Source organism: Malaclemys terrapin, chromosome 6 (assembly GCF_027887155.1).
Source record: "Malaclemys terrapin pileata isolate rMalTer1 chromosome 6, rMalTer1.hap1, whole genome shotgun sequence".
In the NCBI taxonomy this organism is placed as follows: Eukaryota; Metazoa; Chordata; order Testudines; family Emydidae; genus Malaclemys; species Malaclemys terrapin.
Window position 1 is genome coordinate 101430582 of NC_071510.1, and position 288358 is coordinate 101718939.

At 41.4% G+C, this 288358-nt stretch overlaps 2 protein-coding genes across 2 annotated transcripts; both read right to left on the reverse strand.

The window, feature by feature from the left end:
* Nucleotides 1–26786: 26786 nt before the first annotated feature.
* Nucleotides 26787–147863, reverse strand: ITGA1 (integrin subunit alpha 1). Its single transcript, XM_054031426.1, has 30 exons — nt 147622–147863; nt 107091–107211; nt 103594–103703; nt 102249–102337; nt 102040–102154; nt 101243–101370; nt 93725–93873; nt 90521–90671; nt 86310–86475; nt 78719–78792; nt 77062–77206; nt 75744–75886; nt 72100–72243; nt 65558–65812; nt 63748–63878; nt 55542–55708; nt 55070–55206; nt 53294–53404; nt 52590–52675; nt 52259–52394; nt 46723–46803; nt 44358–44434; nt 43492–43581; nt 42247–42358; nt 38024–38137; nt 37063–37167; nt 36213–36317; nt 34997–35089; nt 30709–30825; nt 26787–28308 (listed from the first exon to the last, which is right to left on the reverse strand). Exons 1-30 carry the CDS (start codon nt 147683–147685, stop codon nt 28264–28266), a joined length of 3561 nt encoding a protein of 1186 aa, XP_053887401.1. The 5' UTR covers nt 147686–147863; the 3' UTR covers nt 26787–28263.
* On the reverse strand, nt 134628–139535 carry PELO (pelota mRNA surveillance and ribosome rescue factor). The gene is made up of 2 exons (XM_054031425.1): nt 138340–139535; nt 134628–136303 (listed from the first exon to the last, which is right to left on the reverse strand). The coding sequence occupies exons 1-2, from the start codon at nt 139063–139065 to the stop codon at nt 135872–135874; spliced, it is 1158 nt and encodes a 385-aa protein (XP_053887400.1). The 5' UTR covers nt 139066–139535; the 3' UTR covers nt 134628–135871.
* Nucleotides 147864–288358: the final 140495 nt, after the last annotated feature.

Sequence of the window (288358 nt, forward strand, 5' to 3'; positions counted from 1 at the left end):
AATACCCCACCCCACTAACGTTCCCCCAGCCACACACCTGCCCTTACAAAAACCCCAATCCAATAAACTGTCCCCTCACCACACACTAGCCTGCACCTCCAAACACACCCCAACCCACTAACATGTCCCTCCACCACATACTAAACTGCCCTTCCAAACACACTCCAATTCACTCCACTAACCTCCCCTCCAAACACACCCCAACCCGCTAATCTGTCCCCTAACACACTAACCTGCCCCTCCAAATGCACCCAAAACCAATAACCTGCCCCCCAACCACCCACTAACCTGTCACTCCAAACACCCCACCCCACTAACCTGTCCCGCCAACCACACACTAACCTGCCCCTCCAATCACACCCCACCCCACTAACCTGTCCTGCCAACCACACACTAACTTGCCCCTCCAAACACTCCAGCCCACTAACCTGCCCTTCACTACACATTAATCTGCCCCTCCAAACACACCCCGACCCACTAACCTGTCCCCCATCCACACACTAGCCTGTCCCTTCAAACACACCCCGACCCACTAACCTGCCCCCAACCACAGACTAAGCTGTCACTCCAAACAGCCCACCCCACTAACCTGTCTAACCACAGACTAAACTGCCCCTCCAAATACACTCTACTAACCTGTCCCCCAACCACACACTAACTTGCCCCTTCAAACCCCACCAACCTGTCCCCCATGACACACTAACTTGCCCTTCAAAACACACCATAACCCACTAACCTGTCCCTCTACCGCACACTAACCTGCCCCTCCAAACACACCCCACCCCTTTAATCTGCATCTGCAAGCAAAGAACACACACAACCTCTCAGGACATATCCCCTCACCACGCACTGCCCTTCATTAACCTGATCTAAGATCTATTCCCCTCCACCAGCATACGCAGCTCCTTTCACTAAGCTGACGCCATATATTGGATCCTGCAGAAAGATATGAGTTTTGCTGCATGTTCTGAATGTAGCAGGAGCTGGGCTCAGCCTCCCAACATCTCTGTTGGAAATTGTATGGCCCAAGGGGTCTTCCACTGAGAAAGGCTACCCTAGGACTGCTGCTGAGTATTTGACTTTGTGCACTGTCAACGCTACATCAGGGCTGCATGTGTTCTGTGGACTGTGATTCTTTCACCATGGGATTTGCTACCAACAGAGTTGTGCTCTAAAATCTGAGCTTTCATGTATATCTCTGTATGCGTTATACATATATCCACAAACACACTGTATATATAACATATATTTCTAGCCCTTATAAACAATATTCTATTCTTCAGTCTGTAGACAGCCTGAAACAATAGTTTTGAGAAATGTGAACTCATCATTTCATTTAGGAGTAAGTAAAAAATTGAAAACCGAGACATTGTAAAATCAATTGAGTTTGCCATAAAAATAAACAACAGTGGATACTGTACAGATTATTTAATCTCAGGTTTAATTAAAAACCTATATCTTTTAATCTAAATGAATCTGCCACAGAATTTCCATTCTGCCATACCAGAGTACTGCAGAATCTAGGAATCTTGCCAAAGAATTGAGTCCAGTTGCTATAGAATACACAGGACAGTGTCAGCAGTGTCCTAGTTAATATGCCATATATGTGTCTTTAACACAACAAAGGTCTAGCCCCACTGAGAACTTAAAGGTCAGGATTGGAAACAGATTTGAAATTGAATAGGGAAAGCCAGTGTAAGATGCTGGACACCCATGCTGTTTTTAGCCAGTTAGCACTAATACCACTATCTGAATATATTCAAAGCAGTGGATAAATATTCCCCTTCTCTTTCCCAAAATTTGAACATGTCCAAATTCATATTGCTCCCTTTTTTCATTCTGTTTGGAATCTACTATAACAATGATTCTTTGGTAAGTAAATTTAAATTTAGGGCTTGTTTACATGGGGACAATTGGTAAAATTTCCCTGGAGTAATCCTGGAATAAGGATTACTTTCAAAATGGCATAAACCCTTAGCTGTAAACAAGCCCTTAGCTTCTGTTTTAATAATAGTCTAACAAATATTCTCCCAGTTCCTAATTTCTATTTTAACTTCTGAATCAGCACTCCAAGTTAAAATGAACATATCTGCTGACACAGATGAATCTGTTCAACAACTAATTATAAATACTGGGCACTGGTTCTTTAGGAACAGCAGGGAAATCAAAAAACTAAATGTGGGTGGTTGTACTGGGATCTTGCTCTGTTTGAACATACTTCTGATCTGTAAATATCACCAGCATTGCTTCCTGAGTAAATGAAATGTTTCCCATAACTGAGAAAAGGGAGGAGGGACTTGCCATATAACTCATTTATGAATATCTTTCCATTATTTACCTATTTCCTGGCACACAACACTTACTAACCCTGACACACATACTCATGAACCCACACATTGAGTCACTCGCTTTACTCCCAGAAAACATATAGTTACTTACTAACCCTTAAGCATCCCCCCCTGAATACTGGTTTCAGGGTAGCAGCCGTGTTAGTCTGTATCTGCAAAAAGAACAGGAGTACTTGTGGCACCTTAGAGACTAACACATTTATTTAAGCATAAGCTTTCATGGGCTACAGCCCACTTCATCAGATGCATAGAATGGAACATATAGTAAGCAATATATATACATACAAAGAACATGAAAAGGGGGAAGTAGCCATACCAACTGTAAGAGGCTAATTAATTAATATGAGGTATTATCAGCAGGAGGAAGAAAAGAAAAACAAACCTTTTGTAGTGATAATCAAGATGGCCCATTTTAGACAGTTGACAAGAAGGTACTTCCACCTTTTCATGTTCTCTGTATATATATATATATTTCTTACTATATGTTCCATTCTATACATCCGATGAAGTGGGCTGTAGCCCATAAAAGCTTATGCTTAAATAAATTTGTTAGTCTCTAAGGTGCCACAAGTACTCCTGTTCTTTTTGCGGATACAGACTAACACGGCTGCTACTCTGAAACCAGTATTCAGGGGGGGATGTTTAAGGGTTAGTAAGTAACTATATGTTTTCTGGGAGTAGAGCGAGTGACTCAATTTGTGGGTTCATGAGTATGTGTGTCAGGGTTAGTAAGTGGTTGTGTGCCAGGAAATAGGTAATTAACGGAAAGATGCCACAAGTACTCCTGTTCTTTTTTCCCTAAATACTCAGTCACTTACTAGGATTGACACACCGCTCTCTGAATACAGTCACTCAGCTTCTCCTTCACTGAGACATACTCTGACATGCACACACACCCTCAAGATGTACAAACACTGGAAGATTTCAGCTGCAATACTGAATACAAATACAATGCATGGTCAAGTTAAGAGATCTGAAGCATTGCACTGGTCACTCCTGGTCTTCTAGACTATGCTTATACACATAAAATCACACATATGGTTAGTGGGAGAAATGCCCCATACTTTGGTATTGTTATGTAACTTGTTATGTAACTGCCATGTGCTATAAAATAACAATGGGAGGGGCTCCTTGCTAGAGGGACGCTGGCTGATTTTTGTACTGGGGCTCTCCCTTTGTGGTTCCCAATAGTATAAAGATAGCCCAAGGCAAAGGGAGAAATGGCAGTAGACTCTACTAAAAGAAAAAAAAATCACTTAATTTAAATCTAGAAACCTACAGCATAAAAGAAACAGAGAAACGTAGCATCCCTGTACATGAAGCTTATGGTAAGGGGAAGATTACCAATGTCCATTCCTGTGGTCAGATATGGGGAAAACATACTGAAACACAAAGCCCAGAGAGCAAGGGTGTCTCAAGTGCCTCACCTTCAGTTTCCTCATATCCTAGACTCAGTTACACCATTCTCATTGTAAATGTAGCCTAAGGATATGAAATTCTCTCTCACACACGTCATGCTGAAAAATAGTTCCTCATGCACAGACAAAGGCAAAGGGAGTTTTGTCTCCTACACATAAACTGAATAGGACATGGTTGAATAAGTGCCATAGAAATACCATACTATTTAAAATGTGACCTTAAATGGGAATGCTTCAATTTTAAGCAGATTTAAGAAGATTTTGATACTACTGTATTGTTATCATATAAACTGGTACTGTATCTTACATATGATAGGAAAACAGTGCCATCTCATCCATTTCCCATTCTCTTCAGTTGTATTATACAGACACTGGGCCACATTCCTCCTTAGCATAGCTTCACCCAAATTAAAGGACTTCAGAGATCAGTTTGTTCTATGGTGGGTATGGGTCCTGCTCTGATAGCTGCTTTTGAGAAAAAAAAACCTATACTAAAAGTTAATGAATGAACCACAGCACATTCAGCTTGGATATATGTCTCAAAATTCTTAAATTAAGGGATCAGCAGCTGGGGGGGAGGTCACTTGAAGACTAAATAGGAAGGAAGAACAGAGTTATCTCAATATGAGAAAAAAGTTCATCATGGTTCAGTTCTGGGGTGAGGGGAAGGTTCTGGCCCATATTCATTGTATCTAAGCCAATAATGTGAAAATTTGTTCTCTTCTGTTTCAGCAGGATTTAATAATATAAAAACATTTCAGTCCATTTCATTTTTATAATTTTGGACAGACTACTTTTTCTTTTAAATTAGAGCTAGGAGAAGATCACCAGTAGAGCAATCCACATCACAAGAATCTAGCCACCTATATACTTACTTTAGGGTTTTCTATAGCACCTGATACCAAAATATCTAAGTGTTCCCTAGATATATTAGTTTTGAGTGAAACTAGTACTATTATTTATAGGGCTATCAAGCGATTTAAAAAATTAATCGTGATTGATCATGAGATTAATCACACTGTTAAAAAATAATAGTATACCATTTATTTAAATATTTTTGGATGTTTTCTACATTTTCAAATATATTGATTTCAATTACAACACAGAATACAAAATGTGCAGTGCTCACTTTATATTTATTTTTTATTACAAATATTTGCACTGTAAAAAACAAAAGAAATAGTATTTTCCAATTCATCTAATACAAGAACTGAAGTGCAATCTCTTTTTCATGAAAGTTTAACTTACAAATGTAGAATTATGTTCAGAAAATAACTGCATTAAAAAATAAAACAATGTGAAATTTTAGAGTCTACAAGTCCACTCAGTCCTACTTCAGCCAATTGCTCAGACAAACAAGTTTGTTTACATTTGCAGGAGATAATGCTGCCTATGTCTTGTTTACAATGTCACCTGGAAGTGAGAACAGGTGTTCTCATGGCACTGTTGTAGCCAGCATTGCAAGATATTTATGTGTCAGATGCACTAAAGATTCATATGTCGCTTCATGCTTCAACCACCATTCCAGAGGACATGCGTCCATGCTGATGATGGGTTCTGCTTGATAACAATCCAAAGTAGAGTTGACTGACGCATGTTCATTTTCATCATCTGAGTCAGAAGGTTGATTTTCTTTTTTTGGTGGTTCAGGTTCTGTAGTTTCTGCATCTGAGTGTTGGTCTTTTAAGTCTTCTGAAAGCATACTCCACACCTCGTCTTTGCAGATTTTGGACAGCACTTCAGATTCTTAAACCTTGGGTCAAGTACTGTAGCTATTTTTAGAAATCCCACATTGGTACCTTCTTTGTGTTTTGTCAAATCTGCTGTGAAAGTGTTCTTAAAGTGAGTCATCATCTGAGACTGCTATAACATGAAATATATTGCTTATGGGTAAAACACAGAGCAGGAGACATACAATTCTCCCCCAATTGAGACACAAATTTAATTAATGCATTATTTTTTTAACGAGCATCATCCGCATGGAAGCATGTCCTCTGGAATGGTGGTCAAAGCATGAAGGGGCATACGAATGTTTAGCATATCTGGCACATAAATACCTTGCAATGCCGGCTACAAAATGCTATTTGAATGCCTGTTCTCAATTTCTGGTGATATTGTAAATAAGCAGCATCAGTATAAAGCAGCAATATCTCCCATAAATGTAAGCAAACTTGTTTGTCTTAGTGACTGGCTGAACAAGAAGTAGGACTGAGTGGACTTGTAGGCCCTAAAGTTTTACATTGTTTTGTTTTTGAATGCAGTTATGTAACAAAAAATCTACATTTGTAAGTTGCATTTTCATGATAAAGAGATTGCATTATGGTACTTGTATGAGATGAACTGAAAAATACAATTTCTTTTGTTTATCATTTTTACAGTGCAAATATTTGTAATAAAAATAGTGATATAAAGAGAGCTCCACTGGTGAGAAATAGTAGCAGACAGAGTCAGTACCCAGGGAATGTGCCAGAAAGGCTGAGGTAGAAACCAGTGCTGCAGGCTGCTGAGGCTCCAGAAGCTTAACACGCCCCAGGAGATCCAGAACATCAGAGGCGTGGATTCCCCTCACAGCAGTCCTAGTGGGTGGACAGCAGGGATCACTAGGATCTGTGATATCTGAGTCTTTTTATATTTTTAATTTAAGAAGCCAATAATACCTTATCTGTCTGTACAATTTAGTCAGGCTCTGTTAAATCATACTTGGAATATACCTAGAGATTAAAAATATACTAACACACACAGCATAATGAGTAGCTCTGTAGTAATGAGGAAGCACAGTTACTTAGTTGAATTCACACAGGCAATATGAATCGTTCAGTGAACTATTTTTTATATTTTTGGCTTCTGTGTTTGTATAATTATATGTAAGATAAGGATAAGGGGAAAAAGGCAGAACTAGCATAGTGGCTAATCCTGCAGAAATATTTTGCTTATGAAGATTTGACACTTCAGAATAGCCAAAATGGAATTCACAGTTTGTCTTTCCCATTCATGAATTTCATTGGCTGTGATTTCACTGCATTGTTCACAAACTAGACTGTTTATTGGCAACCTTCACACTCCAGGCACTGTGGGTTAGAAACATCTGGCCAGGTTATTTTTCTTCCCCCAAGATGTCAGTGACTGGAAAATTTTAGTGCCTATTCCAAATTGTAGTTCTCAGTTGAAAAGGTCATTTTCTTATTGGAAGTCCTTGATTTCCATCTCTCATGTCACACCTCCAACTGTATTGATTCCTTGCTTCAAGCCACATATCTTCTCACTCCTAACACTTTGAGAATCACTTAAATTCACTTTGGGAAGCAAATTTTCTCAAGGGAAAGTAAGCATAAATACAGGGTCTGAATTAATACCAAATAACCTGACTCTCCTACAAGAGTTGTTAGGATTGAAAGGGAGAGGAAGCAACTTGACAAACAGAGAAAGATGGATAGATCAGGAGTGGGCTATTGTGGAATGTTATAAAGCTTAATTGTTAGTATGTACTTGACTCTCTGACAATGGGGGAAGATACAAAACAGCTGGGAAGAAGGATACAGGATTGAAGAAACTAGATATGTCCTTTATGTAGAGAAAGCACACAAGCTATAGCCCAACATTTGTTTTGTCCTATGGCTAAAAACAATCATCAAATTGTTTTGAGCTAAATAACATCTGTGAAGCATGGCTAGAAAGGGTTAAACATCCTGCAAAATAAATAACCCTCAAAAGACATGTGGGGAGATAATGTTTGTGTTTTTGTGTATTTACAAATGTATGAGTAGGGTCCACAATGTAATCCACAGTCCCTGTCTATGCTGTATTCTGATAATTCAGTGATCAAAAGAAGATACTGGCATTTAAATGAATTGTAAACATGGGATAGCTCAGTATTCATCTCTCTTTGAAATATACTGTGAATGGTGGAGGAACAAGCAAATGGCCTTATGGTATTTCGTATAGCTAAGTACCAGTGATGGACCTCCTTCAAAGTCATCCAAATTACCTTTTGTTCCCTGAGGAAATTCCAACTTGCAAAAGACATGAAATTGTATAAAAGATCCTTGGATCCTGATTCTCTCATCTCAGATCTGCTTAGGCTTCATCAGGGGAAGTTTGAGTCACAAGACTGAGGTTCCAGTTATGCTGGTACGCCCTGAATATGAGATTTGGACATTGGACTATGAAATATGAACTATTTCTGAAAGAACTCTTTGCAATTACAAAGCTCACCATCTCTGCTGTGAATCTGAACCTCAAGAAATGAACTCATCTCTGTATGTATATTGATCTTTTAACCATACTCCCTCTCTTTTGTTTTTTAATAGATTTTAGTTTAGTTAATAAAAATTGGCTGTAGCGTATATTTGGGTAAGATCTGAAACATTCATTAACCTGGGAGATAATGTGTCTGATCCTTTGGGATTGGTAGAACCTGTTCTTTTATATGATGAAATAAGATTTACAGAAATTTTCATCATATTTGATGTGGGTGCTGGATGGAGGCCTGAGGCTGGATCACTTTAAGGGAATTGTGTTGTTTGGAGTTCTGAGTAACCAGTAAGTAATAAAAAAGCTGTTTTATGCTGGCTTGGTAAATCTAAGTATTGGAATATCCACCAGCTTTTGGGGGTTTGGCTGCCCCATTCTTTGCAGTTCACCCTAACTGAGTGACCACAGCTGGCTCCCCACTAGGACCCCGGTCACAACATCTATGTAGGAGAACTCTGAAAACATTTAAAGTGGGACTGTACTCTGAAAAGTTACTATGAAAATGGCAATTTGGGCCTCAGTCCACTCTACTCTGATCTGAAACTTTTGATTTCCAGGTGCTCAGATACTGTGTGGAGGTGGTTCCCATACTGTAGTCCACAGACCACCAGTGGTTCATGGCACACATGTAGACTATATGAGGCAGTCTCTTCCTTGTTTTCAGTTGCTAAATTGCATTAAAACAAGCATGAAATACTTTCTTCCTATTCATTTGCCATGTAAGCAAATGCTAGAGCTGCCACAAGGATGTTATTTGGTCTACAGTGAGACAAGACATGGTTCATGTAATCACGAAGGGGAGGCAAGGTGGTCTGTGGGGGAATTTCTTCATTAGCATGTGACACACACAGTGAAAAAGTTAGATACAAATACTGTATAATCCCAGTGAATTTCATGTAAGGGCCCATCCACCTCTGAAACAATGCATGTTTTTCCCCAATCTATTCTACCTAAATTCAGCACATTTACTAAAACATTAACCTTGGTACAGTTCCAATGAGAGTTTAATCCTTATAACTAACAATAACCAACCTCTTCTGCCAAACACTTTCCAGTTAAGAGATTTAAGTACATTGTGAGCAGGCTGGCATTTTTTTTTCATCAAAATATTTTGTATTTACATTCTTCATCCATTTTTAGACAATTCTTGTTTTGAAACCACATGGACTGTTTTCTGAGATGTGAAATCAAAACCTATTCATGTTTCTGTTTTGATAGTCTGAACTGAAGAGGTTATTAATCCTTTGATAAGTACACTTCAAACCAAATTACAACTCCAATTGAAGCAAATAGGTCTTTTGAGGTGCGCTGGATTTGTCCAGTAGTGTTTTTATATTGTCAGTTTAAAGATATACTGAAACTTCAAGAGAGAAAATAGTTTTCAGCGTATTCACAATTGCAGAACTGGCACTGTCTCAATTAGTCCTTTGGTAGATTTATATGACATCAGCAATTGACCTACCTATGCCCAGTAATGTGAACATTAATAATAAAAAACCTTACGATTTTTATCTTTATAGAATCATAGACTTTAAGGTCAGAAGGGACCATTATGATCGTCTAGTCTGACCTCCTGCACAACGCAGGCCACAGAATCTCTCCCACCCATTCCTGTAAAAAACCCCTAACCTATGTCTGAGCTATTGAAGTCCTCAAATCATGGTTTAAAGACTTCAAGGTTCAGAGACTCCTCCAGCAAGTGACCCGTGCCCCACACTGCAGAGGAAAGCGAAACCCCCCCAGGTCCTCTGCCAATCTGCCCGGGAGGAAAATTCCTTCCTGACCCCAAATGTGGCGATCAGCTAAACCCTGAGCATGTGGGCAAGACTCACCAGGAAAGAATTCTACGTAGTAACTCAGATCCCACCCCATCTAACATCCCATCACAGGCCATTGGGCATATTTACCGCTGATAGTCAAAGATCAATTAATTGCCAAAATTAGGCTATCCCATCATACCATCCCCTCCATAAACTTATCAAACTCAGTCTTGAAGCCAGATATGTCTTTTGCCCCCACTGCTCCCCTTGGAAGGCTGTTCCAGAACTTCACTCCTCTGATGGTTAGAAACCTTTGTCTAATTTCAAGTCTAAACTTCCTGATGGCCAGTTTATATCCATTTGTTCTTGTGTCCACATTGGTACTTAAATAATTCCTCTCCCTCCTTGGTATTTATCCCTCTGATATATTTATAGAGAGCAATCATATTTCCCCTCAGCCTTCTTTTGGTTAGGCTAAACAAGCCAAACTCTTTGAGTCTCCTTTCATAAGAGAGGTTTTCCATTCCTCGGATCATCCTAGTAGCCCTTCTCTGTACCTGTTCCAGTTTGAATTCATCCTTCTTAAACATGGGAGACCAGAACTGCACACAGTATTCCAGATGAGGTCTCACCAGTGTCTTGTAAAAACAACAAGGAGTCTGGTAGCACTTTAAAGACTAACAGATTTATTTGGGCATCAGCTTTCATGGGTAAAAAATCTCACTTCTTCAGATGCATCGAGTGAAAGTTACAGATGCAGGCATTATATAATGACACATGAAGAGAAGGGAGTACCTCACGATACAGTGTCTTGTATAACGGTACTAACACCTCCTTATCTCTACTGGAAATACCTCTCCTAATGCATTCCAAGACCACATTAGCTTTTTTCATGGCCATATCACATTGGCAGCTCATAGTCATCCTGTGATCAACCAATACTCCGAGGTCCTTCTCCTCCTCTGTTACTTCCAACTGACGCGTCCCTAGCTTATAACAAAAATTCTTGTTATTAATCCCTAAATGCATGACCTTGCACTTTTCACTATTAAATTTCATCCTATTACTATTATTCCAGTTTACAAGGTCATCCAGATCTTCCTGTATGATATCCCAGTCCTTCTCTGTATTTGCAATACCTCCCAGCTCTGTGTCATCCACAAACTTTATTAGCACACTCCCACTTTTTGTACCAAGGTCAGTAATAAAAAGATTAAATAATATTGGTCCCAAAACCAATCCCTGAGGAACTCCACTAGTAACCTCCCTCCAGCCTGACAGTTCACGTTTCAGCATAACCCATTGCAGTCTCACCTTTAACCAGTTTCTTACCCACCTTTCAATTTTCATATTGATCCCCATCTTTTCCAATTTAACTAATAATTCCCCATGTGGAACTGTATCAAATGCCTTACTGAAATCGAGGTAAATTAGATCCATTGTGTTTCCTTTGTCTAAAAAATCTGTTACCTTCTCAAAGAAGGAGATCAGGTTGGTTTGGCACCATCTACCTTTTGAAAAAACATGTTGTATTTTGTCACAATTGACCTCAAAGTCCTTAACTACTTTCTCCTTCAAAATTCTTTCCAAGACCTTGCATACTATAGATGTCAACCTAACAGGCCTGTAGTTACCCTGATCACATTTTTCCCCCTTTCTTAAAAATCGGGACTATGTTAGCAATTCTCCAGTCATACAGTACAACCCCTGAGTTTACAGATTCATTAAAAATTCTTGCTAATGGGCTTGCAATTTCATGTGCCAGTTCCTTTAACATTCTTGGATGAAGATTATCTGGGCCCCCCAATTTAGTCCCATTAAGCTGTTCGACTTTGGCTTATACCTCGGATGTGGTAATATCTACCTCCGTATCCTCATTCCCATTTGTCATCCCACCATTATCTCTAAGCTCCTCATTAGCCTCATTAAAAACTGAGGCAAAGTATTTGTTTAGATATTGGGCCATGCCTAGATTATCCTTAACCTCTGCTCCATCCTGAGTGTTTAGCGGTCCCACTTCTTCTTTCTTGCCTATCAATATTGCAGATAATAAGTGCATTCAAATAAATGTCTAACATTTAAAGAAAAATCTTACTATGTTTTCCCCCTAAGTTATATTCTGCAGCAGTAAGTAGTCTAGATGAAATTAATGTAAGGTAGGTGTACAACTGGTTGAAAGACCATACTCAAAGAATGGTTATAAATGGTTAGCTGTCAGACTGGGAGGATGGCTGTAGTGGAGTCCCATATGGGTCAGTCCTGGGTCCGTACTATTGAATATTTTCATTAATCCATTGGATAATGCAGTGGAAAGTCTGTTTATAAAATTCTCAGATTCAGAAAAAGGAAAAATCAAATCAAGAATAACTGTGTAGGTGTAGTACTGCTGAAAAGGATCTGGGGGTTATAGTGGATCACAAATTGCATGAGAGTCAATAATGTGATGCAGCTGTGAAAAAGGCTAATATCATTTTGGGACTGTTGTAGCTAAGACATGGGAGGTAATTGTTCCACTCCACTAAGCATTGGTGAGGTCCTACTTGGAGTATTGTTTCCAGTTCTGGGTGCCACACTTTAGGAAAGATGTGGACAAATTGAAGAGAATCCAGAGGAGAGCAACATAATTGATAAAAGGTTTAGAAACGTATCCGATGAGGAAAGGTTAAAAAACTGGGCATGGTTGGTCTTGAGAAAAGAAGACTGAGAAGGGATCTGATAAGTCTTCAAATATGTAAAGGACTATTATAAAGAAGATGGTGATCAATTGTTCTCCAAATGCACTGAAGGCATAGACACAAGATGTAGTGGGCTGAAACTGCAGCAAGGGAGATTTAGGTTAGATATTTGAAAAATTTTCAAATGATGAAGATAATTAAGTACCAGAATAGGTTTCCAACAGAGGTTGTGGAATCCCCATCATTGGAGGTTTTAAAGAAAAGATTAGATAAAGGTCAGAGGTGGTCCAGGCATACTTGATCCTGCCTCAATGCTGGGGGCTGGACTAGACAACTTTTTGAGATCTCTGCCAGCTCAACATTTCCATGATTCTAAGTACCCTAGATTTACAAAGCATGAAAAGCTTTTCTTTTCATCTATTTTTTCTATTTTACTGCCTCTCAAACCCTTCTCTGACGGAATCAACTCAATTCACAGTTCTTCATCAGTCACTCCAGACAAAAACATTAGGTATTCAAATTTGATGATTGACTTAAAATAATGACTCAATGCCCAAAACATAAATCAGAGAAGGTGGGAAAAGGTGGCGTCAAGCTCTCCTAAGCACTGCCCTGATCTTGTTCTGTATACAGGGGTGGCTCTATGTATTTTGCCACCCCAAGCACAGCAGTCAGGCGGCTTTCAGTGGCATGCCTGCGGGAGGTCCGCTGGTAACGTGGATTCAGCGGCATGCCTGTGGGAGGTCCCACAGTCCCGCGCCTATGGCGTACACGCCGCCGAATTGCTGCCAAAGCCGCGGGACCGGCAGACCTCCTGCAGGCATGCTGCTGAAGGCAGCCTAACTGCCACCCTCACGGCGACCAGCAGGCTGCCCCCTGCAGCTTGCCACCCCAGCCACATGCTTGGAGCACTGGTGCCTAGAGCTGCCCCTGTCTGTATATGCAGTACCAGTAGCTGCTGTGCTGTTAGAGCAGCCTGAGGGATGATCTAATTTGCATCAGGCTCTAGAAATGCAGAGCAGGAATGACATGAGTATCCCAACCACATCCCCTTTTCTTTAGTCGTGCTCCTCTTCCCTCTATGCTGGAAGGTGTGCAGAGAATGAGCTCCTATATTGGCTTTCAACCACTGCTATATCACTCCAGTGATCTTTCCTTGTCTGCTTAGTCAGGGTTCACACAGCAAGTACATCAGCAGTGCAGCGCACAGTGGCAGAAGAGCATCTGAAGATCTGACCCACAGAACAAAAGAACTGATCCAAGTAATTGTTCTAATAATTTTTTATTACACAGTAATTATTTCTTGGTGGGTAATAACCTGCCTTTGTTGACCTTCAAGGTAGATGGCAAGGCCCATAGATTCTCCTTGGCTTATATGATAAAACCCTACTTGAGGCTGGTATTACAAGAGGGACATTCTAATGGGGATTTTTGGGGGGCAGGAGGTTATATTAAATGTTAGTTACATTTTTACTGCTGCTGGTGTTGCCATTTGGAAGGAAGACTAGCATTTGTATGTTTAAAAGCAATTGTTAAGGGTGCCCAGAACCTGGAATGAGTGCTCATTGTTGGAGATTAATCTAAAACAGTGATACTCAGAGTGCGGCGCACGAGCCACAAGTGGCTTTTTAACATGTCTCCTGCGGCTCTTTGCAGCACATGATATTAAAACACTGATTTAATTATTAACCAATTGAGATGCTTTCACTATGTTATTAACCAATTGTAGTTCATAAAATAATAGTACTTGGTTAGTCATTTTGCTGCGAGAATAATTGTGGTATGCTGTAGCAGATGGAAGACTCACTGCCGCAGCACCTCCTGCTGGTCAGTCTGGGAATTAGCACTTTTCCAGCTCTGGAGCGCCTCCTGCTGGCCAGTGTCTCACCTGCCGCAGGCCCCATGTCCATCACAGACCCCAGTTCCCTTTACCTTGGGGTGCTGCCTTACAGCAGTCACCTCCACACGCTGGGTCTTCCCACCTCAGGGGAACCCCAACTCCCCCCCCACCCCCCTCATACCCACCTTGCCTCAGTGGCTACTGCCAGTCATCATTTAGCCCCCTTTCCCTGGAGAAGACTTCAGTCTGTAATGGCCACTCATCACTGGCAAGGGGGTTGGACAGCACCTCTGCAGCCCCAGTACCTCCTTAGGCCTTTACCAAGGCCTCAGCATGGGTATTTGCCAGGCTTGAGCTCCCCAGCTCCTTTTCCCTTCCCAAGCGCTGCTCTGCTTCAGGTACCCTTGTGTTCCCAGGCAGCTAGGCCCTTCTCTCCCCAAAGCTAGAGAGAAACTGACCCAGTGCCTCCCTGAGCCCTTATAATAGGGCCAGGGGTGGCCTGACTGGGTGTGGCCACAGCTGTGGCTGCTTCCCCAATCAACCTACCCCCCAACCGCCCTGGGAGTGAGGTAACTGCCCCGCTACACACACATAATAATATATATTGTGGTATAGATGAAGGATACCCGAGTCTGTGAAGGTTTAAGATCTCTCCTTCTTTCTCAAGGTTACTAGGGTCAATCAGTTATCTCCTGGATCTCATGATTATCTCTGGGAGCTGCTCTCTTTGGGCCTCTCAGCCACATTGGAAATTGGCCACCAGCAGTGACAAGGTTACAAACTCCATTTTAAACTTACAACTTTTAAATCCATCCTGACTTTTTATCAACCTAAAACCAATGGCCTCCAGGATACTACAAAGAAGGCAAAAAACCTAAAATAACCTCTCATTCCGCCACAAATCCACTGGACACCTTGTCAATCTAGTTCCAAGGGAAAAATTCCTTCTTGATCCCCCAAACTAGTAATCTATCAGATCCATTGCATCCTGGAAACACAGTTCCAAGTGCACCTCCATTAGAGAGCAGGGCGAATGGGGCTGCAACCACAGCAAAGCTCCATTAGAGAGCTCCAAATACAAGACCAGGCAGGGTGCAAGAGGCATCAAACTTCCGTTGCTCCCAGAGCCTAACCAATTGCAGCTGGGAGAGGTAGAGAATTCTCCACCGACATACTCAATTTCCATATATGTTCCAGATAAGGCGAGGAATGAAGGTTCCAGACCAACCAAGCCTGCCTCTTACCTTCTTTTCTCCTTTCAGAATCCCAGGGGGTGTGTTTCTCCTTCTGGTCAATCAAATATCTCCCCCTGTTGAGATGGAGAAGCTGCCAGTCTACTCCTCCTCCTCCACACGTGAAGTGATGGGGCCTTACCACCCCCAATCCCCCTCATGCCCCCATCAGCAGCATTGAGCCAGTGCACCTAAAGAGGAAGTAAGCCATACCAGGAAAAGGGCTAGCATGTCTTACATCCGCTTGAGAGAAAGGGAGAAGCATGAACTGAATTGTAACGCTGGGTCACAGTTTGTTCCCTGGCCTGCTCATGGGGCAGCACAACTACATTTTTCCTCTTATTTTAAAGAAGATTGCAAGGGGCCAGTCTAGCTACAGCATTTTACATCTGCAAAGTGCTATGTAAGTATTAACCATGAGTACAGTGACTAGTGATTAGGTAGCTCTGTCTATATCTCTTCAGTGTTCAGATGATTGCCCATATAACTCTTTTACTATGATTTTGGAACTCTCTTAGTCTTTGGGCTGGTCTATGTTGAAAAAATTACATCAATATAGCTATATCTCTCAGGGGTGTGAATTTTTCACACCCAACAGGGATGTAATTAAACTGACCTAACCCCCCCCCACCAGATGTAGACCTAGCTACTGCCTCTTGGGGACATGGAGTGTCTACACTTAAAACGCTAAAGTGGTGTAGCTGCAGCAGACATAGCCCCTTCATTTTTTGGTTTTCTTTCACTCTTACAGGGTTTAATCCTGCACTCACTGAAGTGAACTGGACAGTGCCAGTGTCTTTAAAGTCTGCAGGTTCCAGGACTAGGACTGTTTAATTTGATCAATTTAGATTCAGTTTTGTATCACTAATACAATATGCTACAAGGCTTACTTGAGGATGTAACTCTGGTCTGTTTTATTCATATGGAGTAGTGTCATTAAAGGGGACCAGAAAATGGGGGTGGGGGGAATGCAAAAAGTTTTGTGATCCTCTGCCAACCCCATTTTTTTTCAAAATGTTTTTTCAATGGAAATTTTTCAGCCAGTTCTTATTATTAGACATGTACATCATAGAAGTCTTGGTAAACATTTTCTCAACATGGGACAGGATGTTATTAATACTGAGTCACAGTTGAAGCAGGTTTCTATCTGATAAGATCACTTACATAAAAAAAATTGTAGGAGTGTAATTGATTTACATTTTACAAAAACATTGTATTGTGAAATAAAAGTTGCAACCTTTGCCTTCCAGGAAATTCTATGAGAAGTATTTTGATAGGCTGTGGAGGAGGTGATGAGTCATTTTAGACTAGACAAGACAGCTCAGTATTCAAAAACATTGTGGATTGGCCAGAGGGACAGATAATATGAGACAATATGCTTTCATTTTTAATTTCCATGGTGATGTGAAATCTTGTCAGTATTAGGAGTTTAGACATACTGTGTAGATGTATGAATGTTTTGTGTATGCTTGGTATTTTAAAAGTTTCCAAAATGGTGTGTGCACACAAAATGTTTGTACACAAAATGTGTACAGCTTCAGGGGCTCTTTTGAAAATTTGGCTCTGGATGTCAGATATTATATCATTATTTTAGCTGCAGTAATTTCATACTTAATAATGGCCAAAATTTCCTTGCTCTTATAGTTTTGCCCCAATGCGTACTTTTACAATAGCTTTTCTATTCAGATGACAAACACCTTTGCTCTCATATTATGGTTCTTTCATATTGTCTAGGGAGCAACATTATATCAAACAAACAAAATAGTCAACCAGGCTGGAAACATTGTTATTATTTATTGATAAAATGTATGGAACAATTTTACAGAAGAAAAGCAAACATGCAGAATTTAACAGGTTTTCTTACGATTCCCTCTCTTAAAAAGTGTGCAAAATTCCAACAGTTATTACTGTTAAGTGGTGTGGAAGCAGAGAAAGAACTGACAGGAAGGGGATTGCAATGCATGACAGTTCTTTCTCTGCTTCCACAGTGGTATAATAAACAGTGGTGCTCTCTCCTTTGGGCTCTCTCCCCCTGCCACTACTGATGGCCATGTTTTGTTCATATGGTGCCCTGCTTAGAACTATTTTCCAAGATAAATCTTTTTTTAAAGTCTATAGTAAGGTTCTAGTAGAGGTGTGGGGGCTGAGTGATTAAGGCAGTTGATGACCATCCTGAAGGTGGTGGGTTTGTGTCTCGCTTGCTCTCACATTGAAAGGCAGCCTCTAGTTCACCCACCTGCAAAACAGGTATGTGAGTCCCAGAGTTAGACAAGTTAAAGATGGTTGGATGTGGTACTAGCCACCTCACTCTCTGGTGTACCACTGATGTGCTTTAAACCATGTCAGCCTAATGAGCCATCTGTGACTTTGACGGAGGTTCTAACTCCTTCCTAAATATATGGTGTTTGAGAAAGAGGGCTTTTGCCATCACCATATGTACAGTATAATACCTTTTCATCAGCATGTAGAGTTCTTTAGCTGCCTTACACAAAAATTCTGTGGGATAAGATCCCCATCAATATTAAAATAATAAGTCAAAAAGTTGGAAAATCTCAACTAGTGGTGGAGGCATTTAATGCTACGTGACAGCAACAAAATTTCAGGGCAGATTAAAAGAAACATATGAAGTCAGTTTTTCGAACACTGGTGCTTAAGTTGCATCCATAAAATAACTGCATGCACTCCCTGTATGTGCAAAATATGCATTTGCATGTTCAAAATGTCTTGTCGGCATATTTGATGGTTTGCATTAGATATCAATGTTTAAAATGTTGCCTTTAATTACATACAAATATTCATGTTCCAAATACTTATTTAGGTGGGGTAAATACCCAGCTGATGGAATGGAGCTATGACAATTTTCACCAGCTGATGAACTGTTCACAAGTTTATGAATAAATGAGGACATAATTAAAAATCCTACATAATGCATTATTTTTCTTTGGGTCTACTAAAAACATTATTAATCATTTATATTGTGCTGAAAGAGTACATAGTGCTTTACACTGTGTGATGGACTCATGGCAGAAATCCAGCCAATTCTTTACATTTTCAAGTAATGAGAAAAATGCACAAGTTGGATAAAATTGGGCCTGGGAGAAATTTTCACTTAAAGTTTCCGATAAGGTGCATCATTTGCAAGAGCTCTGTTCTGATGTGCATCCTTTTGCCTTCGCTTTTAGTTAAAAATAACAAGCAATATAATTGCAAAATAGGTTTTGCAGATAGGATGATCCTGTATGCAGTATTTGATAGAAGATTTGAAAAATTAGGTTGTGCAGAAGCATAAAACTTAAAACATATAGCTCACCTTGGTGCAATCCTTATTCCCACTCTGGCCTCTGTATGCCGGGCAAAAACACTGGACCAGTGTAACGGGGCCTTAAAAGCCCTGGTTCCATCTGGAAGACCTCCCTTAGTGCAGGCACTGCAGAAGACAGTCATAAGGCTGCCCTCTGAAGACCTCTTTGCAAGCCTTGGCATAGGGTTTGTGATAATGTAAGGGGACTGTTGCCCCCTTACTGACATTCAGTGGGGGTGTTTGGTTGCTAGCTCCCAGCACTAAAAAGGGAAGGGTCGATGGCAAATCAGGAGCCTGAGACTGACAGTCCCCAGGGGCAATGGGGAGAGGCCAATGCTCCAGATCAGCCTGATTGACAGGGTGGGCAGGCTAATCAGAGAGTCAGGAGGCCAGGGTGGGTCCCGTCCTCCGTGTGAACTGGAATGGCCTGAGTCAGACAGAGTGGGGCCGAGCTAAGGAGAGAGCAGGGGCCCGAGCTAAACTGCTGGAAGCAGAGCTGCAGCCCCAAAGCCAGAGCACAGCCCAGAGAGAGCAGCGCTGCCCTGGGAACAGAGCTGTAGCAATCAGAGGCAGAGGGGCCAGACAAGCAGCCAGGGAGCAGGTCAAAGCTGGGGGCAGAGCTGCAGCAACCAGAACCAGAGAGGCCAGAGAAGCAGCCCAGGGAGCTGAAGGCAGAGCAGCAGCAGCAGCCGTGCTGAGGCAGAGTGGAGCTGGAGCTGGGGCTGGAGCAGTCCAGAGCTGGAGCTGAGGCTGTAGCAGTCCAGAGCTGGGGCTGGGGCAGTCCGGAAGCCGTGTGCAGTCCGAGTGCGGTGAGCAGCTGGGGAGAGTGAGGGGGACCCTGGGCAGTGGGCCCAGCACAGGGAGACGCCTCAGCCAAGAGGCCTTGCAGGCCAGACTTGCAGGGGGATCATAACCCCGACTGGGCAGGGGCGACGCTGGGAAAAAGGGTCCTGCCACCTAGAGCCTGAGAGCGTGTGGCCACCGCCAGAGCAAGTGTCCAATCCACAGCGTCTCTGCAGCACGGCCAGGGCCTGAGAAGCAGGCCTGGGACCTACAAGGAACAGACTAAACTGCCCTGACGTTCCAGAGACACTGGTTGTAATGTGTTTTCCTCTAACCTTTCCCATTTTTCCTTATTCTTTTTTTAAAATTAATTGTTAATTAAACAACTTGTATTTGCTTTAAATTGTATGAAATGATCAGTGGGTCAGGGAGGTGCCCAGTGCAGAGAGAGTACCCCGGAGTGGGGACACCCTAGCCCCTGTCCTGGGTGACCACCGCAGGGTTGGGGGTCGAGCCCCCCAGGAATCCTGGGCCCAGCCTTGTCGGGGTTTATAAGGACTCTGCCAGACAGGAGAGTGGAAGGGGAGTCCTCAAGGGCAGGGAGGCCTCTGGGTAAAGGAAGTGGGAGCGAGGACTCGAATCCTTTCGCTAGCCCTCTTCACCGGGGTAGTGCAGAAGCCAGGAAAGTTCCCCACAATAGCGGGACCATTCCCCCGCTTACATAATTGGCGTCACGAACAGGATCCTATCCACAGGGTCCATCCCATTGTTTTTCTGGTTAAGTTCTAGTAGCATGGTCCGGGCCTAGTTGAGCACCCTACCATGGCTGGAATTGAAGAACTACGAACCCAGTTTGCTGAACTTCAAAGCAGATTATCAGACCAAGCGGAGGCATTACGGCAAGCTAGAACTGAACAGAGAGAAGCCTTATCGCTGGCCAAGGCAGTAATAGACCAACAGACAGCAGAAGCTAAGAAACCCCCTACTATTTATGTCCCACGGGAGCGGAAGGTCACGGAGTTTGGTGGCTTCCCGACTAGACCAGGAGACATTACAGTAGAGGAGTGGGTCAAGTCTGTAAAGGCGACTCTGCGTGTGCTAAGAGTACCTGAAGAAGATCATGTGGACTTCATAGAGGAGCACCTCAAGGGCCAGGCCAAGGCCACAGTAAAGTTCATGGCAGTGGCAGACAAGAAAAATGTGGAAAAGGTATTTGAACTCCTCCTAGAAGTGTATGGAGACAAGGTACCTGTTGGAACCCAACTAAAGGAGTTTTTTGAGAGAAAGCAGGAGCCTGGTGAAACTGTCCGGGCATACGCATATGACCTCCAGGAGAGAATGAGCAAAGTGGAGCGGCGAGACCCTCGGCGAGTTCCAGACCCAGATACGGTTCTGAAAGAGCAGTTGGTGCTGGGGCTCCGTGATGACTCCCTCCGACGTGAAATGAAAAGGAGGTTTAAAGAAGAGCCCAGTAAGAAGTTCCATGAACTCATGCAGGCTGCCATTATGTGGTCAGAAGAAGAGGAAGTTCCTGTGGCAGAGGCGGCCAAGCCTAATCCCCATACACGAAGTGGGGGCCTAGTGAATGCAGCTGCTGGGGAAAAGGTCCTGCCCCAAACAGAGCTAACATTGGAAAGCTTAAGTGAAGCTTTCCAAAAACTGGCAGTCCAACAGGGGGAGATGCTGAAAGTGATGACTGAGTTGATGAAAGAAAAAAATCCCATTAGTATGCCAAAGTCTCCAAGGGCACCGGGATCCCGAAGAGCCCCACTGAAGGACGAGCTGGGAAGATACATTTGTTACACTTGTGAAAGGCCAGGACATACTAGCCGAGAATGTCCACTGAGAAGGAGAACAGAGTCCCAGGCACTCGAAACCAATGGGGCACCAGGAGCAACTGGTCCCTCTACAGTAGAAGGCCAAGCAGTGGCAGAAGGATTCCTAGGCCTGTCCTTCGTGGAAAATCCCTCTGCATACAGTGTTGAGAGGAACATGGGCAGTGCCAGCATATCTAGCGATTTCTGTAAGCGAGCATTTGGAGACTGTCTAACTGCTGAAGTATGTATAGCAGGGGTGAAGACCAGATGTTTGTTAGATACTGGCTCAGAAGTCACCACCATTACTGAGTCGCATTTTCAAAAATATCTGAAGGACAAGGACCTGACCATGCACAGCACACGGTTTGTACGTCTAACAGCTGTTAATGGATTGGCAATCCCAGTGGTGGGGTGCCTTGAAGCAGACATAGAGTATATGGGCCAGACACTGCCAGGAAAATGCATCTTCATCCTGAAAGACAAAGCCTCAAAAGGGAGCCATATAGGAGAAGGAGTCCCAGGAATTCTAGGGATGAACATCATTAGTGAGCTGAAGGAGCTACTCTTACCAGGAAAAGGGACCAGGAGGATGAACTGTCACGAGCACTCTACGAAGAATGCTGTGCTGAGTAAAGTACTGGCTCGAGAGGAGAGGCAGAATCTTTCCCTGGGCCCCACAAGGCGTATGGAAAATGTTAAAGTGGGCAGAGAACGGAAGACCATTATTCCTCCTTGGAGAGGGAAGATCCTTGACGAACACAGCTGTGTACCAGGAAATGAGCTGCAGGTGACGAGGGAGAAGGGAGGACGAGTTACCTTTCTTCAAGAAAGATGTGATGGGAGACTGCCAGTTCCAGTTCAAGAGGCACGTCAAAGGCTGATTCCTGCACATGTGGCTAACATAAAGGCGTTGCCAGAGAAGCATCAAGAAGTCTTTTCTAAGAATGAGATGACCAATTATGATGACCAGGTCAAAGGTCACCATGACAGGCTGAAGACAGCCTGGAAAGTTGCTCTCAGTACAACTAAAGACAGAGCCCAAAGTAGAAAAAGGACTTATGATAGCAAGTAGAGTGGGGCTCTCATCAGATCTGGTGACTGTGTACCAGTTCGTAGCCGTAGACGCCGAAGGTGTAATAAAATACAGGACAAATGGAAGCCAAATTCCTCCACTGTGGTCACCCACAACAATCCCGAGCTACCAGTTTACACCATCCGGCCTGAACGAGGAGGTCCTGAGAGAGTAGTACATAGGAACCAGTTGAAACATTGCACCCTTAGTCCAGACAGGGACCATAGGAGGCGTAGATCAGTACACCCTGAGGAGGCTAAAACCAATTGGGAAATGGTTCTAGTCCCACAAACCGAATACAGAGGGGGACAGAGTGGGGCAAACCCAAACCCTAACAAGAATGGCCAAATCCTTCAAACTGACCCAGTATTACCCGAGGATAGAAAAATAGAAAATATGGGTAACAAACCACCAGTCTTAAGAAGGTCCCGGAGGGCTAATAAGGGCATACTTCCTGTTAGACTTAAAAATAATTATGTTATTGGTTCTATGTAGTGTTTTAATAAATATTGTTATGTATGGTATTAAAAAGTAAATGTGGAATGTTAAATATGTTAAATGTTCTTTTAATAATTGCTAATGGGTTGTTAATATACAATGACGTGGGTATATGTTGTTACCATGGGGCCGGGATGTACCGGTGTAAATATTGTGGATGTGGCAGTATTTTAGCAAGGGGGAATGTAAGGGGACTGTTGCCCCCTTACTAACATTCAGTGGGGGTGTTTGGTTGCTAGCTCCCAGCACTAAAAAGGGAAGGGTCGATGGCAAATCAGGAGCCTGAGACTGACAGTCCCCAGGGGCAATGGGGAGAGGCCAATGCTCCAGATCAGCCTGATTGACAGGGTGGGCAGGCTAATCAGAGAGTCAGGAGGCCAGGGTGGGTCCCGTCCTCCGTGTGAACTGGAATGGCCTGAGTCAGACAGAGTGGGGCCGAGCTAAGGAGAGAGCAGGGGCCCGAGCTAAACTGCTGGAAGCAGAGCTGCAGCCCCAAAGCCAGAGCACAGCCCAGAGAGAGCAGCGCTGCCCTGGGAACAGAGCTGTAGCAATCAGAGGCAGAGGGGCCAGACAAGCAGCCAGGGAGCAGGTCAAAGCTGGGGGCAGAGCTGCAGCAACCAGAACCAGAGAGGCCAGAGAAGCAGCCCAGGGAGCTGAAGGCAGAGCAGCAGCAGCAGCCGTGCTGAGGCAGAGTGGAGCTGGAGCTGGGGCTGGAGCAGTCCAGAGCTGGAGCTGAGGCTGTAGCAGTCCAGAGCTGGGGCTGGGGCAGTCCGGAAGCCGTGTGCAGTCCGAGTGCGGTGAGCAGCTGGGGAGAGTGAGGGGGACCCTGGGCAGTGGGCCCAGCACAGGGAGACGCCTCAGCCAAGAGGCCTTGCAGGCCAGACTTGCAGGGGGATCATAACCCCGACTGGGCAGGGGCGACGCTGGGAAAAAGGGTCCTGCCACCTAGAGCCTGAGAGCGTGTGGCCACCGCCAGAGCAAGTGTCCAATCCACAGCGTCTCTGCAGCACGGCCAGGGCCTGAGAAGCAGGCCTGGGACCTACAAGGAACAGACTAAACTGCCCTGACGTTCCAGAGACACTGGTTGTAATGTGTTTTCCTCTAACCTTTCCCATTTTTCCTTATTCTTTTTTTAAAATTAATTGTTAATTAAACAACTTGTATTTGCTTTAAATTGTATGAAATGATCAGTGGGTCAGGGAGGTGCCCAGTGCAAAGAAAGTACCCCGAAGTGGGAACACCCTAGCCCCTGTCCTGGGTGACCACCGCAGGGTTGGGGGTCGAGCCCCCCAGGAATCCTGGGCCCAGCCTTGTCGGGGTTTATAAGGACTCTGCCAGACAGAAGAGTGGAAGGGAAGTCCTCAAGGGCAGGGAGGCCTCTGGGTAAAGGAAGTGGGAGCGAGGACTCGAATCCTTTCGCTAGCCCTCTTCACCGGGGTAGTGCAGAAGCCAGGAAAGTTCCCCACAATAGCGGGACCATTCCCCCGCTTACAATAAGGGCAGGGCCAGCCAGGAGTGCAAGTAGGATGGTACACTCCAGTATACAGTACTGGTAAGAAAGTTTTAGTGGGGCTAGTCCCGTCCCCCCCCCGTCCCCCCGACTGGAGGGGGGTGGAGTTGCACTCTGCTCCTTAAAGGAGCAGAACTCAGCTAGGGAGGACATTCATTCTTTATGTGGGTTTAACAGCACAATACATATGCTAAAAAACTTAAACAAAGGCTTTGTGCTGTGTATTGTGCTGTTAAGTTGGTCAGGAGTCCTCAAGGGGAGGTGGGGGAATTGGGAGCCGCTGCCATGGTGTTTGTGTGATGATGTGCACAAAGGTTCTATGGAGTAGAAATGGTGCATTGCTAATGCAGGTTATGGGATAAGGAAGTATTCCATGGCAGTACTTACTTTACATATTATTATGTTTAAATTGTTTCTTTTTTTTAATTGAAAATCTAAGAGAGCAAGAATGAGCAGGAAGAAAGAGCCATGGTACAAACAGAGAAGAAAGGCAATGAAATAAAGCCTATTATTGCATGTATGATGCAAAGTGTGACTAAAATGAGTGGAAATGTGCTGTACCTAGGAAGAATACTTACGTACTCTCTCTCTAGGGAAATATACTGTATATAAAAGCTAATGTGATTGCTGATGCATATTATTCAATAACAGCATTGCTCAGAAATTAATGCAACATTTCATTAAAAATACTGCTTAACAGATCATCACAGTTGCTACATGAAGTGCTTAAAAGTCAGGACATGCTACAGTTAAAATTATGTATCTTAGCACTGCCCCATTATATTATAACATATGCATTTTTATACAGCAGTTAATCACAGGTGGGGAAGAAGAATGGCCTTGTGGTTAAAGCACTAGACAGAGATTTAGGAGACTGGGGGTTCAGTTCCTGCTCTGCCATAGACTTCCTGTGTGACCATAGGGGAGTCACTCAATCTCTCTGCAAAAATAGGGATAATAGCACTTTCCCCATCTCCCAGGGATGGTATGAGGATAAATACATTAATAATTGGGAGGCACGCAGACAGATATATGGCCCTCATCACCATACTAAGTACCTCAGACAGATAACATCATTGCTATGTGGCTGTGTCTATCTACAAAACCTGAACTCCTATAGTGTGCAAACTGGACTGCAGACAATGAAGCAGCTCTTTAATATTTATCTTCATTATGCAATGAGTGGACCTTTGCATCATTCAACTGCTGGCCAATTTGCACACTGAATGAAGCAGGGTTTTTTTACACGCCACTCTTTGAATTCTAGTTGCGTTTCCATTCAGGTTCTTATACGGTGTCCATCACCACGACAACAGAGCACCTCTGCATTTGAGGGATTTCTGCTCTCAGTTATACCTGTGTACCTTTGTAGTAAGTCCATTGACTTTGGTGGAATTACTCTGAATTTCATAAACTCCATGGGACAGTAGAGGCACAGTTATTTATAAAGTCCATGTTGTGACTCTGCCACACTTTCTAATGAATTATATTCATTAAAATACTAGACATGGGCAATTCCAGTCAGGCTATGATTATGCAATCATAATTTTTCTCACATATGAAAGAAAGTTTACAAACACTTTCAAACGAACTCATACTTGCTATATTCATGAGTCTCAACCCATCCCAATGGCCAGGGCTGGCTCCAGGCACCAGCACAGCAAGCTGGTGCTTGGGGCGGCCCATGGAAGGGGGCGGCACATCCGGCTCTTCGGCGGCAATTTGGCAGCGGATCCCTTAGTCCCTCTCGGAGGGAAGGACTTGCCACCGAATTGCCGCCGAAGAATGAAGCGATGGCGGTAGAGCTGCCGCCAATCGCGGCTTTTTTTTTTTGGCCACTTGGGGTGGCAAAAACGCTGGAGCCAGCCCTGCCAATGGCTCCCATATAAGCCAAAAAGTAGATACAAGGGACTCCATGATTTACTCCTTGATATCCTCTTTCAAACATGAAGCATCTCCTAAATTTCCAGAGCTCTATTTGCCAACATATATAATTCAACCTATGGTCACTTTAGAAAAATATACACTCGTATTATGAAGTAACAGTACACTTGATAAAACTATTGTCAAAGAGTAGAACAAATATGCCTGACATGTTATGTTCTTTGGAAAAACTGCAGTGGTTTTTGCATTTCAGTGAAATTTGTATCAAGGAGATGAATAAATGCCGGGCTGCTTTTGGAAGATGATGGCATATCCACATATGCTCATTCTGTAGAAGGAAGGTGACCCATGTGAAAGAAAGAGGCAGCTTTATATTAAAAATGATTAGCATTCTAAATGGGTTTAGAGAAATATAATTTTAGTATCTATGTTTCAGTGCATTATATAACATTTTAAATCTTTGATACAACATAAACAACATTTGTTAAGTGCTTGGTCAGTGAACACATTTTGCATCAATTCTTAAACTTGTAAGTAACAAAGTGTGGTTTGTAATACAAAAAGCTTGTCAGTGCTTTTCTAACGACTCTTTTGATAATTATCTGATTAGGCACTTTTAATCTACTGAATTAAATAGCTACACAGTAACTATTCTTGGATAGTTCAAGAAGCAACCCTACTGGCTACTCCAAGATACAAAGTGAGGGTGCCTCTAGAAAACACAACACTTACAGTATTGCTGGGCACAGGGGCGGCTCTATGTTTTTTGCTGCCCCAAGCACGGCAGTCAGGCGGCCTTCTGCGGGTGGTCCACTGGTCAAGCGGATTCAGCGGAGTTTCTGCAGGTGATCTGCCAGTCCCATGCCTTTGGCGTACCCGCCGCCGAATTGCCGCCAAAGCCGCGGGATCGGCGGACCTCCCGCAGGCAAGCCGCCGAAGACTGCCTGTCTGGCACCGTCGAAGTGACTGGCAGGCCGCCCCCCGTGGCTTGCCGCCCCAGGCACCCGCTTGCTGCACTGGTGCCTGGAGCCGCCTCTGGCTGGGCACATCACTTTGAGAGTCCAAATGTGCATCTGCTTATTTGCAAACAATGTGCAATCAGCTGTGCTTGTAATTATTGTGAGCATAATTTTACAGGCTAAAAAGTCAGATTCTGGTTCAGACACTTGTATGACTTAAGGGATCAATCCTGAATAGTTTTGTTAATAGACATTTATTTCATGGAATGGCCATCTCTACATCTGGATGAACTACGTTAAGAGGGAAGAAAAGCCCTTGGAATTGCAAGTTTCATGCAAGCTCTGCAATTGCCCCTTTCCTCTGGATTATCCCTTTGTCAAATATACCTGACTGCATTTGGTGCATGCTCAAGGTTTGAAAGTCTGGCTTAGCCAATTGCCAGTCCATTGTGAGAAATGACTTTTGAATACTTTGTTCTTTTGAAAATAAGGAACATGTGGTAAAGAGATTATGATTACTACTTACAACTTGGTTTCTTGCATAATTTGGGCTGAAGAATTATTTCACTTGATAAAAAATATGAATAGACTATTCTCCCTATACAAAACAACCCAGAATTTTAAAATGGAATTACTCTCCAAAAATGAGTAACAGCTAAAGGTATTTCCCAACATATTACAAAATACTATAGGGTTGTTGTTTTCCCTTTTTAACATCCACCTATATACTTGATTTGTTTGTTGTTGTTGTTTTCTCTTTTTAATAAACACCTTGATTAGTCCATGATGGAGTTTAGAAAATGTTGTGACCATCACATTTATAACTATATTTATAGCTTTACAGTCATATATTTGAGGCAGATATGAGGACAGATCATTGTTTAATTGCAACATATTCTCCTTTGGTAGAATTCTTTATTTCTCCATTTTCTTCTTTAGTGGCCTTTTGAAAAATCCAACCTGTATATGGCAGAAAAAAGAGAATGCAATTCAAAACTGGAATTTTAGAAACATGAGACATTTTGGCAAAGCTTAAATGTTTTTATTTACTGTTTTAATGCTTATAGATGATACAAATTCACTTATCACTGAAGTACAATGTTGCTTTAATGGATTGGAACAATAATGACATATCTCACACTAACAGACGAACTGAGAGCAAAGTTAATGTACAATGATTGCTGAATCATTGTTATGGTGACGGAAAGTGTCAAAGATTTGTCAAGTCTTCAAACAAACTAGAAGACTGTTGAATAAATATTAGTTTACTGTTTAAATTCCAGATTTTCCAGTGGCTATGCATACTAATTACTAACATACTAACTGAGTTTTGGCTTTGAGGAGACTGCCCACTTATGGCAAAATATTTAAGCACAGCAGTAAAACAGAATATCTGTCTTTAAATTATAATATGAAATTTGAATTGCTGAAGAATATCAAGCCTGAAGTCAATAAAAAATATTTTTATAATGCTACACTCTTCATTTAATTTTTCAACTAATAACAAATATATTGTTATATTTTGCAGTGTTGATGAGGGCAACAGACAGCTAGTTATACAGCATATTTATTCTACTCAGAATCACCACTTAACAGGCCAGTTTTTGTTAACCTGCAACATGGCACAGACAAAACCTGCTTTTGTGCATGAAAATCTGGTAATGACATGTCTAAAATTATCTGTGAATTTTAGATGCGCAATTTTGAAGATGCAAAGGTAGTGGTGGCCACTTTTGAAAACTGACCCCAACATATCAAGGTATTTGTTAGTTTTCTACTAGTTCTGCTGATTTTGTAAATATGTAAGCGCTGGAGGTATTTTCAACGTTACTTAATTTTAATTCTGCAATGATTAAGAATCAGTTAATAGGTACTAATGACACAATACCTACATTTTGAAATTCACTAATGATTTTGGTTGCTAAACTCGACACCTTGAAAAGGCCTGGTTTTCAGATAGGGGATGCATAGCACTTTCTGATAATCAGGCCCCTTTAATGTGTCTCAAGTCGGGGACCCAAAAATCACTATTCACTTTTGACTTTATTGCCTAATTCATATTTTTAAACATATATCATATAAAAATAAAGGGTTGAGATCAACTGAAGAAATATGAGCAAAATGTTGTGCCTACCACGAGTGTACATGCAAATCAAGTGACTGTGTGTGTGTAAATGGCTAGCTAAGAATGTAATCAGTTTACTTATGTTCAAATGGCTGTACATATGAAGTAGTGTATCTGCATGGATGAAATTATATGTGGATTCTTGGATATGGACCTCAAGACTCCCACTTTAAAAAAATGTATACAGTTTTATTGTTAAAAGAGAAAAAGGTTATGAATTAGTACCAATATTAAATTTTACTAGCACCATCTCTCTAAGGTACTGCTGTAAGGTATAAAACAGACTGGCAATAGCAAGTGGACTTTATGGAGTTTGACTCTTCTCCCTTTTCATGGTATAGAAATTTTGCTTGGGAAAGTTAGTAACTCTAAGCTTAGTTTACTATTTATGGTTACAACAATGGTCTATTTCAAGATGTATTAGAAATGGCTTTGAATCATTAAAGGTCTTGCAAGGTTTTAAATGCTTATTGTGGGATGCTGAGAAACCTTAATTCCTACTGAGTTGACTGAGAGTGGAGGGCACCCAGCACCTTCAAGAAGTACTCATAACTTTTCAGGATCAAACCATACATACCCGGAGTTAATGCGTGATATCTGTGAGTAGGTATTTAGGGCCTGACCCTCAGAGGTGCTTTGACTTTCCAAATTTTAAAGAAATTCTGAGACTGTATTTCAGCTTAAGCAACCCAAAATTCAAGGAACTCAGGAGAAACCTGGCATGGTTAGCTAAAATTAGTTACCATTCTGTATTGTATACCTTAACTACTTCACTGTGGTGAATCAGTGTTAGTGTTCCACAGAGTGGCTCTAAGGTATTTCAGTGAAGCTTTCATTATTTTGATTCTCTGAAGCATGACCAGACTGAGCTGGCTTAGAAATGATTTCACAAGATGGAACAATTTCTTGTTAGTAGGACAAAAGTGCAAAGCAGCACTTTTTCTAAGCATAACTGTGTCAGAACCCACTTTTTTCTGACAAGAACTCTAACTGAATCGAATTTTAATGAAATCTCACTGCTAGAAACCTCACTGGCACATATTGATTGTACTCCAGTGGTTAGAATGGTTTATTTTACTTAGGGAAAAATGAAATTTCATTAAGTATTTATTATGATATTTTACTAATTTAGGGATTTATTATGTTTGTCAAGTTCTAACGGTAAGAACACAGGACTGAGCCCTTAAACATCTATGTAAAAATCTAAACACAAAATAAACAAATGTGTAGCTTACCTTCCACAGTGCAAATATAAGAAGTGCAAGAATCAAGAGTCCAGCAAAGGCACTCAGTAAAATGACCCATAAAGGGATGCTGCCAGGGTGAAGTTCTCTTGAAATTATAATCATGATCTGTGAAAATTATTCGAAAGGTAAATGGTAAAAACAAATATTTTCTCTAAGTAACAAAGTAGCATAACTTGTATCACCTACTGTAGATATTGTATTATGACTTTCAAAAGAACCCTATAGTTTCATTTTGTGGGTAGAATTTAAAGGATGAAAGAGAATTTAACCCTCAATGTGAAAACTGATATTTATGTAAAGTCTCACAAGATGTGTAAAATTCACACAAAGGGCCAGTTTCCTCAAAGACATTACAAGCTTCCTCCAGAAACTCTTCAACATCAACAACCTCCTTCATAACACCATCCCTACCACCATGGATCTCATCTCTCTATATATATACCAACATCCCTCACCATGATGGCATCACTGTCTGCCTCAAATACCTACAAAATAATGAACACTCAGAAATCCACCCCAAATGCATAGCCAAACTCATCCTCACCAACAACTACTTTATATTTAACAACAAACACGTTGTCCAAACTATGGGAACAGCAATGACTAGTAAGATGGCAACCTCTTTATGGGACACCTCATAGAGGAATTTCTGAAAAAATGCACCACAAAAATTAATGATATACCTGAGATACATCAATGATATTTTCATCCTCTGGACAGATGACCTAAACTTCCTCATAGATTTCTACCACAACTTCAACCACCACCACCGATCCATCAAACTCTCTCTACAACATTGTCACATCAGCATCAACTTCCTAAAGACCATGATTGGATTCAACAATGGAACCCTACAGTCAACTATATACTAGAAACCCACGGATTATTACATTTACGGTTACAGATCCAACAACCACCTCAGACATGCCAAGAAATCTGTTATCTACAGCCAGGCACTCAGATACCACAGAATTTGATCCAAATAGGAAGTCCGGGGTACACATCTAAACACATTTAAATCTGCCTTCACTAAACAAGGACACACCATCAAAGAAGTAGATTGTATCATGGAATGGGCCACCCAAATACCCAGAAGAACCTGCTTCAATATAGGGGGAAAAAACCACCTCACTTACCACACACTTCCAGTTGTTACCTATCACCCCACATGGGGTATCATCTAACATTTATAACCCATACTTGATGGGGACCACATCCTGAAAGAAATCTTTCCCAAACCCTGCCTCTAGCCTTCAGACAACACCCAACCTCAACAAGCTCCCCACGGACCAGGACACACTAACTCAAAGTGTGACCAGACCCTGTCAGAACAACAGATGGAAAACCTGTGGACATATCTCCACTGCTACAATGATTGGTAGCCCCAGAATAAACCTTTCAAGATCTATGGGTCCCACACATGCCTATCACAACATGTGATATACCTCAGAGTGCATCAAATGCCCCAGCAACAATTATGTAGGTGAAAACAGATAACTGCTACTACTCTCGAATGAACTCACACAGAAAAATGATAAAAGGCAGAAATACCCTACCTCTGGGTGAACACTTTTCTCAGAATGATCACTGTGTATCTCACCTCTCAGTCCTCGTCCTCAAAGGAAACCTGCCCAACACCATCAAAAATGAGCCTTGGAACTTAAATTTGTAACTCTGCTGGACGCTAAAAAACAGACTTAATAGAGATACTGGTTTTTATGACCCTTACAACAATTTGTAACACACCCTACTGCTTGCTAACCCTTAATTGTTCACTTCATTTTAAGTGGTCTCCTACAGCATGTGTGAATCCCTTATGCTTAACAATCTGTCCCACCTTGTATTTAGCTCAGACACTCTTGTTTTTTCCTCCAGACCTGAGAAGATTCTGAGATGCTTGAAGGCTTGTCCCATCCACAAACAGAAATTGGTCTTATTAAAGACATTACCCCACCTGCTTGGTCTCTTTCATATCCTGGGACCAACATGGCTACAACAAACTGCAAAGTACCTTCTAATTAGCAGTCACTGTTTTATTTATCATAATTCTGCTACTGACTCACTTAGTATTCTAATGAACTATATTTCCTGAAGTCTGATGGGGTGCACAACCCCCAGACTGAGGGGTTAAGGAATTACTCTGGGCTCAGCCAGCTTCACCCTGCCACACCTGTAGCAAATGTACCAACTGGAGAAGGAACTAAAAGGCAGGAGAGCAGCTCATTTGGGGGCAGACCAGGGAGAAGGGTAGACCTGCTACCAGCAGCTCCAGGAAGATGAGCTGAGGGAAAGGCAGACTCTCTTCCAAAACAACTGCCTAAAGGCCCCTCCCTGAGGGAAGGGAGGGCCTATTGCAGAGACATACTGAGAGAGAAGCATTGCCCTCTCATATGAACTCTGGACTGGGTTGATCCCCTTAATTTTTGTTTGAACTATCCCAACAGGGGAAAGCCTTGGACTGAGCTGGCCCAGGAGGCTGGGCCATACCCAAGGAGGAGGCAGTTGCTCTCATGCTGCCTTACCCCAGATGGCGACCTTGGGACAATTGCAGGGAGGTGATAGGAAGTGGCCCAGGGAGGGCTGCCTTAAGCCTCCCCATCTGTCAGAACATGGATAGCCCTCAAAGGGCCCTGGGTTGGAGCCCAGTGGAGTGGGGGGCCAGGGCTCGCCTACCAACATCCCCCTGCATGTCACTAACCTAACCACTAGGCAGCGCTCTCCTACCAACCAACCCTGAGTGAGGGCTGTCACAAAAAGTTTATAATTCTGGCATAAAATTTCCCTGTTTATCAATGGTTGTGATTGACAGATAGGATATTTAGTAATACTGGGTAATATTTATTTTATTTAAGTTTGTGTTAAGCTCCTAAAAAAGAGATGTGTTCATTCATGAGTACTGAAAATGCATGTGGAAAGGCTGCACACTATGGAGTGTCTACAGTACATGCTCCATGATTCAGAAGAGCATGTTAAGGGCTTAGCTTCATGAAAAAGTTGCAGTGGTTTAACTAAATGTGTGATTTTTAAACCAATTTAGTTAAATCAATATAAAAGGCTGTGTAGAAAATCTTCTTATTCTAAACCAGACTTATTTTGTTTTTTCAGTTTTATTTGTAATTGGTTTAAGCTGAACTGAAATAAGAGTGTCCACATAGGGCCTTTCACCATTTTAAACTTAAATTGGTTAAAAAAATTAATTTAAGTTAAAACAGTGCAACTCTCGTGTGCAACAAGGCCTTAAAATTTGTAAACTAAACATTTAACTTCAATCACTTCTTATAATTAAAACAAGGTATTTCTGATTCATATCACACTGTAGAGGTAGCTCCGTTTATCATCAAGATTATGGTTTAAATTTTAATCTGTGTTTTTAAAGGAATGTATGTAGCAAAATAAAGAAAAAGCTCATGGCTCATCACTGGCATGTAATCAGTTTGTAGTTCTCAAAGCAATATGTACAAGAACTAATTCATTCTGAAGGTCATTCTTTCAGAAATTCTTGGGGGCACTGCACAGTAACATACAGTAAGCTTTTTACCCAGGGTTACCAGTGAAGTTATCTAATACAACATTACACAAACCAGAAATTACCCTAGAAAACAATACAATAAATTTATTTTGTATAGTTTTATACAATCTATTCTAAGATGTTTTAAAGAGTTAAATAAAAGTTACAAACTTAAAAAGATAGGATAGCAGAGATGATTATACTAGCTCCCATTAACAGGCAATGTACTTTAATAGGAGCTGATCAGGCCATAGGAGCTATTGCAAATGAGGATTGCACAGCCAGGATAGATGTAGCTTTAAGAAATAAAATCTTATTTTCATATAAATACTCTTGGTAATGAAGAGGAGGAAACAGAATTAGAGGAAAATATTGCATATAAGCAGAATTGTTTCTAAAGGACATTTGTTTTTCCAAGACTACCTAGGACAGCTGCTTTTTAAATTATTAATGTTTTTAAAAGATTCATTTTAAGTGTGTCTCATATCCACGTGGATAGGGGAAGCACTAATTTACTGCAATGGTTAGCTCCAAATTAGATAGATAATTTTCCACTTCATATGTAAATTGATAAATAGCATAGTTTTTCTATCATTCAATATTATTTTAAGCTAGTTCTGACTTTTTTTTTTTTTTTACTCTGAATAGATAGAAAATTATAGATCTCTTCCTCAGAGAAGTGTGGTTCGCTGCGGCAGGTAACATATCAAACATGTCATTAACAGGGTAAATCCTACAATGGGTGTCAGAGACTAGGGTCGCACATACCTCTTGTTTTTGATTGGTTCCTCTCAAAATCAGTGATGAGTTTTCACTCTGAAGTAATGCTCTTACACTGAAATTTAAACTGTGAATACTTGCCTGAAAGAAAACAGATTCCACGCTTTATGTTAAATATTTTTAAGATTGAAATTCCAGAGATGAATAACAGCATAGAACTAGGTTCAGGTTGTGAGGTGGTAGGAGAGCAAAATGGAATGATAAATAGAAAAATCGCAGAGAGGCATAGTGGCATGCTACTAGGATTATTAAGTCAAATCTTATTGAACAATTTTATTAATGAATCTAGACGAGTGGGTAAACAGCACCTTAATTCTGCACATGATGCTAAAGTTTCAAACAACAGTGAAGGCAGAGAAATAATGCACATGGACCTATGATCTGATCCTGCCAGGCACTCTCAGTACTTGTAGGATTGAACCCCAAGTATGGTTAAAATTATGGGAAAGAAACAAAAAATATGAAATTAAGACTCACATATTTAAAGCCCCGATTCTGCAAAAATTGCACATGTGAATACCTTAAGCATGTAGGTAAAACTAATGAGCATCAAGTTCAGTGCATACATAAGTGTTTGCAGGAGTGGAGCCTAATTCATCTCCAAAAAACAAAGCAAAGCTTATATATTTAAAGGGAAATGGAGTCTTGAAAAACTGAATTGCTGAAATAGGAGTTTGCAATGTGAAATGTTAGTTAAAATCTGAATACTATTTTGGGTCATATACACAGAGGCATCATATCACAAGGTCCCTTCCAGTTCTATGAGTTAGGTATATCTCCATATATTTGGGGGCAAGGGATAGCTCAGTGGTTTGAGCATTGGCCTGCTAAATCAAGGATTGGGAGTTCAATTCTTGAGGGGGCCATTTAAGAATTTGGGGCAAAAATCTGTCTGAAGATTGGTCCTGCTTTGCACAAGGGGTTGGACTAGATGACCTCCTGAGGTCCTTTCAAACCCTGGTATTCTATGATAATAGTTCTTTTCTATATAGCTCTGATGAAAATGCATTTTTAATTCTGATGTTCTAAGTACCTCAGTAACAAAATATATGTAGGTTAATTTCAAGAGAATTCTTAAAATAGTAAGGGAACAATTTCAAGTACTAGAAGACTGAAGATTAAAAAAATATAACCATCTAAGCATTATAATTGGCTTAATATTGTTTCAAACCCATAGTTATACTGAATGTGGAGGCTTACTTACTTTTATAAAGGTAGGTTTCCATAATCTTAATGAAATGTTCACTTGAGTTATATCAAATGGGGCCAAAGTACAGTTAATAGATGCGTAGTTGTATGTATCACAGTCCTGTTTAAATGTTTATGGACAGGAATTAGTAATTAAACATTTTAATATGACTCTCTAGAATAAAACATCCTATGTATAGACTAGTGATTTGTAATTTGCTATAGTTTAGTTGTGTGTGCTATTAACTAAAAGAATATTGATTACTGTAGTTTGGCTAGACAAAAAAATTACATAGAAATAACCAAACTTACTTTTTAATTCACGGTTTTTGGTAGATTGATCTATGCAGAAACTTGCAACATTCTTAAAATGGAGGCCTATCACTTTCCACCTTACATAGCCATTTCCATCTGGGTAAAGTGCCTGGCAAATGTAACAGATCAGAATGCTTGCATTTTTTATCTACTTTGCATAGTCGGAAATGACTAAACAAAGTTGCCCGGAAGTGGAAGTTCAGGCCGTTAAAATATTACTTAATATTTATTTCATTAGACTAGAAGGATGAGGATAAAAGATTTACACGGATGTAAATAGGCATAGTTCCACTGAAGTCAACGGAGCTGTACTGATTTACACAAGTCGAAGATCTGGCCCAAGGATGTGTAGTTCAGCTTCATGTGCAGCTTTTGCAGCAAGAGCTAATAAAAATGATAGCATGTTACCTTTAAAGGTAATTCCTTTAGCTATTAAAATATACTAGATGGAATTATATGAGCAATGTCTTAATAGTATTTATTAGAAATATTCTATTCAAAACATTCCAGGTAAATACTGCAATGAATGTACACATTTTAGACAGGCTTACCATCACTGTATCTTTTGTAGGTTCTTTTATTTTTGCCAGATCAAACTGCATCCCAGAGTTGATCTTGAATGGATTTATAGGGTGACTGGTTTGGCAGACTGCATTCTGTTAGAAAAAATACCATCTCTCTTACTGCCCAAAGGTCTAAAATAATAATATTCAAAAGCTCCAGAAATAGGTCAGTATTCCTAAGATTTAGCAACTGTAATAACAAGATCATTTTATAGTATACCCATTTCTATACATTTGTTAATAACCAGAGTATAGAAGAGCAAAATGAAGGTGACATACCTTTTGAAGCATATTATTTTTATTACCTTTCTCATTACAAATATGACACAGTCTTTTATGAGGTATTTTAGGCTACGTCTAAACTGCACACCATTGGGGGTGGTAGGTAGTGTGCATGTACACCTCTACCCCAATATAACGCGACCTGATATAACACGAATTTGGATATAACGTGGTAAAGCAGAGCTCCAGGGGGGCAGGGCTGCACACTCCAGTGGATCAAAGCAAGTTCAATATAACACGGTTTCACCTATAACATGGTAAGATTTTTTGGCTCCCGAGGACAGCGTTATATCGGGGTAGAGGTGTAGCTACATGCTTCAGTAAAAAGTTGGATGCTGCTGAAGCCGTTCAGTGCCCTAACCACTATGCCACGCTCTTAACAATAAATGAAATTAATCTTGATATCTTCAAATTATTGTTCAAACACCATTAAATAAAACTAGGCAGGCATTATTTTGTGAATGGCTACATTTCTAGAAATTCTTCAAGAAGGTTTACCTCTTATTCCAAATCCAGGTTATCATTTAGATTGCAATCAAAGCTAAATTTAAGCGCCCAGATGTAATCAAATTAAGTCTTTCATTTTCTAACACCAAGCACAAAAAAGGAAGAAAAACATTTAAACTTTAAAATAAAATGAAGGTGAATGTTTATAGTCATAACTTACATCTGAAGATGACAATCCAGTTAGGTAGAGAATGGGGTTTTTGGATGAAGTCAAGTTGGGGAATGAAATCTGTAGAGTGAGTTGTGGCACTGGAAAGTGTTCACCTTTTTCAATCTACAAGAAACAAGAACAACTCTGTATTTCCTGCTTTCTAGTTAGCACCTTCCTTATCTTATTGGTGTTTGACTGTGGGTTGTTCCCTCTCTCCCCCCACCCCCCTACAGAATCATAGAAAATTAGAGTTGGAAGAGACCTCAGGAGGTCATCTAATCCAATCCCCTGCTCAAAGCAGGACCAACACCACCTAAGTCATTCCAGCCAGGGCTTTGTTAAGCCGGGTCTTAGAAACCTCTAAGGATGGAGATTCCACCACCTCGCTAGGTAACCCATTCCAGTGCTTGACCACCCTCCTAATGAAATAGTGTTTCCTAATATCCAACCTAGTCTTCCCCCACTGCAACTTGAGACCATTGCTTCTTGTTTTCATCTACCACCACTGAGAACAGTTTAGTTACATCCTCTTTGGAACCCTCCTTCAAGTAGTTGAAGGCTGCTATCAAATCCCTCCTCACTCTTCTCTTCTGCAGACTAAATAACCCCAGTTCTCACAGCCTCTCCTCATAAATCATGTGCCCCAGCCCCCTAATCATTTTCATTGCCCTCCTCTGGATTCGCTCCAATTTGTCCACATCCCTTCTGTAGTGGGGAGACCAAAACTGGACACAATACTCCAGGTGTGGCCTCACCAATACTGAATAGAGAGGCATAATCACTTCCCTTGATCTGCTGGCAATGCTCCTACTAATACAGCCCAATATGCCGTTGGTCTTCTTGGCAACAAGGGCACACTGCTGACTCATATCCAGCTTCTCATCCACTGTAATCCCCAGGCCTTTTCTGCAGAACTGCTGCTTAGCCAGTCGGTCCTCAGCCTGTGGCGGTACATGGGATTCTTCCTTTCTAAGTGCAGGACTCTGCACTGGTCCTTGTTGAATCTCAGATTTCTTTTGGCCCAATCCTCCAATTTGTCTAGGTCACTCTGGACCCTATCCCTACCCTCCAATGTATCTATCTCTCCCCCCCCCCCCCAGCTTAGTGTCATCTGCAAACTTGCTGAGAGTGCAATTCATCCCATCATCCAGATCATTAATAAAGATGTTGATCAAAACCGGCCCCAGGACCAACCCCCGGGGCACTCCGCTTGATACCGGCTGCCAACTAGACACTTAGCCATTGATCACTACCCATTGATCCCGACAATCTAGCCAGCTTTCTATCCACCTTACAGTCCATTCATCCAATCCATACTTCTTTAACTTGCCGGCAAGAATACTTTGGGAGACCATATCAAAAGCTTTGCTAAAGTCAAGATAGATCATATGCACAGAGCCAGTTATCTCATCACAGAAGGCAATCAGGTTGGTCAGGCATGACTTGCCCTTGGTGAATCCATGTTGACTGTTCCTGATCACCTTCCTCTCCTCCAAGTGCTTCAAAATGAATTCCTTGAGGACCTGCTCCATGATTTTGCCGGGGACTGAAGTGAGGCTGACTAGTCTGTAGTTCCCTGGGTTCTCTTTTTTCCCTTTTTTAAAGATGGGCACTATATTTGTCTTTTTCCAATTGTCCGGGACCTCCCCCGATCACCACGAGTTTTCAAAGGTAATGGTCAATGGCTCTGCAATTACATCAGCCAACTCCCTCAGCACCCTTGGATGCATTAGATCTGAACCCATGGACTTGTGCATGTCCAGCTTTTCTAAATAATCCTTAATCTGTTCTTTCACCACTGAGGGCTGCTCAGCTCCTCCCCATACTGTGTTGCACAGTGCAGCAGTCTGGGAGCTGACCTTGTCTGTGAAGACCGAGTCAAAAAAAGCTTGAGTACTTCAGCTTTTTCCACATCATCTGTCACTATGTTGATTCCTCCATTCATTAAGGGACCCACACTTTCCCTGACCATCTTCTTGTTGCTAACGTATCTGTAGAAACCCTTCTTGTTACCCTTCACATCCCTTACTAGCTGTAACTCCAATCGTGTCTTGGCCTTCCTGATTACACCCCTGCATGCTCTAGCAATATTTTTATTCTCCTCCCTAGTCATCTGTCCAAATTTCCACTTCTTGTAAGCTTCCTTTCTGAGTTTAAGCTCACCGAAGATTTCACTGTTAAGCCAAGCTGGTTGCTTGCCATATTTGCTATTCTTTCTGCATCAGGATGGTTTGTTCCTGCGCCCTCAATAAGGCTTCTTTAAAATACAACCAGATCTCCTGGACTCCTTTCCCCTTCATATTAGCCTCCCAGGGGATCCTGCCCATCAGTTCCCTAAGGGAGTCTAAGTCTGCTTTTCTAAAGTCCAGGGTCCGTATTTTGCTACTCTCCTTTCTTCCTTTTGTCAGGATCCTGAACTCAACCATCTCATGGTCACTGCTGCCTAGGTTGCCACCCACTTTTACTTCCCCTACCAATTCTTCCCTGTTTGTAAGCAGCAGGTCAAGAGGAGCATGACCCCTAGTTGTTTCCTCCAGCACTTGTACCAGGAACTTGTCCACAACACTCTCCAAAAACTTCCTGGATTGTCTGTGCATTGCTATATTGCTCTCCCAGCAGATGTCAGGGTGATTGAAGTCCCCCATTAGAACCAGGGCCTGTGATCTGGAAACTTCAGTTAGTTGTCCGAAGAAAGCCTCATCTACCTCATCCTTTTGATCCGGTAGTCTATGGCACACACCCACCATGACATCATCCTTGTTGCTTTCACCTCTAAACTTAACCCTTCATAATTATGTAGTCAGCCAATGGTGAAAGGGAGCATGAGGTGAGCTCCATTACTTTTATTCCAGCAGCAGACAGGTATTAATTGTTCTCCAGAATTAGCAAATACAGTTTACTGTGTGTCTGATGAATAAATAGGTGGATGCAGAAAGAAAGCAAGAGAAAGAAAGGATTCAGTCTGAGTTTCCATTTTGACATGTTCTACATTTCTTGCTACTCCCTTGTATAGCTCATCTGCTTTCCCTTTAGGACTCGTATTACATGAGTTCCTTGTGACTTTTCTTTCTCTTTTGAACTCTGTGTTCAAGTCCAAAACAATGCTCTAACTTGGGAAGCAGTAGAAGAGCCATTGTTGGGAAAAGGAAATGGCTTTTGGCAGCAGTACTGGCTGGCTCAAAGGAATGTTCTTCCCCAAAGACCCTTAGTGCAGCTCTAAAGCAACAGCCTTCTTGCAGCTCCACTCCTTCCCTATCTCAGCTCAGTCTGACTTGTTTCTGATATCACAGTGGCTTCTCTCTTTCTCATTCTCTCTCTCTCACACACACACACAAATTTCTGCTCCTTCTGAATTGGCACTCTGCAGGAGGGGGTGGGGAGGAGGACTACCACTTACAAGCAGGGTCCCAAGCTAGTAGCAGGGACACTCTATCAGATCTCTGACTACCCACTCTGCAGCCCCTCAGCTCCTGCCTTTATTCAGTCAGGTAGGGTTTAGAAATCAGACAATCCCGCCTAAAACATTCTCTTAATGTTAAAATTAAGACAAAGATTGGAGAATACTGTATCTAAATGTTAATGTTTAAAAAGTATGGATGGGATATAATATAACAGAGGAATAACAATTTCACCTTTATAATTACTGTATAGAAAGAGTTAGTCCTTTCCCAAGGCCCATCTATTACAGATGGAAAGTTGCTGATTCAGACTTTTCAAATGGATAGGACTAATATTCAATGCTAGATTTAAAACTGGGAAACAGGGATGTTTTAAGGATAATTAAAATCAGTCCTGCTACAATGTGAGGGATTTATAGCCCACTAAATGGCTTTTCCAGCCCAACTATTCTACTTTGCCATCTTCATTTAATTAGAAATGCAAAGTCCTTAGAGCATTGTACTTCCTTTCTTCAAAGCTGGCTGGTTTCTGGAAATATCAATTCTCAACAATAAATACAAACTGTAATGAATTAAGGGCAGCTTCTAGTTTCAATGGCACATGTTTTCCCATTGACCATCTGGAATGGCTCCATGGCCTACAGATCACATTTGAATACCGCTGATATATAATATTTTGAAAGCAAAAATCACAAAATGCTGCTGTAGGAGATTTAATATGTTGCATATGTGACACTTAGGTAATAGGTTAGCAAAGGACATAAATGCATTCAACCAAGTTCAAAAACATAGAACTAGTCCCTTTACAATGCCACTGTAGCTCCTGTTACTTACCGTATATTTTATGTTAACTTCATCCCCAATGTTTTCAGTTGTATTAATATAAGCAGGAACTGTATCATTTGCTGCAATTATAATATGGCATTCTTTGGGATCTTTGAAATTACTGTGGGTTAAAAAAATAACAAAACCTTTATAATCATGCACTCTAAGTTAATTATAAAGATCTTTTTGTTACTTAAGTTAATCCTCCAAGGCTAATTTTGTTACAGTAAGTGTGCTACTATTTCCATTAATGCAGAAGTCATTGGTTTTCTACAAAGTGCTTGTCTTTTTAAATATTATGTACATTACAAATACCTTGTCTGGTTAAAACTATATCAGAACAAATCATTCATAAAAGAAAGATGGATTCAAGGCCTGATTCTACACTGCCTTGCTCAACTTGAGTAGTACTTCATGCCAACCCTAGTGCCATGCAAAATGGGCAGAATCCCAGTCAACAAACAGAAAAGAGCAAGGAGGATAAAAACAGATGGGCCAAATTTAGCTCTATTCCATATGGGCAGGACTTATATTTAAAGCTCGATTTGACATCCATTTATTAGGGATGATTTAAGTCAATGAAGTAACGCAAAGAGCGGGAAATGTTTTTCAGAAGCACAAAAGGGAGTTAGGCACTTAACTGCCTTAAGATGCTTTGAAAATCCCAGTTGGAATGAATTTAGCCTAATCATTTACATATACAAATATACACACAGCACATCCCATATTGATATATGTAGGCATACCCTGTACACATATTTCTAAGGATAGAACTCAACTTAATTTCAACTGTTCCTGAGAGCAAAGAATACATTTTTACTATGGCAGAACCCTTGAGTTAAAAATGTATATGTGAACTGATAAAAGGCTTTTGAGAATCTGGAAATTAAGGCTAATTTATGAAATCTTATAAATAAAATACAATAGAGGGCCAATACAAAATGCTAGTTTTCACTGGGAGGGGAAAGCTGTGCTTTCTAATGCACCTGACACACCTCTGAATGAACAGAACAAAGTCTGAGAGTCAGCAAAAGTTGCTATTGCACTAGTCACTATAAATCACATGCAAATAAATAAAAAGTGGCTGCAGTCTGCTATGGACATTGTCTGGTCCATTTCAATAAACCCCTTGCCTTTTATTCACGAGACCAGTGTTTGTCTTTTGTGTACATTACCAAGTACAAGCTAACATAGTCTCTTTAAATGTTTGTTGTATCCCATACTAGAAAATTAAGTACAGAAAAACATTAATACCTGAAAAATTTTAATCCTATTTCATATTTTACTGGGATTCTAATGTCTCCTCCATTGTCAGTCAGGGTCTCAAGTGGTTCTTCGCTGTCACTAGAACAGAACACACACCACTCTGGTCAGATTATGATACTCCTCAGTACACAGTACGTATAGTTGGTGGGGAGGGCTCTGAGAGACTGAAATACCTGCAGCTGTGGATATAAAAAACCCCACTGGCCACTTCAAGTTAATTATGGTCTTTTAAAAATAAATTGAAATGGCTCTTTCCAGTAAGTAAAAGGTACATACTGCATTAGGCCAAAGTCAAAATTACACCCTTGTAGAAATGAGAATACAAACTGCTGTAGATTGAAAATAGCTACATTATATCAAGTAGGGGCCATCTCCATCACACAATCCCTGTAATTTCCTGTGACAGTATATATTACAGGCAGGTGCAGTACAATTTACCCATGCAGCTATGGCAAGGCACCTCAATCTTGACTTGCTGCAACACCATTGCTATTTAAGGCCAAGGTCTCTCTCCTTGGCAGAGACTGCAAATTGTATTACAATGTATGGTCATTTTGTGATCAGAACAGATGTCTTCTGTGGTTGAGGCTAGCAAATCTGAGTCACTTGTGTCTCATTGGCCTCTATAAATGAATGTCCATTTATTTAATCTATCTCATTTGATAGCCTCAAACCAACCAATAGTTCTGTACATCTCTAAAGCTGGCCATTCTAGACATTCAATATTCTCTTTTGGAAAAAAAAAAAAAACCAAACCCCCCAAAAAACATCTCTCTCATATCAGCTGGAGTGCAAGCTATACAGTGACTAAAAGGAAAGCTTGAGATATAAAAGCAGTAATTTTGGTAACTAACCTTGTTACATACACTTGAACAGTAGCATTTTCCAGAAGATAAGAAGCATTGAATTGGAATACTATTCTGAAAGAAATCTGGGGGGAGAAAATATATTTTAAAAAGATACTAAGAAAAGGAGACTAAAACTCAGCTAAACGTTAAAAGGTATTCAGATGAAAACTGGCTAAATTCCTAAGTCAAAAATCTTGGAGTCCACACTCAGTTTTTAGTCCATCTAACTGAATGAAGCGACAAAGAGTCCTGTGGCACCTTATAGACTAACAGTGTCTGATGAAGTGGGTATTCACCCATGAAAGCTTATGCTCCAATACTTTTGTTAGTCTATAAGGTGACACAGGACTCTGTTGCTTTTTACAGATCCAGACTAACACGGCTACCCCTCTAACTGAATGAGTAGGATTTTGTCCAAAATAAAAAGGAAATCCAATAGCAACCAGATTATTACACTGCAGGGCCAATTTTTCAAAACTGGTGACCCAGAATAAAATTGAATATATAATGTGTGTAAAAAAGGTCATTAAAATAAAATTGCATATTTAAATTCTAATTTGTAAATTTAATTTCCTTGATTTAAGAATCCTACATCTGTTGATCCTGAGAGCCTGGTACAACAGCTATCAGGCCTTTGGGAAGGGGTCTGTACACAAAGCCTTGGTAGTATAGCTGGAGTGGGCTGTTTCCCTTCCTCATTTAGAAGAGGCTGCTGAGTTTTCATTTCTTCATACTAATGTGATGGCACTTTTAATACATGGCAAAGGTACCTAGAGTGTTGAATAAGCATTTTTTAAATCTATTGAATAAATCTAAACAAATAAAGAATCCTGAATTTTACAACAATTTACTGATGACTATAATTAAGGCCAATATAGCCTAACATGGTCACTTGGAAGGTTTTGGAAGTTCTGTTCTAAACATGCCTCTCAGCATCACTAGACAGATTACACTGTAGCAGTTTTGGTTTAATGAAAATGTAGCATTTGGTAATTATGTGATATAACAAGCTTACAGTTTGTTAATCTGAAGGAGTTTGAATTCAAGCTCTTTATTTCTCCATTGGTTTAATTGTGTGCACAACTTTCGTATAACAGATCCAGAGAACATTGTCTGGGCAATTTGAGCATATAAGGAAGTCAGGAAGAGGCCTAGAACAGGAATTTGCTGGGACTGTTTATCAGCCAATTATTGTTAATATCGGAATGCAAATGAGGGTATGAAACATCTTGATTTTCAGATTGAGTGGGAATTGAAGGACTCTAGCCACAGACCTGGCAATTTCAGTTGGGAAGTAAAATGAGAAGACTCTTAAGTTGTGAATGGGAACAATAAGTAGTGGGTTTTGTCCTGATTTGTCTACATGGTAAGAACAGCTTATCTAGTTGCTACTGGTCAGAGACTGGAATTGGAAAAGTGTGTATGTTGGTGTGTGAGAGAGAATCTAAGGTAATTTATTATATCTACACAAGATTTGGTGTACCCCAAAGGAATAAGACATTTTATCCTAGAGCAATTTATTGTCCTTATTTTAAGCTATTTTACAGACATTGAAGTCCCAATTTAAAATGCTGCATTTGGACATTTGATTTAATCACTAAAGAATACATCTGAGCTACCAGAAATTTATTCCTAAAATATAAAGAAATAGGTTACAATTGTTTAAACATTTCTTGTGCAAAATGTTGAGGTTATAGAACATTTTCTTTCATCTAGCTAATTTATATTTTGTAAACTCAGCTAGGTCACTCATGGAAAGTCTAAAAGAAACTGAGATTTCATATGAATATAGTTTTCCACACCACAAACAGAGCAATGGGCTACATCATTAATGTAGAGGTTATAAGCCACTCTGTGCTGGAGAACTCCTTGAACACCATCTCTAGCATTGATGCCTCACTTCCAAAGAGCCAGGACAGAGTTAGTAGGGACCTGTAGCCAGTGTAGCAGCACAAGGGGTGGGATTCACAAGGTACTAGGGGATTAAATTTCAGGTTTAGGTACCTAAATCTCTATTTCAGGCTCCACTGTGATCCACAAAACTCCTGCTGAACCCTTAGGCATGTAAAATCAGTGCCTATATTTCCAGGGTAAAAGCTCTCTCTGGGCATGTGCACTACTGCCTCACTAGAAGAATCCAGACACCTATCTCTTGAGTAAGCCCCAGAGCGATCTGGGGAAAGTTTGATGTTTGCCTATCTCGCATGTGAGGGTTCTTTTTTCATTGACATGAGTTGTTTGAGATTTAGATTTGAGATTTATTTACATCTAGAAACCTTAATTGGTGCATAAATACATAACTGATCAGGATGGACAGCTGCCATACAGGGCTGCTGTCCTCTCCAAAAATATTCCATTAACAGTTTCCTACCTCTTCTCCAGACTTTAGGAAAGGGTATCCCACTTTACAGGTAATATTGTGATTGGATTCACAACTATCTTTCTGTATATCCTAGACAGAAAGAGTCACATAATTACAAGAATGATTTCACTTTTATGTGCAACATTTTTTAAAAAAAGTTTTAATTAAAAATTAAACAGTCCAGAAGTATATCACATATTCTTTGTAATAATTGTCACTTTCCATCATCATCATCATCATTTAAAATTCAAATTGTTAATGGATAGGACTGTCTACATTTGTTTCATAACGTAAAATAGTTATCATAATATTGTTATATCAGAGTTACTATTATTGTTTATCAGTGAAAGTGTACAGAGAACTTCACAAAATGCATAGGGCTCGAGTTTAAAATATGTATATGTGCAAAAGAATTCTCTTCTCATTCCAATGCATCTTTACAAATATGGGGAGCAGTACAGTGTCACCATTCAGTGATGGGGGACTTCAACTACTCAGGCATCGGTTGGGAAAATAACACAGCAGGGCACAAAGTATCCAACAAGTTCTTGGAATGTATTGGAGACAATTTTTTATTTCAGAAGGTGGAGAAAGCTACTAGGGGAGAGGCTGTTCTAGATTTGATTTTGACAAACAGATTTGATTTTCAGCTTGAGTGAAAGTGTTCATGAAATAAGGAGTTCATGATTCTAAGGAATGGTAGGAGGGAGAACAGCAAAATAAAGACAATGGATTTCAAGAAGGCAGACTTTAGCAAACTCAGGGATTTGGTAGATAAGATCCTATGGGAAGCTAGTCTAAGGGGAAAAACAACTGAAGACAGTTGGTAGTTTTTCAAAGAGACATTATTAAGGGCACAAGAGCAAACTATCCCACTGCGTAAGAAAAATAGGAAGTATGGGAAGAGACCACCTAAGCTTAACCAAGAGATCTTCAATGATCTAAAAATAAAAAAGAATCCTACAAAAAGCGGAAACCACATTCATCCTTTGTAATTTGACCTAAACAACTAACACAAGTATGTAGGGACAAAATTAGAAAGGTCAAGGCACAAAACAAGATCAAACTAGCTAATGACATAAAGGGTAACAAGAAAACATTCTACAAATACGCTGGAAGCAAGAGGAAGAAAAAGAACTGGGTAGGCCCATTACTCAATGAAGGGGGAAAATAATAACAGAAAATGTGGAAATGGCAGAGGTGCTTAATGACTTCTTTGTTTTGTTTTTCACCAAGAAGGCTGGTGGTGATTGGACATCTAACATAGTGACTACCAGTGAAAATGAGGTAGGATCAGAAGAGGCTAAAATAGGAAATGAATAAGTTAAAAATTACATAGACAAATTAGATGTCTTCAAGTCACCAGGGCCTGATGAAATGCATCCTAGAATACTCAAGGAGCTTACTGAGAAGATATCTGAGCCATTAGTGATTATCTTTGAAAAGTCATGGAAGACTGGAGAGATTCCAGAAGACTGGCACTATATTTGCCCTTTTCCTATCTATAAAAAGGGAAATAAGGACAACCCGGGGAATTACAGACCAGTCAACTTAACTTCTGTACCCATAAAGATAATGGAGCAAATACTTAAGCAATCAATTTGCAAACATCTAGAAGATAATAAGGTGATAAGTGACAGTCAGCATGGATTTGTCAAAAACAAATCCTGTCAAACCAACCTGATAGCTTTCTTTGACAGGGTAACAAGCTTCTGGCTAGGAGGGAAGCGGTAGACGTGGTATATCTTGACTTTAGTAAAGCTTTTGATACTGTCTCACATGACCTTCTCATAAACAAACTAGGGAAATACAACCTAGATGGAGCTACTATAAAGTGGGTGCAAAACTGGTTGGAAAACCATTCCCAGAGAGTAGTTATCAGTGGTTCAAAGTAATGCTGGAAGGACATAATGAGTGGGGTCCCACAGGGATCAGTTTTGGGTCCGGTTCTGTTCAATATCTTTATCAACGATTTGGATAATAGCATAGAGATTACAATTATAAAGTTTGCGGATGATACCAAGCTGGGAGGGGTGCAAGAGCTTTGGAGGATAGGATTAAAATTCAAAATGATCTGGACAAACTGGAGAAATGGTCTGAAGTAAATAGGATGAAATTCAATAAGGACAAATGCAAAGTACTCCACTTAGGAAGGAACAATCAGTTGCATACATACAAAATGGGAAAGGACTGCCTAGGAAGGAGTACTGAGAAAAAGAGGTCTGGGGGTCATAGTGGACCACAAGCTAAACATGAGTCAACGTATGTAATGCTGTTGCAAAAAAAAAAAAAAAAAACCAAACCACCACCACCACCACAACAACAACAACAAAAACCACACTTCATTCTGGGATGTATTAGCAGGAGTGTTGTAAGTAAGACACGAAAAGTAATTCTTCCACTCTACTCTGTGCTGGTTAGGCTTCAAGTGGAATATTGTGTCCAGTTCTGGGTGCCACATTTCAGGAAGGATGTGGACAAATTGGAGAAAATCCAGAGAAGAGTGACAAAAATGATTAAAGGTCTAGAAAACATGACCTATGAGGGAAGACTGAAAAAAACGGGGTTTGTTTAGTCTGGAAAAGAGAAGACTGAGGGGACATGATAACAGTTTTCAAGTACGTAAAAGGTTGTTACAAGGAGGAAGAAGAAAAATTGTTTTTCTTAACCTCTGTGGATAGGACAAGAAGCAATGAGTTTAAATTGCAGCAAGGGAGATTTAGGTTGGAATTTAGGAAAAACTTCCTAACTGTCAGGGTGGTTAAGCACTGTAATAAATTGCCTAGGGAGTTTGTGGAATCTCCATCATTGGAGATTTTTAAGAGCAGGTTAGACAAACACCTGTCAGGAATGGGCTAGATAATACTTAGTCCTGCCATGAGTGCAGGGGACTGGACTAGATGACCTCTCGAAGTCCCTTCCAGTCTTATGATTCATTCCTGACCATGATTTGTACCTCCATGAAGCCCAGCTTGGTCATGTCCCTGCATATGATGTTCCATTACCAAGTCTCTGGTCGTTCTCTAGGTCTCACTGACCCTGGTTGTGTTTTGCATTATTTTCTTTGTCTTCCTATCTAGCATTTATCTTGTCCAATGTCCCCACCATTAGAATATTTTTTATTGCAGCCAATCTCATAACTATCTCTGATTTCACATTCTACTCTCCTCCTAACTTCATTTCTTTTATCATCATCCCACTTCATACCTGCCATCTTTCAAAGAAATCTGATCTCTCCTGCCTAAAGCCTTCTGATATCCATTCCATTTAATACAGCTACTTCCAGAGTTCTACTGTTAATAAACTGGCTTGATAAATTTTCACTTTGGTAGCCAAAGTACATGTTTTAAGCTCATCCTTGAGGGAACCATCGACAATGATAAAGCTTCCTAGGTACACATAAGATTTCACTTGTTCTGTGGCTTCACCACTGCTGCTTTTCAACACTTCATCTATTGTCCATTTCACAAGATGCAATCACTTCATCTTCTTGGCATTTATTGCAAGTCCAAGTTGACTACACCAATTTTCCATGGTAGTGAAGAGTATCATATTTAAATCAAAGGTGTCTGGCAGTTGTACAATGTCATCTGCATAAGCTAAAGAACTTAATTCTAGATCACACAATGTCACACCCTCTATCTCATCTACCATCTAGACATCTTTAATCCACATTCCCACCTTTTTCCCCCCCTATTGACTGTCAGATTGTAAATATCTGATTAATGCAACTTCGCCCTGGTCTGAAGCCACACTTCCTCCTTACTTATTCTAAAACTTGCCTTAATCTGCTAACAATTATTTTCAACATTATTTTTCCCCAGTACTGATAATTAGCTTAGACCTTTATAATTATTCAGACTGGCAAGATCTCCTTTCTTCAGGATTGGCACAACTATTGGCACTTCCTAATGCTCCGATAGCACTTGTCCCACTGGTTTTAGCAGTTCAGCTGTTATGCTGTTCATTTCTGCAGCTTTTCCATGTTTAAACTGCTTCACTGCTCTTTCTGTTTCTTTTTCTGATGGTAGTTCAGTGCTGATATTCATTCTGCCCTGATCAGCTAGCATATCTGGAAAATATGGATTAGCTACAGGGTTCAGCATTTTCTCAAAATGCTCCTTCCAGACTTCCATCACCTCTTCGGCATTTGTTGTTAGTTCACTGAAGCCTTTCTTACAACTTGCATTGTTGGCCTGATTGTGTTTCTATACAACTTAACCTTTTTGTATATTGTTTTCATATCTTGCTTTGTTGCTGCTTCTGCCAGTTGTTGAGCCTCTTCATTCCAAGACTTTTCTTGTCCAACATTTGTGATTTCCTCACTGCTTTGTGCAATGCTTTTACTTCTTCTTTCCCAGCTGTCTTGGCTTGTTTACACTTCTCCTGTAATGTTCTTGTTTCGTACTCAGAATGCACAAAAATGCATGCACAATGACACCTACTTGCAGACACAATTACCATGACTCCTCATAAATCTAGCATTTACTCAGTACACACCAGGAATCGTGCAATCAAGCACTGGGTCCAACTGGCCATTTGTATGCACAAATACTTGATTTGTGCACATAATGGTGGAAACTGTGTACACACTTAGGCACATAATTACATGCACATTTTTAAAAACCAGGCCCATGATAAATAGATCAAAAACATTTTAAATCCTTGACATCTAATCAAACAGGTCATCTTGGTAACTTCAGAATTGTTTATCATTAACTTTCTATAGCCCTGAGATCATCATGTTTATTATATTAATATTTGTTTTAACTGATAAGGTGCTTCCCCATACCCCGGACATCAGAATGTCAGCAAAGCACATATTGTTATTCTCTCCTTCCCGTGCATTTCATAATCCCCCTCTTCCCAACTGTTGCTGATTTAGGTACTCCTTCTTGCCCTTCAACTATGATGACTTGATGCAGAGCCTCCTCCAAGACTGCATTCATGGAACTGATTTCTCTTCTCACTTATACCAATGAATATGGTCCCCTTAAGTCAAAAGAGTTACACCATCTTCCTGATGTAAGTGAATTTGCTTTGCTGCTTTTGCTGTGTCGGTCCCAGGATATAAGAGAGACAAGGTGGGTGAGGTAATATCTTTTATTGGACCCACTTCGGTTGATGGAAGGGATGAGCTTTCAAACTTCAGAGCTCTTCCTCAGGTCTGGAGAAGATAACGAGAGTGTTGAGGCTAAAGCTGAGGAACATAAGGAGAAGCTCTGTGAAGCTTGAAAGCTTGTCCCTCTCACCAACAGAAGTTGGTCCAATACAAGATATTACCTCACCCACCCATCTCTCTGGTGTAAGTGAAGGCAGATTTAGGCCTTATGTATCTTCACTACTCTGACACCATCTTCAATTGAACAGTACCGTTTCTCACCCATTTCCTTAAAGGCCATAATGGTGCTTGGTTTGCACTGGCCTAAGAAATTTTAGTCCCATGATAATTCTCAAACTGATGTCCCTAGTTTAGCAGATTAATACAGCAACCCCCTCAAATCTCTCCACTAACCCAGATTGTGATAAATTGAAAAATCTATACCTCAATTCCAGCAAAAATAATGTTTGGAGAGTACTTTACTAAGACTCTGGTATTATAGGCACTGTCTTTTTTATTCTTGACAGACAGTAACACGTTGAACTTATCATTGCTTGACTTTATGATGAATGGAGGGGAACTGTAAAATAAAATAAAAATTGTGTTAATTATCTTTACTTTCCAAACTGATAAAAAAAAATTAAGCTATGGAACTTTTTCCATGGTCATACTGTTTTGTCTTTGATTGAGAAAATGCTGATCACTAATATTCTATTAGAGCACAGAATCTTTATTTTATTAGTATGGCAGCTATATTAAGTTTCAGTGTAGTTACCTGTCTCCAGCTATACTTGCTGTTATATTCAGAACCAGATCTGTAATACATTTATTTTTGATTCCACAGTCTTTTGTGAAAGGAATCTGCAACAATAATATTGATAGTTGTATTCACATTTTGTTATAAGTATAATCAAAATGTAAGTATCATTTCAAGTCATTATCGTATTTTACATTATAAAACACCTTTTGTGGGACTGTCATAGAGACCTTTGTTGGTATTAGTTAATGAAGCCTCCCTTGACCCTGTAAAATAGTTAGGTGTTATTACCCAGCTGCAGAAGAGGAATACCTATGAATGGGTGAACAGAAAGGTTAAGTGATTTACCCAAGATCACAGAGTGAGTCAGTGGCAAAATTGTGAATAGTACCAATGAGTCCTGACACATTCCCCTGCTCTAATTTGTAGATTAGATACAGTTGCCTCCTTTCATTGAGTGCCCTATGTGGGCAGGTCACTCAGCTTTAAAATTCAGTTAGAGTTTCACAACCTGATTCAAATCCCACTGAAGTCAAAGTCCCCACCAATGGAAGTTTCATGGGAGAATGCATCTCCCAGCCTAGCCCCTCCACCCTCACTGGCCAACCCTGGCCAATTTATGGACTAAGCCATCCATCTCTGGGCCTTGCAGGGGCTGTCTGGAGAGGGGTGAATATCATCTTAAATACTCTAGATATTAGCAATGAACCTTAATGTCTTACATATTCATACACTGCGTTCGGCTGGTCACTATCGAGAACTGGACCATTCTCTGGGTCGGAAAAATTGAACTCCAACAAAAACTTTACAGAGTCCTGAAAATCAGGCTTGTCCTAGAAATGAAACAAATGAAACTGTTATTATGAAATTTTCCCTTAAAACCACCATTGGTATGGAAGCCGCTAAAGGAGAATAAATATGGAGAACCTCCCAGGTGCTTTATTTTTCAGTCACATTCTCACCCGAACCACAGTGTAGGAAAAATATCTGAAAAAGGAACAACTTGGTGTAGCTAGCTAATGATGACAAACTGGCATGTTTCCAAACAAAACCTTCAAAATACATGTCCCACAGGATCACAAAAGGTCATCTAGTCCATCCCTCTACCAATGCACGATCATTCAAGATCATCTTAAAAGCGTCAACATTTATAGTTTCTTTTATTCTTCTCAATGAACCAAAGCCAGCCCTGGAATAGGGAGATACGAGGCCCACTGACATGAATGGAGTGCCCTTTTGTGCCAGGGATGAATTTGTGCCCATTATTCTTACACATATTGCACGTTCAAGCAAATCTATGTGTTATGCATCATATACCAGTAGGGTAATTTTTTCAGCAAGCAACTGTGGAGTTGCTAGGATCTGGGTACACAAAAGGAGTTAGGCACCTAAGTCCCTATGTTAGGTGCCTATTTCCCAGTTCTGGGACCACTGTGATACACAAAACTCCCAATGACCTTGTAGGCATCTAAACTCGCCCACCACCTGAGTTTTTGCTGTAAAAGCTCCTAAGGCACCTGTGTTTCTGAGCGTGTGCACTGCTGCCTCCCTGTGAGTGTCCAGATGCCTATCTCCCACCTAAGACCCTGCATGATTCACAGATCAGGAGAAGCAAGGTGTTTGGCCCCCTAACTCGCCCAAGAGGCCCGATGCAGTAGACATGCTCACACGCTGCCTAATGGATTGGGCTCCCATAGGTGAGCTTACACAAAGCAGCTTTGATGCTCTAACCATTAGGCTTTGGGATATTCTGATATAGGGAGCTCCTCTGTCTCTCCTGTTGAAGATGTTGCACTGTGGATAAATAATGAAAGTATCATTGAAGTAGGGGACTGGATGCTGTGTCTCTCACATCCTGGGTGATACTCCAAGCATCAGGCTACAGAGTTATTTTCATGCTTGTGCTCTCATTCTTTCCTGAGTAAAGAGTCAGTTGGGTCAGTCATTGGGCTCAGTGTCACAATGCCTAAATCCTTTTGAGCATTCAGCTCTAGATGTTTTAAGAATAGGTATCAAATAGTGTAAATCCCTAATGATTCTATAAAGCCAATGATCATAATGGTCTTTACTAACTGCTTTACATTTATTTTTTTACAGTAAAGAGGTCTAGCTCTGGTCATCTCACACATACTCTGTCCCAACCCTAATTATGGAGATTTAGAGTTACATGTGCAAATTACACTTTCATTTCACTCTTTTGCCCACATCTAAGTCATCCACCATCCTTTACATGGCTGATGAATTCAGCCCAATTGTGTTATTCACCTTTTAAATATAAATAGCAAAGAAATAAAAATAAATTGAGCTAGGAGAATATATAGTCAAAGAAATATTAATACTATGAAATTGGATTAATAATGTGTATACTGGCTATTGACAATGATTGTGAATGTAAGGAGCCTTTTTAATCTATTTTAGCACTAATGCAATAAAATGCACTTAGAGATAACTGTAATGTAACAATGAGAAAATATAGCCACTTTATATGATTTACTTGCCAACACGTAGAAGTTATGTTTAATACATTCTGACCCTTTGACAGTGATATTTTTTTGTATCTTCCTTTCTTGACTTTCCATGAACAAGCTTCGAGGTAGCCGTCTTTGTGAATCAAGTGTAGCCCAATACTGTATACCTACAAAGATAATTGAAATAATACAACCTATGTGGATAGGATTAAAAGCAATAGACATCTCCCTACTCTTTTCTCTCCCAGTTTATTTTTGCTGTTTTTTTTTTAAACTGTAACAACATTTTAACAATTTTAATTTTGTTATAAATTTTGAATACCAAACTTAAAAAATAATTTCATAGTTGCATGCTATTTTTTGGGGGGGGAACCCAAATCAACCTACCAAAACCAAAAAACAAACCAAAACAACAAATAACCCAAAACAAACCCATCAACCCCAAATGCAAATAGAACAGGTTTTCATGCAAAGATTCGATGACTTGGTGCTGTCTACTTACTGGTTTCATATATTGTATCTTCTTTAGACTTTAGTCTGACTTCAAAACAAATTGTGACATTTATGCATACTGTCTCTTTTTTATCTGTATTACAGTTTTTCTTTTCTATATTGATTTTATTGGGTGTGAAATTCATGGAAACATTTACTTCAGCTACATCACGAGACCTTAAGAAAACATCAATAGGAAAGAAGACCCTTAAATAATAATGTAAATCTTTTAGCATTTTAAAAACAAACTTGTCAAACTATGCAATACTGTACATTACTGAACATACATATAGTGATATAGGCAGATAATGACATATACTCTACATACTATAAAGGTATACTGTATAATGGGAAGGGAGCAGTTACTGGAATACTCTTCAGACCTTCCTTAGACATGCACAAAGGATAAGATTTTCAGAAGCAGCTAAGTGACTTAGGCCTTGTCTACACTACGAGAGTAGTTCGATTTTACTTAAATCGAATTTTTGGAATCGATATTGCAAAGTCGAACGTGTGTGTCCACACTAAGGACAGTAATTCGACTTTGTGAGTCCACACTAACGGGGAAAGCGTCGACATTGGAAGTGGTGCACTGTGGTCAGCTATCCCACAGTTCCCGGAGTCCCCGCTGCCCATTGGAATTCTGGGTGGAGCCGCAAATGCCTTCTGGGTAAAAAAAAGGTGTCCAGGGTGCTTTTGGGTAACTGTCGTCATCCGTCCATCACTCCCGCCCTCCCTCCCTGAAAGCGCCGGCGGGAAATCAGTTCGCGCACTTTTCTAGTCAGTGACAGCGCGGACGCCACAGCACTGCGAGCATGGAGCCTGCTGCAACCATCACTGCAGTTGTGGCCGCTCTCAACACCTCGCAACTTATCATACACCTTTCCCTGAGGCAGATGCAGAAAAGTCAGGCGAGGAGGCTACGTCAACGCGGTGATGGCCTGAAGTCTGAGAGTAGCACAGACCTCTCAGAAAGCAGGGGACCCAGCGCCGAGAACATCACGGTGGCAATGGGTCATGTTGATGCCGTCGAAAGGAGATTCTGGGCACGGGAAACAAGCACTGAGTGGTGGGACCGCATAGTGCTGCAGGTCTGGGATGAATCCCAGTGGCTGCGAAACTTTCGCATGCGGAAGGGAACTTTCCTGGAACTTTGTGAGTTGCTGTCCCCTGCCCTGAAGCGCAATGACACCCGGATGCGAGCAGCCCTGACTGTCCAGAAGCGAGTGGCCATAGCCCTGTGGAAGCTTGCAACGCCAGACAGCTACCGGTCAGTCGCGAACCAGTTTGGGGTGGGCAAATCTACCGTGGGGGTTGTTGTGATGCAAGTAGCCAAGGCAATCGTTGATGTACTGCTGCCAAAGGTAGTCACCCTGGGAAACGTGGAGGCGATCATAGATGGCTTCGCAGCGATGGGATTCCCAAACTGCGGTGGGGCCATAGATGGAACTCACATCCCTATCCTGGCACCGGAACACCAGGCCAGCCAGTACATTAACAGAAAGGGCTACTTTTCCATGGTGCTGCAAGCACTGGTGGACCACAGGGGACGTTTTACAAACATCTACGTCGGATGGCCGGGCAAGGTTCATGACGCTCGTGTTTTCAGGAACTCTGGTCTGTTTAGACGGCTGCAGCAAGGTATTTACTTCCCGGACCACAAAATAACTCTTGGGGATGTGGAGATGCCTATAGTCATCCTCGGGGACCCAGCCTACCCGCTAATGCCCTGGCTCATGAAGCCCTATACTGGCGCCCTGGACACTGAAAAAGAACTCTTCAACTACCGGCTGAGCAAGTGCAGAATGGTGGTGGAGTGTGCTTTTGGCCGTCTCAAGGGGAGATGGAGAAGCTTACTGACTCGCTGTGATCTCAGCGAAACCAATATCCCCATTGTTATTGCAGCTTGCTGTGTGCTCCACAATCTCTGTGAGAGCAAGGGGGAGACCTTTATGGCGGGGTGGGAGGTTGAGGAAAATAGCCTGGCTGCTGATTACTCACAGCCAGACAGCCGGGCGATTAGAAGAGACCAGCGGGAAGCGCTGTGCATCCGGGAGGCTTTGAAAGCAAAGTTCCTGAGTGAGCAGGGTAACCTGTGACTTTAAAGTTTGTGTATTGAGAAGCTAAACCTGCCCCCATTTCTTTGCCCAGTTAATGTTGACTATCCTATCCAGTTACATACCCCCTTCACCCCACTTCCAACACACGTTTCAAAATAAAAATAGTTCTACTTTGTTAAAGCACACCGTTTTCTTTAATACTGTATTCGCGGGAATTTTTTAAAACTGGGACGCAGACTGTGGTGCGGAGCGGGTGTACTGTAGTGGCGCGAATGCAGCTTCTAAACTCAAGGATTGACAGGCTCCGCTGCGGTGGGATGGTTGTTTCAACGGAGCCTGTCACCCCTCCTGATAGGGACTGTGTGTATGGGGGGGTCTATGTGACTTTGTGGCAGGGGGAGGACGGTTACAGATCCCCTGCTGTGTGGCTCTGTGATCCTGCCTAAGGACCGCCGCTTAAGATCTGTAACTGCCCTCCCCTGCCACAAAGTCACAGAGCAACCCACCCCCCACCACATAACATGAAAACAACCTCCCAGACTAACCAGGGTAACTAGTCACTGCATCACTGCACTATGTATGTGCCCTGCTGCTGTGCCTGCCCCCGACTATATACCCTGCCAAAGGTGACTGTCCTGTCGAATTACCAACCCCCTATCCCCCCCTCCTGCAAAAGAACATGATGGAAACAGTAGTTAACAGAAACGTATTTTTTATTATCAACCAAACATGGAACTGGGAAAGTGAAACTTGGACGGGGGCTTGTGTCAGGCGGGAAGGAAAGAACTTGTCAAATTTTGGGGAATGAGAGCCTTCTGCTGCTCGAGCTCTCTGCAGGGGTGGAGTGAGAGTTAGCAGGGACTCTGCCGCCTCTCCTTCTGTGCACTTTGGGTGAGGGGAGTATGGGACTTGGTGGCGGGGGAGGGCGGTTAGAGATGGACTGCAGCGGGGCTCTGTCCTCCTGCCTCCGTTCCTGCAGAACATCCACAAGGCGCCGGAGCGTGTCCGTTTGCTCCCTCATTAGTCCAAGCAGGGTTTGAGTCGCCTGCTGGTCTTCCTGACGCCACCTCTCCTCCCGATCCATGTTGGCTTGGTGCATTCGGGTCAAGTTCTCCCGCCACTGGGTCTGCTGTGCTGCCTGGGCTCTGGAGCAGGCTATAAGCTCCGAGAACATGTCCTCCCGTGTCCTCTTCTTCTTATGCCTAATCCGCGCTAGCCTCTGGGAGTGTGATGACAGGCTAGGTTGTGAGACAGTCGCAGATGGGGCTGTGGGAATGGGAAAAAGGGAGTGAATTCCTCAGAAAGATAAATGTAGTTGTGAACAAAGAACATAGTCTTTCTCTGTTAACAAGACCATGCACAGCACCTCTCACATGCGCACTCAGCACAAGGTCGAATTCTCGGCCTTCGCATTCAGTGCCTGGGGTCTTCTACAGCACATTTGAGAAGCCTCTCAGGAGAACGGAATTTCTGTTGCAGGCAGACATGGTAAGCCGTAGACTTGTGGCAGCTTAAAACTTTAATATTAGCAATGGCCTCATTTCACATTGAAATCAATGTCGGTCCCTGCTGCCAGCAATTCGGCAAGCAGGAAGTCTGCTCCTGTCCCACACCCTCGCGGCTGTCCCCGGGAACGATCCCTTTCGGCTGCCCCTCTCCCGCCTCCACCGCGTGGCTGCAAACCAGCGGTTACAGTTCTGTAAAGGAACGGCAAAGCAGTCCCAACACTAACATTCCCCTACCTCATTCAAAGCAGGTCATCATGAGCGACATCACCCTCATGAGGATCTCTGACAGCGAGAAAGAGAGAATGCTCCGGGAAAGCCTGCAAAGACCAGGGCCGTATGCCGCCATGCTGTGCAGAGCAATGATTCCAGAGTACTTGATAGTCTCGTGGCGTGGCAACGTGTCCTACTACGGAGGACCCAATAAGGCCGCTCTCCCCAAGAACCTAATGCAGCGGATTTCCAATTACCTCCAGGAGAGCTTCCTCGAGATGTCACAGGAGGATTTCTGCTCCATCCCCGGACATATAGACCGCATTTTACTGTAGCTGCTGTAGCAGTGACTAACCAGTAGAGCGGCTTGGGCAGGACAATCATGCAAAACCGGACATTGCTAGATTTTTTTTCAATAGTTGCACTGCCCATGACTGAACCGTTAAGCTAATCAAACTAATCATGAGAAACCCATTTTTTAAATTGTTAATATTCCTGTTCTGTTACAAATAAATGTTTAGATTTTTACAACACTTACTGGCTGATCCTTCCCCAGATTCTGTGTCCGGGGTAACGGCTGGGGAGGGTTGGTAGGGGATCTCTGTAAGGGTGATGAAGAGATCCTGGCTGTCGGGGAAATCAGCGTTGTGAGCGCTGTCGACTGCCTCGTCCTCCTCATCTCCTTCCTCATCTTCCCCGTCCGCTAACATGTCCGAGGATCCAGCCGTGGACACTATCCCATCCTCAGAGTCCACGGTCACTGGTGGGGTAGTGGTGGCGGCCGCACCGAGGATGGAATGCAGTGCCTCGTAGAAACGGGATGTCTGGGGATGGGATCCGGAGCGTCCGTTTGCCTCTTTGGTCTTCTGGTAGCCTTGTCTCAGCTCCTTGATTTTCACGCGGCACTGCGTTACATCCCGGCTGTATCCTCTCTCTGCCATGTCTTTAGAGATCTTCTCGTAGATCTTTGCATTCCGTCTTTTGGATCGCAGCTCGGAAAGCACGGACTCATCACCCCACACAGCGATGAGATCCAAGACTTCCCGATCAGTCCATGCTGGGGCCCTCTTTCTATTCTGAGATTGCACGGCCATCACTGCTGGAGAGCTCTGCATCGTTGCCAGTGCTGCTGAGCTCGCCACGATGTCCAGACAGGAAATGAGATTCAAACTGGCCAGACAGGAAAAGGAATTCAAATTCAAATTTTCCCGGGGCTTTTCCTGTGTGGCAGTTCAGAGCATCCGAGCTCGTACTGCTGTCCAGAGCGTCAACAGAGTGGTGCACTGTGGGATAGCTCCCGGAGCTATTAGCGTCGATTTCCATCCACACCTAGCGTAATTCGACATGGCCATGTCGAATTTAGCGCTACTCCCCTCGTCGGGGAGGAGTACAGAAGTCGAATTAAAGAGACCTCTATGTCGAACTAAATACCTTCGCGGTGTGGACGGGTGCAGGGTTAATTCGATGTAACGGCGCTAACTTCGACATAAACGCCTAGTGTAGACCAGGCCTTAGAAGCCTAAGTCCCATTTTCTAAAGAGATTGTTAGGTACTTAGGAGCCTAAATCTCATTGTAAGTCAAAGGGAAATGGGACTTAGGCTGCTAAGTCACTTAGCTGCTTCTGAAAATTTTATCCAAAATGGTTTTTACTTCTTATTTTGCAAACATCAGAAAAGTATGTAAAAGCCAGCAAATTAAAACCAGAGGCAACATAAAATGTATTAATAGCAAAAAATAAAAAAGTATTTCTAAGTCCAAAATTCTGGTTGGTAAAGTCTTGGGAGAAGGATTATTTGTTACGATGATTTCTGTTCTCTGTTTTTACAAGACAACACTGATTAGTCTATGAAAACTTTCATTGACTTCAAGGGTTAAATCCAGCCCAGTATAAACAGGCACAACATTCATTGGCTTCAGAAATTGTATCTGCTTTCACTATTATGACTTAACTTATCTAATGTTGTAGTACCTAGATGTCTCAACCAGGTCAGGCCTCCGTTGTACCAGGCATATATAGTAAATGACAATCCCCATGCTGCCAAGTCTTATGATTTTGTTATGAGTCTTGTGATATTTGGTGTTTTGCTTAAAGCCCCAGCTCCTGGAGATCACTGATTAGGTAAGAATCTTAGCTGTCATTTAAAAAGAAAAAGTAAGCTTCTAGTCCTTGTAGTCACAAAGAAAAGCTTGAAAATGTAACCCAAGGGCACCTTAATGGTTAAAAAGCCAGAATGTAAATAAGACGACCCCATACTTATTATTTTTAAAATTTCTTATGATTGTTAAGAAAATCTGATGATTTTTGGAGCCTGACTCATGATTTTGAACTTTTGGGGTTAACATTGAGTCCCTGCCCCAAAGAGAGACAGTCTAAGGCCCCTGATCCTGCAAAGACTTATACACATGCTTAACTTTACCCACTGAGAGTTGTTCCACTGCGAAACTGGGGCCTAAAAGACAAGACAATTGGATGAGACAAAGAAGTAGGTTGGAAGGGGGACGAAGAAAAATGGGGAAACAAAACATAGGATCTGCTTAGAACAGACTAGCTGTTATTCAGACAGTAATCACAACTCATCACAAATACTAAATTTAGTCTCAGTTCATTTACATTAGAACAGGATTTAATATGTTTAATTACTATTATTACAGGAAGTGCGGGATTTGTTATTTATTCTTTTGACCTTGGATGTAATAATTTATGCTTAATTTTGCCATTACATATTAAGCCACAGTTAGTTCAGTGAAAATGTTGTAGGTTCTATTTTGTCTATATTCTAAAAGAATAGGGTCTTTTTGTTTAGATAAAAAATTAAAATTATGATTACTTTTATAATATAGCAAGTTTCATTTTTTCATTATTTCTCCTCTCAGGGAGACATTAGAAATATTAAGATCCATATATAATACTAAAATATGAGATGAAACAAGTACAAACACAGGTGAGACACATCGTTTTCCTGCAATAGTCCACCCTTCAATCGGGAGTGTGTATGTTAATTAATTAGCGCAAGTTAAGCACCTATTATTATTTTAATGGCGACACACACACACAACTATAATAGTTGGGCCTACAAAGTTACCCTAATTGTAAGATCAAATGTAAAAAGTAAGTAAGTTTAAAAGATGTCACAATAACCTATAACAAATATCGAAGGGAAAAGGTGCAAAAAGGCGACAGAAAAAATAAATTAGTCTGAACAAAAAGGCCTATTAATATAACTCAAGGAATGTGCTAAGATCCTGTCTGGTAAACAAGAAAAGTGTAGAACTGAAAATCAGTAAACCAAAATTGATGTGCTAGAAACTAGGCCTAACAGATGGACAATACTGAAAGGACGGGCTAGACTGCTCATCATTCCCCTTTTGGGGTCCTCAAAAAGAGACTTTGAGAGGAAAGCCAACTACTGTGATGCTGGTTGACTGGGAAAGGAGCAAGCTTCACTATCATGGCTGCTACCCATACTGTCTCCTGGGACCCCAACCTTCTTCATACTAATCCTGAAAGATGTCCTGACTAGACCAGACTTGAGAGAGGGAACCAGATTACATCATCACCTTCACTGGCTTTGGCTAAATCCCAAATATTACCTGGGATGTGAGACTTGTATGTTCTTTTCCTTCCCCACCTTATTTCTTCTCTTTCCTATCCCTCTCCTTTTTTCCTTCTGTCTAACAAGAGTCTGGCTTAGTTGGCCAACACTATATATTTTGCAACACTGCTCTAAACCTCTGACATGAAACAGGAAGATAAATGCAATGCCCTAAACTGCCCAATGTTGGTACAAGTTTGCCAGATCTTGGAGTGACTGACAAGACCATGAGCAGTGCTTGTGTTTCTCCACCCAGTGAGGCTCCAAGTGAGAGAAGCTGTATTTTCTCTTTGCTATTTTTTTCTCTCCCACTTTTGTGTGTGTGCGTGTGTGTGCAACTTGTTGTGTCTTCTAGCCCATCTCTTTTCCCAAAGAGAACAGTTATTACCATCTATAAAAATGTCAAACACGGTGTGAAGGGGGATGGGGTAGAGGTGGGAATTCCTTCTAAAGACTCTCTCCAGGGAACAAGGAATGTTGTTAAAATGAAAACATTATTTAATGCTTTGCATTTCAAATGCTTTAACTGCTTTTCCTTATTTTTCTGTAACTTTAATAAAAGGATGCTTGATGGTTTGTTTGCCATGGCACGTACTAAGTAGGCTGAGGTCTCTGTATTCCAAATCCTGAACCTTGTTTAACTCTGTTTAATGTTGGAAAGTTTCAGGTCATATTCATGCCTATGACTCTTTAGACCCTTTTATTCCATCTAAATTAATACAACACTACAGGGAATAAAGAAAACAGTCAACATGAAAACTTTAGTCTACCAACAGAGAACAGCCAACAATCTACAGGTGATTTAGGCTTTTCCCCTTTAAACAAATGCTTTTAATATACATACCAAAAGAGGGCAGCACCACCAAGGCCTCCAATGGTGACATCCGTTAGACCATCACCATTTAAATCCATTTCTCCATGTATAGACTGACCAAAAAATTTCACTTTTTCCCCATCTCCACCTGATGGAATACGCTATGAAAAAGAATTAATAGCTTTATGTAGTATACAACAGCTCATATAAATACATTAAGGATGGATGAGTTGGGTGTGAATAGGCCTTTTAGAATTTTAACACTGCATTTTCATTATAGACCAGGGGTGGCCAAACTGGCTTGTGAGTCACTTGCGGCTCTTTTACCATTAAAGTGCAGCTCATGGAGCCCCCCCATGCACCTCCCCATTCTCCACCTACCAGACTGGTGGGAAGGAGGGGGAGAGCTCAGGACCTCTGTCTTACAGTGGAGTGGTGTGGTAGGGGCTTCTGCCCAGCGGGGAGCGGGGCCTCGAGGCTTCAGCCCCATGGGGCGCACCTGCCAGGGCTCAGGGCTTCTGCCCAGTGGGGTCCAAGGCTTCCACTCTGTGGGGTACACGTGCCAGGGCTCGGGGCTTCAACAGGAGCAGGGCTGAAGCCCCGGCAGGCACCTCCCACGGGGCTGAAGTCCCGAGCCCCGGCAGCTTTGCTCTGACTCTCGAACTGCTGAAGATTGTCTTATGTGACTCAGAGGGTCAGTAAGTTTGGCCGCTCTGTTATAGACCTTCTAAAAGAGTTACCACGGTGATGAGCACAATATAAAATGCCCAGCTACATCACTGGATCCTTTAGGAATTGTTAAGTGTCTCCTTTATCTATCCATACAGAGCATATTTAGAAGATTTCTAATGAAAACACAATAGAAGACATGATAAAAACAAGAAAAAGTGTTTTATAACAATAGATCATAATAGTCAAATTTAGTAAAGTCAGAATGAGTTTAACTGTACTTAGCATTCTTAAAAGGAAGCTGTCGAGGTTGCGGAGGTCACAATTTGACCCTACTGAAGTTGGTGAAGAAACTCGCATTGACTTCAATGGGGCCTATCAAACTCTGACTAAAGTCAATAGTTACAGTTACAGTTGGATTGAGTGCTGTAGTAAAGAAACAATCCAGAGTAAATGGAAAGACTTCCACTTATTTCAATAGGCGTTGGATCAAGCCCTAAAGGAGTAATGACTCCACCCTAATCAAAGGATGTCTGTTAAAACACACTGTTCTTATAACTGCTGCTAATCTATATATTTGACTCTGTAATGGTCCTCACTTGGGGAGCATGGCCTAGTGGTCATGGCTGCAACTTCTGACTGCCAGGGGGATTGCAGGGAGGGGAGCCCAGGCTCTCCCATTCCACCAGGCTCCAACCCAGGACCATTTGGGCTACCAGTAATCCAAAAACCCAGGCTACTTAAAGCTGTCCTCCCTGGGCCTCTTCCTCTTGTCCACCCCCCTGGGATCAGCTTAGTCCAAGGCTTTCCCCTGGTGGGGAAACCCAAATCACAATAAGTAAGAGGGGGTTACCAATGTCCAAAGTCCACAGGATACTTCCTTCACTGGTTGTATCCGAGGTGGGTCCTCCCTTCCCTCAGGGAGGACCCCTTTGGTCAGCTGTGTCAGAGTCTTAGGCTTCCCTCTGCTCTGCTCTGCTAGCTGCAGATCTGCCACCCAGTTCACCTCCAGATCTGCCACCTAAATGAGCTAATTCTCTGCCTTTTAATTCCTCCAGCAGATGTAGCAGTGGCTGCAGGTGTGGCAGAGCGGGGCTGGCTGAGCCCAAAATAGTCTCTTAACCCCTTGTTGCCCAGTGTGGGGTTTGTACACTCTATCACAGACTCCTACCTGGGCATATTCTTTCCTTATACTACTGCCATTGCCATGATATATGTACACAGCTCCTCGATGATCATCCTCTAAAGGCGCTCCTATTACAATATCATTAAACCCATCAAGGTTGAGGTCCTTTACTGGAGCAATTGCAGTCCCAAAGCGCGCACCGCAAGGTTCATTCTTGTGATTTTTGCAGGAGCTGTGCTTTAACAATGAACAGCAAGTTTGCTTCATAGGTTCAAGGCTCATCTGATATTCAAATGTTGTCTGTGAAAAGGATAAATGTAATGTTTAGGGACTGCCGTTGACTTTACAGCAAAGCAGGCTTTTAAAAGCACGTGGACTCAAGACAAACAGATACATTACACAAAGTTAAGTCACTTAACAGAAACCATGTGGTGTTAAAATATTATTCTATATATGGTGAAAAGCTGTGGTTCCTAAATTCTGGCTCCCATGCTGACTCTAAGCAGGAAAGGAGAGATTTGCAGTGTGTTTGTCTGTCTGTGACAGCTGTCTGAAGTAATGGGCCATAGGAAGACACAGCATCCTAATAGTGTCTGTATGGTACTTTAACTAAACCACTTAACCCTTTAAGCTGCTGCAAGTATTCTCTCCAAAAGAAGTTCCCTGAACCGGAAAGATACAACAAGGTTTATTCTGGATCACAAATGGCAGTTGTCCTGAATATTGTACTTCCAGTCTTGGTAAGTATGGGTTGTTTTCTAGCCCTGAAATAGTCACCCCATGAATGCAAGATTGGATTCTTTTGGTCATCAGGGTCCATTGGGGCTGTGCCAGGTTCTAGATGTCCTCAAGCCCCCTGACCTGAGGACATAAAGGGCAGAGCGTGCCCAACCATCCCTCAGTTCATTTGTCAATACAGAATGCCAGAGGAGTAGGTCTCTATAGCAGCAGGGAATGAGGGAAGGTTGTGGAATCCATGTGGACAACACATCTCAAAGAGTCACAGTTACTGTAAGGGACATAACCATCCTTTCTTCTTCAAAGGATTATTCATATGGATTCCCCTTGTGATGGCCATCAAGTAGTTTTCTGTTTGTGTAGAGGTGGACACTAGGAATCCTGCAGGACAGTCCTACCAAAGTAGGCATCTGATCTGGAAGCCTGTATCAAAGAACACCTGTTAATGTGTGGACTGAACTCCATGTTGCCAGCCTTATAAATTTCACAAATAGGGAAATTCTTCAATCAGATAGCAGAGGCTGTGTGACCTCTAGTGGAATAAGCTGTAATGTGGCTAGGTGGATCTAACTTGGATAACTGTAACATACTATTATACACTTAGAGACCCATATTGATACTTTCTATGATGATATTGTGAGATCCTTAACCCTATAAGCAAAGGTCACAAACAGCCTACGTGTGTTCCTGAATGATTTTGTCTTGACAGTGCCCTTATTACATCAAGTATAACTTCCCCTAGGGTTGAGTTAACCTCATGGAAGAAAACTCGGAGATTAATAAATTGGTTCATATGGAATTCTGAAACAACTCTGGGCAGGAAACTGGGCCAGAGAATAAAGCGGTCCTTATGAAACACTGTATAGAAGAACCGACCTATGGATCTGAGTCGCCCCATCCTTCAAGCTGATGTAATGACTACTAAAAAGACAGTCTTCATAGATAGGTGGTACAGAGAACAGGTTGCTAAGGGCTCAAAGGGGGGAAGCCATCAATCTTATTAATATTATGCTGAGGTCCCAAGTGGGATGGAGCTCCTGACCTGTAGAAAAAACATGAAAGAGGCCTGTAAGGAATCTGGTCACTCAGGGTAAGAAAACACAGTGTGGCCCTGGATAGGAGGGTGATGCATAGATATTATTGTTAGATAGATCCCTCTGAAACTAATCGAAAGTCAATTGTTTCAGGGCTAGGAAATAGTCCAATATTGCTGACATGGGTATTGTTGGGGAGCTGGTGATGAGACGCCCAAATAAAAGACTTCTTCCACTTAGCTTTATAAAAGTCAGTCTAGTTGAGGCTTTCCTGCTTGGAGCAGATTGTTCTGAACTTCCACTGAATGCTTTCTTCCAGTGGATGTCAGCTAGCCAGTTTCCAGGCTGTCAGGTGTAGACCCAATAGTGGATCTGGATGTAGGATCTGATTGTTGTGCTGTGTGACTATGTCGGGCAAAGCAGACAATGTGATCAGGAATTGCACTGAGAGTTCACCAGAGCAAACACCACAACTGATATTACTTGTGGTAGTTTGAGAAATGTCTGTTGAGGTGATATGGGAGCAAGTTCTGAACGCATGGAAGATGCAGGGCCTTTGCATAATTGAGTGATGAATATACTAAACACAGAACCAAATAGCCTGCTGACAGAGCAGAGATGATCTGGCTCCTCCACTGCTGGGTGACATAATGCATAGATGTGATGTTGACTGTCAGCACTTGCATTGTGGATCCCTGGAATAGAGGCAGGAATGGTTTACATGCCAGGTGGATAGCTCAGAGTTCCAGGACATTTTTGTGCAGACCAGTTTCTTGACCATAGGCCCTGTGTCTGAAAGTGATTTAGATGATTCCCCTATCCCTGAGATGAGACATCCGTCACCAGAGTCTTGGTATGTTGACATGCAGAAAAGGGTACGTTGCAGAAAAGGGTACATTGACCTGTCCCTTGCACACCTGAGATGTCTTTTCACCAATCTAATGAGGAGAGGACTTCTTGAGGGTGGAACTGTGACTAATACATCCATGTGGTCTCTGCTGTGTAGACACTGATTTCAATCACCCTTGCATGAAGCATAGGCAAAGTCTGTTAAGTTGTCACATAGGACCATAAGGACATGTGTCCCAGAAGTATGAGGCATGCTCTTATTGAGGTTTTTGGATGAGCTTGAAGTTGGCTAATGAGGTCAGCTATCGTTTGGAATCTTTCTTTTGGGAGGTAAGCTCTTCTGATCTAGAATCTAATGTGACTCCTATGACCTCTATGCTTTGATTAAGGGTTAGTGTGGATTTTTCACTGACTTTGAGCCCAGTGTAATGTTACTTGAATTGAGTTTGTTACCTGCTGGGGATGATCTTCCTCAGATCAACCTATCAATGGGATACATCTCCTTAAATGAGCTGCCAAGTACTTGATAGCACCCTTTGTGCTGTGGAAAAGCCAAAGGGCAGGACTCTGTATTTATACAGAGATATTCCTGCTAGAAATGTGAGATACATCTGACTCATAGGAAATATGCAGTTAAGACACTGAACCTTCTTTCTTCTTTGGAATGATACTATTGTAGAAATAAACCCACCCACCTCTGAACTCTAAGGGTACCTGTTTTGTTGCTCTGAGATGCAGCAGAGAGTCCACTTCTTGCTTCAATGTTATTTTGTGAGGGGTCCCTGAAGAGGATGGGAAAAGGGGGTGAAGGGTAGGAAGGGACTGAAATTGTATGCAAATATCCATTACTGACAGTCTCTTGGACCCACTGGTCCATGATGATCCCAATCCAGGGTACTGAAAAAAAGGAAGGCAGTTACCAAAAGAGGCAAAGTGGGGGACGAGAAGAGTAGAAATCTCCAAAGGTTCTGACTGTGGTGTGAAAGCTGCTGTCAAAAGAAAGACATCAAATGTGTCATATCTGTCAGAGGCAGTGGGTCATCTGCATTGGAACCTCTACTTCTCCCTTGGTAGATCCAGAGTCCCCTCTGGGTAATAGTAGTATGAAGCATAGGAATGCTGGCTGAAGGAGACTTGAGGTCTGGCTTTTTTTCTCTTTGGCGTGTACTAGACTAGAGAACACAAAGTGGCTCTAGAGTCCTTTAATGAGTGGAAGGACTTGTTGGTCTTTGAGTTGAAGAGATTGCAGTCCTCAAATGGAAAATCCTCAAATGATTTGGACCTCCTTTGGTATCCCCAGTGACTAGCACCAGGAGGATCTTCTCATTGCCCCCAGTGTGGTCATGATGTATGCAGATGTCTCAGACACATCCAAAGCAGCTTGCAGGGAAGTTCCAGCTATCAGCTGTGCCTCTAGCATGATGAATTTTAATTCTTCCGTGTGCTCCTGCAAGAGATCTTTTTATAAATTGGTACAAATTGTCCCAGGGCAGATAGTCACATTTTGCAAGAAGCACCTGGCAGTTGGCACTGCATATCTGGAAACAGTCAGAGGAGTAGACTTTTTTGCTGAACAGATCCACTCTTTTATGATCCTTTTCCCTTGGTGTTGTTTATAAGGCCCTTTCTGCTTAGATCTTTCCTGAATAACTGCTATGACAAGTGAGCTTGGCACCAGACGTGAATAGTAGCCCTTGTGAGGGGCTTTCTCAAAGCCCTTGTGATGAACTTGGTACCATCTATCCACCCTCTTTGAAGTGACAGATATTGATGCTGGAGTCTGCCCCTCGTCCTTGCAACAGTCCCTCATTAACACATATGGTGAATCTACCAGATATGGAACAGTACAGAATATCTAGCTGATTGTGTGACTTCTCTTGCATTGCTTCTAGTGAGATGTCAAGGGTCTTGGCCATGAATTTCACTGTCTAATCCCTCCCGGACTCTCAGTGTTCTTCCCATGGAGGGGGATGAACAGGAAATGAGTCTCTATGATGGAGAAGACATGCCTCTCCTCCAGTGGTGGGGCTCCCATTCTGCTGTGCTAGGGAGCTCCTGCACCCTTCTATCTGGGTAGGTGAAGTAGATGGTACTGCATAGCTGTATGTGATCCTGTAATTTCAGTGACTGAAGGCCTAGTTAGCACAGCTGATGTTGTATGAGTCAGCAGGGGGGACTCTGGTACCAGGCTCATTTGGTCTCAAATAGGCCAGAGGTGTCAAAAAGAATGATATCAGTTCACTGGGTCCTGTGGGTATCAAAAAGTCAGTACTGGAGGAAAGGCGGTCAGTGGATTTAGATTTAGCTGGTACTAGATACTGCTGGCATCGGAGTCCAGAGGAACCCATCTTAGGCCAATGGCTGCCCTTCCACTGCAAAGTTCAAGACAAGCCCTAACACATGTTGACAATTGTGACCCAGTTCTGAGGGTATCCTTATCTCTGGAGTGAGGCTCTTTCCTATCCCTACTCCAGAAAATATAACCTTAGGCTGGCATCCCTTCTGAGCGTGCTTGGAAAAAGAGCGGCAGCTTGAGCAATGGTCAGGGATATGTCCTTCACCTAAACAAATCAGGCATTTAGAGTGACTATTGTTGAGTGGCACAGAAGCATCACGAGGAGCATGTCTTAAACTCCGAAGATGCAGCTTTCCCATTACTGGGGGACTGCGGCCCTGAGCCAATTAACTATGTAAGGAAAATTAATAAAAATGTTCTTTTTTTAAGCCACTGGGCAAAATAAAAGTTAACTAACATCCTCATAACTAACAAATCACTAACGCTAACTGCAACAGTCATAGAGATGCAGGCAGACGCTGCAAGGGTTCTATCTCACAGCCTTGGGCAGTAAGAAAAAACTAAAGGATGGTCAGGCTCTCAGTACCCTTTATGATGGAAGTGGGGATAGGGGAGCATGAAGACATCTAGGGCACAGGCATAGCCCCAATGGACACTGCTGGTCAAAAGAATCTGATCTTATGTGAATAGGGCACATGTTCCTCAAGAATGGAATCCACATGGACAATCATTTGAAGAAGAACATTCAGGAATATCATTGCAAAGTTAGAGAACGAAGTGAATCTGAATCTACCTGGGCCCTATCAGTGTAATATCGCCACACCTCACAATCTTTAATATGTTCATCCTAACAGCACCCCTGTAAAGTATGGGAGCACTATTACACCTATTTTATGGATGCACTTGGGGCTTGTCTACATGGGGACACTCGGGAAAATTAATTTAAATTAACTAAAGATATGAATTTAAAGTGGATTAGTTAAACCAGATTAAACCCCTGTGTGGACATTTTGATTCAGAATTAAAGCAGCCTTAATTTGATTTAGCTTAAGCTAAAGGCCATTTAACTTCTGATTCAGTGTCCACAAAGGGGTTTAATGTGGTTTAACTAATAATCTATTTCAACCATTAATTTAGATTAATTTCCCTAAGTGTCCCCATGTGGACAAGCCCAGAGTCAAGCAGGAAGTATGTGGCAGAGCAAGGAACTGAACCCATTCTCCCCTGACCCAGGCTAGCACTCTAATCATCCTTCCTCTTTAAGCAGGAAGACCCAACAAGTTCCATTCACACTGCAGTTGTAACTAACTCAGGAAACCCAGGTACAGCAAGGTTTTTCCCTAATTTGTTGACAACCTGGTTGAAAGTTGTAGTATGAATGGGGGCTGAACTCAGTTTTTGCCCAGCTCTACTGAGGATGCATTTCTTAGCCATATAAAATACTACTTTAGATTCCTTGGAACTACTCTGTATTGTGTGCTGGTAATTTAACAAGATTTGTCATTAAAAAAATCTTTCTTTCTCCTCTTTTTGTAAGCCACCTCCCTCACCTTCTGTCATTTGAGTATCCCCAAGTAAAGATTTTAATCAAATTATTTGTTCAAATAAGGGATCCAAAGAAACTAATGAGCATATCCCTTTTCCCCAGCCAATCACTGTATCGCTGTTACCTTGTTCAAAGAATACACATACACTTTTCCTTGTTCCTCTTTTTCAGTTCCCATGTACATAGGAGCTCCAACTAGCAGAGTGTCTGTAAATGAGTCTTTATTGACGTCAATTGTAGTAATAACACTCCCAAAGTATGACCCAATCTGCAATAAAAACATTCGATATATTTATTATAGGCGAGACTGGTAGCACTACCTAATATTACAGAGGCTCAACATTTCCCATTATAAGACCCTGTTTTCAGTTGCATATATCTTTGTGAGACATTAACCATTTGGGCTGAAATTTTACAAGTGAGGTTTCTGCCTTAAGCTGCATTTTCTGGAAAAATTCAGCCAAAATGGTTCACCAATTTCTGAGAATCAGACTAGAGAAATATGTTTTTTTGCCTTTTAGAAAAAATGTGGGGACCTTTCCCTTTAACTGCTTTAGCACCCCCTTGCTTTGGGGCAGGGAATTGAAATTTGGTAGGGAGTGGCCTTTTTGTCAGGGATGTGCCTTTTGCTCTTCCTGTTAAAATCTGCCCAAATGTGGACAAGTTATAAGCCTTTGAAAAATATCTGTTTTTAGTTTTAGTAGAGAATTAGTTTAGTGCTCCACCCTCCATAACTCCTACGTGTGACCAGACTATTCATACACCATCCCCACAAAGAAAATGAGCATGCCGAAGCCCAGGGATATGGGGAGCAAAGCCAGACATTCTCTATAATTCCTGCTTCTGCCGCTGTGGAATGGGGTGCTCTAGAAGTAACAGTGAGGAGTCTGTCTCTCTGGTGCTCTCAGTGACCCTCTCTGCTGGTACCCAGACAGCAAGGAAGAGGAAGCTGTTTGACACAAATCCAGAGCGCACAAAAGCCAGACTCAGGGGAAAGGAAAGGAGCATATTAGAACAAGGAGCATTGTGAGGCAGAAGAGAAAAAACTATGACTGGGATGTGGGGGGAGAGTCTAGTATTTGTTGGGTAAGGAGACTGGGCCTGGGAGCTGGTGTCAGGGGAGATGGAGGGGAGGCTGGCACTGCTTGGACAAGGAGACAGGGAGCCAGTGAGGAAAACTCTGTATGTGTGTGTGGGGGGGATGGGGAGTGGCACTGGGATCCAGTTGGGACAGGTCAGATGTGGAGCTGGGAAGAGAAGGGGAGCATGGTGCTGGTTTGACAAAGAGACTGGGAATAGCATGAGAAGCCTGAGGAGTGGAGACTGGGAAGGCAAGGAGAATGGGATGGGATGAGGTGCTGGGGGTGGGGGGAAGAGTAAAGACTGGGGCAGCTACAGATGGGAGGAAACAGGACAGAAAGGGTCAAGCTTGGGTAAGAAAACTGGCAGAAGGTTCTGTGACTACTAGAGTACACTTCCCTTCAAAGCCTGGAATGGAATACAAGACTCTTGAGTCTCACCATTCCTCTGCCGTCAGCAAGTATCTACGTCAGCCATTGGCAGTGTGTGTTCTCATCCCTCTCTGGGGCTGCTCCGCATAGAGGATGACAATCTGCTATTGCTATCCTTTACTCCATTAGTTCAAGAGGCTGAGATCTGTACAGTGGATCTAAAGGTCCCAACTCAGCTGATGAACCATGTGGATGTCAATATGATGCCATATGATGGAATTTCTGATGTTTCAGTTTGCTTTTTTTAAAACGTAGGAAATCTCCCCCCAACCCCCCCCCAAAAAAAAAACTGATTAAAGGCTATTAATAAGATTGCAATGCCAAGCACTCAGAAGCTAGGAAATGCCAGAATTAGGGTTGCCTGTGCACCCTTAATTTGGCCCCCTTGTGCATTTGTATTTTGATATAGTCTTTAATTACATGACCACATAGTAGTTTTTCCAGAGGACTCCTGCCTCATTCAGTGCACCAGATGGATCTGCTCTGAGGAAGGATCAGGGTTGTGTAGTGACCCCTCTCTTATTTGCTGCAGAAGTTGGAAGATGTGTAGTGAATGAAGTTGGAGATTACAGGATGAGAAAGGAGTGACTCATGGTTAAGTCTAAGATTTACTCACAGCAGTATTTTTAGTAAAAGTCATGGACAGGTCACGGGCAATAAACAAAAATTCACGGCCCATGACCTGTCCATGACTTGTACTATAAATACCCCTGATGAAATCTTAGGTGCTCTCAGTGGGGCTCCAGGGCATTGCTGCTGCTCTGGGGGGAGGAGGTGCTCCAAGGCACCGCTGTTGCTCTGGAACAGCAGGGGTGTGTGCTAGGGCACCGCTGGTGCTCCAGGGCAGGGATGGGTGACCTGGAGCACAGCTGGTGCTTGGGGGTGCGGTGGCCTGGGAACCGCAGCTGCTCTGGGGAGGCCTGGGCACCACAGGCTACTCAAGCAGCAGCCGGTGCGGCTGGCCCCAGAGCCGTCCAAGCAGTGGCCGGTGTGGCTGGCCCTGGGGCTGCTCCAGCAGCAACCAGGATGGCTGGCCTCAGGCCGCCTGAGCAGTGTGTGGTGTGGCTAGCCCTGGGACTGCCCCAGTTGCCCTGGGGTCAGTCGCACCGGCCGCTGCAGAAGTCACGGAGGTCGCAGGAAGTCATGGAATCCGTGACTTCCATGACCTCGGTGACCGACTTGCAGCCTTACTCATGGTTAAGGCAGTTGAATGAGGTCCTGGAAAATTGGGGTTTGAGTAACGTACAATAAATAAGATATGGGGCCACACACTGAATGAAGAAAACAAAATATTGAATAGCTGTTCATAAAATGAGCGACATCCATCTTGTGCACTGAATAAGGCAGTGTACCTGTGGAAAAAAAAAATGTATGCAATCATGTAATTAAAGACTGTATCACAATGCATGTGCGCACAGAGCCTGAATTAAGGTTGCACAGATAACCTTAATTTGTATATCTCCTAAATTTTGAGTGTGTAACTTTGCAACTTAAATGTTCTTTTAATGTTGGGTGTCTGTGTGTTTATCTGTGTGTGTGTGCACACATCTAAAAGAAGATTGCATGATGTACCTGAAATTGTGTATCAAGAACACAGTTAGACTCTAGCTTTCTACTAAACTAATGTATAAGCTTTACAAATGTAATCATAATAAAAGTTCATTATGATGACACAGTATGAAATTTGGATGAGTATTAAAAAGGTTTCTCTTGCCTTCAGTATACAAATATCACAATTCTCAACCACATCCGAGCTGTTCTCAGGCATACTTGACAATGGCAGCAGTGAAGCTGGTTGTGATTCCCTGGTCCCTGGCTGCCCAGTGGAATTTAAAGCAGCAGGGGGCCTACTGTAACTTTCACCACTAGTACAAGGTGCTGCAGAATTTGTACTAGTGGGGAGATCAAGTGTAGTGGAATTTAGCTCAATCACACCCCTGCTCTGCCCTGCCATACCCACTCCTCTCCGAGGATACGAGTAGCAGCTGGTATAGGAGGTGGCTATGCCACCTCCACTAGCTATACACTGGCTGAGATTCCCTGTACACGGGGAATTCTCCTGGGGAAATAGCTGGTTGGTTTAAGTCCATTTTGCATTCTTTAGTAGACAGGAGAATCCTGTAAGCATGTTAACATCTTATACTTTATGAATTTCCCTAAGATGCTTTTCTGATCCATAGTTTTCATTCAAATTACATTGTGAACAGTTTTTTTTACTATATTCCACCTGCATTTTAACTGTGAAATACATGCTTACTTGTTCTCCATTTAATCGCTGTAGTATTTTTACATCTCCTCCTACTATTTTGTAAACGATAACTTGGCCTGTGTGATTATAGCGAGGTTGCCCAGCAATGTATAGCACATCTCCAGGTGTTGATGCTGAATTTATAGTGTATCCTAGGGGAAGTAAAATAATTCAAGATGTAACATTTACAGACTGCAGCAGCAATAATTGCTGTGATTCAAAATCTTAAGGTCCAATATTGCAAAAACACATACAAGTGTAACTTTGTTTCCACGAGGCCCTGCTAGCAGATGTGTAAGGGTGTGTCTATGTAACCCACACACCTTCTGGGTGTGGTGTTCTGTCCCATTTAGTGGCACCAAGACCACTTAGAGAGTGTTAAATGAGTCTGTTCTACAGCCTTTGCTAACAGCCAGTTGGCTTTTAGCTCATGCTGTAGAGGCTCATGCACTAAGCTCCAAAGGTCCCTAGTTCGATCCTGCCCACCGACGACATGGGTCTGTCGGCGTTATGTCTACACTGCAACTGGGAGTGAGCCTTCAAGCCCAGGTAAATGGACCCTTGCTACCTTGGATCAACTCCCCTGGGTCTGAGCTCAAGTGATTAGCCTGAGCATCCGTTGGTGCTGTAATGTCCACACTGCTATTTTTAGCATGTTAGCTTGAGCCAAACTAGCACGAGTCAACCTGCTCGGGCTGGGAAGCTTGCTCTCAACTGCAGTCTAGACTACGGGTTGGCAACGTTTGGCACGTGGCTCGCCAGGGTAAGCACCCTAGCGGGACGGGCCAGTTTATTTACCTGCTGACGCGGCAGGTTTGGCCGAGCGCGGCCCCCACTTGCCGCGGTTCGCCGTCCCAGGCCAATGGGGGTGGTGGGAAGCGGCGCGGGCGAGGGATGTGCTGGCCGTGGCTTCCCGCCGCCCCCATTGGCCCGGGACGGTGAACCGCGGCCAGTGGGAGCCGCGATTGGCCGAACCTTCTGCGTTAGCAGGTAAACAAACTGGCCCGGCCCGCTAGGGTGCTTACCCTGGCGAGCCGCGTGCCAAATGTTGCCGACCCCTGGTCTAGACTGACCCAAAGGGTTTGGGTGTTGCCTGGTCTACATTGACTGCAGAGTCACGGTCATATTGTGTCATCTAAGTCGATTGGTCAAACTCGGGTTCTAATATGATAAAATATTGTATTTTAGACATGCCCCTGAAGTCCAAATCTTCCTGGCCACCTGGAAGCCAGGACTGTATTTTGTAGGGAATATCTTTTTGGAAGAGTTTTAGAGAGAACACACAAATTTCATAGGTCAAAGGTTTCAGCAGGATCATTTCTCTTACCTAGATAAGCTGCAAGAGGTTCATTTCTTTCTGAAGACTTGTCACGAAATGTATCATTTCTTGGCATTAAAACCATGTTGTCTTTTTGCATGATTACTGTCCCATTCCAGTCATATGCTCCAACCGCTCCAAGCATGATCCAGTCCTTACATACAGAAAAAAAAACAAAAAAACAAACAAAAAAAAACATTGCTCTTTACAGGAACCATAATCATCATCTCTGGATTTTCTTTGATATTCTTTGATTTTTGTTTCACATATACATGCAATATTTACCCTTGCCTTTCATACATTAGTAGTTCCTCACAATCATAAAGTGAAGTCACTTTTCATCCCATTTTTATTAACAACTTTGGGCCAAAGGAGTAAAGGCAAAGTGGAACATGCCTTATTCCACTGGGGGATGCAGAGTCAGATAGCATAAGCAAGACAGCAAAAGTAGCCAGGGCAAGTCCAGCTGGGAAATGCACTCATTTAATGCCATTCCCGGGTCGCCTCTTAGTACAGTGCTTCTATTGATCTCCAGATGGATTTTAAACCCCTAGGGGTGGATCTGCTGATCTTTTGTGCCTGCAGGAGTCAGTCAATCTGGCCTTCCAGAAAAAGTAAAGGTGTCCCATTTCCAGCCTGCTGAAATACCAACAAATCCATTCCTGCAAGGAGGTTCTGATCTTGGCAGTTCGACCCTTTGGCTACTGCAACCATATACAGTACCAAATGGATCTTAAGACTTCCTTTGGCTGGCAGTCTGCATACTATCTGTGTGCAAGGGCGAATGATCTCTCTGAATCATAATTACCATGTTATATTTGATATCCCTCAGTGTAAAAGTGGAGAGATTGTATTTCTGAAACAGAGTATTTGTGCAAGGTCAAATGAAACAAAGTCTGTTGCTCAGGTTTTCATCAATGCTAAACTCTAACTGCATTCAAACCTGTGGGGGTTTCACATGGGCCAGTTCATCTGATGAACTTGCCAGTTCATTCCCTCTCTCTTTGTGTTGTTTTCCTTTGCCTCTATTTTTTTTTCTTAGGGTGGAGGTCTTTCCATCCTTTGGGCCTAGTATTTAATTGACATTTTAATTTTGTACATTGTCTAGATCATCACAATGGGAACAATATTATTTTCTAAAATAAATAAAGAGTTAATGATTTCTGGTTACTATCAGTTTTCAGTACCCTGCACTGATGTTCCATTAATATTTACCACTTAGAATTTCTGTATTTGAAATAGTCAATGTATTAAAAAATGCTATACCTCTAGTAATACGGAACTTATATATTTCAGTATTTTATGGTTAAAACTGTCATTTAAGAATATGCAATCCTTCCAAGAGATGGCATAACATCTCTTACTTTTAAAATACAATAACAACAATTTGCATTTATAGAAAACCATTTGCTGATTTAATGGTGCTATGTGAGCATTAATTAATTTAGATTCACAAAACACTGTGAGAGAATTACTTATTCTTATAAATATTTTTACATCCATTTTACAAATGACTGAGTTATTGAGTGCTCCAAAATGTGATACAGCAAACCAGTAACAAAATTGTGCACAGAATCCAGGAATCCTAATTCCAAATCCATGCATTAACCAATAAACAGCTGCTTCCATTCTAAAAATATTTTTTACATCCAAACAGTCCATTTACCTGGGAATAATGAGCACTGAAGCCAGCTTGAGACATTTCCATTTCAAACGAGGCTGCCAGCTGGTCTGTTGTAGCTATCAAACAGGACATTTTAAGCTTTAAACATGTTATGGTTTCAGTATAAAATAATATAATGAAACTCTGACCTGATGGGATGAGATGATGCAATTAACTAGACCGTTCACTAAACACAGTTTACTGTGCATCATTATTTAATGAACATTACAGACTTAATGGCCTGAGTCATTAGTGCTACTGTTAAGAACAAGACGCTGTTTCCACTCTAGTGCATTATATCCATTCTAACGTATTGTATTATAATTGGTTTTAAACTAACATTTGGACTGACCTCAGCCCAACAGGCGCTAGCTTTTTTGCCGCCCCAAGCATGGCAGGCAGGCTGCCTTCAGCGCTATGCCTGCGGGAGATCCCCGGTCCCGCGGCTTCGGTGGCACGCCTGCGGGAGGTCTGACGGTCCCGTGGTTTCGACATACCCGCTGCCGAATTGCCGCTGAATCCGTGGGACCGGCGGACCTCCCGCAGGCATGCCGCCGAAGGCAACCTGACTGCTGCCCTCACAGCAACCGGCAGGGCACCCCTCGCGGCTTGCCACCCCAGGCCGCCGCTGCAGCCCAATGGTAAATATGTTTGGTATGTCTGATCAGAATTGGCCTACCTATTTTTCACTTGAGCTAAGTAAACAGTAAAACCCCTATTTGTGCAACCTTTGTTTTTCTCTCAAATACTCAAAAATGGTAGGCAGCTTTAATGAAAATGTAGCAAAGTTGCCACTCCAGTGCACCACTTGTGGCCAGATATAGTAATGCAACAACACTGCCTCATTTTCCCCAGTGTCTTCTTTGGCTTACTCTGGCCAGAGGAGTGTTCTGGCCCTCTGGTCAGACCACTTTATAAATCCAACACCTTCCAGGGCCTCTGAGCCTGTTACCAAAATCCAACAAAAATATGAAAAGTAGGGCTGTCAAGCGATTAAAAAAATTAATCGTGATTAATCGCACGATTAAAAACATTAATTGTGATTAATCATGCGATTAAACCACTAATCGTGATTTATCGCACAATTAATTGTGCTGTTAAACAATAACAGAAAACCATTTATTTATTTTTTTCTGGATGTTTTCTACATTTTCTAATATTTTCATTACAACACAGAATACGAAGTGTACAGTGCTCACTTTATTTTTATTACAAATATTTGCATTGTAAAAAACAAGAAATAGTATTTTTCAATTCACCTTATACAAATACTGTAGTGCAATCTCTTTATCATGAAAGTTGAACTTACAAATGGAGAATTATGTACAAAAAATAACTGCATTTAAAAATAAAATAATATAAAACTTTAGAGCCTAGAAAGTCCACTCAGTCCTATTTCTTGTACAGCCAATTGCTCAGACAAACAAGCTTGTTTACATTTGCAGGAGATAATGCTGTCTGCTTCTTGTTTACAATGTCATCTGAAAGTGAGAATGGGCGTTTGTATAGCACTGTTATAGCCAACGTTGCAAGATGCCAGATATGCTAAAGATTTAGATGTCCCTTTATGCTTCAACCACCATTCCAGAGGACATGCGTTCATGCTGATGACGGGTTCTGCTAGATAACTATCCAAAGCAGAGTGGACTGATGCATATTCATGTTCATCATCTGTGTCAGATACCACCATCAGAAGGTTGATTTTCCTTTTTGGTGGTTCGGGTTCTGTAGTTTCCCCATCAGAGAGTTGCGCTTTTAAAATTTCTGAAAGCATGCTTCACACTTCATCCCTCTCAGATTTTGGAAGGCACTTCAGATTCTTAAACTTTGAATCGAGTGCCATAGCTATCTTTTTAGAAATCTCACATTGGTACCTTCTTTGCATTTTGTCAAATCTTAGTGAAAGTGTTCTTAAAATGAACAATATGTGCTGGGTCATTATCTGAGACTGCTATAACATGAAACATACGGCAGAATGCTAGTAAAACAACAAGAAACATACAATTCTCCCCAAGGAGTTCAGTCATAAATTTAATTAATGCATTATTTTTTTAATGAGTATCGTCAGCATGGAAGCATGTCCTCTGGAATGGTGGCTGAAGCATGAAGAGGCATACAAATGTTTAGCATACCAGGCATGTAACTATCTTGCAATGCCATCTACAAAAGTGCCATGTGAATGCCTGTTCTCACTTTCAGGTGATATTGTAAATAAGAAGTGGGCAGCATTATCTCTCATAAATATAAACAAACTTATTTCTCTTAGCGATTGGCTGAACAAGAAGTAGGACTGAGTGGACTTGTAGGCTCTAAAGTTTTACATTGTTTTGTTTTTGAATGCAGTTATGTAACAAAAAATCTACATTTGTAAGTTGCACTTTCATGATACAGAGATTGCACTACAGTACTTTCATGAGGTGAATTGAAAAATACTATTTTTTGTTTATCATTTTTACAGTGCAAATATTTGTAATAGAAATAATAATATAAAGTGAGCACTGTACACTTGCATTCTGTGTTGCAACAGAAATCAATATATTTGAAAATATAGAAAAACATCCAAAAATACTTAATACATTTCAATTGGTATTCTATTTAACAGTGTGATTAAAACTGCAATTAATCACAATTATTTTTTTTGAGTTAATCACATGAGTTAATTGCAATTAATTGACAGCCCTAATGAAAAGCAACCATTCCTTCAGCCCAGCCAGGCTCAGTAAGCCTCCTCAGTTTCTACCATTTTCACCACACCTTTTTGCAGGTTCCTGTGTCTCAAATACCACCACTGTCCAGGGGTTAGTACACTCCTCCCCTTGCTAGCAGTTCAGGTAGGCTGCAGCTCATCAGGGTTCCTGTCTCCAGGCAGGCTCCTTGCCTTCCACAGGACAGACTGTTTGTACCACTTTCCCCATCAGCCTCTAACTGTTGGGCTTCCCCTTTTTAAATTCTCAAGCTTAATGGCCAACTAAGATGTGATAGGGTATGGCTAATTAAGCCTCAGATTGCCAGTTAACCCCTTCCAGCCAGGGACAGGGTTTATATGCCTTATCAGAAAGGAATAATTAATGTTAGAGCCATGTGAACCTTCCACACCAAAACCCTAAACTGGGATAAACACAATGGATTTTGAATCCCAACCCCCCCTAAAAGAGTCACTGAGCTTCAGGCAAGACTTGGCTGACATGGCTTCAGACAAGGGCTGAGAGCCTTATTCTTTTCCAACAAGCTACAAGAACACCCCACTCTTTCTTTTAGATGGCTTTGGATAAGGAGCTAATCTGGTGGCCTGGTATGATACTGCATCTTTTCAAAAGACTTCAGGAGGCAGCCAACTGGCCTCATCTTAATTTTCGGGGACTGCTGTCAGTCTAGCTCCTGTTACCTGGAGTGTTAGGGGACTGACAAAGTAGGCTTCCTCACTCTGAGAAGCACAGCAAATATCCTCAGTGGAATAAATAGTCTGTCCGGTCCCCCTTTCATCAATGGCAGGATTAGAAAGGCTCCCTGGCCCAACGCTACATTCAACTAATATCTTTATCTCATTCCGTGGGTTGATACATCCCAGAGAACAACCCATGGTAACAGAGAAAAAGGGGTTGTAAAACATACTTTGAGGTTTGCTTGGCAAGAACCCTCTGTTTGCCTGTAGTCTGAGAACCTTAACTCCAGGCAAACCTCAAAGAATGTGAAACAAACCCCTTTGTAAGAAACCATTGCCACATGCATATTAGTCACCAAAGGCATCAGAGGAAATTCAGCCTGTGAAGTTCAGTACATAAAACACAGGTGTCCATCACTTGAGCAAAAGGAGTAATTTTTTTTGTCAACAATAAGCTATTAATTGCTGTGGTCAGCTACTAGAGGGAGACATGATCACGGGCACTCAGTCAATGTATTATACATGCAGACACAACCCTGTAGATTGCACAAGACCTAAATATTGTACTAAGTCTGAAGAAAACAGGTAATTTTTAAAAGCAGAAAATTCTAATGTTACATATTGGCTGATATTTAATATTTACCATGGCTAGCCTTAAACTCCCCATGTTGGCCTCTCTATGGCCAGTGTGGTAAAGTGGGATCCTCCTGTTCTAGTCTAGAGGACTATATTACAGTTACCGCTTTGAATATAGATTAGAGAATGGTGCCCACTCTAATTTTCCATTTGTTTTTTTAAACTGCGAAACATTCTACAAAAGATGTTTTGTGCAAAAACACTTCTGCCAACCTAAAGGTTAGGTAAAACAGAAAACTGCTGTTAAAACCACAGTCCATGCCATGAGACTTAGAGTCATATGAAAAAGATTATGTACAAAAATGCATTTTCTGGCACAGAATTGAATTGTGCAGTGTTTCTTGGCTTTGTTTTTTGCACTCTCTCTGTTTTTTTCATTTTTTTATAAACAAACAAAACCCGCAAGGAAATACAATGTAAGATTTATGTTAATGGAATGCTGGTTAGACGTAGAATTTAAACACATTAAAGTCAGGCACTTCAAACATTAAGTTTCATGCTGTGCTGCAGAAGAGCACATTTAGCAAACCCTTTCTAGCCAGCACCAAAACCAAGAAGCTGTGTTTTACACTTGTGAGCTACCCAAGGGCAGGGACAAAGTGAATCCTTCCCCTCCCCTAGCAATATTGAGGCCATGGTTGATGCTGCAGCTCTGAAACTGGAATAACTCCAGCTGTGTCTTTGGCTCTGTGTGAGGCAATGACTACAGAATCCACAATCCACCTTGTCCAGCCCCCACACAGACTACACTGCGCATTGGTACACAGGGGTTCCCAGGGTGTTGGGCTCCTTAGTGCATATTCTGCTGCCTCTGAGCGGCTGGACTGCACTGCTTTTGCTGAGTTTGGGGAACTCCCACGCCAAGGAAGAGGGGGTAGGATTTTGCTCTTAGTATTTTCAAATTCTGGTTTTATTATTAAAAATACTTCCGCCAACCCCACAAGCGCCTCAGTCAATGTTACTGTAGAACCTTGGTCCCTACCCTCAGCCCCAAGCCCAGCTTCCCTAAAGGGGCAGCCAAAGATTCTCCCTGGTGCAGATGGCATAGAGCATAGCCAGCTCCACTCCACCATTCCCCCACCCACCCCACAGAGAGGAAAATGCAGCACAGCCAGTGCTCTATCTTACCCTTAGAGGGTGTGGTGAAGTCCTTATGGGACTTCGGCAGGTGATGTAACTCAGAACAGGCCTTGGGTTTCAGCCCCTGGCCAGCCCAGAATCAGTGGGTTGGAAAGAATTTTCAGAGCCACCTTCCTCCCCATCTCTCTAGCTGCACAAAACATAAGCCCAGTTCAGATGAGGATTGATTCAATTTTTCAATTCCTGACTTCTCTACGTTTAAATTATTAACCTTAATTTTGCCTAAACATCATTTTTGCATACAAGTGAAAGTTTATTTTTCCGTGTCAAACAGGAGCTTATTTAAAAAGTCTTTATCAATTTGAAAACATTCAATATCTTGATCCAATGTACATGAAATTAGAAAATTGCTGGAGAAAAGGCTACATTTTCTTTGAGGTATGTAACAACATATGGTATTTTCTCTTTGTTTAGATAAACCTTTGTCTTTTGAAGGCCACTATTTCACCTTCCTCAAATAAACAAAGTTTAAAAGTGAGAAAATTAGAAGTCTTCAAAAGCCAAGAAAGGAAAACAAGAAAATATAACACTTAATTGAAAGAAGCTGTCTAATATTTTAAAACAATACAGTTAAAAATATTGGTACTTTCTCCAGTTAAATGCTTTAATAACAACAAGCTGTCTAAATGTGTCTAAATAGTGGGAATTCTAATTTAAATGTTTTTATAAATTATTTCTTGTATTTATATTATTTCGTGACATTAAAGTTAATAATATCTTTTGGTCTAGCCATAAACAATCCCATTCTAATTATTTGGAAAGATGAGATATTGAAATGTGAAGTATATACAGATGTCTTCCCTGCATAGCAATGTAATCCTTTTGAAAAGTGGCTATAATTTAAGATGAATAAAACAACTTGGTGTTCTGTTACTAGCCACACACTTGAAACACAATATTGACTGACTGGAATAGAGGATGTGGGCTGATTTGGATGGCGGATGTGGCAGCCATTATTACATAAAGGATCTTCTCTATTAAAAATCTGGACTCCATGAACATTTCCAAAAGGAAAGACTAGTTTGGTGCAGCTCTACCTCCTTGCCCAACTATCTTGTGTGGCAAAGCAATATGTTATAATTAAGGCTACGCGTTAGTGACGGGTATTTTTAGTAAAAGTCATGGACTGGTCATGGGCAGTAAACAAAAATTCACGACCTGTGACCTGTCCATGACTTGTACTATACACCCTTGACTAAATCTTGGGTGGGAGGTGGCCTGGGGAGAACCTCAGGTGCTGGGGGGGGGCATCCCAGGGGCACTTTGGGAGCTGTGGGAGGGTGGCCCGCGACCCCTGCTGGTGCTAGGGGGGAGCAGGCGGCAGTGCATGGCCCAACACCCCAGCTGGTGCTGAGGGGGCAGTTGTCAGGGCTTACAGGCTCCCTATCTGGATCTGCACCTCCCCAGAAGCGGTGACATCACCCTCCCTCAGCTCCTAGGCGGAGATGTGGCTAGGCAGCCTTGCGAGCTGCCTCCACCCCGAGCGCTGGCTCCGCAGCTCCCATTGTCTGGGAACCGTGGCCAATGGGAGCTGAAAGTGTGATGCCTGCAGGTGGAGGCAGTGCGCAGAGCTGCCTGGCCATGCTTCCGCCTAGGAGCTGAGGGATGTTGCCACTTCAAGGGAGCCTCCCTGAGGTAAGCGCCACCCAGAGCCTTCACCCCCTCCTGCGCCCCAACCCCCAGCCCTGAGCCCCTGCCCACACCCAAACTACTGCTGCTGCTGCGGGGGGAGCGTTGGTGGCCCAAGACTGCCCCAGCAGTGGCTGGTACAGCTTGCCAGGGGCAGCCTGAAGGCACCGGCCGTTGCAGAAATCCCGGATGTCCCAGAAAGTCATGAAATCTGTGACCTCTGTGACAAACTCACAGCCTCAGTTATAATCAATAACTAACCAACATTTAGGAAGTAGTCAGATACTACTGTGTGGAGAGGCACTAAAGAAAAATGTTGGAAAGACAGACATGGTAAAATATTTCATCCTTTAAATCAAAATGCACTCCTTTCCCAATAGTTTCCAAAAATCACCTTGTCCCAGCAAACACCAGTGAAATGTAAAATGAGACCAGGAGAAATTTAGAGATCCATTGCGTCTTATATTATATTTAACACTTCAAACTCCAGGTAAAGTTTCAAAGAAATAAATATAGGAGGAAGAGATTTGGTACTGTTGGTGTGTTACCACAATGGTGCTTAATACAGTGACCTTCTTTACTTATTTCAGCCTACTGTCTCCATCTACTCAACCTCGGAGCATAGCATTTCACATCATCTACCCTTACTGATAGTTATTGCAAGACAGTTGTAAGACCAGCATGCTAAAAAATGAACATATAATGTATTGTACTTTACCCAATAAAATACATCCCCAAGAGCAGGTGATCCATTATTTACTTCAGTCATAATGCAAGGATACATTAAAATTTTAAGAAATTTCATACCTTCTAGGGCAAATATTCTCTCTCCAAGTGCTTCAACAATACTAAGAAGAGCTAATTCATCTGAGACATTGAAGAAATGCTTTTCAGTAGGTTCACTTGCAATTGATTTTATTTCCTCCACAAATTTCTCTGTACTTAAATTTCCTCTGCTGTAGCTACCAAGAATCTAAGGCAATAAAAAAATGTCAAGAATATATTTCACACATTATATTTTAAAGACACATTTTAGGCAGATTGTCAGTGCATACTGGGAAATAGTACCTTAGCTTAATTCAATCCACTTAACACTAGCCCTACAGTGTCAGAAAAGCACTTTTGGTAATGTGAGATCATGAATATTAACTTTAAAGTTTGTCTAGAAGTTGACACAAACTCTTGTGTTCCCTTCAAAAAAACAGATTCTCACAAACATCAAATTTAAGGGAATATATATACATCCAGAAACCTCCATAGAAGTGTGAATTTAGAGTGGGGTTTTCAAAAAAGCTCAACTGCGTTCCCACTGGTATCTTCAAGGAGTACACATTTATGTAGGGTGACCAGACATCCCATTTTTAAAGGGACAGTCCCATATTTAAGACCTCCTGCAGGTGTTCTGACTTTTTCTTAAAAACAGGCAAATTGTCCCATATTTTACGTCTCCCCCCATCAGTACTTCTGGGTCCTGCTGCTGGCTGGATCCCTGCTCGCCGGCTGCCCATTCACCAGCAGTGATTGGGGGGGGGCGAGTGGCTGAGGATGGGGGGTGGGGCTGTGCAAGGCTGGTGGAAGGACGAAGATGCAGTGTGTAGGGCTGGCTGCTCCCCCTGCTGGTCCATCAGCGCAGCCTGTGCTGCATGCCGGCTCTCAGCCAGCAGGGCCCCGCCCCCCGTCCCATTTCCGGCCAGCAGTGGCGGTGCATTGCGAGCTGCGGTGGCTGGTAAGTGTAGGCAGGTGCCACGTGGCGGCTGGTTACATGTTGCCTCTGCTGCCCACCCATCAGCCCTTTACGTGCTCCTCCTCTCAGTGTCCTCTCCCTTCTTTGCCTCTTCATCCCCCCCAGCCCCGCTGCTACTTCATATCCCCCCGGCGGGGCACATTCCGCTCCCAGCTGTGTGGAGAACCAGCCCCTGGTTGAAGCACTCAGCTCACCAACAGCCTGGCAGGCAGGCTCCTTCCTTCCCCCACTGCCTCTGGATGGGCCAGAATCCCAGAAAAGTCCAAAACCCTCTGGCCCAGGGCGCTGGCCAGGAGGAGCCAAGCCCTGCATGTGCCAAAGCCCTGCCCAGCGCTGACACGGGGAAGCCTCTCTGCCCCACGGCTAAGTGCTGGAGTCAGTGGCGGCTCCAGGCACCAGCGCTCCAAGCACGTGCCTCGGGCGGCAAGCTGCGGGGGGCACCCTGCCGGTCCCTGCGAGGGGGGCAGTCAGGCAGCCTTTGGCGGCATGCCTGCGGGAGGTCTGCCAGTCCCGTGGATTCGGCGGCAATTCGGCGGTGGGTATGCCGAATCCGCGGGACCGGTGGACCTCTTGCAGACATGGCGCCGAAGGCAGTCTGCCTGCCGTGCTTGGGGCGGCAAAAAAGCTAGTGCCGCCCCTGGCTGGAGTTGCTGGGGGAAGTGATTTCCAGCCTGTTTGTGCCCCAACCCTGCAGGCTCCACAGCAACCCCTCTCCCGCCCCCCCCCCCCCCGGGGCAGGGGCTGCACCCTCTTCACCTGCTCTCCCCCCGCCCTGGGTCTGGTCCTGTCCATAGGGAGCATGGGGCTGCTCCGTGCCCTCGCACCCTCCCATGCTGAGCCGGGTTCACTGACGCCCCTGCAGTCGCAGGGCCCTGGTGCACAAGGCATTCTTAGGCTTAACCCCTTCCTGCCTGCGCTGGAGCTGGGGGACCAGAGGCAGCTGGGTTATGTCAGTGGCCAGCAGCAGCCTGGAGGTGTTCGACACTGTGCGGGCAGGAAGTGACAAGCTGTTTCCAGCCACAGGGGAGTGTGTGTGTGTGGAGGAGAGATGAGCTCTGCAAAGACAGCGGCCAGGTCATCTCTTCTGTTCCCCTCCCCCTCCTCCCTGTGACTGGAAGCAGCTCCTGACCCTTCCCTCCTGCACAGTGCCGAAAAGCTGCTGCTGGCCATATTCTGGTGTGAACCCTGGCAGAAATCTGGGTATGGGGGGCATGCGATCCTGTGCTCCTCCTCTCCCCCCCCCACGTGTTGCCTCGGGAAGACACAGAGCCAGGTACCAGGAGAGGCGGGTCTGTCCTGGGGGCCCAGCCAGGCATGGAGGACAGAGAGTGCCAATCAGGGATGGTCGGGTAGGTCGGTCACCCCCCAGTGTGAGAGAGGTGTATGGGAGTGTGTGTGTGTGTCACCTCTCACCATGTGAACCCTAAAGCCTTAAAGATAAGAAGGTAAATAAAAAGAATCCAACTACTCAGTATTTCTTTTTAACAGGGGCTCAATCAACTTGATTGTAATTTGAACGTTTGTACTGCATAGTTCTGATTGATTGCCATTGAACTCACTTGAATAAGAGTAATTTTACCAGGTGTCCCATATTCAGCAAAGGGAAATATGATCACCCTACAGTTACGCCAAGGCCCAGCTTTTCTGCAGATATCAGCCATATCCACCACAATGATCACGTGTTATAACTGCTGTTACCCTCATCCTTCCCTATATCCTACAACATTTCTAAATCACCCATCAAGTTACATCATAATTTAGGCCACACCCCTACATGCGATGCACAATTTTAGTGAGGTCCTGTCAGGTGCAAGGATCCACCAGTTCATATCACATTGCGGTATCAGGGGCATAGATTGTATGCCCTTTGGGGCAGGAGTACTCTCTTCTATTTAAGTGTCATAAAAATTTATGGAATTATAAAAATAAACAACAATAAAGGGCACCTCTATGCAGTGCTAATGACTAGACTCTATAGAATGGTACTGGAAATCAGGAAAGCTAGGTTCTGTTCCCCACTCTGTTGCCAACTTTGTGAGGTCTTTGTCAATTATGTAACCTCTCCATGCCTCAGTTTATTCAACTGCAAAATGGGAGACTTCCTTAATTCACAGGGATGTTGTGAAGGTTAATTAACTGAACTTTGTAAAGCACTCTTAGATTCTTGGATAAAATTTTCCCCATGGATTACAGTATTATATACTACTAGCGATAGGCCAGAAACTTATCTCCAGGTCCTAATTCCTCTGGCTTTTGGGGAAATACAGATCCAGATAGAGACCTGAATTTTGCTAGAGCCCATCAATAACTATGACATTTCAGCTCCACATGGGATTTTTAATTTGGTGAACTCTTGCTAAATGAAGGAAACCACCACCAAAGCCTCATGTGTTACCATCTGCCACTACTAAAACACTGGCAGCCTAAGACCAAATATTGTTTTCTTCTTAAAAACCTGTGATTTGTGCCATTTAGTTACACTGATGTTTACTATTTAAACAATTAGCAGTGAGCTGCTTGGCCTTGCAGGAACAGTACTTCCTGATAGCATTGTTCATGAGTGGGGGTAGCAGGGAAATGGATTCTTGGATCTGGCAGTTATCTGCTCTGCCTACAAAACCTGGAAGCAATACAACTGTGGTGTTCCTGTTAGGAGCAGTAAAGAGAAACGTGATCCTGAAGAGGGATTAAAAATAAACCAAGTACTTTTTAAAAAATCAACTAGTTAAATATAATGAGACTAATTCTAGTGTATAGTTACAGTAAATAGTTCACACACAAAAATATTTAAGGACCTCATGTTTCTCTGCATAGGTTCTTTTCACATAGGAAATAAAATCTCAAATTTTATCTTCATTCTCCCCTGGCTGATAGGATTTGCCCCCCTCCGTGAGAGAACAGCTTCGGTATCCTAACTGCATAGATCAATGAGGAATAAAATGATTAAAAACTCTTAAGAAGTTGCTGGATGATTCAGACTAATTCACTCAATTCACTTTTGCTCTTAACAAATAGATTTTACATGCTTCCTCTCCTACACACACACACACACACACACACACACACACGGGGATGGATTGATTGGCCTTTTCTGATGTGTTATAAAATTGGAAAGATATATTTTATGTTCTTTAAGTTTCTCTTATTTCCCCCTCTCTCTTGAGCAATTATAGCTCCATAAAGATGCTGTGAAATAAACTTTTTAACAGGCATTACAATTTAAAAGATGAAACATGCTTTTAAGATCTAAATTTCCCTGTATCATTTCACTTACGGCAATAGAAAATCTCTGAATGTTTTCATGTTCACAGTCCTCAATCACGTTTGCTAATTTGTAATTGTCGTGCGATTCCCCGTCAGTCACAATAACCATTACTTTCTTTACTCCTCTTCGTGCACCACGAGCCTCAGTGAATGCCTCTTTCCTTTAGGCAACATACATAGAATACAGAAAAGCAAAATACCATTCTGATTTCACAGAATTTTAAAAAAATGGATCAGAGACTAAACTACTTGTTATCAACCAATAAGCAGAGGGGAGGCATAAGTACTTAATCTGATCAAATGTTAATATAAATACCAATTATTATTATAACAGTCTTTAGCCAAAGATTTTTACAAACTAATTAATTATTCATTAATTAATGTTTCATGGTGTAATAAAACCAGAGGGACAGCACAGTCATTATCTACAGGGTGCTTGGAAAATGGAGTGCAGGACTTTCTGTTCCAAAAACGACAGGTTTCTCCGGCTTGTATCAAAGGAGGATATCTGGTAAATGCATTGTCTCTTGTTTGCAGCCACAGATTCTTTACATAGGTGACAAGGTCAGTCAACCATCTAGTAATTACTTGCCAATACTTGGGTCAGGTAATCAGAACGAGATTAATAGTCACACCAGTAGCCCAACATGGCTGTCTGAAGATGGGCAATGAAGTGTTTTATAAGAATATAGCAATCCTGCTATGACTGAAAAACAAACATCAGACAGAAAGGAGAAGAGAAGAAAGAAGAACATAATGGATGGAATTTTCAAAAGTTCTCAGCACTGCCTAATTCTGATCCCATTGTATACAATGTATTTTGTTATGGCAGCATTGCTGTATTCTTCTGAGACACTGCATAATCCATCTCCAGCCAGCTATGTTGTGCCTCTATTGTTATTGTAAATCTTTTTCTAATTACCTGACCCAGACCTGTTGGGTGACCCACTGTAAGGTATTTGTGTCTGTAAATAACATATAACATGTTCACCAGCTATTCTTCTTCGGAGTATGTAGCAGTATACATTGTCTTCAATGGGAGCAAAGCTAGATCAATGTTGAACACTTTTGAAAATCTCACCCCTACATTCTTTTCTCTTTCTTTTACGTGTACTGTGAACTCTGTCTCTTTCAGTTACCTCACAGCCTAGCCTGATGGATTCACAGTGCTGATCAAATAGCTGTCCACATCAGTTGTATGAGAGTCTGATTTTGCATTTATTGTCTATTCAGCAGAAGCCAGAATTCATGTATTGCAGGTAAGGGAGGATTCCTAAAGTAACAGTATTCAGAAAAAAGGACTTTAATTCTCCCTGCATGCTCAGTGCTTGAGAGCCAGTACTTTCAGAAGGTTCTGATGCTCAGCATCTAATCGAATCACAGATTCTTCTAAGTTTGGGTCTGAGAGAATGACTCTTACAGCTTTCTACTACAGGATTTGTTTTACTGAAGAGTATCACAGTACTGAGCAGAGCAACAGAAGCAGAAACATCAGTACCAATCCCTCTACCACTCAGCTTTAGAAGTACCCATGACTGTTGCTGTGCTCATTAACTTTCCCTTCAGTGAGGTTGCTTCCTCCTTCCCCTTCCCCCACCCCATTTGAACACTTTGATCCTGACTGAAATAGGATGTTAAGGTATGAGGAGGAGATGAGGTCTGAATAAACTACAGAAGAGAACAAAATAATGTAATAAATTGCATTGCCAAGGGGTTTTTTGGTAGATTGTGATGTTATTAAATACAATAATAGAACAATTAAAGCAGATGGTGTCGCTCTTGGAGCAATATAGACAGACTAGTTAGCTAGGTAGATCTATGCCATGTCTGTAGATAGAGAGGGAGATAAAAAGATAGACAGACAATGAATACTAAGTATCAGTGTTCAACTCCCATTTTTTTCACTCAAATTCCCTCCACACTTAACAAAAATAAGATATAAAAAACAAAGTTTATATAGGAAAAAATAAAAAGAACATTTACCACAGCGTGGGAAAAATTAAAAATATAAATCTTTCATATACACAAAGTTGCATGTGTTATACAGGCATAAGGATGTGTTAAATAGAGCTGGGTGAAATTTTATAGCCAAAACTATTTTTCAATAAATAATGCAGCTCTGGCGACATCACAATATTTTGTGAATTTTCCGGACTTGTTTATTTAGAAAAAACAAAATTCTGGAAAAATCAAAATGTTTCACTTTGACATTTTTGAAATGAAACATTTTAATTTTTCAGTTTCAAATGAATTTTTGTTTCTAAATTACCTTTAATTTTATTTTAAACATTCAAAAACCTTTAAAAATGGGCAGCATCAAAACAAAATATTTTAATTTTGTCAAAATGATTTTTTTTTAATTTCCTATTTACTGAACAAAAATTGTTTTTGGCTCTACTCTAAATTTACTCCTTATTTAAATTAAATCTACTACTAAAAAAAACTCCATTATTCACATAGCTTTAGTATTAAGCCTAAATAGAGAAAAAGCTAGAAATGATCATCATACCAGAAGTAAACAGAACAAACACATTCCAATAAATATGAAATTTCCCCCATCTTTCGGTCCTTCCAAAATTAGGCAGAACCCAAAGCAGCCAGCTAATAAGCAGATGAATGGAAAAAGGGGAGATGCGCAGAAGGAACTTCTAACACTTATTTTACTATATATACAAAGGTAAAATTTCAGCACTATAGAGTATATATGTCAGATGCGAAACCTCTAGACTCCTTGGGAATTGCAGGTTCAAATCCTGGTAGATTCAATTCATCCCTATAGCCTTTTAAGAAAGTTAAATTAACACTACAATTAACCCTGTAATTTACTGTATGGAGGTATTTTAGACAAGACTTTAAAAAACAAATTAACCTGTTCTGCATGGTTATGAAAGATCCCTCAGCACTTTTCTTAAGATTAGGGGGTTGTTCAGTGTATCTGCTCTGTGCTGGTTCACTGCTTCCCTCTACCCAAGAGGTGACTGCAGTTGTGAGGGACTGCATGAGAACTGTTGTAAAGGCAGGACAAAATCAGGACTTTTTGTCCATCTCTCCTTCTAAAACTTTGCTAGTTCAGATATAATGGAAACCAGATGCAAACTACACCGGATTTTGATTTGCAAAATCAAAATCTATAAAAACCAAACCTACAAACACATCTGATTTTATTAATCTCCACCATAACTTATCCTTACTTTATCAAATGGTATGCACTTACCTTGCTGTATCTATTCCAAGGGCTGTCATAGTTTGTGCTCCACCTCTTTGCTTTATCGCGCTGGCTGCAATCAGTACATTATCTGTTGTCATGTAAGTATTGAGGCTAAATTCATGGACTACCTCTTGCCCATATTGAACAATTCCAACCTGAAACAAGCAATTTTTGTTCAAAAAAAGCCCTCAATAATGAACATTTTTGTGATCATCACTCTCTCTCAATGGGTTAAATACATGCCTGTCCTGAAGGCCAGGGCAATGGGTATGCACAACACAAGTCCTGGGTAGAGCTGTGTGAGTAACTGATTGGCAGCCAAAAAAATCAGGAAAAAAATTCATTTCAGGTCAATTCAAAATGAAAATTTTTTCAAAATTTCCAATAAAACAAAAAAGGAAAAATAATTATTCAGGCCTAATGAAATGTTTTGTCCAATTCCAAATTAAACATTTGATTTATTTTTTGATGTTTTAAAACCTTTTTAAAAAATAAAATTGAAGTTTTTTTTAAAGAATAATTTTGAATAAAAAAATTAAAACATTTAATTTAGAAAATGTCAAAACAAAACATTTAGACTTTTTCAGAACTTTTTTTTTGTTTCAGCCAAAACAATTCAGTGAATTTAACACATATTCATAAGATGTTTAGGTTGACCTGAAGATACTTTTTTTTGGCAAAAAAAATTTCATCCAAAACATTTCATTCAGCTTTAGTCCTGGCGTGAATTTCTCCTAAGATAAATACATAGTTTGCATGTGAGTAGATTTGTTTGGAAAACAACTATTGTGTTTCATAAAACATACTGAGGTTTCAAAATTTGGTTTTGGACTTTTTCACAAAAGGGGAGGAGCGGGTAGTAGGAGCAAGACCAACCCCAGTATAGCTAATTGCCTGGTGGTTAGGCCATTCGGCCAGGGGTTAGGAGACCCAGATTCAAGTCTGAACTGGGATAGAAAAACTCTGGCTTGAATCCAGAGCCAGGCCAGTGTCTTAACTAACACATTGTAGAGAGTCTCCCTCTCACCAGTTCTGTGCAAAAAAAAAAAAAAAAATTGTCTAGCTCTACAGGTGAGCTTTCACAAGTGCCTATGGAGTAAGAGGACATATTTCACATCCAATAATACTATAATGCTTTTAAAATACATTTCGGTTATACCCAATATACTAAAACTAGAAGTATCACTAATGTTTTCAGGCTCCAGTAGGAGATGAAGATCACAGTGATCTTTAGCTTGATCAAGAGCACAGTGCTCTCTGATTTAAGGGACAGCAGGGAGGGTAGTGCAGGCTCAAGCCATTCTCCCAGCAGGAGGTAAACCAAACCAATAGTTTCTTTATGCTTGATATGTGCCAGAGGGGAGAACTTGAATAAAATGGTGGCTACTGGAAAGAAGGGAAACCCAAGAAGATCTCAGCTGGACGTGTCTTTGTGTGAGAGCTTGACACACTGAATTACAGCCAATCTGCAAATGCCTGAGGGAACCTACTGCAAAAACAGAATGTAAAATAAAAAAAAGATAAGCAGTATTTCTAAATATTAATTAATTTCCCTCATTCATCTCAGTCTCTTTTAATGTTTTGGCAGGTTCTTGACTGCTTTTACTGGGAAAAATCCACACAATATTCCATTAGCATATTTCAATTTTATGTTAAGCTTTACGATTTATTGGTGTTATTTAGGGTAATGCACTATTATGTGGCATATTTATATTTCACCCATCTATTATTAAAATCTCTGTAACATTTAGGTATTGAGGATCAATAAGACCTCTATAATGTTTATACAGTCATATTATTTTATAGGTGGCTTGGTGTGTGTTTTAGACTTGCTTTATGGATGTGTTTCTGAGACAATTTTATAACATTTCCCTCGGCCTATGAAAAGTTTTTGTTTACTAGCATGCAGACTGATGATGCTAGTATGGGATAAATAGCCTATACTGTGATAAAATAAACACTGACACTGCAATAGTATCATTAACCCCATGGTCCTGTTAGGGGTATGATTATAAAGGGATATGACAATAACAGAGAATCCTATCACCTTTAACTTCCGCATCTCAGATTTGCTTGCTTTTTCTAAAGGAAGAAGATACATAAGTTCACCCCAGTAAGATAAGTTGCACCCTTTTAAAATTGCCTCTAAAAATGTGCCCTTCTGCTCCTGTAATGAGGAATATCCTGGGGCTGTGTGTCCCTGTGGATTCTGCACAATGTGTAACTCTTGTTTAGATTACACAAGAGACTGAGGCACACATGGCATTTACTGTTCATAGGATATGTGTGGCTAAAACTGTATCCCTTGTCAAAGGTTAAATTCTGAACCCCGTGCCTCCGAGGCACCTAATTTTGTGGCATGTGTTTTAACTGCAGTTGAAGGAGAAATGTGCCCAGTCAAAGGAAGCTGGCTTTCAGTGATTTCTTTTTCTTAGGGTATGTCTAAACTACGAAATTAGTCAGTTTTATAGAAGTCAATTTTTTAGAATTTGATTTTATACAGTCTATTGCGTATGTCCACACTAAGCACATTAAGTTGGCAGAGTGCGTCCTCACTACTGCGGCTAGCATTGACTTACAGAGTGGTGTACTATGGGTAGCTATCCCACAGTTCCTGCAGTCTCCGCTGCCCATTGGAATTCTGGGTTAAGCTCCCAATGCCTGATGGGGCAAAAACTTTGCCATGGGTGGTTTTGGCTACATGTTGTCAGGCCCCTCTCCCTCCTTCCTTCCGTGAAAGCAACGGCAGACAATCAGTGGGAAAGGCCAGGAAAGAATTGTTGTGTTTGCTTAATGGCAAAAGTATCATGCCTCACTAGCGATCCTGCCCGAGCCATATTAAACATAAATCTCTAATGTAATAGGAATGGAAGGTTGGGCTTTTGGGGGCCTTTATACTGGGCACACATCTGACTGATGTAACCTTGCCTTAGTGGGACCATGATCCTGTCCAAACTCCCATACCTCATCAGACTACTAATCCCGATCTTACTTGTGTAAGCAGAGTCAGGATGAGCTCTACCCTGACATCTGGTGGTGAATTATGGCGAGTGTGGAAAAGAACTCTGGGGGGTGATCTTGTTTGCTTAGGCACACCCACCTGACCTAGCATGAGCCCATGGCAGCCCAAAATGGTCACTTTGGCTGCTGTGGGATCCCCAGTTTCTCTGTTATTGGGGCAGGAGGAATAAAGTGTTGTTACCCTGATTATGTGAATCAAGGACAATGAAACTGTTTTATGACAGAGGGTCTCACCATCACCTAAGTAGCACTCGCTAGACAAGGGACATGGGTTTCAAAACCCAGTGAATTGAGAGAGGATGGAGACAGGTATTTGTACCTGAAAGTATAGGGCCCAAAACACCAATTGCACCACCTCCTCTCTCCACTATTGAATAGCAGAGCTAATTTTGATTCTATTGAGAGTCTACTTACAGGCTGCTATGTGGAATTCACTTTGGGCCAATGGTGCACCAGCACTGGAGCTTCCCTACTACAAGCTGAAATCACTAAAGAGCTAAAGTTACTAAGAGCTGAGATCACTGAGTGCTGTGTTAACTAGTGGGGGAGCCTGAAGCTATATTGCTAAGTGGCTGGCAGAGCGAAGCAGTTTGCGGGATGGCTGGTGGAGTGGCTGGCAGAGCGAAGCAGTTTGTGGGACGGTTGGAGCGGCCCATGGAATGGTGAGCGGAGCTGAGCAGTTTGAGGGATGGCTGGTGGAGCAGAGCAGTTTGTGGGATAGTTGGAGCGGCCCACGGAACAGTGAGTGGAGCTGAGCAGTTTGCGGGGGTGGCTGGAGGAGCAGAGTGGAGTGGAGCAGTTCATGGGGTGGCAGGAGCGGCTCACGGGACAGCTGGTGGAGTGGAGCGGCTCATGGTGAAGGCTGCAGCGGAACCCCACGGAGAGGCGGGCAGTCGGCCTCGGACCACGTAAGGTGCCCCTTAACACCCTGAGTGCTGGATTCAAGAACCAAAGGGAAAGGACACGGCCCAATTTGCTGGGGTGGGTCTTTTGCTCATGGTTTGTGTTTTTCCAATTTAATGCTGATGTCGTTTACCTCATGTTATTAAACATTTTCTGCTACACTCAGACTCCGTGCTTGCGAGAGGGGAAGTATTGCCTCTTAGAGGTGCCCAGGGGATGGTATGTAATTGTCCCAGGTCACTGGATGGGGGCTCAAGCCGGTTTTGCATTGCGTTATTGAAACAGAACCCCTAGATACTGAACCCGGCCCTCGTTGCTGCCAACTCAGACCGGCAGAAGGGTTACACTTGTAACATGAGTCTTGATTTGCTTGGTTTACATATGTGAAATAGGTTCCTATTAGTTAGGGGGCAGTATTTCCTGTGTTGCCTCAGAAAAACTAACATTTTTCTTCCCAGCTTTACTGACCACAACTTATTGAACATGTTTTTTTGACTCAAGACTTATTGAACATGACTTTGTCCTCTTCCCTTACATTCCACACATTTTTATTTTCCATGAGGGAATGGTTCTGTAATTGTCCCAAGTTCCTGTGCAAAAGCACTATAAGACTATTCAAGGAAAAGTCCTATGTTCTGTGTGACTGTTCTATTTTAAGACAAAACTTTTTTGAAGCAATATATATTGTTGTTCCTTCTATTAATAAATACAGTCCCTTGTTTGAAGTATATAAGTTAGCTGTCCTAATAAATATACATGGAAACAATTGTATTCTTAAAAAAACAAACAGTAAAATTTAAAGCAATGAAATGCCAGGACATTCCTCCCTGGGATGTGGAGGAGGGAGAGAAAGAAAATTATTGGTTTTAGCCAACTTATTTGAGATGAGATTAAAAACTGAAAAAGCTTGAAAAGCAATAACAGATGGTCCATTTTTACATATATAGAACCAGCTGAACTTTCCTCAGTAATGACAAAGTCTGATTTATTCCATGCCATTTTGTTTGGTCTATCTTGCCCCTAATTAGTCAAACATAATGATGTTTAAGCCATCATTAAATCCTCCCTTCATACAAAAGCTTCTTAATGCCACAATATTTTTTATACATATAATGCCCTTTCTGTCCTTTGGAAATAAAAGTGATCATTAAGATACCACGGGGCATGTTTTATTAGCCCATTGATTCAGCCTGTGGGGGGCATCATGAGGTACAAGCCACTTGCCCATAGCCTCCAAAGTGTGAATTAAAGCAGCAATAAAATAGGCCTGAGAGTCTTTTAAAATCATTGTAATATGGCTCCAAAGTTTTAATGAAACTCCCCCCCCCCCCCCCCCCCCCGTTTGGCATAGGCTTGTGCCATCCATAGGACATAGCTCAGACAGGAGGGGGAAAAAAACTTGTATGAAAAAGGCAGTAATGCTTTTTTCCTTTATGCATGATCCCCATTTTAACTCTTTGCTTTGCAGAGTCTCATCTCACTTCTCATTTTAATTGTTTCTTTCCTCCTGTTTCTCTCTCATCCTATTTTCTCCATGATCCCTTTCCCCCCGTCTCCCCTCCCGCATATTCCTTCAGTTCTCTCCCCACCCTTCAGAAAAAGCAACCACACTCAACCCAGCCACTTGAGCAGCTCTGCTGATCGCATGACCAGCAATAGCAATGTCACCTTTCAATTTGAGTTTTGGGCACCCCCTCTCATGATTGCTTCTCAAGTGGCCAAACTTCAAAGGAGAATGCCACATTTCTCCTTCATTTCGGCTTCTGTTCTCATCAGCCATGGCTGAGACAATTGGGCTGCTTTGAACTGCGGCAGCTGGGCTGCTTTTGAGCTGAACTCTTACATCTGATGCTGAACAGGGAAACATACATTACATGTCTGATGTACAAGTACAACTTAAAAGCAGGCCAGCTGCCTGAGAAACTATGCTGAGCACTCTGCTCAGTTAGGGAAAGAGAGAGGAGGAAGTTCTTGTGGGAAAAATAAATACAGCAAACTTTGTCTCTTTGTTCCTGAATGTTTTAGCTATTGCTTTAAAATATCATTCTGAAATAGAGAATGGAGGACTTTTTCTTTCCTTCTCCTTTTACTCCATTTCTTTCTTAGTTATAGTGAGAAGCTGAAACCTCATTTAGCCATAACTGTGATGATCATTTTTTCATGGAGGAGAGAAACAAAAAGCCTCAAGCAGACAATCAGAATGTGTAAAACTTGTAAAATTTGTAAAACTAATAGCCAAAGGCATATTATAAATTAGTTATAAACTACAGTGTACAGCAGGGACCCAATTCTCCTTTCACTTGTGAAACACTGGCTTGAAATCAGTGTAACTCCATGGATTTCAAAGTGCTCAGAAATTATAGTGATGGAGGCAGTTGTACAAATCTAATAAAATAGAATTTAAAGCAGTGTGAGTGAGTAAAAATAAGGCCTACATGTTTAAAATATAGATAAGAGGGGTAGGGGGCCCAGCCACACTCCTCTTGGCCATAGGCAGCGATGGGAAAGGAGGAGAGATCCTGGCCACTGTAGGGAGAGGGGGAGGAGAAGTCCTGGCCAGTCAGGGTCTCTCCAGTGGGAAGTGACAGCAGAGGTCCCAGCTGGTCCTGGTCTCTCCAGTGGGAGGGGAGAGGAAGCAGGGAGAAATCCTGGTGGTCCTGGTCTCTCTAGGGAGAGGGGAGAGGCTCGGGGAGGTGTGGGGGGGGAAGTCCCAGTCTATCAGGGTCACCCCAGTGAGAGGGGAGGGGTGGGATCTCAACTGATCAGGGGCTCTCTGATGAGCAATTTAGTAATCTGGAATTCAATTTCCCATGCTCTCACAGCCTTCCTCCTATCTCAGTAGGGAAGGGATGTTTGATCTGATAAATTATAAAAATATAAATAAATTAATGGAGATATCCTATCTCCTAGAACTGGAAGGGACCCTGAAAGGCCATTGAGTCCAGGCCCCTGCCTTCATTAGCAGGACCAAGTACTGATTTTGCCCCAGATCCCTAAGTGGCCCCCTCAAGGATTGAACTCACAACCCTGGGTTTAGCAGGCCAGTGCTCAAACCACTGAGCTATCCCTCCCTCCAAGTGGCAGGGGAAAGACAACTTCTGGTGTCCTGAGAAGAGGAAGGAAGAGCAGAACAGACTTGGCTGCTCTGAGGCTTTCCCTGTACCCAGAATACACATGGAGATGGTGCCTTGATGGAAAAGAGAGCAGAGGTATAGAGATTCTGTGTGTTTTCCTGCTGCCATTGGCTAAACTTGGGGAATAGAGGGGAGGAGAGAGTTGATTGTCTCTCACAACCTTATTCTACCTGTATGTGAAGGCTGGGAGGGGATGAGGCAGCAGCCAGCCATTCTCCTGTGGTTGCTGCTCGCCTTCCCTACCCTGTAATGGAGGGATTGTTTGAACAGTGTTTCCAAGAAGCTGTGGGTCTGAGCAGGAGGGAACTTTCTTTGTGGCAAAACTGACAAGGTGAGGATAAAATAATTATTTTATTTTGACTCCTCATTGTAATAAACTCACTTTATTCTGCATGGACTCTCCTCTCACTTTATTTTCCGTAAACCATATTTTTCTGCAAACAAGAATATAACAGCATCACTTTACCTGTGTTTGTTGAGGGCCTATGTCCATTTTTTCCAGAAGGCTGTTTAAAAAATCTGTGACACTCTTCCATGGGTAAATACTATTAGAACCATCAAGAACTATGACAATATCCAGTTGGGCCTTACATTCTGCAACATAAATTGCCAGATGAGAATTGTCACAAATGAGTGTCAAATACATAATCATTGCACCAATAATTATAGACATCACATTTAAGCCTGACATTTAAAAATACAGGTCTAAAACAAACTGGTGTTCAGCAATATTTGCTTTGTCATTTTAGTCCCAGGATTTTACAGTGTGAATAGTCCCATTAACATTAGTAGAACATTGCATACAAAAACTTAGGCATGAGTTTGTTTACAGGATTGGGATCTTTATTAAGGTAAACCCTTAATTTTCCAATTTCCTACTTTCCTACTCTAGTTCTTCCATTTAAACATATCATATGTTTTTGTAATGTATATCTTACCAGACCGGACTTGTTAGATGTCTCAGTGACTTGCCTTCATTATTTAAAGAAACTCTTCTAACCATAAGGAAAAGCATCAGGACTATTTTTAGCAATTATGTTTGGACATTACATAGCATTCTAGAGATTGTTTACACTGCATATTTATTCCAAAAGTAGCAAGAAGTTAGCTTATATACTCACAATGAAAACATTTACTTAACTTGGTAATGCTGGTAGCTTGGAAAAATAGTTTATGCTTTTTGGTATGCCTGTGTGTAGACATTTGTCTTGTTCAGTGCTTCATGCTTTCAAACACATGAGAACATTATTGTGGTATGCATACCTTGTACAGATGGTGCAATGGCATTTACAACTTCAAATGTGGAACTGACGTTAGAACAGATGCCAGTTGTGTAATGCAAATGCCCACATTTGTAAGCATAGAGTGGCCCACAAGCCTTTAAGAAATAGAAAGGGTTAAAAGTTACATAATGAAGCTTTTGGGATATGTATAATTCCCTATCAAAGTTAGGAATGTAATTATTTTCTTACCAGAAAGCCTCCTTTTGGGTTAGTCACTAAAGTTGTTCCAAGAGTCATGTTCTCTTTTACTTCCACAACGTTAGGAACTGAAGTGTTAGCTATAAATAGATCAAAATGTTAAGTATTTTGAAATGTGAAGAGATGTTAAATGATATGTCCTCTAGTATAAAGCTTACAAACATAAAACACAGCTTGTTTTTGGTTCTATCAAGTATTTTAGCACTCCTCCTCCTCCCGGAACAGTGATTAGGAGTATAATGAACAAGTTAAAATGCAAAAACTGGCTTTCATCCCAGAATTTTGTCTGGGTCACTGTCTCAAATAGTTTTCCTGAACCACAAAAGAACATAGAAATAGCAGTGTGATGAAAGCAGGAGATTACTGTTCACACACAATTTTGCCAGTTATAACAAATAAACGTTACATCTTTATAGAAGTCTGCTATTATATAAGTTATAGATTTTTACATCGAAATAAATCACTGATATGCGAGGGGTTTCAGTGAAGATTAAAACTAAATAATAAATCTGGTAAAACTCAGCTTTACAGGTTTCAGAGTAGCAGCCGTGTTAGTCTGTATCCGCAAAAAGAACAGGAGTACTTGTGGCACCTTAGAGACTAACAAATTTATTAGAGCATAAGCTTTCGTGGAAGAAGTGGACTGTAGTCCACGAAAGCTTATGCTCTAATAAATTTGTTAGTCTCTAAGGTGCCACAAGTACTCCTGTTCTTCTTTCAGCTTTACAGTAACTCTTTTCCTGTCTATATCAAGGATCTCCCAATCTCAGCCACAGTTATGGTGGCAATCCAGGCTTACTCTAATTGATATATTAATTGCTTCATCCTTGTTCTGGAGAGACCACTTCTAGCCAGTTACAATCTCATCTAAAGCTCATTGAAGTATTGGAAAGACTCTCATGGGCTTCAGTGGGGTTTGGATCAGATACTGAAAAGCTAATCCATGACAATTTAGCCCTTGGTCTCTCTGTAGGGACTGCCAGACAGAGTCAATTAGTGCCAGTTGTACTGGTGTTTATGTAACATAGCCATGGTTCACCATCAAATGGACTGAAGTCACCAACACATTTAATGAAGACATAGGGCACTAAAGAGACTTCAGAATACTATTATTAATATTCAAATGTGCAACTTGATCTGAAAGACTTCCTATTTCATTATCATGAGTTATTTTATCCCTCAGAATGTAAGCATTTAGCTACACACATTTAGTTATTTTTTTTGTAAACAATTTTAATAAAAAAATTTAGCCATAAACTTGCTAAGATATCACCTCTATGGGAGCTACACAAACAGGATAAGGATAGTCCTCTGCCACCGCCATTTTATTTCATACCTGGTAGGTTCAGTTTTATGCAAGGTGATTTGCCCTTCCCTACAGGGCATTTGTAGACATCTCCTGTTCTCTTCTTGGGTTGGCCAACTAATGGAGAACCAATAAGTACCCTGAAAATAAAATAAGTCACATGAATTTTCTCCTCAACACATACATTTCTTCCTTTTGTTCCATTAGTGGACATGAAAGTCAGTACTGAGTATAATGCACCTTTATAAAACGTATTGGGGAGCCTATCTGCAGCAAGCTCTGCATAAGTGTGCAGGGTGGAGAGACAGCTGGAAAAATGGCATCATATTTTTAGTTCAGAGACAAAGAAAAGTAACCATGTCATCTTCTGCTCCTTTAGAGGAACACAGAAAAGGAAAGAGGTGTGTGAGTGTATGTGTTCATGGATGTGTGGAGGAAAAGACAACGCCAAAGGAAAATAAGGACATTTTGGGAGACAAAAGATTTGAAAAAGTATCTGCATTTGTCTTTTTTTTTTTAAACATCTTCTCTCTCCTCCTTTATTTTTTTTACATTTTAGTTTAAATTACAATTTATGAATGGTCTACAGCAAGTATCGGCAACCTTTGGCACATGGCCAGTCAGGGAAATGTGCTGATGGGCTGGGCTGGTTTGTTTACCTGCAGCGTTTGCAGGTTCGGCCAATTGCAGCTCCCACTGGCTGCGGTTCGCTGTTTCAGGCCAATGGGGGCTGCAGGAAGCAGCAGGGGCTGCGATCGGCCGAACCTGCGGATGCTGCAGGTAAACAAACTGTCACGGCCTGCCAGCGCATTTCCCTGATGGCCCGCGTGTCAAAGGTTGCTGATCCCTGGTCTACGGAATGATAGATATTTACAGGCATCCAAGGGGAGAATTTGGCCTTAAGTAATTTAAAGAAATAGTGTAAAAGATATGGGTCTTCCCTCTCAGTATTCATAAAAAATAATAGCTATGTAGAGATTGAGGGTTAAAGCTAACATTTTTAGGATTCTGACAAACAGTTGGGCTTTTTCAGAGTTTGATATAATCATAAACTCTGGATTTATAGTTTTGTAACCTTTCACAACCTATATTTTATAAGCATTGGGAATTAAATATTCACTCTTAGATCTACAATAGGAGTCTTCAGTGAAAATGAGAGCTTCTGATCCCCAGAGATGAAGAGACTGCTTAAATAGTTTTATCAGCAGTTTTATCTTCATAAGCTACACTGCCTAGGGACCCCAAACAAAATTAGAGGTGCATATTTCTGGACAATTACATTACTGTGGTATAGTTTTCAGAAATCACTCTTCTGATCTTGAGACATCTACCTAAGAAAGAGCTCAGCAGCTTGGGATAAGCTATATGAACTATAATATGTAAAAGCTAGTTTATGGATTAAAAAAGCCCCCTAGTTTATGGATTAAAAAAGCCCCCCACCAAAAAAATAACAAAATGTGGCACAGAGGATATGTTCACAGCAATTTACAAGTGCAGTTCCAATACACTATCCCTAAAGCAAACAAAAGTTGGCATGACTCAATGGGATCTGCGCAGATTGTTTTAACTAATAACTTTTCTTCAAAATAAAATGCTCTGAATACATATTGGATGAGGGTGATATTTTCCTTCATGCTATTTCTTCATATGCCACATTATATGTATTTTCTACCACCACATTATATGTATTTTCTACAAGCAATCTTCTTCAGAAGCAGAAACTGTAAGGTGATGAAGTTGAGGATGCTTGACATCTCACAGGTGGTGATCACAACCCAGCAGGATCCTGCCCAGAATTCTTCTTTTCTCATTAATTTTTGTTTAATATACCTTGAAATAGGAACTATAAGCACTTTGATAAATGGTTTGAAGAAAGGCTGTCTTGTTGAATTAGGGTTTCTGCAGGTGATTCTTTGGTTTCCTGACATAGATAGATTTACAGGAAACTCAGAGTGCTAAACATCTTTAACTCTGCAGTATCTAATACTTATTTCTACACTTTTACATCATCATAAAACATTGTGAATCTAGTTTTAGGCAGTGTATGGATTTCCTGTTCTGTATAACATGCTGATGTCATATCACGGACTATTTAAATGCTTAAAGACATACAGCCTCTCAACACAGCCACTTTGAACTAGCGATGGGCATGAATTGCACATCTGTCTCCAGGGGTGCTGCAACAATTTGTATAGTGGGGGTGCTGAGAGCCATTGAAACAAACTGTAAACCCCGGATATGATGGAAACCACTTCAAGCCAGTGGGTGTGGCAGCACCCCTAGTTCCAGCACCTCTGGCTGTCTCTGAATTTGAACTTTGGGGATGGTTGAATCCAGGGGGTTGTTTTGGGCTTATGCCACAGGAAGATCATCATCTGTGGTTTGTATTTTCTATTTTTGAAAGAGCCTGCTACATTTCCAAGGAATTGACATAGCAAAATCCCTATTTCTGGGATGTGTAGGGTATCCTAAAGAGCCAGTCCAGGTCAAGGAAGGACAGTGTAGGCCTGGCATTTACCTTAATGTATATTTAAAGAATCCACAAGCCAGAAAATCATGAAATAGTATTTTAAAAGTGGCATCTGCAATTTCATTACTTTCAATACTTTCTAGTGATTCTGTAATAGCGAGTGTGAGACAGTAATCTTGTACATGGCCTCATCAACAACCTTTGGCTATGTTGTTACATTTGCACATAAGATTAGTGAAGGTACTACATACTGATGGCCTGATCTAGCAGAATAGATCTATAGCCACATGGGCCTGAAACCCATAGATTGTCCTCGGCTGTTTTCCTATCTTGTTCAGCAGAAATATTAGACTGCTGCAGAAGCCCATTTCAAAAATAGGGAAACCTACACAGAATGGTGACTGCTGCAGAGCTATGCTTCAGTATTTCCAATTCTTGGGTCATCCGACCCCCAATTCAATAGCCTACCCAACCAGTGACCAGTGTGGGAACAGGAATCATTCTCAAAGGTGCAGCTGCAGAGAGGATTAACTCCCTCTCCACTGGACAAATAATGGGACAGGGATACTCTTATTCTGAATTCCACTCTCAGTGCAGAGGAGATGGTCCCCTCTCTGATTTGAGCTTTCTCATAGCATTGCCATCTCAGTGGAACATCTAGCATGGCATCATTCTGAAGAATGAAAGACAGCAACAAACCTGGCTGAATAAACCTTTTATTTCAGAATGTGGCAGCAATGAGCAGAGGGTCCAAAACACCAAACAGCAATATACTCAAAGAAGACATTTTTAGCCTAAATTAAAGGGTATTGTATTATTTGATATTTTGATCCAAAAGTTTTCCTGCAGGTTGGCATAACTAATACAGACAATCACTGACAGAACCCATTAGAGACAACTGTACGAAGCAAGGAAATATTTACCATGATGAAAGAAGGCAGAATCTGGCCCTTACTTACTGAAATTATGGAACAGAATACAGTTCCAATGTGTGCTATTCCTGGTATTAAGTAGTTTACAATTAGGATATTATGCTATTTAGAAAAAACAAACTCACCATTTTCCTTCCTCATTTTCATACTGTTGAACCGTGTACCCAAACATGTCCTCCACAGAGCCACTGAACGTCATTGCATTTTTGACATCAACATTGAAAGATGCACAGAGGTGAAGCAGAGCTGTTAAAAAAAAAAATTCAATGTAACACGCAACATTATGTAACTATGTATACAATCAAGACCATGAGTAAAGTGGCCATTGTGATTTTGATTAAAAGTGATTTTCCTGAGGTTGCTGTTGGAGGCAGCCATTTTGCTCAAAATGGCATTTTTGACTGCAGAAATAAATATTAAGCAAGTACATTACGTTTTAATCTTGGTTAATATTAGTTTCATAATTTTCCTTTGTAAAAGTTAATAATTAATTTTTAAACAAAAATATAGTGAGGATTCTGTTTCTGCAATAGCCGAATTGCAAGGCTGATGCAAGATAGCTGGATAAAACAGAATTACAAATCGTTGAATGGGAGAACTGGTTGGATTCTGGATGGATGGATTTTGATGACTCAGGATCTCTTCCTATCTGTTAATTAAGTGCGCTCCAGGAAGGTAATAATAAGGTTCACACTTTGGGTGTAATTTTTGACCATGAGCAGAATATGGAAGATCAGGCTTTTAGCACCAGGATGGAAGTTGTACATTTTAATTCTACATATAGAGTTCATCATCATGGGGGGCGGGGATAGCTCAGTGGTTTGAGCATTGGCCTGCTAAACCCAGGGTTGCAAGTTCAATCCTTGAGGGGGCCATTTAGGGATCTGGGGCAAAAATCTGTCTAGGAATTAGTCCTGCTTTGAGCAGGGGGTTGGACTAGATGACCTCCTGAGGTCCCTGATATTCTATGATGATCCATGCCTTTGTGATATCTATGCTTGACTATTCTAATAGCCTATCAATGCTCAGTCAGAATGGCTTATTGCAATTAGTCTGGCTCGTTCCCTGTGATAGAGTGCTGGGCAACAGTGGCTGTACCTGCACTCTGATCATTGGATTACCAGTTAAACTGCCCCAGAGTAAACTTGAGGGGCAAAGCTGTATATAACTGATAGACTGTAAATGGGCTGGAGGATTGGCTAATTAACCCAGTAAGTAGAAAGGCACAAGAAGAAAGTGGTCAGGTGGGAAGAGAGATTGGTAGAGTTTTCAGAGCCAGAAGAAGTCTTTTGGAGGGAAGATGCCTTCTCCCCTCCTTGGCTGAGTGAGCTAAGGATAGGGTGACCATATGTCCAGTTTTAGCTGGGACAGTCCTTTTTAAGACCTGTCCCAGCTGTTCTGACTTTTTTGGCAAAACTGGGCATTTGTCCCATTTGCTCTTGCCAACTGATCATCAGTTGGCAAGAGCAATCTGGACAAATGCCCAGTTTTGCCCAAAAAGTGGGGTGTGACCCCTAGCGGAGCACAGAGGAACGTGCACGGGGGCAAGCAGCAATGCCAGCCCTGTGCAGGAGGGAGAGCTCAGGAGAGTGGCTCGGGCACATAGGCAGGCAGCGGAGGGGCTTGGGCCAGCCCTCCACACCGGGGGAGGAGGAACTCAGGCCGGCTCCATGGGGAGTCACGTTTTCCCTTTGGGAAAATATGGTTACCCCAGCTAACGAGTGTGTGCTATTGTAAATACTGAGCTGCACAAGTCTGTAAGGCTGGTGGGAAAGAGCATTGTAAATAAATTGCACAAGGTGTTTGACCAGCAGAAGGACTCTGGGTGGTTTGTGACTAGAAAAGAGACAGGAGTGGGATCATGCCCTGTCATATTCCTTTAACATTTCATTATTTTTTAAAAAAAACCTACTTTTCATAGCCTGACATTACTCTGAACATTACTCTGACATTACTCTTGGTATCACTGGCAGTTTTTGCTACTTGGGTTCTATGATCAGCAGGAATCTTGACCGTCAGACTGAACTAACAATCATAAAAGCAGCTAAGAATTTTGGGCTATTACAGAAACATGAATGTAATAACAGCAAACTATCAACTAAGGTGCAGATGAGACTTGCGTGCTGTCATCCCTGCTCTATGGTTCAGAAACATGGACTACATATGCTAGGCACATCAGGACACTGAACAGCTTCCGCATGAGATGCCTGTATAAGATTCTGGAAATAAAGTGGGAAGACAATATACCAAACATAGAGGTGCTGAAGTGTGTGAGATTGACACACTTAGAAACTATTATCAACAAGAGGAGGTTGCGATGGCTCAGTCATGTCAGGGAGAATCGGAGGAGGCCGAATCCCCAAGAATATTTTGTACAGGGAGATTCAAGACAGCACTAGAAAGTGTGGTCACCCTTTATGGCGGTACCATTATGTGTACAAAAGTGATCTGAAGTCATTCAACGTCAATGTAGACAGCTGGAAGGAGTGCACAGAAGCCCATTCAATCTGGAGGGAAAATCTGTCACTCGGTACAGCTCAAGATGAAGTGGTTTTGATCCAGAGGATGGAAGCAAAACACAAAAGAAGAAAGCAGCATGCTGTAATCTTGGACTCCAACTCAGACAACACATAGATCTGTGAAACTTGTAACGAGCTGTGTCGCTCTTGAATTGGGCTTCCCAGTCATAAGTGGATTCATCAGCCATCTGACTAGACCTTTTACACGTACACCTTGATCCAGTGAATTGGTGGTTGCCAATATATATCCTTGCTCTAGGAAAATTAGTTTCTTCTAAAGGAGATAAAGAAAGTACTTGGGGAAAGGATATAAATGCCTATTTTCAACTATTTTATACTACTTATTTTTTAAAAAAATCCCTAAGCTGTTTGGACCCATTTCTTCTCTCGTCCCCTATCTCACAAGAGGTTTCTGGCCCAGCAGATAGTTTCAATTAATTTCCCTTTCATAAAGTTTACTTTTGGAATATAGAACTCCCAAGCTTTTACACAGGAAAATAAGGTACAAGTGACTGAAAGGGACACAAACTGCTGCTGAAATGATCTCAATTATCACAACAGATTATGAGGAGATGGTTCCTCACATACACAAGTGAAATATTATAGATTTTACATATTGTTAGGGTATGGGTGGGAATGCTGATTCTCGAAAGCCTCATTCCAATTGGCCAGTTTGGGCATTTTATGATATCACACCTGTCCACCAACTCCCAACAGGGTACACCAACGAAACACTCAGAGAAAATCCCTATGTACCTATTATGTTAAATGGGTGGGGGAATATTGTCTGGAGACATAACGATAATAAAGGACTTTGGAGGGACAGGGAAAAGTATTGTGAGGATAGCAGAAACCAAGCTAGCTTTAAGGTTGGAGTTACTGCCTACTAAGCATAAGATTGAAAGGTTGGATGCAAAGCCTTCTCTGCCGAGGGCTTGAAACAGAAATGTTTTCCCCTCATTCACCAGAGAAGATCTATGGGACTTATGACAAAGTTCCTCCTCTATCTTGGTGGGTCCTGCGCTTATTGGCAGATTTTCTTGCCTCAGAGATTCACCATGTGGGTTGGGGAACAGCCCAGAGACCTTCCCCTCTGGGAGAACCCACAGTCCAGGTCAATTGGGAGATTTGGGGGGAACCCAGGCCGGCCCTCTACTCTGGGTTCCAGCCCAGGGCCCTGTGGACTGCAGCTGTCTATAGTGCCTCCTGTAACAGCTGCATGACAGCTACAACTCCCTGGGCTACTTCCCCATGGCCTCCTCCAAATACCTTATTCTCACCACAGGACCTTCCTCCTGGTGTCTGATAACGCTTGAAAATTTAAGATCAAAATCAAAACGTTAACCCAAACCAATTTCTGTTGTTGGCTTTTCATAAAAACTTTCAAGATTTACTTTTTCGTCTAATTTGGTATAGGATTTTTTTTTCAAAATCTCAAAATTTTTCCTGGGATGGGAAAATGTTTCCCACCAAGCTTGAATGAAAAATTAGATTAGGAAGCAGGTGTAGGGTCAAGTCCTGGCCACAATGAAGGCAATGGGAGTTTTGCATGGGATTACATAATCACACACACATATTTCTTCCCAGTCCTTTACTTGCTTCTTTTCTTTTATCATCTCAAATTCAAACTCCTCATTCTTCACTTCAAGGCCTTGCAAAAGATCACTCCTACCTACATCTCTGGTCTCATTTCCTTCCACTCCCTATCTTGATCCCTGCACTCCTTCTAATGCTCTCTCTGTACTGATCTGTTCATTCTCCTTTTCTCACTCAGCTTTGTTCCTCCTCATTTCCTATTACTGCAGTGACTAGAGCATGGGCAGTCATGCCTACTAGTCAGAGCAGGAGCCATGCCTAGTGGTCAGAGACAACAGTCAAAACCAAAGACAGCGTCAGGTGCCCAGCCAGGGGCCATAGCCAGAGACAAAGTCAGGGCTAAGGTGGAGGAGTAGGGACCTGGAGTAGGACAGTAGGAACTGGGAGTAGATGGAAGTCTGGGTTAGGACGAAGGACAGGAACCAGGAACTGGCAGAAATACAGGGCTCAGGAGTCAGGTAAGCAGGACGGCTCCATAGTAATAGCCAGCAGGGGATTCCTTTACCTGCTCAGACAACTTCCTGGTTTATATAGCACTCCTCAGCCAATCAGGGGGCTGGATATTTGCCTCAATCAGTAACCTTGGGAGTTGGGCCCCCTGCAAGCTGACGCTTCCCAGTTTACTCAGGTGAGCTGTTGGGTAGCAATTGTGGCCTGAGCACTGCCTAGGACTCCATGGACCTGGGCATGAAGCCAGTGATCCCTGAGAATTACCCTCTGTGCTTGCCTCCTACGCATTAATGAAAATACTGATGATTACCGATGCTAGGAGAAACTCTGGAGAGACCCCATTAGATACGTCAGCAAACCATTGGTAATTACTCTGAGTACGGTCTTTCAGCCAGTTTTGCACCCACTTTATAGTAATTTCATCTAGACAACATTTCCATGGTTTGCTTATGAGAATGTCAGGTAAGACTGTGTCAAAAGCCATACTAAAAATCAAGATGTCCCTCCCATCCCAGTAACCCTGTCAAAGAAGGAAATTAGATTGGCTTGGCATCATTTGCTTTTCCAAATCCATGTTGGTTATTTCTTAGAACTAAGGCTACAATTATGTCACAGAGGTCACAGACTCCATGACTGCCATTGACCTCCATGACATTTTCTGCCCTGGGGTTGGAACTCCCAGCCAGCCCCGCCCCCGCAGCTCTCAGCTCCTGCCCTGGTGGGGGACCCGGGGACCTGGCAGGGGGCTGGTGGACCCCGCAGCTGCACAGCTGTGGTGGGCAGTGGAGGGACCCCGGCAGCTTCCCAGCCCTGACCAATGGCTGGAGGACCCTGCAGCTCTCAGCTGCCCCGAGGGTGAGGGGACCCTGCAACAGCCCAACCCCAAGGGTAGGGGAACTCCAGAGTTCTCACATACTGCAGCGGTGGGGGACCAGGGAGCCCCAGCAGCAGCGGGTGCTGAAACCGCCTACATCTTTTGCCAGGGATATTTTTAGTGAAAGTCAGAGACAGGTCACGGGCTTCCATAAATTTGTGTTTATTACCCGTGACCTGTTCCATGACTTTTACTAAAAATATCCATGATAAAAACTTAGCCTTACTTATAATTCTATTATTCTCTAGGTGCTTACTGGAACCAATTATTAAAGAATTGTCTTGTATCTTTGAAGATATCAAAGTTAGGCCAACTGGTATATAATTCCTCAGGTCCTCTTTGATCCCCTTTTTAAAGATAGGTATTATGTCTTCCTTCTTCAATCCTCTGGGTCCTCACCCGTCCTCCAGGAGTTCTCTAACACAGTTACTAATGGTTACAAGATTGTTCCAACTAGTTTCATAAGCACCCTTAGGTGAATTTCATCAGGGTCAGCCAATTTGAATACATCTAACTTATCCAAATATCACTTAACCCGTTCTTTCCCAATTTGACTTGTGTTCCTTCTCACTTATTATTAATATTAATTGTATTAAGTATCTGGTCAGTCTTGTTCTTTCTTGCCATTTCCCTATTTGGGGTAGGTGACTTTTATAGCGTTCTTCTGAAACATGATTGTATGCCAGATTATCATGTAGATTGGACTTTCTGAGATCTGCTGACATCCAATCCATGTACCGAGTCTTTGGTCTCCCTATTCGTCATCTTCCATCTCCAATCATTGCAAGAGCCATCCAACCGAGATAGTTCTCAGATCACCGCTGAATATGCCCATACCAATTTAGCATAATCTCCCTTAACTTTCTCCAATTGGAGCAACCCACATTAGACCGCTTACAACTTCATTTTGTTTCCTATCACAGAGTATTCAATCATTTGGCCATCTCAACATCTTTGTTTCCACGTTGAAGAACGTACTGATTTCCTTTCCTGTGGCTGGTCAGGTCTGTACATTAGGATGGGTTGAATTACAGTTTTATACACTCTAGTTTTTAACTTTATTGGCATCTTTTTGTCCCAGAAAACTGGCTCTCACCATTTGCACCAGGCAGCTTTAGTTTGATGCTAGGCATCAATCATGAGGGCACATTGATCAGCAACCATTAATCTAGGTATTTAAAATCTTTCACTCTTTTATGCTCTCTGTGATAGTGTTTATGGAGAGTCCTCCTCCCTCAGTTATCTTAGCCTTGGTCTTACCTACATTCACTCTAAGTCCATTGTTAACTGCCTGGTCACAATTTACCCTTTTAGTGAAGACTGATGCAAAATAGGCATTAAACATGTCAGCTTTCTTGATGTCATCTATTATTAGCTCTTCTTCCACGCTAAGTAGAGGACCTGCACTTTCCTTCATCTTTCTCTTGCTCCCAATGTATTTATAGTACCTCTTTTTATTACCCTTTATGTCCCTTACAAGATATAACTCATTTTATGCCTTACCTTCTCTGATTTTGTCCCTGCATGCTTATTCTATTCCTTTATACTTATCCTAAGCAATTTGTCCATGTCTCACTTTTGTAGGATTTCTTTTTGCTTTTCAGGTCATTAAACAGCATCTGATGGAATCATACAGGCCCCTTCCTGTCTTTCCTTTGCATCAGGATAATTTGCAGTTGTGCCTTTAATATTTTCTCTTTGAGAAACTGCCAGCTCTCCTGAACAACTTTTTTCCCTTAAATTTTCTTCCGATGGGACCTTACCTGCCAGTTCTCTGAGTTTGTTAAAGTCTACATTTTGAAGTCCATTGTCCTTATTCTTGCATAATGACAGGTTTCAGAGTAGCAGCCGTGTTAGTCTGTATCCGCAAAAAGAAGAACAGGAGTACTTGTGGCACCTTAGAGACTAACAAATTTATGCATCCGAAGAAGTGGGCTGTAGTCCACGAAAGCTTATGCTCTAATAAATTTGTTAGTCTCTAAGGTGCCACAAGTACTCCTGTTCTTTTTGTCCTTACTCTGCTGCTCTCACTCCTTCCTTTCCTTATAATTATGAAAACCATCAAAATAATTTAATGTTAGTGCCCCTCTGTGTGCATGTCCTCTGGGCACATTATCTTCTGCTGAAGTACTGTCGTGGAAAAACGACCACGCGTTGTGTTTGGATCAGAATCGCCTGAGGCTCTTTATTTACGAGCATGCAAGGGGGACTACCAGCGAACCGGCAGTCCCCCCGAATACAGATTTTCAGCAACTTATATAGCGTAAAATCACAATTAGCTATACACACTTCCTTGTTAACAATTTTGCCATAATTGGAATACACCTTCCATAAAAGGGAAAAACAGCACCAGTCAGCTTTCCTGTTATTCACAAGTATCAGGGGGTAGCCGTGTTAGTCTGTATCTACAAAAACAACAAGGAGTCTGGTGGCACCTTAAAGACTAACAGATTTATTTGGGCATTTCCTTTCCATTTATTTTCCTTGTTATTCACAGTTTGCCTTTTGTGGTATAAGCTTCCTCTAACACTAGCCGTGGGCAGTTATACTTCACAAGCCTAGTGATTACAGATAGTTCTGCTTTAATACTTTTCCTTCACCCTGTCTCCAATACCCTCCCTTAGGGTGACCAGACAGCAAGTGTGAAAAATCGGGACGGGGGTGGGGGGTAATAGGAGCCTATATAAGAAAAAGACCCAAAAATCGGGACTGTCCCTATAAAATTGGGACATCTGGTCACCCTACCCTCCCCCCCTTTTATGGTTGACTTGACTAACGTTCAGGCCTGAACCAAAGTTTAGGCCTGAGCCAATTTTCCACTACAGTACGGTTGAAAAATGCCCAGATTTTCCCAGAATAGACTGATGCAAACACAGGACGAATGATAGCACAAAATCAGACATATGGCTGTGCTGTGGAAGAAAAAAGAAATCACCACATATCACCTAGAAGAGATGCCTTTGGTTACTGATTTAACGAGCAAAAGGCAGGAAAAAAATTAAAGGTCAGATCTGAAATCTGTCCTTAACATGCCCTATAGGGTACATCTACCTTGCAATTAAACACCCACGACTGGCCCATGTCAGCTGACTCAGGCTTGCAGAACTCAGGCAGTAGGGCTGTTTATGATGAGATTGCCTATAATGGGATGTGGCCCATCTTGTGACTGCTAGGAACAAATATCTCCAACAGCTGGAGATGGGACACTAGATGGACAAGGCTCTGAGTTACTAGACTGAATTTTTTCCAGGTGTCTGGCTGGTGGGTGTCACTGACGTGGTCAGGTTCTAAGTGATCACCATAGTTGGGGTAGGGAAGGGATTTTATCCTGGGTCAGACTGGCAGAGAATCTGGGATTTTTTGCCTTCCTCTGCTGCATGGAGCACAGGTCATTTGCTGGTTTGAACTAGAGTAAATGGTGTAACGTGAAGTCTTTAAATCATGATTTTAGGACTTCAATAACTCAGCCAGAAGTTATGGGTCTATTACAGGAGTGGCTGGGTGAGGTTCTGTGGCCTGTAATGTGCTGGAGGTCAGACTAGATGATCACGACAATCCCTTCCGGCCTTATCGTCTATAAATATATGGTTCAGAGTAACAGCCGTGTTAGTCTGTATCCGAAGAAGTGGGCTGTAGTCCACGAAAGCTTATGCTCTAATAAATTTGTTAGTCTCTAAGGTGCCACAAGTACTCCTGTTCTTCTTTTTGCAAATATATGGTTCTAACTGTGGTGTAGATGGTCAGGCTCAGGCTGGAACTCACTTCTGGAACCTGGCGAGTGGGGAGAGTACCAGAGCCTGGGCTCTAGCCTGAGCCCGAATGTCTACACCACAATTAAACAGCCCCGCAGCCCAAGCCCTGCAACCCCAAGTCAGATGACACAGGCCAGCCATGGTGCACAAGAGGGATTGTACCTTACATCTAACGGGCTGCATATTGGCTTCATGTTCATCTTCCTCCCCAACAGCTTGTGGAAAGATCAAATTCATACTTATTTGTATTCGATTTTGGCCCCCAAACACCAAACCTATATGCATATCAGTCTTTGCGCACAATGGTACAAAGGTGCTTAAGGTTTGCCACTTCGTAAAAAGAAGCTGAAAAATAAAAGGGTTGAGTGCAATGAAAAAGAACAAAACAGACTGAAACACCTCATAGAAAGCTAAATATATACAACTGAAAAACCTTAGGAAACTACAAAAAAGCAGGAAAATCCAACATCTATCTAACCACGATTCTGGGTAATAAAAGACGACAGGGGAATTTAAGATGAAGATTCAAATGTTGTACAGAGTATACAAGTTCAATCGGGAACCTTATGCAAGAAAAAAATACTGCTATAATGTTTTATGCAACATATAATGCATCAAATGCCATTATAAGGATATATGAATACCTGAGACCTTATCAACATATTTTTATAAGATGCACTCTTTTATAATTAAGTGATACTAGGATGGGTGTCCCATTTTATGAGGCAATAATCGAGTTCCTGAGTGCCTTGTGCATTAGTTTATGCTGATGGGGAACCAAATTATTGCCTTGTAAAAGTCTGCCTAGTCCATTAGTGCTCTTATGGTCCATATGAAAATAGGAAAAAATAGGATAAAAAAGAAATTTCCAAGTTATTGACAAATTACTGAAGAGAGTTATTTAGAAATGGCAATAACGGACAGTTGACTGGGAGTATTTTTTGAGCTTCACTGCTACGATTAATGTGAAAAAGAAGTCAAGTAAAACCACCAATTTGAACTTACAAAGCACCTTTCATTTGAGGACATGAAGCAATTCTGAAACTGAGGCCCAAAGCTCTTCACAAAAATAGGTGTTGTTATCCTCACTTAATAGATGTAGAAAATGAGTCACAGTCAGAAGTTGCTTAACCAAGTGAGTCGGTGAAAAGCAGAGCTAAGGATAGAAACAAGAAGGGCCTCTCAGTGCTTGGATCCTATCACTAGACTTCACTCACAGAAATGCTAATAACTAGCTGGTGGCTCAAGACCACGGAAGTGGATTCCTCCATTGTGTAAGATAAGTGTGAGAAGCTTCACACTTTAACTTTTGCCTGGGTTGTGATAATGTCACCACTGAATTCTACAATCTTGGTCTATTATTTATCAGACCAGTATTCTTCTTAGTGAAAAATAGGACTAGTCGCAAACATTCCACATGGAAGAAAATATCCATCTGTAGTACGATGATTTTCTATGAACTTAGGCGACAGAGTGCTTTAGCCTCACAGCAGAAGTCTGAGACAGCTATGCTGGGAGTTCACGTTGTATTTAATTCTAGTTGGCAAAATATCAGTGTCTGTATGTCAGATAAAGCTTTATAAAAAGTTTTCAACGTTTTAAACCTTTCAGTACAGTTTAAATCAGGCTTTTTATTTCTCTGGACTACAAAAGAATCTTTGTATAATATTGCCTCCAACTAGTATTCCTTAATCTTTAACCTTTGAGGAGCAAAAGACTGACTTTCTGGATAGACTCCAGTCAACTGAAAAACGACTTTTCATTATTAAAAGTAGACAACTGTCCAATAAAATAAGGCAAAGAAATATATATCTTGCAAGTTGCTCCAAATTCAGTAGTCATGACTTATTCAACCTCAATAAAATGCTTTGTACACACCAGAAAATAAAAGCTTCCTTTACTGGCTTGCACAAAGTGATTTGTATTGGAACATAGTTTTATAATGTGGTATCAAGCCTGGAAATGTATTGAATCAAAGCTTTGTAATCTGTTCATGAATGAATAAGACTGTATAATAGGAAAAACTTTTCTAAATACAACAGTTTTAGAAAATGTCACCTACTAAATTGTACAACCATCTGAATAAGCCCATTGAATTCAGAAATCTGGAAACTGGCATTTGCATGTATGCAGCTCTTAACAATTTGCACATTTCACCTTATGCAAGAGGTTCCCAGAGTGCTTTACAAATGTGAGGTTGTTAAGCGTTATTATACTCTTTTAAATAGATGTAAACTGAGGCACAGAGAGGCTGAGTGATATGCTGAAGACCACACAGCAAATTCTAGAAAACTCTTCAACTCATCTATTCAGTGATCTCCCATCCATCTCCTCATATATCCCTCCCCCAATGAGTACCATTGACTCTACTCTACTCTCTAGAAATTTACCACTGCAGTTTGGACTCTCAGGTCCACTTCCTTCTGCACATCTCACTTTCTCCCTTAGTTCCTGGCATATCATTTTCTACCTTATCCCTAAACCAGACTCCAACTTCTGTTCCCTGACCTGTTAGTTGGATGACATCTCTTTATTTTATACAGGCCTAGGAAGCAATACATTAGAACAGTGGTCCTCAACCTTTTTCGTCTGGCGGGTGCCAGACGATGAGCTACGGAGGACCGTGGTGGTGGACAAGCATCTGCCGAAATGCAGTGGGCGTCACCGCTGAAATGCTGCTGAGAAGCAGCGTCATCCAGAGGCGTCGCCGCCGAAAATCAGTGGCATTTCGGCGGCGACACATCTGGATGACGCTGCTTCTCAGCGGCATTTCAGCAGATGGTCGTCCACCGGCCAGTACGCGGGCACACTTAGATGTCCCAGCAGGTGCCATTGTGCCCGCGGGCACTGTGTTGGGGACCCCTGCATTAGAATATCTTTAAAAATTATTTAGGCTATAATTTGTTATGAAGAAATATTGAAACCTTTAAAAAAAACAAGCAGTGATGATACAGAAAATTATTTCATGCAAAAGGTTAAGTTTAAGTGAACACTATATGCTTTGCATTTTGCTGCATTTTCTAATCTAGCACTTTCTGTCAGCTATGTTGTCCCTAGAAATAAACACTTACACTACACTTTTACCGAGCCCTGGGCATGTATTACTTCTTCCATGGCATTTTTTCACCAAATGCCCCTTCTTGTAAGCTGGCTTCTTATCCCAAATTAAAAACACATGCCTTTACACATCTCTACACAATATCATAATATTAATATTACCCTAAATACAAAGACATATGTCTGATAAGAGCCTGAGAATTTCTTTGAAGTACTACAAGTAGCATTTGAGTATCCAGTCTTATTTTTTTCTACCATGCTTCAATGTTCCTATGTATTATTAATCACATCAAGTGATTTCATTTTAAATATAATATTTTTTTAAGAACAGATTTCTAAAATATGAACTTGAACAGGAGGAAGCAAAGAAATATTTTTAGCTCTTACATTAGCATTGCAGTTTTTTGCTATCACACTGAGCTCCCAGAAATACTGTAGTTCATTTTCTAACTGTTATTCATCCACTCACATCAGTCCTCCCTATAGAAAGGTTTTTCAACATTGTTCCTCTGCTTCACGCTGAAGATTTTAGCTGGTATCTTGCTATACCTGACAGACGTAAGTTAGTGAGACAACATCATTCATTACCTTCTTAAATTTACCACCAGGGTTAAATCTGCTACAGCGGTTCTCAAACTTTAGCAATCCGAGGCCCCGCATTTTAATTTAATTTTTTTCGCAGACTCCCAAGCCCCTGCTCAGCCCCAGGCCCCGCCCACATTCTACCCCTTCCCCCAAGGCCCCACCTCTTCCCACCCTCGTTCCACCCCTGCCCCTCCTCTTCCCTGCCTCTTTCCACACCCTCCCCCGAGCACACACCATCCTCGCTCCTCCCCCTCCCTCCCAGTGCCTCCTGCATGCTGCTGAACAGGAGGTGCTGGGAGGGAGGGGGAGGAGCTGAGGGAGGGAGGGGGAGGAGTTGATCAGTGGGGCCCGCGGACTCCCTGGAGTACCCTTGTGGACCCCCAGGGGTTACCCCAGTTTGAGAAATGCTGTGCTATAATATCCTTGATTAGTATCACTCTGCTGCTTTCTGTTGTAAATAATCAACCAGTGAAGAACATATGTCCTAGTATCGGAGAAGTTCTACAATATTGAAGTCAAAGCTCGTAACACAAATATGTGCAATCTTTTAGGAATACATCAGTAGGTCTACTCCTGTGCATAAATGTTTGCAGAAGTGGGGCCTTAAACAATGTGTGTGGTGCCTAGTCTTCACCAAGAGAAGGATTTGTTTCTGTAATTAAATCATAAGCATATAAGTGACTGTTCATCTCTCTCCTCACCTTCCTCCTTGATGCATGGCTTTATACCCAACACACAGAAAAAAATCCCAATTTTACTTGTAAGTACAGGATCAAGCCCTAGAAGAAACCTAAATCTTAACCCGACTGAAGCTATGACTTATCAAGGTGGTCACTCTTTCAGGTGAAACAGAGCAGTTTTCCATCCATCAGTGTTCAGACGCATTGAAAAGCTCATAATGTCTGTATCTGTGTATTTTAGGTTTCTTGTTGAAAATGTTATTTTGCATATATGTTATTTTTCCTTGTCAGCTGTTTAGCTTAGCATTTTATCTTCTAAAAATGCAATAAAAATACTCTGACAATAATGCAGGAAAAATTGCTAGACACAGCAGTCAACTTAATGTAGTGATGAGGCTGGATGCATTGGGACTGTGCTGTGAGCTATAAAAAATTTCCATCACATTTTAATTGACCAGGAATATGAAGTTATGGCACTAACTGCTCTACATCAGTCAATGCTATTGCACTCTACAATTACTCATTGTGACAAAGTAGCACCCTGGAACCCCCATATTCACCATTGTCATATAATTATGATATGTTTTGTACAAAGTATGCCTTGTGAGGTATCATTTTAAAAGTCTTGATTTGTTGAACATTAATATTCTGAAGCATTGTACGTATGGTCATTGTATGTGAAGTTATGAAGTACTGCTATATGTGCTATTAAAATATGTTGCGAGGTGGGGAAACACCTACAACCAGACTTTCTGTAAGGACAAAGGAGCACTGGCCAGATTGGCATTGATGACCCATCAAAAAAGAATCCACTATCCCAGAGGCTCCTTAGAGAAAGCACATATGCAATGGAGACTGTTTGACCAATGGGGACTGCCTGACCCGTCACAGCAAGAATCTTTGTAGCTGCTGGAAGAAGGTAACTCAGTTAGGTGTGTCCCTGCCTGTGGATGGCTGTGTAAGTAGTGCGTCTGTCAGAGACTTGTAGCTTGACACTAGCATCACAGTGTGAGGGATAGCCCAGGCCGGTAGGTTTGGAGGGCTCAGTGGTCCCATGGTCCAAGTTGCACCCCGGGGACCCCGTTACACTCATCTAGTGATCTCTAGAGTGGAAAAAGAAAATATAACTCCTCTCTTCCTGTATTCTATGAAATATAAGCATCGGAGTCCAGTTGTCAAAACTGAGGGCTACCTAAAAAATATTGTTCGCATCTCACTAGAAATGCCCAAGAACTGTTTTTGCCCTCTTGGCTTGTTCATAGCTAGTCCAGGCTACACCATTATTTATCTTCCCAAACAGCTTCCCTGTGGATTTCTCCCTCTCTGAGAAGATCTCCACAAAGCTTGGCTGGCTAGAGGCAGATAGAGTAGAAGTAATTTGAGGAATGGAACTTCAGCATAAACCTTTTCTGAAAATAGCTACTTTTCTCACTTCTTTGATCCTCAATAGCCACGAACCCTTGTGTCTGCCATGCCATAGGCTGAACATATAGACATTCAGGCCTCATTCTGACTCAGTACAGGCTGAAGGAAAAGACAAAATCCTCCAAAAGGAATAGCAACCATCCTTATGTGATCCTCCCAAGCGCAGCTAGCCTAGGGAGCAAAGGACTGAATTAGTCTCGACTCCAAGTCAGTTGCACATCCTATTGCAACTAGCTTTTAGAACTGACCTTGGAACAGAATGTTTAAGGACAGACTTGTAATTTGCTATGGTACAGCAAAAATGTATGCAGCCATGAAAGCCCCAGTAATCTTATGTAGGATACGCATTGTTCATCTTAAGGCTCTACATGTATGAAATATTAATACCTCAGTGATATGAAAAATTGTTATCAATATAAGGCTCAATATTGTGCCATGGAATCAGTAAGAACAGGGATCGGGACTTCAGGCATCTAACTTTCGTTACGACGTGACATTAATTTCTCTTATGGCAGATATGTTGTATAATTATGTAATAGAAAACCCAATTGTAATGCAAACAGGGAAATGGGCAAAGAAAAAGTTTCAGAGTCTGATGGGAACGCATACTCCACTCTTGGAATTTCTTAGCACAAAAGCCCTATTCATGTTTTTTGCAGGAAAAATAAATGGGGAACTCTAATAATACATTAAGTTTTTCATTTGGAAGATAGAACAATGTTCAGTAACTGTTTATATTCCTGATCCAATGTCCATTAAAGTCAAAGAGAACCTTTGTGTTGACCCCATGTAAAAATATTAAAATGACCTTCAATTTTTTTTTTATTCATAATATTTAGTTCATCAGGACTTGAGAAATCTCTATACTTTTAGCAAAATAAATAAATAAATAAATAATGTCAACTAACTCTCAAATGTGCTAAAATGGAAGCCGAGAATAGGTTTTGGGGGCTAAATTTGGGCTTGATAATAAGAAGGCCCAGTAAAATATGAGTGAAGTGAGATAATTTAGAGGCAAATTAGAGATAAGTTAGGACATAACACCAGGTCACATTGTAAAATGTTATAAATATGTTTTGGTGTTAACAAATGTTTTTAGGGAAATCATGCCTCATCAACCTATAAGAATTCTTTGAGGGGGTCAACAAAAGATCTGGATAACGGTGATCCAGTGGATATAGTGTACTTGGACTTTCAGAAAGCCTTTGAAAAGTTTCCTCACCAAAGGCTCTTAAGCAAAGTAAGCAACCATAGGATAAGAAGGAAGGTCCTCTCATGGATCAGTAACTGGCTAAAAGATAGGAAACAAAGTGTAGGAATCAACGGTCAGTTTTCATAGTGGAAAGTGTAAATAGAAGGTTCCCCAAAGAATCTGTACTGGGACCTGTGCTGTTCAACATATTCATAAAAGATCTGGAAAAAGGGGTAAACAGTGAGGTGGCAAAGTTTGCAGACAAAACAAAATTACTCAAAAGAGTTAAATCCAAAGCAGATTGCAAAGAGTTACAAAGGGATCTCACAAAACGGGGTGACTGCAACAAAATAACAGATGATATTCAGTATCGATATATGCAAAAAAATGCACATTGGAAAACATAATCCCAACCATACCTACAAAATGATGGGGTCTAAATTTGCTGTTATCATTCAAGAAAGAGATCTGGGAGTCATCATAGATAGTTCTCTGAAAACACCTGCTCAATGTGCAGTGGCAGTCAAAAAAGCTAACAGAATGGTAGGATCCATTAGGAAAGGGTTACATAAGACAGAAAATATCATAATGCCAGAATTGGAAAAAGTACAGAGAAGGGCAACAAAAATGATTAGGCGTATGGAACAGCTTTGATATGAGGAGAGATTAAAAGACTGGGACTGTTCAGCTTAGAAAAGAGACGACTAAGGGGAGACGTGATCAAGGTCTATAAAATCATGAATGGTGTGGGGAAAGTGAATAAGGAAGTGTTATTTACCCCTTCACATAATACTAGAATCAGGGGTAGCCCAATTAAATTAATAGGCAGCAGGTTTAAAATAAACCAATGGATATGGGCAGTGGGTGAACCCCGGGCTTGGGGAGGCTAGCCCCCCAACCCCACCCCTTCCACCTGAGTCCGAGCCCACCAGAGCCCAGCCCCGACTGTGGCCTCTGTCCCCTGTCCCAGCTAGCGCCCCCAGCACCCCTGGCCCCGGAGTGCAGGGCAGCGCGGCCGCAGCCTCCCCGGGCCACACTGCCAGGCCTGAACCCCGCCTGGCCAGGCCCCCCTGAAGACGCCCCCCTGGTGGAACTGCCAGCCCCAGCGCTGGGCAGGCAGTGCAGCCAGAGCGCCCTCAGCCCCGAACAGGCGGGATGGCCGGACAACCCCCCAGCCCCAGCGCTGGGCAGGCGGCGTGGCCCCAGCACCGGGAGGACGGGCAGCGTTACATGGCCCCAGGGGTACACCGCAGCTCTCAGCCTGCCTGCCCAAGCAGGCACAAAGGGAACAGCAGGCAGAATGGGGTCTGTGGTGGAGCATGGGCAGAGACACGTCAAAGCCTTCCCATGCCTATGATATCCGCCGCTCATGCCAGTGGAAGTACTTCACACAATGAACTATTAGCCTGTGTAACTCATTGCCAGGGGATCTTGTGAAGCCCAAATGTATGACTGCATTCAAAAAATAATTAGATAAGTTCATGGAGAATAGGTCCATCAATGGCTATTAGCCAAGATGGTCAGGGATGCAACTCTATGCTCTGGATGTCCCTAAGCCTTGGACTGCCAGATGCTGGAACTGGACGACAAGGGATGGATCACTGGATAATTGTCCCATTCTGTTTTTTTCCCTCTGAAGCATCTGGTATTGGCCACTGTCAGAAGACAAGATATTGGACTAGATAGACTATTGGTTTGATCCTACATGTTATGTTCTTAGACACAATGTGAATGTCTTGGAAGTGTCTTGCTATATTAGTAGTTATTGGAAAGATACTTACATAGACGTTAGTTAGATGATGTTAAATGTTAAATAGCCAATAAGACAGAAGAAAATATGTAATTATGGTAGTGGAAATCGAATATAGGTTAACATGAAAGCATCAGTGTAAGTGTTGCTACCGTCTGTTACGTTTAGTGTGCTAATTCTTCACAGAAATCAACTTGCTAAGTAATATTGTTTGAGATGTCATTTAAAAAAAATTCTTAACATATAACTAGCAGTCACAGCTGCAAGAAGCATATGGATTTTTAGTGATTACTATAAGCAGTACAGGGAAAGAAAGCAATATTCAATTAGTTCCACTGTTGGAATTTTGCCAGGGAGGAGCCCCAGTTCTTTAAGAAAGAGAGCCTGTACTTCTTGTAAATGGAGGTCAAATGGAAACATCTCCTCATCCCCAATTATCTAGATGCTAAATTCCAACATAGAATAGTCTGTTCTGCTCTGTCAAAACACTGCACATCTTTAGAAGATACATGTTTAAATGTGTCATCTTTTGGTAGTAATTAGGTTGATATGTTGAGTTTGTCATAGACAGAAATAGAAGTGCATTAGTGACAGATGTTTTCATATATCAAGTTCTCTATGAAGAATGGTTTACACTATAATGTTTCTGAATGATATTATTTCATTCATTGAGATATATCTGTTTTGAGATATATATTTTTAAACTGATGGACAACTGCCAATTCAATTGAGGCACGCCACAACTTGCTACTACCCTCTCTCACATTTTGTATAAGCATATTCACTTCTATTGTGGTTTGTAACAGATAAAACAAAGACTGTTACAAACTCACTGTACTGCATATTAGTACCTGTCAGTTACTTATAAGAGGAATATTATCCATGTTATATATAGGGGTCAGATGAAAGATAACCTCCTGTGAATGGATTCACTAATTGGTCTAGGATTTAAGTCCTCCATGGAGCATCACAAATCCACATGAAGCCCCTGAGAACTTAATTTATCAGTTGGATCTCTTAGTTAGCTGAAGTAAGTGCAAAAATATTATGATGCTGTGGCTATATCTGAAAATTCTCTTTTGTGTGCTTTATTTGGAGTGCATTATACTCAAGAGACATGTACCTGCTATTGCCATTGCAGACTGCAGTTCATCAGTTGAACTAGTTCAAAAAAATCTTAAGTGAAAAAAATCATTAACACTTTAGGAAGGTGTTCAGACTAAAAATCACATTCATTTTAGAATTAAAAATGATGAGGTTTTTAGATTTTGATGTAAAAATTGATCATTTCTCCAAAGAGCTAAAATAATTTCAAGAGATTTTCAACTTGAAGCAGTGAATGTGCATCTTCAGTTGTATGTATAATATATGGCTTCCATAACATCTATGCCCACAGACTGCATGGAGGTGGAGGATCTGGCAAGCAGCAGGAGCTTTAAGCGCCGTTTGTGTTGTAGCAGTGGAGTTTGATGCTCAGTAGTCATGGAAGGACATTTCATCTGCGAGCTAGCTGACAGTCCTGAAAATTTAAATTTAATTTAATTTAATTTAAGCTCTGGCTTTTTTACTGTGAATGTTGTTCCACTGTCTAATAAAAAACAAAGGGTAGTTTGGCACCAGCCATGCAGAGGATTTATTTAAGCTGATTTTTTTTTCAAGTTTAAAACCTTAATTTTGACATTTGAATCCTGAGGGAGAAATCTAGTTTTTCACATTTAGTCCTAAAAAACAGCTTTTATACATGGATAATTGCTACTGATACTTTACGTTTCCCACCCATGGTACATTTAGGACTCCAGCGTGTATAGGAATGTTAGTATCCTAACAGAACAAGAATTTAGTGAAGATGCTGCTGCTCTTCCCCGTGAACATCTAGATCAGCCTTGTAAAGATAACTTGAAAATTTACTAGTTAGGAAAAAAACTTGCATTTTATTCACTATTTTAGACACTGCTTGTCCTGGGTGAGCAGAATGTTGCCAGGTTCACGTAGATTACTCCATTTTTGGCAATGCTCGTCACTGGTCTCATCTTCAGAAGCCAATAGGAGCTGCAAGTGCTCAACACCTCTTTAAAAAAGCTATAATTGTCTGAGAGAATTGAGTGCTACCAACATGTACAGGGAAATGAACTCTTGTAAATAAACACTTTCACTTTATAGTTTTATCATATTCTCTTACATCAATAGGCTCTCAACTTTATAGCTCCAGCAGTACAAAGGGGCTGGAAACTGGCCAGTTACCCTTTCCTTCCAGCCTCAGCTTACAGGGTGTGCCAGAAGCTTATTGTATTTCAACTAGTCTTAGCTAGCTGACAGCTCCTTGGAGGATGTTAACAGCTGCCATTGTTTAGGGCAGACCCCAGGCTGTTCTAAACTATGTTGCGGTGAATGGAGAAGAAACACAAAAATCAGGAAGTTGTGTTTGCTCCTTTGTGACCTTACCCTTGCTGTACTGCACAGAGACTGGGTGTAGCAGAGAATTTGGATCTTAGTTTTGTCAAGTTTAGGAGTTTATAGTTAAAAATCTATTTATCCTGGTGTATTTAAGGTATTTTCTTACATATTGCAACATTTCCAATTTAATTTAACATTCTAGAACTCCTACTTGGTGGGGGGAAGGGAAGGACTGCATAAGCTATGAGCTTCCACAACCAGCACTTATAACTCCTGGGAAAGGAGATTAAAAGTAGAGCAACCAAGTTCAAGTTCCCTCACAAATGTTTGTAAACCACTTAAAAATCTTCTGGTGAAAAGTCCTGTAAAAGGGCCAATTATTACGTAATGATCATTGAGTTACTTTAAACAAGATGGCTTGACCTGTAATAGTGGTTGGCTAATTAATAAGAACTATTAGTAAGAACAGAAATAATTGTTTACTTTACTGTACTGATTATCATGACCAGTGGAACTGGATTCAGAGGGCCCACATTCCATGGAGCAGAAACTGTTTTTTGTAATTCAAATCCATCCATTTCAATCCACACATTTCTGGTATAAGCATCATTCTTTAGAAATCATAGTGGCTACACATAATTTAATTTTAACAAGGCAATTCTATAGTGCCCAGGGTATTAAATTGTTAGGCCAAACTAGATACTAAATACTGACTCTGGTCTACACTAGGAATTAACATTTACCTCTCTCAGGGGTGTGAAAAATCCACACCCTGGAGAGACATAGCTATAGCAGACTAACACCCTGGTGAAGAGAGTGGTAGGTCGACGGAATTCTGTGGGAGGCTTCAGCTGGCCTCTAGAAAGGTACTAGAGATGGAAATATTGTTAATTCCCACAACAGATGCAGAATAAGTAGCAGAAGTGTAAGCATCTTCACCCAACTCTGCTAGTGTGCCTCATTCCCAGTCTGGAAGGACCAGCTATAGGGGTGAAAAATGGTCCCTGTCCATTCAATGCCCTTGTTGGGGTCCTAATGTGATGTAAACAAATGCCCACTAAGAACTAAATCGAGACAACCAATTTATTTCATATAAGGCTACTCAGCCTCCAAAATAGTCATGGCTAGGGCCCTACCAAATTCACAGCCATGAAAAACGTGTCACAGACCAAAAATTTGGTCTTTTGTGTGCTTTTACCCTATACTATACAGATTTCATGGAGGAGACCAGAGTTTCTTAATTTGGGGATCCTGACCCAAAAGGGAGATGCAGGAGGGTCACAGTATTGCCACCCTTACTTCAGAGCTGGGCAGCCAGAGAGTGACAGCTGTTGGCTGGGCACCCAGCTCTGAAGGCAGCGCTCCACCAGCAGTAGTGCAGAAGTAAGGGGTAGCAATACCATATCATGCCACTATTACTTCTGCGCTGCTACCTTCAGAGCTGGGCGGCTGGAGAGTAGCGGCTGCTGACTGAGAGCCCAGCTCTGCAGTCAGCAGTGCAGAAGTAAGGGTGGCAATACCATACCAGGCCATCCTTACGTCTGTGCTGCTGCTGGCCGTGGCTCTGCCTTTGGGCTCCTGGCCAGTAGCCACTGCTCTCCAGCTGCCCAGCTCTGAAGGCAGCGCCTCTGCCAGCAGCAGCGCAGAAGTCAGGATAGCTGTCTGTACTGCAGTGTTGAAGGTACATGTTTCAAACCCTGATGATCATGCATTATGGGGAGGTTGTTACAGTTCTACATAAATGGTTTTTACTTTTGCATACAAAAGGAAATTACATATAAAAATCTGTGTTAAAAGATCTTCTCCTCCCCCTCAATAACCTTGTGACACCTCCCACCCAACTCCTTTTTGGATCAGGACCCCCTACAATTACACCACCATGAAATTTCAGATTTAAATAGATGAAATCATGAAATTTACAATTTTATGGTATGCTGTTACCTGAAATTGACCAAAATGGACCATTAATTTGGTAGGGCCCCAGTCATGGCTCTCAGTAACCATGCTCCTGAGCTGAATTTTTGCTTATGTTCTAGAAGTGAAAGGCTCCATATGTTCTAAATTATATATTCTAACTGTTACAGGTTATCTATCTAGGTTGCAAAGTCAGACACTCAAAAGTTAGGAAATGCCAGATTTACAATTGTCTGTGCAACTTTAATTCATCCCCTCTCTGCATCCAACTTGTGCATTGAATGAAATATGTATTTTGTGAAAAAAAAAAAAATAGTATGTGATAGTCTCTAACTGCATTATCAAAATACACGTGCAGAAGGGAAATGGATACTTCAGAATGCTTGAAAAATAATATTAACACAGATTTTTGTATGTAATTTCCTAGTTTTTTTGGTATGCAAAACTAAAAACCATTTCTGTATAACTGTAACAACCTCCCCATAGTGAATAATCATCAGAGTTTGAAACATGAACCTTCAACACTACAGCTCAGACATCTACCACTTAAACTACAGGACTAATCACATTAGCTGGCAGCAGGCTGTTATCCGAGATAGAGGATGGGAACTATGTGCTATGTCCAGAACGTAGCTGGCTCGCTCTCTCTCTCTCTCTCCCCCACACACCCTAGGAGGTGGGACCTTCTGTCCCACGTGGAACTATCTCACAAGAGATAATGGGCTGCTGGGTCCATATAATATGGGAGCCCAGCTTGGATTTCTCTATCTTGGGAGTTTGAGGAACTCCTGCTCCATGTGGTACCCCTTCCTACACCCCTCTCCTCCTGCCAAAAGCTGCTGTGGCAGCTTACAGGTGTTCAGCAGTATTGCCTACTAATATGATAGTGTTAGCCTGGTCAAGAGCATTCTGTGATTTTGGCAGGCTGCCAATTTTCCCCCCAAGGCACACAAGAAAGAAAAAGGAATTAGTGTTTAACACCTTACAAATCAGGTATTTTCTACACACAAAAGTTGAACATTTGGGGCCTGCAGAAATACATAAAAAAAGAAAAAAAAAAAAAAAAAAGACATAACCTTCCTCCTAAGCATTCTTTTGGCTGGCAAATGGAAGTGCCAGCTTTCTGAAGGTTAATGCTTCACTGAAAGACTTAATTAAATTTGTCTTTCATGTGAAGATGTTACATATTCTTGCAGCAATATATATTTTATTTGCTTTGAAGTTCTTCCAGTAAAAAGTCAGTTGAACATTTTTCCAGCACACAAACTTTTAAGCATTTCTATACTGTGTGATTAATTTATTTGAGCTTTATGGCAGCAGCTACATTTTGTGCAGAATTCAGACTTTCCAAAGTGAATGGCAAAAAATCAGGGGCCAATATTTGTTCAGAACTAAATTTGACAGTTGGGATCAGCCAGAAGCTGGCAGTGCTAGGGAGATCAACTCAGGCACTAATGCCGCTCGAAGCAATATTCACTCCTCTCCCACACCTTCTACAGTCCTCAGCTGCGATGGGGAAGGGCAATAATTTTTGAACAATGGCACAATGAGGAAAGAATTTAACATTTTTTTCTTAACACTCTGTTTTACATTAAGACACTACAAAACAACTTGACTTCGTGATAGTGAAAGAGCTTGCACTACTGGTTAGCTTTGAGTTAAGAGATTTTCATTCCTTTTCTAGTTCATGCAATACAAGTGGTCATTATCTTAAAATCAGAGCCACTGCACACCAAATAAGTCAAAAACAAAAAATTTGGCAGCATTAAACATTATTCATTGAGCAATTCTTTATGCAAGTGTCAGACTAGAAGCTCTCCAGCCTGTGTTTATTCCTTCCATTGCTGGGAAAACAAAAGTCTCAATCTGGAGCTTGAATTTAGAATGTAATATAGTACTTGGAAGACCTAAACTGTTTGGCATTTTCTTTACTTCAGTCCTCACTGAATAAAGATTTCCTTAATCAGGATTTCCATGTTAACAGTTCTATAGGTTTTAATAAAGTTACTTTTCTACACAAAATTTGAATCTGACAATCTTCTCCAACAAGCTGGGGAGGTAATCAGAGAATTACAGGTGCTGTGGAACCAATTATACTGAAGTCATTCCCGCTCAGAAAAAACTCACTATTATCTAAATTGCACACCTCAAAATATTCATTTTATTACACAATAAAATGTTTCACTATCTTTAGAGATCTTTATATAAAAATGATCTTCCAAATTCATGTTTGTTTGAATCTACCTCAAAAGTATGAAAACTGTATCTTTCTAAATCTTTCCCTTATGTTTTTGATAAGGGACTCAGATTTCTCAGTAAGCACTCCCATAAATTGTTGGCCCTCTTCAAGAATTTCATTATTTTGAAAATTACTTTCAGAGATCTTGTGTATAAGAAACAGACCATGCTTTGGAGATGACAGATTGGGGATAAGATGAACAGTAGCCTAAACCTTTTTGCTATTTGACACTTGATATATTTTTCCTTCTAAAAATGAGGTAACTGGTGCCATTTTCTGTTTAAGAAAGCATAGCTAGAAATACAAAAACTTTAGTTATGTAAACAATAGTCTAGCTGAGCTAATTCAAAAGTGAATATTAAAAGCCTACATGCATAGGTTCACTTTTTATAAGTAGGTTACATTTTCATTATGTATAGTTCAAAGTAAACAGATCAAAATGTCAAATATATGCTAAGTAACAAATTATGAAGAAAAAATTCATTTGTTCATCTATATTTTCAACAGTTAAAAATAGAAGTGGAGTTGGTACTATTCTGTTTGCTCCAAACCTAGTACTTAAGGTTTTTTGGAGGGTATCAGACCCAAGAATACAACAATAAAATATAATCCTTAATATCATTACATGGTTTCTATTTAACCAATGTTGCTGTAATAAAAGGAACTGAATCCCTGAGTCCACTACCACTGCGTCCAGATTTAGTGTCTACCTTTTAAATGGACGTTTCAAATTAGAGGGTTCAGACTGAGGCTCAAGAGTTGCAAGTTGCAAGTCGATCTTTAATATGTGTTGCAAAGAGCTGCAGGAGACACATTAAAACATGGTGTGATTTAATTATTAACCATTCTAAGTTATTAACCAATTAGGATGCTTTTACTGTTATTAACCAATTGTAGTTGATAAAATAATACTTACTCATTTTGCTGTAAGTATGTGTGTGTATTACATATATATAGATATAGATATATAAATTATATAATAAATTCACACTACTGTGGCTCATTTGGGTAATGTTGATTGCTAATTTGGCTCCTGAACCACTGAGGTCTGAGTAATACTGCTCTATAAATATGTTTTAAGTTTAGTAAAATAACCTTTATATGTCTATAATTGATAGCATTTTATTTGAGTCCCCCCCCCCCCCCGAGTACTGCTTTACCGTGTTATAGCCGAATTCGTGTTATATCGAGGTAGTGGTGTATTCAGTCCAGAAACAGGGGTTGCTGGTTCAAAATAAACAGGACTACTGACACGCTTAATGTTAAACATAGGCCAGGTCACAACATGCCAATCCTACAAGCAGGTATGCTAGAGCTGACTCCTCTTTCTATGTTAAGTTCTATATACTTCAGAAGTGTCACAGCTGATCTGGGGAGAGGGGTGATCAATAAGGCAACCACGGTATAAACCATATTATATAGAGTTAATATAAGTCTATACTTCTCATCCTTCTTTCAGAAAGGCAATACTGAGGTCCTCTTTGTGATTGCTGAAAACCCAAAGGCATAAGTTTAAGGGTGGGTTCCTCCATGTTCTGGCCCAATCCTAGCACAGGAATCTCTACTTCCATTGCAGTTTTGGCTAGAAAAGGTACTCATTTCCTGTCCTAAGCTGTAGTGTAATACTGCTGTGTTGTTTAACACTTGCTGACTTCTAGTGGTGGATGAAGTATCCCTGTATATGGTTTATATAAGTTTAAGGCCTTAACTTTGCAAGTACATGTGCCAATATGGAAAGAACTCTTCGTCAAATACCTTTAACTACAAAGGTATCAGCATCAATGGAACTCTGCCAAATGTAGGGGGTCTGCATTCCTGTATCTATTTGGAGGATGATTCCATACACTTTTTCCTGAAACTGATGCATTTTTCTACATGTTACTTATGTATTGTTTATGGGGTTGATTCCACTGCAAAAGTGTTTATGAACAAATTTACAGGTGTCTTATTTTCTGGAAATATATATTTCTTCCAGTAAACTAGTGGCATTCACTGCAGAACTCCAATTCTAAACTTAAACAGAAATATTGCAGAGAAACAAAATCACTATAAATAAAGTGTTGCTGAACTGCAAAAATAAGTTCTCACACTTCTGAGAATTATACTGTTCCAAAAAACTGATATATTGGTTAGCTGTATTTATTTGAAGAGCTGTATTTGACAATACAGTACATGTTGTCACACTTAGAGGCACATAGTGTAGAAGTGTGGAATTGCAGTATTTTGTCTTTGTACTTTTCATGTATTACAAAAGGCTAAAAAAATATAGTACCACTTAATTTTTTTTAAATGAACTAATTTTTTCACCCATGACACAAACAACCAGCAAGCCCTTCCGTCCCACAATTTGGGATAGCATAATTCAACAAATTATACCAATGAAAAGATATTTTAAGCTATCCATACCAAATACAAGTTCAGTGCTGCAGTCTGGTCTTAATTATAAATAGCGTTATCCTGAAAATTATTGCAGTATTTAATAACGACCACTGATGTTTGCTTACCAACATACAGGCCTAATACAGCTATCTCAAGGGAGAAAATATTATGCAGTATTTAGACACAGTGAAACCATTTAGTGCTATAAAACTAACTTGTCAGATTTAAGACTATTTATTGCAACTTGATTCTGCCAATGTGCTGAGTATCTGTCAAATCACATTGACTTTAATGTAAGCTGAGGGCACTCCAACCCTTGCTAGTGGCTCAGGATCTCTTGCCAGATAAACTACAGCCTTTCAAGAATGTTCCCCCCCCCCTTTTTTTTTTTTTTAGTGAAACAGTGCTAATTGTTACAGAAAATTTCAGTGATTACTTATAATTCCTCAAATAGATAAACATTCAATAGGAGTTGAGGGCATTCAAGACCTTGCATGATTGGTCTCTAAGGCCAAGATCCCTATAATCAGATTTCCAAAGTGGACCACTGCAACTCACTGCAAAGTTAATTCAAGTTATAACTCAAGGGCTGCCCCAACTTGAGTTTTAACAGTTAGTATTTAAAGAACAAAAACAAAAAACCTAAATTTGGGGCCATGCCTTGCCTGACAATATCCTTATAAAAACTGAGTATTATTTATATGTAAAAATTACACTATTACTCTTGACACACACACACACACCGCATCTCAAACGCCACCTTAATTATGTTTCAGATTCTGAAGATTCCCCTCCCGGCTAAACTTTTTTTCCAAACTATAAACTCCAGGAAATATTGGATTACCATTTGATCACCTCAATTCTGAACACCTTTAATAAATATGGATAAATAAATACAATTGGGAAATAACTAAGTTAACTTTTTCTAACCATCATTATCTTCAAAAAGGCCCAAGTCCTGCTTCTAATTAGATCTTCTACTTCCAAGAGGTATTGTATTGTATATACCTGTTTTTAAAAACATCTACTTGAGAATACCAGATTACGAGATTGTAATGCAAGCCATTTATCTATTGCCAAAAGGATTCTGGGGAAGCTATGGACTTAATTCTGCAAACCTTACTTATGCAAGTAAGGGTTTGCAGCATCAGGCCCAAATTATCCGAACACTGATTCATTAGAAAACAGTTAATTAAAGCTGGAACATCTTATTTATAGCATATAAATCAGCATTTAGTACAACTTTCTGGAGCTCACATGACAGGGATCTGAGGTAGTGCATTTAAAGAAATGTTAAAAGCATGGCACATACAGCTTCACACCTTGGCCTGCAGTTGCCATCATGTCTAAAGGGATACTGTCAATTCAGGGTTTTTTCTTTTTTTTTTTTTCTTTTAAAGTTTCCATTTCTGATAGAACAGTATTAAATATTGCCAAATTCAGCCAAATGGCTGGACTCGTGACGAAGACAGATCCACATCTGGTATTCTTCCCATCCCTACTGCAATCTACTCCGTTTTACATCAGTAAGGTATGGCCCCTGGGTTCCTGACCAAGTTGTCAACATAGCCCTTCAGATGGACAAACCTTGGATAGCTGATTGAAAAGTATCAGTATTCTTTATACTGTGATACCTAACACGTTGCTTCCCATACTTTGCAGTACTGTTTGCAAGCACATAAAGCAGAAAAATGTGGCATTTTTGAGTTTTTTCCCCTTAATTTATTATCCTTTTTTGTACATTCACCAAAAGGCAAAGAAACTCATCTGCTTTAAAATACCTAATCAGCAGCTTTCAGGAACCAAATCAGAGAATTTTATATTAGTTTGTTGTGCTCTTGGAGATCCAGAGTGTAGTTTGTACAAACAATGTCAACCCCAACCTATAGTATACCCATCATCATCATTACCACAGCAAGTGCAAATATATATGGCTATCCAGTAGAACGTGTTGAACAAAACCGGACACCTTAAAAATATTGTTCTCAAAAAGTTAAATTGCATGCCATGGAACATCTGCTTGTAGTATTTGGAAAGGAAGTGCAGTGACTGTCATTTTAGTCTTATGCTATGAGGGAAGGGTGGAGTGAGCCATCGTCATCAATCCTCTTCAGAACTGGATTCCTCCTCTTGGTCAGAGAGCTCAGCAACAGGGAAACGCAGGATAGCTGCTACCCCTGTCAGCTGGCCAAGCTGCTCCCCAGACACATGGAGGCTGGAGAATATGCGCACTGTGCCCATGTTCTCCCGCACACTATCTACCAGCCGCACATATCGGCTGCGAGAAGCCACATCCTGGTGCCTGAAGAGCTCATCACTGATCAACAGGGTATCAATGGCCATGGCCTCATTGGCTTTTTCCACATGTTTGAGGCCATAAAAAGCCCGATCAGGCTCATGTTGCAGCATCTTGTAGAAGTCATCCAAGGCTTTGACCTCACCAGCTGCTTTCGTGTCAGAGAGACGGCTGGCTACAGCTGGGTCACAAAGAGCTTCCTTCAGCGCATATTTATGTCCGGAGGAGGAGTGGACCTACAATAATAAATGTTATAGATAGAAGAAAAAATGGATCATTTAGTCCATGCTGATTACTTAGTCTTATATGTTTCACTTGTGAACTGAAATTTTCCATGGTCAGTCTTTTTCTCAAGGTGAATTTTTTTCAGAAATATTGAACAAAATCCCTTCAGCTACCTTTGAATTTAGCAAGGATAGAAAAAAATGTTTCTATCATTCAAGATTTGTTTTAAACATGCTGGGATCTTGAGCACTGGCCTAGAGCAAAATACATCTGAAACTAGATGTTCAGAGTAATCCTCAATAGGAACTAGCGCTTTTACTACACTTGAAAAAAAAAAAAAAGAAAGATCGGTTGTTTTTCTCTCTAAAGTTACATCTCTGAAACGATATACCAACTGTTCAGAAAAGAAAAACCTGCTAAGTCTACAGATATATGCTTCAGATGAGGCAAGCATTGCACATGCTGCAGATGTAGGAAGTGTGCACTTTTCAGTAGTGACTGGACCTTGCTCCTCATGCTGGTCATCACTGCAAATCAGGTAATACCTGATACATATCCATGTTAAAACACTGAGTTAAAACAAATGCCAGTTTCATACTTCTGAATCTATTTTTAATGCACTGGGACCTCCAAAGGCTTGGAAGCTTGATTTGGATTAAAGACCTGCTTAATCTAGGAAGCCAGAAGTAGTAAACTCAGGAAGCCAATAAGATATGGATTTTCTTATTTTTTTCATTCGTCTTAAAAAATACGCAAGAAGTCAGATGAAAAATAATTAGTAAATGAAACCTTAAGGTCATGCAGACAACAAAAGCCAAGAGAAACAAATATTAAGGTTTTCAACAGCAATGTTAACTCAGTCCTGCCAGTTACAGGTATGTTTTCGTTCACTTTTTTCACAGCGGCATTAAATCTGTCATTAAACACTCATGATTAGGGCCCAAATTCACAGCCATGAAAAATGCATCACAGACTGTGAAATCTGGACTCCCACTGTGAATTCTGGTATTTTGTGTGCTTTTTTCTTACACTATATAGATTTTACGTGGGAGACCAGCGTTTCTCAAATTGGGGGTCCTGGCGGAGTAGCAGGGGGGGTCGCAAGGTTATTGGGGGGGGGGAGGGGCATGGTATTGCCACCCTTACTTCTGCACTACCTTCAGAGTTGGGTGGCTGGAGAGCGGCAGCTGGTGGCTGGGCACCCAGCTCTGAAGGCAGCGCAGAAATAAGGACGGCATACCAAAACCATACCATGCCACCATTACTTCTGTGCTGCTGCCTTCAGAGCTGGGCGGCCAGAGAGTGGCAGCTGCTGACTGAGGTCCCAGCTCTGCAGGCAGCAGTGCAGAAGTAAGGGTGGCAATACCATACCACTAAATTCTTACTTCTGCTCTGCTGCTGGCGGCAGCTCTGCCTTCAGAGCTGAGCTCCCTACCAGCAGCTGCTGCTCCCCAGGCGCCTAGCTCTGAAGGCAGTGCCACCACCACCAGCAGCACAGAAGTAAGAGTAGCAGTACCGCAACCCCCCCCTACAATAACCTTATGACCCCCCCACCCAAACTCCTTTTTGGGTCAGGACCCCCACAATTACAATGCTGTGAAATTTCAGATTTAAATAGCTGAAATAATAAAATTTATGATTTTTAAAATCCATGACCGTAAATTTGGTAGGGTCTGACACAACACGACTGAGTTGACGTTCCTGCTGGAAATGTAATTTCCCAACTGTTGTTGTTTCTGTCATCTTAATGAGCCACTATCAAGTTTTTGTTGGGCTTTTTGGGGGGGGGAGGGGGAAGGGAAGGGGGAAGTTGCATTTAATTATCTACTGCTTTATCTAGTCTAGATTTAAAAATCCCAAACGAAAGGACACGTACATTCCTTACTAGCCCATCATTTAAGATCCCACCAAAAATACATTTCTCTTGATGTTCAGCTTAAGTTTTCTTTGTGTTAATGTCACTTTACTTATATCACCTTTTTGTCACACTGTATAACTCTTCACTCTTTTTGGATTTCCCGATTTAAGGGTTACTTATCTACTTTACCTGAAGGAATTTGGACCGGTTCTCTAGCAGCAGCTTGTTGTCAGTCTTGACTGCCTGCTGGAACATGTAGTCACAGAACTGTTCTCTTACGAATCCCGGACTGGCCACCAGAACACATTTCACAATCTCGAAGTTGATATGACGCTGAATTGCCTGCACCACCTGCTCATAGAATCTCTCCAGCGCTCGATCATGTTGACTGCAATTACCCTTTCGTTTTCTGGGAATGTTCACTTCAATCTTGGCCCGGGTCAGTGTCATGCTAGGGGTAACAAGACAGATATGAGCCAGACCCTCCTGCATGACCACTGCTGCCACGTCAGCACTCCAGCTTGGGTCGCAGGCTTGCTCAATGCGCTCCAGCACCACACTGTCCCACTGCTTCTTGGCTAACGTGAACTGGCGATTGGGCTCCAGCTCAATGGTGTGGTAGGCTCCCATCTTGACGTACTCATTCTCCTGGATGTTGGTCCCCTTGACCCGCAGCTGGCAGGCCTGCGAGTCGAAATCGATGGTCTCCACGCAGAGGGTGAGGGTGGTGCGGATGCGGTTGCTGCCCACGCTGCCTGTGGCGGACTCGGTCTGCACCTTGCGGATGGTGGATGCCCGCAGGCTGTCGCCCACCTGCAGCAGATTGTAGGTGTGCCATATGTCCTCGGCATCCTCGGGGATCAGGGTCACCTGCCCCGCGTTATCCTTCTCGATGTCCTTCCTCACCAGCTTCATCCTGCCGCTGCCCGGCCTGCCCCCTCTGATCTCACCGGGAAACGGGAGGGCACCGCGCCCCACACTCAGGGCAGGCGCAGGCTCCTCAGCCCACGCCCGGGCCGCCCGGCTCCTCCCACGGCCTGGGGACCCTGCGTCCTCTCAGCGGGAAGGGGACGGGGCAGCAGCCTCTCGGAGGAGACACGTGGGACGGGGCCGGCCGGCTCCAGGCCCCGGCACGCCGGACCCCTCACGCTAACGGGCTGACCGCTCCGCTGAACCTCGCCGATCCGAGCGGCGTTTGACGACACTCCACAGTCGGTCAAACGGCGGCGGCGGCGACACCGGGCCACGCCTGCGCACTGGCTGGGGACAGGACGAGGCACAGTCGGGAGCAGCCCGGCGACAGCATCGTCTCCTCGCGTACGCGCCAGCTAGGAAGCGCCTTCACACAGCGCATGCGTACACTGCCGACCCGGAGCGGAGACGTTGAGACTACTTCCGGCGCAGTTACGTAAGCTTGCTCAGGGAGCCCGCGGCAAATCCTACTCACGCATGCGCATAGAAAAGCCGGCGCCCCCGCCGTCGCTTTTAGCGCATGCGCGGAATGTACCCGGGTCGGGAGGAGCGAGCTGGGGGCTAGGGCTGGGGTGGACGTTCGGGGCTGGCTTTGGCTGCTACCGAGGTTGGGGCGGCGGTCGCGGCTCAGACAGAAGCGGGATTAGGGTGGCGCACGCGGCCCTATCGCCCCTGTTCTGAGGGGGGTTGTGCTTGCCCGCCAGGCGGCTCCTGACCCAGCACGTCCCCGCCAGCCCGTGCTCCCAGCCCACCCTGCTCCCAGCCCCGCGTGTGACCCAGCGCAGCCGCCGCCCTGTCATCCCCTGCCCCTGAGCGGTTGCTGGCTCAGTCAGTGCTGGCCGTGCGAGGGCTGCGGTACCTGGTGGAAGACAGCGAGGTGGAGGGAGCATCTCCTGCTGGAGCCTCTCTCGCCCTGCTAGAGAGCCGGGCCTGCATGGGTGCACGGCTTACTCTAGCTTTGTGCCAAAGGGAAGTGGAACAGAGCAACACCTTGGTCAGTCAGGCCTACAAGCATAGAACATTTTTTTTTTTTTTTAATTCTAGGACTGGAAGGGACCTCGAGAGATCATCGAGTCCAGTCCCCTGCCCGCATGGCAGGACCAAATACTGTCTAGACCATCCCTGATAGACATTTATCTAACCTACTCTTAAATATCTCCAGAGATGGAGATTCCACCTAGCCACTGGCTCTTCCATTTAATAGTGATTAGTAGCAATACCTACATTTTATACAGTGCTTACTATCAATAGCTCTCAAAGCACTTTACAGAGGAGGTTAGTATCATTTCACAGATGGGAAAACTGAGGTGCAGAGAAGTGATTTGCCCGAGGTTACTCAGTAGTTCACTGGCAGAGCACCCAAGGCTTCTGAGTGCAGTTCTTGGGCTCCTGCAAGCTGCCAGTATTACAATCCCTACAACAAGCCAAATTTGAAGACTAAATAAGGTAAATATGAAGCTAGATTTATGGCTTGTGTTAACACAGGAGGTCAGATGACATGATCACACTGGTTCCTTCTGGCCTCAGACTCTATGAGAGAAAGATGAAACCATGTCTTGGGAAATGTTAAAAAGCAACATTGTGGCTACTAGAGCAGTGGTTTTCAATCTTTTTTCATATGTGAACCCCTAAAACTTTTCCAGTGGAGATGGAACCCCTTTGGAAATCATAGACATAGTCTGTAGATTGCTTGCCCCCAACTCCCCCCTACCCCCCCGCAGTCTACAGGTTGAAAGCCATTGAGCTGGAGGAAGCAAGATAAGAAACTATATTAAGTGCAGATCATTCACATAAGAACTTCTCTGTGACTACAATGTCAGGGTTAGTAGAAGTTAGTTTTTATTTTCTAACTGTCTTGGTTCTCTCCCTGTATGTATGCATAGTGTAGCATTACATATATATTGAACAAGTTGCAGAATTGGGGTGTTTTTTAAACAGTAGTATTGGAAAAAATATAAGGAACTTTTTCCTAGGATGGAATTTTTTAAAAATGTACTTAATTCTATATATATCTTGAATTCTAAAGGTTGTTATGATAGAGGCAATCAAATGGACTCAAGTATTTGAGAAACTCAGGCCCTGAGACACTGGACGTACTCAGCCCTCATTTAAGGCCTTGTCTACATGGAAAATGGAATTGAAATTAGAGGTGCAGTTTGTACTTTCAGGTATTTCAGTGCAAGTCTGAGTAGAAAACTCTTATTTTGGAATAGTTTGTTTATATTAAAAAAAAATAACTTTTAGCAAGTCACAAGACCAGTTGCACAAAAAGTGTAGAGGTCTGGAATCCTTTGAAAAAAGGAAACTCAGAAGCAACCACAATAAATCAGAGAAACCTGGAAGGAACAGAAAGGAAAGATGTAACAATGATTGCTAGTATCCCTGTGGACAACAACCATCCAAGAAGTGAGGGGACAGGAAAGGGTCTCAGTTTCTCCCTCTTTGTACCTGCTAGTGGAGGGGATTACATGTTGCACCCCTCTAATGGGGGTAGCAGGGAGCATACTACTTCTGTGCATCTGGGAAGTGTGGGGCTATGCTTGCTAGACACAATGGAGTCAAAACATTAGTTTAATATTCAAAAGGAGCAGATAATGCTGAAAGTGTAATTAAAACCACAAACTGAAAGGGAATATAAATTAATCAAGTTGTCTTTTCGTGTTAGTAATCTTTTTCTGTTCTGTCAAAAGCAGGCATGGAAGCATCTAACAAAGTTTTAAAACCATAAGGTATTTGGAAGAAAAATATCAGAGGTACAAGAATTGGGGAGACAGCTAATCCAACACAAAATAAGCGATGTGGACAGGCTCTAATTGATGTTCTTCCATCCCTATGATTTCTTATGTTCTTGTAATCTAGATTTATATTCATACAATGAACAGATACTTTTTTTTTGTCGTGGGGAAAGCATAGTCCGCATCCACTCTGAGGCTTATGTTATGATATTGTATGTGTATCTAGTGGCTAACATAACAGTGCACAGTCAATGTTCTTATAGAAGCCACAGCATATGTATACTAAAGCAATATTGATAGTAAGAATATGGGCCAGAATTTTCAAACCTGTGCTCCTAAAATTAGGCTCCTAAATGACGCATTCTGAGCGCCTGCATAAATATTAAAGAATCAAGTTAAATATTTTAAGAATTAAACTAATACAGCTTCAGTAGACAACCAAACACATTTTAGCTTCTTTTGTCAACTTCACTTATTCTACCAACATCTAAAGTTAGCCAGTCATATGTCACTATTCACTTGTTCCAAGATCTTTGTGATAAATACCAATGATCTCATTATTTAATTAAAAAATTAATAACATCACTGAAGAACAGAAAAGGATCAAACTGCTAGGTCCCATATTCTACAAATCTTTACTCACCTGAATAGTCGTATAGAAGCAAAGGGGACAACATGCGTGAGTAAGGGTTACTTCCCTAGGTAGATTTTGGAAGATCTCTAAACAAGTATTGTTCCAGATGATTGAAGGGTAGCAAATATTGTACTTGTGTATAAAATGGTTCTGGGGGGTATTACAGACCAGGAAGCCTTACCCTGTACCTGGCAAATTGGATAAACAATTGAAAATCAAATAATAAAACACTTGAAGAACATGATATGATAGCATCTAGCCAGCAGGGTTTCTGCTAAGGAAAATGTCTCATTAATCTCTTAGAAGGCATCATTAAAGTAGTAGATAAAGAAAAACCACTTGACAATTTATTTAGATGTATCAAAAGACTTTTAGCAAGGTCCCTCAGAAAGGACTGTTAGAGAAGCTAAGTAGTCATGGGATGAGTGGTGAAGTAATGTCATCGATCAAAAACTGGCTAGAAGACAAAAAGTAGGCTTAAAAGGTCAATTTTCATCATAGCAAAAAGTGAATAGCCGGGTGCCTCAAGATTCTGTACTAGGTCCAGTGTTTACTATATTTATTAAGACCCTGGAAAAGATAGGGTGACTAGTGAGGTGGAAATATTTGCAAATGACGCAAAGTTATTTAGGTTAGATCAGGACCAGAGGGGGCTATGAGAAACTTCACAGAGATGAATGGGCAACATGATGGCAAATGGAGTTTGATGTTGACAAATGCAAAGTAATACAAGTGCAGGAGACAGTGTAAACTACTGCATTTTAGAAGGTTCTAACTTAAATGTATCAACTCAGGAAAGGATGCTGGGTATCACTGTATACATCTCAATGTGTAGCTGCAGTCAAAAATGCAAATTATGTTAGGTTGCATAATGAATGGTGTGGGGGGGGGAGGAGAACAATAGAGAAAGTATTTTAAGCCCTTTATATAAATCAATGGTGCAGAGAAGAGTTATGAGAATGACTAAGAGGCATGGAAAAACTCACGTGAAGAGAGATTGAAATGAATGGAATTATTCAATTTAGAATTGAGATAAATCAGAGGAGACATGCTAGAAGTATATAAAATAATGAACAGTGCTTCATTTCTCCCTGTCTCCTGACACGAAAGCAAGGGAACATATAATGAAATAAAAAAGTGGCAAATTCAGAACTGATAAAAATAAACATTTTTTCACGCAACACATAGTTAGACTGAAACTCTCTGCTTCTGAAAGTCTTTGAGGCCAAGAATTTAGAAGGATTCAAAAAGGGATTGGATGTTTATACAGATCAGAATCTCCAGAGTTATAAGGAATGGCAAAAATTCTGAAAGGTTTGTTAAACCTCACACTTCAAGGTTTAAGCCAATTGCTATTAGAGCTCAGGATGAGACCTAATGGGGGGCAGATTATCCCAAATCTGCTGCTGTGGAGTTCTTACACCCTCTGAAGCATCTAGTGCTGGCTGCTGTTAGAGAAAAATACTGGACTAGATGGACCTCATTTCTGATTTGGTATTACAATTCCTAAGTATCACACAAAGGCAAAGGATACTATTTAATGGGCTTTATGAATAAGAGGCCTAATGTTCCATTCTGTAAACACATACATGCTTAACTATTAGCATGTGTAATCCCATGCAAGTTAATGGGACTACTCACAGGTGTAAAGTTAAGCACAGACGTAACTGTTAGGATTGGGTCTTATATTTGTTCATTCTTTTCAATTACAAAATTGTACAATCTAGGTGGGGGTTGTGTTCAGTTTTTCTTTAGGAGTTTCCTCCCACCTTTTTTTAATATTTATGGGGTATCCATTTTCCTGAACCTGGAGGAGAGTTTTTCCATTTCCCTTGCATTGCAGGTTGGATATTGCTTCTCTTTTTCACTTTTAAAAATGCTTCTATATTTTAGCATAACACCTTGTTGGGGCTCTAAATGCTTCAGCTAGCCAACTATTTATCCAACATATTGGAGTAGGGAATATTTTGCTGATTTGTGACACATTTTTCAGACATTGCTTTTGGCAGCTTGTGACAAGTCAGGTTCCCTCCTCTGAAGCTGCAGAGGCTTCTGTGCAGTTGAATTATTGTGGTTCCACTGTGCCAGAGAAGGGCTGGATATAGGAATCCAGGTAGTGGGTGTGCATCCTTTGCATGGTTAAAAGAACAGGAGTACTTGTGGCACCTTAGAGACTAACAAATTTATTAGAGCATAAGCTTCCGTGGACTACAGCCCACTTCTTCGGATGCATATGCAATCAAGAAGTGGGCTGTAGTCCATGAAAGCTTATGCTCTAATAAATTTGTTAGTCTCTAAGGTGCCACAAGTACTCCTGTTCTTTTTGCGGATACAGACTAACACGGCTGCTACTCTGAAACCTGTCACTTTGCATGGTTCTGAGCCCTGCTTGGCATGAGGCCCCTGAGCAGCATGCCACAGAGAATATGGTGGGGCAAGGCATGTGTGTCCTTCCACCCCTCACCTCCAGAACTAGGTGAAAGCTCTGCAGAGGTCACCTCAATCACTTGGAGTTGAGTGACCATGCAAAAAAGTGCTTTTTAAAAATCAAGTTAGGCGACTTGAGTTAATTAACACAATTTGAAACACCCCTAAGCACTTAGTTTAACATCTTTACAATCGTAACAGCTGATTGTTTTGAAACCTAAAGAGGCTCCACAACTGCGCTGTGGTTGAGGGAAGAACATTTCTTCCTTCTCTAACACTCTGCATCTCCTCAGCACATGGCCAGTTACACTCTTTGTGCTGCTTAAGATATACACAATTTCAAATGCGACTCATGCTGTTCTCAAGTGAAAATTAGCTATAAGTAGTACTTAACTAACAAGTGTAAAAGGATTTTATACTTTCTTCTTGTTGCATAAATGTAAGTCTTTTCTCTTTTATTTGACAGCTCAACTATATGCATTATTATACATTTTCAAATTAGAGATCTTTCCTTTACTCTTTGGGTCCAGTCCTGTAATCTTTACTCAGACCAGCAGTCCCACTGATGTCAACGGAACTGCTGCATCTTAAAGGACAGGAGAAGGGCTTAATATCTCTAAATAATAGATAAATACTCAGTCATGCAAGTTTTGACCTGTTCTGTGTGTCAAAACTAAACAAGATTGCTACGTTTCATAGTGACTACAAGAGAGATTGCAACTCAACACATACAGTAATCAACTTCTGTTGTGCAATGGAGAGAAGCAGACATTTCTAGGGACATTGGATTCTTTTTTCAAGCAAAAAATTGAAAACTTTATACAAATTAGGAACAATGATCCACAACTACGTTTATAGTGACCTTAAACTATAATTATCCCATCTACAATTAAAGAGACATTGCCAACTTACGTCATATTTCTATCTGAAAATTTTGTGCCTATTCTTAAAATCATCATCTCAGGTTACTATAACTGAAAGAAATATTTTGCTATGTATTTCCAATGTATTTATTTTTTGCATTTGACAATTGTTATCAGATTCACTGTTGTCCCATAGAGATCCCAATCTTGCAAATAGTTAAGCATTTGAGTAACTTTTTTATGTGAAAAGCAACAGAGGGTCCTGTGGCACCTTTGAGACTAACAGAAGTATTGGGAGCATAAGATTTCGTGGGCAAGAACCTCACTTCTTCAGATGCAAGTAATGGAAATCTCCAGAGGCAGGTAAAAATCAGTGTGGAGATAACGAGGTTAGTTCAATCAGGGAGGGTGAGGTGCTCTGCTAGCAGTTGAGGTGTGAACACCAAGGGAGGAGAAACTGCTTCTGTAGTTGGATAGCCATTCACAATGAGGAAGCCTCATTGTTTTGATGTTAAAATAATCTCTGTGTATACAATGTTGTTATAATTGTCAGATAAAAGTTAGGCAATTAAAGTTAAGATAATTGCACTATTAATTTGTCCACATTGCACATACATGCAAGAACTTTAACTTTTGCAGTTCTTGACTTCATTTAAATTTGCACTTTTCTTGCTGAATCATCTGTAGCCAGTATAAGTGTTAACTTTTCAATTCCGATGGAAAAGGAGTCCAGAGATAAGTGTTTCAGACTGCGGCAACTGCGTATCCTCCCTCCATCACTTGCACAAAACCAAGTACAGTATAAGGATTTGGAAAAGGATCATATAATAATGGTTTAGGAAATTATAATAATGTGATAATTATAATAATAATACATTTGCAAAGTGCTACCTGTCAACTGCCTGATAAACCTAGATTACTACACTTGTTCAGGTTTCTACATGAATCTTGCTTCAGAACAATCCCAAAGTGAAGAAAAGAGTTACAAAATACTTTCAACAATATAAATGATCTTATCCTTTCCCCCACTCCCTGTCACTCTCCATTTGGATGATGTATATAAAGCTTATTTCTTCTTGCTTATTGGTTAATTTCAGACTTTATCAGCTCAATTGTTTTGGCTTGCTCACATTGTAAGAAAACTACCCCAGAGAGCCAAATTCCACAGTTGCGTGAATGTTTGCCCTTCCTCAACTCATTTCCATTTCCTTGAATTTTCTCTCTCCAAATACAAATGCTTTAGCCACAAATCCCCCAACATATCAGAAATTGTTGTCCATACAGTACTTGAATTGCTCCCCCCTCACATTTTTGTGCAAAACAAAAGAAATCCCCAACAACATGAAGTCCTTAAATGGAAATACTACATGCTTAATGGGCTGAGCTATCGTCCCTGTAACATTTTTTTTATGTCGTCCACAGTCTGAACAGTTAACCTTGCCCTTTGCAGTCAACCATATCAGAAACCAAGAAAAAAAGTTCACACTCATAAATGTTGTTCCTGCATAACCCACCCTTCACCCAGCAGCTTCTACTTGTATTGTTCTCGTCTCCCATCCCTCCTGCTTTTTGATTATTTTCCTTAGATCCTAGGGTATAAAGGAGACTAACGCCCAGCGAGGAAAAGTTTCTTAAAAACCCACTCCCAAGAGCTGTTTTAAATCGGGGCACTTTGAGCGCAGTGAGGTTTCTAGGGATGATGGATGCAGAGATTTGAAGCGACTCTGGGATGCCATATCCTGAGAGATTCATCCTCCCCAAGAAGGGAGCCTCCCTGCAGAGGAGCGAGACTTGGCAGATCTGGGTCTTCAGAGAAGAGGGAAAGAGAGAGTTCTCTCACCTGTCAGAATCCCGCATGGGACAGCGACACCTGGGCTTCTGCTACGGAGGGGCTGGGAGCCCATGGCTGCAGTGACAAGGATAGCCCGTGAAGGAGGACAGGGCCGGGGGGCAGCAGATCCCTTGGGTAGCTCGGTAGTTCACACGGTGCCTGTTAGGGAGAAGAGCTCAGTGCGCTGCAACTGCCTCTGGTCCCCTCTGCATCTGCAAGAGCAGCAGCCGGGCTAGGCATTTCCTGTTTGTTGTTTCAATCCCTTCAAGTTTTCTCTTCACATCAAGATGAGTTGCCCCCACCCCCACCCCCACCCCCCCACGACACACACTCCCTCCCCCTTAAACCCAAACAGTCTCTGAGCCTTTGAAACCCCCGCGTGGCAGGATCCCAGAGCTGAGAGACATGTACAAATAAAGTCAGATCTCAGTGTTTAGGCTAAAGTCTGCAGGGAGCAAAGCAAACCTTAAAGGGACATATGCACTTTTATAATTCCTGGGTGTCTCCTACCGGACAACCCCCACCCAGGATGGGAGTGGGAGGGCAGTAGGAGAGAGCTGGATGTCCGACTCTGGATTACAACTGGCGTGTCATTGTTCTCGTGCCCCTTCCTCCCCTCAGCATACGAAACAAATCAAAGCGATGAAGAGAAGTGCGTTAAATCCAGATTACAAGATACTTCCAGTCTGAGAGTGGCTTTTGTTGGGCTAGTTTTATTTCACTTACATCACTCTTTAAAAATGTGTATGTGCTGTATCACAGTCCTAAAGCCAGTCACTTGCTTGTAGGAGAAAATCGGGGAAATTTTCCCCTCCTCCACCAAACTACGAGTTGCTGAGATGTAAATTATCAACGGCTTCCCAGACAGAGGATACATGCATTTCCTCCATGCTCTCTTCTGTATTTGCATGTGCTTTGCATTATCATTAAAGCACAAGACAAAAATTAGCTCTGCCCACAACTTCCAAATTCTTTTTGTGCTCCCTTCCATTCTCCCTCAGGAATTTCACAAATTAATCACGGAATAAACCCTATGAATAATGCTGAGCTAACTTCAGGGTGAGCAGTGACTATGTTCAGGATATTTAAAACTCACTGCAAATGTGCCTGGCAATATTTATGCTTTCCTAATGTTCCAGAGATGTATCCAGTTTGTGTTATATTCCTTTCAAAACAATTGCTCTGAGATTCATCTTTGAACATACTACTCAGTTATTGCATTACTCTGCAAAACAAAGGAAATTGAGATGGTGCATTGCTGCACTATGGCAAGAAAATAGAGTTCAAAACACTATCTCAAGTACTTAGACTGTGGGTCATTACTGAATTCTCCTCCCCTTTTTGAACTGGAGCCAGGATTTCAGTGAATTTTTTTTCAATTCCTCTGAGGCTAATAAAATAAGGCGACTAATGACCATTAGCCATAGTTAAAATGTGTTTTCTATTTCTGCCTTAAGTGTTATGAGAACACCTGAACACAATTCCTTTATGTTGTAAAGTCTATAGAAATACAGATTTTCAGAAGACTGAACATATTTAGAGCTGAATTTATCAATGCAGGCCTGATCCTGTGAAAATTTGTGCACGTGCTTAATTTTGCATATTGAGTAGTCCTGTTTACTTCAATGCGACTACTCTCAGTTCATAAAGTTTAGCTAGTATATAAGTCTTTTCAGGATCCGGACCTTTGATACTGTTGGTGCCCATGTAAGAAGCCAAATATAACTTTCTCCAGATATAAAAGTTATGCATAAAATTAAACCAAACCAATGCTAATCTCGAGCAATAAAAAGAGTGAGTTTATGCAAAAGTTATGATAAGTTAGTATTTTTCCTAATGAAATCTTACAAATGTCTGATTGCATCTTATCAATTAGAAGGAAAAGATTAGTTCTGCATGTTTTCTGCAAGACAAATATTTACCTTTTAAAGATCTTTTTTATTGACTTCTTATCTTTACACATAAACAAAGGAACTGTGGAGGAGCATCTCTCATTTTTACAGTATATCAAAATATTTATTTTTATTGTATAACTAACTGTTCCAGGCACAATTCTCAAGAAAGAAAAATATACAAGAAAAAGAAGCCATTTCAATTATTTCTATACTAAATCTGTGATCTTCTGTACACATGTGGAAAATGTACATACTGGCTGGGAGTAAGACTAACTCTTTGGGATTAGAAATAACCCTGATAAGGTTATTCATAATTGCCTATGAATTATTATCAGTATTTATTTGTATTGTGGTAGCATCCAAAGTATCTCATAAGGGCTACTGTCAGTGATAGCAAGAAGAACGAGGAGAACTTGTGACACTTTAGAGACTAACAAATTTATTTAAGCATAAGCTTTCATGGGCTAAAACCCACTTCATCAGATGCATGCAGTGGAAAATACAGTAGGAAGATATATATATATACATACACACACACACAGAGAGAGAGAGAGAGAACATGAAAAAATGGGTGTTGCCATACCAACTATGAGAGTAATCAGTTAAGGTGGGCTATTGTCAACAGGAGAAAAAAAACTTTTGTAGTGATAATCAGGTGTGAGTAACAGTAGGGGGAATAGTTCTACTTTGTGTAATGACCCATCCACGCCCAGTCTTTTTTTTTCAAGCCCAATTTAACAATGTCTAGTTTGCAAATTAATTCTAATTCAGCAGTTTCTTGTTGGAATCTGTTTTTGAAGTTTTTTTGTTGTAGTATTGCCACTTTTAGGTCTGTAATTGAGTGACCAGGGAGATTGAAGTGTTCTCTTGAATGTTATAATTCTTGATGTCTGATTTGTGTCCATTTATTCTTTTGCATAGAGACTGTCCGGTTTGGCCAATGTACATGGGGGCTGAAGTGAAGAAACAGATTGACAGAGCCAGAAGGGTACCCAGAAGTCACCTACTACAGGACAGGCCCAACAAAGAAAGTAGCAGAAAGCCACTAGCCATCACTTTCAGCCCCTATGAGGGCAACAAAAGGGTCCAACACCCAGAAGCACCTTAAGGCTGCCCTTCCTGGGCCACTTCCTACCATCCCTCTATTGTCCCCGTTCACAGTCTGTACAGGAAAGTGTGAAGGGGGTCAGTTCACCACATGGTGGCTCTTCATGGCCAGGCAGGGAAGGGTATTTTTCTCCCTCTGGAAGGGGCGGCTGCCTTCTCTCATGCCTTGGCCCTCCAGCCAGGTTAGTTCCAAATCTCTCCTCTTCAGGGGTAGCCCATAAACAAAAGAAGGATAATTAATACAAATAAACTGAGTCCACATGATAGAGAGGGGGGAAATGCCTCCCTCAATCTCAGGGTATACCTGAAGCAGGTCCTCCCTTCCCTCAGAGAAGGATCTTTAGGCAGTTGTTGTAGGGAGAGATCCTGCCTTCCCTCAGTTCTTCTCTCAGGTGCTGCAAGTTGCAGGTCTGCTCTCTTCCCTGTTGTGCCTCCAAGTGAGCTGTTCTGCTCCCTTTTGACTCCTCCATCAGCCTGTGCATCTCTTGTACATGTGGTGGGGCAGAGCAGGCTGAGCCCAGAGCAGCTCCCTAATCCCTTGTTGCCCAACATGGGGTTTGTGTACCCATCACAGCTAGGTAATTTTTTTATATCAGAACACCACCCTATCAAATGCTGACAGGCTCAGTAGATCAGAGTAGCACAGAAAAAAACCCCTCATATATTGTGTTGGCTGGAAAAGAAAAGTAAAAACTAATAAAAAAAAATCTCAAGATCTTGGAAATTCTTTGACCCTCTTGTAAAATGTCACAAAAATATCCATGGAGGATTTTTTATAAAGTAGTATGAAGTGAGAACTATTTGTCTATATGGGACAAACACTGTATAAATCAATGGTATGCCCACACCTTGAATACTGCGTGCAGTTCTGGTCACCCCCATCTCAAAAATATGTATTAGTATTGGAAAAGATATAAAGAATGTCAACAAAATTACTAAAGGTATGGAACAGTTTCCATATGAAGAGAGATTAAAAAGACTTGGACTTTTCAGCTTGGAAAAGAGATGATTAATGGGGGATATGATAGTGTTCTATAAAATCATGAACACTGTGGAGAAAGTGAATAAGGAAGTGTTATTTTCTCCTTCACAAGAACCAGAGGGCTCAACCAATGAAATTAATAGGCAGCAGGTTTAAAACAAACCACAGGAAGTACTTCTTCAGACAATGCACAATCAACTTGTGGAATTTGTTGCCTGTGGATGTTGCAAAGGCTAAAACTATTATGGGGTTCAAAAAAGAACCTTAGCCCTATGCTGCTTGGAATTTGGAGAGGGCAATATTTCTAAGCATAAGCAAGGGATCCCCAAGCTCCTTAGCTAGGTCAGCCCTACAGGTCATATAAATTCAAAAGCTAAAGCTTCTACAGTGAAGTAAGGTTTTTCTTTTTAAATTGATGCCATAAAATATTATATGTGCAATATGGAGCAGTTCACGTTGCTGCAACCTTTCCTGATGGTGCACCTAAAAAAAAAAAAAAAAATACAACATTGCACTATGAGTCTTCTTTTGTTGGAGAGGAAGTAACACCTCTTGGGGCAAATAGCATTTCACACTTGGTAATGCTTCTCTCCTGTCTGTGGGTATTTACAATTTTAGAGCAAACACTTAAATATTAAAGAAAGAGCAGCCTGTTGGAGCTAGCTGGTGGGGGCTTGGAACCAGGGTGGACTGGCAGCCCCCCTATCAACTCCCCTAAGTTCCCTGTGTGGCAGCCGCCCAGCAGGCTATCAATTACCGGGCAATTCAGCGGTCCCTCTCCCCACTGCCTTGTGCTTAAAAGTGGAAAATACTATACAAGTGCTTCATATTCAAATTTCTTATTATTTTTGATATCACAAAAACGGAACAGCCAGGAATTATTGTTCTCTTCAGTTTGTCTTCCTGGCTTGGAATATGAGTTTATATATCTATTGACCTAGAATACTCTTGAGCCAAATTCATCCCTAGTCTGTATCTCTACTGAAATCAAAGGAATTGATCCATACTCCTTATCAGATTGAAAATACTTTCCAACTACTACTATATGATTTTTCTCTCCCACATTTTCGTAAGACAGAGTTTTGTTTTCTTCAGTGTTCAACCTGAGTTTGTAGTCCTTATTGTAATTATTACTTCATCTCTTTCTGGAAAGATAACATGATCTGAAAAATCTAATCAGGCTTCATTTCTCTTGCTGACTTCTTTGTATTCATGATTATCATAAAGCAGAAAGGGATGAATGTATGACAGTTTCTTTTTATATAATACCATCAAACTTCAACTTGTTCTCTTTACTCTGACTGTAAGTTTTATTTTATTATTAATGTAGTAGGATTTTCACATAAAATAGAATGAAAGGATTCTTACATATGCTGCTTCTATTTATTTGTGCGTTGAGTCCCCTTTTTTCATTGTTTTCTGTACTATTCTGTTTCTACTGTCAACTACTTTATAGTCAACAGCCTACACTGAAAACCTGATTCACTGTTTCCTGTTGCTCATGAGATAACGTTTTAATTCTCTGAAGTACTATAGCATTGCTTTTAACTCAGGTTATGTTTTTTTGAACTCCATGACATTGTACCGGACTCAAGCATGAGTAAAATGTCTCTTTTTGGAATGTAACATATTGAGTGATGTAACAATAGATATCTAAAGAGAACCTGTTTATAGTGTTGTTGTTTCTGTGTTGGTCCTAGGATATGAGAGAGACAAGTTAGGTGAGATGATATATTTTATTGGATCAATTGTGTTGGTGGAGGGTAAAAGCTTTTGAAGCCCTTTATGCACAACAATCTAACTCCCAATTGCTCATTTCATTTCAAGTAATCACCTCCAACACGTGTTCCCCTTCTGCTTAACAATTAGTCCCAACTTGTATTTCGCTGAGACACTCTGCTTCCTTCCTCGGAGCTGAAGAAGAGCTCTGTCGACTCTAGCTCAAAAGTAGATCAGCTCTGTCTAGCTTTTAAGTAGATCACCAAGTTGAGACAGCAGCTGCTGTCAGCAAGCTCCCTCCATCCTGAGCCCTGTCGTGCCCTCCCCCCGGTGGATATGAGGTACAGGAGCAGGGGGCAGGAGCAGAGGGAGGGGTGGCACCCTGACATTAGCACCCCTCTTTCCTCCACCCCACACACAGCAAGCAGGAAGCTCCCAGGAGCAGCTCCAAGGCAGAGGGCAGGAGGAGCACTCGGCAGTGGGGAGAGGGACCGCTGAATTGCCCAGTAATTGATAGCCTGCTGGGCGGCTGCCACACAAGGAACTTAGGAGAGTTGATAGGGGGGCTGCCGGTCCATCCTGGTTCCAAGCCCCCACTAGCTAGCTCCAACAGGCAGCTCTTTCTGCAAGCAGTGGACAAAGCAGGCGGCTGCCAAACAATGTTATAAAGGAGCACTGCACAACTTTAAATGAGCATGTTCTCTAATTGATCGGTAACAAAACAACATTAACTGGGATAACCTTAAGTGAGGCGTTACTGTACTTATAACATCTTTACCCCATGTTATATATTTAATATTTAAGTGTTTGCTCTAAAATTGTAAATACCCACAGACAGGAGAGAAGCATATGTCTCGTAGTGCCACTCCCGCATTGGTTGACAAGGGAAGCTGGGCCTGCTCTCTACTCTGGGTTCTGGCTCAGGGACCCTCAAGCCAGCAGTTAAGGTCTGTTCCCTCTTAGACCTTACTGCCTTTCCTTGATTCCTGTCCTACCTTCCTGGTTTTCCCCACTCTGGGACTGCCAGTCCAAACACAGCTCCCTTCTCCCAGGGAGCAACTGCAGACTTTCCCAGCAGCCTCTCTGCTTCCAATTTCCTGTATTTATAAATCTAGCCCAGCTCGTTCCTCCACAGCTGGGCTTTCTCCCTCAGTCAGGGGATTGCTTATCTACCTGATTCCTTTCAGCTGTGGCCTGTTGGGATAATTAGCCCCCTTCTCAATCAGCCTTAACCCTTTCAGGGCAATTGTGGGGTGGACACCCCATCACACAGTCACAACTTTTGGAGGGTCCCTATATGCCCTCACACACAAAGAAAGGAAGTGTTTTCCAATCCTAAACAAAAATGTGGAAGGGTGGGTTCAGTGATGCTGCAGCTCAGTGGTAGTGGTTACTGCTTCAAATATGGCAGCCCTTTCTCTGAGTATCTTTCTAAGAAATCTATGCCTCATTTACTCAGAACAAAAGGGGCTGACAAATGGAGTCTGCAAATTAATAAGCACCCCTCTTCTGACCACCTCAGACAAAACAGCCTCAGATGAAAAGGCAGTGTAAGAAGCACCCTCTGTAGGCTTTCCTATTATGATTCACACAGCTTCCAAGTGTCTCAGAAGTCTTCAAGGAAGAGTAAGGGCCCTCTCTGTTTTCCCAGTCTCCAGTTCTAGAAGTCTGAAACACAGTAAGTTACCAGGGTGGTAGCTGGGGGAAAACTCATCAACTAGAATTCTGCCTAAGGTGGAGAAGACAAAGACCATTAGCTGAGGGAAGTATTGCCGGCTATGCTGACTTTAAGATTGCATATAGCCAAATGTCATCTTTCATCAGGTCCCATAAACAACTTGACTATGCATGGAAGCACCAAGATCATGAGTTTCCACAGGGAAGCAAGATCTGTACTGATCCTAAGAGCTGTACTTACTAAAGGATCTCTCAACAAGATTGGCTCAGCAATAAGATAATCATTCATGAGAGTGGAGCCTAAAAACATTGATCTTGTAGGATCTTATCCAGTGATGAGCTTTCTGGAAGTGGACTTCTGTGTCAGTGGATAATGCTAGTTGCCAGTGTTCTTCTAATGGAAAGATGTGAGCAGTAGCCATAAAGCCATCTCTTCACTCCTGCTTTCTACAACGGCCCTAGCGAAAATAAGAGAATGTGTTTGAATGATAGTGGTAGCCCCATTTGGCCAAGAAGATTCTAGTTTAAAATGATAGATCTAAGTATCAGAGGGGTAGCCATGTTAGTCTGGATCTGTAAAAAGCGACAAAGAGTCCTGTGGCACCTTATAGACTAACAGACGTATTGGAGCATAAGCTTTTGTGCAGACCCACGAAAGCTTATGCTCCAATACGTCTGTTTGTCTATAAGGTGCCACAGGACTCTTTGTCGCTTTTTAATGATAGAGCTTTTCCTTTTTTTTTTTCTTTTTAAGGTTCAAAACACATAAGAAAATTTCACCTAAAGTTACAGATCTGTATTTTCAACTTTAACTCAACTGTAACAAAGTTTTTATCTTGGAATTAACTTTTAACCTTTTGTTGAGTTTCAGATGCAAATAAAAACTCTTTCATTCACAACATCCAATTGTATGTCCTACACCAGTTTATTGAAATTGTTTGGGTAAATTTAGAAACCAACCAACAGCAACCAATCTATATATTTTAGGTTACCAAACAGATTGGCTTACTAATAGTAAGTGTGCAGAGTCATAGCTGTGTTGTATCTCAGGAAATTAGAGAGACAAGATAGGTGAGATAGAAGTTGGTCCAATAAAAGATACTATCTCACCCACCTTATCTCTCTAATGGTATGTAGGTATTTTGATTCAAGTTCACATTTTAGTAAATATGTTTTAAAATCTCCAGGAGACATCTGTTTCCTGTTCATTATACACATGACATAGCAAGTTTTTCTAGAGGCAAAAATGACATGTTGTAAACCTAAATCTTATCTAATTTTATTTCTAAGGTTTAGTGTTGAAATGAAACTCACTACATGATATAACAATATCCTGTTTTTGTTTTTAATCTTCTCTTCATAAAAGTTTCTCCTTGACACCAGGACAGAAAATTATACAGGGAACAAAATAATATTGAAATATAAAGTATAGTACATAAACTTAAATCAAGATAATATATTTTTCAATATATATATATTGGGGCATTTTTTATTCTGACATCTTTTCACCATTCTCTTTATTGATTTGACAGAGCTGTAACACTTTTATAGATGTATGGTGTGCAGTACCTCTTGTTACAAACACAAACATAATGTGTTTCTGTTTCATTAGCTACTTAAAGAGTCCACCTACTATTTTTTGGTGATGATAGTTACATCATGCTTACAAACATACTATAATATTTGCTTAGAGATAAGATCAAAAAGTAGTTAATAATCTCATGTTTTCATTTGCATAAAATATTCCTCAGTTCCAACCCCATTACCTAACCATTTCTGCCGCACCCCACAGCAACTCACCAAATCCTGCCTTGGTCTCTGTGCAGTGGAACTGTAGTTGTCCTACTGTCTCTGGGATCCTTCAAAGCTCCAGAGATGACATCATGAGATCAAGAAAGCAGGGACATTTTTCATATTATTTATCATATTCATTATCAGGCAGGATATGGTTTATATCCTATCATACAGGTCAGTGTTGGAACAGGTGGTACAATAAATAGCTGATGAGATTATATAACCAGCTTGATAAAAAAATATTTTACATCTACTATATGCTTTGGCTATGATATCTTTCATGTGATCTCAAGTTCTAATAATTTCCATCCCACCATCAACCTCAGCCTAGATCAATCCACACAAGCGGTCCATTTCCTGGACACTACTGTGCTAATAAGCGATGGTCACATCAATACCACCCTATACCGGAAACCTACTGACCGCTACACTTACCTACATGCCTCCAGCTTCCGTCCAGCACACACCACACGATCCATTGTCTACAGCCAAGCTCTAAGATATAACCGCATTTGCTCCAATCCCTCGGATAGAGACAAGGACCTACAAGATCTCTATCAAGCATTCTTAAAACTACAATACCCACCTGCTGAAGTGAAAAAACAGATTGACAGAGCCAGACGAGTACCCAGAAGTCACCTCCTACAAGACAGGCCCAACAAAGAAAATAACAGAACACCACTAGCTGTCACCTTCAGCCCCCAACTAAAACCTCTCCAGCGCATCATCAGAGATCTACAACCTATCCTGAAAGATGATCCTTTACTCTCACAGATCTTGGGAGACAGACCTGTCCTCGCTTACAGACAACCCCCCAACCTAAAGCAAATACTCACCAGCAACCACACATCACTGAACAAAACCACTAACCCAGGAACCTATCCTTGTAACAAACCCCGATGCCAACTCTGTCCACATATCTATTCAAGTGACATCATCATAGGACCTAATCACATCAGCCATACCATCAGGGGCTCGTTCACCTGCACATCTACCAATGTGATATATGCCATCATGTGCCAGCAATGCTCCTCTGCCATGTACATTGGCCAAACCGGACAGTCTCTACGCAAAAGAATTAATGGACACAAATTTGACATCAGGAATCAAAATACTCAAAAACCAGTGGGAGAACACTTTAACCTGTCTGGTCATTCAGTGACAGACCTGCGGGTGGCTATATTACAACAGAAAAACTTCAAAAACAGACTCCAAAGAGAGACTGCTGAGCTAGAATTGATATGCAAACTAGACACAATCAACTCCGGTTTGAATAAGGACTGGGAATGGCTGAGCCATTACAAACATTGACTCTATCTCCCCTTGTAAGTACTCTCACACTTATTATCAAACTGTCTGTACTGGGCTAGCTTGATTATCACTTCAAAAGTTTTTTTCCTCTTAATTAATTGGCCTATCAGAGTTGGTAAGACAACTCCCACCTGTTTATGCTCTCTGTATGTGTGTATATATATCTCCTCAATATATGTTCCATTCTATATGCATCCGAAGAAGTGGGCTGTAGTCCACGAAAGCTTATGCTCTAATAAATTTGTTAGTCTCTAAGGTGCCACAAGTACTCCTGTTCTTCTTTTTGCGGATACAGACTAACACGGCTGTTACTCTGAAACCTGAAAGTTCTAATATGTGTCCACAACAGACACACTTGCCCTAGGGAAAGAAAACATAGGCAGATAGCCATATGCCCCAATGAAGTCAGCATTTTTCTAGGGAGAATCACAACAGATTTAGAAATGTTGCAACAAAGCAAACTCCTTGTAACATAGATTTATGGAAGTTTGGTGCACAAAAGCCATCCACTCCTTTTCTTGAAGTCCAGGACACACTGGCTTTTGTTGAAACTAATCATGCTGTTTGAGACTACAATGTAGGATATGACTGAAACTGGAGCTCTTTATCCTACTGCTGGCACTTACAAGGATTTTAGTTATCTTTAATAAATGGAATACCAGTATTTAACATTTTTTAAAGAAAAAGGTGCTGAGAATTTTTATTAATAAGATGAGGTGGTTTTGCAGGAAGCATAGTGTAGGTTAATGCTTCATACAGGATGTCATGCATTCCAGTTTAAGCTAATGTTTTTTCTCAAATGAACCATAGATAAAACTATATTTGTTGCACATGTTCTTCATTTCCACTGTATAGAGCCTTTCAAAAAAGTTGAAATATAACAGCTGGTTTCCAAAATTATATTCATGCAGTGTTTCCCTCAAGAGATAAAATCAATCAAGTGAAAATGTTCTGGTTATGGCTTATATTGAGATTAGATAACATTCATCTTCTATCTTATTCCCCTAAAATGACAATTTAACTAAAAAAAAAAATCCATATTTTATTGAATGGCTACATAATTCCTTACACTGTAAGGGATAATTATCTGTTAAAAAGCATTATTTGACTTCTATAAAATCTCATGAATCTTACCTGAGATTTTATCTGACAGTAGTATTTACTGACAAAAAATAAATTCCTTTAGACAGCCAATTGGAACAAAAATGTTAGAATGACTTAAGGAACTGTAAATGGACACAAAATCCTAAACCAGACCACACATAAATTAGATTAATCTATTGGTGAAATTCAAAGCCAGTACAAAGTGAATCTCTGGGATGCATAGGGATTGCTTCCATGACATCTTGTATGGGATTTAAGCGGCAAAGAGGGTCTCACAAGGTCTCTTCTTCCTTATTGCAATTTTGTTACATTTCTATCTCCATAGTTAATCTTGCTCTGTAGTGATTCCAGAAATTTAATTATAGGCAATCTTATGCCCACTGAAATCAATAGGAGTTTTGCCATCAACATCAGTAGGATAAGAATTTATCCCATATGATTTTTGTTTACTGCTGGCTCATCCCTCTTCCTTCTCTCCTCCACGCCCCCAACATAAACACTTTGTATCTCTTCACACTCTTTACGTCTCAGGGCTTGTTTAAAGATTCCTTGGAAATTGTTCAAGGTTCTTTCTCTGTGATAACATTGGGCATTTTTCTTTTTGTTCAAGTCAACTAATTTGTAAGTGAAAGTAACTAAACAATAGATGACCTCAAATAGACTTGTGCCATTTTAACACAAAATGAACCGCACTGTGAACCGCCCATCCCAAATAAATAATGTAGCCAGTGCCTGAAAGGAAACTGCACTTGCTGCAAGTAGCTGAACAATGGGTTGTGTGTGCAATGGCAATTTTTAGCATAAACATTCAGGGTAAAAGTGGTTCTCACCTTTTCCCAGAAGCTTGAACTCCCAGCCAGGCAAAAAGTGAGACATTCCATTGCCTGTCTTTCAACAGGGAGCTGCAGTTATTTATTGAATGAAGAGAAAGAGCTGTTAGTTACTGTGAAGTTTCTGGAGGACATCAGAATTATGCTGTATTTCTTGAAGTTTTTCCAATAACTGTGGCTCTGGTCATACGGGCTGAGGAGGACATTCTGCTGCCGGGACAGTCTGAGAGTTGTTTAAGCAGATAACCAGCCAATCCCGATTCCTGGCTAGAATCACAGTGGAGTTTGTTTGTTTCTTAGCACATCTTTTAGAGCCTTTTGCATCTCAGGAATTTTTCATACTATTTTTTATTTTCTTTCAGTTTCTCACTAGCTTTGGCTTCATTTTATTCTGATATTGACATGATCAGACCTCAGCCTTGTCCAGTCTCAGACTGACTGATGGATATTATGGCACTACGGGTATAGATCCTGTTTTGTAATCAGTGTGTCTCTAGCATAAGGCAGGCTTACCCTTACAGCTGCTCTAGTTTTTGGTCCTGGAAGGAAATAAAGCTAGAGCCATGCAATCCTTGTCTGCATAGAAGGGGGTTGAGTGCCACCTCTAATCACTGTTCTCCCCAACTTACTCTACAACTCTGTGGAAAGCCCTCCATGGAGAGGAGATCTGTGGGAGGGCAGAGACTGGGACAATAGGTGTGTCATGTGCATTGTTCCACTTGAAAACTACGGAGAGCTCCACTATGAATTTGTTACCATTGGATTATGTGGAATCCCCTGACACCTCTTAGAGTTACTTTATAAAGCAAAAGCCCTGCCAACATAGCTCCATCACCATTGTGCTGACAGAGGAATGGGGAAAGCCATAGAGTATCAGGAGTCACTGGGGAGACATAGGGCTGCCACAGGGAATACTCAGGTCTCTGATGGATTCTCAGAAATCAGGGTGGATGTGAGGGGAAGTGCCAGTTCCATGGAGGTGGGTGGGTACTCTGACTGGAACCTGGTGGAGTTTCCTGTCCTCTTTCTGTTTTGGCTTGTTTTTCCTCTGCAGAAGGAAAGAATCTGGACCCTACAATCCTTTCTCAGGCAAAACTATTGATTTCAAACTGAGTAAGGACTTTGGGATTGGTTCCATTTACAATAAGTAGCCTCTTTCAGTAAATTATGATTTTATATTCACTGTAACAGCCTCAGCCTATTTTTTTTATCAAATTTGATATGGTTGATATGTCCCTCTCTGGGCCTAAACTATAAAGCATGCAGTCATGTCACAGCTGTTAGCTTGAGATAGCCTGGTGTTTTAGTTCAAGCTGTAGAGACTTATGCTGTTAGGTCTGGAGGTCCCAAATATTAGCCATCAGTCACACCTGCAGTTGGTATTACTTGCAAGGTTGATGGCAAGAGCGGGTAGATTTGATACAACTATAGCTTCTGAGTCCTGCAATGGTCTTTGGAACACAACAGGGAGTTCAAATGACTTGTCAGAGCTATTGTAAAACAAAACTTAAAGATCCCATTTCAAACATACTTTTCGCCTCTTGGATATTTTGGGGATGAGGGAGAGAAGCTTACAGACAAAAAAATGTCTACAATATGTTTAATATTCACTTTCAGTTTTTCTGTGTAAAAAGAATGAAGAAGTTATTTCTCAGGTAGTAGGAGCTTCTTTACATTGTACCAGGAGGGCCAACAGATATCAGTTTCCTTGTTCATGTATCTGTATGGCCAATTTTCTGACACCAATGTGATCAGTAAGCAGCGATAACTGATTGTTTTGCTTTTCAATTGCAAAGCAGATTTATGGTGAAGCATTTTAGTAATCATCATCAGTCTTTCCGAACATACCTGAAAACATGGGACACATGCACAAAAACACCTGAAATAGCACATAAACTTTGGACATGACAAGAGCTTTTTAGTTGGTTGTCAATTGCAATATGCAATTCTCAGGTCTACCATTCCAAATCGATAACACTAGGTCTAGTTTTTTTTTTAAATGGAAATTTAATTTTAGATATCAATAGGAAACAAGGTAGTATAGTGCAGTTGTAGAGTGGTTAAAGTCTTTTGTCCTTCAGCCTTGCACCATCTATGTATTGCCTCGTAATGTCACATTGCATACTTAACAATTACCTTAGGTTTGCAACTGAAATCACCAGTGTTCAGCATACAACATTAGCAATACTTTTAAGTCAAACAAGAACAGGGTGGTACAATGTATCTATTGGTGTTAAGACAAGTGAGCAAATTACAGATCTTGATGAGAAGCAAAACAGTGTCACTTGTCCTATTTTTCATTCATAATAGCAAGAATATCTCTCCCACATATTGTGACCATCTTACAAAGACTGTGACTAAGGTCAAAATGCCCAACAACCTGCTCGGAAAACTGGCCTTAATAACATGGAGCGCCAATGCCCAAATGTGACGAATTTCACCCTTGGCACTCTGTTATTCAGCAGCGGAGTATTGCGCTCCAGTATGGGCTCACTCGTCTCACACAAAGATGATTGATGTATAGCTTAATTCCAACATGCGTATTATTTCAGGCACACTTAAATCTACTCTTCTACCATGGTTACCAGTTCTCTGCAATATTGCTCCAGTGTTCGCATAGAGGAAAGTGTAGCAAAGGTCATGATAAAACTGCATGATATGCCACATCTACTGTTAATTAAAGAGTTGTTTAATCCACCACCTGGTCGTCTGCCCTCATGTCGCCCATTGTGGATAAGTTTACTGGGTGAGGGATTAATAGTAGAGAACACATGACGAGCTTCATGGTCCGCAGAGAAAGTGACAAATAATTATCTTGTCTTGGACCCCACTCAGTGTCAACCCGGGTTTGATTTACTGCAAAGGCAATGGAGCCTTCTGAACTGCTTTCGTACTGGACATAGAATTTGTGTTGCAGTGGAATTTTGGTGGCATTTTAGAGACAGTCCACTATGTCGATGTGAGCAGTCACAAATCATGACACATATTGTTGAGGACGGTAAAATTACTCAATTTCCTGGAGGTCTTCGTGCCTTGAACATTGTTGATAACAATGCTGTGGTTTGGCTTGACTGGTTTGCATCTGCCAAGCAAGAGTTTTAATGTCAAATCCAGTTTGTTTTGTAATAAACAGAATTTTGTACTGCTATAGTGACCTTTTTAAATATTTTGTGTTTTGGCTGAATGTTTGTTCTACCACTCTCTGGCTGCTCAGAGAGGAAAGTGAGGGGAATAGGAAAGGCCAATCAAATTATGGAACCTTTAAAAGGCCAGTGTAGTAGGCTACCCCAGAGCCTTTCAATGAACAAGGAGGGATTAAAAATCTCATTCTTATGATAATCTGTGTAACTAAAATAGAAAAGACCACAACATGAACCCATTCTCATAATGTTACAAAGTTAACCCTTCCTGCTTCTAATCTCACAATCCAATGTTTTTTCTAAGAGTATTTTTCAAAAGTTTGTGCCACTTGTTGAAAGGGAGTAGGTTAGAGAACCCCTGAGACAGCACTCAGATAATATGGTAACGGGTACTCCACAAATATGATAAAATTAGATAGGAGTTTCCCACCACTACATGGGTTTTTCTGTACTTGGAAAGACTCTAGATCCTAGAGTCCAATCCTGTAGTACTTATGTGGGTGAAATGCCATTGGAAGGTTCTGTAAAAATATGATAGACAGCCCTTCAGAGCTGCACTCCTGTTGGTATGTGATTATTATAAAGAATTCTTATAGCATCTGTTTAAGTTAAAATTCCATTAAGGCCCTATGTTTTTGTGTTATCATAACTCTCCAAAAATATTCAAAATTTAGGCTATACTTTTACATGATTTTTCTCTGGCTAAAGGCAATTTGTATTTGGAAAAATTGAGCAAAATCCCAGCAGCCATTTTTTTTTTTTTTTTAGTTTGGGTGTGTGAGAAAAATCCTTTTCCTGTTTTTCAAAAGTTCTAACCATAGCCTTTTAGACAGGATCTTGGCTAAAAGAGCTGAGGTTTGAAACAAAACTTGACATGAAAACAGGCCTTTTTCAGGGTGTGAAGAAGTTCATGAACCAGAGCATGCTCTTTCTGGCCACACATTGCATAGCAGCTGTGTGGCACCCCCTGTCAATGGTCACTCTGTTGCTGTGGTGGTCTCTCTTCCCATACCTTGGCCCTCCGGCCAAGTGACAATTTAATCCACCTCCTCCAGGGTTCTCTCTCTCCATGGCAGTCCAAATCCCAGAGCCTGCTGCACTTTAGTGGCTGCTTCATGTCTCCCTGGTTGCTGGTTGGCTTCTTCTAGTCAGGCTAGGATCCCAGGACTTATTCTACCCCCTGGGCTTCCTCCTTACGACCTCTCTGTTCCTAGAGAGTGACTACAGACGCTCTTCCCCGGCTGTCTGTTCTGCTCTCAACTTCCTGGCTTCCTAATCACTGCCCAGCCCCTCCTGAGCTGGGATTCATCATCAGTGAAGCCCCGCCTTTTCTCTCTCACAGGTGCTGCCAGGGTTTGTTAATTGGCCTCTTAGGCCCACCTTAACCCATTCAGGGCCTGTGTGGGGTACACAACCCATCACAGAGAAATAACACTTTTGTTTGATTTTGGGAGGTGGGGGAAGCGCAAAACCCAAAAGCCCTGTATTTGATTTAACAAATACCCAAGCATTTGAAAACTATTTAGTGGGTATTCACAGATTAAAATGACCATTAAAATGACCAGTACCTGAAATTTGGCTGAAACATACATGTGTGCACAGATAGATATGTTTGCACTTATTTATTCAAAGAACACAAATTCCACTGGCTCCAGATTTTCTTTCTTTTACAAGTTTCCCCTTAAAAAAATTCTGACATTAAAAAATTCTAAACCAAACCAAACCAAACCAAACCACAAACACATTATTGCAATGCTAAGGTTATGAGATCAAGTATTCAAGAGTCAGGATATTCAAAGTTAGAATTACTCCAGCAATATTAATTTGACCACACAGCAAATATAGTATGTAATATTTTCTCTTTCTCTTGTTAAGGATTCAGTCCTGCAACCTTTCCTTATGTAATCCTTGATTGAGCAAACAGTCCCATTACAGTCAGAGTTTAAGGCCAGAAAGGATCATCAGATCACCTTGTCTGAGTAGTATATCACTGGCCACCAAAACCACCCAGCACCCACACATTAAATCCAATAACTGTAATTAGACTAAAGTATTACAGCCCAGGGGAAACTAGAATGTTTTACACTGCAGGCAGAGAATAGAAGGGACTGAGGTGCACCAGTGCCCGAGGCCTTCACAGTGACAAGGAAATGATTAAACAAGAAATATACCCACACACTGCAGAGGAAGGCAAAAATCCCTCAAAGTCACTGCCAGTCTGACCTGAGGTGGAACTTCCTTCCTGACCCTACATATGGCGATCAGATAGGTTCTGAACGCGTGAGCAATAACCAGCCAGCCAAGCATCTGAGAGAGAGAATGGTTGGGGAAACCGCAGAGCCCTGGCCCACCCTGTCCAATCTCCCTTCTCTAGCTCTGGCCATCCCTAATGCTTCAGAGGAAGGAGAGAAAAAAACCCCAAACAACAGAATACATTATGGGGGGGAAAGGAAATCCATTCCTGACCACTGCAGTTGGCCAACTGAAACCATGAAGCATGAGCTTTTAGGAACATAAAATGTAAACCAGAATTGAGCCCCAAAGTTGTTAAGCCCTGCCCCCATCATCACAATTGCACTCATAAATTTGTCCAGCTCTCTCTTAAAACTCATTAAGTTGTTTGTCCCCACAACTCCTACTGGGAAGCTTGTTCCAGAATCTCTCCCCTTTAATGGTTAGACCTTATCTTCTAATTTCTAGCCTGAATTTGTTCATGATGAGTTTATATCCATTTGTTCCTGTCGCAATATTATCTTAAATGCTTAAATAGTTCTTCACCATCCCTGGTATTTGCCCCCTAATGACAGAGAGCAATCATATTCACCCTCAGACTTCTTTTTGCTAAACTAAAGCCAAGCTCTTCCAGTCTACTCACATAAGACAGGCCCTCCATTCTTCTGATCATTCTAGTAGCTCTTCTCTGTACCTGTTCTAGTCTGAATTCATCTTCTTGAACATGGGTGACTGGAATTGTACACAGTATTTCAGAAGCTGTCTTACCAGTGCCTTGTACAATAGCATTAATATTTCTCTATCTCTATTGGAAATGTCTTGCCTGATACAATCTAAGATTGCGTTTTCCTTTTTCACAGCCACATCACATTGAAGTCACTAGGTTTGCTCAAATGAGTAAGGATTGCAGGATTGAGCACCAGTTGTAAACCTTAATACATTATTTTGTTCTGAATCTATTCCATAAAATATATAGGATATACAGCAATGGCTGAGTTAAGGTTATTGGAACAACCTTATCTTCTAGAATTTCCTGACTTCTGACTATGCTTTCTCACATCCTTAGGGCTGAATTAACACTACTTTTGTGCATTTATAATAACAGCTTTTATTTATTGCCTCTTTCATTCCAAAGAAACAGTTATTTACAAACTATGTGCATGTAGGAATCAATTTGCCATTGAAATGCAGCCACATATAGGGTTGAGGATTGCAGCCAGACCATGGAGTTTTTGGCTGAGGATGCCAGGACAAGCCTTAACAATACGCTCCACACAGAGCAGGCAAGACCATGGATATGAAGACGTTAGCCAAAAGCAAGGCTGGCTCTAACTTTTTTGCCACCCCAAGCAAAAAAATAAAATAAAAATAAATAAATAAAAAAGCAGTGCCGCTCCGCTGAAACAGGCCCCCCAGCGCCGCCCTGCCCCGCCGAAACAACCCCCCCTGAGCGCCGCCCTGCCCCGCTGATACAAAAAAACCAACCTTGAGCGCTGCCCTGCCGAACCAAAAAAAACCAAAAAACCCACAGCGCCGCCCCACCACCCGAAGATTGGCCACCCCTTACAAGGTGCCGGCCCAAGCATGTGCTTGGTCAGCTGGTGCCTGGAGCCAGCCCTGGCCAAAAGAATCTCACACTGGGTGAATTTAATTCATATGTATGTGGTGCATAGGCCCTGTATTGGTCCTTTCCACAGAAATGAATTTCACCTACAGAAAATGTGCGTGGAACTGCTTCTGAAGGATGAAGGGCTCACACAGTCTTACCAGGGCCAAAGTGCTGGATATGTGGCAGAGATCTGTGAAAATCACTCAGCTTTCTTTGCTAATCAGAAAGGAATCAGCTTGCTGGAGCTCTCAGTATGCAGTAAGCTTACAATGCAGGATGCCTAACTATTTCTCTTTGTTTATTCTGAGTGCGATTCACTTGTTAGTTGTTACGAGTGGTTTACCTCATTGGTAATGGCATTTGCTGTTTTAAACACTCCGTTTTGTTTTTGGCAGGCTAGTAGTGGAAAAACCACAGCATCAGCAGCTGGAGTGATGGAAGCTCTGGTTGAGTGTTATGAAGTGAGCTGCAAGGGCAAGCAGTATCTTGTTTGGTGATGAGCACATAAATTTAAACTAGAAAATATGGAAAGGGTGATATTACTCCAGCACTGGGGAGTAACTGAAACAAAGTTTTGGGAACAAAATTCAGAGTTTCCCCCTGTATCCCATAGGATTCTAAAACTTTTCAGCATCAGATACGCAGCTCTAGAGATATCTCTGGTATAAACCAAAGGGTGATTGAAATCAGAGGCAACCTGTAGGGTTTTGGTATCAGGATAAAGCTCCCAGAGTTCAGAAACAGATGGAGCTGCGAGCTAGGAAGAGTCTGATCCACTGATTTGGCCAATCTCTAATAGAAAATTCATATCAAATGTTACTAAAACTGTACTTTTAACTAAACATTGAGCTGGAATGTCACGAAGGCACAGTTCTGAGCAGAGGATGGTGTGTAGCTGCCCCATGGGGAACTCTGGGAGGCACTGTACCTCAGTAGGGCATATTGCTCCCTATAACTCCCCTACTGAGCATGGCTGATGTGCCATGTCTTAGGAAGTGCAGCATGGGATGCTGGGCTGCCTTGTGGCCAGACCTACAGAGGGCAGCTTAGTGTGAAAGAGGCTTGTGCTCTCGCTCCACCCTTCTCCACTACATCAGGGCCAACTGCACTCTGGTCCTTTGTCCTTTAGTTACTTGAGTTTTAAAAACAAAGTCCTTGAGCTCTTACTCACTTGCATAGTACCATTAATACCAGAGGCAATAAGGAAGGAAGGAAGGAAGGATTGCAGGATCAGAAAACATTGCACTTTTGTGAAACTATTTATATAACATTTAAAGGTGTTTTAAAATGTAGTATGACATTTGGATACAATGATATAACAACTTAAAATATAGCTACTAAAATGTCACCTAGTGAAGGGGCTCAAGCATTAAATAGAGAAAATTATTTGGCTATTTATTATTGTGAGGATTGGAGTACTGCCTATTAATGTGCTCAGTGCTTTTGAAACGTATTTGAAGACTTGGGACCAGATGCGCAGATGGTGACAATCAACATAGCCCTATTGACATCAATGGAGTTCTACTGATTGACATCAGCTGAGGATCTGCCCCTCTGGCTCTGCCGCAAAGAGGTTACGATTCATCTAAAGACAGACTTCTATCCATTTCTATTCTGTATTTCAGTATAATTTCCAATAAGAACAAACATTATGGGCCTGATCCAAAGTTCATGAAAGTCAAGGGAGTCTGCCCATTGAACTCAGTGAGATCAAACCTTGGGAGATTATTGTTTTAGGAGAGGAGTAACATTGTAAGTATGGGCACATGCTGAGTTGTTCTCACTCTTATTTTAGTTGCTAGCTGGAGAGCTGTCTTTTATGTACAAAGATATTACATTAGTCAGTTCCCATCAGTTTAACACAAGTCTGCTTTGTTTTACCCTTTTAATCTCAATTTTAAAAACTAGAACATTCTAATCCTACTCTCTGGGTAGTTTGAGTTAGCACAGTAAGAACAAATAAGAAGATAAAATACTTCTTAAAACTCCAACATTTTTATTTCAGTCTGTTACCACTAATAATTTATTGGTAATATTATCCAGTTTGCCACTTTGTGAGAAAAGTGCCTTTTTCAGAACCTCTCACACATCAAGAAAAATTCTTATGAATACATTTTTTCCAACAACCCCCAATCCCAATTACTAATCCTATAGAATAATATTTAGCATGTATATAGTGTGTTTAATCTACAAAGAGTTTACAAATAGAGCTGGTTGAAATCTTTTGGCTGAAACTTTTTTCCCACTGAAAAATGCAGATTCAGGTTGACAAAAATGTTTTGTGAATTTGTATCAAAGTCACTGAATTGTTTTGGCAGAAAAAACATTCTGAAACAATTGAAATGTTTTGTTTAAAAATATTGAAATGAAATGTTTCAATTTTTCTATGTGAAACCACTTTTCATTTAAAAAATTACTTAGATTTTATTTAAAAATGGTTAAGGAGCTCAAAAGACAAACACAATTTTTTTCTTGATTTTTTTATATGACCTGACAGAGAACCAAAAAAGAAAAAAAGCATTTGTTCTCACGGCTCTAATTACAAATATTGAGAGCTCATTCCTGTAACTTGAGCCTCACCTGAGTAAGGCCTATAGGATCAGTGCCTAGGGAGGTCATTCATCTGGTTTTAACCAAGAAGTCCTGTTTTTGTATGGTTTGTACTCTGTTCAGTTCTGATATTAAATTGGACGTGGTTTTCTCTGCTATCACACATGGAGGATGCTATTTTGAAGAGTGCACCATGTGTGCAAAGTCACAGTGGCAGAAGCTGAGCAACATGCTCTTCAAAATGGTGTTCTCTATGCTGTTGTATGCAGCATCCCCATGGTGGGAACATGCAGGCAAGGGCAGGCCCTTGCCATTACTGGAAGTACAAGAGTGCCCGGTATTCTAGGGATGTGTCAGACCCTAGTTAATCATATAATAATAATACCATCTGTCATCATGCCTCAGTGGGTCACAGCTGAGAATGCCAGATTCAGGACAAACTGCTGAAAAATAGGGCAGACTCACCCCAAACTGGTGGTTATTTTATCATTAGATATACCACATCAGGAACAAAAATAAACTTCTGTCTCACCACATTGGTTAACAAGAAGTCATTCCAGCCTTAGTTTCACCACCCAGACACTAGACTTTATGATGAGTGGTTACTGAAAACCAATTTCATCAAACAAAGGGTTCTTCTGATCTCAAAAAAAAGAACAGGAGTACTTTTGGCACCTTAGAGACTAACAGATTTATTAGCCAGGTGAATATGTAACTCAGATCTTACCTAATAATCATGCTGCTGCCAAACCTTTAGCAACTAAAATCTAAAGGTTTATTAATAAAAGAAAATAAGAGAGTTAAAATGGTTAATAGATCATTTACATACAATAATGGGAAGGTTCTTATATCTGATTTGTAGCCTTTTAAAGTCTCTGGTAACTTCCAAAAGATTGGAAGTTCCTTAGTCCATAGCTAATATTCTCCTTTTAGTTGTAAATCCACAGTCCAGAGAATCAGAGCAGGAAAGGACAAAATGGAGTCATTCCATGGGTCTTTTATACCCTTTGCTGTGCCTGGAAATTTTCTCTTTCAAACAAAGCTCACAGCCCAGTCTGTGGAATGTTACTGTCACAAGATGGATTCCAGGGTCACACGAGCATATCATATGTCCTTGCATGGCTTGAGGACTCACAGGTCATTGTCCACTCGGAGACTGAGGCATCTTCAGGAAGAACCATCTGGGCAGAATGAGTTTCTTCTATGGCCCATTGTGACAGCTAAGTATCTTTGATGGGCCATCAACACAAAGCTGTCTAGCCTAGATGCAAATCTTATCTAATGGGCGTTGCGTAGGAATACAGCACATATATAAGATACCAGTGCATAGCCAATATTCTTAACTTCAGATAATGATACATGCATATAAACAGGATAATCATATTTAGCAAATCATAACTTTTCCATTGACACCTTACATGATATACTTCTTGTAAGATTTGTTGCAATAGTTTAACAGTTGCAATATCATTGATATAAATGATCATATTTCAATAATACAGCATCACACCACCTAACACTTATTGAACACTTTGAATTGGTAAATCTCAAAGTGCTTTACAAAGGAGGGCAGTATCATTATGTCCATAGTCAATTCTTCATGCCTGCTTATTGAGGACCATGGGTGCAATACTGCCCTTATTACTCGAGCAAGACTCTCATGGACTACAATGGGAATTGTCCTAAAGGAAGAACTGAAGGACAGGCCCCATTGAACCTGATTGTGCCCCACTTTAGTGTCCAGTCTTGCAGGAGATTTAACTGATTTCAATAGCAGCTGGAATGGACCCCTGTACCAACGGAAATCAGGAGTAACTGCACTGATGTCAGTGGAATTAAAACAGCATCAAAGGAACCAGTGTGAAAAGAGACTACGGGTGAAATTCTAGCTAAGATTTATTCAGAACACTACTGTTCTTTAAACAAGAAATAGGATGGAATCTGAGGTTTGTATTCAATAACAGTTCGTGAACTGCTGGAAATGTTACACTTTTCATAAATGTTTGCCTGGCTTTCGTCAGACGGAAAATTCAGGGCAAGGAGTTCATATTAGGAATGGCAAGTATTACTACCATGCTCCAGGGTTAAAAATTATATATTATATAATATATATATATACTAACAGTTATATATACATGGAGAGATTCGCTGAAGCTGGTTCAGCAAGGTGTGAATTACACTGCTCTGCAACAGCCTGCCCACCTGAATCAAGGAGGGATTCACTCCCAGGGGAAATAGACGGCACAGCCTTCCTTCCCAATTTCCTGCTGAAGGAGAGGAGCTTAGGACCAGATTTTTGGTACCTGACCTGACAGCACAAGGGGCAGCTGAGGATTCCCACAAGGCAGGGGAATCTTGGGTGGTGTACAGCCAGTGAACCTATCCCTATGCCACCAGGCTGCTCCCTTCCATGTCAGGGTAAGGCCAGACTGCACAATGCCTGGCCTTCATCTGAGTCCTTGTGGGCCTGATACTGCTGGTGTAACTTTGATGACATATTTGAAATAAACAATAATCCTGAATATATAGAAAGTTAACATGCTGAAGATAATGGGAAGAGAAAACATATAAGGTGGTCTTAGGCTTGTCATCAATCTATGTAATAAGATTCCAGGATTCTCACTCTCTGTGTTTCTCTGAAGCCTAGAATGTCTGTTGAGTCAGTGTAATGCAAAAGAAACAGCCACAATCATGGTTCAGGGCTCTTTTTGTTCAGAATATCACTAGGTTCAATCATCATTGGGCTTTGTGATCTGTTACCATCCAATTTTTAAGTTCTCTGCCATTTTGACTTTACAAATTATACCTGTGTGGTATATAGTTACAGTAAGGCATGTATCTATGCCATGCCAAGACTCCCCTAGACCATTGTGATAGGAGAGGTAACTAAACCAATCACTACCCTTACTTTACAGCTAATTTGCATACAACAATATAATTGGTGTATGAGGGAGACAGTACACGAGGGATTACTTGGCCCAACTGCCACCCCCAGGTGCTCAATTGCCTCACAAATCCACACAAATCTCCCAGCACAACCCCCTTCAAACAAATCAACACAACCAGCATATGCATTAACTCCAAGTATATATAGCCCCTTGCAACAGCACACACCCTCATTTGCTACCTGCAGCAGTCCACACAACTCTCTCAGCAAAACACAAGCCACATCCACTATAATCAAACATCACTCGGAAGCCTAGAACATCTATGAAGTCAGTGTGAAGTGATGGAAACAGCTACAAACATGGCTGAGATGTCTTTTTGTTTGGACTATCACCAGGTTCAATCATCACTGGGATTCATCATCTCTTACTATCCAATATTTAAGTTCTCAGCCATTTTTGGCTTTTTTACACACATGACTTTATGAATTACACCCATGCTACAGCAAGGACTTTCAGTTACTAGTGGGATAGTAATGCCCACTTTTAGTGCATAAGAGTATTTTGGAAATGCAACTCCATCACTATCTTCAAGAAATATTCGGTTCCGTTTACTAATGATAAAAATCAGCCATTTTTTACTTAAGAGGACAAAGCCATTCAAGTATAAAACTTTATTAATCTACATCTAAATAGAAAAGAAGATGAATAGCAAGGCCTTTTTAAACTAGTATGGGAACAAGATAAAAGAAGAAATCAGATCATGAACTGTTAAAAGATAACTAAAACAGGGCTTTAAAGCTATAAGGCTACACTAAATGTTGTATAAATTAACCAGATCCAGACTTAGACCAGCAAGTCAGAGGCTGGAGATGTGAAAGGGCAGTATCTTCTTAATCCCATTTCGATTCCTGCTAAATGTCTTCACAAATCTCCAAAGTTGAACAAATTAATATTTCAAAATGGATCTTACTAGTATTGATCAGAGCAGGGATTAACAACAATACTATCACCCACAATGCACACATCAGAAAACTGAAAAACACAGTGCAATGCACTTAATTCTAACCTGACGGTGCTACATTATTTAATGAGTTATTGACAGCGATTATTCTAAAATTAAAGAGCTGGATCTTCAGCTGGTCTAAATCCTTGAAGCACCATTGAGGCCAATGGAACTACTGTGATCTACACTAGCTGAGAGTCTGAGCCATTGCTAGCATCACCACATACCATACACCAGACAAAAAAAGCAAGCAAAGTTGAATATGACTTTCAAAAAGTCAGATCCATTATATAGTACACACTGCTAAAAACAAAATAAACACACACACAAAAACCCAACCAGAAACAAATGTTATTGAAATGTAGATAGATACATAAGTCACATGTACATTCACAGTCTATTAAGCAGCTAACCAGTTAACATATCAGTGTGATGGTTGAGCTTTGAATGATAGACTCAAAAAATATGTGTTTATCGTTTGCAAATAGCGAAGTGGATGGGGCTGGGAGAAGTAAAAGTGAGGGGAGGAAGGCAATAATGAGGGAGGGGACTAGACTGCAGAAGGCCTCAGTGGTTGTCATTAAAAGATTTATATGGGGGCCCAATACTGAAGTCCCAAGGAGTAAAAAGCTCTCTGCTTCCATCTGTTGGTGAACGGGGGAAGCATGGCCACAGACTGTTTCATCTGCATGACTATGTACTCAGAAATCCAGATGGACAGATGCTCCAAAGGGAAAGGAGCTCTGTGCCCCCACCCTGTGGTGAACAGGATAAGTATGGTTACACAGAGCACTTCAATTGCATGACCTTTCTTCCGAGAATTCCTCCAGTGATACTCTGGACACCACCATAGTACACAAACTCAGAACTGGCTGGTTAGTGGAACTAAACGAGGGGGAAAAGGGTTCCTATCTTGCAATATGAAGTGTCTCTCCAGAAGCAAGGACTCTGCTCAAGACAAGAGTCCTACTCCTATGTGCCCACTGTTTCACCTCTTCTGAGGATCCTGTGCTGTTGAGAGGCCTTGGTGAAGAGAGCTGACACAGACTGAGGATTTCAGGATAAGAGACATGACGCAGAGGTGGCTTCTCAACAGGTGCAGCGCAGAGATGCCTGTTTGCTGAAGCCACAGAGGACAGCAGCAGAGCTGTGTGGCCTTTGGTGAGGCCTCTCTTACAGCCACTAAATAAAGCTGAAATCTCTCAGTGGTGGAGTAGAGCCTCAGGACAGGATCAGGCAGCATTTCCTAAAGGACTAGATACAGGCCTGCCCGAGTGCACCTCAGGACTCTGGGACTATACTACCTACTGATACCAAACCATGAGTGAGGGACTGGGAATGTGATATGGTAAAGGGAGATATTTGCCAACTGGACATTCACACTGGTGTGTGGAGAGCCAAGCTAATGAGTTACTGCCAAAATTGCCACAGGGGGTGTATTTTACTTTTCCTTTATTAACATATATTTTTGCTATATTCCCTTTGCCCCATTGTGTTCTCCCTATTTTATACACAGACTCCCTGCTTGTGAATAGGGACATATCACCTATTAAGAGCAGCCAGGATAGGTAGTTAATGATCCCAGAAATTCTGAGTGGGGCTCGAGTCAATGGGGTTTGTTAGTTTTAAGAGCGGACCCTAACTATTTGAACCTGGCCCTTGTTGCTGCCAACAATACCTGACACAGGTACATTTGCCAACAGGCTCTACACAGTGGGATCTGTGATTATACAGATTATACTTCAAATTCAGTTCAGTATAAAATGAGACTCAAATTGAAAAAAGGGTTACTGGGGGAAATCAGGAAATCTGTCAGGCTGGGAGATCCTGCTGGTGTATACAGAGGAATGTTGGGGGAAGAATGATCTATTCATGGCCTCTTATGATTATTCCCTGTCTTGTTCCTCTCTGCTGCTAAATATTTGGAAAAAGAGACACTGGTGGTCACTGTGTGATAACCATTGGCAAATGTTATTATTTTAATGGCTTTTACTGTGACTTGATACTGGAAACTGATATCCTGTTCTTGGCAATGTTCTGTAATATTAGAGGTGAATGATCTTCAGGATGGATTATTTTGAACATTGAAGTATGCATCTACAGTCAGTGAAAGACAGCTGGAATCAGCTGGGTTTTTTGTACACTCGTCAGCTTGGAATTTGTCCTTGTAAGAAGGACTCTTTATTTTTGTCTCTCCAGATTCTCGCCTTGAAATGCAGTCAAGAAATCTAATGAATTGCTGCTAAGGTCAAAGTTTATCGCTATGTAATTACAGCACATTCCCTTAATGGAGAAGCGGAAGCAAAAAACAAAATAAAAGTGTGAAATATTTTGTGTTCCATTCAAGTCTTCTCAATGCTTTATCCACTCTTAAGTATATACAATTTTCATCGAAAATTTCAGAGCAGTGTGAAGGAGTGAAGCCTCAATGGGATTCATGCAGATAAAATTTTACACAACACTTAAAGAACAAACAGAAGAGACAACAAAACATTTATGTATTTAAGTGCAATATGCAGAAATACTCTATATTCCATTTAAAACAATGTATATATTTTCCTGATCAGTAATGGTGGTGGGTTAGTAGGACTCATTAGACAAATATAGAAGTGTGTCATATTTATATATTTCTCCCTTGTGAAAAATTGAACTAAGAACAGTTTTCCTTGCCAGTTTACATACTTCTGGTTTTCTTTTTGAGACTACAGGCTCTACTGTGCAATAGCAACCCTTGCCTTTGTTGTGCCAACAGCAGAGCTATTTATATTTTATGACAGCTTCCTGTGTTAGGAGAAAAATTCAGCCCCTTGTCTGTGCTTGCACAAAGCCCGGCCTGTAGCAGAACCAGTATGGCTCTGCTGTATTTAGGAGGCAGGAGTTGGGAATCCCTAAGTACTGTGGAGTAGAGAACACAGTCAACATGTTTTTATCCTAAAAAATGCCTATTTGAAACAAACGTCTTGGGTGGAAGGGTTGAATTCAATGAACTTTATTTTACTAGACATTTTTTTAAAAGTTTTAAATTATTGAAATGTTTATTTCAACATTTTTTAAATGAAAAACTTCAGTTTTTCATGTTCAAATGACTTTTTGTTTAGAAATGTAAGGACAGTATAAAAATGAAATCTAAAGAAAATATTTTAAAGTTATTGAAATGAAATGTTTCAATTGACCTGAACACACACACACACACATACATATATAATTTTCAATTCACAAATATTTTTGAGATTTTTACTATTCTTCCCAATTTGGGATGGGAAGATTTTTCAGAATGTCACAAATTTTCACGGGATAGGAAAACTGGTTTCCACCCTTATTATGGAATCCAATTCCATGGAGGTTACCTCTGCATTCCTATACTGATGTATTCTGGGGAAGGCTGAGAGAGGAGCAAGGGGAGGCAGGCTGATCCATTAGTATACCGAATTCAAACAGGAACTGCTGCACATTTGGATCTGCAAGAATAGTCACCTTGTATGTAGGAAGAGTTGCCTTCTACAATCCATCTGCCAACTTCTCTTTCAGATTTGCACACAAGAGGTACTGGAGAACTCCCTCCACCCCAAGCCATATTTTTTCCTACCTGTGATAAGACAGCTAAAAGCAATACAGGATCATTTGTACAATTATATAGGAAAGTGGGCCTAAATTATTCTTTCCCCACTGTAGTGGTTCTGCGTGGTTCCTCCCTGTCAGCCGTGGTGGGAGATCACTCCGCCAAGCTACCCCACCTAGTGGCTGATAGCCAACTGGCAGGAGATTAGAGTGGTATGTATCAGTAAAGAGTCTAGGTCTCTGGCCCCTAGGGGCATTGCAATTAGCAGTCTAGAGACCGACTCCCTGACTAGGTCAGACAGAAAACACAGTCAGGCTCAAGCACCTTTGGCAGGGCCAAGCAGTAGCAGTCTTGAGCTCAGTTCTTTGGCTTGGTCAGACAGCAAACAGACACAGGCCATCCGGTCTCAGGTGGGTAGGCTGTCACCCCAGGGATGGGGTTGGCAGCAGTGGATAGAGGGACCCAGGCCCACCCTACTCCACCAGGTTTCAGCCCAGATCCCTATCAGTGGTGAGTGGTCCCACAACTGGATCAGTGGGGATCCTCCCCATGCTGACTGTGGTTTCAGCAACACAACCGGACTAGGGTTAGACCTCAGCTGGAGTATTGTGTCCAGTTCTGGGCACCGCATTTCAAGAAAGATGTGGAGAAATTGGAGAGGGTCCAGAGAAGAGCAACAAGAATGATTAAAGGTCTGGAGAACATGACCTATGAAGGAAGGCTGAAAGAATTGGGTTTGTTTAGTTTGGAAAAGAGAAGACTGAGAGGGGACATGATAGCAGTTTTCAGGTATCTAAAAGGGTGTCATAAGGAGGAGGGAGAAAACTTGTTCACCTTAGCCTCTAAGGATAGAACAAGAAGCAATGGGCTTAAACTGTAGCAAGGGAGGTTTAGGTTGGACATTAGGAAAAAGTTCCTAACTGTCAGGGTGGTTAAACACTGAAGTAAATTGCCTAGGGTGGCTGTGGAATCTCCATCTCTGGAGATATTTAAGAGTAGGTTAGATAAATGTCTATTAGGGATGGTCTAGACAGTATTTTGTCCTACCATGAGGGCAGGGGCCTGGACTCGATGACCTCTCGAGGTCCCTTCCAGTCCTAGAATCTATGAATCTATAATGTCTGGTTTCCCTGGGCTACTTCCTACCCCCACTTGTTTGTAGGGCTCTGTGGCTTACAGGTCCTCAGGCTCCTCAGAAACCAGTAGTCCCAGCAGTTTCTTGGGGTACTTGGCTGATGGCAGCCTCAGAAGCTCTCTTCTCTTGGGGTCCTCCTCCAGGAGCAGGGGTCGGCACAGATTGGTCCCTGATGGAGGGGCAAGCAGCATGATAGAGGTGTCTGACTCCTTTCCTGGCGCTGGCCCAACTGAGCTGGAGGCCCCGCCTCTTATACTTCCTGTTCCACCCCTCTGCTTCTAGTATGAGGAGCAGGTCCGGTCTGGCTCCACCCACCAGAGGGAGAGGAGTGGTTCCTCCCTGTCAATTCAGAAGGAGGCAACTTCGCCTTACTGCACACACCAATGGTGATCCTTCCAGGCTAAGGTGTAGGCACAATGGAAACAAAGTTTGGAGAAGTTTACATAGATGCTGCCTGTGCTCTACCTGTTCTTCTGGGAATAGAGGACTCGGGCCTTGATCTGATACTTTTTACAAGCACTAAATTCATTGAAAATTCCACATGTCTTTTGGTATTGTCTTTGTACGTTGCCCAAATACCTAGCAACAGTTGCTGTGGACCATTGCAATTAGCTGTGCGATTTCACTGTACTTGAGCACTCCTGTGAACACTCATAGTGCTAACAGGTGATTATTCTCTCACACATCCTTTGCTTCTGAATACAGTTCAGTTCTTGGAGCAGCCTTCAGGAAAAAAAGCCTCATGGGTGGGGTGACCATATTTCCCAAAGGGAAAACAGGACATTGCGTAGGGCTAGCCCAAATCTCCCCCCACACACACTTATCCCCCCCCCCCACACCATGTGGGGCTGGCTCGAGCCACTTGAGTCCCTATTCCCACCTGGGGCTGGCCCGAGTGCCCCTCGCTGCATGTGGCTGGCCCAAGCCACTCAAAAGTGGGCATTTGGACCAACTTCTGTTAGTGAGAGAGATAAGCTTTCAAGCTTACACAGAGCTCTTCTATGACAAACTAAAGCCCCTTATCCAAAATCTCAAATCTGTGCATACACACACAGCACTTAGACTTTGCTCACTCACTATTCGGGCCTAATTTTCAGATTACCGTAGGCATCCACATATGTCTTTGAAAACAGATCCCATTTCCTACATACAGAAGAGTGTTCAGATACAGCATAACACTATATGTGTGTATGCAAAGATTATTTGAAAATGTAGGTCTACCTCATATACATTTAAAGTAAGTTTTAGTATAGTACGAGAAAACTACCCATAAAGATAGTCAGACTGATTCTCCTCTCCTTTACAATGGCTTTATATCAGTGAATTCTCATTGACATCAAAAGGTTATTCCTCATTAACACCGGGGGACATAAGGAGAACATACGAACATAAGAACGGCCATACTGGGTCAGACCAATGGTCCATCTAGCCCAGTATCCTGTGTTCCGACAGTGGCCAATGCTGGGGGCTTCAGAGGCAGGGCCGGCTCTAGGCACCAGCAAAACAAGCTGGTGCTTGGGGCGGCACATTTTTAGGAGCGGCATTCTGGCGCGGGCCATGCTGCCCCTAAAAATGTGCCCCAGCCGCCCTAACTCACCTCCAATGCTGCCGCTCGGGCGCCACTGCTCGCCCTCCCTCCCAGGCTCTGAAACCCGGGAGGGAGGGGGAGATCCCGAGCGGCTGCGGCACGCGAAACAGCTGATTCGCGCGCCAGGGCCGCTCGGGATCTCCCCCTCCCTCCCAGGTTTGAGAGCCTGGGAGGGAGGGGGAGACCCCGAGTGGCTGCGGCGCGCGAAAGAGCTGATTCGCACGCCACTGCTCCCCCTCCCTCCCAGGTTTGAGAGCCTGGGGGGGGGAGGGGAAGACCCCGTGTGGCCACGACGCACGCGCGGCTTCTCCCTCTCCCTTCCTCCCTCCTTGAGAGCCTGGGGGGAGGAGGCAGGGCTGGGGATTTAGGGAAGGGGTGGAGTTGAGGCAGGGCCGGGGGTGGGGTAAGAAAAAAACGGGGGGTGGGGGCGGCCAAAATTGTTTTTGCTTGGGGCAGCAAAAATCCTAGAGCCGGCCCTGTTCAGAGGGAATGAACAGAACAGGTAATCATCAAGTGATCCATCCCCTGTTGCTCATTCCCAGCTTCTGGCAAACAGAGGTTAGGGACACTACAGAGCTTGTTTTTGCATCCCTCCCCATCCTGGCTAATAGCCATTGATGGACCTATCCCCCATGAATTTATCTACGATAGTTCATTTTTGAAATCTGTTATAGTCTTGGCCTTCACAACATCCTCTGGCAAAGAGTTCCACAGGTTGACTGTGCATTATGTGAAGAAATACTTTATTTTGTTTGTTTTAAACCTGCTGCCTATTAATTTCATTTGGTGACCCCTAGTTCTTGTGTTATGAGAAGGAGTAAAAAAAACTTCCTTATTTACTTTCTCCACATCAGTCATGATTTTATAGACCTCTATTATATCCCGCCCGCCCCCTTAGGTGTCTCTTTTCCAACCTGAAAAGTCCCAGTCTTATTAATAGCTCCTCATATGGAAGCTGCTCCATACCACTAATCATTTTTGTTGCCCCTTGCTGAACCTTATACAATTATAATATATCTTTTTTGAAATGGGGCGACCAGATCTGCACTCAGTATTCAAGATGTGGGCATACCATGGATATAGAGGCAATATGATATTTTCTGTCTTATTATATATCCTTTTCCTAATGATTCCCAACATTCTGTTAGCTATATGGGAGAATCAGATCCTGTATATCTCCTTTTGTTTCTATCTTTCACACTGTACTTATAAACCCCACATCTTTACACATGTAGCTGCTAGTTTAGGTCATAGGCATTGACTAGCTATTCAAATCTGAAAGGCCTGGGAGGGACAGCTAGCAGTCAGACTTTCAGGCAGGGTAAGAGAGTCTTATTTTAACTCATTTTCATTTATATTCTGTGCACAGAAATAATATATTCAGTAATCAAGTGCACCAGTTCTTTTTGGAAATGTCAACCTAGTAAATGACAGATCTGAGTCAATTGTTTATTGGTCTTTCAACTTTGAATGGCTGTCTAACTGACTTCCAGTTGGCAACTTGCACTGGAACAGGGAACAAAATAAAGGACATTCTAACTCTAGCAGGGCTGTGGGCATTTGTGTTAACCACTCTCCATGTCAATATGTAGTATATATACATGACTTAGCACAGTGAACTTACTGTTAAAGTCCTTAAAGCAGGCCTTACTCAAGCAAATACCCCATTGATTTCAAAAGATATTTTTCTTAAGTAAAGACTATAGGATCTAGCCCTAAATGAAAGAGCTGTGACCATTCACATGGAACTTTAGTATTAAGGGTAGGTTATGGTGTCTTATATATTTGTGAATCTCAGCCCAGGCTTAGCTGATGATATTCTCCTACCCTCTATAAAGGAATCCTCTCAGGGAATAAATATTACACTAGTCCAAGGTCAGGGACTTAGAGTACGTATTCACTACCCGCCGTATTGGCAGGTAGCAATCGATTTATCCGGGATCGATATATCGCGTCTCGTTAAGACGCAATATATCGATCCCCGAATGCTCTCACCGTCGACTCCGGAACTCCACCAGAGCGAGCGATGGTAGCGCAGTTGACGGGGGAGCCGCGGCCGTCGATCCCGCGCCGTGTGGACCCCAGGTAATTCGATCCAAGATACTTCGACTTCAGCTACTCTATTCACGTAGCTGAAGTTGCGTATCTTGGATCGATCCCTCCTCCCCCCCCCCCCCCAGTGTAGACCAGCCCTTATACTGAATCCTGGGCCAGCTCAAAAGAATTACCATTAGTCAGAGAACAGTGACAGGTTTAAGGTTCAATGTCTTGTAAATTCTATGTAGTAGAAGCAAAACATACACTACGCATCACGGGATTCTCAGTCTTCTGGGGTTGCATAGCATTCATTTGCAGCCCTTGAATATTCCAAGACAGCAGACATAGGAAGACAAACCAGTGCTCCACGTGTCCGGTATCCTCCTTCCAACAGTAGCCCGTACCAGTTGTTTCAGAGGAAGGCATAGGAACTTTGCACTAGGCAGCTACTAAATAATCTGCCCATAGGCCCCCATCCTGACTACCACTTTGGCAAGTTCCACTTCAGTTCAGTGTCTGTTATCTCATTAAAAGCTGGAGTTAGTCATTTGTGCTTTACATTTGAAAGCCAGAATTTCAAGCATTCACTATATAAAGCACTGGTTTTTAACTCTAGCTTTTCTTGAGATAATAGTGACTAAATCATGTTAGAATAATAAATATTTTTGGAGAGTAGAGGACATTTCCTCCTCAGGTAAAATGCTGAGGTCTAGCTAAAATGCATTAGCTGGGCCATATGGAGGCAGATACTGTAATTGGATTTAAATGGTTTTACTGGGTTAATGTACTTCAAAGAAAATGTGTGAGGTTTGGTTTGCTGCCAGCACTTGATTAGACCCTGCAGGATTCAGTTTGGCCCACATAAACTGCAGTGTTTGTACAGCCCCAACACTCATGTACAGGCCATGCCTCCATACATCACACAATGCAAATTAACTTGTCCAGTAGCATGGCAGGTAACATTTCTGGTTACCACAAGCTGGCATGCCAGTTCACGATAGCTCAGAAAATAATTGATATCTTCACTGTAAATGCATTGGAAAAGAAATATGGATTGGATTTTTCCACAGGTGTTAAGGTGAATGTTGTTTTTTCCCCCCCCCCAAGAATAGAATGACAGTTTGGAAAAAAAACATCCCATATCTTGCCATTTCTTGGTTCTAGTTTCACTGTCCACCATTTTACCCTGAACAAAAACATGTTGACTATATATGTATATATGTGCTTTTCTGTACACTTCCCCTATATATATATTGAATGGGGAACTATACAGAAAAGCAAATAATTAAAACATGTAACAAGAATAAAGGTGTCTGCCCCTTTAAAAAGCAACAGAGGGTCCTGTGGCACCTTTAAGACTAACAGAAGTATTGGGAGCATAAGCTTTTGTGGGTAAGACTTCTGTTAGTCTTAAAGGTGCCACAGGACCCTCTGTTGCTTTTTACAGATTCAGACTAACACGGCTACCCCTCTGATACTTGATCCTTTAAAGACATTTTAGCCTCTCTGAAATATTTAATGTTTGATTACCATTTCTCTCTCAAAAAACAAACAACCCTCAACACATGATTGTTTCCTTATATTGGCTATAAAATTTTGTCATATTTAATTTTTAGATAAACTCTGTTATTAGTAACTGCAATGTTACCATGCTGGTCAATCAAATATCATTTGATTGTTCTTCTTACTTACATTATAGATTGCCAATGGTCCCTAGAAAGGACACAGTTTTGTATAGTTTGCCAAGAATTTTTGAAACAGACTAGTCTACAATCAAGCTGGAACCCCGCTTCTGAAGCTGGGTGAAATAATAATTTATGCAGTTTTTGACTGTATCAGTACTGTTAAAAAAAGAGAGAGAGAGAAAAAAAAAACTATTCCAAACATCAAACACTAATTACAATAGAAGACAGGCACCTGAATTTCTGCAACAAAGGGAGAATAGTATTGCCAATAGCATTACAGATGGCCATTCAGAATTCCAGCTGTCGGCCTTGCAGAATATAATCACAGGGTATATTTAAGTTCTTCAGCAATTGCAATTCTACAAAAAATCTAGTATTCTGACAGCCATCAAGATGAAGGAATGACAGGTAAAAAACACATATGAATATAAATTGCATTCTTCCTGAGGGTGCTTTTTGTATAAGAAATGACTGAATTCACTTTCAAATGAGCTTTTTATTTTTTCCTTGTACAATCCTAGAATGCGCTTGGTAACAAAGAGTAATTGTTTTACAAGCTATTATGAACATTTTGCCTCAGAACTACCTATAGGGTAAGAAGAGGGGAACTTCTCATTCAGATCGTCATGTAACAGTTGGGCCTTATGAAAATATGAAGCCAGTTTATGGCATTTAGCCACCAGCACATATTGGGTGCAATGCGGAGCTGCCCACCTCAGCAAAGTTCTGGGAGTGATTGTGCCTTTGGTTGATAGTCTGTTCCCTGCACCATACCCAAGTAGTTCTAGGGACTGATCATGAGTAGAGAAGCTATGAATCTGCTTCCACCCTTCCCCTTTTGGGGTACTTCGTGCCCTGAGAGTGCCAGGAGAGCACCATTGTATTAGGCACTGCACAAATGAGAATGTCCCAAACAGCTTAGGAAAGAGGGCTCAAAGCCAGTCAGAACTATCCCCAAATTTGGACAGAGCTGACCAAGCTTATGGCTTTGTTAGGGCAGGGGATGCTCTGATGCCATGTATCGCTCTACCAGTAGGGCTGCAATGGAGCCCTGAGGGGAGACTGAAGCTGACCTCCCTGATAAATACCCTGAGGGAGGTCAGACAACACTACATTGCAGAGTGGGAGGCCACATACCATCTCCTGGGGGCACAACAGGCCAGGTCCACACAGGAAGGTGTACTTTACCCCTCCCTGCACCAGGAAAGATTAAATTAATCCCTGGGCTCAAATTCTGTCACTCAATGATTTGAGCAAGTTCATTTCTCATCTCCAGCTGTTAGTTTCCAGATCTCAAATAGGCCTGTTTGGTATTTATACTTTCTCCTGGGAGAGAAGGGAAAAAATAGTCTGCAAACTTCCCATCCTTTGAAAGCCCAAAATATTAGCTGTTACAGGGCATATTGGCTGACCTCAGCAGATGAGGTTGTACTTCTGACCGGGTTGGCTATTTTCTCACTAGAGATGTCACTATTGTGCACACTCAATATCAGTGCAGAAAACTTTAGGCACGTCCTGCTAATGAGCCTAAACAAAGGTACATATCGCATTACACCAAGTTTCCTTCCAAACTCCAGCTGGCAAATAAAGCTTTCACAGGAGTCTATACCATTCTGATTGTGTGACACTGCTGTACTTCACAAGAGCTTTTAGTTCATAAACTAAACCACATGTTTTATTGCAGCAATGGATCAAAGATGATCCCTCTGTGACAGCAACATGGATAACCATTGCAGGCACAATAAAATGATTACTTCAAAATATGAGTGCACAAGAAAAACTGCTCTTTGTAACCCATCCTGTATACTATATGACTGAGATGTTAGCTGCAGGAAGTGCAGCCATTCTCCATGAAGTGTAGGCACTCTGGTACCGTGGCGATGAATGTGGTTTAAAAACATAGATAGATTTTGTTCTGATATTAGAACTAATGGAACTCTGTCTGCCCTGAGAACACAACTCTCTTTGGTGACAAATGAGCTAACGATAAGGGTTGGGATCTAGCTGAATGAGACCGTACCATGAAAAGAGAAATAAAAGCATGACAATAAAACTGAAATTAATATGAAAGAAAAATGTGTCTCTCAGCCATATATACTGTATGGCTTGGGCATTACAAAGTTATTGAGGAAAAGGGGAGGGATGAAAGAAATAGAAGGGTTTCCCTTCTTTGTCTTTTGCCAGAACAGAAGAACTTTATTTTACTTAGTAAAGTAACAAGAAAAGAAAGCTCTAAAAGCCGAGTGGAGTAGCTGAACTTCTTATTTATTGGCTACAATGGGAAAACTGACTCATCTAGTACTAACTTTGGGCTAGGACTGGTTTGGACAGCATGCCTGTGCAAAAATATAAGGGAGGGATGGATAGCTCCGTGGTTTGAGCATTGGCCTGCTAAACCCAGGGTTGTGAATTCAGTTCTTGAGGGGGCCACTTAGGGATCTGAGGCAAAATCAGTACTTGGTCCTGCTAGTGAAGGCAGGGGGCTGGACTCAATGACCTTTCAAGGTCCCTTCCATTTCTAGGAGTTAGGATATTTATTACATTAATTTATTTTTTTATTTTAGGGATGATAAGGATGTCTCTTACACCTGTGTGTGACATATCCAGACCTTGAATCCAGGTACACAGGAGAAAGGGGCACATAGTGTGCAGCAGGTGGGCCAGGAATGAATAGGGATGGGACTGAGTGGAACTTTGGTTTCACTCCCCCTACTTGCTGGCCAGCACAGCTGAGCTAGCGCATTGGGTGTTATAATTTACAGCTAATATAGGCCAGTTGTAAGTTACCATTTCCCAGGTGCAAGAGGAAGAGGAATTGTGACTCAGGGGTGTGGGGGAGGTTCAGTTTACACACTAGCCTGTGATGGGGGCTGTGCTTACTGTCACAAGCTAGCCCTTAGAACCAAAATCTGTGGGTGCTGAGTGCCTCCCAGAGGGACTAAGAAACCTCAGCTGTAACTGAAACCAACAAGAATTGACACGTTTCAGAGTGGTAACCGTGTTAGTCTGTATCAGCAAAAACAACGAGGAGTCCTTGTGGCACCTTAAAGACTAACAAATTTATTTGGGCACAAGCTTTTGTGGGCTAGAACCCACTTCATTAGATGCATGGAGTGGAAAATACAGTAGCAGGTGTATATACATAGTACATGAAAAGATGGGAGTTGCCTAATTTCACCATACTAATACCTTCTTGTCAACTGTTTGAAATGGGCCACCCTCATTACCACTACAAAAGTGATTTTTCCTCCTTTGGTATTCTACTGTTAATTTAATTGTCTCGTTAGACTGACCCCTCCTCCCCCCGCTTGATTTAGTTGGGGATTGGTCCTGCTTTGAGCAGGGGGTTGGACTAGATGACCTCCTGAGGTCCCTTCCAACCCTGATATTCTATGATTCTATGGCAACTCCCATCTTTTCATGTACTATGTATATATAGGTTTCAGAGTAGCAGCTGTGTTAGTCTGTATCCGCAAAAAGAACAGGAGTACTTGTGGCACCTTAGAGACTAACAAATTTATTAGAGCATAAGCTTTCGTGGACTACAGCCCACTTCTTGATATGCATCCGAAGAAGTGGGCTGTAGTCCACGAAAGCTTATGCTCTAATAAATTTGTTAGTCTCTAAGGTGCCACAAGTACTCCTGTTCTTTTTATGTATATATACCTGCTACTGTATTTTCCACTGCATCTGATGAAGTGGGTTCTAGCCCACGAAAGCTTACAACAAGAATTGAGAGTGTTCAGCACTTCAGTGAATCAAACCATTAAAGGCACCAGTGGGGTCTGAACATCATATTGGAGCGCTGTTTTCTATAAATGGGCAAACTGCACGCTGTATTACACACACAGAAAAGATAAGAGTACTATTGTGCAGAAAATGTTATAACAGGCCAAAATGAACAAACAAACAGCAAACAAGCCCCACTCACAGAGCCATTTTATTAACATTGTGCTGTTTTTACAGATGGCTTAATTAAAAAAAAGACATAGGCCTAGGCACCCCTCCTGTGAGATAACCTGTGGTGGGGGCTAGAGAGGAAGGAAAACTCTGCAAAGATCTATCTCCTCCTGGAGATTTCTTCTCAGTCATTCAACCCAGGGTGGGATTTGCTCTCCTGTGATCTGGCTGCAGGATCAGTCTGAAGCAATGTGGATACTGGCTTCAGGGCTGACTTCAAATCCTGAGGGAAACAGCTGGAGACCAGAGACATCTGCTGAAAGGATCTTTGCCTCCAGGCCATGGAAATGTCTGAGCAGCCTCTGTACATGAGAGGGGGAGATCCACAGACAGAGGATGGAGGAATGATCAGGTGCAGAATCTTTAATACTATAAATAAATGTCTTGCTAGAGAGTCCCCTTGTATTCATTAACAGATTAAATTACGTCAAAGCGCGCGCGCACACACACACACTCTCTCACACACACACACACACACAAAAGAAAGGAAAAAATAAAAATTGTTTCTTGTTGTTAGAAGATCTATGGAAGCTGTAAGAATGTTGCCAGTTCAAACACTTCTTAAAGAGATTTGTCTGAGGAACTGTGTGATTCAATTCAAACAAAACTGCTTGCAGAAACAGATCTGGCTGCTAATACTGAAAATCAGCACTTAAACCTCCTAGGCTTCAATAGCCTTATATTATTGGCCTTCTGTACAGGGGAGAATTTTACACCTAAACTGAGGGTCAAGCATCCAGAATGTTTACTTTGTGGCTAACAGAATTATTTGGTTGGGAAACATGATAGTAATTTGAGTGTGTCCCAACCACAATGAGTTGGGAACCTCAATTTGCATGAAAAAAAAATAGACTGTGAGAGATCAAAAGAAAAGAATAAAAAGATTCCTAAAAACAGATAGTAGATAATCCCTTCCTTTTAGTAGAACTTTCTTCCCCTTCACTAGTGATCTATACTGTTTTGTTGCTCTCTGGCTGTCTGCTGAATAGTCTATTCATAACATCAAGACAACATGAAGAAAGAACATCCAGCAATTATGAGTGAGCTAGAGACTGGAAGCCTTCAATTAGTTATGGTGTGCTGGCCATTACACCAATGACAAACCCAGTCATGCTTGCAGTGGATGCTTCTGTCTTTTTGATATGTACTGTAAACTCAGATTCCTCCTAGATGCTGCGTAGCCTTTGCTCCTGTTGATTTAAAATAATTGCAGCTCCAGGAATGCTCAGCACTTTGCAGAAGGCACGTGGCTTAGGAGGAAGAACACATGAAGTGACACTGGAATATCTGGTTTCAGAGTAGCAGCCATGTTAGTCTGTATCCGCAAAAAGAACAGGAGTACTTGTGGCACCTTAGAGACTAACAAATTTATTAGAGCATAAGCTTTCGCGGACTATAGCCCACTTCTTCGGATGCATACCGAAGAAGTGGGCTATAGTGCATGAAAGCTTATGCTCTAATAAATTTGTTAGTCTCTAAGGTGCCACAAGTACTCCTGTTCTTTTTACTGGAATATCTAAATCATTACCTACTCTCTGACTTCTTTAACAAATGGTTGCCTCTGAGGAAAGGAAACAAGAGGCTTTGGAGTTTGATTAGAGGAGAATATGGGCTGGTCATCAGGCCTCCTGAATTCTCATTTGCTGCTAGAATGGCACAATGGTCAATATGTAACTTGTTCATAGCATCTTAGGAGCAGTGAGTTGTGCTAATTACACTGCTCTACAGCCAAAATGCTTCTGAAATAAATGTAGTCAAACTTTTACTAATTCTGGGTCACTGAAAATGAAAATGATGCTTAAAATTGTTGATTGGCTCTAGTTTTCAAGATATGCTATGGGGTCAGTATATACAACCCTTGACTTGGGAATGGCGGAGGATAAGTGAGTTATAAAGGGAAGGGATCTCAATTTAAACCAGAAATGACTAAAATACATCTTTGACTGGATCTATGAATAAATCTATGACTGGCTTTGGACAGTACTTGCTTTTTAGGCAAAACAATGAATAATGCAATCTGACGCTGGTATTGCATCATACATGATATGGATTGCATCATGTTATTCCTAGAAGTCATGGATGATGCAATCATAACGAAGCTTACATCACTCTGCTGAACAAATTGCCCTATATCAGCTCTAGAAATCATACAGTGTCATGCTCTCTTATTTGTCAGTATTTGATTTTGCAAAGGGACACATTTCTGTTTAGCCAAAGTGAGCAGAGATGCCTCGTACTTGTGTGAACAGTGCATATAACTTCTGCTATGTTTGTGGTGAAGTGACTTTTGCATCACAAAAGCGCAGTATAACCACTATGGTTAAGAAAGCCTATCACCTTTATTTTGGCTGCAAAATTGGAGATCAGGACAAGAGGTGGGCCCCACACATATGCTGCAACACTTGTGCAACAAATCTTTGCCAATGTTTGGACAGGAAAAGGAAATCTATGCCTTTTGCAGTGCCAATGATTTGGAGAGAGCGCCAACAGATCATACCAGCAATTGTTACTTCTGCATGGTGCCTCCAATTGGGAAAGGTGTGTCAAAGAAGAAAAAGTGGACTGTGCATTATCCAAACATTCCATCAGCTATACGCCCAGTACCCCACGGAGAAGGACTGCCGGTTCCTGATGCACCAGAATCATTCTCACTTGAGTCAGACGAGGAAGAGGAAGAGGATGAAACTTCTGGTCCTGAACCATCAATGTCACAGGACCCACATTTTCTCCCATCCTCCTCCTCTGAACCACACCTCATAACACAAGGTGAACTGAATGACCTTGTCAGGGATTTGGAACTACCCAAGAGTAAGGCAGAGCTGTTGGGCTCCAGACTACAGCAGTGGAATCTCCTGGCAGGTGATGTTAGGGTTTCCGTGTTCCGTGACCGTCAAAAGAATCTTGTCCCATTCTTCTTCATGGAAGGTGATCTTGTAGCCTGCAACAACATCGATGGTGTGATGGCAGCCCTCAACATTGTTCACGATCCAGATGAGTGGAGACTGTTCATTGATTCATCAAAGACGAGTCTTAAAGCTGTTTTACTGCATAATGGCAATGTTTTGCCATCAATTCCAGTTGGTCATGCAGTCCATATGAAGGAAACCTATGATAACATGAAACAACTTTTGAGGTGCATAAACTATGACCAACATCAGTGGCAGCTTTGTGGCGATTTGAAGGTTGTTGCTCTCTTGCTTGGTCTGCAGACTGGAAACACAAAGTACTGCTGTTTTCTCTGCGAATGGGAAAAACAAAACAAGAGATTCCCATTACATCAAGAAAGATTGGCCACTCTGACAGTCATTGGAGCCTGGGAGGAAAAGTGTTCAGCATCCACCACTTGTTGAATCAAGGAAGATTTTGTTACCACCCTTACACATCAAGCTGGGTCTGATGAAGAACTTTGTCAAGTCCATTGACAAAATACAAGCAGCTTTCAAGTACCTCCGTGAGGTTAATTTCCAAGGTTAAGTGAAGCTAAGATAAAGGAAGGTGTCTTTGTTGGTCCTCAGATTCGTGAACTTCTTCGAGATGATGCATTTGACCATGCACTGTGTGGCAAGGAAAAGACGGCATGGAAAGCCTTCCAGTTAGTGGCAATAAATTTTCTTGGAAACAACAAGGCAGACAACTACAGGTTGTTGGTGGAAAACCTCCTCAAGGCATACAAAAGCCTTGGTTGCAACATGTCACTAAAGATACATTTTTTGCACTCTCATCTAGATTTTTTTCCACCGAACTGCGGAGCAGTGAGCGACAAGCACGGCGAGCGATTTCACCAGGACATTGCAACAATGGAGAAACGCTATCAGGGCAAATGGAGCCCATCAATGCTTGCAGACTATTGCTGGACAGTGACAAGAGATGCTCCATTTAATGAATACAAGAGACAAGCCAAGAAGTGCTGAGTAGACACTGAATAGGACTAAATTATGTACATAATAGTTTTTTGCCTTTTGTTTCATAATAAATTTTATTTATATAACCCTTTTGCTGATTTTTAAAGTGTTCCATAAACAGGACAGGTGAAATATTATCATGAAAAGCAACCATAAACACATGAAAAGACCTAGGTTTACAATTCATGATTAAAACTCTACTATCTACACAATATACATAGACATAAAATGTAAAAACTTAAATATCTTAGAAACAGTAGCCAATCAGTTGTTTTAATTGTCATATTTGAATTCAGCACATCAAAATACATAATAAATAGCACATTTTATCTCTGAAGCAGACAACTTCTCAAAAATTGTAGACCAGTGTTATAAGCCATTACACATGTAGAAGTATGATGTCTGGCTAAAGTGGTGGGCATACTTTTGACAAAATATACAATTCAAAAATTTCATGAACTCTAAAAAAGTTTCTATGAAATTCAGGAGCTTCCAATATAGGTGGGGCTGTGTGTGTGTGTGTGAATAGCTTAAGTAATAATAAAACCTAGATTTTATGTAGTGCTTTTCATCAGTAGATCTCAAAGTGCCTTACAAAATGTTTAATGTATGTATGCTCACAACACCCCTGTGAGGTAGGGAAGTGCTATTACTACCATTTTACAGATGGGAACTGAGGCACAGATTGGCTAAATGATTTGTTCAGTTCACACAGGAAGCCTGTGGTGGAACAGGGAATTGAACCTAGGTTTCCTATGGCCTAGCTAAGGGCCCTAACCCCTGGACCAGCCGTCTTCCCTTTCTTGAGAGGGTTTTGTATGATTTTCATGTACTTTTCATGAAATTCAGGCGGTCATCAGTTTAATTTTGGGGGATAGCTGAATTAAATGGGAGGCCATTGTAACAAATGAGAGACTGATGAGAGCTGCACAGGTAGAGTTTATACTAGTGAATGGGAGAGGAAGAGAAATTTGGGGGTAATTTGTACAAAAACCTAACACAGTAAGGATAAAGTGACTAAAGTAAGCAAATGGTTGACAGAAAGGAAACAATATTAAGTAGTCAAGCTGACAGATAGGCCTAGAAAGAAAAAGGGAATGTTGAGGGGGAAACAATCAGAAAATTGGGAGAGACCTTACATGTATTAAGAGACTCAATCATGGGCAATGTTTAAGGTGTCTGGCTTAACGAATAGAATATTGAATATATGGGAATTGAAATTACATGAACTGAATACAGAAGGTATTCCAGCATCCAGGCTTTGGCTAGTAAAAAATACACCACTGGTGCACAGATAAAATAGCAAGAGAAAGAAATGGTTTTGAACAGAAAAGTGAGGAAGGAAGTTTGGAATGAACTGAGATAAGGAACATTAAAGAAGATACAAGCAAGATTACATCAATATGGCTAGAAATAAAAATAACAAGAAGAAGGGGATTAAATTGATGTTCATTGTATTTTGGAATACAATGGAAATGAGATAACTCAGATCAAAGAGATATGTAGATGATGAACTACTAGCAGTGGTTGATATCTGCTGCCAAGATATAATCTAGTACACTCAAATGTGCTAAATCACATCCCATTTTGGGATGGGCATAGGTGAAGATGGAATTATTCCAAACAACTAATGCATTTAGTGCCTGATCATGCATTTCTGAGACTGGACCTACCATATAGGGTGGCATGGAGTGGTGGCCAGAGCTTCCTTTCTTTCCCCAGATTCAACAGAGATCTCTCTGCAGGTTTGGGATACTTTCAGGGAAGGGTTGGACAATAGGCAGGATAGGCGTGGGGCTAAGGAGAATGCGGATTGTTGCCCCTTACTAGTCCTCCAGAAAAATAATGCAGCCTAAGATCCATTTGCTATTAAGAGCCTCTGTTAAAAGTAAAGTCCTGGAAGCAGCTATCAAATGCAGCAAACCTATGAAAATGGAGATATCCCATCTCCTAGAACTGGAAGGGACCCTGAAAGGCCATTGAGTCCAGGCCCCTGCCTTCATTAGCAGGACCAAGTACTGATTTTGCCCCAGATCCCTAAGTGGCCCCCTCAAGGATTGAGCTCACAACCCTGGGTTTAGCAAGCTAATGCTCAAACCACTGAGCTATCCCACCCCCCAAACCTAGCTTGCCTGGGTGTTGCAGAGAGCTGTTGTGAAGACACGGTGCTTCAGCATGGATGGCCAGCACCTCTCACCGATCCCCTAGGATCCATACAAAACACAGGACATCTGCAGAGTTAGTAAGGCTAGCCTCATGACCCATTGTGCAGTGCCTACCTCTGCATCTCCAATGGAACAATTAGGGAGAATGCTCAAGCAAATAGAACCTCAGAGTTTTACTCCTCCCTCCTTCGGTTTTCCCATGAGAAAGGACAAATGGGCCTTTAGTTTTTACACCGTGTGGACTGTTTGCTTACAAACACATGAAAAACTACGAGTTAGTTTGTGTCTGAGGATCCAGTTCTGCCCTCAGTTATATGCATGATGCAACCTCACTCAGTCCAGTCTGTTTGCGTGGGGGCAACTGAGGGGAAAATTGGCCCAGGGACAAATTGGAGAACTGGTCTGAAATAAACAAGATGAAATTCAGTAAAAGTAAATGCAAAGTGTTACACTTAGGAAGGAAAAATCAAATACAAAATTACAAAATGGAGAATAACTGGCTAGGCAGTAGTAGTGCTGAAAAGGCCCTGGGGGTTATAGTGGCTCACAAATTGACTATGAGTCAACAATTTGTTGCAGTTGCGGAAAAGACTAATATCATTCTGAGGTGTATTAACAGGAGTGTCATATGTAAGACAGGGGAGATAATGGTCCCACTTTACTTGGTGTTAGTGAGGCTTCAGCTGAAGTACTGTGTCCACCTCTGGGCATTACACTTTAAGAAATATTTGGACAAATTGGAGAGAATCCAGAGGAGAGTTGCAAAAATGATAAAAAGGTTTAGAAAACTAGATTAAGAGGAAAGGTTAAAAAAACTAGGCACGTTTAGGCTTGAGAAATGAAGACTGAGGGGGAGCTTGATAGTTTTCAAATACATTAAGAGCTATTATAATGCGGACAGTGATCCACTGGTCTCCATGTCCACTAAAGGCAGGCCAAGAAGTAATGGGCTTACTCTACAACAAGGGAAATTTAGGTTAGATACTAGAAAAAAAACATTGTAACTGTTGGGATAGCTAACCCTTGGAATAGGCTTCCAAGGGAGATTGTAGAATCCCCGTCACTGGAGGTTTTTAAAAACAGATTAGACAAACACCTGTCAGGAATGATCTTGTGGTCTTTCCAGCCCTACATTTCTATGATTCTATGTCTGGCTTCCCCACCTGGAAACTGGAAATGATCATATTTAATGGTGGGGTTTTCAAGGGCTATGACTATACTATGTTTTCAATTCCATGACAGAGAGCCTCAGAACCCAGGTCTACAGACTCAGACTTGAGGAGCTCATGCTGCGGCAGCATTGTAGACATTGTGGATTGGGTTGGAGCTCGGGGTCTGAAGCTCTCTCTCTTCCCCAGACTTCAAAGTCTGAGCCACAATGTCTATACTGCAGTTTTTAGTATTGTAGTGTGAGTTCCACAAGCTCCAGGTTTTAAAATGTAGGGCAGATGTACCTAACAAGGCCTAAGAGAGCTAGGCACCCAGTTCCCACTGATGCTGTGTCCCTTAATTCCTCCATAGGGAATCCCAGCCTAATTTACTAAAAGGTTTATACTTCAGAGGGAAGGGTCTTTAAAAGTAGACAACCAGTATTATTAATAATCAAAACACATTTCTTAAGAGATTAAGGAAGACTCAAGTGCAACTGTTTTAAAACACACTTCTTTAGTGTCTATCATCATCTGTTCAATGCAGCCCTGTTCTTTTCCACTTATTTAATAAGGACAAAGAACTCTCTTCTCCTACTCTCTGTTGTTGTCTAATGTTATAACCAAGCAGGAAACACAGAATCATTAGGTCCTTTCTCTGAAGTCTAGCCAGATCTATTTTTTGGATTGACTAGTTGTTTCCAGGGTCCTAGTGGGGAGCCAGCTGTGGTCACTCAATTAGGGTGAACTGCAAAGAATGGGGCAGACAATCCCCAAAAAGCTGGTGGATATTCCAAAACTTAGATTCACCAAACCAGCACAAACAGCTTCTTTATTACCTTACTGGTTACTCACAAGTCCAAACAACACAGTTCCCTTAAAGTGATCCAGCCTCAGGCCCCCATCCAGGTACCACATCAAATATGATGAAAATTTCCGTAAATCTTATTTCATCATATAAAAGAACAGGTGCTACCAATCCTAAAGGATCGGACACATTACCTCCCAGGTTAATGAATGTTTCAGATCTTACCCAAATACATGCTACAGCCAATTCTTATTAACTAAACTAAAATCTATTAAAAAACAAAAGAGAGAGAGAGAGTATGGTTAAAAGACTATATACATACAGACATGAATTCAATTCATTAAGGTTCAGATTCACAGCAGAGATGGTGAGCTTTGTAGTTGCAAAGAGTTTGTTTAGAATTCAGTTCATAGTCCGATGTCCAAATCTCATATTCAAGGCGTACCAGCATAACTGGGACCTCAGTCTTGCGACTCAAACTTCCCCTGATGAAGCCTAAGCAGATCTGAGATGACGGAATCAGGACCCAAGGATCTTTTACAGGATTTCATGTCTTTTGACGAGTTGGAATTCCTCAGGGAACAAAAGATAATTAGGATGACTTTGAAGGAGGACCATCACTGGTATTTAGTTATACAAATTAACCTAAGGCTATTGCTTGTTCCTCCATCATTCACAGTACATTTCAAAGAAAGATGAATACTGAGATACCCCGTGTTTACAATTTCAAAAAAAATCCTGCACATTGTACATTTTTATAGTTTTTGGTATCAGCAACAAGTTAGTTACAAGCATTAGCAATAATATCAGTTTTATCACAAGTGTACATTTACAATTATTTTTGTCATGCCAAGTCTTTGGTTTAGACAAATCATTCTTTAGGTCAGCTTGTTCTATATCCCTTTTGAATCTTTGTAGCTTTTTCCTGACCTCAGGGTCTTCCTTAACATAGATTTTCAGCTTAACCACTTCCTTGGGGTTTTGGTATTTTAGGGTTAACCTGTGGCTTTTATTTGCAAGGATTAATCCGTCCCTTCCTCCCTGTCCAATAGGGTAAAATCTGAACTCTTTTGTGTAACAGAATCCATTGGCTGGCTGGTTGTGTCCTCCTTGCTAATGGCTATGGGAAAGTCTTTCTACCCTACAGTCAGTCAGGTAATTTGCATCAACACAGACACTAGCTTGTTTACTAGTTTTCAAATCCTCAAGCTTTACCAATTCCAAAGCTGGACTCTGTCTTAAAGAGACACCATCAATTTTCACTAGCATGTTAGTCTCAAGGTTTGTTTGTCCTTCCATTACCAACCTCTGCTTCCACATGGAAGCAGATGTCAAGTCCACTAAGAGACTACAAGTTACATCCAAAATATCTAGAGATGAGAATTTACCTTCCATCCCCTGTATTCTCGAGAGATTAACTGCACATCTGTCCTCCTACTCTGCAGATTCAGCTGTCCAGTCTTGCCTCTGAACAAGAGATACAGACTGTTTACTCAAAGAATCAACATGGAGACAGTCCTGTTCCAACACCATTGTCTCCCGACAAGTTGGTTAAGCTTATAGGGCTGTTTAAACTCCCAAACAATTTTTATTCCATCTGAAATCTCCTCAAAGCTATCCACTATGGGTCTTTCTGAAGCAAGGCCAGTGGATTTATACACATTTGAAAAACTTTGGCCATTAGGCATCAACACACTTTCCTCAGAAGAGAGACTCTTTATTATCAACAATGGCCTATTAAGAGTCAATTGAAACAATTCCTTCTCACAGACTTCAAAGACTTCACCCAGCAATTCCTTTCCTTCTGCAATATCATGCACTGCAACAGGTTCTTTCTGAGCTTTATTTATGTCCAGAACTGACTTTGGCACAACAGACAAACTCCTGAGTGTCACATATATCCAGAATCACCTCTGGCCCATCAGGAGGATTTTCACAAAACCCCCTTTCAGGTAAACTGCTAGACTGCATAGTCACAAGATTAGAAGCATTCTCTTTCTTCTTACAAGTTTCCACACTCTCAGTAGGTAACATAGTCAGATTACCTTCATGTTTTCCTTGTACCCTGGTTATGATATCACCCTGATCAGACAAGGTTGTCTTATCTTTACCCAGCAACACCCAAGCAACAGGCAAAATAGAAGCACCAGAAGTGCTTGGTCTCTGGGAGCTATTTATGACATCAACTAGATGCAACGTAGTTGCAATGTCATCACCTTATCAGACACAAATTTAGAACCACTTCCTTCCTGGGCTTTAGTTGTATCCAGAACCAACTTTGGGTCAACTGATAAATTTTCAACCGTCATAGATTGACAGGCTTCTTCTGACTGCTTTACAGACAGAGAACTAGAGCCAAACTTTTTCTCAGCAGTTATGGTGCTATTCAAAACAGACAAACAATTGAAGATATCTGATTTCAGACACATACCTGGACATGAGAGAGCTTCCTTACCAGGCAAGTTGCCACTTCCAATAGATAAACTGCTATTCTCCACAAATAGTGTCTCATTACACTGAACTACTTTAAGCACATCACTTTTACCTGGGTCAGGCTTACTTTCCCAAGCTTTACTAGCCAACATTCCAGCACCCATAAAAAATGTACCCTTTTCTTCCTCAATTGGGCTTTAACCGGATCACCAACTTTAATTTGCTCTAGAGAAACATCATCCTGAGCCTTATCTAATGCCAGATTCACTTCTGAGATACCAGACAGACAATTAGGAATTTTTTCTACATATGCACTGCTTCTTTGCACAGATAAACAGCTATCTTCCTCGTAGAAACATTAGGAAAAACCCTCCATAGGCAAATCCTTGCCCCTAGTAGACACAGATTCAGGATTATTTCTTTCCTGTGACTGGTTTATGTCATCAGCTTCACTGAGCAAAGTTTTAATATCATCCCCAATCAAGATCCTTAGGCAATAACTTCCTTACACCAGCTATAACTTCATGTTTAATACCATTCCATTCAAGAGGGATTCTAGCTAAAGGCACACTTACAGTAAACTCAGAGAGGATTGCAATACTCACACTCTGATTTGGTAAATAATCTTCCTCTTTGACAGAATCTGTTTTAAAAAGAGTGATGTTAGAAGCTGTAATTTGCCCTAAACAGCTTTTACTATTGACTTTTACATTCTCTGCACAAGTTATGGGATTACCTTTACCTGAGCTTACAGTAAAAGTATTTACATAAAAGGTGTCAGTGTTGGGGTAAATTTGGTTACACACAGACAACTACTTAGAATCTATCTAGTTTGTGACAATGTTGGTATGTTGTTTGACTCTATCCCTATCTTTGTTGTTGAGAGGAACTGTTTTTTCAGGATGATACAGTTCCTGTTGTTCCTTTAGTCTCTTGAGTTGGAACTTAAGTCTGTTCACTTTTGCCTTTGCTTCTAGTTCCTGCAATCAAATATATGCTATTTTTTGTTCATGTGCAAAACACAGGCATTACCTTTCAGCAGCTTCTCCTTCCATATCAGCTATTTTTTGCTTTTGTTCAAGTTCTAGCTGCTGGTTTCTCACTGCAAGCATTTTCGCTGGGTCTAGTTCCTTATCACTGGCATTTAACAGATTGTTCAGTTCCTGCTCTGGGGCCTTTTGCTTAAAATACAACCCTCTCTGTAAGCACAATTCTTCCAGGCTTTTTATCTCAGGATCTTGATCATGGGCCACTCACTGTAACTGATTTTTAACCCTTAAACACTCCAATATCAAAATTAAATTTTGACAAGCGTGTGGTTCTGATCCAAAAACCCAATTAACCTGTGGTAATGTGTATCCAAGCACAAATACACCACTGTTACCGGGGTCGGGGGAGGGGGGAAGCAAGCTGTGGTGACTTAATTAGGGTGAACTGCAAAGAATGGGGCAGACAATCCCAAAAAAGCTGGTCGATATTCCAGTACTTAGATTCACCTAACCGGCACAAACAGCTTCTTTATTACCTTACTGATTACTCATAAGTCCAAACAACACAGTTCCCTTAAAGTGATCCAGCCTTAGGCCCCCATCCAGGTACCCACGTCAAATATGATGAAAATTTCCATAAATCTTATTTCATCATATAAAAGAACAGGTTCTACCAATCCCAAAGGATCGGACACGTTACCTCCCAGGTTAATGAATGTTTCAGATCTTACCCAAATACATGCTACAGCCAATTCTTATTAACTACACTAAAATCTATTAAAAAACAAAAGAGAGAGAGTATGGTTAAAAGATTATATACATACAGACATGAGTTCAATTCACTGAGGTTCAGATTCACAGCAGAGATGTTGAGCTTTGTACAGGTCTGTCGCATCTTAGGCGCATTTAACATGCGCGATTTCAGCTTTATGCGGTCGGCAAAAACAACAACAAAAAAAGAGAAAAATAATAATTTAAATACTGTTTCTGTAGTGCGGGCGATTCTGCCCGCCATTACACTCAATGTAATTTTGACTATACATGATTTTTGCTTTAGGCGCTGACTGCGGAATGTAACCCCAGCGTAAGATGAGACAGACCTGTAGTTGCAAAGAGTTCCTTTAGAATTCAGTCCAATGTCCAAATCTCATATTCAGGGCGTACCAGCATAACTGGGACCTCAGTCTTGCGACTCAAACTTCCCCTGATGAAGTCTAAGCAGATCTGAGATGACAGAATCAGGATCCAAGGATCTTTTATAGAATTTCATGTCTTTTGACAAGTTGGAATTCCTCAGGGAACAAAAGATAATTAGGATGACTTTGAAGGAGGTCCATCATTGGTATTTAGTTATACGAATTAACCTAAGGCCATTTGCTTGTTCCTCCACCATTCACAGTACATTTCAAAGAGAGATGAATACTGAGATATCCAATGTTTACAATTCATTTACATGATAGGATAGGATGCTCTTTTGACCTCTCAATTATCAGAATACAGCATAGACAGGGACTGTGATTACATTGTCCACCCTACTCATACATATGTAAATTCACAAAACCACAAACATTATCTCTCCACATGTCTTTTGAGAGTTATTTATTTTGCAGGATGTTTACCACTTTCTAGCTATGTGTCGCACTAGTGAAACTCTGATGGATTTAATTTCATTAGTCTAGACTTCCATTCTTAGAATCATATATGATTATGATACGGCATTTTTCTGAAGGGTGCCTTGAATGTTTCTGGGAATCTGTGATGTAACACTGCTTACAGAACAATTACTTAGAATCAACATTAGTGCTGAGATTTTCTGTTATCAGCATTTTTACTAATATGCTGAGGGGTTTCTTCAATTTGGAACTGAAAAAGTTGCTTCTTAAGAATAAGATGGCTATCACTGGAACAGCTGAATTAGTTTTATATTAAATTACATTATGGGAACAGTTTTTTTTAAATTACATGACAATGAATAGCATAGTGTAAAACTAAAATACTATCATAGAGTATTGCACATGATCCTGAAGAATTTTTAATGCAACAATATTATAACTCTGAAAACTAGGCTGAAAACTTTGTTTGGAACTCAAAAGATGTATAAGCAACTCTAATAGGTTTGGGAGATGGCAGCACAAAAATCTGATAATCACAATAAACCTATACTAGTAAACAAAAAGCAATATACAAATATATGTAAAAAAGGAAAATTATGAGAGAAAGTCCATCCTCAGATATAGGAGCTTGCCTTTTATAGAGGTAATGAGAATTCTGTGCATTGGAAGAATTTTGGCTAGAACATCGGAAGCAGGATATTCTGCACTGTCCTGAAGTCCTTAGTCACGCAAAACTCCCAATAAAGGGAATTTTGCCTGAGTAAAGATTAATGGTTCAATCCAACTCCAGTTGAAATCAATTTAAAGTTTCCCATTGACTTTAATGAGAGTTAGATAAGGGTCTGAAAAAGGATTTCAGGAGGTAGATCCCTAATATCTTTATTTAAAACAATCTTTGCTGCTATAACTTACCCTTTCCAGCACCACCAGAAGTGACAGTTTCAGTGGATAAAATGATATACCAGCATCATAGAAGAATTCCAGGCTCAGCTAAAGAAACAAGACAACCTGAATTAACAAATCAAACCAGGACAAAGCAAACAAAACAATCTCAAAGAAACACTAAAACAAAGTGGAAGCAAATCATGAAATGCTTAACAACCACAAAAATTAGCCTCAAATCATGTCTTAGTAGATGCCAAGGGAAGTAAATTCCTATCTATCTAGATAAGAAATTTGTGGGCCTGATCCTGTGAAGTGCGAAACGCCACAGTAATATCTGTTGATCTCACCATTAATAAGCCCCTGAGTTATGCTTTACCTTTTGTTTTACCACTTTATGGGTAAGCAAGTCTGTCCCGTATTTGGAAGTTTTCAAAACAGTTGAGCCCATTTCTACATTAGAAACAATCATAAATCTTGCAATAATACTTTACATACAGTGACTTGTCTCACTACACCTGGGCATGCCAACCACTGCTTTTAAGTTGAACCACAATTGACAAAGGACGGGAAACCATTCTAACCTAAGTGCGCAGTGCTTTATATCAGTCCTTACTTTTACACTGCACAGTGGTCACTATTCAAATCATTACAATTTTACAGGTATTCCCTACATGAAGTTGTGACCATAAAGGCACCCCAGTACCAGATGGCAAAAGGCTCCTGGGTATGTAACAGTAAATCTCAGCTGGCCTGACCAGCTCAACACACCTGACACCCTGTTGTCATGATCGTCATTAGAAGGCATCTTGTAATATATCACTTGAAAACTAATAACACACTGGTCGTAAATATCACTGGGAAATGTATGTAACAATGCTGCATGTGAAATTATGGAAACTGTGATATGTTTTTGAGTCTTTCAACAGACAGAGGGGGCAAAACAGTTTACTGTTATCATAATCTGTATCTAAAAGGTATCGTGTAAAGTATCGTATGTAAACTGGCAACAAGCTGGTCCTGAAAATCATTGTGTGATGTACAAAGAGTTATAAATTCATGCTGGAAATGCATTCTTAAAAGGTGTTTGGCAGGTAGTTAATAAACCCCAGTCTGCTTTAGACAAAAGAACATGTATTTTACTTGTCTGACCAGCTTGATTGCAGAGGACAATGAAAAGTGTTGTTTACATGTAAAGTAAACAAAGCCACTAAGCTAGTAAGTGGGGGAGATGACTGCTTAATGATCACTACAGGAGATGGAATCTGTACCCCCAGGAAGCCTTCTGGGCTCTTGAAACACACATAAAGAAGTTTGGAGTAATATAAGGGAGGGAACAGCAAAGAGACATCTGAATCATCCACCATCTGGGAGAACAAAGAAGCCAGTGCTTTGTATGTATGAAAGAGGGTCCTCCTGCTAAATTAGTTGGACAATGCTGATAACCTGGTGGGAGTAAGAAACTGTGTTAGGCAAAGCTTTACCTTGCTAGAATTAAATTGTAGACACCAGAAAACATGTTATTTTTGTTTTGTTTGTAACCCTTTCATATCTCTTTCACTTTTGCTTGAAATCACTTGAAATCTATGTTCTTTGTTAATAAACTTATTCTTGGTTTTACTACAAACTATCTCAGGGCTGTGCATTAAGGTGGAGTGACCATCCCAGCTGACCTAACAAGCTGTTGTGTATACTGGCTCTTTAGAGGCAATGAACTTAGTGGTACCTCTAAGAGGGACTGGACACTTCAGGGGAGAAGTTTGGGGGAGACGCAGGACCAAAGTGTTGTTGGGGTCATACATAGCTAGAGAATATATACATACATAGTATAGACTGTAGTTATCCCTAAAGATGGTTGTTTTCAAACCTGAAACATGAAAGAAATCAACAGCACATACAGAAAAATGCTGCAGAGTCTACCATCTACATCATTAGTTCAATTGTAGATAATAATTATAGGACACAGAGGCAAGAACTGATTTAAAAACCAATGTAAAGTTTAATAGTTTGTAGTTGTTCAATAACATATTGTGTCCATCGTTGATATATATTTATTCCTCTTTCAGCTTTCTAGCATACATGTGAGATCTCAGCTATCTAGTCATCATAGTGTTGCCTGGAGAGAAGAGTGTTCTCAAAAATCTAAATTTGATGAGCCCTCCTTTCTCCCTGTGAACGATTGTGAGTGCTACAGCAACAGAAATGCTTTTGTTGACAAAGCCAATATTTTCAAAAGCAACTAGTGAGTTTGAATGCCCAACGCAGACTCTGTAAGTTGCCTGATTTGCAGTAGGTGGCTGCTCAGCCCTTTCTGACCACCAAATCCTTCTGAGGTATCTCAATTTGATCACCTAAAATTGAAGCATTCTGGAATTTTTTTTATGCAGAATATACCATTTCTAAAAAAAACCCTTTACCTAAGGCCCCAATCCTGAAATAAAATCCACATGGATTTGCATGAACTCCTGGTGTAGTTGTAACAGGAATCTGCACAGGCAAAAGATCCACACACATAGATTTCATTGCAGGATTGGAGTCTAAACATGTAAAAATCCAAAATCTTATAAAAGATATACAAAATAATTCAGTATGGTGTAAGTTTTCCCACATGTGGCCAGTGATACATCATTATAACTGTCTGCCTGATAGCATCACACAGCAATTCTTCTCCCTTGATATGATAAATAGTGCAAACATTATGGAGTGAGATCTCTTTGATTTATGAAAGTCTTAAAGCAGCAATATGTACCTGCTCATTTGGTATAGGCAACAACAGATGCTAGAAAGACTTGGGTAGCCTTTACTTCAGTTTGTATTTTTACTGGAACATTACAAAAACAGAAAAAAATATTTTATTATTTGAAACTTAGAACTAGGATAAATACAGTATGAAATTCTCTTTTGGGGCTTAATCCAAAGCCCTCCAAAGTCAATGGGAGTCTTCCCAGTGGTGAGCTGGAGCCGGTTCGCGGGAACCGGTTGTTAAATTTAGAAGCCCTTTTAGAACCTGTTGTCCTGTGTGGGACAACCGGTTCTAAAAGGGCTTCTAAATTTAACAACCGGTAAATTGAAGTGACCCAGGAGCGTAGCTAGGGGGAGAGCAGGGGGAGCAGCCGCTCCCCCTGAGCACATTATCCAAAAGTGGCGCCTCAGGTGCCAACCCCGTGGGTGCTCCAGCTCCTCGCCCCACTCTTCGGCCTCAGCTCACCTCCGCTCCACCTCCACCTCCTCCCTGCTTCTCTCCCTACCCCACCACTTCCTGCAAATCGCGCGGGAAGCCTGGGAGGGCGGAGAAGCGGTGCGGCAACTTCGCACTCAGGCCCAGGGAGGTGGAGATGGAGCGGAGGTGAGCTGGGGTGGGGGGGCCGCTCGTGCCGCAGCAGGTAACCCGGGGGATGGAGACGGGGATGCGTAGGGGAACCGCTCCCCGCCCGGTGCTCCAGGCGCTGCACAGCGGCAGCGTGGCCCGGCTCCAGGCGAGCGGTATTGCTGTAGCACCGCCAGTCACCTCCAGGCAGCATAATAAGGGGGCAGGGAGTGGGGGGGGAGGGTTGGATAAAGGGCAGGGGAATTCGGGGGGGTGGTCAGGGGTGGGGGGGTGGATAGGGGTCGGGGCAGTCAGAGGGCGGGGAACAGGGGGGTTGAATGGGGGCAAGGGTCCCGGGGGAGCAGTCAGGAAGGAGGGGGGTTGGATGGGGCGTTGGGAGGCAGTCGGGGGTAGGGGTTCCAGAGGCGGTCAGGGGACAGAGAGAAGGGGAGGTTGGATGGGGCAGGAGTTCCGGGGGGCCATCAGGAATGAGAGGAGGGGTTGGATGGGGCAGCGGGGGGCAGTCAGGGGACAGGGAAGGGGGTGGATGGGGCAGGGGTCCTGGGGGGCGGGGGCAGGCCATGACCCCCTTGTGGGGTGTGGAGGGAACCAGTTGTTAAGATTTTGGCAGCTCATCACTGAGTCTTCCCATTTGACTTCTATAGGCACTGGGTTGGGTGTTTAGTAGTCTCAAAACATTGTGGATAGATTCTTTCAAAATCAAATCAGTTTGATTATGCTGTCTCACTTGGTGCATTAACATAATGTTGCTCCCCTTCTAAACATACATTATTTGCAATGCCTGTTCTGAGTTATGCATGTTTAAATTACGTCTTTTTATCCTCTTTTCAGTTATTCATCTCCAAGGCCTAACAAAGCTCTCTTGCTTCAGGACCCTAACTCCTTAGTTTGTAATTTATTCTTGACTTAATAATAGTTCCTTTTTACTTATCCTTGTAATACCACATTCATGTGTATAAACATTTGTAGAAGTCAGAAGTAATTTTATTTTAATATTTTGCATGGAGAATTATGTAGTATTGGCATAAATGGTGAGGAGAAGGAGGTAATGTTTTTATTCTTCTCTTCTTTAAAGTAGGATGCAATGTAGCAGCGTGATTAGCAGCAATTTTTTTTTTTGCTTAGCATCTGAATTTAGTCATAAGTTATTTCCCCATTTCCCAGACTGGTTAGTATAACACTTCACCACTTCTCCTCTCTTTCCCCACCCATGCAGTAAAATAAATCTTCCAAACTTTTTCTGTCTCAAGGCCCTCCTACTGAATGTAGAAGACACTTGAAAATATTTAATTTTTGTTAGAAGAAGTGATGAGCTTCATAAGTACAGTAAGTGGGACGACAAAGCTTTTCAAATGCTGAATGTGAAGTGTTTAAAAACATTGTAGGGTTTGCACAGCACTCCAATAAGTATAAAAATGGTTCAGCTACTTAATGGGATAAAAGACTTGTGTGTAATCCAGATCATTACCTAGCTCCCATATTTCACTTCAAATGTTAATGTCAGTTTTTTTGCATGCTTATAGTTGCAAAGAAGCCATGCTGTTCTGATATATATATTTGTGTGCATTTGTATTTGTGACATTGTCATGTATCAAAAGTCTCTAATTTCCATTAGCAATCCCTAAACTCAATCTCCCCAAAGCTTTGGTCCCTCCAAATGCCTAATTTGTGCCTCCATATATATCTGATCAAAAGCAATTCATATGTACAAAATGAGCCACACTGGATAACCATAATTTAACCATGTGAAAACAAAGGGGGAAATTTTCAGATGATTAGCTTTCCTTTTCCTTTATGTGAGTTGTAGTCAAAACATTTACATTTACATTTAAATATGCTTAAATCTCTATTTGGTTGAACTGTTATTTTCTATATGTAACTTTTTGATCAGATGTGTAGGATTCCTTACACTGGAAGCAAAACATAAGTTTTGAAAACTATATTTTAAGCTACCTCTTTGTTAGTAAATTTTTATACAGTGAACAATGTTTTAATTAGAATTACTGTGGCAAAGAATGTCTGTTGATGTTCTTTTAGCTAATCTCACTTGGGGTTTGCAATTACCCTCCCTGGACCTTGTTCTACTTCTTTGTCTCTTGTATCGTATCAAGACACAATGCGGAGTTCTGTTTTGTTTTTATTAAATGGAAGTTAACACCTCCACAAGGATCACAAGAGACAGCTGGTTGAGCCCCAAAGGATAGATAATATGTAATTAGGAAGAACCGCCACTCCCATTTCCTACAGCTAATAGACAAGGTATCCAACACAGATTGGTACCAGATTGCCCGCTGGCAACTCGGGCAGGTTCCAAATGTTAGAACAATAATTAAAGCCATTTTGTGAGTTAAATTTATTTCTTATGTAGAATCAAATTATATGATTTCAACAGAGTTGCTAAAAAAACCTGTGCTTTAGACACAAGGATAGGAATTCCCAAAGTGCTCTGCTTGGCCTACCCCTGCTTCTACTGAGGTCAGTGGGAGTTCTCCCATTAGCTTCAAAGGGAACAAAGCTATGCCAAGGCTCAGCACCAGGTCTACAAAGGTATTTTGGATTCTAACTTCCACTGATTTCAAAGGAAGAACCCAACCCCAAAAGGTAAAAGAAAGTTAGATATAAAGAGAAAATGAAAATGGAAAAAGATACTGAAGTTTAATGAAAAAAACAAAAATTACACCCTTTTTATTGTGGAATTAGGAATATCTGCACATGTAAACACCAAGAAAACTAGTACTTCACTCCATGACAGAACAAAATTGAATTCACATTGTAATCAGCTCCCAGACTTTAAACCATTAAAAAAAAAATCTAATGAGAGAAATGTTGTTGTATTTCATGGGTTATAAAATATAACTTTTAAGCATTCCATATGATGTGACTATATTACATATTACGCAGTTTTTCTCACCGCTGTACTTCCAAACACAGCTGAATGTTAGCATTTATGTCATGAAGGAATGTCTGGAGTGTTGTTGTTTTTAAATTAGCTTTTTTTAATCTATCCAGACTTTTGTTACAGCACTGGTTGCAGCTCAAGTTAAAGTTGTTCTGCTACCTTGTGGTTGTAACTTTAAAATACCATATATTCTGCAATCCAATGTACAGAATTATTGGATGTGTATTTTTATTTGTGGCAATTTCAAGTCAGTTAAACAAGGGTTTTACGTCATCCTGCCCAAACCTACATCAGAAGATAAATCCAATAGGCTCCTTTGGTTCAGATTCATTTTCATTCATCTGCTCACTATTTTAAGTCCCAATCTTCTTTTCCTCTAGGTGGTTCAGAAGATTGGTTATGTGCTTTCTAAACTTTCACTTCTAAGCTGGGGTTTCATTCCACTGCAGGCTGCAGTGATCAAATGTTATTCCAATCTGATTACTGTTGGGTTGTCCTGGTATTTAGTCCCATTCCTAATGGATGAGTGTTCACATCACAGAATCTACCACTACAAGTACCTTGTTAGAGATTCCATCAGGGAAGGTAGGGACTGAATAGATATGGCTGATGAACTATCCTCTCACCCTTAGAGGCGGTCCCCAGCTCAGCTTTGAGGCATATTGACAGAGCACATATGAAAAGCTTGCCTTGTTGCCCTCTGTGTTGTACCTGTTCTGGTGACAGACTCTGAACAGAACACCAGAGTTCTGAGGCTGCCAGTCAGGGCTCCTTTCACAAACATGAAATTTACTTAACATCTTTTTAAAAGACAAAAGCAATGTAGAAACAGCAAACAAAAGTACCCCACATCACCACTGTTCTCTGGATATGAATCTGTTTATAAAGTCATTACTTTGTCCTCCTTCAAATCCTTCTTCAAGAGACACTGCTGCCATGAAGCCTATGGAAAATCATCAACCTATTATGGGTAGGTACAAGGTCAGTAGGGACTTTTGATGTTTATCTTAGCTATTTGGCCTGCAGGAATGCACGTTATAATTGGTTAACCTCGGTTTTATTCCCACTATTCTAACTGTTCATTACCACCACTTGATGCATGTTGTCTTAAAGTATAAACTCTTTGAGGTATAGACCAACTTTTACACTATTTGCAGAGCACCTACCACAATGGGGGTACTAATGTAATACAAGTTGTGACGGGGCAGCTCCGCCCTGCACTAGCCCCAGAAGTGACAGACAGGTAGCTCTGTCAGCGGAAGTCCCGCCCCGCCCATACTGGGCATGCTTCAAATGCTCCGAGAGTATAAAAGGAGGGAGCTCAGCTCACTCTGGGTGGGCAGCTGAAGGAGAAGGACCTAATTGGGTAGCTCCTGCAGAGGACCAGCCAACACCCTCACAGCCGCTCGGAATGGAGGCTTCTTCTGGCTGGCACGAACCCCTACCGGCGGAGGAACCAGAGGAGGCGATGGCCCCGGAGACCTGTGGAGTACCCTGGGATTCATGGGTGACCCTGACTCCCAAACCGGTAGGAATTGACTTGGGGTGGATGACAGACCCTGGTAAGCCTCAGCGTGTTTCAGTATGACAACCCCTGCTGAGCCAGCAGTAAGGTCCTGCTGCCTTGTAGCCAAGGGCTAATTCCCTGGACTTTGGCCACTAGGCTGTGCTGCCCTGCAACCAGGGGTGGTTATATGGACTTTGGCCACTAGGCCGTGCTGCCCTGTAATGAGGGGCATAAACCGTCACACACGTATTAAATAACATCAAAGTGGATACTTCATGGATAGTGCTGGTTATAGGATTTCTTTAGGATTTCCTGAATCATTATTATATTTGGATCTCTGTATCTATTCTAAGTTATTCTGTTCTCTAAGTTTTATATAACTGTACTGTCATGACCCAAGGTCTCAAATCTGGGTCTTCAGGGTTTATAGGAGCAGCCCCGCTCTAACCCTCCATCTGGCAGCCTGCTGATCTTTGCTTACCTGAGACCCATGAAGCCCAGCCCCAGTTTGAAGCTTCACCCCTGCAGTACTATTGGAGGAGTCGCAGAGCAGCTGATTGGCCTGCAGGCCCTACTTAAGCCAGCAGCAGGAACAGGAAACTGTCTGAACAACTGGGCATCACCCTGTTCTGGACTGTGTGCCTTGTGCTTCCTGGTCCCACAGCTTGATTTCCTGGCATCCCAACCCAGTGTTACTCTTGGCATTTGATTTGTGGTTCTGACCTCCATTTTGTCTCCTGACTCTGAATTCCTGATGTTCTGACCTGGCCTGACACTGGCTCCTGATTTATGGTTCTGCTCTCTGGTTTGTCTTCTGCCTCTGACCTCCTGTTATTCTGACTCCTGTCTTGTGCTTGCGAACTCTGGCTCTGACTACTAGGTCTGGCTGCCCACAACCTGGTTGTGACAAGTACATTAATCAAAGGTAAAGTAACAAAGGTATCTAAATCCTCTACTGTAATTGGGCCAGGTTCTGATCTTGGTTACAACAGCAAAGTCAATTGAGTTATGTTGGATTTACAGTGGTGAAAATTAGACCTGAGTCTGACCTATTAGTTTAGTCCATTTATTTATAGGAGGAAGTACTCAGACCCACATCCTCAAAGATACATACGTGTTTCTCTGCTCAGTGATATAATTCCTAACCCCCAGACACTCTGGACTCCTCAGCCCTGAGCTAGGCATGCAGGCTCCTCATACAATGCATGGGAGAGTTAGGGACCCAAGGAAGGGATTCTTAGAAGACAGCAAGTTGAGTAGAGAGTCACCTAAGCTACTCAAGAGAGATACTGAGGTGAGGTGCGGAGAGGGGAGGGGCTTAGGTTCCTAAGCAACTGACCTGGTGTACCTCCCTCCACTTGGGATCCTTAGCCATGAACCTCTCCTGAAGTTAGGCACCTAAATCAGGTCAGCCACTTAGGTTACCTATGTCTTCCTCACATTTGGTTATGTGCTTTCAAAACTTTCACTTTGAAGCTTGGGTTTCATTCTCCCTCTCACTTGATACCCCTCTCACACTTATCTTATGTCTCCCTGTATCCCTGGCTGTCTCTTGTGTGGGTGCTGTGCTATTAGCTGTGGGACGGCATCAGGGCTTAGGTGGCTTTCCGAAAGCTGACCAGCAGCAATTCAGGCATCTAGGAGATGTGGTGGCAGTTGAGTGGAAATTTTGAAAATGTCAGGAGCACCTAAAAGGTGGAGTGAGGTCTTAAAGAGGCAAAAAGGGCCCTAAAGACCTTTGAGAATCTAGGCCTTAATGTCCAACTTTTAAATAGTCTTTGAGGCTTTTCTTGATACTGAAGCATAGTGGATAAATTATGAGAAAAATCAATTGTTAGACTTTTACTGTGAAACTGTCCGTTACCTAGTGGTATCCCAATCACTTAGCTAAACTGAAATAAAGTTGCACATCATAAGAATCATTGTAAGTTTCTGAACACTCATACCTCCAAGAACTCTTCATCCCCTCTGACTGATTTTTCACTTACTTCTAAACACAGTATGAAAGTGATTTCACTTGAATTTTATTAGTTCAAAAAATTTAGTTAGTGAGCCTGATCTTAGAGGTGCTGAATCCTCTGAACTTCTCAAGATCAGGCACTGTGGACCAGATCTTCAGCTCATATAATATCATTGAGCTAATTAAAAATAAATAAAACAGTTCGTCAGATTCGAATCTCAGTTTCACCAGAGTATATCTAGTGACCTCTCTATTGTAATCAAGATCAGAATCTGCCCCAATTCAATTTAAAGAGTTTTATTTGCTATCTTACCTTTGGCTTTAGTGGAGCTATGCCCATTTAAACCAGCTGAAAACCTTTTCCCCAATATTTATATCTCACCCTGTGGGAGTAGTCTGAATCAATTAAAATCAGTTTTCAGATACTGGAATAAGACAGTTAAAGACATACTAACTCAGGCCTGGTCTACACTACGGGTTTAGGTCGACTTTAGCAGCGTTAAATCGAATTAAGCCTGGACACGTCCACACGACGAAGCCCTTTCTTTCGACTTAAAGGGTCCTTTAAACCAGTTTCTTTACACCACCTCCGACGAGGGGATTAGCGATAAAACCGGCCTTTGCGGGTCGGAATTGGGGTAGTGTGGACGGAATTCGACGTTATTGGCCTCCGGGAGCTATCCCACAGTGCTTCATTGTGACCGCTCTGGACAGCACTCTCAACTCAGATGCACTGACCAGGTAGACAGGAAAAGACCCGCGAATGTTTGAATTTCATTTCCTGTTTGCTCAGCGTGGAGAGCACAGGTGACCATGCAGAGCTCATCAGCACAGGTAACCGTGATGGAGTCCCAGGATCGCAAAAGAGCTCCAGCATGGACCGAACGGGAGGTACGGGATCTGCTCGCCATATGGGGAGATGAATCAGTGCTAGCTGAACTCCGTAGCAGTAAAAGAAATGGCAAAGTATTAGAAAAGGTCTCCAAGGCCATGAAGGACCGAGGCCATAACAGGGACACACAGCAGTGCCGCGTGAAAATTAAGGAGCTACGGCAAGCTTACCACAAAGCCAGAGAAGCAAACGGAAGGTCCGGGGCAGAGCCGCAAACTTGCCGCTTCTACGCGGAGCTGCATGCCATTCTAGGGGGTGCAGCCACCACTACCCCAACCGTGTGCTATGACTCTCTCACTGGAGAAACACACAGGGAAGACGGTTCGGGGAACGAGGAAGATGAGGATGGAGGTACTGTAGGTAGCTCACAGCAGCAAGGAAGCGGAGAAACCGGTTTCCCCAACAGCCAGGATCTGTTTGTTACCCTGGACCTGGAACCAGTAACCCCCGAACTCACCCAAGACCCTCAGGGCACACAGGAGACCTCTGGTGAGTGTACCTTTGTAAATATTTGTAAACATTACACATGGTTTAAAAGCAAGCGTGTTTAATGATTAATTTGCCCTGGCAATCGCGGCCAGTACATCTACTGGAAAAGTCTGTTAACGTGTATGGGGATGGAGCGGAAATCCTCCAGGGACATCTCCAGAAAGCTCTCCTTTATGTGCTCCCAAAGCCTTTGCAAAAGGTTTCTGGGGAGGGCTGCCTTATCCCGTCCGCCATGGTAGGACACTTTACCACGCCAGGCCAGTAGCACGTAGTCTGGAATCATTGCATAACAAAGCATGGCAGCGTATGGTCCCGGTGTTTGCTGGCATGCAGACAATATCCATTCCTTATCTCTCTTTGTTATCCTCAGGAGAGTGATATCATTCACGGTCACCTGGTTGAAATGGGGTGATTTTATTAAGGGGACATTCAGAGGCGCCCGTTCCTGCTCTTCTGAACAGAAATGTTCCCCACTGTTAACCACGCGGTGGAGGGGAGGGGTGAAGTGATCATCCCAGAGAATTGTGTGTGTGTGTGTGTGGGGGGGTTTACTTGGGTTTGTGCCGCATGTTAACCGGGAAACCGCAGCCCCTCCTTTTACATTGAAAACCCATTTTAAATGGACAACCCAATTCATCCTTGATATGGGAAATGTGCTGCTGTTTGAAACCTTTCCCGCATGTTAAGAAGGTTAAAAAAGCCAAAACACTGTGGCCTACCATGGCTGCCTGCAAGCCGAAATATGCGACCTTGTAATGAAAGAGTGTACCCATTGTTCTCTAAAATGTGTCTTTTTTAACCACCTCTCCCTTCTCCTCCACCAGCTGCAAATGTTTCTCCTTCGCAGAGGCTAGTGAACATTAGAAAGAGAAAACGTAGGACGAGGGACGATATGTTCACGGAGCTGCAGATGTCCTCCCATGCTGATAGAGCACAGCAGAATGCGTGGAGGCAGTCAATGTCGGACATGAGAAAAGCACAATATGAACGAGAGGAGAGGTGGCGGGCTGAATGGCGGGATGAAAAGAGCAAGTGGCGGGCTGAAGATGATAGGTGGCGTCAGCTTGCAGACAGACGGCAAGAGTCAATGCTCCGTCTGCTGGAACATCAAACTAATATGCTCGAGCGTATGGTTGAGCTGCAGGAAAGGCAGCAGGAGCAGAGACCGCCGCTACAGCCCCTGTTTAACCAACAGCCCTCCTCCCCAAGTTCCATAGCCTCCTCACCAAGACGCCCAAGAACACAGTGGGGGGCCTCCGTCCACCCAGTCACTCCACCCCAGATGATCGCCCAAGCATCAGAAGGCTGGCCTTCAATAAGACTTAAAGTTTTAAAATGCAGTGTGTCCTTTTTCATCCCTCCTCCCCCACCCATCCCAGGCTACCTTGGCAATTATCCCCCTACTTCTGTGAGGAACTAATAAAGAATGCATGAATGTGAAAAAACAATGACTTTGCCTCTGCAAGCGGTGCTCGAATTGGGGAGGGGAGGGTGGGGTGGAGTGGTTGGTTTACAGGGAAGTAGAGTGAACCGGGTCGGGGGGGGGGTTTGGAGGGTTCATCAAGGAGAAACAAACAGAAGTTTCACACAGTAGCCTGGCCAGTCACAAAACTCGTTTTCAAAGCTTCTCTGATGCGCACCGCGCCCTGCTGTGCTCCTCTAACCGCCCTGGTGTCTGGCTGCGCATAATCAGCGGCCAGGCGAGTTGCCTCAACCTCCCACCCCGCCATAAATGTCTCCCCCTTACTCTCACAGATATTGTGGAGCGCACAGCAAGCAGCAATAACAATGGGGATATTCTTTTCGCTGAGGTCTGAGCGAGTCAGTAAGCTGCGCCAGCGCGCTTTTAAACGTCCAAATGCACATTCCACCACCATTCGGCACTTGCTCAGCCTGTAGTTGAACAGGTCCTGACTCCTGTCCAGGCTGCCTGTGTACGGCTTCATGAGCCATGGCATTAAGGGGTAGGCTGGGTCCCCAAGGATCACGATAGGCATTTCAACATCCCCAATGGTTACTTTCTGGTCCGGGAAGAAAGTCCCTTCCTCCAGCTTTCGAAACAGAGCAGAGTTCCTGAAGAGGCGAGCATCATGTACCTTTCCCGGCCATCCCACGTTGATGTTGGTGAAACGTCCCTTGTGATCCACCAGGGCTTGCAGCAGCATTGAAAAGTACCCCTTGCGGTTTACGTAGTCGGTGGCTTGGTGCTCCGGTGACAAGATAGGGATATGGGTTCCGTCTATGGCCCCGCCACAGTTTGGGAATCCCATTTCAGCAAAATCATCCACTATTGACTGCACATTGCCCAGAGTCACTACCCTTGATATCACCAGGTCTTTCATTGCCCTGGGAAATTGGATCACAGCAGCCCCCACCGTAGATTTGCCCACTCCAAATTGATTCCCGACTGACTGGTAGCTGTCTGGCGTTGCAAGCTTCCACAGGGCTATCGCCACTCGCTTCTCAACTGTGAGGGCTGCTCTCATCTTGGTATCCTGGCGTTTCAGGGCAGGGGAAAGTAAGTCACAAAGTTCCATGAAAGTGGCCTTACGCATGCGAAAGTTTCGCAGCCACTGGGAATCGTCCCATACCTGCAGCACGATGCGGTCCCACCAGTCTGTGCTTGTTTCCTGGGCCCAGAATCGGCGTTCCACGGCATGAACCTGCCCCAGTGACACCATGATTTCCACATTGCTGGGGCCTGTGCCTTGTGAGAGGTCTATGTCCATGTCAATTTCCTCATCACTCTCTTCACCGCGCTGCAATCGCCTCCTCGACTGGTCCGGGTTTCGCCTTGGCATGTCCTGGCTCTGCATATACTCCAGGACAATGCGCGTGGTGTTCATAGTGCTCATAATTGCCGCGGTGATCTGAGCGGGCTCCATGATCCCAGTGCTAGCTATGGCGCTTGGTCAGAAAAAAGGCGCGAAACTAGTATCTGATGGACCAGGAGAAGGAGGGAGGGCGGGAGGGAGGGAGGGCCGAGTGACGACATGGCGTACAGGTACAGGAACAGGGAATTAAAATCAAGAAAGGTGGCTGTGCATCAGGGAGAAACACAAACAACTGTCACACAGAATGGTCCCCCCAAAGATTAAACTGAAAACCCTGGGCTTAGCAGGCCGTTGATTTCACGGAGGAAGGGGAAGCAAATGAATACAGAACAAATCTATTTTTTACATCTTAAGCTGGCAGCCGACGGTGCAGCATGAGTGATAGCCTCTGCAGTACGATGACGACGGTTACCAATCGTAATATACCATCGTCTACCAAAAGGCAAGGGGCTGCTGCTGTGTAGCAATGCAGCCCCACGTCTGCCAGCCCCACGTCCGCCAGCACCCAGCATCGCCCTCGGCCTCTTCTGGGTGCTTACCAGACAATACTGGGCAATTGGCAGAAAATAGTATACTACGACTGGTAGCCATCATCATCGAGACAGTAGCATGTCTGCCCAGGTGCCCATGATTGACAGCCACTCCAGTACGACGACAACGGATACCAGTCATAATATACCATCGCCTACCAAAGGGCAAGGGGCTGGTGCAATGCAGCCCTACGGCTGCCAGCCCCACGGCTATTACTCATGCTACACCGTCTACCGCCAAAAGGCAGTTAGCAGCTGCTGCTGTGTAGCAATGCAGTCCCACGTCTGCCGGCACCCAGAGGACATATGGTGACGGTGAGCTCAGCTGAGCTGAGCGGGCTCCATGCTTGCCGTGGTATGTTGTCTGCACAGGTAACCCAGGTAAAAAGGCGCGAATCTATTGTCTGCCGTTGCTGTGACGGGGGGGAGGGGCCTGACGACAGGTACCCAGAACCTCCCGCGACACTGTTTTGCATCATCCGGGCATTGGGATCTCAACCCAGAATTCAAAAAAAAGGCGCAAAAGTAGTATCTGATGGACTAGGGGAAGGAGGGAGGGCGAGCCGAGTGACGACATGGCGTACAGGTACAGGGAATTAAAATCAAGAAAGGTGGCTGTGCATCAGGGAGAAACACAAACAACTGTCACACAGAATGGTCCCCCCAAAGATTAAACTGAAAACCCTGGGTTTAGCAGGCCGTTGATTTGACGGAGGGAGGGGGAAGCAAATGAATACAGAGCAAATCTATTTTTTACATCTTAAGATGACGGTGCAGCGTGACTGATAGCCCTCGGCATCTTTCTGGGTGCTTGGCAGCAAATACTGGGGGCTTGTCAGTTAGTGTATTATGATGGCCTTCAGGCCTATTGCATGATCTGCTGCTCAGGGAAGACTCTGCTAATGTGCGATGAGCCAACTTGTAATAGGACGCTTACCAGTCGTAATACACCATCTACTGCCAAAAGGCAAGGGGCTGGTGCAATGCAGCCCCACGACTGCCAGCACCCAGATCGCCGATGAAGACTACCAGTCTACTGCACTGTCTACCGCCAAAAGGCAGTTAGCAGCAGCTGCTGCTGTGTAGCAATGCAGTCCCACGTCTGCTGGCACCCAGAGGACATATGGTGACGGTGAGCTGAGCGGGCTCCATGCTTGCCGTGGTATGTTGTCTGCACAGGTAACCCAGGTAAAAAGGCGCGAATCTATTGTCTGCTGTTGCTGTGACGGGGGGGAGGGGCCTGACGACATGTACCCAGAACCTCCCGCGACACTGTTTTGCATCATCCAGGCATTGGGATCTCAACCCAGAATTCCAAGGGGCGGCGGAGACTGCGGGAACTGTGGGATAGCTGTGGGATAGCTACCCATAGTGCAATGCTCCGGAAGTCGACGCTAGCCTCGTACTGTGGACGCGGTCCGCCGACTAGAGCACTTAGAGCATTTTATGTGGGGACACACACAATCGGCTGTATACAACCGATTTCTATAAAACCGGCTTCTATAAATTCGAACTAATTTCGTAGTGTAGACATACCCTTAGTGTACTAGTTGCTAATACTAACTTTCAGGTCAAAACCTGTAGGGAGATCAGTTGGCAATAATTTATCAGCACTGATACTGATGATGATCATGTTAAAAGTATACAATGTGTATTTCATCTCCTTAATTATCATATTCCAAACAGGACAGGACAGAGAAGCCATTCCTTAAAAACCTGCACCAAATCAGATTAGTTAGATGAACTATGCTCATCTTCTTGCACTTTATATAGAAGCACATATATAGACCTTCTCAATGTGTTTCTCTCTTAGCATTATCCATTGCCTCAACAAGATTCCCAACATCTGCAACTTCTGATACTTAAAGGGGACAGCCCTGGAAGTTCTTGTTTAAAAGAAGTTAAGGAAATGCCCATTATTTTTCACTTCCTCAGACAGGATATGATGTTTTTGAAGCACTCAGTTGTTCATATGTTTCTACAGTAGTTCTGTGCTTCCTAATGCAGAAACAAATTGCTACTTTTTAAATTTAGGGCCAACCCCCATTTTTATTAACAGGAAGTGCAGTTAGCACTGGGGTGGGAAACAGAGCAATTCCAACTGCTGATGAGTTAACAGACTCATCCTGCCAGCACAAGATGATTCAGAGGGAGCAGCTGCACCACCTGAAAGCTAAGGCCCATTAGCTAGAAAGAGCATTTGGCTCTGGCTAGAGCACACTACAGGTATCAGCAGACCTGCTTTCAATCAGGGGACTTGGTGAGGCTCCTTGGTATGCAGAGCATGTCCTCTTGGGGGCTGATGTAGTTGGTTCCCTCCCGAGTGCTCACAAGGGCGAGATTGGAAGCAGCCCTGCTCCAAACTGGGGTAGAACTTCCTATCTTCTTTTCCTTCCACTAGTGTGCCTCTTCCCAAACCCACTTATGAGGATGCCAATGGAACATCATAAACTGATAATTCATTACTGAGACCCTGTCCTTTTTCCCACCACCCTTGCTTTATTATTGGGTTACAGTAGTTTCTGAAGGCCTCACTCAATATTGTGCTAGACACTGCATGTACAAATAGCAAGAATCCCAGCCCCAAGTTGCTAAAATTTTATATAGACAAGAGAGTCAGACAGTAGGAGAAAGGAAGTACTATTATTATCCCTGTCTTATAGATGGGGGAGGGAGACATTAAGTGACTTCCCCAAGCTCACACAGGAGGTCTGTGCCAGGGCCAGGAATTGCACTCATATCTGAGTCCCAGTCAAATGCTTTGTCCACAAGGCACAGCTTTCATTTGTTCACCCTCTTGTTCTCTCTCTTATTCTTAGTGTAAGGCTAGTGTGGAAGGAATTGTTTTCTTTATACAGCCCTGATCCTGCATCAGATCCTGCAGGTGGACCCAGTAGCATCTACTATGAGCAGTCTGGTTTCAAGATAAACCCTTCATTATAAACAGTAACTATACAGAAATGAGGTAACAAAACTTCCTGCTACGCTATGTAGTTGCAGCCTTTGACTATCCTGCCCTGGGCTTCTTTGTTTCTGCTTCCCAGCAGGAAATGTCTCAAAGGAAACCAAAGGCTGCCTATGAGTCTACAGAGTAAGTTCTCCAGGAAGTGGTGAAGTGCCATATGTCCTGTATGCTATCTTCCCTTTTTTAGATTCCTTTTCAATGTTCAGAACTAAAATAACAAACTATAACATACATAAACTGATTTAACAATCCTTCAGGTTGCTTTAACATGTTAATATGCCATGATCAGTTTAGAGTGTTCAGCAATCTTCCCAATCTGCTGTACTGCAAAACCCTCTTTAGGCAAGTCCTTGTTTGTAAAAGACCGTTCAGCCTTATGGTCAATAACAAGATCAATCTGTGAATTATTTTTGACATGTGACTTTTTTCAGCCAAGTTCTCAGGAATCTTGAGTGGATGCTTATAATTCCTTTGTAAAATGTTGCCTTCATCAGTGATCACTGTAGCTTTGAGTGGCCAGTGTCCACTTTGCCAAATTCTCAAGAGCCTTTGTTTTTTAACTGGGGAAAAGGTCTTGTTCCTATATTGTCATATTTTTGTCTGATTGTACATTCCCAGTCTTTTTTTCCTCACCATAACTGACTTCTCAGCCAGTCTTTTTTTGTTGCATATCTGGTAATCGGGTACTTTACATAGAGCAGTTCAGCATGTGACTTTCACACTTTAGTATTGTAGCTCTATAATCAAGTAGTGCTAAATATTGCATCCATTGTCTTTTGACCAAATTTTTCACTATACATCTTCACATTCAACTAATCCATTGGTTTGAGGATATCTGGGACTATGTCCTGTGACGAACGTTGCACATTTTAGTAAAGTCCAAAAATTCTCTATTCTTGAACTGTGGTCTGTTGTCAGTTATTACTTTTCTTGGAATTCCATGATGTGCAAATACAGATTTAATGTGTCTTGAAGCTATGGTATCTTCAAGTGAGACTACTTTTGGGAAATTGGTAAAATAGTCCATTATAACCTGGTGATCATATCTTCCTAGGCTGAACATATTAATTCCAACTTTGTCCAATGGAACTAAGAGCTATTTGCAAAATATCATTGATTCTTTCTGCTGGGAATCTCTGTACTTCTGATATGTTCCACACATGGGTGCTGGAACAATTTTTTTGTGGGGGGTGCTGAGACCCATTGAACCAAGCTGTAAATCCTGTATATAATGGAATCCACTTCAAGCCAAGGGGTGCAGTAGCACCCCCAACACTCATAGTTCCAGGGTCTATGGTTCCACACCTGCTCATCAATTCTTTTATGTCACTATTAATCTGTGGGCAGCTTTGTTCATTCCCCGGTGCCCTTCATGTATTTGTCCAATAATTTTCCTTCTCATCACTGTGGGAACCTTGAACTGTGACCCCTTCAAGAGCCCTCCTGAGATCATTGAAAGCTCCTTTTTAGAGTGGGAATAGGCCTGTTGGTAGTGTTGGATTTTTTTTATTTTTCCTCCATTACGTATAGTTGATATCACTAATTGTAGTGTTTCTTCTTGAGCTGTTTGTCTACAATTCATTCCATATGCCTGGAGATACAGCACATGATGCTTTTATCATGTTCACATGCATGTTTACTTCTTGTTCCACATCATCAAGCTGTACATTATCAGATGTTGCATATGCTCTTGAAAGCATGTCTGCCATTACTAAGTGACATCCAGGTTGGAATTCAGGGTCACATCATACAATTGTATTTTCAAACATAGTCATATCTTTGATGGTACTCTTCCAAGTCCCTTTTTGAGTTCTGCAATCAGTGGTTTGTGATCAGTTTCTGCTCTGAAGCATAGGTGCATTGTGAGAGCTGTAAGGTTAGATACAAACTTGCTGACATAATGCAACATGCTTGGATGCCTTTGAATTCCCTTTTTTATTTTCAGGTCTCAGCATGTTCAGTATTGCCTGAATTTTTGATTCATCAGGCAAGATTCCCTTTGAGGCCAATGTCTCTCCCAAGTATGTTATTTCTATTGTCTGAAACTGACATTTGGCCTTATTCAGTTAAATGTTATTAGATCTTGCAATTTCCAGTACTCTCCCCATTCATTCAAGAGTGGTGCTCCACCAAATTATTATGTCATAAAAGTCACACATGGCTCATTGGATGATGAAATACTTCTTGAGCTGAACAAACATATTCCACAAGCGTTAGGGAGCAGTATTTGCCAAATGGGGTGATGAAAGTGCAGATCTTGGAGCTCTCAGTGTCCAAGAGGAACTGCCAAAATCCTCCCAATGCATCTAATTTGCTGAAGAACTTGGCTTCTGCCATCGCAGAAAATATTTCACTTCTTGTGAGCACGTGGAAACATCCTCTTTATGTTTTTGTTCAGCTCCTTAGGGTCCATACATAGCTGTTGTCCCCCTCCTCTTTTCTCTACAATCATGGAAGAGTGAACCCTATCCGTTGGTTAGGCTGTTCTCTGAATTTTGCCATCTGCTGATGTATTTTGCAAGCTCTTCTTCTAGCCTCTTTCTTAAGAGGAACTTTTCTTGTAGCATGTAGCACACATTCTGCATCTTCTCTTAACCGTATATTGTATGTTACTGGCAGGCACTGTTTCCTGTGAATACATCTTCATATGATGCATTTATACTTCACTATTATGTTCTAGGTTGTCTTTCTATTTCTACGGTATTCATGTTCTTAATGAGACCAAGTACTTCACATGTGTGTAGGCCCAAGACTGGTTGCTTGCCTTGGTGTACCATCACATATGCTTGGTTTATCGTTTTCTTTTTATTTAAGGGTCAGTGTGCACTCTGCCAATACTGGAATGGTTCTTCTACAATGGCCTTCCACAGACACTGTTACATATCTTTCGATTCCTATTATTACATTTACCTATGCCCCAGGCAGTGTCTATCTTGTTTTGTCACATAAGTACCATTTGCGCCCATTTTAATTAGCCCATCTTTTGAGTTTTCAGCCTCCTCCGCTACTGTGCTTATAAATAGCTCTTTCTCTTTGCTTGACAAATTTTTATCTGTACATAATACATGCACTGTCCTGCATTATGGTTGGGTTTATTACAATTTCTATATTTCCCAGAATGCTGGACATTGCCTATATTTATGCTGTTTGCCACATCCGTGGCATTAGTTCCTGCTTTCTGTTTCTATACCTTCCCTTGGTGGTTTAGCTTCCCTTGGTGGTTTAGCTATGGTAATCAGTTATACGGTCAGTACTTTTCTCTAGGCCTTTTATTTGTGTTTCAATTTGTTCTGCTGCTTGCATAAACATTTGCCCTTTCTAACATCAAATCCATCTCCATTAGTAACTGTTCAGACATTTTTATTGTTACATCCCAGGATAATATGGTCTCTTAATATTCCACATTCATAGAACTGACTTTTTAGTTTTTAAATCTATGGCAAACTCCTCTATTGTTTCTCCTTCATTCTGTGTTCTCATGCTGAACATATCTCTCACAAATAAGATTTTTTTTCCTAGGGACATAGTGATCCTCAAACATTTTTCATTATTTCTGCAAAGCTCCCCTCCCACCCTCCATGGAATGTGCTGTGTACATCTAGGGCTTCTGTTAAGAGAAGAGCAATCTTTTGGTCATCCTCCAGTTTATTTGCCCCTGTGGCTTCCATATGCAGCTCAAATTACTGTTTGAGCCATTTACCGTCATGTTAAGCAAAAAGCATATTAAGAAAAATGGAAGACTTGTTTTGATCGGCATAATCTATACGAGGGCTGAAGGACCAATCGATCCAGATGATTATTCGTTTCCCCTGAATCTCAGGGCTGGTGGGAGAGTTACTTGCAGTTGTTGTATAGGCTCTGTAGTAGCCATTTCAATGTTATCTCTCAAAGGGTCTTCCAGCACATTGTGACTTCCCCTTTTGGTACTATGTAGCATCTTTATGACAAGCAGACTAGTTTCAATGTAAACCTTTATTAGAAACAGGAACTATGCACATAAAAGAGATAACAAAACTTCCTATGTAGCTGCAGCCTGTGACTGCCCTGGCCTAGGCTTCCTCCCCACCCCACAGCAGGAAGTGTCTCAGAGGTAACCAAAATCTACCTGAAGAATGTACAGGAGGTGTGGCATCTCTATACTTTCTGGAGACTTACTGTATAGCACAGACCCTTGTGTCCATGTGAAGTGCACTGAAATGAATGGGCTCTGATTGTGGAATTATATTTGTACAGTACCTAGCACAATGGAATCCCATTCTATTTAAGGTCTTAAATACAATTAATTGTGATTTCTGTAAGAAGGAAAGATGGGTCAGAATCGGCCTGATATTTGAAAATGCACTTTCTTCTACATTAATCAAAATCATATTGCATTTTGTATATTAGCCAATACATGTGTATATATAAAGCAGGCAAAGCAGCACAACATAAACTTTACTCAATTTGAAAATTGTGGTTTGACTTGAATTATATATACTACAACTTCAGAATGTGTTGGCAAATCTAATGTAGTAGAGTTTGTAGGTATAATAATGGTCTTATTCATTTGTCACTTCAGTATAGTGCTGTCATTGTGAAACATTTGCTGAGGGGTGGGGGTGGGGGTGAGCAGGTCTTTTTTTCCAGGCAGATTATAATTTTAATACCTAGTTCTTATGTAGCACTTTACAGTCAATCTCAAGCAATAGGAGCCACCAAGGGATTTAGGCGTTGCAACACAGAGCATCATGGAGCCTAACCTTTAGCCACAAAGAAAATCATAGGAACAACACTGTGATCCACAAAGCCAAGTTAGGTGTGTATGCTGTCTACATAATGAATAGGGAGAGTAGGCTTGTTAGAATGCAATCTTCAAAAGCCAGCACAGTAGGCAGAGAGCAGGCTAAGCTACCCATTAAGAGATGCCAATGAGAGTGGTGTGTCCTAAGCCACGGCCATCTTGTGGAGCTAGGGGCCTCCATTCAGCTTGGATTGGGTGCCTGTTTCTGCTTAGAGAGCCACAAACAGGCACCTCTCTCCTGGAGTCAGGCACCTCAGGCATTTCTTGCAGGAATGTGTTAGGCATCTACTTTGCTCCATACAAAATAGCTGCAGGAGAAGGACCTGCTGTAAGGATGCAGGGCCTAGAACATGGGTCTGCAGAGCCTGGGATGGCTGACGTTCCCACGGTGCCACCAGGAGGCCATGCAGAGCCATGGCCAAGGAGCATTGGGGCAAATAGGCACTATAGGAAGTACCACCCAGTGGCGCCAGAGTGACAGTACACTGCAGCCCTCTGACTGGCCAACCGCCCTATTTAACCCTGGAGGGTGTTCCAGGAAATTGTCTGGGCAACAACAGAGACTTCAGGCCTGCTGTGACTCGTCTCCTGATCTCTAACCCCAGCGTGACTTGGACCCCGATTCTTGATTATTGAACCCAGCCCTAGTGACTCCTCTAACCACTGCTCACTGACTAACATCCCTGATGTGTGGACTCCAGCCCAGCTGTGACCACTAGGCCAGACCACCTACACTCTGGGCCCTTATAGGCACTACCCACTTTATAACTTTTAGACGAGTGATTAGAGCACTCCCTTGGAATGGAGGACACCCAGGTTCAAGTCCCCCCTCTCTACAAGATGGGGAGAAAGTGGTGGGAGACCCCTGTTTAAATCCTCAGAAGAGAATGCTACCCACTGAACTAAGGGCTTTTCTGATGTGGGGCTCCCTCAGTCTCTCCTGTTGAAACTGTGCCTCTGTGGATAAATAACAGAAGAGTGACTAGGCCAGGGAGACTGAACCCTGGGTCTCCCACATGGATGCCACTGGACCACAGAATCATTCCCTCTCTGGCCTAAAGACTGTTCTACTGTGGATTAATACTTAAATAGTTATTGGGTTAGAGAGAGGGTCGTGGTAGGGAATGACTCTGTAGCCTGGTGGTTAGGGAGAGACTGGGCAGGGGGAGGGCTCCACCCAATAAGAATATCCCATAGCTTAGTATTTAGAGTACTCACATTGGTTGTGGGAAACCCCTGTTTTAATCCTGCCTCCCCTTCCAATTAGGAAATGCAAACTTACTAGCGAAGTCGCTTGCCTAAAGCTACTCAGCAAACAGATATGGGAATGGGGGTGCTCCTGCTCCCAATCCTATACTCCTTCCTCTAGAGTCTAGACTCTAGTTCTGACTGCCTCTTAGGCTATGACTGCACTGGAGAGTTTACAGCAGAGCAGCTACACTAGAGTTTACAGCGGTGTAGCTGCAGCTATACCAATGTAAGCTCTCTAGTGTAGCCACTCTAAGCTGACGGAAAAAAGCTCTCCCATCGACTTAATTAATCCACCCTTAACGAGCAGCAGCAGCTATGTCAGTGGGAGAAGCTCTTCTGCCAACATAGCACTGTGCATACCGGTGCTTAGGTCAGTGTAACTTGCGTTGCTTGGGGGGAAGGGTGGCTTATTCACACCCCTGAGTGACATAAATTATACCCACATAAATGATAGTGTAGACATAACCTTAGGTTTACAGCATTTCTCCCTATAAAATTGCTCTTCAAGCTCTTTTGAAAGTCTCTTCTACAAAAAGCCCTGCAACCCACAAAAAAGTAGATCAACTCAAAGTACTGTTATTTCATGGAAAGCTTTTGATTTTATTTTAAACTTCCTATTAAGCAAGCATTTATCATGTAAGTCTGTCACTTCACCATATGTATGAAAACAGCAGCTTTGTTTTTCTGGAATACACCTGCTCCTTGACTATTGACTGAGGACATTTCCATACTCCTGAGTGCAATAGGATTTTTCACTAGAAGTCACTGTAGTGATGAGGACATCATGGCCTCTGTCAGTCAGGATCCAGTTATGATCCTTCAAGTTCTCATGACTGTACAGGGGAGAATGATGAGGGAGGGCTATGGGCTGAAGGTATAAACAGGATCTTCACTGAGATAGCAGTGAAGCAACACCAGCAAAGCCTAGCAGTGTACAAGCCCATACCCAGGCTTCCTAGTGCACTTGGGCAGCAAGCCTGTGCTGCCATGGCTTTACTGCTATTGGTACCCAAGCTAGCATGTGTTTAATGTGCTGCAATCACAGATCTGATTGCCGTGTAGACCTAAGTGGCAATCAGACAGGAGGAATGTCTTTGACAATGCACAGGGAATCACAAGACTGGCTTGTACAACAAATTACAAGCCTATACTGATGCTGAGTAGCACTCACTTTAAGTAGTCTCAGTGAATTGGGCTACGCATGTGAGTAAGAGTGACAGAATTCAGTCCTGGGAAGTTTGGCTTAATAATAATGTAAATCCATTTTGTTTTCTATGTGTCAACACCATCCTCTACAGTCAAACTTTGGTGACAAGACTTTGCTAACTGAGACTCTGACTTCCCCTCCCACTGAAACAGATGATAAATATGGTCTGGAAAGTACTACACAAGATTTGAGTGATTTCATTATTGAAACCTAGAAGTAATAACTCCATATATAAAAAAGAACCCGTACTTTACATGAGGCAGCAGAGCCATGACTGGAGAATGTTTGCAATACTGAAGCAGTGCAGGCTGTTACAGATTTGAGTAAACCTTGGAAGTAACATTTTATCCATAGAGCATTGAAGTGGTTTTTTTTTTTTTTTTTTTAAATCTTCAATGGATTTTTGTGACTCTGAAATATTGTATTTAAAAGCCAAGTTACAGATAGCCACCTAATAGCAGCTCTTCTATTAGAACAGTAGCTCAGTGGAGCCTAAAGTGGTTAACGACAATCTTACTAACTGGAACTGAATTGTCAGTGTATCACAGGACTGTCTCTGGTTGTTAGTTATATTTCATGGAAGGATACAGCTGAAAAATAGACATGAGACCTTCCCCTAGTGAGAAAATGTCCAGTGAACTAAATTCGGACTAAGATTTTATCAAAGTTCAGGAAAAGTAAAAGAATAAGAAAGAACAAGGATTGCAAATGAGATTACACAATGCTTTCGTTTTCCAGATGCTCTTGTGAATGAAAGGTCAGATGAGCAACCTAGGTTTGATTAATTATGTAAAGTAGAAAAACAGTTTGAACACAACAAAACTTCAGAAGAGAAGCATATTGTCTAAGTGTTAAATAGATCTGGGGAAAATAATTAATGTTTAATTTTTGTTTGTTTGTGCAATTTTCAAATTTGCTGTGTTTTCATAAACATGCAAGACCAGTTCTAGATTTGGTATAAGTGGGTGAAGCTCCTGCAAATCTCGGGTAAATTCAGAGAGGCTATAAATTGTGATGGAAGTTATGTTAAGTGTAAGTTACTTAGAAAACAGGGGAAATTTGCTTGCAAAATTAATGTAACCCTCACACCAAAGTTAGGGGGTATCAGGGGAATGGGGTAGCACATGAAGCAACAAACAGGCATTTGTGGATTACAGTTGTTTTGTACAAACATTGAAGACTTTATGTACAAATTAGACTACTTCACACACACCCTGGCCAATTTATACTTATGGGAGCAGATCCTCAGATGGAGTAAATTATGACAATTTACATTAGATGGGGATCTGTGCTAATATGTCCCTGTATATCACTGGGTTTGGCTGGAAGTATGAGGTGTTTTGAAATGGCAAAACAAACAAACAAAAAACCTGCACACCATTCAGCCTCACTTAGGGCACTGACCAAGTCACACCCTCTTTGCAGCCATTAGTCCAATTACTAGCCAAGAGTTTCTTTTTACATCTGGATCCTCACTGACAGAGTGAGTTGTTTAATAGCAGTAATATTGATGTGGCCAAATTATTGGAATCAGGTCTATTGTTTATTCTTTAACACCTTTATAAAGATAAATTGTAGGTGCAAGATTATTTAGAGGGGCAATAGGTAGTAGACACTCTTGGAGTAGAATAAGACAGTAAGAATACAAATCTTAAATTATATATGCATATGCTGGGTGAGACTCACATAGGCTTACAGTTGTGGAATTTATATAATGTTGTAACTAGATAAATTCATGGAAGATAGGTCCAACAATGGCTATTAGCCAGGATGGGCAGGGATGGCATCCCTCGCCTCTGTTTACCAGAAGCTCGGAATTGGCTACAGGGGATGGATCACTTGATGATTAACTGTTCTGGTCATTCCCTCTGGGATACCTGGCATTGGCCACTGTCAGAAGACCGGATAGACGGTAGATGGACCTTTGGTCTGACCCAGTATGGCCATTCTTATGTTTATGTTTATATGTTTTAGGGATGCTTTAATTCCACAAACACTTGTATAATAATGTTAGGGTCAATTTTTTTTCTTAATTATTCCTCCACATCTCATCAACATAAAAGAGCAAAACTTAGCAAAGGAAGTTACTCTTTCAACATAGGAATTGCAACTGACCAGGACAAAAGGTGGAAAGTATAAATATATATTTACAGGCTATTAATCCAAAAACAAAATCCAGAACTTGTCAAGTTTTGCCTCTTTCATGCAAACTCCAAACTCAGTGACTAAGTTTTGCCAAAACAAAACCCACCCTGACTTTCCCCAACTTATATACCTGAACAATGGTTATATATTTAACTGTTCCTTTACACAGAAGTCATTTTTGCATGGCCTAGTGAAAGCTTTATTTTATTTTTGGCTCCCATTACTTCAATTACATATATGGTCTGTCACTAGGACTGGCTTATGCTCTGAGATATCTACGGGGCCTCTTGCGTGTAAAGCAAGCCTATGTGTTGCTAATGACTTGCTTTTAAGTGATGGGCCTTAGCCATAAAGATCAAACCAAGATCTAAATTTTCCAGAGTGGAGAGGATTTTCATTCTAACTATACTGAACTTTTGTTTGCTAATCTTCAGTCCTGTGTGATTGTACAGGACCTTCTACATCCATCATAAAAACGTAGAGGCCCAGGCTAAAACAAACTTGCCTTCTCTTTACCATGATGATTGGAAGGGAAAAACAAAACCAACAAAAAAATCCAAAACCAAAAAATGTTCCAGGTGAATGATGGTGGGAAGTTTTTTTGGCTTTGGCTACACACTATAAAAAGTAGAAGGAGCTCATGCTTAGAAATCAGGCCAGGGGACCTACCTCTACTGTAGCCAGGGCCAGCTCCAGGCACCAGCCCACCAAGCTTGTGCTTGGGGAGGCACTCCGGCTCTGGCCGCTGTGGAGAGCGGAGCCCCGGCCGGGCACGCCACCCTCCCCCTGGCACTCCGGCCCCCCTCCCCCGGCTGCCGGGGAGAGCAGAGCCCCGGACGGGCACGCCACCCTCCCCCTGGCACTCCGGCTGCCCTCCCCCCCACCCCCGGCTGCCGGGGAGAGCAGAGCCCCAGCCGGGGCTCGCTGCCCTCCCCCCAGGGCTCTGGCTGCCCTCCCCCCCGTGCTGGGGGTGGGGGAGGCGGCCGGAGGCTTTTTTGCCTGGGGCGGCAAAAAAGCCAGAGCCGGCCTTGACTGTAGCACGGCTTTTATAGTCACTACAGGTAGTTGCTATTACAATTGAGGTTGCAAAACAGTTTTCACTATAGCCCCCTATTTTCATTTGCTTGTTCCATTCCCAGACATTTACATTGAGGGCTGAAGTTTTCTATACATGGTCTTCATTCAACAATGAGTTTCCCCTGGAAAAATCTAAACTCTTTAGGGAAGAGTGAAAAAAATACCACTTTTCCCATTGCCCAGATGTGTTTCCCCCCCCCCCCCCATGATTGACTTGACATTTTCTGGTGGATGTAGGCCTGGATTGCTCAAGCCTTTATCACTTTGAGGTCAGGATACTGTAATGCACTCTGACCGGAGCTACTCACTGTGGATGTTTGGAAATAGAGCAAGGAAGAGCCAGCCAGAAAACAAACCCACCGGAGAAGCTATAGAAGCATCTTAAGCAGGGATTGCTGCATTGGGAAAGGAGTAAATGGGTCCCAGCTGGGGCCACCCCATTCCCAGAACTGTGCATTGGATGGCCCCTTCCTCTGGGGGAAACTAAGATCATGCAGCATCCCTCCTCCCCTCAGCCATGTGAGCTTTGGGAAAGAAACTGCAGGGAGGAGCCAGCCAGAGGCTGAAGATGGCAGAGCAGTTGAAGCAGCAATTTAAGTAGGGAATGACAGACACTGATAATATTTTTCTCCAGTTTTGACTGACTTTTTCTGCCCTGTTTGCTCCAACTTCTTCCTGCCCCCTTCCTCAGTCTTCACTTGCCCCTTAGATTTCTTTCTAAATGCTTTTCTCCCTGCATCCCCGCTCCCTACACTTGTCATTCCATTTATCTAACACCTCCTAACTAACCTCCCTCCAAAAAAGATTGTGAACTAACATGCTATTTACCATCACCTTGTTCACTTTGCTTGTATGTTCTATCTTTCCACTATTGTATGTTCGCTCAGTTCCTGTCCAAAAAGCTTACAATTTAAACAATCTACTATATTGTGCAGTGTATAGTATAATGGGGGTCCCAATTTTGTTTGTTACTTAGGCACTACCATAATGAACAAGATTAACAACATTGTTCAGTTGAACAATGTGGCCACCCACTACTTCTGAGGAGCCTCAGATAAAAAGCACATGACAGAGTTCCAGACATTTCACTGGCTATAATGTGTGACTGGATGGAATTCAAGGTGTTGGTTTTAACCTCTAGTATAAACCCCTCAGTGGTTTGGAATCTAGTTACAGGAGAAATGGCTTCTCTTTCCATACCACAGGTGTGATCCTTTGGAGTCCTCTGAGTCTAAATGGGAGAGGATGGCTGGCAAAGAATTTTTGGTAAAGGTCCATCAGCTTTGGAACTTGCTCCCATCCATGGTACATCAGAGCCTAGATTCATGAACTGTCTGAGAACACCTTTTCTTGTGGGCATTTGGGAAGAGGCAGGGCTTTTATAAAGACTTTCAATAGATAGAAGTTTTATTTACTTCATTTTAGCCCTAACCAGAATCTCTTTTCTTCACAGGGGTGATTTGGAGAGTAAGAACATGACTCCACTGCAACAAAAACAAAAACAAAAAAAGCATGTTCTTCATGTGGGTTGGCTAGCCCACATAGTGAACTCAGGTTAATATAGCAGTGAAGGCACAGCACATCAGCTTTCAACTTGGGATAGCAACTCAAGTTAAGCCTATAGCGGAGCTTGGAGTTGAATTCAAGCAGCTTACCCAAGCTAAAAGCCAAGTTGCCCTGTCTTTACTAACATTTTAATCCAAGTTAGCTAATGCAGGTTAGCTAATGCAGGTTAGCTAAACACATACAAATTACCTAAGGGTATGTCTACACTGAGAAAGGGGAAAAGAGTAAGTGCTTTAATATCTCTGGATCCAAGGCACAACCACAATTTTTGGCCCAGACTGATTCTTAGCTACACCCAATATCTGCTATTTGAAGAGAAAATCAATGTCCATGAGAGTTTCTCTGAAGATGTGGACCACACCACAAAAGACTGCAAAAATCCCTAATTTAGGTGATCAAGGAAGAGAAAAACAGAACCATTATCAAATTCATGTTCTACTAAGATCACTATTTCCTCCCAATGGAAAAACAAAAACAATGGAGCCACATAGCAACAACTCTTCGGCATCTTTTATCCACATGATTCCACAACTGGTAAGCTACAGGCAGGGGATAGAAATCCATTCTGTGATACAAATCCTGACTTCTGCAGTGTTGCACAGGTGTAAACTGAATGCAAAATTTGGCCCAATGTCAAATTTAACCCATATGCAGTAGTTATTTTATCACTGCACCTAGCAAGAAAACTCCTATTTTAGTGCTCTAGAATTCATGTAGCACTCAAAGGTTTTAAACCTCCTGATTTATTTGGCAATTTAATTTAATTTCTACTCTTAGCATAAGGAGTTAATAACACAATTCAGCAAACAGAAAACCTTTTGGAATTCTGTAGTAGGAGGAACCAGTGGTGTGCTAATTTAGTAATTGTACATATCCCAGCTTGGTATCGGGATTTTAGCAGTATCTCTAGTAGTAAGTCACGCAAGATACGACCTCGGGAGCTGCTTCAGACTGTGAAGACTACTGTATTCTGTTACGGAGATAGCATACTTTGTACTTCTATAGTCAACAGTTATCTTCGCTATCTTAAGTAAATTCTCAAAGATATACTGCAGGTTGGAGCTGGTGAAAAAATTTCCAGAAGATCTTTTTTGTTGTTTTTGGAAAATGCCTTTGAGAAACATGTCAGCTTTGACAATTTTATTGTGAAGTGTGTGTTTATTAGGCTTGGAAGTGGAAGGTTGAAGCTTTCCAACCTTATCAGCCTGGAACATTTCAAATGACTTGATTCTGGAAGTTTGAAATTTATAATATAAATAAGATGTAAAATTTTACATTTCAATTAATGGCTTTTTGGGGTTTTTTTGCCAAAAGTTTTGTTTTGTAGGAAATTTCAAAGTTCTTTGGTTTTGTCCTGATTCAGAAAGAAAACTGTTTGAAATGTCTAAATTTCATGTGGAACAGAAATTACAAGCTGTGACCAGCTCTCCTGCTCATCCACAATCACACAAGCTGCCATTACTTATCAAATATATTTATTTAAAAGTGTCAAGGAACTGCCTTTACCCTTTAACATGCAAGGAACTGGTATATATCATTTACACATAAATTGATTAAATTCTGACAGATTTCTCATGAACTACTGTAGTTAGATCATACTGGCAGAGCAGTTTGGGGAAGATCAAATTGTCATTACCCATCCTGTACCTTTTCTCTAGACAAATCGAAGACCTGTTTTTCTAGTGTATAAGACAGAAGGTGATGAGCAATTTTGGGTGCCTTAAAGAGGCCCCATTTTCAGAAAGTGCTGAGCACCCACACTCTCAACATCGGGCCCCCTTATAAGTCCACAGTCACACAAACTACTATAGCTGATCAAATATATTTGTTTTTAAGTGTCAAGGGACTGTTGGCATTTCCCACAAATTGGCTCTGCACATATAGCTAAAACAAGTAATTCCATTATTTAAATATTCCAGGTCACAATATCAAGTGGCTTCCAATTAAGTTTCTTCTAGTAGGTCAAACACTCTCTCAAAGACAAATATTTCATAATTATTGCTACTTATTAGTTTTGTCAAGAACACCAATCAAGAATCAGTACCCCATTTCTCTAGGTCTTGTAGAGAGAGACAGTAAGAAGATCGTCCCTTCCCTATAAGAAGGAACAGGTCAACCAGACAAAAATACTTGGCAAGCATCTATCTATATCATTTATATACCATTTATCAATAACCATGGTGTCACGGCACCTTATAAGTTAAGACGTTCCAGATCTCAGTAAGAGATACCAACCATATCAGGAAACCAAGATAAGATCAGCTGGGAAGACCTAGGAAAAGAGACTCGAGTATTGCAGCTTTGTTCTCTTCTTCAGAGACCAATAAAATAACAGATCAAAAGGTCAGAAACTAAATATATAAAATGGACTTTCATTTTCCACTCCAAACTGCTACATTAAGGTTACAGAAATTCCATGCCTGATGGGTCAGGCTATAATAAAAAAAAATGGGAGAAACAGAGTTCAGCATCCTTCCTACCTCCAACCCTTAGCAAGGTAAGATTCAAATTCAGTTATGACATTTGAAGGAGCAACTCCATTATGTTAGGTCTGGCCCTATGGCATTTATTGAAAATGTGCTTTTTCTGCATCAGCCACAAGATGGGAGTGTTGACTTTTGAAGTTGTGCTGCAATATTTATTCCTCACGCGATGCCAATGAAAGGACTCTGAGAAAGTGTTTTGTTCCCTCAGGAACAAGTTCCCTGTGCCATAAATGAAATTGGAGTTATTTTTAAATAAAATCTAGGATATCCTGAATTAATGAAATAATGCAGAGTCAGTCCATTTCCTACTGTCAGCCTATGGTGCAAGTGTCAAATGATCCTTAAATGAAGTTAATCCTCTTAAGTGTCAGATTTCTGCTATAAAATTCTGGACCAATTTTTATTCAGTTTTGATTTGACACCTTTTCAGATAATGGCTTCCCCTTAGCACTCATTTGGCTGTAAGAATAAGTGGAGTAACAGCTCAAACCACTTGACAGTATATTTGCAGGTCAGTAGATGCAATATGGGTGGAAAGCAGCTTATTTTCTAAAATGCCTAGATCTGGGTAATTTGAGAAGGAATAAATTTGTAAGGTGATTAAATTTACAATTCTCAAAATTTTTGGAAGAATGACAAATGTGACATTACAAACAGCATATTCTTCATTAAAGAGTATTAGAGGAAAGGTCACCAGGCTTCGGAATAAAGCGATAAAGTCCCAGTAGAAACAATATATATAGAAACATCTCCCCACTTCAGAAAACTACAGAACTGCAGCAGGGATGTGCCTTAAACAAAACCACAGATCCTAAAATCCCTGACTGGTGGGGAAGTTTACATCACAATCTTGGATTTGAAAGCTTTCAAACTCTGGAAAAAGGGGGTGTCTGGATTCAAACTCTGTGACACAAACATGTCTCTAGGTTCCAAATGTATCATCCCATTTTATCACCAAAATATGTTAGAGGCTGTCCATTGCTTTTCTGATCTATATATTTTTTTCCCTTTGAAGAATCTTTCCCCCCAGGAGCAGAGAGAGGGAAACATTTGCAAAGAAGAACACCCATAAATTTTGTCACCAGTCAATGGGATTTGTGTATCTACAGAACCACCTGTAGGCAACTTTGAAAAATTGCTCAGAATAAGCAGGCACATTTCTCTCAAAACAACTGGTGCTAGCAAAATAGGTACATCTGAATATTAGAGCAAAACATGAGCATTCAAACAAAATCACTGGATTGGGTCAATGGAATAATTTCATAAATTAGGATTGGCTACTGCAGTGATTCTCAACTTTTCCAGACTACAAGACCCCTTTCAGGAGCCTGATTTGTCTTTTGGTACCCCAAATTTCACAAGGACTCCGGTGGCACCTTAAAGATTAACAGATTTATTTGGGCATAATGCATCTGAAGAAGTGGGTTTTTTACCCACAAAAGCTTATGCCCAAATAAATCTGTTAGTCTTTAAGGTGCCACCAGACTCCTTGCTGTTTCTGTGGATACAGACTAACATGGCTACCCCCTGATACTTGGTACCAAATTTCATCTCACTTACCTCTGGCTTTGGCTTCTGCCCCATGCGGTGGGGCTCGGGCTTTGCTTTCTGCCCTGGGTCCCAGCAAGTGTAATACTGGTCCTGGCAACCCCATTAAAACGAACGTGCCCACAGTTTGAGAACTGCTGATATAGTATATAGAACAGTATAAACAAGTCATTGTTTGTATGAAATCTTAGTTTGCTAGTGCTTTTTCTGTAGCCTGTTGTAAAATATCTAGATGAGTTGATGTATCCCGTGGAAGACCTCGGCATGTCCCCAAGGATACACGTATCTCTGGTTAAGAACCAGTCAGCTAGTGCCTGCCAGGGTTGGCTACAGCTTGGAAAAGTACCCGTAAAAGCTACTATGATTTACAAATGGCTAGGTTTTCAAAAGAGTTCAGCTCCCATTTCGGCACATAAATGAAGTGACCACATTTTCAAAAAGCACTCAGCACCCAACACTTCACCTTGAGAAAAACTTGCCCATTCACAGTCAGGGTATGTCTACGCTGCAGTTGGAGGTGTGATTGCCACTTGGGCAGGCATACCTATGTTATCTTTGTGCTGCTGCTGCTTTTAGCTGCTCTAGCTAGATTAAACTAGCGATGCGAGTATATACCCAGGATTCTGGGCAAGCTTGTACATTTTGTGCTGAAGCCACGTCCTTGCTGCTATTTTTAGCCATACTAGCTAGGTTAAAGCTACATAAGACCAACCATATTGTGTCAGACCAATGGTCTCTCTAGCCCAGCTTCCTGTCTTCTGGAAATGGCTGGAGCCAGATTATTTAGAGGGAATGAACAGAATAAACAATTGTTGAGTGATCCATCCTCTGTTGCTCACTCCCAGCTTCTAGCAATCAGAGGTTTAGCGACACCCAGAGCATGGGGTTGTGTTCTTGACCATCTTGCCTAATAGCCATTGATAGAACTATCCCCCATGAACTTTTCTAATTCTTTTTTGAACCCAGATTATACTTTTGGCCTTCACAACATCCTCTGCCAACGAGTTCCACAGGTTGAGTGCGTGTTGTGTGAAGTAGTACTTCCTGAAACCTGCTGCCTATTGTTGTCATTCGGTGACCCCTGGTTCTTGTGTTATGTGACAGGGTAAATAATACTTCCTTATTCACTTTCTGCACATCACTCATGTTTTTATAGACTATCATATCCTCCCTTAGTTGTCTCTTTCCTAAGATGAATAAACCAATCTTTTTAATTGCTCATTTTATGGCAGCTGTTCCATACCCCTAATAATTTTGGTTGCCCTTTTTTGTACTTTTTCCAATTCTAATATACCTTTTTTTGAGATGGGGCAACCAGAACTGCATGCCATATTCAGATGTGGGTGTATCATGGATTTATGTGGTGGCATTATGATATTTTCTGTCTTATCTGTGCATTTCCTTATGGTTCCTAACATTGTTAGCTTTTTTGACTGCTGCTCCACATTGAGCAGATGTTTTCAGAGAACTATCCTTGATGACTCCAAGATCTTTCTTGAATGGTAACAGCTAATTTAGACCCCATCATTTTGTATGTATAGTTGGGATTATGTATTCCAATGTGCGTTACTTTGCTTTTATCAATCTTCAATTTCATTTTGCAGTCAGTTTTGGTCTAAAATATTCTGAACAATTTGTACTATCCGCAAACTTTGCCACCTCACTGTTTACCCCCTTTTCCAGGTCATTTATTAATATTTTGACCAGCACAAGTCCCAGTACAGATCCTTAGGGGGGTCCACTGTTTACCCTTCTCCACTGTGAAAACTAACCATTTATTCCTATCCTTTGTTTCCTGTCTTTCATGGATCAGTAACTGGTTAAGAGGACCTTCCCTCTCATCCCATGACTGTTTATGTTCTTAAGAAACTTTGGTAAGACTAATAGATTTGTAAGGTCATACGGGACCATCGTGATCATCTAGTCTGACCTCTGGCACATTACAGGCCATAGAACTTTACCCACCCACTCCTGTAATAGACACCTAACCTCTGGCTAAGTTACTGAAGTCCTCAAATCATGGTTTAAAGACTTCAAGTTACAGGGAAGGTACCTGGTACCAAGGTACTTTGTGAAAGGCTCTCTGAAAGTTCAAATACACTATATCAACTGGATTACCCATGTCCACATGCTTGTTTACCCCCTCAAAGAATTTTAATACATTGGTGAGGCATGATTTCCCTTGCCAATAGCCATGTTGACTTTTCCAACATATGATGTTCACTTATGTGTCTGATAATTCTGTTCTTTCCTATAGTTTCAACCAATGTGCCTGGTTCTCAAGTTATGCTTACCAGTCTGTAATTGCTGTTTAATTTATTAATTTATTCCAAAACCTCCTCTATTGACCTCAATCTGGAACAGTTCCTCAGATCTGTCACCTGAAAAGAACAGCTGAGGTGTGTGAATCTCCCTTACATCCACTGCAGTGAAGACCGATGCAAAGAATTTATTTAGCTTCTCTGCAACAGCCTCGTCTTCCTTGAGTGCTCCTTTAGCACCTCGATCATCCAGTGGCCCCACTGTCTGTTTAGCAGATATCCTGCTTCTGATGTACTTAAATTTTTTGGTAGTTTTAGTGTCTTTTGCTAATTACACTTTAAATTCTTTTTGGTCCGCCTAATTATACTTTTACACTCAACTGCCAGAGTTTAGGCTCATTTCTGTTTTCCTCACTACAATTTGACTTCCATTTAAAAAAAATATTTCTTTTTGTCTCTAATCTCTTCATTTACTCTGTTTAGCCATGGTGGCCTTGTTTTGGTCCTCTTACTGATTTTTTTTTTTTTAAGTGGGCATATATTTAGTTTGAGCCTCTATTATAGTGTTTTAAAAAAGTTTTCATATGGTTTGCAAGCATTTCACTCTTGTAACTGATTCTTTTAATTTCCATTTTACTAACCTCCTCATTTTTGTGTAGTTCCTGTTTTTAAAGTTAAAAGCTACTGTAGTGGGCTTCTTTGGTATTTCCCCCCTACAAGGATGTTAAATTTAATTACATTATAGTTGCTATTACTGAGTGGTTCAGCTATATTCTCTGCTTGGGCCAGATTCTGTGCTCCATTTAGGACTAAATCAAGAATTGCCTCTCCCTTGGTGGTTTCCAGGGCTAGCTGCTCCAAGCAGCAGTTATTAATGGTGTCTAGAAATTTTCTCTCTGCATCACGCCCTAAGGTGATATGTTCCCACTCAATACAGGGATAGTTGAAAGCCCCCACTGTTATTGGATTTTCTGTTTTTGGAGCCTCTCTAATCTTCCTGAGAATTTCACAATCACCATCACCATTCTGGTCAGATAGTCAATAGTATATTTGTACTGCAATTCTCTTATTATTCAAGCATGGAATATTTAGTCAGGGAGACTCTATGATAATATTTAATTCATTTAAGATTTTTAATATGTTTAACTATGTTTTCTTCCATATATAGTGCCACATCCCCATCAGTGTGACCTACTCTGTCATTCCTACATATTTTGTACCCTGGTTTTACTGTGTACGATTGATTAGCAGCAAGTTTGTGATGCCTGTTATATCAATATCCTCATTTAATAGCAGGCACTTGTGTTCACCCATCTTAATATTTAGACTTCTTGCATGGCTCTGCCAACCTGAGCTGGAATTCCACCTCTTACTGTAGCACAGACACATCCTAAATTGTAATTTTTTTTTAAAAAAAGGTTCTATTTCACTTTCTCCCTCCCCCTAACCCCCCACGAAAGGCTATTGAACTAATGATGCATTTAAATTAGTTTTGAATGTGGCCATGGTAAGGAAGCAGAATCCCCTTTTTAACTAAAACCAATACACTGTTTAATTAGATATTCCAGATATAATCAATAAAGACCATCTTTTCAGTTACGATCACCAGTTTGAGCTAACAAGATAGATATAAACAGCTGGAAATTACTGAAGTTAGAAGAGGGCTGGCTAATTGAAAACTTGTTTTTTTTTTCCCCCATCCACACTTTGAGATATGCTAAAATTAACCATCTTTGGGTTCCCATCTTTTCTGAGCAGAGCTGTATTTATAGTCTTGTGAATACAATATCATCCTAAGTGCGCACATTACAGATAAATTGAAGAAGTAAGATTCTGGCCAGCAGTGGAGTTTGGGTTCATGCTGCAGCTAGCACAAGCTACCCTGTTTCCCCGAAAATAAGACATCCTCCGAAAATAAGGCCTACTTACAGTTTTGCCTCTCGTTGTAATATAAGGCATCCCCCCGATAATAAGACCTCCCCGATAATAAGGCATCCACCGATAATAAGGCATTTTTCATTTCTGAAAAATAAGACATCCCCTGAAAATAAGACCTAGCGCATCTTTGGGAGCAAAAATTAATATAAGACACTGTCTTATTTTCGGGGAAACAGGGTATATAGCGATGCCCTGATGCCATCATGTATTCCCTATGTTCCAAACCACCAAAGTTGCCCCTTTCTGTTTCTCCCATCTGGAGGGGAACTGTTCATTTCTCTTCAACTTGATGCAAGCAGTAGCAGGGCTGCACAAACCCATAAGAAGCAACGGAAAGACAATAGTTTTGTGGCAAGCAGTAAAGGGGCTGAATGCAGCAGATTCATTTGTGCTTTCCCTGCACTCCTGGGCTTCCAGGTAAACCTGAAACTAGGACAACTTGTTTTCTTCTTATTGTGATCCTACTGGAAACCTGATATTGTGGTCTCTCTAATGATAACAAAGTACAGATATAGTCACAGGACATGAGTCTGAAGAAATATAGGCCTCAGAAAGACACAGTATTACTTTTAAAGAAATGAAAATAAATCTCAATAAAATCAGTTCACTCTCAAAAGTGAGAGAGAAAGAAAAAGGCAGCTTTCAACATTTCTGTGGCAACGGCACGCTCTGGTCTTTCAGCAGTTTCAGCAAAAGGTGATTTTCTGCAGCTGTTTATGAGCTGCCAGGCTCTCTTTAAAATGCAGTTTTATGCTGAAAATGGCACCTTATGAGACAGCTCTGTTTTCTTGCGCAAATCCAGAGTTGGATCTGCTCATTTTAATGACAAAATAAAAGTTTTACAACCTTTTATTTCCTCCAATACAGCTAGCTGAGATTCTTTTCCTCCTTGGCCATCAACTGAAGTATTTAGTAAGCTACAATCAGTTACTCCTGTGCAAATCCAGTCACAACATCAAGCCCAGGTGTAACTGAAGGAATATTTTGAAGACAACAGAGTTTGTGGAAGGGCATACAGGCTGTTCAGGGCTCCTGGAGGAGATGCTGAAGCCCTGCCATAACCTGGTCCAGTCATGCCCCTGAAAAAAGGCTCTATTGAACCATCCTGTTTATTTTCCGAGTGGAGGAGAGGATTTCTAGCTAGGACTCAGAGCCAGTTCAGGACAATAATGCCAGCTAGTAGCTGACCAGGTGCTGGGTTATTCCCATGAACAGGGAAATCTTGGAGAATAAAAAGAGCTATTCTGTTTTCTTAGTTTGTCTTGATTTGGGAACTGTAAAGCTACACGAAAGGAATGCAGCCAGAGTCCCAACCTGCTCCCCTCTTCCATGCCAACACAGGAGAGATGAGATGAAGCAGTCACAGAGGCATGCCTAGTTACCATGCAAGGCTGTGCCTGGTGCTAACACCCAAGCAACCTCGATTGGACCTTTTTTAACCCAACGTCATGACAGTTATAACTTAAGCCGCCAAACCAGACGCCCTGGATACTGAGTGGAAGTGGAAAAAAACCCCACAGCAGTTTGTCTTAAGGGTAAAATCCCTTCCAGATCTCAAAACCGGTGATCAGTGTAGACCCGAGCCTGAGAAGAGGTCCAGCAACATTGGAAAATGTAAGGCTGAGCGCTGTTATTTGAATTTACCCACTTGTTTATTTATCTAATCCTAGCTTTAACTATTTTTCAATACAGTGTTGTTTTTTTTTTTTTAGAATTGTGGTACAGTATATTAATGCAACACTATGGAGGTCTGAGAGGTGACAATAGTTTGCAACAGCTCCTACAGGCATTTGAGTTGGTCACGTACAGCAGTTATCTACAAGTGGCAAAAAAGTCTGACTCTTTTGAGACCTATTATGAACTGTAAAAATTCAGATATATTCTTGATTCACTGAAATCATTGGGTGCACAAAGTGATTTCATACACATTGTGTAAGCTCACAAAATGCTGAGAACTGGAACTAAAACTAGCCAGCTAATATTGTGCAGAAGTTGTGCAGGGCAACCACGGCACTAGTGGAACAGCATTCCAACTTGTTTCAAGAGAGAGCAGATGCATGTTTGGGGGGAGGGAGGAGGAGGGGCTATGCAGAGGACATATTCAGTTGGCATGGCATGGTTCCTCAGCTTTCCAAGATGACCCACAGTGTGTGTGGGTGGAAGAGAACATGTAAGGGTTGGTGCTGTGGGAACCACTGTCATGACAGGGGTAGGAATTCTCTTAAGAGTTTGCTGCAGAGTCACACTCCACCCATCTGCCTAAAACCTAGCCTGGCTACTTGTACTGGGATATGGATTTGAACTTTAATCCATCTACCTACCTCTAATACAGAGAAGGTTATACGTCCCGCCCCACCAGAATTTCAGGCAAGCTTCTGTATTTCAGACAACAAAAATCCAGTTCTTTCAGGAACTAAGAGCACACGCTTTCTACAGCTCCTAAAAATGTACAGGATCTGTTTGCTGTACAACCACTGAGCTGCAGCCCAACGATAAAATTTCTTAGAAGAGAAAAATTAAATCAATTCTCTTCTGTTGCTGGGGTAAAGTTGGTCAATAGCTGATACTCCAAAGCATCTCCATCAACAATTTATGAGATTTATTCAGTTTATGCGAAAAAGCACTCCACAATCATCAGTACACAGCGATGGCCCAACAGGGTGTTGCTAACTGGATATCATTTAATAAAAGTTTTTCAAGTGCTCAGCATGCTTTCATCAGAGGGTGATTTTTGTTTTTATCCTTGTTTTGTATGAACATTAGGAGGTAATCAAGAAGTTGTAAAAGTTGATGATTTATGAAGCTTTTCAAGTGGTGGGTACGATTCCAGGCTAGAGATGTTGCTTATATTGATCAAATTGTTGGTAAAAGCATGATAAGACTATTGACTAAAAGTGCTATTAAAATGGGTTTTTATGGCATCCTGCTAAAGAGATACAGTATTATATGTGGTTCAGTTTAATAGTAGGCTTAGTCAACAGGGAGAGCGTTTATAAACAGCTGATAGGGGCCTTAACTTCATCAAAAGTTCTATAACCTTTTGTCAAAGCCTCAGTGACTTAACATAATGTGCTGTGTGTTCAGAAGCAAGAATAGAGTCACACTTAATCTTCCTCAGCAGCTACAGAAACACTCCCATATCTACTCCCACATTTCTCAGGCTACCCACCGATTCTTGTCCCTCACACTCTTCCCTTTTCCTGTGCCTTTTGGATTTTTTTTTTTTTGGTCTCTCTCTCTTTAATATGTTTATTCTGATCTACTGTTCTGATTTCTTGCCTCTCTTCTTATTTGATTGATTGCTTTTTCAGCAACATCTCCTGCCCCTCCCATAGGCTTCTACCCTTTGTCCCCTTTACCTCTGTTCTCGTTTTGAAACCAAGGAAGACAATGAGATTGCAACTGCACCCTTTATGTAGAATCACCTGTTTTCACCTCTCTGTCCAGTCTCCTTTCTGAAGTCCCAAAACTGAGCTTCTCATTCACTATCTACTGCCTCCCTTCTCTATCACCAGTAACTACATGATCCTTCTTGTGCCCCTGGCTTCTCTCAGTTTTGAAGACACTTGACTCTCCTCCCTCCTCCTCTCCCCCAAATATCTAGTGTTTTGGTAAGTCCTTACTGCAAAGAAAGTTCTGGAGAGCATTTGGTCTCTTACACTGAATACTGTTACTTTCTCCTCTAGTTATTGATATACATCCAATTCAAAGTTCTACATCCTCATCATCACTGCTCTCTCAATTTGCTAGTTATTGGTTAAGAGAGATAAAATTCATATAGCACACATAGTGCTCTAGTGCACATACCTTGGATTTCTAAAACGAAACTAACTATAGCCTCCTGCTTTGGGCAACTCCCTTCTTGTGGCATGAAAGTTCTCTTTGGAGGTGAACTTTCCCTTAAAAATGTAACAGGATTTTTCAGATAGAAGAATTTTGAGTCACCATAGTTTTGGGATGAGATCCAGTTTCCATGACTCATTTATATCATCCCAAAATCTGATGTGTAATATATCAGTGCTTTGAGAACACAAGTCCAATGTTATCATGATTTGCATATCCAAATAGGGGATTGATCTGAGACTTTTCCCTGGAAGTCTGGTTACTACTAGAGCTACTGACCCTCTGGACTTCTTTCTTGCAGTCTTTCCCCCTGTCTGGCTCATTATATGCAATCTACCTCCATCTGCCTGAGGGTTGGCTCTTCCTCAGAGCTGCCCCAGGAGTTTCCTCCTCCCTTTTTTCTTCAGGGTGAATCACAGGAGACAACTGACCTCCACCCTGCAGTTGTCCTCTGTCAGCCTTTACAGAAATCACCAAACTCTTCCCCAGCTGAATGTGATAATTGAATTGAGTCATCTGATCCCCACCTAAACAGGATCAGCTTTTCCAGAAGCTGATCCTTCACAGGCGAGGCTGAACCCAACTCCTGATAAAGGTTCAGCCAACCTCTTACTCTGCCACAACAGGGAGAGTTTGAGTAACGTCTTCCTCCTCAATGTCTTTTCTTTCACGCAGATCGGAATGAATAGATCCTTTGCTATATGATAGGCAAGGAAAGCCAGCACAAGTCTCCACTAGATGTATGTGTAGAGCACATGCTCTGTCAGCCAGATCCTCAGCAGGTGTAAATCAGAACCGCTCTAGTGAAGTCAGTGGAGCTCTTGTGACGTCAATGATTTATAACAGTTGAGGATTTGGCCTTGTATGTGTTGGGTGGGGAGCTGTAAGAAGGGAAAAGTTTCACTATAATATTAGAAAATGCAAGTACAACTATTGTGTGTACCACTTGCACTAACATAACTCCAAGCAGTGCTGTTAATGTATCCAATTGTCATGTCTCTTGTGCATCAGTCTAAACACTGCTCTTTGGAAAAATCACTGCCTTCTGGCTAAGCTAAAGAATTTTGCAGCTTTGATGGCAAACAATAGAGCCTTTGAACTAGAGATGTGCAGCCACGAAACTATTTATGTATAGGGAAAAGTGACCCACTTCTCCTAGGAACGTGCCCCAATTTAATCCACTGGAAAAAAACTGAATGGCTATTTGACCTACATTTTTTGAAGTAAGAGGTGAGTGGCAAACAGGAAACTGCCCAGATGGTTCAAGAAGCAGCAACACTTATAGGTCACTGGTTCCATAGGCAAATTTGGATTTTGCCTCTTTCAAGAGGCAGAGATTAGAAATGTGCAGCAACTATGTGCCAAATACCTGCAGTACCTCCACAGTGCTTCAATCCACTATGCTAGAATGTCTTTCCCTTAACTTCTGTCTCTGACATCCCAAAACCAACACATATCTCATACTTGACAGTACCACTTACAGAAAGGACTTTATATTTCCAGGACAATGCCTACAGTCAAGGCATAGCAGTTGCTGATAAACTATTTGCCTTATCTAGCATTCATTGAACACTCCCAAGGTTCTGAGGAGTTTAATCTGGAGAACAAGAGGGTACATCTCATAGTACAATCTAACTAAAATCTAAGGCCATAATACCATTCCCTACTAGAAGTGGGTCAGAAGTATAATATTCAGTTCTGGGTTAGTTTGAGTTAAAGCCTGAGCAAAAGCAAAGGTATGGGTCCAATTCAGCCATCTTGAATGGTGGATATCTCAAATGACCTGGTGTTTTGAAGAAATTCTTGCCATCCTGTGCTAGGTAAGAACCAGATCTTAAGGATAGCTACAAAGCCAAAAGAGGGCTAACTTGGATGTTCAGGCTTGACCCCCATCTCTTGTGCTATCTATCCCACATCTACCTATGGTCCTGATCCTTTTATTCTCGAGCAGGCAAAACTCCCACTTAAATGAACGGGTGCTTCTGCAAGGACATAGATTTGGAATGTAACAATGAACAGTCATTCCAGATACGTTCTTCATTGTGAATGGCAAAAGCTGCCTTTGTAAGCCACTTTGAAAATTCCCTAAGTGACACTTTTTCTTCAAGTAAGTTTAGAGCTTGGGGGAAAAAAAAGATGCCAGCTTCACAGCCCTGGAGAAGCTAAGCCTCTATCTGCAGAACAGTTATTGTTATTGCCTGTGTTTTACAAGGTCCTGCATGCTGTCTTGACAGTGATGTTCTGCAGACACCACTGCCTGCTAAGGATGAGAGGGCAGTGCGGTCTCCATGCCCATTCAGTTCTAATACAGCTGATTGAATGACCTATTTGTGGAAAGCAATTCCAAGAAGATTGCAATTTCCCTACTCACGTTGAGTAGTGCCTTACTTCATGAGTAGACTTGAAAAGGAGGCACTGTTCAACATGAGTTAGGATATCATAACCTGAGCTGGAGTTATTTTTAACCCACGTGAATAAGCTATGAATTTTTACAGACTGATTGCTATTTGCAGCTGTTCCACACACTTAATGGAAACAGCTTTCAGTTTATGAGTTGCTCTCACCCCTGTGAAGTATTTATTTGGTTGGTACTCACTATTTGGGGTTCCAGGTATGTTACTGGTCACCAAAGTCAGATGGTATTGTTTCTGTTCCCTGATTTGATGGCCATTGCTACCATGATATATACGGAATCAGTCCCTCTTAAAAAAATTCATAAAGAAAATAACTGCCAACACATAGGCTCAAATGTAGAGTGTGAGCCCCCAAATCATCTTCTTTGTTTAACAGATGCTGCACCCTGTCTGGAGTTTGCTTACCCATCACACACTGAGAATGACTGCAGCTGGATAAGAGACACACAAGGTGGGTGAGGTTGGACCAAACTTCTGTTAGTGAGAGAGACAAGCTCTGTGTCTCCCTCACCAACAGAAGTTGGTCAATAAAAGATATTACCTCACCCACCTTGTCTCTCTAATATCCTGGGACTGAGAGCTATCACATCACTGCAAGTAAATGTCTCATTACAGTCATGTAGCAAGTAAGGTTCCTGAACTGGCTTCTCCCAGAGGGCCCTTTAAATTGCTCCCACCTGGCTGCAACAAAACTGGCTGCAAAGTCTCTCAAACAAACAAGAACTCACTCCATTCTTCCCCCGCTCACCCCCAGCATTTCTGTAGGGGTGGAAGTTTTCAAAGCTCCTCCAGTTTCTTCCAGTGTCTCTCTCCATAATGAAGGAAGAGAAAGATTACATGCTGCCCTCTGCTACAGAACTTGCCTTGGCTGGCTGAGGGTACATCTACACTACAGGGGGGAGTCGATTTAAGATACGCAAATTCAGCTACGTGAATAGCGTAGCTGAATTCGACGTATCGCAGCCGACTTACCCCGCTGTGAGGACGGCGGCAAAATCGACTTCTGCGGCTTTCTGTCCGCGGCGCTTACTCCCACCTCCACTGGTGGAGTAAGAGCGCCGATTCGGGGATCGATTGTCGCGTCCCAATGGGACGCGATAAATCGATCCCCGAGAGGTCGATTTCTACCCGCCGATTCAGGCGGGTAGTGTAGACCTAGCCTGAGAGAGAGGGGAGCTTTGCTTCACTCTATGCTACAAAGCTACTGATCCCAGGCCCTAAGAAGAACAGTTGTCAGAGGTTTTTCCAGACCCTTCCACTCCCCCCTCCCCCACAACTGTTACCCCAAGACCACTTCAATTCTCTCTTAGCATCTGACTGTGTCATTTCCTGGGTCTCATTCAACCCCATTACTCCTGGAACAAGACCTCCCTCTGATACTTTTTTTGCACTACTAGCCCAACTCTAATTCTGGACTACTCTGCTGAGACAAGGTTGTTTATTTGTGTCAGTTTTGGTGGTGGCTTTGGAGATATGGATCCTTAGTCTCCAGGAACCACGCTAGTGTCATCAACTCTTTTCCACACAGTAAAAAAACACCCAACAGATGGTGATTACTTTAGTCAGTTTTTACTGCACTTCTAATGAATTCAAGCAAGTGATCTGCAGATGAAGGGCTAACCCTCCTGAGATAGCCAGTCCCTTGCCACCCTAGAGAGACATCTTAAAAAGAAGAAAAGTTAATATCTGCAAGCCCTCCACTCTTATGTGCTGCCCTTGTTCTAAGTGTGATGCAAAACACAGGTTTGTCACAATGACAGATTTACAGTCCTGATTACACATAACTTTCATAGTCCTCAAGAGTGTGCATTTGAATATGAATCTTTCGCAACAGAATCATCTTATTTACAGGAACAATGTCAGAAAGCATGTGGCTCACTTTTAAACCTAATGCAAGGATTTAGTACTAGAAATCGAAGCTAATTAATTCAAGATAAGAGTACTGACAGTTGTTATATAACCAAAAATAACTGAGATTGGTGGCTGAAATTAGTGGAACATTGGATTATTTGGGCTGAGCATTTTTCATTGTTAAAGTAATACTGTAAGTTGAATAATTTAGTCAAATATAACTGCTAAAATTCTGTATTTGGAATTTCCAGAGATTACTACTCCAAGAAAAAAAGACTTTTACCCATGGAAAGCTTCTTGGTAACACAGGATCAACGGAAGCATTGCATAGGCAAAAGTGGGCCCTGAGGTATCCAAAACTCTATTTTAGGTCTGACTTGGCCCTTCCTGGAGTTTCCATCCACTACAGCATTTATACTCTACCTGTAAAAGGGTAATACTTTATCACCTGTGAGACCAGCATTAATTCTACTTCACAGTTTCTTTCTAAAGGTGCTAGCTAGAAACTGTGAAGTAGAATTAATACTGCTGGCACCTTCTCCCTAGAGAGACTGTACAGCTTGTGTCACATGCAAGCTACACAGTTCAAATATTAGTAACATTCGTTTGCAGCAAGACTTTCTTGAAATATTCCTGCACACTTTTTGGGGCTTTTCTGTCTCATTTAGCTCCACACCTCATGTGGCTCTTTCAGTTCTAAGTGCCTGGTTAAATCTGAAGCCACGTGTGTAGTGACAAAGTTGCAGCTGTTTCATTGCCTATGGGAAATGAGCTTGTGTCCCAAGTCTAGTTCCTACTGAACAGATGCCTGGGGAACAAAAAGACACTATCAAAATTGGCAAGTTTTTTGGTGGTTCTTAGTACTGAACAGGCACAGGAGTGTCTATCTCACTGCCCCTGAAAATGTTCCCTTGAGTCTGTATGTTGAGGGGATTGTGCCATTGCCTGTTCTGCAGTCTCTGGAGAAACAGAAAGTTTTAGTTCCCACATCTGTCAATTCAACATTTTAAGAATGCTATCCTCACAGTGGAAGGCTTTATGAAACCCTGGATGCAGGTCCTGAAAACTATTCCCATGAATCCTGAGTCCCCGGTTCACTTTGAGCTATCAAACCCTGGCAGCAAGCTCCACCTTTCCCCTGCCCCCTCTAAGCTGACAGAGCCCCATACATGTGGCTCTCATACACAGGGATTATAATGTCAGTCTTTTTCGTCTTGAAGACCACAGTCCAATAAACAATTAGGTACATGCTTAACACTATGCATACACATCATCTCATGGAACATCATGCAATTATTCACGTGCATAAAGTTAAGCACATGCATAAATATTTGCAGTATTTCCTTTGTCTAATTTTCTTGCTCTTGCTACCAGTTTCTTTACATTTGGGTGGTGCTGCTGCTTTGCAATGTTCATTTCAGCTAATCCCATGCGCGCCCCTCCCCCCCACACTTTTGATATTTTTTTAAACAAAGCTTAGATGTCAGAAGTAAATTGCTATACTAAAAAAGTTAGCCCTTCTGGCTTTGGCTCTACCACTCACTGCAGTTTACAGTATGCCTGGAATTTTTAGCATGGAAGCATAAAGGCCTTCTGTATAAAGGCATTTCTGCCCCATGCTGAAAATTTCACTTAAATGCACTTGAAGCAATGCTGACTGACTCCAATGCTAACATGTAAGGAAAGCTGAATGTTTCAGCCTGTCACAGGATCCACTCACCGCAGGTGGCATCTGCTCTTGGTCACTCTGGGGAATAGTTCTCTTCCAGGTCTGACGCCTTTCCTTTTGGGTATCTCCCTCTCATTGTCCTCTTTCTTCTTCTGGGGCTCCTCTCTTGCTCTGGGTGCTTCAGCCTCCTCTTCGTGACTTGGCCTTCTGGCCAGGTCACTGTCCGTGTTTCCCCATTCTGGGGTACCAAAGTCTTTCCTAACAAATGGGTTCAGACAGTATTCTCATTCACTGCTCAGACAGTGCCACTTCCTCAGTAGCTGACAAGGGAACATGGGTCCACTCTGTACTCTGGGTTTCAGCTCAGGGCCCTCTAATCAGCAGGCAAGGTCTGCACTCCTATTCCTTGCTGCTTTCCCCCTGAGCCTTCTTCTCCATCTGGCCTCCATTAATCCCTTCAGGGCAAGTGTGGGATGGACACCCCATCACCCAGCCATTCACTTCACAACAGTTGTTGTTTTTTTTAAGAAGAATTAATGATGTTTGGGAGCTGCTGCTTGAATTCAAACTGGAGTTAATTCATGGAAATCCTATGGCATCCTGTGCTGTGTATGAGGTCAGACAAACTAAAGGTGCCTTTTGGCTTTATACTCTACAAAATGCATTTGCATTAGAAGTAGTCTATACATTCAGAAGGGTTCTAGTATTAATATATGACACATCATATCTTAGGATTTGATCCAAAGCCCACTGAAGTCAACAGGAGTCTTTCCATTGACTTGGATCAGACTCTCACTGATTACTGAAAAACCCACAAACTCAAACTGTGGTTGAAAACTTTTAGTTTTCATCTCCAGAAATGTTCTATGTATATTACATGTTATTAAATGTTATTAGAGACAATCCACATGTACAAAAGGAAACATTCTCTTCCAAATTTAAGTATATAGGACACACTGCGTCAGGGCTAGAAGGACTAACACCCTTTCAGCTGAATGAGGTAGATCCATAGGCAGGTAGACAAGAGGCTTACATAAGAACCTGTTGGCCTCAATGCTGAATGCAGTGGGGAGATTATGATGACAAATCCTTCACACATAGTCCATGATCATCCATAGTGGTGGGTGAACCTCTGAGTTCAATTTGGTGCAGAGGTACACCCATGAGTTTAGATGTTTATTAAAAATATATGAACATCAGTTTGAAAATAGCAGGACAGGAAATGACCCAAGTTTTAAAAATCTGGTTGCAGCCAGATATAGGTCCAAAACAATCTCTCTGAAGCTATTTCTAGTTACCACTGATTTTATAGGGCAAATATTTGTCACCACTAGCTGCTTCCTTGAACATGAACTTTATTTAAAATTAAAGTTAATCTCTACATTTTTCATAATCATGTATCCACAATTAGCAAAATTTTCATGAATCTTTACATATAGTTACTTATAACTAAACACACTTAAAAGTAGGAGACTTATTTTACATAATTACAACACATATGGTAATTAGCCAAGAGGTATTCGTTACTAGAGATTGAGGTTCACTTTGTATGATTTTTACAATAAAATCCTTCTTGTTTTTATTAATAGCTGAATTCCTCTCAAAGTCCTGCATTAAAATGTACATTTAAATGAAGCTTTTATATGCAAGGCATATAAACATATCTTTTTGATGAAGGGAAAATTTGATTTATGCACACAGTAAGTGCTTCTGGAATAGAGTTTTGTAGATTTAAGTTGCTTCAACTCCTGTACCTTTGAATAAAGAGTTACAAAGATATAATTCATCCCTAGACTAACCAGACTTGGCAATTTGGAACAAAATAAAACAGGAACCCCTTTCCCCACCATACATCAACACTCTACACTCAAGTAGCTGTGTCCATCAGCTCCTTCTAGATCAGTGAGTCTGCTCACAGCTGCATTAGAAGGTATGTCTCTTTAACAGCACTGATTTCACATTGACATCTGTGTGTCTGGTCTTTGGCCAAGTCCTGAACCCAGCACAGAGCCCAGGTATGTGATGTTTCTCCCATAATAGCTAGGATTGAAATGGAATGAGATCCCCACCCCAACGCTGTCAGTCTGCAGCAGAGGTGCTCCATCAGCTTCAGTAGCCTCAGCAGCTAATGCTCTATCCATCCCATAGCAGCCATCTTACCTACTCTGTATTAGGTGTTGCTGCACCCCAGTTCTCCCACTGACTGGCAATCTTCCTCTCATGGGCTGGGTAGTGTAAATTAGCTCTGTAGCTAAATACGAAAATCTCCATCCCCTCCAGGTTAAAAGAGAGTCCCAATACAAATGTTAGATAAAATGAAAATTCAGCTTCTACTCTGTCTCTATTCTCTGGGTAACAGCCCACCCTCAGTGGTGCATCCTCCTTCTTCCCTCTCCAAGGCGTGAAGCACTTCACCTAGCATCTCCTTCTGGGTCACACCCCTTCCTCAAGGGTCGGTACAACCTCCTCCATCCCCCTTTGATGCAGGGATATCATGGGTAAAGTGACATCACTTCTAGATGGCATCTCTGAATCAAAGGAGAGCTCATTTCTAACATGAGTTCCCTGCACTCTAAACAGTGAAGCAACCTATCCCCATTTCATTTCCCTCCCCACTACAAGGGCTACTTTCTACGAATGACTGTCATCCTCTTAGGGGCCTTTATCCCTAGCTCTTCCACAAACTTCTCTCCACAACCCCTCCCAGCATTCTCAGTCACAGGAAATCCCTCCTAGCACGTGCTATTCTCTCTAAATCTCTCCAATGCTGAGAAAAAAACTGCTTCTTATACCTGGCTTCTTTCTTCCTAGCAGGCCCAGGGGTGCTTGAACAATTTGTATAGTGGGGGTGCTGAGAGCCAATGAACCAAACTTGTGAACCCTGTATATGATGGAAATCACTTCAAGCCAGGGGGTGCAGCAGCACCCCTAGTTCCAGCACCTATGATCAGGCCTTACCCTGAGCCCATCAGCTTGTCTGGAAATTACCACCCCCAGAATTCCTATGTCTGAACTGACCCAGGAACAGTACCTTGCTGAGCTTGTAGCTTCCCCAAAAGGACTAGCACATCCTGTTATAGGGCCATAGCAGGGGATTGCCTAAAGGAGCTCAGCTGTGTATTCCCTGACCATAACTTCACTTCTCTCAGCTCAACCTCATTCCTGTCTTCATTAGAATGAATGAGCCTCTCAGATGATTAGCTCCAAGACAGAATGCAGACAATTGCTAGGGGAGGTGTTCTTCATTGACGTATTCTCAATTAATCATGGTATACCTGACACCAAAATTTGACCTTCATACTTGGAAAAGGCTTTATATTTTACACCTTCTTACACCCTAATAGGTAGTTTTTCTTACTAAAATCCATTTTACGGTAATCTAATTTACCAATCTGTAGATTACTGTAAACCACCATTACTGTAAACCACCTCTGAATTAAGTCCACTTTTGGTAATTCTTTGCTTTCCATACTCAATAAAGTATAGTATAGTATAGTATAGTATAGTTGTGTATGGGTGTGTGTGTGGTGGGTATAGACAGAGAGAATTCTGTTGCTTTTGTTATTTCTTTTGTACTAGATTTTTGCAAAGTTAAAAATTAATGACAAATGCCATCATCTACCAATCATGACAAAATTAAGTCAAAAAGAAAAAATATTGTAGTTTTTAAGGAATAGAGAAAAAATTAAACTATACTTACAGTTATACCTTATCTATACTTTACCCAGCAGCACACACTTATTCCGATAACAAATACCTTATTTTTAGAAAGAATCTCCCAAATTTGATTTGTATTTCACAGTTCAAGTAAATAAGTAAAGCTTGCCAAATTTTACTATATAAATCCTATAATCTCATGTGTTTTCATAATAAGTATTGGAAAAATGAGACTTTTTACAGTGATTATGGTGTGCCTGCAAAGGGTTGGCTTCTGAACTCTTCTGGAAAAGCAAATATTACAAAGTGTAAGCACATGAAAGTATATTATCTAGGAAACATCAAAGAGGATTTGGGATGGGGGAAGTGCATGTTTTATTTTAGGTTAATAAAATTTGGTCTCACCATTAAAAATAAGCTTTCACCTGTTGTTAACTTTCTTCTTGGTTACAATTGCCATTGTTTGAATGAAGAAGAAAAAGGGGCTGTTAGAAACTGTTTACATAGTCCAAGAGACAGGAAGGAGACACATATGTCTTTGATCAGAGCGCAGTTCTAAGCACAAAAACATCTCCTTGAATTTTGTAAATTCTAACAATGGGCTGCTAATGGGATTTTATTTTTTATTGATTTTATTTATTGTTTTTATAGCTCCATACAAATTATGAACATCATTTTCAACAGGTAAAAACATATACATTAGAAACTAAGGACTGGATTCTACCAACACATATGCATGAGAGCAGTTTTATTCATCTGAATAAGCCCATGACTGGTGCCTTAAGCCACTATTGCCATAACTGTGATTAGCAAACTTCGGATAACCAAATGATACACAAGAAGCAGTACAAAAGTAACCAACAAAACAGTAAAAACTAGACCAAAGCAAAGTTTTGTGTTCTAAATGTAAGAAGCAAGCCCATACTTTCAGTCTGAATTACTTATAGATGAAGGGGCTTTTTCTTATATAGGCGCCTATTACTCCCCACCCTCTGTTCCGATTTTTCATACTTGCTATCTGGTCACCCTAGAGTTAAGTAGGAGTATGCTTAATATCTAACTGAGGTACTGAGTTGGTGTTGTTTACCCCACTGGGGCACCTGGCATTGGCCACTGTCGGAAGACAGGATACTAGGCAAGATGGACTTTTGGTCTGACCCAATATGGCCATTCTTATGCTCTTATGTTTGTCGCAACTTGCAGCAGTGTTGTTTCCAGCATGGTTAAGAGAATAAAATGAACAGTTACCAGAGGTAAAAGTCCTGGGCTTTTGGTGATGGGCCTTGGGCTCATGCAATAAGGTGAAACATTGTGGTCCTCAGAGGCCAAGGTCTCCATCTTGCTGCACCCCTTTCCAGCCTCATGGCGGTGGGGGGAGGGTGCTAAGGCTAAGAGAGAGATGAGTCCTGTGGGCTAGCTGAGGAGAGCCACCCTTTGGTATGGGTTATATGCAAAGGAGCCCTGTAATCCTGACACTAGTTATGGGTTATATGCTAAGGATCCTGGTAACCCCAGCACTGGAACCAATTAAATGCCTGGTGGGTGGGTAGCACCCCTCACCTGTGCTAAAGTTTAATAAAAGTTGTGGCCTGCTGCTTAATTCCATGCACGTGTCTGTCTTCATTTTGATGCTGTGTCCACATCAATGATGCCTAGACGGAATAGCTCTCAGATCTGCTATGGAGACTTCTATAATTCAGAGTTATAGATTTTAAGGCCAGAAGGGACCATTATGAACATTTAGTCTGACCTCCCGCATAACACAAGTCTTATGATTTCATGCAGTAATTCCTACATCAAACCTATAATATGTTCCTAGGCATTTGTACAACATCTTTAATAGTCCATTAAGCCTGGGCCCAATCCTGACGTCTTTATTTAGGAACAGAAAATAGGATGAAAGTCAATGGGAGTTGAGGGCACCTTGAATACTCATACTTTAGTCCTTATTTTGTTCCATTGAAATAAATCACAGTTTTGCCTGAATAAGGGCTGTATTAAAAGTGAGTAAGGAGTCTATCCAGAGAAGCAGTGACTCTGAAAAAGATTTAGGGGTCCTGGTGCATAATCAGCTGAACATGAGCTCCCAGTGTGACGCTGTGGCCAAAAAGGCTAATGTGATCCTAGGATGCATAAACAGGGGAATCTGGAATAGGAGCAGAGGGTTATTTTACCTCTATAGCATGGGTGTGACCACTGCTGGACTACTGTGTCCAGTGCTGTTGTTCACAATTCAAGGATGTTGATATATTGGAGAAGGTTCAGAGAAGAGCCACAAGAATGATGAAAGGATTAGAAAACATGCCTTATAGTGATAGATTCAGTGAGCTCAATCTGTTTTGTTTAACTAAGATAAGGTTAAGGGGTGACTATAAGTACATCCCACGGGGAACAAATATTTGATAATGGGCTCTTCAGTCTAACAGAAAAAGGTATAAAATGCTCCAATGGCTGAAAGTTGAAGCTATACAAATTCAGAGTGAAAATAAGGTGTACATTTTTAACAGTGAGGGTAATTAACCATTGGAACAATTTACCAAGAGTTGTAGTAGATTTTCTGTCACTGGCAATTTTTAAATGAAGATTGTATCTAGATATACTTAGATACACTTTAGGAATTATTTTGGGGAAGTTCTATGGCCTGTATTATACTGGAGGTCAGTCTAGATCAGTGATACTCAGACCTCAGTGGTTCAGGAGCCAAATTATCATTCAATGATATCCAAAAGAGCCATAGTCGTTTGAATTCATTGTTTCATTTACTATTTAGGTATACATATTATTCTCAGCAAAATGCTGATCCAATATTATTATTTTATCAACTACAATTGTTTACTAACATAGTAAAAGAATCCTGACTGGTTAATAATTTAGACTGGTTAATAATTAAATCATACAGTGTATTAATACCATGTGCTGCAATTAGACGCAGGAAACATTAAAGAGCCACTTGCGGCTCCCGAACCTCAGTCTGAGTGTCACTGGTCTAGATGATCATAACAGTCCATTCTGGTCTTGGAATCTATGAATCTATGAAAGTTCTATCTATCTATCTAATTTCTACATCACCTGTAGCATCTTAGTGCTATTTACAGCACAACTATTTACTGTCAGGGCTCTTTTACTAGTCCAAGTACACATTTTTGTTTTGGCGCTTAAAAGATATTACAAGATACACATTGCTGCCTGCTTGCATTAAGAATTGGCTCATCACTCAGGCGACTATGCTGTTTCTAAATCGTTAACATTCTTACTTGTCCTGCTCCTATCATTGGCTTTTTTCACAGACTGGTTTAGCTGAAAGATATTCACACACTTAAACTGAAACATTCACACTAAAAAATTCACTGTTCTCTGTTTTTTCATTTCCCATTTCCCCAGATGTTGTTGTTTTTTTCCTGGGGGGTAAGGAGGACTGTTTTGCACACAGCTTTCCTAGGAAGGCAGATGAACAGCTGTTTTCCTAGCTGACAACAGTGCTGATGGCAAGGAGTGAATACATGTATCATGACTACCCCGGGGACAGTCCAGGCAGCAGGAATTATATTTTATACAGTTTTAGAAGTAGCATTTTCATTCCTTACTCTCTTTCACTTTTTCTGTCTCTTTATCTCTGTTGCACACATCTATCTTCCCTTAAGAACAGCTGTGCTCATCATATACTACCTTGTACATAACATGGTACTGTACTTTCAAATCTTAGAAGGTGACAAGACTGAACAACTGTAAGATTGTAATGGCAAAGAAAATTACACTGTAAATGCTTCAGGGATGGGATTGTGTAACTCCTATGTGTTTGTACATTGCCTAGCATACTTTTGCCTGAATCTGACTGGCACTTCTGAGTGCTACATTAGTATAAATATTAAATAAATAATAATAATAGTTAATAAAACATTATAAACCAATATGGTTGTCACTTGATTAGCACTCTTGCTAATTTGAAAGATTTTCTAAAATATGGAATAGTATTTTCTCACATAATTTATGTAGGAATGTTGGAATATGTTCCACTATACATTATTACAGATTAACTAACATAGACTGTTCATGATAATACCTTTTTTTATCTAGCCTGCTACTTTAAAGTAACACACAAACATATGTGTTTTTTTTATACATATACAAGTGTGTGTAAGGAGTGAATTGGTAAGAACGTAAATATTCTTTCTAGGCTCTTTAACTGGGACCTTTAAAATGTTGTTAACCTGGATTCCAAAAATGTATACAAAAAGTCATGAATATGTTGGTTATTTTTAGACAACAGCTCTATGTCACTGTTTGCTCAGCAGAGATGTATATTACCAAACACTGGTGAAAACAGATCCTACTAAGAACTCAACAGACTTGTAAATGTGTTTTTAATATGTTGGTGGTGGAAATTCCAATATTATTAGTCTTACATGTAAATAGACAAGCATAAACACAGGAGGCCACATGCTCCAACTTTTCCTGTTTGTTATGACTATGCTTCAAACCTTTGCCATGCATAGTATTTAAATATTTTGCAGTTGCATGCAATTTAGCCTGAGAGTCAATGACAAGATATAAGAATACTTAGCTTTCATAGAGTTCTTTCCACCAATAGATCTCAAAGTGCTTTACAAATTTTAATCTCACAATAGCCTGATGGGCTAGGGAAAGGTTATAATCCCCAATTCTAGGGATGGGGAACTGAGGCATGGGGAATATAAGTGATAGCACCAAGGTCAAACAGGAAGTCTAGGGTAGAGTAAGGAGTTGAACCCAGTCTCCCCATTCCTAAGCTAGTGTCCTAACCAATGGAGCATCCTTTCACCAGATTGTCAGCTGGTGTAAATCAGCACTCTTCTACTGAAGTCAATGACCCTATACTGATTTATACCTTTGGAATATTTGGCTCACAAAATATACATTTACTTGGTCTCCCCTTATTTCTGTACTAACAACATTAGAACAAACTAAGATAAGTTGAAAAATCTAAGTTTCACCAGTTATATTGTTTAATGTTTTCGCACGTCACTCAGTGGGGAAAGTGAAACCAAACTGGCTCATTTCCCTTTCAGTTTATAGTTGCTTTCTTTTGTTTCTCAGTTACTAACACAATGTTGTTGTGGTCAGATGTCCAATGCTACAAGGCAATACATTTTAAACATTTTTGCATTACTTTTTTTGAATATCATGGGAATTTTTCAGTTCATACTAGATGTTATAGCACCCCCTATAACTTTCATATTGTAGCCTTAACTACATTAAAATATCCTTTAAATAATCCACTAATAATGAAGAGATTCATTAGAAATATCCTGACAAGCTGACCAAGGTTGGATTGCCCATACCAGAGAATCACATAAGGGGAAGGTGGGTTTAAGTCAAACTTATTTTCTCATTCCTTGGGCGGCAATGGCTGAAATTACGCACATGAATTCTGGGAATGAGGAAAGATTTGATTCACTGCACCATTACATCCTAGATTCTTACTGTTTGCCCTGATGAAATGAAAATGTAAATGTATTTGAGTCACGAAGGTGTGAGTAGAAATTGAATTTTACCCAAATTCCAAGAGAATTGTCAGTTTTCCAGTTGTCTTGGGATTGACACTCACCACAGCAGCTTGCAGATGTATATCATCTTTCCCAAGAGTGACCAGCCTGGGAGAAAATCCTCTGTAGGGTGTGTTGGATGTAGAGGATAAGAAAGTATATAGGCTGAGGACTTTGTGTCTCTGAAAATGGGAGCATACATGATTTTACAAAAGCCTAGTAATCTATACAACCTGTGCAGCATTCTCACTCCTGGGGCATTAGCTCCTTAGCTTGAGACTGGTAGAATTCTTGGCTCTTAAGGTTTTTGATTGTTTAGAGCAGCAGTGGTGTGTCATAGAACACAACCCAGGCCCCCTTCTGACCATTGCGCATCACCACTACTAGAGTATAAATGCACACTCTAAAGGATTCAGTCATTTCCTTCAACTGTGTGGGAAGTGAAGCTTCCAGAAGGATAGGTCTATTCCTGATGACCCACATATAGGTCCATGGATATCCTCAGTGCTTAATTTATGCCAGGGCAAGTCGGGGCTGAGTCCTGGCACTTCTAGGCCTGGCAGTTTGTAGTCCCGGCACCTCTGAGCATGCTGCTTCAGTTATAAAAGTAAAAAAAAAAAAATTGCTTGAGCCCTGGCACCTCTTTCTTTGCAAATTAAGTATTGGATATACTTCATAATACAGGTGTATCCATGACTGTGTAGTTTCACTGTAATTATACTATGGTTCTCATTTTTGATACCTATATTGTGCCCAACTCACATAAACATAACTTAAACACTAAATTATTTATAATCACTTCTTCGGCCTCCTAATTAATACACATATTTTGGAATTCTGGTATATTAAGTGGCAGTTAAACTAATTTCTTTGAAGTTATACTTTCTGATATATGTACTTATCACAGAATCCTACAGTCAGAGGCTTAAATGTATGGCTGAATTGCTGTATTTTGAAGCAAACCCTTATTCTGGTGTAATTCCTGTTTGAGTTGTGTGCTTACAGCTGCAATTGGACTCTAATATCCTATTCTTCTGCACTGGAAATGGAGTACTTTAACTGCCATTTCACTGCATTCTGGTGTAATTACATATACTTTTTAGGAAAATAGTTCCATTTAGTCTATATTTACATGGCTCTGCATATATAAAGAAAAAATACATAACACAAGAAGGCCAGAAGTATGTCCGAGCGTATGTAACTCCCTTGGAAGAAAACAAGTGGATGAGACTTTTGGACATGTTAGTGTTTATCTATATTCAACCGTACAACGTACTGAACTGTTCTGTCTGAGAAACAGTATGTGGGAACTACGGGGAACATAGACTGTAACTAGTTTCCAGAAATCTTCACATTTTAGCTACACTATAATTAATATACCTCACCATGAAGTGTAGTTAAGTCTTAAAGAAAAAAACAAACAAAAAAAACAGAGTGCAAGAGAAGCGGGGTGGGGGTGGGGGGTAACCTCCAAATAAGGGAGGCAGGGATGTGAGAGAGAAACCTGCAGGATGATACTTCCAGAGAAGCAGAATCACAAATAATTTCCCCTTTTGTTCTTGCTTTGGTAATCCCTATAGACAGGCCATCTGCTGAACTAGTAAATGGACCACAGTCTGGCTCAATACATAGACACCCCAGGACCTTCTCCACTCTTTTGCCACTTGCTGACACATTGCCTACCTTCCAGAACTTCCCCTTACTCTCTCATTGGCCTGTCAACCAGCTCTCTGCAGACTACAAAGATAAATCCATACTGGCACAGAAGAAGAATTGGGTAACCTTAATGTCTTTTTCCCTTTTTCATGCACCTCCCCCGATGTACAACAAAACCATCCTCTATGTGCCTGAGTTGTTCCTCTCATCTATCCCAGTAGGATAAATTTGATCCCCCCCAAAAGATGAAAGCACAGAAAAAGGGAGGGAAAATAGTTCATATAGTATAGATAAGTGGCTGATGAATGAAAAATGCACAAATAAATTTAAACAAGAAAATATAGGAATAAGGAAAAATGGGGGAAAAGGATAACAAAAAAGATAAACTATGGTAAAATGGAAAACTAAAATTAAAAAACACGATTGCATTTAATATATATATAGAGAGAGAATTAAACAAAAGGAGCAGAGAGGCAAAAAACACAAAATATAGATTTTAAAACTGATTCTCCAGCATTTTATCCACAAGCAAATATATTTTTCCTCTCAATCTAAGTACACTTTGAAATCTAAAACTTTGCTAATAAATTTAACATCTTTATTCAAACTATGTGGTTCACCTTGCATTGGGAAGAGGTGAATTTTAAATCAAGTAGTGTATTGTAAAAGCTTCTCATTTGTTTAATGTGTTTTTATCTCTTATGATCATATCATTCCAGATTCAATTAGCTCAATGGTGACTCCTGGGTTTTCTTCAGATTTACTGCAATAGGTTTCTCTTTCTCTGGCATATCTGATATGCCGAGGAGTTACCTCATGTCATTTCACTCAGAGAGAGATGGCAATGCTAATTTCCTGGGGAGGAAATCTTTGTCTGCTGCTTTATTAGTAATGTGACTCCACTTTATCTTACAGGTGTTTTTCACTGTGGGGTTAGAATCCATCTCAATCTGATAAGGTATCCCTAATCAGAGGAAATTAGTCCTGTACTCACAGAAAGGATAAACTGCCATATGTCTTGACTTTTCACAGTGATTGGTAAACCCCAAGAGGCCATGTACATGGCATATTTAATTCTGAAGAAAACAAAGAAAGTATTTATGAAGCAGTTACAGTTTTCTAATAAACAGGTCATTAGTATCAAGTTATTAGGTTTTTTTGTTTAATATAAGGGGAAAAATTGTATAAGATTGCAAACAAATAATTCTATAAATGTAGGTATTCTTGATCTTTGTGTGTGTGTGTGTGTGTGTGTGTGTGTGCAATCATTTGTAAGAGTGTTAAATTCAGAAATCACCATACATGGGGGAAAATGAGTTGAAAACCCATTCCCCCTCTTGCCACAGCCCTGAATTGATGATAAACTTTTTCTGTTAGCTCACCATTTAAGTACTCCTATTTTCCAACACTTTTAGGAGCTCTAAGGAACAGTAACCCGAGTAGCATTGGCTCCACCTCTATGGAAGTTGCTGTGATTGCTGTTTGTGTTTGCAATCATTTGAAAAAGTTGTTGTTTGTGTTGCCTGAAGAGAACTGCTTCACCTGCCTTTTAGTCAAGTGACCAATATGTATGAGGTGCAACTCTGCCCTCTAATAGCTAGAATGCATGATGTGCTCAAGTGTTTGTGATCAACCTACTAATAATCCTCTAGAGACTGGCTCAAGAAGACAGTAGAAGTCTTACTAGTACAATAGCTAACAGAAATTCTTCTTTGCTCAGGTGGTATTGGCCCGTGTTTCTGAAGCCAAACATTTCAAGCTATATTTACTGATGTGTGAAAGCTGGCATGAACTTGAAACTTTGTTGGTTTTATTTATCTTTTGGCTTGTGATGGCTGGCGCTTGAGTGGAGTTCATGAAACTGCCCAGGTGTGTCAGACAGAGCTTTAATGGAAGCTTTTGGGTACTCCCAAGATTCACCTCAGTTTAATGAATCACAGAGATTTGGAAGGAAAGTATCCAAAACTGACTGGGGAAGCTTTGCTAAAATGCAGGCCAATGCCTCCCAGTAGGTTCCACACAAACCAGTCCACCCTCATATTCACCATGGTTTGGGATTTATTGTCAAGCCTTGCACTCCACTAGTTTTCTCTTCAATGCCACACGTGTACAGTCCAGTGGATGTACTCTCTGTATGTGTACAATTAGTATGTACAAGTGCACATTTCTTTATTCATATTTTTAATTTATAAAATATGCCTCGTATAATGTTTTTGGGCACAGGTAACAAACTTAACATGTATGACATTTGAAAACAAAACATTCACATGCTCTTCTCACCCAAAATAAACCAATCTACTACACAGTCAAAAGTCTGAGAAAAGAAATGGATTTTCCACCATACCTTGAAGATTAATATAGTTGGGCTCTTGGAAGCAAATATCAGATGCCACTGCCCCTTAGCAGCTGATTTATAGAAGATAGAATCATTGTTACTACTGATAGCTGAAGTAAAATATTCATAATGCTCAGTATTGCTTAGCTGATACATTATATATACAACTATGGATTTGTTACAGGAAGCAGTTTCAGTTTTAAAACAGATGATTTTTCCAAACACAATTTGTTTTATCCTTTAGAGTAGCTACAAAATGCCACTACAATTTAATCTAACCTAACAACAATATATAAAGAAATAGGAAATAAACAGTATTTTCTTATGGAATAAATAGCCCTATTCACTTTACCTTTCCATAACAGCACAGTCTGGAAAAAATGAATACAATTAATTTTTTTAAAATGGCAAACGCCAGAAATATTTGTCCTTTTAAAATTCCAGTGGAGCATGGCCACTCTGAAATGGGCTGTAAATGTAACTTTAAAAAAAAAAGTTAAATCCATTCTGCATAAAGCAATTATTCAAGCTGTCAGCAGGAGTAACGTTTACTAACACAGGAAAGCATAAAAAGGCTAATGTGGTCATGGAAAATATAGAGTAAGCTATGTGTAAATTAAGACACACCTCGTAGCAGCCCTACATGCTCATGTTTGCCATGGTAGATGCTCAAATTCAGAGCACATTGCTCAGAAGCTGTTGGAAAATAGAGTAGTTAGCTATCTGAGCAGGGGCGCTGGAACAATTTGTATAGTGGGGGTACTGAGAGCCACTGAACCAAACTGTAAACCCTGTGTGTAATGGAAAGGACTTCAAGCCAGGGGGTGCAACAGCATTCCTAGTTCCAGCACCTATGTATCTGACAGGAAAGTAGTTATCTGAGAGGACCATACTTTATGTACCATTTGACCTGCCTTTATTTCCAAAAAACCTGTTTACCTGCTTTAGGAAATAGAGCTCTAAGTATTTTTATTCTATATACTTTCATTGACTTTAAGAATAATATTTCCCACATGGAGATTTATTAAGAAAAAGTTGATGTACTGTACTTTCTAACTGGTTCTATTTAAAGACATACCCATGGTTCAATTTAAAGCTTCTTAGGCTAGTAAATCACATTCTAATGCCTCTTTCATCAGGTTGTGCCCTAAATATTCCAAGACCCATACCTTAAATATGTCCCCTGCCTTTGAAGGGCTTAATCAAAAGACATTAGTGTCAACATTTGCAACCCTAGGTGCCTTAAGTTAGGCACCTAAATAAGTGGTCTGATTTTCAGAGGTGTTGAGCCTCTGGAATGTCTCAGGAAAACAGGCAGACTGTTGAGATGCTTGTCTCTGAATTTAGGCAACTTTAGGTGCCCAAGTTTGAAACTGTTGGGCTTCTTTTATAATGGAGATGGGCCTGTGCACTAGGGCTGAGCTCCAGATCTGAACTTTCCTTGTTTACAGTGTTCTGATCTGTGCTTTTTCTTTCAGTTCATTATATATCAAAAGGAGCTAGTTGTAAAGTTTGGATCTAGCTTGCAGCTAGGATTGTGGTTCAGTCCCATCACAGTTTTCCTTGATTCCCCACACTACATGGGTTACATGTGATTCAGATGTCTCTTTACAGTGTTCCTACCCCTTCAACTCACCCACTGATGCACACTCCTGAAGAACCTATTACCTTCCAATGGTCTTGTGCAGCGGCAGATAATATGTCCCAGGGATACCATCCGAGCACGTTCCAGATGTTCAGTGATATGCAGGCAAGGTGAAAAGGAGACTTTTCTGAGGCTGCTGAACAGCAAGCCTTTTGCTGAACAGTGTTAGCTTTGAACAGTATTGCAAACTGAAAAAAAATGACAAGTTGGCATTAGTAACTTTGAGCAGGTAACGGCAACCTCTTAACTCATTGACGGGAGATCTCCTCCTTGCTGGAAGAATAAAACAATGAATGTACAGCAACTTTTGTCAATTAGGATCAGGTCTCAGTACTTCTGCTGTTAAGAAAGGCTGGTATTGAAGATTTACGTGTTGAAATGGTTGGATTTGTGGAGTAGTTAATTGTTAATCAGCATGCAGGCACCTGCAGATTCTTCTCTTTGAAATGCTACACACTTCCAATCTGTGGAAGCGTATATGTATGTATATGTAAATATATATAATATTTTTTTTCCTGAATAGAGTTATGAGATGTCAACTTTACCTTGTCCCTTTGTTCTAGAAGATAGCAGCACAGTTAATTATTTACTGTAGAATTCCAGTCTGAAAAGTACAGTACCTCTCCTAGCCAAGGATGTAATAAGTTGCAGTGGGAGGTCTGCAGCCTTAAACAGCCATCACACCATATTTTGTGAGTGGAAATGTTAGGAACACTGACAGTACTAAATTCTACAAGTCACTTAACATAGTAAGAACAGCTGCAATAGCCGGGCCATCACACAGAGCCCAGCATGTTGCTCTGTGCTCAACCCCTGTGGCACATTATTGGATGAACTTTCTCTGACTGTGAGCAATTTTTGCACTTTGGAACATACTGATGTAAGCTACGGCTTGTGTCATTGATTTGAACTTAATCTGCGTGTTGCATCTTTATTGTATTGCCATGATTCATTTAAAAGCAAACGTTTTTGAGCATGGCTGGCTGGCTTTCACGATAGGGTAGGCAGCGAGGAAGGGAAAACACTTCAATGCAGCTTTTTTGGCTTATGTCTTGAAGGGAAAATGGCTAAAAACATTAGTCTCCCTGCTATTCAGAGTTTTGACTCTTTTAGCTGTGGGGGCTGGATTCATGATCCCATCTACTGTTTCCTGTCCAGCATTTAGTTGGTACATTATGTTCCATGTCTCTTTCCATTAGCTGAGACCTATATGATGTCAACTGAGAAAAACAGTAGCTGTATGTTACAAAATCCTTGCAGTGGTGTGACAATGGACATGGTATAGGGGGCCTTTTACTTTGTTCTATTGTACATTTTGCCATTGTATTTCATGCCTGAAGCTCAGCTGCAGTGAAAGAAAAAGGTTTATCTATAGATCATCTGGGGTTTTAAAATTTTTCTTTGAAATGTTTGATAAGGGAGTACTTGATAGATAGTAAACTCTGACATTCTTTTCAGTTTACCAAATGTAGGACAAAAAAACCACGTAAGGGACCCAACCACAGCTCAGATACTTTACTTCAGAAAAAACCTTACAAATGTCAAAATAATCTACTGTTAAATGTGAAGTTTTCTGTAACTTTCATGTCACAGATAAAGCACTTCAACCGAGGGTAACATACAGTTAAAGAAAGTCAGTCATCTCATGTTTCTGAGGGATGCAGGCAGGTTTGGGTTTAGAATGGGGAGCTGGTGTCTTGTGATTTGGGAGTGGGGAACAGTAGGAAGTCCCACTTGTGCTCTGGTAAAAAAGAGAGTGTCCAAGTGATAAGTGGATTGTATTTTGACAGGGCATTTATAAACACCAGGATCAAAACACAACAGCAAATAAAGTTCATGTCCTGTTTGTTTTATACCCCTAACATTTAACACTGATATTTTGTATGCAGTAAGGGCTTGTCTACATGCTGCATTAGTCTGTACCTGAGGAGTGTAATTTTTAGTCCGCATTATCATGTCGCATACTAATTAACTTAGGTGGATCCTGCTGGTGTGCAATAAAAGTTCCCTAGAGCACGTTAATTTACTACTGTTTGAAATAATAATATGCAAAGGGGAACGTTTAGTGCACACCACCAGGGTCCACATGGGCCAGTTAGTGCAGACTAAAATGTACACCCCTCTGGTGGTGACTAAAGCATAATGTAGACAAGCCCTAAAATAGTAATCAGTCAAGTGGCTTCTACTTTTGAGAATCCCTGGTAATGTATGTACAAGCCAACAGTGAAAATAATAGTGCGGGCAAAACTTTCAAGTCTGCCTGCCTAAGCTGCACTGACAACATTTGTGAGTGCCCCCACAGTGTGCGGAAACCCATATTTGAATACTCAGAAAGGCACTGCATGCACAAAACAGGTAGTTACACATATGACACTTATCGAAGAAAATGTGAGGTCTGCATATTCAACCAAGCAAATGCATAGACTAAACACACACCTCACCTCCTTCACTGCAGAAGAATAGAATCCAATTTCATTTGGGATCTAATGGTCACTAAAATATAAAAAGAAATATGGATTATCATGCCGGTGTAATTTAAAGTATCATCAGGGCTTAAATTCTTATAAAAACTCCAGAGGGGTTGAAAATATTTACCAGAGTTCTGCTCTGGACAGCTCCTGCTGAATTTAAGCTCTGAGTATCATTGAGAAGCACCAATAACAATTAATGCTTTCCATGCTGATTGATCCCAGAGTATTTTACGAATTGTATTATAGGAGGAAAGCACAGCAACAATGTCTGTAGTTGGGATTACATGAGGATTTCCATTCTCGATCATTCTTTTCTCTTCCAGGATGATATTTGGCAGGTTATTCGTATAATGGATCTGGGTCATTTCCTCTGTATTGCATTCAAACACATGCTATAGTACATATATATTTCTTTAAAAACTGGGATGATTGACAAACACCATATAACAAAACCTGCTAAACCCTCTGCATCACTTTTAACGCTATGCATCTGAAATTTTATTTAATATTGTATACTAGTATATTGAATTATTTCTGAAATAGTATCAGAGCATATAATGAACATGAAATCAAAAGTCCAGAGCTTCCTGATGTCAATCAGTCCATCTCCATTTGAGCTATGCTGAATTAAACCGGCTGAAGACATAACCATAAAGCCTATGCACTAGAAGGCATGGTTAAGATTGTCTCTGCAGCTCTAACATTGCCATTTCCTGATTGTTTGTGACTTTAATGTACCTTTAATGTAGTGTATATTTATGGAATATAAAATAGCAATGGAATGCATTAGAATATTAAAACATTACTTTCATGTAATATATACATTACAGTTCTACACTATATTAAAAACAACATAGCGTTCAAACAATCTTGTTATCCTCTCACAATTTGCTTGGGAGAATAGTCATGATCAGAAGAGATCCTTTTAGTACCTGACCTTTCTAACTGCCTGTTTGTAATATTTCTTGTTTTACTTGGTGTAAGGAGGTAGAATTCCTGGCCTGCTTCAAATGGAATATATGCCCATGATTTATAATCCAAATAAATTCCTTTCCTGGAGTTTGGTTTTATTGGTAACTCATTGCAGTAATATAACATAATCCTAAACCTAAATTTTCTCTCCATGCTTGGCTGTTCCTAGTGTTGTATGTTCCTAGGGTTTCCCTGCAGGGCCTCTTCAGTCCGAGCCCGTAATTTCTTCTACTCAGGAGAGACTCTACCCTCCTTATATCCTGATTGGAGCTCATGGGAATCATTGTGAGATAGCAGTAATTATATTGTATCTTTGTATAGGTCTCTAGCCCCAATCTTAAAGTAGCTCATCAGAGAAGCCTTGTTCCTGCGCAAGGTCCTAGAAACTTTCACCCCATGTTGCTAAATAATCCAGAAGCAGACAATAACGGATCTGCATGTAAAAAAGAGAGACAAAGGTCTACTTTTCCTTTTAAAACTGGAGACGGTCATGAGAGCCGAATGTGAAAATGTGAAATACAGACTAAGAATGAACAATAGTAGAACTGAATCTCTGAGGAAGCAGAAAACAACTGAATTTCTGATGTGACAGCATTTTAAAGAATTAAATCTGGAATAGATTGTGGTTGATTCAAAGAAAGGGCTCCCATAGCATTAACTCAAACTTCATCTGAAGGGGTTACGCATTTGTCCATGACTGTTTTTTTTCTTGTGTCTTTAGTAAGAAGCCATTCTTAACTGTACAGTATTTGTAAAAGTAGTGGACAAATGAAGATTTAAGAACAGTTAGCTGTCTAGTTGCTATGGAAACCAACAGTAATAGACACTGATTGCTGAACACAGTAAAGTAGAAACAGAATGTACCATTTTAAAAGGGGTACCTCTAGAAAACATAAAAGTAAATTAGCCACCGGAAATAACCAATTTATGTAAAATTTATTGTCCATGTAAAATGCTTTCTATGCATAAAGCATGTTTTATGGGTGGCAAAGTGCTAAAAGGACACTTTCACCTTTTTGAAGAAGGTTTATAAATAATGTATCTCTTCAGTTGAGATTATGTGTGCACACATGTGTATATCCATTGTATAGTAGCAAACAGATAGTGTCCTTTATTCTAGATGCTGATAATAGCCTACAATTTCATCTACATTGGGCACAGTGAAATGGTTTGAATATTTTGCTAGATCACAGAGAACTGACAAAATCATGTTAACTATTGCATAGGGTACTGGATCAATCAGTTACAGTGGTAAAGCTAGTATGAAATACACAGATTACTTATTTACTCATAGGCAGAAACAAATGATACTTTTAAAGCCCTACAAATTATGATTCTCCAGTATCACAGTGCAGTAAACTTTCATTTCTTAACAGTTGGCACATTCAGAATGTCACTACATATTCAGAAAAACAAAACTTGGGTTTGTTGCTTTTTTCTTTCTGTTGTATTCCTACACAGAAATAAGAGAATCTGGGAGGACTCAAATAAGGACGATTCATCTGGTGATCCAGATGATCTTATTTTAAAAGATGGTTATGACTTAACTCTAGGATCTGTCCATAATGGGCCAACATGTATTTTAAATTTTTTTGCAAGAGACAATTGTCCCTTAAATTGGATCTAGAGAGTCACTTAGCCTCAGATCCTCAAAGGTACTTAGGCTCCTAACTCCCATTGAAATCAGTGGGAGTTAGGTGCCTTAATACCTTTGAGAACCTGGGCCCAACTGGACATTAGAGAGTTCTCTACACACCCTGGTGAATTTGAGTCTTTCTGTAGATCTTTGCAAATATTAACTAATTAATTAACAGCTAATCCAATTAATTATTATTATTATTATTATATTTTAATAATTAATTAATTAAAATATATTACCTCACCCACCTTGTCTTTCTCATATTCTGGGACAACATGGCTACAACAACACTGCCAACAACTAATTACTTGTCAGAACACTTACTGTATAGGTCTGAAGCATAATAGCTCCATGTCTGGGAAACTAAGACAGAAAGATTAGGGCAGATTTTTCAAATTTGGCACTGAAGTTAGGCCCTACATGGTAACATTTTCAAAAGAGCTCAGCTCCTATTTGGGCACCAAAATAAAGAGCCAGTGTTTCAAGAGAGCTCGGCATTTTGGGTGAAGAACAATTTTGAAAAATCAGATTCTTATTTAGGTGTCTAAAGTGGAGCAAAGCACTTCTGAAAATCTATTCCCACTTTCATATGTAGAAACCTCAGTAAGTGACCTGATGGCAGAGGTATTAAGCTCCGCTCACTTCAGTGGACTTCTGTGACTGAGAGCAGAAGGTGGTCCTGTGCTCAGTTTCCCAGACTGCTTATGACAATGCATGCATGTGGTTTAGCTGGCAACTGTGGTGTCTTTACACATGCAGTCCTGGCTCTTTACAAAGCCTCACTAAAATCAATGGAGTATTTGTCAAGAAAAGGTGAAAGCAGCCAGAGCTAATAAATAAAAAATAGTCAGTGAAAAGCAGCCCATCGAAAGCCAAATGGGCTGGATGCCATCTAGTCTGAGGGAAGGTAGAAGCCAAGGACAGTAACTTCCATAAGAGAACTCCAGTGATTCAATATCAGGGAGACAAACTTACCTATCCTTTAATAGCAGCCAGGCTTAATTAATCAGAAGTAACTATCTTCAGGATAGATCCATGCTAACAGCCCTGACTTACGCTAGCAAAAATTGCTATATATGCGCAGTGAACCCAGATTAGGAAAACAATATCCCATCTGCTCTCTGGCTGCCCTGACCACACAGCCCTCCCCAACTCTAGGGATGCACACCTTCCTTCCTTCCTCCTTTCTGTGTAATTCACACAGTGTTTGGATCTGAATGGGACCTGGCACATGGTCTTGTTTCCACAGAGTTCTCTTAAATACCCAAAGCTTATTGATCCTGGTTGGAATGGAATACAAAGTGCAGCCTTGGCATCAATATTATGACTAGGATGGGTGAGCGTATTTTGTCTGTTTGCAAACCTGCTTGAACACTGGGGCTCAAAATGAAGAACACAAATCAAGGCCTTTGAAGTTCGTGATTCACTTAGACCTGGCAAAATGCCAGTTCCCAGCTGCTGCTAACAGCAGCAGCAGTCCTGAGCTAGTAGTGCATAAATGACAAAAGTAGGGGGAAGGAGAAAGAACATCATTTTTGCCACTAGAGGAGAGAAATAAGAGATGGGTGACCATATGTTCCATTTTAGCCAGGACAGTCCCTTTTTAAAGCCCTATTCCAACTGGCCTGACTTTTTTGGCAAAAGCCCGCTTTTGTCAAAAAAGTCAGATGCAGAGGGTGAGCAGTGATGCCAGCCCCATGCAGGGCGGGAAGGCAGGGCATGGGCAGGGAGCAGGCAGGGCTTCAGCGAGCAGTGATGCCAATCTCGCCTGGGGGAGGAGGGCTCAGATGAGCAGCTCAGGTCAGCCCCACATGGGGGAGGCAAGGGCTAGCCCGAGGCAGTGTCCTGTTTTCCCTTTGGGAAATATAGTCACCCTAAATAAGAGGATCTCTTACCTTGTCCCCTTGTAGGGAGGAGGAGAAGGAATAGCCTCTATCAGCTCCCTCAGCCCCTTCATTGTTCCTGGAGGTTTGAGAATGAAGATGGCAGCCCCTCTTAGCCCTAGACTTCATCTTTTCCCCAGCAAACCTCAGGCTACCTGCCCTTACCTGTCATATCTCTTGGAGATGCGGAATGCCTCTCCATTTTCTGTTTATGGCTGGAAAGAAGCCCATTGCCCCACTCCAAGGAAGGCTGTTCTAGGGCTGGTGGCTTGCTGTTCTACCCTGTGGCAGCTGGTAGACAGGAAAACACCCCTCCCACTCCACTGAACTGTACCATTTGGTGCCATGGGCCACCAATGCCCATGTTGCACTGGCCTACAAGATAACCCAGCAAAATGCAGGGAAAAGCTTGTCCAGACTTCTTAGGCTCTGGGGAAAGCCCATTTCCAAGCAGGACCTGGTGTTTCTCATACCCTGGTGCTCTATCACTGTCTCATAGCATTCAAAGAGTCAATGTACGTTTTCTAGTCTCACTACTGTCTGACAATGTCAAGGGTTTGTGGTGAGCTGCCTTGGGGGGTATTCAGGTGCCAGGCACTAACATACAACTTCTTTTTGGAGCAGCAGTGAAGAGTGCTGAAGAATGTGTTGCCCTAATACCCTGAAGAGGAAGGCTGGGTCAGAAGCCCATCACGCAGCTGTTAGCACTCACTTCCCCCCACCCCCCATCTCCTAAGAAGACTCATAAGGGCAGAATGTTTACAATTTTAGCTTTTAAAGTTTCTGACATACAACAACATTTTTTCTGGTTTCTATTTTTTTCATAGTTTTACAGTCAGTTGTAATTAATTCTCATCCATGCCCAATCACATGCTAGAAGATTGCTTTTTAGTTTGAAAAAATATGTGATCCTGCTAGTTGATAAATCTGCTGGAAGCACCATGTGACAGTAATAGTTTCACTCCACATAACAAAACATTATCCACAAGGTTTAATTTTATTATTGCTGTTAGTTTCTGCAAAGAATGCCTAATAAGAAAGGTCAAGGTATCGTCAAAGCATAGACAGATTTTTGCTGAATGACATAAAACTGTCAGAGATGCTGAGCTTTGATGTTCCATTAAGTGATCAATGTAGATTACTGACTTTTGGCTAAATGCTGCTCAACTGTATAAGGTCAATATTTGTTAGTTCATTGGTAGAATAATTAATCAATCAATACAGGATGCCTGAAGACAGGAAAAATTATTGCCAGGCCTGTATTTCTGGCTTTGGTAACTAAAATTATTTCACAACATCTTTAGAGCATTATTAACTCCCTCTGTGCAGAATTTATTTGTGGCCATTACATTTCTCGTGGAAGGAGGAAAAAAAAAATACCCAAGTGAAGAGCACTTCTTGTAACCTTGAGCTCACTGGAAAGAAAAGCCTGTAACAAGCAAAGTGCATCATCATTAGTTCTTCCCTTTCACATCATCACACTCAGCTTGGAAAATAATTACATGCAATTTTTCTATTTTACAGTTGGGCCACATGACACAATGTTCTTTCTGCAGAGTTGTTCTGCCATTCGTCTCATTTTGTCTTTTATTGTAGTCTATCGCATCTACAGTAACCTCTCAAACACGTCAGTTGTCAGATATGATACAGCACCGAGCACAGTGAGACCCTGAACCTTGATTGGGGCCACTTGCAATACAAATAAATAACAGCAACAACAATAATAATAATAACAATAAAAACGGCAACATAATAATGACTGCACTTCGGTAATCATCTGCTGCATTTTCTGGGTATAGGGTAACTTGGCATGAAACTTTGCAGTCCCACTAGTACTTCCCTAATGCACCATAGGTTCCTTCAACTGACATGAAAGAAATTTGCATGATTCCAATATAGTATTCAAAATTAAGGCTAATATTCCATCCTTCACTTCAAATATCCTAGTTGCTCTGAGACCACGAAAATTAAAAGAAAGAAGTCCTTCAAAACAGGCCATAAAATGGGCATTTGCTTGAGAGATGGTTCTAGTTAAATAAGTATTTAGATGTTTTTAAAAAAGCATCCCATGGAGGTAGGGAAGTGATATCTCAGTTTTACAGATGGGAACTGAAGCACAGAGAAACTAAATGTCTCACAGGAAATATCTAGCAGCACAGGAACTTAAACCAATGTCTCCTAAATCCTAGGCTAGTGCCCTAATCACCGGACTGCCTGCTTTCTGTCAGGGGAGACAAGCCTCTTTTTACTTTGCTAAAATTATTAGAACTATTTTGTGAGCTCTTTGATGCCATGTTAGCAGCACAAAGGGAATTGCAGTTATCTTGAGACAAGAAGGTGCTGGTAAGATAAGGAATTATAGACCTTGATTAATTATTTAATTTTCTCAGTGACAATAAAATTCTAATTTTGTCAAACTTTTTGGTTATGATATTTCCTCATGTGTCTCATGATGAGACACAGACCCCATAGAGACTAAGCTGAAAAGACCAAATTCTCAGCTGGTGTAAATCACTGTAGCTAGAGCTAAGCTAACTTACTAGCGCAGGATCTATATTTTATTGTGCTACAATGAGGTTTGTAATATTTTACTACAACATTATTTATACAGTATCCATTAGTGGCTCAAGTACATGAAAAATCCATTGATAGTCAGTGTACAAAAATATTTGTATCTGTTTGGATTTAAAATTAGCTGATCCCAGATTTAAAATAATCTAGATACCACAAGAATAGAGTCAATGTATTGTGGTAGGAGTCTAAGGTATTCTAAAGGCAGCACCATAACTGTGCTTTAAACTGGCCAAATATTTTAATGCATTAACATGCATTTGTTATTCTCGTTTGGGGGAATTTTTTTGAATTGTATTAATTATTTTTTTAGCCATACAAAGAATACATAAAATATCTGTACTCATTAAAACAATAAACACATTGTGTGTGTGTGTGTGTGTGTGTATATATCTATACACACACACACACACACACATAATATATATATATATATATATATATATATATATATATATATATATATAATAACCCTCCTCCCCAAAAGCAAAAGAGACAGTGGAACGTTATGTATTGATCAATTGCAGCATATTTTCACTTTAGGGAAAGAATCAGATTTTTGAGTATATAACTGGAAGTTTCACAGGGACAATAACTATTATAATTTCCATTTATTATGTATTTGAACAGTGCCAGTAATATGCATAGAAAAGAACAGAGTGAGAACTGTGCCCAGCAAGTAGCATGGGCCCTGCCTACAAGGACCTAGCTTTTTTCTCTGTTTTTTTTTTTTTTAATGTTCTATGAAAGCAGCTTCTAGTCCAAGATCTGAAAGTAAAATTGTTCAAAAAATGAAAACAAAATGTGCTGCCACACCCTCTCCAGTTGGGCGTAAACTGCACCATACTAACACCGGATTTTCAGTTTCTGAATACTGCCAAATAATAGTTTCCCAAAATATTAGCCATGTTGCTTAGTTTCTGGAATATCCATGTCTAGTTAGCTGAATGTGCCTTTCTTTTTGAATCCTGTGGTCACACTAGAATTCTGTGTGCTTTGCACTATCATGTATTCATTCATTTGAGTTGACTTATAGTGTCAGAGGGTCCTAAGCATTATCAGAAGGGGAAAGAAGCACTTAAGTGAAGTTTCTTAGGCACTATCTTTCATTGGGCTACACTGGGTTATTGTGCCATAGCAAGTTATGTCATCTCACAACTAATGTATCATGACAGAAATGAGGCAATGAGGACATGAAGTTCCACAGCACTTAGCCCTAGCTAATGTGTACAAATCAGTTAAAAATAGAATGGTGCTAAAATATTATTTGTAGCTTAACAACTTTAATTGGATTTTCATTCGGGGTTTTGACAGAGCTGGTTTTAGGATTTTTACCCCTACAGAAAAAAAGCTTCAGGATTGCACTCTACTTCAAAGGAAAGATGTCAATAGCGGCACATCCTCTTTAAGTTGCAGCATTAAGTAGAGATAGATAATGCCTCTGACATACAAGCACAAGAAACCCTGCTTTGTGCGAGCAGCAATTTCTTTAAATGTCAGAACACTGAGCGGTGATTTTTTGTTTTTTAATGGGAGAGCAGCAAACTGCAATGTCCTTGCTCCTGTGATGACTCCTTCTGTCATGGTGTTTATGGAAAAGAATGCTGTGCATTATTGTTGTTGTTTTTTATTGTGGTAGTTCCCAATAAGGATCCAGGACCCCTTGTGCTAGGCGCTGTACAAATACACAGGAAAACTTGTTTCCTAATACAGCCCCAGAAGGAGTTTGCAATCTACGTTTTTCAATATGCCCCATACAGCTACTAGTATCCATAAAGACTGGATTAGGGATGAGAATATAAGTGTACAACATAACAATCTTTTATATATTATCCATTTGCACATTATTACAAATGCCACTAACACTGTTGGAGAGCTGTGGCAAATAGGAACACATTATTTACTCCAAAGTGTGCACATTCTCTGGCTATAAGCTAGTATAATATAGGGTGATAAAGGACAGCATCTTTAGGGAATCACATTACTGAGAGAAAGGGCTTCTTCAAGAAACGTGCAGGTTTCTGGCAGATTTGAGAATCTCTGAAGGAATGCGTTTGAGAGTTTTACATTATTTAGCCTGTGTCCCCATTCGGAGAGATGCAGCATATTCTTGTCACCTTATTGTTCAAGAGGAGGAACATTTCACCTTCAAGTATCTGTCACTCTTTTAAACATTTTCAGATAGAGTTCCCCCTTCATAACACTCATAACAATTACCTTTCCCAGACCTGAAGAAGAGCTCTGTGTATCTTGAAAGCTTGTATCTCTCACCATCTGAAGTTGGTTCAGTAAAATATATTACCTCACCAACATTGTCTCCATAACAATTAAGGCATTTAGGGCAATTCCTTTGCCTAATAGGAGTCATTGCTGAAGAATTTCCTCCACCTCTGTGAGTTCTTGGCATTAGTGATCTACTTTGGCTGAGAGCCCTCACCTAAGGATAACTACAACTTGTCTTTCTCAGGGCAACATTCTCCCATGAGAAATGATTTATGAGTGAGGGAATAAAAACCCAGAGGAAAATAACTGAAATGCAAGTCATTGAGAATTTCAGTCCTGATGATCAAGAATTTCCTGCTTGTATGTCTTTTGTGTTTATTTGTTAGTTTTTTAAGAAAAACCTTGGGGGATTTTGACTAGCATCTATAGCTGTATGTTGAATCTTGAGACCTGTGAGGACTTCAATGAATCCCAAGTGGATATCAGTTTGTGATTAAAGATTAAAACAGCAAAATGTGTACATTATACAACTGTTTTGTGCAGAAGACCTAGTCACAGTGGCACTAGCAAATTTAACTAAAAGATTGAGTCCCTGGCTGCTTGGATGCTATCTTTAGCATTAGCTATGAATTCCATTCAGGCATAGCTGGTTGTATGGATGGATGATACTGTTCTAAAAGCAGCAAGTTTAGCAGATAGTTTTTCTAAGGTGGATTGGCCAAGTTGACTTGTGAGTTTGGAAGAAATGAAACAGCAACTAACTTGCTGGATTTGTAGATGATAAAGGCGATATAAAATCACCTTTGCCTCTCACTCTCACCTTTCATAGAGCACAGTTTAGCTGGACCAGAGAATCTGGACCTATATAAACAAATGTCAGGGGGTAGCCGTGTTAGTCTGTATCTACAAAAACAACAAGGAGTCTGGTGGCACCTTAAAGACTAACAGATTTATTTGGGCATAAGCTTTCGTGAGTAAAAACCTCACTTCTTCGGATGCATCCGAAGAAGTGAGGTTTTTACTCACGAAAGCTTATGCCCAATATAAACAAATGGTAATCTTCAATATATTGAACTATATTTCTATATACAGTACTATTTAACACATTGATATATATAGGGGAAGTACATATCTGTGATACACCTACCAAGGTATACATTTTCCAATGTCTTATATCGAAGGAAATGCTGCTATGATGGAGGTCATAGGCAACCTCTGTATTATGGATTCTGAGAGGAGACACTAAACAGAAAAGTGTTGTTCTCCTTCATTGCCTGGGGACTGCCTTAAGTGCCAGGCCTTTGATCACAGTGGCAGTTTTAAACTTAAGAAATCTAAAATTGAGAGTAAAATAAATGACAGCTGTGGTTCATCTTTCTCTCTCTCTCTCTTTCCTGTTCTCTTAATCCCTTGAGAATCCTTGGAGTTTATACTGTACACATGATGAAACAGCACATGTCATGTGATCTTTGGAAGCAAATTATATGTCCTTTTACTTCTGCCACGTTACTGAAGTAAAAGGCATGACCCAGCATATATATGGGGGTAACGCACAAGGATGTACGGTGCTGTAGACTCCTGTAAAATAAATACCCTTACCTCTGCATAATCTTATTTAAATTGGGATCTTTTTTCATTTTCACTCATTTCCCCTCTCCTCCGTGCGTTGCTTAAACTTAGTAAGTCCCATACATCAGTATATATTCTGAAATCCAAAAGTTATTTTTCAATGAATTTTAGGTACGAACAGGTGTGATGTTTAATCAAATCATATTGAAGAGGAGGGGAGCCACTCATTTAGTATCAATAGACAGTAGATGTAAATAGACAAAGACAGAAAATGTAAATAGAAAAGTAACTTTTAGATTGAAAAGAATATATATATTTATGAAGTTATAATATCATTTAGGATCTTGATAACACCTTTGGCTGGTATACTAGACCTTCACCTATGGACAGCGGGGATCAAATCAGAGTAGACTACACAAGTGAATATGTTTGTTGTGGTCTTAATTGTACCCCTTTTAGAGTTTTGTTCACAGAATAAAACCACCAAGCAATTTTATTTATTTGGCTTTAAATGCCGTAATGCAAAATATGCCAGTCCTGAGCCCTAGGTGCTTGCTTCTGTGTTCATTAAAAAACACAATGTAAAAATCATTAGTGGGCCCGTCTAATAATTCTTGGAAAGACTCTAAGCATATCCTCAGGTATATGCAAAATCTACATATGCAATCACCAACTTTACATATACAAGTGCATATTTTTGCAAATGCAAATATATGTGATTGCAATTTTTGCAGATACAACTAAGGAGACTTGCTTAAAATGGGGCCAATAACAGCTACTGTAAAATAACCTATTAAAGAATTTTTTGGAAACTCTAATGCCACTAATACAAATATTTTATGTGCTTTAATGCAGCTGAATAGCTATAATGAGTATTGCCAAGATAGTATGTTTGGCCATTCTATCAATGGCCTTGTAGAACATTATGATGATCTTATGATGGTCTATTGTGCTAGATCATCAATACGGTGCCTCCTATACTCCCTTTCCCTATAAATCATCTTCAAAAGTTACCATGGTTTATGGATGACTATGACAGACTGAGAGCTTGTCTACAAGCAATAAGCTGGGGTGTGAATCTAGCCCACACTTGTCTGCTGACAATTTAATATAGTCCTCTTTTAAATGAGACTAATGAAAGTGCATTAACAAATTGTTAATGTGTGTCAGTAAATCCACAGCCAGATAGTGTAGGGTAGATTCACACCCCAGTTTGTTGCCAACTAAATGTTTGTGTAGGCAAGACCTGTATGTATGGGACATAAATTACAGCACCACTGGCACCAATTGCACGGCATTTGCAGCACAGAAAGTTTTTAAAGTCCTGTACCATAGCTGTGATAGAAGTGAAAAAAACATTGCCTTCCTGCTTTTCATCTGAAGAATCTACTCCAGTGGAATTCTTCAAATGTGGGTTGCTGACAGATTAGTAAATGACTGCTTCTTCTTCTTCTTAGTAACAATTAGATTTCTCCTTCTGTAAGGAAATTTTCTATTGACTTCTGACCTTTTGTGGTGGAAGAAAGGCACTATCTTATCTGGTTGGGTTCTAACCAACATCATTCACTGAGGTTCTAGAGATGCTGGGAGAACCAGTGACTTGTGAATTAGACATTTCCTCTTTTGTCTAGTTAAATTAAGTGAAGAGGCACTGAAGGCCAGATTTTTAAAGGTATTTGAGCACCTAAAGATGCAGCTAAGCACCAGTGGTTCATTCATTAGGCATTTATCTCCATCTTTAGGCACCAAATTATTTAAAAAATCTGGTCTTGAGTCCATTGTTGGTTAAGATTGTTGATGCCTACTTCCTGTAAATAACTGGAAATTGGATGAGAGGAAACTTGCAGAAGATTAATCCAGAAAGAAAGTTAGGTTTAAGGCAGCACCTAGTTTGGGTGACACCAAAGAGCTCAGAAATGCAACCAGAGGTGAAGCATCTCACAAATTGTAACACTGGCCACTCAGCACACTTCATGAGGAGCTCTTTCCTACAACGCTACCTGTTCCCCATCCACATTATTTATTTCCAATGAAACAAAGGTCACGTAGGAAACTTGGCAGAGACAACAGCTGATCCCAGCTCTTCTAAATCCCAGTGCAGGGGCTTAACCACAAGACCATCCTTCTCTAACACAGACTCAAACCCTAACAGCAAAAACATTTATTTGGTATTGTTTTGTACCCCTCACTGAACTTTTAAATTAAGCTTTTTGGCATAGGGTCCTGTTTCTTGCATGTCACACCTCACCTATTGTACAGTATTTTGTGCACTGACTGTGCTAGATAAATATTTACATGCTAATACTTAGGGTGACCTTCCTGTCTCTTGAGCAAGTATGTAATGTAACCCACTAGTCAGTGCATCCTTCCAGGGCCGCCCAGAGGATTCAGGGGGTCTGGGGTCTTTGGCGGCGAGGAGCCCCTGCCGCCGAATTGCCGTCGAAAACCCGGCACTTCGGCGGCGGCTCCCGGGGCGGAAGGACCCCCCGCCGCAGGTCTTCAGGGCACTTTGGTGGCGGGTCCCAGAGTGGAAGGACCCCCCGCCGTGGAATTGCTGCCGAAGACCCAGAGCAGAAGAAGCTCCGGGGGCCCGGGCCCCACGAGAGTTTTCCGGGACCCCTGGAGCGAGTGAAGGACCCCACTCCAGGGGCCCCGAAAAACTCTCATCGGGGCCCCTGCTGGGCCCGGGGCCTGAGGCAAATTGCCCTACTTGCCCCCCCCTCTGGACAGACCTGCATCCTTCCTCTTTGCCTGATCTACAAGGATGTACATCTATTACAGCTCTTAGCTACATGTAGAGTCTGGCTTTTAAGCTCAAGCTGTACAGAATCATACCTTTAGTTGTGGCGGTCCCTGGTTCAGTCTCCAGTGTTGGCCAAGATGGTGGCCTGACAAACTTTTTCCAGTGTTGTTGTAGCTGTGTCAGTCCCAGGATATTAGAGAGAAAAGGTGGGTGAGACAATATCTTTTATTGGACCATCTTCTATTGGGGAGAGAGACAAGCTTTCGAGCTTATGGAAGAAGAGCTCTCTGTGAACTCAAAAGCTTGTCTCTCTCATCAACAGAAGTTGATCCGTGAAAATATATTATCTCACCCACCATGTCTCTCAGACATTTTCCATTCATTTTAGGATCACAGGGAAAGATGGTCACCTCTAGAATTAATATTGTTGTGTTTGTCTATTATAAACCCTCTAACACCTACTAGCATACGGCAATGCTGAGTCTTCATTTGTCATGGTGAGGGTTACCATTCGTCCGGATTCCCCCGGACATGTCCGGCTTTTTGAGCTAAAAATAGCGTCCGGGGGAATCTGTAAATGTCCGGACTCCCGCCCCCCATGCAGAGCGCGCGCGGCTAACAGGGCAGCCGGCCAGATGGTGCCACTTACATGGGGCTCCAACAGCCAGACAGAGCCCCTCCTCTTCTCCCCTGCAGCAGAGATCACTCCCTCCCTCCCTCCCTGCATTCGCAGATCGCCTCTGGCAGTCTGGAGCTCCTCCCCCACTCCTCCTCCCCTACCACCCAGCGTGCCGGGATGAGCGGCAGGGTAAGGGGGCCAGGGGGTCGGAGAAGGGGCAGGGAGGTTCTGGAGGGGGCAGTCAAAAGATGGGGTGGGGTCGGGAGTTCGGGGGGGGGATGTGGATAAGATTTTGGGCAGTCAGGGTACAGGTAGGGGGTAGGGTCCTGGGGGGCAGTTAGGATTGGGGGGTCTTAGGAGGGGGCAGTTAGGGGACAAGGAACAGGGAGGCTTAGGTAGGGGGTGGAGTCCTGAGGGGCAGTTAGGAGCAGGGGTCCCAGGAGGGGGCAGTCAGGGGACAAGGAGCGGGGGGGAGGGTTGAGGGTTCTGAGGGGGCGGGAAGTGGGAGGGGCAGGGGCGGGGGCAGGGCTAGGGCGGGGTTCCTCCCATCCTCTTTTTTGCTTGCTGAAATATGGTAACCCTAGTCATGGTGGGCAAAAGCAAGGGAGCCTACAAAGTCCTAACAACATTTGAAATACTGGCCCCCAACTTACTTGACTTCAGTGGGCTGCTCCTATGCTTAGAGTTAGGGACATACTTAAGTAGGTGCTGAATTGGGGCCATTGTACTGGACACCAGGCAAGCCAGCTTTGAATCCTGTGTGCTGTTTACGCCTTTAAAACGGTCAGCTTCAGGTATCACAGTATAATTAACTTCAAAAAAATACCCAGTAACATGAAATCCTCCTCTTCATATTTGATCACATTGAAATATAACATATTTAATTTTTTTCATTAGATTGGCAGCCTTAATGATAGCAAACGCATAAAGTGATATCATCCAGTCTAGACCCTAAGGCCATAAATTTTTTCCAGCTCTAAATAAGCCAGGCTACACCCATTGATACCCAGGATTTTGGTTCAGCCTGTTATAAACATATAGGCCAAGGCAGGATGATGATTACCCTAAAGTTTGGGGAGTGTCTAGATCGGGGTCTGGGTTTGGGCCCCATCATATTGAAGATATTAGTCATTTGGGCTACAGTAGATTTATAATTATGAATGGTTTTTGCAGCTAATTTTATAAAGGACTAAATTGTCATGTTTTGCTTTTAATAAATGACATGTCCAATAAAATTGCCATTTTTATACATGACACATTCTTTAAAGTAAAATTTTTATTTAGCATAAAGACGGTGATTTAGACAATCCTTATTTACTTGGCGATTCCCTGTCAAAGATTTTAAATGGTAGTGAGAATGGTATCCATTTTTTAATCATCACAGTAGACAGATTGTACAGGAAAGCACATAGGTACAGATTAACCTGTGTGTACAGTGACTGTTTGTAGGGTAAGTGGACTTTCTTTGAGCATACAATAACGTTATCTTCAGCAACCTGTCCTGCATAGCAGAATCTCCTTAATTTAGAAACTCAGTCAGTCACAAAACATCCTCTCCCAGCATTTGCTAATGGCTCTCTCTTTAAACTGCCATTTGGGTTTCTAATATTAATCATGATGTCCTTCGCCAGTGTCAGAACCTGCTGCTATTGTCCTAATGCCCCAATTAGATTCCCTGATAGCCTGCTGATGTTTTCCCTGCAGCATTATAGACCATACCATCTCTGAGAGCATACTAGATATTTCCCTGTAGCATTCGAGATTAAAATTTCACTTTGCATCTCATTTGTCTCTCAGTTCATTAGTTCTCAATTTCAGTAAAAGGCCCATCACTGAATAAAGAGAAATTAACATGCTTTACTAATTATTTTCACCTATTGCCACAAGAAGACTGACTTCATTATTTTTTCTAGTACACCAGTCAAATTTAACTAATATTTATTTAATCAAAATCTATCCTAGTGCAATTAAATAAGAGCTTACATGTGAGTTGTTATCCTAAGTTTTGAGTAACCAAGCTCTTATTTTTGAATAGATGTATTCAATGTAAATATATTTATATAATGCATGTAATGGGAACCACCTGGCTTAAAGTGGTTTCTCTTTTTATTGTTTTTGGTTTGGTAGGGGTCAATCAAGGTAAAGTGCCCAAGAACAATAATGTATTTTTAATGCAGTATACTTAATAGCTGAGTAGTAGCCCTTTGTCTATGAGGAATGTGGCAAAGGAAAACAGCTGATAATAACAAAACACATGGACTCAACTGCTGTATCTTCCCTTATTTGTTCCAAAAGAGGGCAGCAAATGTCTGTTTTGTAGATGTGGTATATTTTGAGCTCATCAACAGCTGTTACTGAATGACAGATAGATACATCTTACAGTTCAAGCAACCCTTTCCCCTACACACAACTTAAAGTACGTGTATTTAAAAAAATTATTTTAGGGTAAACAATATAAAAAGTGATAGGCTGATATAGTGCAACATATAGTATTTAAAATATTAGCAGCAAGCGGATATTAAATACTGGAATTTTCTTTTGTCTTCATCCAGCTCTGCTAGACTTCAAGTCAAAATAAAATATCTCTCGTGTTGTTATAATACACATAGAACTCTGTCTTCATGGTCAACTTTCTCTTATGCAGTGTCCTTATTCATTAAAAAATAAATCTACAAGCCATTTGGATGGCACTATCTTGTGCAAAATGAAAGCGGATTATTTAAAGGACTGTAGACTAGAGGGATGTGTAGCAGAAGTGCTATTTATGTAGGTGTGTGTTAGTAAAAGATGGGAGGTGGTTCAGTTCAGACTTTATTCTTAAATCACATGAATTTTGGGGAAACAACTAATTTTCTCATAGTACTAGTACAATAGGCAAGATACAGAATTTATACAATATTGAGTTCAGTATTCACCGTGTTGCTGTGGCCTCCTAAAGATAACCTGATGGCACCGAAACAATAACAATCACTTCTGCGCTCTCTCACTCTCTCTCTCACACACAAGCACATCTCCCCCCAGCCATCATATGCAATTCTTCATTTTTTTTTTGTACAGAAACTTATTATAAAAGTAGCTAATCTTTAAAATTGGAAAAGGAAAACAAAACAGTTGCATTGTCAAAGTGAAATAAACGGTGTGAAAGTAGATCTTAGATAAAAAGTAGAGAGAATAAATGTAGTTCTTATGATTAGAACACTGTGAGATTTCAGATTCCTGCTTCTTAAAGAGTTCACAGCAAAATTAGAAAGTATTTTACAAAAGATCTTTCAGAGCAAAATTTCACACAAAATATTGAAAATATTTTGCACCACTTTTGCAGTCATTTACTGGCATTTTTTTTAGAAATTACTTGCCAAGGGATTTCATGTATGACTATGAGCTATTAACTGTAGTTGGTATATTATGTGCTATTCATTTTCAGGTAATTTATTGTTGGAATTTATTTGATGGCATTATTAAGGTACTAAAGTCTGAACGCAGTGCTCTTGAGCAGCTACCTAAACAAATTATTTTACCATTGAAGTACCAAATACAGTTAATTTCAAGAATAACACAAAGAAAAATCAATGGCCATGTTAGGCAGAGAAGAAGACTTCACATTTTTGTTTTAGCTAGACTCCTCTGAAGGGAGCGGGGGAAGGAAGGAGCAGTGGAAAGTTACCCAAAAGCCAAAACGAAGGGAGCAGATAGGGTGTTAAATAGCGAGGAACAGAGGGATCCAGGAAGCATGGGGGAGGAGAGAGCTGGGTCACAAAAACTGGGTAAGGGGCTCCAGGAGGGAGAGATTATGCACCATTTAACAGAATGCATGAGGCAGGGGATGCTCTGCCTGCCTGCCTTCCTGGACACCAATGGTCCCTAATGACTCCAAAGGGAAGGGTCATGAGCTAGAAAGTGAGGGAAATAGTGGTTTAAGATGCTGATTGTTTTGTACGATCTGCACTCTCTTGTGCTTTACATGATTAAATAATAAAGAGCAATAAAGTGCTATAGTCTGTGCAAATTGGATGAATGTGTGTTGACTGCTTCACAACTACTGCGTGTCCTGGAGAGAAATAAACTGTAAACCAGAAGCTTCACTCTTTTGAGGTGGAGTTCTGGGACAAGGTTTGTTTAGGTAACCAGGGTATCTCTAGGGTCAGCATTGTTCCTCGGGGTTTCAGGCAGGTGGGCTGAGGAGCTCCACTTCCATGAAGGGGTAGCAAACTAGAGTCAGGGCCCAGGAAATGTGCCAGAGAGCCCAAGGGAGAAATCAATATTGCAGCCTACTGAGACTTAAAAAGCCTAAAACTCTTGGAAATCCAAAGCAGTGGGGACTTGGATTTCTCTCTCACTGTCTTAGTGGATGACCATGAGAGGCTGCTCATGAGCATCTGTGACTTGAGCACATCAGATACCATGCATTTCCAGAAGAGTAAAATATTTTTATTTGCTTTGATTTTGGGGTGTCGATCTTGAGGCACCTTATTTTCAAAAGTGCTGAACACCAGCAGCTGTGAATCTCTTTAATGGAGGTACTGGTCCTCAGCTCCTCTGATAATCAAGTGCAAGCTGCCTGGAGTTGGGGTACCCAAAGAAAGAGGCATATAGAATTACTGGAAAATTCTGGAAATGTTGTCCATATTACATAGGTCAATGCTAGTTTAGTTGAGCTTTAGTCAAACACAAATGGTTGGTCTCAAATTATTGGGCGAAATGTAATGGCCTATGGTATACAGGAGGTGAGAGCAGATGATCCATTCTGTCCTTAAACGCTATGAATATGTCCTCCAATATGATGCCAATGGGCCCAGATGATGGAGCTTTAGAGGAACCCACTCCAACCATGATTCTGACCTTAGGCAGGGACTACGTAGAGGTCAACTACTTAAAAAAAATGACTGTTAAAGCCACATTCTTTCCCACCACACACTCCTTGGCCCTAAGGCTATCTCTGCGCTTGGAGCTGGGGTGGGGCGGGGTGGGGAAGTGGGAGGATGATTCCGAGCTTGCATAGATATACTTGTGCTAGCTCTCGTCCAGCAGTGTAGCTGCTTTATTACATACAGTGGTGAGCAGCAGCACAGGTTAGCTGCTCCAAGTACATACCCACAAGGTCCAGGAAGGTTTGTATTTGGGGTGGTTAGCCTGTATGCCTCTTGCCACTGCCCATGTTACCATAACTACAGTACTATTTTTAGCATGCTAGCTCTATGCGAACTAGCCTGAATATGTCTACACAAGCTGGGAATCACATCCCCAGCTCCAAGTGAAGACATAGCCTAGAATGGGGAGTGGGCAGAACCGCCATAGAGGCCATGGTTCTGTGTATATACCAGTTCCACGCCTGCAGATCCCCACCCAGTTGAACAGAACCCCACCCTTCTGTGCTCCCTTCATGTGACACTCAGCCCTGCTGTTGTTTGCTGCCAACCAATGCCAATGGTCTTTTATCACCACATAGGATGCCACAGAGCTTGCAGGCCTACCTAGTGTTGCTTTAGGCACTATTAACTAACCATGTTTATGCACTTGGGTTTTAGTCTCTGTACTAGGGGGGAACATGGGGCTTACAATAGCCATCTAAATTATTTGTAGAGTGCCAGTAGTAGACAGAGGATCAGCAGATCTCCCAGCCTTTATGTCTGGCAAGCCACTGGAGAAACTAGAGAGCAACTGAATGGGGTTTTCCTAATAGGCTTTCCAGTTGGCTCAGCTTGAGTCCTTCAGCTAATTTCTATTGGTTCCTGGTCTCAGATCATTTCTACTGAAGACCAGCAACCACCAATGAATATGTTGCTTTGTTCCAATACGTTAACTGAAACCAGTAGAAAATTTCCATTAGGGTATGTGTGAAGGGGACAGTCAGAGCTCCTGAAGTGCAAATGAATAAAAAATAAAACCATCTATTGTTTCAGTTCATGGTTGGATACCAAGGAGTATTTGAGCATAGACATTTCTGCTCTTGCACAATCCTTGTGTACCAATATTGGTTCTTCACTACAATTTTGCTACAGCACTGTAACCAACTCTTCCCTCGCCTCCAAAGAGAACAGACCTCTAAACTCAAATGCACAGCTCCCTTTCTCTGATGTAGCTCTAGAGTTAATTATTTACAATAGAAATGTCAATTCAAAACTGAGATTACAAAAATAGTTGAAATATTTCTGTTTAATAAATTAATGTCATACACCGTAAGACTCTTGCATTGTATTTTGTCCCCAGTTTTGGGTCTGAGACCCCCCACCCCTTGCATCCGATGGAGTGGATGAGGAAGGCTGAAAGCGTCAAGGAGGTTAGGCAATTGTGAAAGGGAGGTTTAATTGGCCAGATTTTATCCTTACTCAAACTCATTACAACTTTGTTCTATGAGTACTCCCACTGAAGTCAATAGTACTGTTTGTAAAGTGTTACTCAGTATGAGTAAGGATATCAGAAACTGAGTCTGAAAGTAACATTTTCAAAAGCATGTAAGTGACTTAAGATCTTAAATCATTAACTTTCATTGTGATTTAGGCTTGGTCTACACTACCCCCCCTAATTCGAACTAAGGTACGCAACTTCAGCTACGTGAATAACGTAGCTGAAGTCGAAGTACCTTAGTTCGAACTTACCTTGGTCCACACGCGGCAGGCAGGCTCCCCCGTCGACTCCGCGGTACTCCTCTCGCCGAGCTGGAGTACCGCAGTCGACGGCAAGCACTTCCGGGTTCGACTTATCGCGTCCAGACTAGAAGCGATAAGTCGAACCCAGAACTTCGATTTCCAGCCGTCGAACTAGCTGGTAAGTGTAGCCAAGGCCTTAGTCTCCTAAATGCCTAATCACTTTTTTGTATATAGGATTTAAGCACCTAAGTCATATAGGTACTTTTGATAATGTTACCTTAAGCCTTTAGTACTTAGATCTTTTGCTTCTCCACCATTAATGAAATCTGTGGGTTCTTTATTTGGGAGTTACATGCAATACACCTAATTATTTAAAGTGTTTTGAAGTATCAGATAGTTCTAACCAACATATAGGAAAGGTAAACTCCTGAGTTAGGAGCAAACAACATCTATCAACTGAGCCCCCACATTGGTTAGCAAATATCTAGTTTTTTTAATTCCCCAATCAGTAGCTAAATATATGTAAACAATTATAATGCTTATGTTGCCATTGCAGCTAATTGTGATATTAAATTCCCCCTGTGAATGGAATTTTAATGTTGTTGGTGGCATTTTGTCAGCAGTTTTCCTGCTGTTTAAAAGATCAGTGTCTAATGGGATTAAGCTAGATAATCAAATCACAAACTGGGATCGGGGTACAATGTTTGGATGCCTGGCGAGTACTTCCTTACTAAATATGAATGAAAGATGTTTAGGGCTTATGGAGAAAGAAAAAAATACGACCACTATTCTTTTAACACTCTGCTGCTAACACAGAATTCTGGGCATTGTCCTCAGATTCTTGATCTGACAGTTGCATCCTCAGTTATTAGGAAGAGCAAATCCAACTGAGCATCAAAACTCTGGAATGAAAAACATTTAAGGAGATTTTCCTAGTACATTAAGTGTTATTTAGAGAATGTTGCCCAGGCCTTCTGTCTGCATTGCTACATCTTTCTACGGGACGCTTTAGCTCTTTCTTCTGTTCTCTTTAGCCTTACTGTGGACTTGCAGTGTTATTGCTAGTGATTTTAATTCTCTCAACACTGGTCAAATTCCACTGTGTGCCTGTTGGAAGGTGGGTCTCATTTAAATGCATATCCATTTGATCTGCTTATATTAGGTGTAAAACCTGCTTTGCAAACGGGATTAAAATAATTGGTAGTAACTAATATCGAGCTGAGGGTTGTTATTATACCTATGTTGTCATTTGCCTCTCCCCCACCTTTGTTAATGTACGAGCTGTGCAAACTCCTGTTGATCTTTATTATTATTATATACGTATATATATATTATTGTAGCCTATTCATGGACCAGGACACCATTTTGCTAAGTTCCCTACAAATACAGATCTGCTTTGTGTACTGTACATACCTTACAATATAGTGACAAAATGCAGGTGGGCTATTAGATAACAGTATCTTGTATCT

Coding starts and splice junctions, on each gene's coding strand:
- PELO (XM_054031425.1), bottom strand. CDS start 139,065: ATGAAGCTGGTGAGGAAGGACATCGAGAAGGATAACGCGGGGCAGGTG. Junction 136,304..138,339: donor ACCGGTCCAAATTCCTTCAG/GTAAAGTAGATA, acceptor TTATTATTGTAG/GTCCACTCCTCCTCCGGACA.
- ITGA1 (XM_054031426.1), bottom strand. CDS start 147,685: ATGGGCTCCCAGCCCCTCCGTAGCAGAAGCCCAGGTGTCGCTGTCCCA. Junction 44,435..46,722: donor TCCTAAAGTCTGGAGAAGAG/GTAGGAAACTGT, acceptor TTCTCCCCCCAG/ATTTCTTTCAGAATAGTATT. Junction 37,168..38,023: donor CTGGATTGTCATCTTCAGAT/GTAAGTTATGAC, acceptor TTTTTCTAACAG/AATGCAGTCTGCCAAACCAG.